This window comes from Podarcis muralis, chromosome 14 (assembly GCF_964188315.1).
Source record: "Podarcis muralis chromosome 14, rPodMur119.hap1.1, whole genome shotgun sequence".
NCBI lineage: Eukaryota > Metazoa > Chordata > Lepidosauria > Squamata > Lacertidae > Podarcis > Podarcis muralis.
Genome location: NC_135668.1, coordinates 913418 through 1115597, shown reverse-complemented (window position 1 = coordinate 1115597; position 202180 = coordinate 913418). Strand labels below are relative to the sequence as shown.

The window sequence follows — 202180 nt, the reverse complement described above, 5'->3', positions numbered from 1 at the left end:
GCCTCCTGATGACTACATTTAACTAACTCTAAGGTCATAAGAAGGGACGCGGGTGGCGCTGTGGGTAAAACCTCAGTGCCTAGGACTTGCTGGATCGTATGGTCGGTGGTTCGAATCCCTGCGGCAGGGTGAGCTCCCGTCTTTCGGTCCCAGCTCCTGCCCACCTAGCAGTTCGAAAGCACTCTTAAGTGCAAGTAGATAAATAGGTACCGCTTTATAGCGGGAAGGTAAACGGCGTTTCCGTGTGCTGCGCTGGTGCCGGCTCGCCAGAGCAGCTTCGTCACGCTGGCCACGTGATCCAGAAGTGTCTGCGGACAGTGCTGGCTCCCAGCCTCTTAAGTGAGATGAGCGCACAACCCTAGAGTCGGACACGACTGGCCCGTACGGGCAGGGGTACCTTTACCTTTACCTTTACCAAGGTCATAAGAACATCCAAAGAGGCTGGATGAGGCCAATGGCCCATCTAATCCAGCATCCTGTTCTCACAGGGGCCAACCAGATGCCACAATGGCAAAATCCCAAGCAGGACCAGAGTGAAACAACCATCTCTTCTCCCTGCTATATCCACCAATTGGCCTGCAGAAGCCTCCTGCCTCCAGCAGTACAGTTCAAACTTAGCCATCAGAGTTAGCAGGTCACTGCTAGCCTTTTCCTCCATGAATCTGTCTAATCCTCTTTCAAAACCACCCAGGTTTGTGGCCCTCACTGTCTCTTGTGGGAGTGAATTCCATAGCGGAACCATGTGCTGTGTGAAGGACTTTCTTTACTGTGCCCTAAATCTTTCAACATCCAGCATCATGGGATGTCCATGAGTCCTAGTGCTACCTCTATACTGTATTCTCTAATATGTGAGCTTTGCTAGTAATATCCCACTTAAGAAAGGTCACTTTAACAATGCATTATTTGAGTTGTGGGCTATGACAATACGAATATTGGCTTCATTTCCATGCTGCTTCCCCAGTTGTAATACTAACTTTTTGAACTCCACAAACATTTCTTTCTCGGTTCATTAAATTACTCTTAAATAATGAACCATATGAAGCCCAGTTTATTTTGTCAGCATTTCTTCAGTTATGAGTTTCTTAAAAGCAAGATATTTAAACAAGTTATCTGAACCACCCCACTCATGCACTGAGATCATCTTTAGAGGCTCTCCCCCAAGGTGGAGCAAGCAGGTAATGATCAGGTAACCTTCTTGCTGTGGTATGGTGTCCCATTTGTGGAATTAGTTTCTCAGAGAAGCCTACCTGGTGTCAACCTTGCTATCCTTTCAGCACCAGAGACTTCTTTTAAAAATCTCCTAGGAGGGAGAGAGAGAGAGAGAGAGAGAGAGAGAGAGAGAGAGAGAGAGAGACTGTGTGGTATAGCAGTTTAAGTGTTTTACTAGGACCTGGTTCTAGTAAATCATCAGTCCACCATGAAGCTCACTGGGTAATATTTGGACAGTATCCAATTAACAGTGATTTATTTTTTTTGCACACTGAGAGCCTTCCAGGATTCCTGATTGAGCCAAGATCATTGCCCAAGCACTGCTCATAGCAGATTGATGGGGCAGCTCAGGAGCACCTGTGAGAAGGGTGTTCCTGATTACCCCTGCTCTCTGTAGTTCCTCAGCAACCAGTATTCAGAGAGACAGGCAGCCTCTGACATGGCTAGGAACCAGGGGCAGCCTAATTATCCACGAATCTGTCAAATCCCTCTTTTAAGCCATCTATGCCTCATATCTCATGTCAGATAATTCCATAAATTCACTGAGTTGTGTGAAGAAGGACTTCAATTCAGGAAAGAACTTTTTTTTTAATAAGTTTTTATTGTTAAAATAATTCATCATTAATACACATATACAAGCATACAAACATACATTTCATACAATCCTTAAAAGTGTTCAAACATACTTACACTCAATCCCACAAATAGTTCCTTTCCCCATCACCATCCACCACCCCTCACCCCACCTTTGTGTTTGACTTCCAATCTACTCAATTACAATTTCTTTCCACTTCTATTACTTTCTTTCACACACCTTTAGCCTAATTTCATACTTCTTTTTCTATTACACATTGTTATCCATCTTATTTGATATTTCAGTATTTGAAACGGAACTTGTTTATTCTAATAGGAGTTCTGATTTTTCGATATGATTTTGCAAGTATCTTTTAAACACCTTCCAGTCCCTATCTATCTTTTCTTTTGAAATCCTTCCAATTTCTTCCATTGTTTTGGATATATTGTAATACTCCAATAATTTGGCAAGCCACTCTGTTTTTGTCGGTATTATACCACTTTTCCAGTTTTTCGCAATCAATAGCCTTGCTGCTACTGTTACGTATAAATATAAGGTCTTATCTTCTTCCTTTAGGCTTCCTGGTACTATTCCCAATAGAAAACCTTCTGGTGTTTTCCTAAATGAGTATCTAAACATTTTTTTCATTTCATTATATATTATTTCCCAAAATTGTTTGATGTTTAAACAATTCCACCATATATGTATCATAGTACCTTCTCCCGTGTTGCATCGCCAGCAGACATCGCTACAATTTTTATTCATTTTTGCTATTCTTTCAGGTGTTAAATACCATCTATGTTGCATTTTAAGGTAATTTTCTTTCAGTATATAACACATAGTGAATTTCATATCTTCTTTCCACAATTTTTCCCATTGTTCAAACATAATATTTTTCCCAATATCTTGCGCCCATTTAATCATTGATGCTTTAACCAATTCATCCTTTGTTTCCCACTCTAAAATCAGATTATACAATTTAGATATATTTTTTTATTTTTCTTGTATTAAGTATTTATCGAATTTTGATATTTCTTTTTCAAATCCTAACTTTTTGTCTTTTGCTAATCTATACTTAATTTGAATATATTGGAACCAATCACTAATATGAGCTTTAATTTCTGTGTAATCCTTTAATTCCAATTCTCCGTTTTCTTCCTTTAATACAGTTTTATAGGTAGCCCAATTTTCTTTCATATTTAATTTTTTCACTGCGACAATTTCTGCTGGCGATGCCCACCAGGGAGTTTTCGGTTCTAGGAGTCTTTTATATTTCTCCCATATTTTATATATAGATTTTCTGATTATATGCCCTAGGAAGCCTTTATGTACTCTCACTTTTTCATCTATTAAATAGGCATGCCATCCAAATCTCGTCTCTACTCCCTCTAAATCCAATACATCCGAGTCATCTAATTTGATCCATTCCTTTAGCCAGGTCAGACACACCGCATCGTGATATAACTCCTTATCTGGGAGACCAAATCCTCCTCTCTCCTTCTTATCTATCATTATTTTGTGTTTTATTCTTGGCTTTTTCCTGACCATATGAATTTAGCCAAATCTCTTTTCCAGTTATTAAAACATTTATCTCCTCCTAGTATTGGGATACTTTGAAATAAAAACATAATCCTTGGTAATATGTTCATCTTTATTACCGATATTTTCCCTAGTAAGGAAAGATTTAATTTTCCCCATACTTGCAAGTCATTTTTTATTTCATTCCATGTTTTCCCATAGTTCTCATTACTTAAATCTATAGTGTTTGTTGTTAAATTTATTCCAAGATACCTTATTTTCTTTTTAATTTCCAATCCTGTAATTTCTTGTAATTTCACTTTATCTTTTTCTTCCATATTTTTCACTAGTATTTTGGTTTTCCCATAGTTTAATTTGAATCCTGCTAATCTGCCATATTCGTTTATGCATTCCAATATTCTAGGTGTACATTGTAGGGGATTTTCTGTTGTGATCATAACATCATCTGCAAAGAATTCAGGAAAGAACTTTTGACTTTCCTGAATCAACTGCCATTTTATTCCATTGGATGACCTGGGCTTCTAGCATTAATGGGAGGCAAGGGATAGATACACACACACACACACACACACACACACACACACATTTCTTTACCCCACATGCAGTTTTATAAACTTCTGTTGTGTTGCCCCCTGTTACTGCCTCTGCTTTTTCAGGCACCAGGGACCAAAATCCTATTTTTTTAAAAAAGGGGAGCTGAGATTCTCAGGACACTGCCTTCTATTTCCCAAAGCAATTTTCTGTCTTTTACCTGTCTTCATGCAAAATTGTGGAGCACATATGGTTCTGTTGTAACCAGAGGGTGACTGTTATTGTTCCAAGCATTTTGAAGAGACACTGAAACATTTTCATTTAATATTAATATCAAATAACCCAATGGGATAGTGTCATTTGTCTGTGAAATGTTGTCAGTTCTCATGAGTGTTTGATAGGTAATGACCTCAAGCATGGGATCTCACACACACATATGTGCACACGCACACACGAGAGAGAGAGAGAGAGAGAGAGAGAGAGAGAGAGAGAGACAAAAACGTAGATCTTAAAGTGTCTGTCAAGAGCAGACTTGCAAGCAGGGAGTTCCATTTGTCGAACAGCCTTATGAATCTTTTATTTGTACAGATTAGCATCAGCAGGATATTTCACAGTTCACTAAACCACAACATACAGTAAAGCCACATTTCCAAGGGAAACAAACAATTAGGCTGCCATCTTTAAATCACAAATTCCAAGTAATTAGTGTGCAGGGGAAAAAGAAAGATATGAACATCGATTGAATATGCTACTTTGGATTGAGCTGGCTAAATGCGCGCGCGTGCACACACACGCACACACGCCAAAGGCAGATGTGAAATCTTGAACATATGGAGTTGTTTTCTTTAATATACTCAGCCTTCTGCACTGGAATTCCTCCCATGAAAACCCCTATGCGGCAATATAAACATGTGCATTCCGAGGGTTCCCTGCTCTGCTGTGATGTCAGAGCAAAGTTGCTACGGCTTCTCTGGCTGTTATGGGTGGTTTTGAAGTCTTGGTCCAAAGTCATAGTAGATATTAGCTCTACATCCATCCATACAAACAAATCAAGCATAATTTTATTGATCCAACCAGTAAAACTGCTCTCTGACAACTGGGTCCATTAAAGGGAACTGGAAAGCAAGTGAGAACTAAAGTCTGCTGGGGGATGCTCACAACCTGACAGACAGAACCATAGAATTGTAGATTTGGAAGGGACCTCAAAGCTCATCTCATCCAACCCCTGCAATACAGGAATCACAGCTAGAGAATCCCTGGAAGATGACAATCCAACCTCTGTTGGTTTGTCTGCAAACTTTCAGTAAAGAACAGACTACCTTCGGAGGTAGTCTGTTCCATGTTGAAAAGCTCTTACTATCAGAAAGTTCTTTGCAGGCTGCACTCATAAACCTCCACAAAAAGGACACAGCTGCTCCCTGTATACAACTATTGTCTACTTAATATGAAAGTAACACACACATACACACAGTGCAGCCAAAACCCAATCTCCTTCCAGAAGCCCCAGCTCATATTTCTACATAAAAGCACATTGGTCAACTCAGTAGTGAGGTGGCCAAGGAATGGAGTTCCACAGGCAGGGTGCCTATGCAAGAAAGGCCTTAGATCTAATACTCAGTAACTGGATCATCACCATGTCATGGTGAGTGGGCTTGCACGTTCCTATGACCCTTGTGAGCAAAGCCGTCAGGAATCTTGTACCCCCAGCAGGGTCACCCAAGGCGGTAAGGTCAAGGGGAAGGAACTAGACAAAGAATGATCCAAGAAGTCCTCCACGGCAGAACAGGCGGATAATAACAAGCAGTATGTTACAAAGGCTGTGAAGGTGGATGAAGGCTGCAGCAGATAGGAATCTACCTGTTTGTTGTGACTACTCATGCCATTGGAACAGAGCCCTACTGCGAAGACTGTGCGTTGGTCAGCGTGTGAAGTGACGGACATGAGGCAGGAGCTGATAATGCAGGTGAGCTGCGCACAGGTGGGCTGCATGCGAGCTGCCAGCCAGCCCTGTGGAGCCTCCGTTTATTGAGACAAATATGCAAACCAGATACATTTTGGGCTGTGACCTTTACATATCTTCTGGTCCCGAGATCGTGGGGTGGTACAAAGTTATTTTGGCACCTGTTTCCACTACGTCATTTTCCCCAAAGGTTACAGACAGAACACCGCAGACTACTGAGACCGCAAAAGGTTAGACAGAGGCAACGATGTTCAGACAGCTGTGGCTTTGTCTGTGAGGGGTGTGTGTGCTCCACACCCCAAGGTCACGCATGCAGGCAGGCTGAGGCTGTCTGCGGGTGGCGAGTGTGCTCCCTCCGGACCCCACTCCCCACTCCGCAATCATCCCTACAAGCGTGCACTGATCTACACAGGCATCTAAACAAAAACATAAACAAAACAGGCATCTTCCAAAAACCCATCCCAAACCCAAAAAGTCCCATGGCATTTAGCAAATGGTAATGGGGGCAGGATTGTGAAATCTGGAAGCCCCTAGTCATGAACCAGCACATGGGCGGTGGATACAGATTTAGTCGTTCCGACTCAAAGAACGAGGCAGTTGAGCAGCTCGGCAGCTGTATCCACGACTGAGCAACCTTTATTAGGATCAACTCTGCTCACCCCAAAAAGGGGCAGAAGCTAGAAAAGGTGCCCTTAACATAGTCTGCCTCCCTTTTTCCCCTGACTGGATTACCGCGCCCAGTGGGGTCACCACCTAGCAGTCATAAAAGACAATTGAACTTTGCAACATGGAATATACGGACTTTGTCAGATAACACAGATAGTGAGCATCCTGAACGCAGAACTGCCATCATTTTCAATCTCACTCAGCTACTAGTTATCACCAGAGAAGAAGAAGATCTACCAGCATTGTGGCTGGGTTTTGGGGGGGGGGGTTCCAACTGACTGTTTCGGGGGTGAGTAGGAATTGGGGGGGGGGCTGATTGACCCTGGGACTTCCCTTTTGCACTTGCTTCATACTTTGGGGAGTTTCTATCCTGGTGTCAGGGCTGGAGTCAGGCATAAGTCAGCAACAAAACAATAAATCAACTGAGGCCTGTGAAATTAACTCTTTATCCAAGGAAACAAACCACAGCTCCAGCCTAGCGGTCTCAGCAACTCTTTTGAGGAGGTCTTGCCCTGATGAAGCAGTTGTGAGAACAGAAGATCCCTGCCTTCCCAGTGCCCACTAGGACTCCCCCTCTCCAGGGTCTTCCCCACACACTCAGGCTGCGTCTGCATACACACGCCCTCTGCTCTGCCTGTTTCATTTCTCGGTGAGTTGTATGAAACCAGGGGGGAGGGGAGTTGCTCTCAGCAGGAGGGAGAGACTTCCTGGCTTCTTCAGCCACCTGCCTCTCTGTCTTCAGGCTCCACCCCTCTAAAGCCCCTACTTCTGCCTTGGAGCCTGAACTGTGCTCTGCCAGAGCCTCTTCCTGTTCACTAAACCCTGTCACCTCTTCTGCTTCTGACACTTCCTCCTCCCACTGCTCCCTCTTCTCCCTCTGACCACTCATTCTTCCATCACCAACTCTGAGCCTTCTTCCCCTGCAGGTTCCCTAGGGGGCTCCCCAACTGGTGCCTCCTACCACTCTTCTGTGCCCAGCCAGTCCATGGCCCCTGGAGTGGCATTCTGATTGATTTAATTGGCTTTTGGCCAGGCCAGAAAGAGAATTTTAAGATCTGCTGTAAATACCTGAGGCAATACTGGGCTGAGGGCACTCCTGGGTCATCCAATGCCAGCTTCAGTTTGCAGGGCCTTGGGGTGCCCTTTGGGCTCAGCGAGCACATGAGAGTGAATGCCAAACTGGTGGAGCTGGTGCACTGGTCAAGGTGCTCTTTGTGAGAAGGGAGAAGCCCTCCCAAACCTTTGCTGTGGGGCCACAGGAGGAGCCTGGAAATCTGCCCAGTGAGGAGTTGGTCCTTTCTGTCTTAGGGAACTTCCCTGCACAGACTATATTTTGATTAGTTAATCAGGTTGATCTACAGTTTGCAAACCCTCCAAGTTTTCATATTTGAATAAACACAACCTTTCTCTGAGGATGGTTTCTAGAGTGTTATTTAATGATGTGCTTGCAAAATGCTTGTGTGAGACAATCCTTAGATTAAAGAGAATTGATGCTTTGGAAGCTGCTACAGCAGTTCCCACTGAGATGCATCAGGCATCTACAGGAGCCTGGCTGCTGGATCAGACCCATGGCCCATCGAGTCCAGCATCTTGTTCTCAGAGTGGCCAATCAAATGCTGGTGGGAAACCTGCAAGCAGGACTGGAGCGCAAGAGCTCTTCCCCGCCCCGTGATTCCCAGCAACTGGCATGCAGAAGCATTGCAGCCTCCAATTGTGAAGGCAGAGAGCAGCCATCCTGGCTTGTAGCACCCAAAGCCCTCTCCTCCTCCATGAATTTGCCTAATCCTCTTTTAAAGCCATTCGTTTTCGTGGCCATCACTACCTCCTGTGGGAGTGAGTTCCATAGTTCAACTACATTGCATGAAGAAGGACATCCTTTTATGTGTCCTGAATCTTCTAGTGGTTCCACCATATGGTTAAAGCATGCTTAATTCTGAGGGCTTCCCAAGCACTGGTTTTTAGCATTAGCCTTACTGGAAAGATTGGCCATCTCTAATGTTGACTCTTTTAGGATCTTCCTGCCTGTGTGATATTGATTTTGTTCTGTAAACTGCCTTGCAATGTTATAATGAGATGTTTTGATGTAATTGCCACTGCCCTTTTAAAAAGCTAAAACAAAAGCTACAGATTTTGGGCAACTTGAGTCCAGTTCTACTTGAAGGCAGTTTGGAACTTGCTGAGCAAACAATCTGAAGACGGATTGGGGAAAAGGATTCAAATGGTTCTTACATGCTTTTAGCCGGAAAACAAATTGAAATGTAAACACACACATTCACTGTAATACTGGTGGTATTACTTGAGATTTCTGTTTGGGGCTGCTGACTATTTTCCTCTCCCCCAGTGTAGCTTCTTAAGTAATTGCAGACAAGTAGATTATGAATGCACTTTCATAGCCTTGGTGTTAGATTCCCTTGTGAGAGTGGGTATCTCTATCCAGATTTCTTTCTTTCTCTTTCTTTCTTTCTTTCTTTCTTTCTTTCTTTCTTTCTTTCTTTCTCTTTCTCTTTTTTTTTTCTCTCTCTGAATATATGCACACAAACATAGTGCTTCTGTATGTGGCAGGAAGTAAATAGTTCTGCACTGAATAATACAATAAATTAAGCATTGCAATTTATCAACTGTCATACCTAATTCTGAATAAGAGTCACGGTGTACCTTTTAAAAATGCATATATTTAGACCTAAGTCCCCGGACTCTAAGAAAAATAGTAATAGAGGAGCTTTCTGAGGCTTTGTCGTTAGAGAATTCAAGTCTTACTATTATCATTGAGCAGTACATCTTGTTTCCTCTTCTCTCTAGCTTTGTTCTCATGGAGTGGGACTCTCTATCAGGCCCTCTATCATGGCAGCTCCTCACCAGTCCTTCAAGGACTTTTCTCTGGCAGCAATGTATCCCTGGAATGTGATGATGCCTCTAGCTTGCTGGTGTGTGTGTAGGAGTAGAAACTGTTGGGTGTTTTTGATATTAATGAGGTCAATGGTTCTACTCAGAGGTCTGTGCTTGTAATTATAACCTGCATGGCAATTCAGCACACCTGAGGTATCTTAACAATTTAACTAATTAGCAGGGGGAGTTTACCTACTGCACCAAATGCAGCGATGTGATAGGGTAATTGATTATTTGAAAACTGTATTTAAGTTGATCAAGTGGTGTAGTGTGTGCTGTTATAGAATACTGTTGAGGAAAGGTGGTGAGAAGGGGTGTTTTCCAGCTGTTTGATTATTATTTAAAAATAAAGATAAGCAAAGATATTACGGGCAAGTTTTTATTCCATCACCCCAGTCGCTGCACAAACTCAGTTGGCAAAGAAGGTCCAACATCTGGTTATGGGCCCAGAGGCAGCGCATGGGCATATGGACTGCTTGCTGAAAGGGCTGCAGAGCTGAGCTGTTTGCCGGTCAGAGAGAAGCTGGAAAAATATCTAGAATGGTCGATGGCGTAAAGACAGTGCTTACCTTTCCCCGATTGATGGATAGTAATTATAGCCTTTGGTCCTTTAGAATGAGAGTATTACTTGACTCCAAGGATCTTTTTGACTACACCCAGGATTCACCTCCTCAATCAGTCACCCCAGAATGGACGTGGGGAGATAACAAACCCAAGGCAGTGCCAATCTAGCAGTGTCCGATCAACAAGTCGTGTATTAAGAGATAAAACGTCGACTAAAGACATGTGGGAGTGTTTGGCTGGGGTCCATTTAAGAAAGGAGTCCGCATCTGCCTTGGCGTTTTTCCAGCAGCTTTATCATGCAAAGCTGCACCCCCACGACAACCTTGCAGCTCATCTGAGGCATCTACAAGGGCTCAGGATGGAGCTTTTAAGGAGAGACATTGTGATTCCTGTTAATCAATTTTGCTTTATAATTCTCTGCTCGTTAAATGAAGAGTATGATGCAGTCACAAACCAACTTGCTTTGGTCCCTCCTGATCAGCTGAACATAGAAGGTGTTACTGCAAAGTTGATGGTGGAAATGGACAGGTGGGACGCCTCGGTTATGCCAGTCCCAAGGGAGCAGAAAACAATGGGGATGTTGTTGCTTTAAGGACCAATAAGACATGTTTTGCTTGTGACAGAGTGGGACATATTGCTTCTGAATGCAGAGCAAAAAGTAAGGAGACCTCCTCCAGGTCGCAAAAGGGACACAAATCCACTCAGGCATGGAAACTGTCGGAACAACAGCAGCAAGGAAATTGGCCCGAGCCACAGGCATTCTTCGCAGAACCACAGCCTCATGAAGTAAAGAGAGGTTGCTGAGCCCTTTGAAAGGTTTCATTGTGATCTGGTAGGACCATTGCCAGAAACACTTGAGGGTCCCGATTCTGGCTAACACTTGTGGACCAGAAAACCCAGATATGTTTGGACATATGTAATTTCTAAGAACAGTTAAGCACTAGAGATGATAAGACAATTTGGGTTAACACACATTGTGGTAAAAATATACCAAATATTTTTTTGTGAAACCAACACCTGATATGCATGTCATTGAATAAAGATGGGTGTTCAAAGTAAAGCTTAATGATAAGAATAAAATGAGTTATAAGGCTAGATTAGTAGCGAGAAGAAGCCAGTAAGTGGAAGGCATTGATTATAAAAATGTGTTTTCTTAGAGTGTGAAATATGAAAGTATAAAGCTAATGACACTGGATGTTGTTAAGAATAAATGTGATGTGTATCATGTAACATTTCTACAGCTTATCTTAATACCGTTTTGTATAAAAATATGTACCTGTGTGTCACGGTCCGAGTTACAGGCAGTCGGAGTCCCAGCTTGGTACATCAGGACCGGGGTAGAGGTCAGGAAGCAGGAAGCAGCAGTCCAGGGGTCAGGAAGCCAAGAGTCCATGAATCAGGAAACCAGGAGTCAGGAAGCTGAAGCATAGTTAGGTGGGTAGTGTGTTGCTGTAGCAAAGAGCCAGAGGGAACTGCTAGTCTTATATACCCCTCCCCTCATAAATGGCTCCTGAAAATCTAGGGGAGGGGGTGTAAATCTTGTTTGTAAGTTAAACAAGTCTCTTTATGGCCTGCGTCAAAGCAGCAGGAATTGGCACAAAACCTTGAAACAAACCTTGAATGAATTTGGGTTGGCGCAAGGGAAAGCTGATAATTGTGTGTTTACCAAACAAAATGCTAATTCTATTGTAAAATTGGCTGTTTACCTTGATGAGTTGTTATTTTCTTGTAAGAATGTGAAAGAATACCAAAGCATTTTGATGTGAAAAGTTTGGGAAAGTCAAAAAATTGACAGGACTGCAGATGGTTCTTCACTAGTAGACCAAACCTTTAAAATATACGTTTGGAGTTTGAAAATAAATGTTTAACAATAAAGTAGTTATGTTTGAATACAAGGAAAATGCTAAATGTCTCTGCTACACACCATTGACCAGCAGGGGGTTGTTGGGGGGATTTTTTTAATATTAATGTGGTCAATGGTTCTACTCAGAGGTGTGTGTTTGTAAGTATAACCTGCATGGCAGCACATCTGTGAGCTTTTGACAATTCAGCACACCTGAGGTATCTTAACAATTTAACTAATTAGCAGGGGGAGTTTACTTACTGCACCAAATGCAGCGATGTGATAGGGTAATTGATTTGAAAACTGTACTTAAGTTGGTCAAGTGGTGTAGTGTGTGCTGTTATAGAATACTGTTGAGGAAAGGTGGTGAGAAGGGGTGTTTTCCAGTTGTTTGATTATTATTTAAAAATAAAGATAAGCAAAGATATTGCAGGCAAGTTTTTATTCCCTTGCCCCAGTCACTGCACAAACTCGGTTGGCGAAGAAGGTCCAACAGAAACATCTGGCTTTTGCATGGCTGAAATGCAGCCCAGCAGCCCACTCCTCCCCTCACTTTTGCCTCTGGCCCTGCCTGCTACTGGCTTGTGGCCCCTGGGAGCTTTCCCAAGAGAGAATGCAGTCCTTGGACTGAAGAAGCTGTCCTCCCCCTGCTGTGAAGATGCTCATTCAGCCAACCAGCATTGTTCTGCAAAGGAATCTCTTGGAATTAAAAATCAGAAAACCATCTTATTAAGATAGAAAGCTGCATCAACAGATTTGCCAACTCAGGATCCAGATGGATGTTAGACTAACAGTAAACTGGGCTGGTCTTTTATCTTCCACTTTAGTATTGTTCCAATTTCCTCGTACACCGAGGGATGGTTTCATTTTAATCGTTTTGCTGAAAGTGCTCATGCTAACAATATCATTAGCAAGCACTTTATGGAAGAAAAACTAGTCATCCTTGTTTATAACTAGCCTAGGAAATAGGACCATTTCCAAACATAAAGAGAAACCCAACTGTTGATTTGTAATCCTTAGAGTCTCTGACTCAGACAGCATCCATGTAACTTGTTAGTTTTAGATTGCTCTTGGCTGGCAGTTCAAGTTGATTGGCAACACTGCCAAAGTCAAATACGCATATGTGCCACTCTTCCATGGCAAAGCTCAACAACTTTGATTTCTTTAAAAAAAAGTCAAGAACTTTGGCTCCCCCCCCCCCCACAAAAATCCCGGCAACACCCATGTGCCAAATACATATATGTGCCCCTCTTCCATACCAGAGTTCAAAAGGTGTGCATGTAGTTCTCTTGGTGAGAAGCCTGTTCTGGAAATATGCTGCAGGGTCTACTCCATTAAAAGGTAAAGGTAAAGGTACCCCTGCCCGTACGGGCCAGTCTTGCCAGACTCTAGGGTTGTGCGCCCATCTCACTTAAGAGGCCGGGGGCCAGCGCTGTCCGCAGACACTTCCGGGTCACGTGGCCAGCGTGACAAGCTGCATCTGGCGAGCCAGAGCCGCACACGGAAACGCCGTTTACCTTCCCGCTAGTAAGCGGTCCCTATTTATCTACTTGCACTTTGACGTGCTTTCGAACTGCTAGGTTGGCAGGTGCTGGGACCGAGCAGCGGGAGCGCACCCCGCCGCGGGGATTTGAACTGCCGACCTTTCGATCAGCAAGTCCTAGGCACTGAGGCTTTTACCCACAGCGCCACCCGCGTCCGTGTCTACTCCATTACACACACACAAACACACACACATGTACACGTGTGGGGGGGGGGGAGATCAGAGACATTCAGCATGCATCTGGTCATCTCCAGAAGGGTTCTAAACTTTCTCTCAGCAATTGAGTTTTCTTGTGGGGTGTGACTAACACTCATGTGTGAGAGTCATCCCTTCCTCTTCCAGGAAGATTTTCATGTGGCTTGATGTAAACTCACCTCCACTGTCATTGACTAAACGTCAGTCTTCGGGGAATAGGATCCCTCCCCTGCTGGCAGTAAATAAGCAGATCAAATGAAAGGAATGTTCTTACCAGTTAGTTTCTTTAATAATCACAGCGAGACAAAAAGGAATGCATTGTTGGTATGTATAAGCCACGCTGGGCTTCTGAACCAACTTGGAAAACGCCAGGCAGCTGCATTCTCCCCCACAAGCAAACTTCGGGATGATTCATCACTCTTCTTTCCCGATGCGCTTCTGCAACATATATCCGAGGATATAGGCACACAATCTGATAGCAGAGTCCAAGCAGAAACTAGGCATTTGAGGTGTGGAATCTAAGCTACTTTAATATATACAAGTGTTACAGAACAAAGGAACATGGATCTTCTCTCTTCCTTTTCTCTGAGAGAGCAGACTAAAAGCAATGTTGTTGTTGTTGTTTAGTCGTTTAGTCGTGTCCAACTCTTCGTGACCCCATGGACTAGAGCACGCCAGGCACTTCTGTCTTTCACTGCCTCCCGCAGTTTGGTCAGACTCATGTTTGTGGCTTCGAGAACACTGTCCAACCATCTCGTCCTCTGTCGTCCCCTTCTCCTTGTGCCCTCAATCTTTCCCAACATCAGGGTCTTTCCCAGGGAGTCTTCTCTTGTGACCAAAGTACTGGAGGTGACCAAAGTACTGGAGCCTCAGCTTCACAATCTGTCCTTTCAGGGCTAATTTCCTTAAGAATGGATGTGTTTGATCTTCTTGCAGTCCATGGGACTCTCAAGTATCTCCTCCAGCACCATAATTCAAAAGCATCAATTCTTCGGCGATCAGCCTTCTTTATGGTCCAGCTCTCACTTCCATACATCACTACTGGGAAAACCATGGCTTTAACTATACGGACCTTTGTTGGCAAGGTGACGTCTCTACTTCTCAAGATGCTGTCTAGGCCTGTCATTGCCCTTCTCCCAAGAAGCAGGTGTCTTTTAATTTTGTGGCTGCTGTCACCATCTGCAGTGATCATGGAGCCCAGGAAAGTAAAATCTCTCACTGCCTCCATTTCTTCCCCTTCTATTTGCCAGGAGGTGATGGGACCAGCAATAGTACAACATAATGGAACAATGTAACTGAACTTCCATTCTCATGACTCCAACGGAATGGAATGTCAACACAGACATGTGATGAAAACAATCACACATCCAGCAATGGAGGAATGAAATCCCAACATGCATAGCTCCCTAGAAATGGTGTTGCTCCCAGTAAAGGTTCACCCCCTCCATCCATATTAATCTATACCACTCCTACATCAGTTAATCTGAACTTGTTGCCGCTGAGCTCTCTGTTCTATCACTCTCAAAGCCCATCTAGTCTTAGACCAAGGGGGGTCAGGAATACTGTCCAAGGACACTGAATCTGCCAGCTGTCTCTCTCCTGATGTTTCTTCTTCTAGCTGTTCCTCACCCAGTATTCCCCAGCTTTTCCCCTCTGGACTATGCCTTTCTGCAAACCACTGTTTGAAATCAATACAGTCCTCCTGCCCTTGGGAAGGTTCAGGAAAAGGGGGGTGGGTTCCCATCATTCCTAGTCAATCCAGGCCCTGACACAAAAGTTATCCATTTCCTCTGAAACATGCTCACCATGCCTTTCAGGAACTCTACTCAGACACCTTTGATAAAAATGGAGGCTCTAGTCAAACTATAGAGAATCTGCCTATGTGAGCACCAGTGACGGTGACAGAGATTAAGAACCTGGTAGCTTAGCTAAGACTGGGGAAGGTCCCATGGGAAGACCTAATCCTGCCAGAGGCCATTAAAAACAATATGGACTTATAGGCCTCTATTCTGGCCTCACTCTTCACCCACATTGACACCCATGGCCGAGTCCCCAAGGACTGAGGGCTTGCAATCATTGCCCCAATATATAAAAAAGGGGGGAAGGATGATCCTGCAAACTACAGACCGATTAGTCTCCTCAACGTAATTGGAAAACTTTGCACAAGACACCTTTAGTGGAAATTCCACGACTGGATGGAACAATGAAATATACTTGCAGAGAAGCAAGCTGGCTTTAGGGAAGGTCAGTCCACTATTGACCAGTGCCTAGTACTCCATCATCTCATTGAGAAGTACTCCTCTCGTAACACAACCTCCCTTTATGCTGCTTTTATAGATTTCAAAGCAGCATTTGATTCCATACCTGGAGCTAAACTGTGGAAAAAACTGGAGGCCACCTCAATAGATCAACATCTATTCCATTTAATTTGTATGTTAAATGAAGGGACCTCACAAAGTAAGCTGTAACCCCCGGGGCCATCTCACCAATGCCCTTGAAACTGAGAAAGGTGTCAAGAAGGCTGCATACTGGCCCCACCCTGATTCAATTTCTACATCAACTCCATAGTGGGTCACCCCCATAGCACAAACTTTCACTCCCCAAAACTTGCTGGAAGACACATCTCTGTTCTGCTCTATGCTGACGATGCAGCAGTACTTTCAAGAACACCTATTGGCCTCAAAAGAGCATTGAGAGCACTAACACAGTATTGCAAGGAGGACCAGCTAGAACTCAACTATCAGAAAACTAAAATCATGGCATTTACCAAAAGGCTTATGAGCCGCTCATAGAGCATAGATGGCCACAAGATTGAGCAGGTCTTCTGTTTCAAACACCTGGGGGTAGTGCTTCATTCTGCCAGCAGTAGGAAAGCCCATGGGGACTATGTTACTGAAATTGCTCAGAGAGGAAACAAGAGGTGGTCACTATATACCTGCAGCACTCAAACTATCTGAAGCCAAGCCAATAGCACAAATTCTCTATGGTGCCCAGTTGGGCCCCTTCTCCAATTTTGCACCACTAGAACTTGTACAATCCAAATTTCTAAAATCAGCCCTTCAAGTCCCAAAATGTATCTCTAATGCCACTCTGAGACTAGAGACAGGCTTCACAAAAGTGGAGGCTAGAGTGTGGCTCTACTCAACTACTGGCTCAAACTATCTTTATTTCCCCTTGGCCTTGCCCCACTAACTATGAGTGGTGATTTTCAATCCACATGGAAACAGGCAGTGGCAACTAAAATCTCATCCCTAGGTCTTCTACTCAGCATGGGATACAATCAGGCCAAAGCATTCATGAAACAGCATGTAGCAGACACAGAGCGCCAATTGGATCTAGCTAGGACCCCAACTTTTATTGCCAATGAACCCACCAGGTACTCTGCCTCCCCCATGGCATATCGAACTAAACTCGAAGTCCCTTAGCACCGGAGGACTTTTACCCTGGCATGAGGTCACGCCCTCTCCTTGGCTGTCATTGAAGGTTGATATAGGAAGATTGCTTTCTCAGAGAGACAATGCCTCTGTGACTCTGAACAATAGAGCATGTGCTTCTCCAGTGCCTGTATTATAGAGACATTTGTATCAGCCTCCTCTCCCCACTGCTCCATAAGGACCCAGGGCGCACAGGACAAATCTATACCTCCCTGCTGCTTTCAGATACCAACCCTGCTACAACATACCATGTTGCCAGTGCTCAAAATTTGTCGGATGATGACCTGTGCCACAAACTAGACTTAATGAACACTCACATCAGAGTGCTCTCTAAATTGATAGTTATAGTCTTTTATATACTAATCTTTTATGTTCTTCTACATCCGTTTAATGCTCCTAACCCTTCTTTTAGATTCTTTTAGTTTCTTTTTAGATTCTTATAGTCTTTTATATATACAGTACCTTCTGTTTTAAATACTTTTTAGCTTTCCAAAACATTTTACAGATTCTAAATGATTGTACCCAACCCTACTGTCAGGGAACTGACATCGGAGCCAGAGGCGGAGGCAAGGCTCCCAAGCGATGCTGGAGAAGGGCCAAGCAGGGAGAGAGGCAGCTCATCAGCTGGGGAAGGAAATGAGCGTAACACCAGAGATAAATGGGGGCAGATGGGAGAATCGGAGAGGGGGCTCCAGGACTCCTCGCCAGAGACCAGCGAGGAGAGCACGGGTCCTCCACTACCCGCACCCTCTCTGCGCAGAAGACTTCCGCGCAGAGAGAATAGGAGGAGACTTGGAGTCAAACAGCTTTTATGCTGGAAAAGGTTTAAGAAACGCCCACTGACGGATTCTGCTAGTGACTGAAACAGCCACGAAGTGAAGGGCTGTCCAGACAGAAAAGGCTTAACCAGGCACACTAGCCAGGAGTGGCGGCAACTTACGCACGAGCAATCCCCTATAATCATTACACCTACTTATGCTGGTCTATGACCGTAATATTTGAAGATGATGATGATTGTGATGATGCTCACCATGGTCATGTAATTTCCAAACATCTGTACTGTTTCACTTTTCTCCTTTAGAACGTATACAACACTGTCCCTTGAGAAAGCATCCAGAAAAATTAGTATGGACTTATTCTTCCCTAGGGAGGGAACATTAAGTGTACAGCAGGGTAGGCTACGTGTGTCACTCTGGTGCTTCACTGTTCAGTACACAGACGGAAAGGCTAAACACTCTTCTTAGTGAAGCAACTTACACACTTGGTTGTGACTGGTGCATTTTGGTTTACCTTCCTGTTGCAAGCATTGCAGTTCTGCCATGGCTTTGATGTCTATGTGACCAAACTTTCTGTGCCAGAGTTTGAGGGAAGTCTGCTCCTTGCTTCTGGCACATGTGTGCCACGTTTGCAGTCTCGAGTTCTGAAAGATTATAGATACCATTAATCAAATATGCTTCAGCGTACAATTTGCCACCTTTGGTTACTTGGCATTTACCATTTCCAAACTGTATATGAATACTTTTTCTGTCCAAGGTGGACACACTGATCATGTTGCAATTCAATTGTGGGACATATAGGACCTGTTTCACATGGTTCTCTTTCAACTGATGGCTAAGTTTGCAGTTTAGGTTCCTGAACCTATACCACATTTCTTTATGGTTTCACCATTTGCAATTTGAATGCTGTCATCCACTGATGGGGTAATACTGACAATGCCTCCAAAGAAATCTTCATCATAACTCATATGCAAAGAGTAGTGGTTAAGAGAGGTAGACTCGTAATCTGGGGAACTGGGTTCGCGTCTCCGCACCTTCACATGCAGCTGCTGGGTGACCTTGGGCCAGTCACACTTCTGTGAAGTCTCTTAGCCTCACTCACCTCACAGAGTGTTTGTTGTAGGGGAGGAAGGGAAAGGAGAATGTTAGCTGCTTTGAGACTCCTTCGGGTAGTGATAAAGCAGGATATCAAATCCAAACTCCTCTTCTTGTTGTTGTTCCCATTATTTTGATTTGGTGCTTAAATGAAAGGGATTTTGCTGGTTTGGGGGCTTCACAAAACTTGAATATGTGTCCCTCTTTGTTACTTCAGAAACAGCAACTCTTTTGGATGGAGCCTTGGTTCTCCTCTAAGATCACAACACATAGCTGGAATCACTGGGTTTTCCATTCCTGGCTGGAGAGATTTCTCTTCTCTCTGCACACTCCTCTCCCAGATGGCCAGTTACATCCGTTAGGGTTAACTGTGGTTCACCATCCAAGAGAGTGGCAAATATCTCATATTTTTATCCTAGTGACCCCAAAAAGTAGCAAACTTTCAGTCCACCATCCAGTTTAAAATCTGCAAGTTCCAGCTTCTCAGTGATGGCTAGGAACTCTGTCATGTGGTTGTTAACAGTCTTTCTTGCGTTCAAACTTTAATTTAAACAAATCTCTCATCCAAGCACAATATGAAAGCTTGCTTGTCAATCCAAAAGCCTTTAGTAAATTTGTAATAATCTCAGTAGTTGTGTCACATATGTTAGTGTGAACCAATTGGGTGTCTGAAAGACTAACCAAAATAATTGAGACTGCTAGGTCATTTTGCTATTCCCATCTCCTTAATGAGGCTGCAACTTCCCTGGGTTTTTCTTTCTTAGTCCAGAGTTTGCCAAAATTTAGAATCAGTAGATCAAGAGCTGATAGTTAATTTTCTTTCTTAGTACAGAGTTTGCCAAAATTTAGAATCAGTTGATCAAGAGCTGAGAGTTAATTTTCATGGTGTAATTGAGATTGCATTACGGTGAGTTCTTTCATGGAACAAGTAGTCATAGGATGCTCTATGATGTGGCTGGACTCCCAATTCCCATGAGCCGCAGACAGCATGCCCAGTGTTCACAACATAAAAATACAAAATGAGAACACAAAATGCATAATAAAATGAAAAACAAATAACCTCCCTACACACACAAATGTGTTTTTTTAAAGGCCGCAGAATGTCAATCAACCTGGTTACAGAGAAATGTTTTTGCCTGCCATGTAAAGATATGTAAAGAAGCTGCCAGTGAGAGAGCATTCCACAGATGGGGAGTCACTGCAGAAAAGGCCCCGTTCTCATGTTGCCACCTTCTGGACCTTTCAATGAGGAGGCACACAAAGCATGGCCTCAGAAGATGCTTGCAGGGTTCATATGCAGGGAGGCTGTCCCTGAGGTATTGCAGTCCTGAGACATTTAAAGCTTTATACGTTAAAACCATCACTTGGAATTGGGCCCAGAAACTAATTGGTAGCCAGTGCAGTCAGACCAGGATCAGTGTAATATGCCCAAACTGGCTTGCCCCAATGAGCAATCTGGCTGCCAAATTCTGCACAAGCTGAATTTTCCAAACCATCTTCAGAGGCAGCCCTACGTATAGCATTCAGAGTGCAAGCATCCCATCCAGCATATCTGTACTTCCACAATGCCCTGATTCTGGATTTCCTGTGTTGAACATGTCTTTGGGGTAGATGGCTTACAAGGCGCCATCCAACTCCCTGAATCTGACCCCATCAGCAAACACAGGTCACTGTTGACCCACTCTTCCCTTCAAAGGCATGCACAAAGAGAAGAAAGGAGGCTCCACTGTAAGCCTGTGCACAGTGTAAGCCAGAAGAACGTCTGAATGTGTTTGGCCCCAGGCAAGTTTGTATAGGATGTCATCCTTCAACCTTTGCAGCCCTAAAGTTCCATCAGCCCAAGTTCCTATTGCCAAGAGTCTTGGGGTGGGAGCTGTAGTCCAATAACTGCCTTGTAGTATGACAATACAATTCCTCTCGTGTTTTTTGCTCACTTTCAGCATACCATTGTGGATATAATCCTTCTGGATAAACGAAAAAATTCCCAAGAAGGATTGTATTATGCACTGAACTCCCATGTGGGTTTGAAGGGGGGAAAGCTGCATATTCAGCCCCAAACTAGACAGCAGATCCCATTTTGTTCAGTTGCGGAAGGAAGGAAGGAAGGAAGGAAGGAAGGAAGGAAGGAAGGAAGGAAGGAAGGAGGGAAGGAAGGAAGGAAGATGCCTACTTGGACAAGGTAGAAGTTACCTCCATCACTCTGCTCACATTTGACTTTTTTTAAGGGAAAGGGTTGTAGCCCAGGGGTGGGCAACTTCTTGGCATGCAGAAGGTGACAGACCTGGTTACTGGCCTCTGCAGGTAAGGCTTAGAGAGTCCCCTGGTCTGCAACCCTGCAGAGCCACTGCCTGCCATTGTGTGCAGTAATGAGCTAGGCAGGCCACTGGCAGGGCTGGCTCCTATGACCGTTGGTCTCACTCACTATAAGGCAGCTCCCTAAGTTTCTAAGGGTGTTTTGCAATGTAGTCTTTAAAAGGCCAAAAAGGAAAATTTGTCCTTGGCATGACTACAGCCTTTCAGATACTTTCATCTGAAACTGTGTGATTGGAGTTGAATTATATCATATTTCCTCTTGTATATGTGTCTGGAGAGGGAGGGAGGGAGGGAGGGAGGGGCACATAAACGCAGTTTGGGGAAAGAAAAATACCTGAATCAGGAGGAAGATTGAGCCAGCCCCTAGAGACACACAGGTGCTTTCATCATCTGCATCCCACAATGTTGGAGATTATTATGCCATAGCTGTGAGATATACTTCTAATATTTCCATTTGTGATCCTGCAAACCAAAACTACAAGACCCTCAACAAGCAGCAGGAGGTGAAGGAAGAATCCATGGTTCAGTGCTGCCCCCTAGTGTGACATTTGGTGTTCACCTGGTTCTTTCCGGCTTTGCATCTATTGTTATTTGCCGGTTGTTCATCCAAGCCGAACATCCACAGGCTGAACACCATATTTAGACTGAAAGTCAGTTTTTAAAAAACCCAACAACAGTGGAGTTCAGCTTCCAGAAAATCAAGACAGCTGTGCTGCTCTTTTGCATCTAGATCAAGGGAAGTAATAGTAATAGCTCCTGTCCCTTGAACCAGACTCTGGAGCTCTGCAGAATAAAAAATGTGTAAGGCTCGTGCTGCTTAAAAGCCTTGCCAATCTAAGTTCAATAGCCATTAAAACTGAAAGATAACAAAATGCATTAAAAAGAATTAATCTACTGCAGCTAGCAGGGATAGTGATCCATATAAGTACTTTAATTTTTAAACAACAACAAAAAAAGTGTTCATGGCCAGCCTATAATTCATGCATCAATGATGTTTTATTGATTATACTGCATTTGCAATTCTTTAATTTGGAAGTGGATTGTCTGTGGCTCTTTTGCTCCAGATTCCAATGCATTTGGTTTTGAGGAGCCCATTCTATTCAGTCAATTAATCTCACTGCACATGCTGTAGCCAAAATGATGCACTTTCCAGTCCCATTGATTTAAATAGAAACATTGTTGTTCTGATATCTGGCAATATCTGGGCAGTGGAAGCCTTTTGGGGGAAACGGGAGGAAGGGCAAGAAGTCACTTTGAGCACTTGCAGGGCATATCCTGCCCGTCAGTGGGTGGTGTCAGCTCACCGTGCTTAGATGTAGCTCTCTTCACTTCCAGCTGACACCCCACCTAGGGCACGGTATCAGATTAAAGGGAAGTGCATCTTCATGCAGTGCATAGTTAAACTATGGAACTCCCTCCTGCAGGAGGTTGTGGTGGGTACCAAGCTAGACAACTTTAAATAATAATAATAATAATAATAATAATAATAATAATAATAATAATAATTATTATTATTATTATTATTATTATTATTATTATTATTTATTATTTATACCCCGCCCATCCGGGGCGGACAGAATGATGGGGGTGGAGATGCTCCTTCAGGTATACTGGACCGAGGCCGTTTAGGGCTTTAAAGGTCAGCACCAACACTTTGAATTGTGCTCGGAAACATACTGGGAGCCAATGTAGGTCTTTCAAGACCGGTGTTATATGGTCTTGGCGGCCGCCCCCAGTCACCAGTCTAGCTGCCGCATTCTGGATTAGTTGTAGTTTCCGAGTCACCTTCAAAGGTAGCCCCACGTAGAGTGCATTGCAGTAGTCCAAGCGGGAGATAACCAGAGCATGCACCACTCTGGCGAGACAGTCCGCAGGCAGATAGGGTCTCAGCCTACGTACCAGATGGAGCAGGTAAACAGCTGCCCTGGACACAGATTTGACCTGTGCCTCCATGGACAGCTGTGAGTCCAAAATGACTCCCAGGCTGTGCACCTGGTCCTTCAGGGGCACAGTTACCCCATTCAGGACCAGGGAATCCTCCACACCTGCCCGCCTCCTGTCCCCCAAAAACAGTACTTCTGTCTTGTCAGGATTCAACCTCAATCTGTTAGCCGCCATCCATCCTCCAACCGCCTCCAGACACTCACACAGGACCTTCACCGCCCTCACTGATTCTGATTTAAAAGAGAGGTAGAGCTGGGTATCATCCGCATACTGATGAACACCCAGCCCAAACCTCCTGATGATCTCTCCCAGCGGCTGCATGTAAATGTTGAAAAGCATGGGGGAGAGGACAGAACCCTGAGGCACCCCACAAGTGAGAGCCCAGGGGTCTGAACACTCATCCCCCCCCCACCACTTTCTGAACACGGCCCAGGAGGAAGGAGCGGAACCACTGTATGACAGTGCCTCCAGCTCCCAGCCCCTGAAGACGGTCCAGAAGGATGTTATGGTTGATGGTATCAAACGCCGCTGAGAGATCCAGCAGAACTAGGAAACAGCTCTCACCTTTGTCCCTAGCCCGCTGGAGATCATCAACCAGTGCGACCAAGGCAGTTTCAGTCCCATGATGAGGCCTGAATCCCGACTGGAAGGGATCCAAATGGTCCGCTTCTTCCAGGCGTGCCTGGAGTTGTTCGGCAACCGCTCACTCAATCACCTTGCCCAAGAATGGAAGATTTGAGACTGGGCGCTAGTTGGCCATCGTGGCCGCATCTAAAGATGGTTTTTTAAGAAGCGGTTTAATAACCGCCTCTTTCAGCAGGTCTGGGAAGGCTCCCTCACGGAGGGAAGCATTCACCACCCCACGAAGCCCATCGCCCAGTCCTTCCCAGCTAGCTTTTATAAGCCAGGATGGGCAAGGATCCAGGAGACAGGTGGTTGGTTTCACTCGTCCAAGCAGCCTGTCCACATCCTCGGAGGTAACAGATTGGAATTGATCCCACTCAACTTGACTAGACAGAACTCTAGCACTCTCCCGCCCCGGCCCTGCTCCCACGGTGGAGTCTACTTCTTCCCGAATCTGAGCGATTTTATCTGCAAAAAACTTTGCAAAATCATTGCAGGAGAACATGTGGCCCGTACTGGGCCCCGATGTTGCAGGTGGTTCCGCTAAATTGTGAACCACCTGAAAAAGTCTCCTGCTGCTGTTTTCTGCAGATGCAATAGAGGCGGTGAAGAAATTCTTCTTCGCCGTCACTATCGCCACTTGGTAGGCTCGACGTTGAGCTCTAACCTGTGTCCGGTCAGATTCGGAATGAGTTATCCGCCACCGGCGCTCTAGCCGTCTCAATGATTGTTTCATTGGCCTCAGATCCGTGGAAAACTACAGGGCTGTCCGGGCTCCATGCAATCGGAGAGGGCGCTTCGGAGCCAAACAGTCAATAGCCCTGGTTAACTCCGCATTCCAGCGGGCCACCAGGGAATCAGCTGAAAGGCCATCAAAATGGGATAAAGCATCCCCAACCACTCTCTGGAAACCATTTGGATCCATTAAGTGGCGGGGGCGGACCATCCGAATTGGTCCCACCTCCCTGCAGAGGGGATGGGTCGCAGAGAAGTCCAGTTGCACCAGGAAGTGATCTGACCATGGCACTTCCTTCGTTTCGCTTTTACTTAGTGTCAGATCACCAACATCCATAGAGGTAAACACCAGGTCCAAGGCATGTCCGTGGCTATGGGTTGGGCCAGTCTTATTCAGGGACAGCCCCATGGAGGCCATGCTTTCCACGAAGTCCCGAGCAGCCCCTTGTAAGGTCATGTCGGCATGGATGTTAAAATCCCCCAGGACGACCAAGCTAGGTGTCTCCAGGAGAACATCCGCCACAACCTGAAGCAGCTCGGGCAGGGAATCCTTGGTGCAGCGGGGAGGTTGGTACACCAAAAGGAATCCTGTACTGCCCCTATTGCCCAACTTCCAGAACATGCACTCGGAAAACTGGGTCTTCCCAATAGGACGCCTGGTGCAAACTAATGACTTCCTAAAAACCACTGCAACCCCCCCTCCCCGCCCACATGACCTGGGTTGCTGTGCGTAAGAGAAACCTGGTGGACAAGCAGCGGCAAGGACAGGCCCATCTGCTTCATCCAACCAAGCCTCTGTTACACATGCCAGGTCAAGTCCTCCATCCATGATCAAGTCATGGATGGCAGTGGTCTTATGAATCATTGACCTGGCATTGCACAGCAGCACCTTCAGGTCATGTGGGTATCCCTTGCTGATTCTAGTATCCATCCGGTCAGGACCAGACCCGGAGGCAGGAATAGTCCTCAGATAACGACTAAACCTGCCCCCTCTGTAATGACATGGTCTAGTCTTAGCGTAACTCCTCCTCCTACCCGTGATCACTGAGATCGGTTGCCCCAGTGCATCCCCCCCCCCCCGTGGAACATGCCCCAGCCATTTTGTGGGCTGGGGCCCACTCCCCGGTAGCCCTGACCCCTCCCCCTAAGAACAAAATAACACCTTAAACAAACAAACAAAACCAATAAAACAATACAAACAAACAAAATGTAAAAATTACAAAAACATCAAAATAAAAAATAATTCCCCAAGCCCAACCAACCAAACATCCATCCCACCCCCACCCCCCACATACAAAAAATCCAAAAGAAAAAATTTTAAAAACATTTTAAAAACACTCTGTGCCCCTCCAGCAGTAACAACTGTCCTAGTGAGGCCTGTCAGGCCCCGCCCTGGGCCAGGTGGTAAGTGGCAAGAGCAGGGCCCTCAGGCACTCACTCAGGGGAGTCCTCCTGGGCAGCAGGCAGCAAGCAGCACGCAGTCCTTATGAGGCTTCAGGCCCGCCCCAAGCCAGATGGTAAGTGGCAGGAAGGAGCAGGGCCCTCAGGCACTCACTCAGGGGAGTCCTCCTGGGCAGCAGGCAGCAAGCAGCACGCAGTCCTTATGAGGCTTCAGGCCCCGCCCCAGGCCAGATGGTAAGTGGCAAGAGCAGGGCCCTCGAGCACTCACTCAGGGGAGTCTTCCTGGGCAGCAGGCAGCAAGCAGCACACAGTCCTTATGAGGCTTCAGGCCCTGCCCCAGGCCAGATGGTAAGTGGCAAGAGCAGGGCCCTCAAGCACTCACTCAGGGGAGTCCTCCTGGGCAGCAGGCAGCAAGCAGCACGCAGTCCTTATGAGGCTTCAGGCCCCGCCCCAGGCCAGATGGTATGTGGCAAGAGCAGGGCCCTCAGGCACTCACTCAGGGGAGTCTTCCTGGGCAGCGGCAGCAAGCAGCACGCAGTCCTTATGAGGCTTCAGGCCCCGCCCCAGGCCAGATGGTATGTGGCAAGAGCAGGGCCCTCAGGCACTCACTCAGGGGAGTCCTCCTGGGCAGCAGGCAGCAAGCAGTCCTTGTGAAGCTTCAGGCCCGCCCCAGGCCAGATGGTAAGTGGCAAGAGCAGGGCCCTCAGGCACTCACTCAGGGGAGTCCTCCTGGGCAGCAGGCAGCAAGCAGCACGCAGTCCTTATGAGGCTTCAGGCCCCGCCCCAGGCCAGATGGTATGTGGCAAGAGCAGGGCCCTCAGGCACTCACTCAGGGGAGTCCTCCTGGGCAGCAGGCAGCAAGCAGCAAGCAGTCCTTGTGAAGCTTCAGGCCCGCCCCAGGCCAGATGGTAAGTGGCAAGAGCAGGGCCCTCAGGCACTCACTCAGGGGAGTCCTCCTGGGCAGCAGGCAGCAAGCAGCACGCAGTCCTTATGAGGCTTCAGGCCCGCCCCAGGCCAGATGGTAAGTGGCAGGAAGGAGCAGGGCCCTCAGGCACTCACCACAGGGGAGTCTTCCTGGGCAGCAGAGCAGACCTTGTGAGGCCTCAGGCCCCGCCCCAGGCCAGATGGTAAGTGGCAACAGCAGGGCCCTCAGGCACTCACTCAGGGGAGTCCTCCTGGGCAGCAGGCAGCAAGCAGCACGCAGTCCTTATGAGGCTTCAGGCCCCGCCCCAGGCCAGATGGTAGGTGGCAAGAGCAGGGCCCTCGGGCACTCACTCAGGGGAGTCCTCCCTAGGGGACTAGACAAATTCATGGAGGATAAGGCTATGGATGCTAACTAGCCACACTGGCTATGTTCGAATGGTGGAGGCAGCAATGCTTCTGAACACTAGTTGCTGGAAACCACAGGAAGGGAACCTTCTCTTATGCTTGGGTTTGTTTGCTGGCACGCAGCTGGTTGACCACTGGTTGGTCACTGGGGTGGTGCCCTGGTTGTATAAAACCCTCCCCTTGGAGATACTGTTGGTGTGAAAGGTACATTCCATAGGAGCCAACTCCAGGGGGCCCTGGGTACATGGGCACTCACAATGATATAATTGTGGGAGCTGGGCACCCACAAAGTCAATGAGGGAAGCCAGAGAGATGCAGCCAGCCAGCCTCTGTGGTGCTGCCTCCGAGAGAGAAGCAGTTCAGCTCCGCCCTCCACAGCCAGGAAGGGGTGCCTCACTGACTGCAGAAGGAGGAGGAAGAGGAGTCCCCTCCCAAAATGTGATGCAACATTGCACGCTGTGTGTGTGACATCACACACACTACATGCAGATGGCGGGCACCCACAATCCTGAGAGTGAGATGATGCCCCTGGTACTTTCTTTAGCTCATGGAAACATTGATGCACATTGAATCACAATTTTCAGGTCTGAAAATACATATTCATCAGAAAGCATCTGAATGACCACTGCTGGAGACAAAGTGTTGTGTTAAAAGCATTAGTGAGGTTATTTTTTGGCTCCTATGGATGGTTTTGAATAGATTCCTTGAATTAATGATGCACGCTGGATCAGAGCTTTCGGATCTAAAAACCATGGATACATTTTTCTTTAAGATGTGATGGTTACAGAGCAATCTCATACTTGGCACCCCTGAGTGCCTGCATTTGATGCTGTCTGTGTCAGCTGTGGCTTCAGGGTGTCAGGAAGAAAGGGAGCAGCCAGCAGGTTTGCTCTCTCTTGTAAGAGGAAAATGTAGCGGACAGGAAACACAGCATGCAGCAGACCAACTTGAAATATCAAGGAGGTTTTCTTTCGTTTCTTTTTCTTTTAATGAACAGTTCCGTCTTGCTTTGGGGAGGGGTGGATAGCAGCTGCCTGTGAAGCAGAAGCACCCCTTGCCATTGATGTTGATGTGTCTGAGTCATTGGCAGTGAACTGTATGCAAGCTCTGAGAGTTCTTGGTTCCTCAGAAATGGCTGCATTGTAAGGCCAAAGAGACTTTGAACAAATTGGCTGCAAGGTGCAAGAAGATATTATTTCCAAGCTGCTTTGTACTTGGTCAAACTATTTATCTATGTCAGGCATGGGGAACATTTGGCTGGTGGGAGTTGTAGTTCAGCAACATCCAGAAGGCCTCTGCAGCCTCGGCTTCTCTGCTCTGACTGCAAGTGGCATCTCCTACCTGCTTCTATTTAATCGGAGATGTCAGGGGTTGAGCCATGGACCTTCTGCATTGTCCTGCTTTTACAACTGCAAATATATCAGACGCAGGTCAGCAAGCAAGAAACAGGAGTTTCTCAGAGAAGCTAACTCTTTATTCAAAGAAACGGCATACAACTCAACAATACATCCCAGCAAGTTTTGCCCCAGTAGAGCAGTTGCCAGGACTGAGGTTCCCCACCTTCACCCACCTCCAAGCCTCCTACTTTGCCAGAAGTTTCCCAAGCAGTCTCAAACTTCAACAGGGCACCTCCAATCTCTGTTCCACTCTGTGCATCACTCTGTGTGTCCTTGGAGACAAGTGGGGAGGGGAGCTTGTCACAGTAGGACAATCTGTATTCTTCTGCAGCCTGTGCCCCACCCCCACCTCTGCTTCAGCCTCTGAGTCAGAACTGCTCTCTGTCACAGGCTCTCCTTGCTCACCAAATCCTGTTGCCCCTTCAGCCTCCAACAACTCCTTCCACTCTTCTCCCTCTGCCCTCTCCCTGGTGTCCCACCACCAGTCCCCTGGCTCTGAGCCTTCCTTCTCTGGGCATGAGGGAGAGATTTGATTCGGTTCACATTTAAAGGCGGAATTGCATACAAACACTTGCATATTATGAGGGGTAGCTCAGTTGGTAGAGCATGAAACTCTAAATCTCAGGGTCATAGGTTTAATCCCCACATTGGGCAAAAGATTCCTGCATTGCAGGGGGTTGGGCTAGATGACCCTTGTGGCCCTTTCCAACTCTATCATTCTTTGGTTCCATGAGCCTGTACTTCTATTAATTTTGCAGTGCAATTCTCCAACCCAACAATATGTTCAAAGATGCATATATAAGGGAGAAATATGTATATTTGAATCGAAACAGACAAGAGTGTCTTATATTAGGAGAATTTCTTGCCTAAAAGTGTGTATCTTAGGCACAACTGGATACAAAAATGTGCATATTTTAATTGTGTACGAAACTGCTGGCAAATTGTCATGAGGATTTTTAAAAAGAAAAATACAATGATGTGCAAATAAGGCAAATGGAAAAATGTGAAACAGAAAGAAACTGAAATTGACAGATTACTTAGCTATGTCAACCAGTCAAAGGTTTGCTTTATATATTTATTTCCATTGCATTTCATATCTTGCCTTTCTCTTGAGGAGCTCAGAGAAGTGCACGTGGTTCTCCCCCTGCCCTCCTCCAGGAGAGCACTTGCTTTGCCCACACCAAGTCCTGGGTTCCATCCCCAAGGACATCTCCAGGTAGGGCTAGGAGGCTTCCCTGTCTGAAATCCTGGAGAACGGCTGCCAGCCAGTGTTGTCAATACTGAGCCATGTGGACCAGTGGCCTGAGCCATACAAAGCAGCGTTCTGTGTCCTCATGTCAGCGACTGGCACAGCATCACTCCATGGGCTTCATAGCCGAGTGGCGATGGAACTGTGGTCCACCAGCTCCTTGTTTGACACATACAGCACACTGGCCTTTTAACTTTCCTCACTTTGCTTAAGACTGTATGGCACATTCCCTGACCGCTACTCTTCTGCATGGGCGATTTTTAGGCAGAGTTTGGGTGGCCATCTCTCATGGATGCTTTAGTTGAGATACCTTGCTTGCGCTGGGATCCGGCGAGCCGCGATCCCAGCGCAAGCAAGGGCTTGCACCGCGTGGTGAAGCCCGAGCTATTCTGAAGGATTGGGGCGACTCCAGGGCGCGGAGACCCCTCAAACTCTTTGGAAGGGTGTTCAAAGAGTCTAGTTCCCAGCACGACCGGAGAAAGGATCAAACCAGCTACCAGGTAACCCCGAGAGAGGCGAAGAGAGTAGCGGAAAGATCCAGCGGGTCCGGGGAGTCATTTTCTTACCTTCAGATAGCGAAGCCCTGCGCTTGCAGGAAGAGCGGCTTGTTTTCAAAAAAAAAGGAGACTCTGATATTTGTAACTTTGTGGCTAAGAGGGGAAACAAAGAAGTTTCGGAGTAACAAAGAGAGATGAATGGAATTCAGCGGGTGGCCGAAATCAACTAAGACACGGCAGGAACGCAGTACAAAAGAAAGTGAGTGACTTGCCCGGGCGGAAACATAGTCTCTTTTCGGCTTTCCCCCCCTCATGAAAGCAACGCTGTTACAAAGGGAGAAGGGGAAGAAAAGAATTTCAGAGGGGAAAGGAAAGAAACCGGAAGGGTCCAGGTGAGAGGGAGAGTGGAGGTCCCTGATTTCTGGCGATTTCTGATTCTACTGGCGAGTAGGAGGCTGGGAAGAAGAGAGGTCTTACCTTACGTAAAGGGGACTGGTGTTACGGACAACTTAGGAGGAGAAGCCTCGTAGCCATTTGGAGGAGAAGCCTCGCCGCCATTTGAGATCGGAGCGCAGCGTTTGTGCGGAGAAAAGCGAAACTACGACATTACGCGTCAGCGTTCTATAGAGAACTATACACTTTATCAGGAACTGCATATGGGAACAGGAGTTAGAAATGCGAACTCTGAGGACAATTTAAAGATTTGGTAAGAGTGGATGCAGATTTGGGGTAGAAGCGGGGGTTAATTGGGAGAGTTCTGAGGGCAAAATGGAGTATATGAGTGGCGTTTAGACCTTCTATTCTTCCTCCTCCTGGCTCTCCCCCCCCTCCCCCTCCAATGGATACCCGCTGTGTTCCCGCTCCTACCTACCCAACCCCCCTCCTTCTTTGCTAAACTTTCCGAAGTTCACGCAATCTATGGACTAAGCGACAGGTGAACTAGAGAAGAAGCATCGGTTTCTGGAAATTGCAGTCTGCCGCTGGGAATATCATACACCCAAAAGATTTTTTTTTTGAATTACAAACAGACTTTGTTTGATAAATAAGACTACGACCGGAACTGTGAGAATTTGTCACGATAATTTGCTAAGATCTAATTTTATTGCTTTGGAGTGCTATATAAGAGTCTATAGTTTACTGTTTAGAATTTATTGTTCATAGATTTAAAGACTACAGATCCGGTCTTTGAAAAGACAATTACGGGGTGAGAGATAAACTACAACAAGGAAAGGAAGTGAACGCAACGAAACTGTGGGAGAGATTAAGAACGATAAACGAGGGCGGAAAGGGACGGTGGGGAAAAGGACTACATAAAATACAAGATGTCTCACACAGGAAGGAAGGGAACGAATGGGGGTACACCTGTAGAGAGGAGAGGCTCTAAACAGGAAACGGACTTTAAGACAGACATTCTGAAGATGCTTGCAGAGATCAAACAAAGTCAAGTAAATGTCGAACATAAGTTAGAATCGGTGGACAATAGAATTGGGAAATTAGATAAAAAAATGGAGGAAACTGTGAATGAAATTAAGGGCCAAATAAAAGAAATAGCTAGGAGAACGCAGCTCACAGAAGAAGGTTTGAAAAAGACAAAGGTAGAGATAAGAGAGGTTAGAAGAGAGAAGGAGAAGATCAGAGCAGATGTGACGGAAATATGTAAGACACAGGAAGAGATAAAAGACATTATAGCAATGAACGAATTGAGGCAAAGGGAGGTAAATCTTAGGCTGAGAGCAATCCCAGAGACACAGAATGAGAATATAAAAGAAAAGTTGACGAAGGAGTTAGCAGAATGGATGGGTTTGCCTGCAGAAGAAATGGCCAATAGTATACTAAACGCATTTAGAATGCGTGTCAACACAACAAAAACAAAGAAATTTCCGGGCGATTGTCTGATTACATTTGATAATAAAGCAGTGAGAGACAGGATCCTCCAAAGGAATAGAGAAAAAAGATTGAACATAGACGGAAATTATATAATTATTTTTAAAGACGTCCCAATAAGATTGCTTAAAAAGAGAGATGCTTATAAACCTTTGGTGCAAACTCTGAGGAAGAACAGGGTGGAGTTTAGGTGGGAATTCCCGGAAGGGATAACATTTACATATAGAGGTAAAAAACATAAGTTGATAAACTCTGAAGAAACCGGGAAATTCCTTAGGAAATACAAGGAACTTAAAGCTGAAGCTCAAGAGACAGGAAGAGAGGAGAGAGCCTCTCCAGAAGAATTAAAAATGTTGGAGGAGGGGGAGGAGGAGGAGGATGGGTCGGAGGTGGAAGAGGAAAAAGAAGAGGAAACAGAGGATCCAGAAAATATATAACAGATAGAAAATTTCAAAAATAACAAAAGGTTAATACACAGGCTATGGGGTTAAAAATTAGGAGTTGGAATGTTAACGGGATGAATGATAAAAGAAAGAGAAATAAAATTGAACAATGTTTAAAGAGGAAAAATCTGGATGTTATCTGTCTCCAGGAGACACATGTGGCCAGAAAGCATAGAAAAGTGCTAATTAACAAACGGTTGGGAAATGAGTTTGAAGCCCTGGATAGGGTAAAAAAAAGAGGTGTGGTATTGTACATCAGTAATAAGATAGAAGCTAAAATAGTGTTTAAAGATGAGGAGGGGAGGATAATAGCGGTTAATATCAACTGGCAGGGAGAAAAAATATTGTTAGTGGGGATATATGCTCCGAATGGCAGCAAAACTGAATTCTTTAAGAAATTAGAAGAAAAATTAATGGAATATGCTGACCAAAAAATAATTCTAATGGGGGATATGAATGCGGTCGTCTCACTTGAGATGGACAGACTTAGAGATAGAGCAAATAAAGAAGGGAAGTTGCCAAAATCTTTTTTCTCTATGGTGGAAAACTGCGGATTAGTAGACATCTGGCGCTTGAGATACCCGTTAGAAAAGCAATTCACCTTCTATTCAGAACCCAACCAATCCTTCTCTCGAATAGATCAGATCTGGACTTCAAAAGAAATATGTCCAAGAATTAAAAATATAGAAATAAAGCCAAAAGTAATCTCAGATCATAACCCACTAGAGATGGAATTGGACAGCTATGAGAAAAGATCTTACAGATGGCGATTAAAAGATTACCTGTTGGATGATCAAAAGGTGGTGGAAATGGCAAAGAAAAAACTGACGGAATACTTTAAGGATAACTGGGGCAAAGGAACGAAAGAAGGTACAGTCTGGGATGCCAGCAAGGCGGTCATAAGAGGATTTTTTATCCAACAGAATGCAATAAAAAATAGGAACAGAGAAAGGAATAAAGAGGAAATTCTAAGACAAATAATGATAAACGAACGAAAACTAGTTCAGAAACCTAACTGCACAGAAACAAAGGAAAGAATAAAAATTCTTCAAACCCAGTTCGCCACAATAATAAATAGGGAGGTGGAATGGAATATAAAAAGACTTAAACAAAGGAACTTTGAACATGCCAATAAACCAGGCAAATGGCTTGCCTGGCAAATTAAAAAAAGGAAAGAACAAGGGATAGTTAACAAATTAATAGTAGAGGGGGAAGAAAGTACAGACCCTAAAGGAATAAGGAGTGAGTTTATAAGCTTCTATAGCAACTTATACAACGACCAAGATAAGATAGGACAAAGGAAGATAGAAAGATTTCTGAGAGATAAAGAGGGACAAAAAATCCCACTGGAGGGAAAACAAAGACTGAATATACCTATTGAAAATAAGGAAATAGAGGAGATAATTAAAAATCTGAAGAGGGGAAAAGCCCCAGGCCCGGATGGGTTCACGGCAGGCTATTATAAGGAAATGAAATCAGTCTTAGTGGAACCCCTGAAAAAGACAATGAACATAATATTAAAGAAAGGGGAAATCCCGGAAACCTGGAAAGAGGCGTTTATCACATTCCTACCCAAACAAGACTCGGACCTAACACAAGTCAGAAATTTTAGACCAATCTCATTGCTGAATGTAGATTATAAGATATACGCAGGAATCCTGGCCAGAAGATTAAAAGACGTATTGGCAGATGTTATTCATAAGGATCAGGCGGGATTTCTGCCAGGTCGGCAGATGAGAGACAACATAAGACACATTGTGGACATGTTGGAATTCTTGTCTATTAGGTTTAACAAACAAGTCACAATGATGTTCATTGACGCCGAAAAGGCGTTTGACAATGTGGTATGGAACTTTATGTTGAGAAACCTGGAGCACATGGGTGTAGGTAGTGATTTTTATAATGGGGTGAAAGCAATATACACGGAACAGAAGGCCAAGCTGATTGTAAATGGAACAATAACGGAAGAGATTGAGATAAGGAAGGGAACAAGGCAAGGATGCCCTCTCTCTCCGTTACTATTTATAACAGTGTTAGAAACCCTCCTAAACTCTATAAGGAAAAATGGAAATATAAAAGGGGTGACTCTAGGCCAGAACGTATATAAAACCAAGGCTTTCGCGGACGACGTAGTAGTGATGACGGAAGAGCCATTAACATCAATAGGAGAGATAATGAGAGAGATAGAAGCATTTGGAAAGGTGGCCGGTTTTAAATTAAATAAGACGAAAACAAAGATGATATATAAAAATGTGGATCCAAAGACAACAGAATTAATCCAACAGGAATGGCAGATAGGGAAGGTAAAGAAAGTCAAATATCTTGGTATCTGGATAACATCTAAAAATATGGATCTTTACAAAAATAACTACGAGCCGGTATGGAGGGAAATAAGGAAAGACTTGGAGAAATGGGGACGTCTGAAACTATCTCTATGGGGAAGAATAAACATGATAAAGATGAATGTTTTACCAAGACTGATGTTTCTGTTTCAGTCCATACCTATAATAAAAGGAAGTAAGACTATAAAAGAATGGCAGAGAGTAGTTTCGAGGTTCATATGGCAGGGCAAAAAGCCCAGAATCCAATTCAAATTGCTTACAGATGTAAAAGAAAGGGGGGGGGTTGCGCTGCCAGATCTTATGTTGTACTATGAGGCGACATGTCTAAGTTGGCTAAAAGACTGGGCCAATTTAGAGAATACGGAATTACTTGATCTGGAGGGTTTCGATAACCACCTTGGCTGGCATGCTTATATGTGGAAAAATGAAACGAAAAAACACAGGGGATTTAGAAATCATATCTTTAGAGGACCGATAATAGAAGTGTGGGAGAGATATAAAAATATACTAGAACCGAAAACACCCCATTGGTTAGCACCACTCGAAATAATAAACAGGAAAACCATCAATATGGGAGGTAACCGGGTAACATACAACCAACTAGTAACTAAAGTGGATGGGAAATGGAGAATTAAACCCTACGAGACGATTAGAGAATACGTATACGATTGGTTTAGTCACCAACAGATTAACCAGATGTTTAGTAGAGATATCAAAGAAAGAGGGTACGCAGACAATGACTCAAAATTCCAGACGGAAATAATAAATAGTAAGGTGAAAAATATATCTAAAGCATATAGGATGCTGTTAGACTGGAATTTGGGAAATGAGGAGGTGAAATCAGTGATGATCTGTTGGGCAAAAGACATAGGCCACAGTATACAATACGAGGATTGGGAAAGACTATGGAAAGATGGATTGAATTTCACAGCGTGTACGGCGATAAAAGAAAACGTTATGAAAATGTTTTATAGGTGGCATCTGACACCTGTAAAACTCTCAAAAATGTACAAGGTTAGCAAAAAGTGTTGGAGATGTAAAGATGCAGAGGGCACGTTCTACCACATGTGGTGGGAGTGCGGAAAGGTAAAACAGTTCTGGGAAAAGATATACACAGAACTGAAAAAAATACTAAAGTACACCTTTAGGAAAAAACCAGAAACTTTCCTATTAGGATTATTACAACGAGAGATAAGGAAGGAGGATTGCAAAATGATATACTATGCGACTACGGCAGCAAGGAACTTAATAGCTCAAAGATGGAAACAGGAGGAAACCCCAACAGTAGAGGAGTGGAGATGCAAACTAACAGAATATGCAGAGTTAGATAAATTAACGGGAAAGATCAGATATATAAAAGACCAAGTGTTTATCAGGGACTGGGAAAAATATGTAAATTATCTGGAAAACATCAGTGATGGGCAAATAACGCTAAGGGGGTTTAGAGTATTGTGATAGACTAAGGTTATTGTACAAGGAAAATAGAGATCAATAATGGATATAATGACAATATAAAGGATGAAACGTGTGACCTTACCTATTGACTCCGTATGATTCGCGGTCAGGCTGAAGGAAGTCCCAAAAGAAAGAAATATGTTATGAAAAAATTACGGAAATAAGAAGTTTGTGTGTTCTTTTTGTTTGTTGTGATTGAAAACTTTTGTATTTTTCTTTATATGTTTGTGTTCTGTTGATGATTTGTGTGCATGTTGTCTTTACGGAATAAAAATAAAAAGGAAAAAAAAAAAAAGAGATACCTGCATTTCAGGGAGTTGGACTAGATGACCCTAGGGGTCCCTTCCAACTCTATGATTCTGTGATTCTATGATAGTCCAAGAGCCCCATTGCACCAACACCTGGCAGAGTTTAAAGGTTGCTCTAAAAGGGAAGCCAAGAAAAAAGCATGTATAAGAAGTTATATTTAATAACTAAAAGGGAAGCCAACACAACAGCTGCCTTAGTGAAAGCTTGTCACGTAGCAGCTGATTCTCATTGTTGGTAATGTACAGTGGTACCTCAGGTTACATGCGCTTCAGGTTACATACGCTTCAGGTTACAGACTCCGCTAACCCAGAAATAGTGCTTCAGGTTAAGAACTTTGCTTCAGGATAAGATCAGAAATCGTGCTCCGGCGGCGCGGCGGCAGCAGGAGGCCCTATTAGCTAAAGTGGTGCTTCAGGTCAAGATCAGTTTCAGGTTAAGTACAGACCTCCGGAACGAATAAAGTACTTAACCTGAGGTACCACTGTATGGACCATAAAGAAGGCTGATCGCCGAAGAAATGATGCTTTTGAACTGTGGTGCTGGAGGAGACTCTTGAGAGTCCCATGGACTGCAAGAAGATCAAACGTATCCATTCTTGAGGAAATCAGCCCTGAGTGCTCACTGGAAGGACAGATCGTGAAGCTGAGGCTCCAATACTTTGGCCTCCTCATGAGAAGAGAAGACTCCCTGGAAAAGACCCTGATGTTGGGAAAGATTGAGGGCACAAGAAGAAGGGGACGACATAGGACAAGATGGTTAGACAGCGTTCTCGAAGCTACAAACATGAGTCTGACCAAACTGCGGGAGGCAGTGGAAGATAGGAGTGCCTGGCATGCTCTGGTCCATGGGGTCACGAGGAGTCAGACACGATTAAACGACTAAACAACAACAACCACCACTGTACTTGCATTTTGCAACATGCAACAATGTTCCGCAAGAAGAATGCCACTAAGTGACTTTAACTTACGGGAGCTTTACATTGGATACAACCTTTACATTTTAAAAATGTACTTGTCAGGGGCTCAGGGACAGGGCCAACTTCCCCACCAGAGCGTAGCGGGGGGGAAGAAGCCCACAGATCAGGACCAGCGGGGAGGGAGAGTGAGTCAGGACTGACCACGCCTCCGTCGGGGAGTGGAGGAGCGGAGGGGAGGTCAGTTTCAGCCAGCCCCCCCGAAGGGGGAAGCAGTGACAGGAGCAGTGTAGCCGTTAGGAGGAAGGTGGGAGGCTGGGCGCGCGCGCCAAGTTCAAATGTACAGGCGCACGGGACAGCAGAAAGCCCGGATTGGGAACCAGGTCCTAAAGCCCGCCGGAGGGAGGGGGAAGACTCGGGGGAGTCAGCGTCAGAAGAGTCCAGAAAGGGGAAAACCCCGGCGGACAGGCGGACCCAGAGGAAAAGGGAGCAGAGGAAGAGGTGGAGCAAGGCTAGGGTCTTAAACTGGTGTCTGGGGGGAGGAGACTCAGATGGAGCTTCGACGGTCTAAGGTTTCAGACGTAGGGCTGCGCGCCACGGCTGTAAAACCAATAATGAACTTCAATAAAGACTTTTGTATATAAAGAGGTACTGGCGTTGGTCCTTTGTGAGCTGGGACCTGAGGCAGCTCTGACAGTACTTATTGTCAAAGCCACCTAAGGGGCACTCCACCTTGATGAAAGAGGCCTGGCCTGCTCTAGCTGGTGCAGGAGTGGCTAAGAAACAGAGCTGCAGACCAAGAAGTTATCCATTCAAATCCTGCCTCTTCCATTAACTCACCTCTTGATCTTATGCAAGCTGAAGACTCTCAGGCTCCACCCCCACCCCCAATGAGGAGGCTGTAATACTCTGCTGAAAGAATTAGTAGTAGCAGCAGCCAGTGTGGTGTAGTGGTTAAGAGCGGTAGTCCCGTAATCTGGGGAACCGGGTTCGCATCTGCGCTCCTCCACATGCAGCTGCTGGGTGACCTTGGGCCAGTCACACTTCTCTGAAGTCTCTCAGCCCCACTCACCTCACAGAGTGTTTGTTGTGGGGGAGGAAGGGAAAGGAGATCGTTAGCCGCTTTGAGACTCCTTCAGATAGTGATAAAGCGGGATATCAAATCCAAACTCTTCTTCTTCTTCAGCCGTGGTAGTATTTTATTTATTTTATTTATGAAGCATTTCCAATGAAGCATCTTGAAATGATTTCACAATACAATTAAAATATCCATAAAACAACTGCATATATAAATGCACACACAAATCCATTATGCAGTAGATACATTACTATAAGATAATGTATGTGAAACGCTGAATATTCAGAGTTATATAAATGTGGAATATTATTACAGTGGTACCTCGTTCTGGAGGTCTGTTCTTAACCTGAAACTGTTCTTAACCTGAAGCACCACTTTAGCTAATGGGGTCTCCTGCTGCTGCCGCACAATTTCTGTTCTCATCCTGAAGCAAAGTTCTTAACCTGAGGTACTATTTCTGGGTTAGCGGAGTCTGTAACCTGAAGCCTTTGTAACCTGAAGCATCTGTAACCCGAGGTACCACTGTACTCTTAACACATTCACAGCACAATCCTATGCATATTTATTGAGAAGTAAGCCAAGGGGACCTACTCCCAGGTAAGCTTGAAGAGCCCCTCTTACCTAACCCCACTTAACTGGAATTAAGTGCCACTGAATTACCATAATACTTCTGAGCAGACATGGCTAGAGTTGCAATATCAATAAAGGTAAATGCATGGTTAGACAGAAGGAACTGCTCACTCTCAAACAGAGGAACGCAGGATTGCTTGCAGACCTGAGGCAGTGCACTGACTGGTAAAAATGCACAGGATCGGCCTGCGGGAGGTGATTAAACACTTTTACAAAGCTTCCCCAATGCCAGAATCAAATGTTTGGCATCCAGTTGACATCTATGCCAGGTGCATTTCACTTCAAAATGACAAGAAGGATTTGCAGGGGAGACGCGTGAGCAAGGTGGGTGCTTAGTCCTTCCCCTCCTGGCCACTATTGCCCTGAAGCCCCAGAGGGAGGAGCACACCTCAGGAATATTGCAAGGGCAGCAGGAGGGAAATTGTCCAATACCCCTTGGCAGGGGAGAGGAGCACCTGGGATTTCCAGATGTGCAGAAATCAGAATATTATTCCCATGGGAAAGGAAAGGAAAGCTTAGCTTTCTAGCAAGAGTGAGGGTGGCATCTAGTGGTCCAGAAATAAAATCCACCTCGCCATCTCCAGGTAGCCTTTTGGATAGTTGCTTTGAAGAAGCATTCCATTTTTAAAAATCATGTCAGTATATTATCCAAATGAGTAATATAATAAAGAAATCAGGGTTTGTTTCTCTGAAAAAGGTTCTTTAGCCTTCAGGCAGAATACAGCTTGTGAAAAAGAACCTGCAGAAGCTGTGAAATGGAGCCTTATAGGAGGATTTTGCCACTGATGTTCTTGTTAGAGGTGAACTGTTATCCCTTTGCTTTCGCAGCTTTTCCTACTACTGGGGGGGGGGGGATGGCAATCTTCAGGCAAAAATTATGCTTCTGCATAATTGCATAACGAACTTCTGCAAATATAAGGCAGAACCTAGGGAACCTCAATCCCAGAGACCAAATGAGCACCCCCCCAGCCTCTCTATTGGCCGATCCAAACCTCTGCTTGTCCCACCGCTTTCACCCAGGGAAACCTGCTCTTTGGGGCTGAAGAGCGGGTTTTCCCTGGGAAAGTGGCGGGACAAGCAGAAAACCACTTGGACCCAGTGGCTAGGAAGGGGGGTGCAGGCCACCCCAGGTGTCATCACTGAGGAGGGTGACAAAAAATAGCCCCGGCACCCACCGCACGCCCCTTCCTACGCCACTGCAGGCGAACTCTCCCCTCGCGTGATTTCCAGAAACCAGAAGCATTGCTGCCTCCAACTTTGCAGGCAGAGCACAGCCTTTATGGCTAGTAGCCTTTGACTGCCCTCTCCTCCATGAATCTGCCTAAGCTGCCTCCTCCTCTCCGTCTCCCTCGCCTGCTCACTTTGGCACAGTAAGTCTCTGCGGAGGAAAACCGCTTCACTCCGCAGGAACCAGGAGAGTCCCTGCGCGGCCAGCCGGGCAGAGAGCGAGGCTGCCCCCGGAGCCAGGAGGGGCGGCAGGGCAGTGGCGTAGCGTGGGGGGTGCAGGGGGGGGCCAGCCGCACCGGGCGCAACATCTGGGGGTTAGGGTTAGGGGGCGCAAATTACTTGCCTTGCCCCGGGTGCTGACAACCCACGCTACGCCACTGCGGCAGGGATCTTCCTGCCAGGTTTCAGCCGCCTGGAAAACCTTCCAAGGCTTGATTGGGTTGAAATGGCCTGAGGCTGCTTGGGACGGGTTTCCATGGGGGCTGCTTTTCTGATATTGTCGGGGGCGGTGTGGGAGTGAGTTAATACATTTGGTGGGTCTGGGTTGCTCTGGGTTTTATGACTGCAAGGTGGAAGCCGCCTTTGGAGGCTCCTTGCCCTAAAAAGCAGCTTTTGAATCTCTGCAATAAGCCAGAAACCCACCAGCCGGCCCCATTTCTTCCCCTCTCCATAAGCGGGCTGCATTCCTTTCCCTGGCTCCTACCTCCAGCTGCAGGGCATGCGTGCCACCCCGGGCACCTGAGCAGCTAGCTACGCTGCTGCTTGGGCCCATGTTTTGCAGGCATGGGACTAGCAGCAGCAGCAGGTGTGTGGATGAGCCCTGTGTGGCCTCCCAAACCCTTCACAGGCTGCCCCTCCTCTCCCAGAGCATACCCTCTCCAGCTCTGCTCCATCCCCTCCTTGAGTGCTTGTGCCAGGCTGAAATGTGTCCCAGAACCCTGATGGTGATGGTAATCAAACTCAACTTGCTTTATTTATTTATTTATTTATTTATTTATTTATTTATTTAAATTTTATTTGTTCATTAAATTTATATCCCATCCTTCCTCCTAAAGGCATTCAAGGTAGAAAACACCAAGCAACAAAGTAATAAAAATAATAAAAATATATTTAAAACAGTTCCAATACAGATGCAGACTGGGAAAGATCTCTCTTTGACACACTTCTTGGAACAACGCCTGTTGCTTGCCTAGATGGGGGTGTAAGCAGAAACCTCTGACTTTTGCATGGCTGGTAAGTAGCCTGTTCTATAAAGGGCAGAGTCACAACAATTGCCTCAACCACATCCACCTGGCCCTGCCCACCCCTAAGATGCTGTCCCCATGGGCATGTGAACCTGACAAGCACACTGTGGCACCACCGGGCTGGAGTTCACGCCCAGGCACTTGCCAAGGCCAAAGGACATCCCAAAGGACCCAACGTCAAGGCAGTGTAGGGTGGCAAAGAGTGCCCTTAACCCAATCGTGCCTCAGGTATTTGCCCCACCAGATCTTAACTTGTCTTTCCTGCCCAAAATGAAAGCCAACTAAACCAGTCCAGAACACCAATCCAAAAACAGGACTCCCAGCAGAATGGCGTCAGCAAAAAAAGAGGAGTGAGTCCCCAGGCCAACTGGGGGCTTACGAAAAAAATCCTATTCAGCCCCCAAGCAGGGTGTAAGGGAAGGGTGGGTCCACATCTGGAAGGCCACAGGTTCTTGAGGGAGGGAGGCATGCATGCACACCATACATTAAAAGCACTATGATACCACTTTAAACAGTCTTGGCTTCACCCCCAAGAATTCTGGGAGCTGTAGTTCATTAAGGGCACTGAGTGCTGTTATGATAGGGTTGCCAACTTTCTGTGGGCAATCTTCCAAAGCTCAACAACTTTCCCCAAAAAAGCTCAAAAACCTTTTGTGTCCGATTTATGGCAACCCTATGTTATGAGATCCCCCTATTACGCTTCTGGAGCTAATTCCCAGAGTGGTTTAACAATCAATTCCTCTTCACAGGGAACTCTGAAACTGTAGCTCTGTGGGCCAAAACAGGGATCTCCTAGCAACCCGAATTCTCTGGGGGAAGCCAAAACTGTTTATGGCCTATTCCTGACTGAAGCTGAGAGATCAAGGACACTCGTCCATGGCCACTGGCCTTATAGTTAGTGTGGATGTAGACATCAAGCCAGAATTTCCACATCTGTAGCTAACATTCGATCCATGGCGCTACTCAAGATCTCTCTTTCTTTGGCACAGCATATATTGCTTGCACATTCTCTCCAGGTTGCATTCCAGGATCGGATTTGCTCTCTGGGAAAGAATAGAGACTATCTGGGTTCACACCAGGACTCATCGCGAGTGAATACACAACTTCATTCCCATCTATGTCATTGCGGCTGGAAACGGCATATGGGGAGCCTGTAAGGGGGAAAGACTCAGATGAGTTTTCAATCCTATCCTACAAAGTTATGTCAAGGCATTTTTAAGATGGAAAGTTCAACTATCTTATTTTTAAAGGGGGACCTGAAAATAATGGATGCACCACTTTAGAACCAAGCTATGGACCTACAACTAACATATGGCAAAGTCCTTTCTAAATTCTACCATTTTATACTAAAGGTAAGCAAATGGTTTTGTATGTTACTTTTATTTTATTTTCCTATTTATTTTATATTTAATTTTAATTTTATTTAATTTCATCCAAGGATCATAGGGCAGTTTACAATATCTTTCTTTTCCAGTGTTACATTCAAAATTTCTGTGTTGAACGAATTGGATAAATAATAAGAATAATAATGCGAGTCCTACTCAGCGTAGCCCCAATAAACTGAATAAACCTAAGTTAGTCATGCTCATTAACTTCAGCAGGTCTACTCTAAGTAGGAGAAACATTAGATCCTACCCTATGTACTGTTTGTTGTGTTCTGTGTGATGTTGATCTATGTCTGCTGTTGTGTGTTTTTTAAAAATAAAAAGAGTTGTGTGGATTCCCTGCACATAGAAACCAAGCACATCAGGGGGAAATGTCCTAGCCAAATGCTCTCCTTGTGAGTCAGCTTTCTCCATGCATGGATCTTTTATTAGCCTGGCCAGCATGCAGAAACATGAACCCTGACATGATTCAGCTACAGTGATTCAGTCCAGTAAATCCTTGACCCAGCATTCAGTTAAGCCATTCTAGAGAAGAACTGATTGAAAGTTTATTAGAATCAATAAGGGTGAACTGCAATATAATGGTGCCGTGTAGCCTTGTCTCCTGTTCCTGGTTCAGGATTCTGGTTACTCAGTCGTGCCATCCTTCAGGATATTGTATGTTCTTGTATGTTTCACCACCTGAATTTAATATGTGAAATGCCCTCGATCAGGTGTGGGGAACCTTTGGCCCTCCAAATGTTGTTGACCTACAACTCTCTCCACGTAGGAGAGAGACTTTCTGCAGGCAATGGCTTTTCCACCTGTCTTGCCCCACCCTCTAGCTCCCTGCCTCCTCTCGCTCCCTGCCTCCTCTCGCTCCCTGCCTCCAGCCTTTCCCAGACCATGACTTTGAGAACAGCAGAAGCAGCTGGGATGGAAGGAGTTGTGTGTCCTTGTCTGTCAAAGATTTTGTGTGTTTTGTGGTATTTTATGCATTATGGTTTGCTGTTATTTTTCACTGGGCTACAATTTTTTACTTTTTGAATGTTGTCTAGATTTCTACAACTGATTTAGAGTATTTTTGCACTGCTGAATCAGGAAATGGCATCCGTTTCTCTCCATCAGGTCAGGTTTACTGTAAACTGAATGGTGGGCATTGATAAAGGTAAGTACACGTAAATTGCATGTTGCTTCACCATTTTTCAAACTTCAGGGCTTGAACTTCCGTTTCTTGGAACTCCTGGAATGCTCAGCGGCAGGGAGGTCTCTCTTCAGAGTCCAACAGTAGTCAGCCATCATGACTGTGTCCCAGCGACCCTGATACCTGGTCTCCATCTCTTTCATGTCCTGATGGAATCTCTCCCCCTGCTCGTCACTCATTCATAGAATCATAGAATCATAGAGTTGGAATAGACCACAAGGGCCATCGAGTCCAACCCCCTGCCAAGCAGGAAACACCATCAGAGCACTCCTGACATATGGTTGTCAAGCCTCTGCTTAAAGACCTCCAAAGAAGGAGACTCCACCACACTCCTTGGCAGCAAATTCCACTGTAGAACAGCTCTTACTGTCAGGAAGTTCTTCCTAATGTTTAGGTGGAATCTTCTTTCTTGTAGTTTGGATCCATTGCTCCGTGTCCGCTTCTCTGGAGCAGCAGAAAACAACCTTTCTCCCTCCTCTATAAGACATCCTTTTATATATTTGAACATGGCTATCATATCACCCCTTAACCTCCTCTTCTCCAGGCTAAACATGCCCAGCTCCCTTAGCCGTTCCTCATAAGGCATCGTTTCCAGGCCTTTGACCATTTTGGTTGCCCTCCTCTGGACACGTTCCAGTTTGTCAGTGTCCTTCTTGAACTGTGGTGCCCAGAACTGGACACAGTACTCCAGGTGAGGTCTGACCAGAGCAGAATACAGTGGCACTATTACTTCCCTTGATCTAGATGCTATACTCCTATTGATGCAGCCCAGAATTGCATTGGCTTTTTTAGCTGCCGCGTCACACTGTTGGCTCATGTCAAGTTTGTGGTCAACCCAGGTTCTCAGGAAACCGGTCCATATGTGAAAATAGGTAGTGCATCTTGACGCTCATGTTGCAGCCCAGGTTTCTGAAAGCAGTCAGCATGTTGTTGACAAGTTCTGCGTAGTTTCTGGCCTTATTGTTGCCAAGAAAGTTCTTCACTACCAGAACAAATGCCTTCCACACTTCCAGTTCCATTTCGTTCGTTTGAGAGTCAGTGTGGTGTAGTGGTTAAGAGTGGTGGACTTGTAATCTGGTGAACCAGGTTCGCGTCTCCGCTCCTCCACATGCAGCTGCTTGGGCTAGCCACACTTCTTTGAAGTCTCTCAGCCTCACTCACCTCACAGAGTGTTTGTTGTGGGGGAGGAAGGGAAAGGAGAATGTTAGCCGCTTTGAGACTCCTTCGGGTAGTGATAAAGCGGGATATCAAATCCAAATTCTTCTTCTTCTTCTTCTTCTTCTTCTTCTTCTTCTTCTTCTTCTTCTTCTTCGTTCATTGAGTTTCCGAACTCTGGATCTCTGATGAGCTGACGGATCTGAGGACCGTCAAAGATGCCAGCTTTCAACTTCTCCATGGTCAATCCTGGAAAAGCCTGGCACAAGTAAGTGAAGCAATCGCCATCCTTGTCCAGAGCCTTGGTGAACTGCTTGATTAAGCTGAGCTTGATGTGCAGCAGTGGGAAGAGTATTCTGTCTCTGTCCACCAGAGGGTCGTTGATGACGTTCCTTTCTTTGCAAGGCACCAATTCCTCCCACACAGGCCAGTCCTTCTTCATGTAAGGCTGAGCATGGTCCCTACTATCCCACATGCACAGAAAACATGGGTACTTGGTGAAGCCAGACTGTTGTCCCAACAAAAAGTTCACCATCTTCAGGTCAACACAAATAAACCACTTATGCTGATCATAACCAATTTTCTCCAGCACATACTTCACCGCTTCATAGTTCTCCCTTCAGTGTACTTGAGTGAGCCAGGGGTATAGAGGCAAACTGGTTGCCGTTGTGTAGCAGAACACATTTCAGTGATCGCTTGCTGCTGTCAATGAACAGTCTCCAATCTTTGGGTTCGTACTGTGGCACTCCAAGCTTGAGCAGAAGCTGCACAATATCTGCACAGTACACCAAGTCCTTCTCTTCCGAGAAAAAATGGAGGTACTCTTGATGCCTGTTGCGGAAGAAGCTGATGCGAGCACTGTCAGAGAGGAGGTTTTTTTCCTTCAATCTGGATGCTAACAGTTCGGCAGAGTCCTTCGACAAGCTGAGGTCGCGAACTACATCATTCAACTCCTTCTGGGAAAATGGATGTGGAGCATCATCTTCAAGAACCACTTCTTCTTCTTCATGTCCTTCAACACTGGAGGCATCTTCGTCACTAATGTCAGGAAGTTCTCCGAAGATAGGCACTGGAATTTCATCACAATGAGCTACAGGACGACGTGCTGATTGAAGATTAGGATACTTGAGGTTGCTCCAGTTCTTTCTGTTGATCCCAGCCGCACCAATTTATGGAAGATTTCGAGGCTTTATGACTTCAAACTGATCCCTTTTCGACATAATCACCCAGAACTATCGGACCTGAATACTTCTTGTCATTAAAATAATCATTTCCAATCAAAACAATTATTCGACATGGCATTTTACCCCCACCAACTTCTTCTAAAATGCTCCACACAAGCATACATGTGAACAAAAACATAAAAAACACATGTGGCCATAGCTCAAAAACTTGACCTGATTGAGCAAAACCAATGTGATTTTTGGATTCAGCGCATCAGATTCGTCCTAAATCAACTGAAAAAAATGCAGACAACAAATTTGTTGTTGACCAGTGTTATAGGTAAAGGTAAAGGTACCCCTGCCCATACGGGCCAGTCGTGTCCGACTCTAGGGTTGTGCGCCCATCTCACTCAAGAGGCCGAGGGCCAGCGCTGTCCGGAGACACTTCTGGGTCACGTGGCCAGCGTGACATCGCTGCTCTGGCGAGCCAGCGCAGCACACGGAACGCCGTTTACCTTCCCGCCAGTAAGCGGTCCCTATTTATCTACTTGCACCCGGGGGTGCTTTCAAACTGCTAGGTTGGCAGGCGCTGGGACTGAGCAACGGGAGCGCACTCCACCGGACCAGTGTTATAGATTACATTTATTACAATAAAGAATTACTAAACAGTTTAATTATTATTTGATGTTTGATTTTGCTGTTTACTATTGAATTTTAGTGGATTGTTGAATTTTGCTTTATTTGATGTAGGTTGTTTATTTTAAAGATATTGTGACTATTTATATAGGATCAGATTGTTACTATTAATGTTTGATGTTTTATTATTATGATTATTCTTTGTGTTGGAAACCACCTAGAGTGGCTGGGCAAGTCAGCCAGATGAGCGGGGTATAAATAAATAAAAATTATATAATATTATTATCATCAACATCCTTGGCCATTGGCCCTGCTTGCTGGGGCAGATGGGAGTTTAGTTCGGCAAACATCTGGAGGTGCAAAACATCTGTCCCAGATGCACAGTCAGAAAGTGCAGACCTGCACAGCATGTCATTTCCAATGCCTGCACACAACATGCCTTTGACACCATCGATCATAACATCCTTCTGGGCAGTCCAAAGGAGCTGAGAGCTCGAGGCACTGTCATACAGTGGTTCTGCTCTTTCAAATCAGAACCAGTGAAGGCAGTGAAGGTCCTGTGTGAATGTCTGGAGGCGGTTGGAGGATGGATGAGAGCTAACAGATTGAGGTTGAATCCTGACAAGACAGAAGTTCTGTTTTGGGGGGACAGGAGGCAGGCAGGTGTGGAGGACTCCCTGATCCTGAATGGGGCAACTGTGCCCCTGAAGGACCAGGTGCGCAGCCTGGGAGTCATTCTGGACTCACAGCTGTCCATGGAGGTGCAGGTTAATTCTGTGTCCAGGGCAGCTGTCTACCAGCTCCATCTGGTACGCAGGCTGAGACCCTACCTGCCCGTGGACTGCATCGCCAGAGTGGTGCATGCTCTGGTTATCTCCCGCTTGGACTACTGCAATGCGCTCTACGTGGGGCTGCCTTTGAAGGTGACCTGGAAACTACAACTAATTCAGAATGCAGCAGCCAGACTGGTGACTGGGAGCAGTCGCCAAGACCACATAACACCAATCTTGAAAGACCTACATTGGCTCCCAGTACATTTCTGAGCACAATTCAAAGTGTTGGTGCTTTAAAGCCCTAAATGGCCTCAGCCCAGTAGACCTGAAGGAGGATCTCCATCCCCATCGTTCTGCCCGGAAACTGAGGTCCAGCTCCGAGGGCCTTCTGGCGGTTCCCTCACTGCGAGAAGCCAAGTTACATGGAACCAGGCAGAGGGCCTTCTCAATAGTAGCGCCCGCCCTGTGGAACGCCCTCCCATCAGATGTCAAACAACTATCTGACGTTTAGAAGACATCTGAAGGCAGCCCTGTTTAGGGAAGTTTTTAATGACTGATGTTTTAATGTATTTGTAATCTTTGTTGGAAGCTGCCCAGAGTGGCCGGGGAAACCCAGCAAGATGAGCAGGGTACAAATAAATAAATAAATAAATTTTATTATTATTATTATTATTATTATTATTATTATTATTATCATCATCATTATTTTGAACCTCTGCTAGACCCTTCCCTGCTGCTCCAAACTGAAATGGTCACTGTCATTCTTGAGGGCCTCTTAAGGAATTTTTATTACCCCAGTGCAGTCTGGAAATATGGCTGACCCGCACACAAAAGGAAAGAGTCCCCCACAGAATGAGATGCGAATGAAGCTCTAGAATCCTAAGGTGGTAAAATGAACCACCACCTTCCCATTACAGCAGCTGAGAGATCATATTTGCGAATGTTTCCCTGCATCTAGACAACTAGCATGGCAGGGAGCAGGGGTCAACTTGAATAAAATATGGGGGGCAGGTAAGCCCTACCTTGCATAATCAATCACATGGCACAGCACACACACACCATTTAAATGGCACTACCCATCAACTGCAGGGGGAGCCCCTTCAAATATTTTTGGGAGGGCGAAAGGACCTTGACCCCTCGGAGTTGGCTCCTATGGCAGAAAGTGCACCTTTCTCTCCAACAAGCAAGATTTTTTCTTGCATGGCGTCTTTGCATTCGCCGACCTAGTCTCCTTTCCTAACCTGCTCAAGTTCTATGCAGAATTTTAATTGCATGAATGCTAACTATCTGAATTCACACTTAATGATTCATGTCCACTAAACTTGACACATGTAACATCCTCTCTAAGGAATACAGTGGTGCCTCGCAAGACGAAAATAATCCGTTCCGTGAGTCTCTTCGTCTAGCGTTTTTTTCGTCTTGCGAAGCAACCCTATTGGCTTAGCGGATTAGCGCTATTAGCGGTTTAGCGGCTTAGCGGCTATTAAAGGCTTAGCGGCTAAAAGGCTATTAGCGGCTTAGCAGCTATTAAAGGCTTAGCGGCTTAGAAAAAGGGGGGGAGCGTAAAAAATCACAAGACTCGCAAGACGTTTCCGTCTTGCGAAGCAAGCCCATAGGCGAAGCGCATCAAAGCGCATAAGCGAAGCGCATCGAAAAACGGAAAACCCTTTCGTCTAGTGGGTTTTTCATCTTGCGAGGCATTCGTCTTGTGGGGCACCACTGTATGTGTTGGACATTTGCCTATATCTCTTACATGAGACACCACTTATAACATTATTCAAAAGGGGGCTTGTGCTTACAGTCTTCTTCCATTTCAGTTGTGGTCTGATCCCTAAATAGAAGAGATAAATTTAGAGTCATTTTTATGGTCTGGAAGGGAGAGAAGCACCAGCAGAATTCTTTATATTGTTTGACATGTAGTACCTTTGTTGCGATTCATATGCCTTTCCTGTCAAACAAAAAATATATGCATTATTAAGTAGCAGTTTAAAATGCTTTTGCAAATCACACAGTCACCTTTGATTCCACCTTATAATATGTTCTTCTTTCATTACCTTTAGACTTTTTCTTCCAGCAAAGGAACAATATTATCCCACTAATCAGAACAATTCCTCCTACCACTCCCAGTGAGATCTGTAGCTCTTTCGTAAAAGTAGACCCTGAAAAGAGATGCCAATATGATATGGTATCAGGTGGAGGAAAAGAAACATGGCACCCTCAGGCTAATTTTATTGTTTCCAAATTACTTAAACATTCCTCAAAGTTTTGTGAGGATAATGGATGGCAAACAGTGATCTGCTGATATGATCATACAAGCCAAAATCCTGTCTGTATTTTCTCGGGCTTAGAGCTTTGGGGATTATGGGGAGTGGAATTCAATGCTAGTCCTACTCAAAGAAGACCCTGTTCCCCTGTCAAACAGCTCTTAGTGTCAGAAAGTTCTTCCTGGTCTTTAGTCAGAATCTCTTTTCTGCATGCCCAGGCACCCCAAGCCCACTTTGCCTGACTCACAGAGAAGAACCAGACAGAACAGCACTGCTTTGAGTCAAATCAGGCCACCTCTTTATCGATTGCAAATGTCAGAGGTTTGGCATAAGCATTGGACACAACCATCAACATCCAGCCACCTGCTGGAAGTAGCCTTTTTGGAGAGGTCCTGTGACATACATCAAGTAGGAATGCCCCATGGGATCACCACCTTGAGGAGTGCTATGGCCCCTGCCTGGATGTCTGGACAGAAGCAACTTCTCCCAAATCCTTTTAATGGGATACTCCTTCCAGTGCTTTTTTTCTGGGGGTACTCAAGGGTAAGCAGTACCGGCACCTTTTTTTCCCCCTTTCAAATGTTAAAAGTGTGGCACTCAGTGTAATAAGTTCATGGTGAGCACCAGCACCTCCCTCCCCCCCCCAAAAAAAAAAAAAACATTGTCTGTTTTGGGTTTAAGCCAGTTGAGAAAACCTCTGCAGCAACTGTCCCGCACAAGCCTGTTGAAGGTAAGTGGAGTTGCAACTTGAATCCATTGCTTTGTGTTCTCCCCTCGAAAGCAGGAGGAAACCAGCTTCCTCCCTCTTCCGTGGGACAGCCCTTCAGATATTGGAAGATGGCTGTCCTATCACCTCTCCGTCTCTTCTTTTCCAGGCTAAACATACCCAGCTCCTTCAAGCATTCCTCATAAGGCTTCGTTTCCAGACCCTTGATCATCTTGGTTGCCCTCCTCTGCACACCTTCCAGCTTGTCAACATCCTTCTTAAATTGTGGTGCCCAGAACTGAAGGCAGGATTCCAGGTGTGGTGTGACCAAGGCAGAACAGTGGTCCTATGACTTCCCTTGATCTGGACACTAGACTTCTGTTGATGCAGCCTAGAATAGTGTTAGCTTTTTTAGCTGCTGTATCACATTCATGTTGACTCATGTTCAGCTTGTGGTCCACCAAGATCCCTAGATCCTTTTCACATGTACGCCAGGTGTCTCCCATTTTGTATTTGTGCATCTGGTTCTTCCTGCCTAAGTGCAGAACCTTACATTTGTATTAATTTCAGTGTTTCAGGAAGGGTAAACTAAAAAGTTCTGAACTGATTGTTTTCCCCCACCACTCGTGGCAGAGCCCAATTTGAGGGCAGATGACCATGATCCGTCCCCCACAAGGGTTTCTCCGAGAGTTTCCCAAATGTCTTGAGTGGTGAGGGAAGGCCTTTGGGGTGCCTGCCCTTCCTGCCTAAGTCCCCAGTCAATGAGGAGAGTTCCTGAGCATCCAACACTCAACTAAAGGAAGAGAACACATTTTTAAAAATAATTTCTAAACTCACCTTCACTGTTGCCTTTTCTCACTTGTACAGTCACATTATTTACAATCTTCCACACATGTCTGTTGGTGTAAACAGCAAGCAGGCAGAAATACACTCCAGTGTCTGAAGCGGTGGTGTTGAAAATTGTCAGGTAATGACTTTGATGTCTGTCAAGTGGGTCAGTCAAATTTTTGACCTGTCTCTTTTTGATCTTGGTGCCAACACAGCAGTTTAGATTATTAGAAAAACAGTGGTCTTCATTTGAAACAGAAGCAAGGCACCTCCTTTCAAATGTTTCCTTAATCCAATACAAAGTAAATATGTCTCTGGCACCAGTCAAATCAAATTCACAAGGAAGACTGAAGTTCTGTTCTCCTTCAACAACCACTAATTCTTCTGATTGCATGTTACTCTCTGCAATGCAAAATGGCATAGTCACATGAGAGTAACAGTGGTACCTCGGGTTACATATGCTTCAGGTTACAGACTCCGCTAACCCAGAAATAGTGCCTCAGGTTAAGAACTTTGCTTCAGGATGAGAACAGAAATTGTGCTCCAGCGGCACGGCGGCTGCAGGAGGCCCCATTAGCTAAAGTGGTAGTTCAGGTTAAGAACAGTTTCAGGTTAAGAATAGACCTCCGGAACGAATTAAGTACTTAACCCGAGGTACCAGTGCATAATCATGACATTTTTTTCATACAATTTGCTAGAAATGTGCAAAAGCTTCCCCTTGGTTCTTTCTGGCATTTGTACCTCACTGAAAACTAACATTACATATTCAAGTCAGTGACCCTCAAGCAAAATGGGCAAAGTTTGAAAAGGGAGAGCTTTCCAATACTTTTGCTTCCAATGGTGAATTTTGACCTGTGCATTATTGCAGCTTATTCTGCATGGATCTGATTGAACTGGTTTGCATTCTGTCTCCCTGCCAAAGTAAACACCAGCCAGTTATGGCATCCTACTAATACTATCAAGAATTGGCTCACTGAATTCATGGACCCAGGTGAGCTGTGCCCATTAACTTCAATGGGTCTAATCTGCGTAGGACTAAGATGGCACATCCATCTGGTCTAACGCCTTCTCTCTTTTTAAAAAAAGGTCTTTCATTTATTTTGACTCTTAGAGTTATCCTCAGTTGGAAGCACATCATTTTTGCTTTTGCTGTGAATTTCATGGCTGTTGCCTGCATTCCCACTAGCAAACATAAATGGAAATGGTTCTAAAAGAGAAATTATGTTCTTAGCTCAGGGGCAGAGAGCAAGAGAGAACCCACTCTGAAACCCTGGAGTCAGTGCAGATAATCCTTAGCTAACTCTGTATGGCAGATTTCCTGTGTTCCTATTTCTTTTTCCAGTGCACCTGTTACTCTTATGCTTTCTGAATTCACCTCAAAATGACATGCTGTCTTTTAATGCACTCACCTACAGTGTTGTTTATTATTGCTACAATGAAGAAGTTGAAATTCCTGCAGTGGTCCTCCTTATTAATAAGTGGGTGTGGATCTGACGCATTGCTACCTGACAGGGCTTTGCATGCAAATATTCCACCACCTGGGAAAGCAGCAATAGAGACATTCCTTTGTGTACAGTTTAGATATCTGCTTGTAGGGTTCTTTCCTGCTGGGCACTGAGAACTTGGATCACAAGGCATTGGCTGAAATTGGACCAAGGAGGAGCAGTCTTTCCCCAACCACCATCTTGATTCCTTCTGATCGGCTGATGTGTTGCTGCAGCTCAGCCAGTGATTTTCATTTTCATAAATATTAATGAAGGTTGCGCCTGTAGGGGGAAGAAAGTGTTCATGGCTCGTATTTGTAGGATCTTGCACTTCAGGGCAAAAGAATTCCCTGAACCTTTGGAAGCTGTAATGTGGTCCCTCTCCTGAATGTATCTATGCTAGTATATATTTCTTCAGTGTTACACCGTTTTAACTGCCATCACCTCCCCAAACTAATACAGAGCTGGAGTTGGAGAGTGGCTGACAGAGCCTAAGAAAAGCCTGCTGGATCAGCCCAAAGGCTCTTCTACTCCAGCATCCTGCCCTCAATGGGGCCAACCAGATGCCTATCCTATGGGGAGCCCCCAAGGCAGCGGTTCTCAACCTGTGGGACCCCAGATGTTGTTGGACTACAACTTCCATCATCCCTGAGCTCTGGCCTTGCTAGCTAGGGGTGATAGGAGTTGTAGTTCAACAACATCTGGGGACCCGCAGGTCGAGAACCCCTGGCCCAAGGGGACCTGATGGCAAATCTCCCTTGCGAGTCTCAGCCCCTGGAATTCAGAGCCCAGCTGCCTCTGGCACCAGAGGTGGTATGTAGCCACTAAAGCCAGTAGCCATTCAGAACCTTATCTTCCATGAATTTGTCTAAAGCCATCTAAATGGGTGGCTGTCACTCTTTCCTGTGAAGGCATATTTCATAATTTAAGTAAATGCCTTGCAAGATAGTTCTTCCTTTGGGCCACTGGGAATCTCACCCCCTTTGGATTCATTGGATGACCAACAAAGGGGGAGAAAAATGGACCTCTGTCCATTTTCTTTACATCATGCAGACTTTAAGACACCTCTGCCATGCCAAAGGATGTAGGGCAGCTATCAGCTGTGACAAAATTACAGAACTTAAACAATCAATTATATGTAAATTACATTGTCATTACATTATTCCAATATATTAATATTAATGCAATGCAAATTGGGGCAGGGAAACTGTAATCAGTTACATATGATTTGGAGGTTGAAAAAATAGCAACAGCACCAAATACTGATTGTATTTGCTAGACTGATTTCCATTCTGGGCATGGAAGAAGTAAGCAAACATCAGCAATTTCTGCTACTGTTTCCATTTTCTCCAGATGTCTCCTACACCCCTCATTATGTTCCCCTCACCTGCCATTTTCCCTAAATGAAATAACCTTTCCTCTCCAGCCCATTGATTGTTATTGCTTATTTATTTGATAAAATGTATACATGGCCCAATTGTGAACAACCTTGAAGCAATTTATGAAAGGAATAAAACAGTAAAGTCATTAGTAAAAACAATTAAAAGATTCAGAAAATTAAAACCAGCAATAAACTAAGAACACATCAGCAGTTGAGATATTTGGTAGGCTTGTCTAAACCAAGATGCTTTAAGCATGCACTGAAAACAGCACAGTCAAGGCCTCTCACATTCACTCTCATGGTGTAAAAGGAAGGATGGTTAAGTCAGTTTCAGTCTGTGGTGTAGATTCACATTTCGTTTTTACTATTACCAACAAAAGGCTGTTTCAGGCACTGCCCCAAACTGAACATCTTCCATCTGCTCTGAGGAGCCCAAAATTGGCTTTGCAGAAGTGCCAGGGGCTCTCCATGACTTCACAACAGTTTTAAAGAAAAGGGAAGTTGTGGCAGCAGCTGCTCTGCCTGGCGTGGTCCTTGGTGGACCTTCCCTCACAGTTCCTCTCCTTAAGAAACCAACAGGAGCAGAGACCATGAGATCTCTTTGTAGGACACGTACCTGAAATTTCCCTTAGGAAAAGAAGAATCAGCATGAAAAACATAATCCTGAAATGGAAAACAAAAAAAAGCAAATGGTCTTGTCGCCTTAAGTTCTCTTCGCTTGAGAAAAGAAAGGAAAGCAGAAGAAGAGACAGCTGACATGAAGCAACTTGCAAGTGCAGCAGTTATTTACAGCCTTTCACTTCCCTTCTGCTTAGAAATCACTCAAGGCTGAAACTTTAACCGCAACTGACTCCCCCTCAAACACCTCCTCTGGGGAATTAACACATGATACAACCAAACTAGGAAGTTTCAGAGGTGGCTGGTGCCCAATGGCATTGGCAGGGCAGAAGGCAGGAAGACCTGCCTATATTGGCGAGATCAAAGCCAATGATAGGCAGAGACAACTAATTCTAGTTTTGTGTCCATCCTCCTCCCTGCCAAGTTGGAAGCTGATTGGTGGTGCCATTCCATAGACTGGCTGTGATTTAGAAGACATGCAACCAGCGGGTAGCTGAGGGTGGACTGAGGTTGGTGGGGCTGTTCCCTTAATGGATGCCACTCCCACAATAGCGGAGACAGTTAAAGGTAAAGGGTAAAGGGAGCCCTGACCATTAGGTCCTGTCGTGACCGACTCTGGGGTTGCGGCGCTCATCTTGCTTTATTGGCCGAGGGAGCCGGCGTACAGCTTCCGGGTCATGTGGCCAGTATGAGTAAGCCACTTCTGGCGAACCAGAGCAGCACACGGAAACGCCGTTTTACCTTCCCGCCGGAGCGGTACCTATTTATCTACTTGCACTTTGATGTGCTTTCGAACTGCTAGGTTGGCAGGAGCAGGGGCTGAGCAACAGGAGCTCACCCCGTCGCGGGGATTGGAACCGCCGACCTTCTGATCGGCAAATTCTAGGCTCTGTGGTTTAACCCACAGCACCACCCGCGTCCCCAGCGGAGACAGTTAGCGAAGAATAAACAAGGATGATTTGAGGGTAATTGTCCTTGCAAGCTCCCCACAGGGCCCGGGGCGGGGGGGGGATGAGCTTCACTTGCAAATAGTCTCAGTACCTGGCTCTCGCTCTGGCATGGAATACAGGAGGCAGGGAGGCACTGAGTGCAAAGGTACTTCTTGTCATCTTATTTGTCCTCCCAGTTGAACGACGTGGCCCAGGGAGAGAGGGAAAAATAGTGGAAGTGAACAGCTGGCTTCGCAAATGATGTAAACAGGAACTGTTTAGATTCTTAGATCATGGACTGCAGTTTCTTGAAGATGGACTTCTGGCAAGCGATGGGCTGCACCTCACAGCGGTTGGGAGGAATGTTTTTGCCAAAAATCTCATAAACCTCATCAGGAGGGCTTTAAACTGACTAATGTGGGGGAGGGAGACAGTGCTCCTGAAGGTAGGAGTCTATCAATTGATGAAGATGATCATCCAAATGTCATAGACCAAATGGAGCAAACAGCACACAGACCTAGTGGTGGGAGGAAAAAATCCTTAAATAAGAGACAAGGGGGAATGATTAATGGACTTCAATGTCTGTACACTAATGCGCAAAGCATGGGAAATAAACAAGATGAGCTTGAGCTCTTGGTACAGCAAACTAAACATGACATAATAGGCATCACTGAAACCTGGTGGGATAAGTCCCACAATTGGAATGTAATAATGGAGGGATACAATCTATTTCAGAGAAACAGACCAGACAAGAAAGGAGGAGGAGTGGCGTTATATGTCAGGGATGTGTATACCTGTGAAGAGATCCAAGATTTAGAACCTCAAAGCCAAAGTGAGAGCATTTGGGTCAAAATTAAGGGAGAGAAGAATAACAGAGACCTCATTGTCGGAGTTTACTATAGATCCCCAAGCCAAACGGAGGACATAGATGATGCCTTCCTGGAACAGATGGCCAAGCATGCAAAAGGAAGGGAGATTGTAGTAATGGGGGACTTCTTTTTTTTTTTTTTAATAATATTTATTAGGCATTTCCAATTATAACAATATCAAAAACAAAACATCCCAATTTAAAGTCTTATTTTCCATATCATCTTTCCAGGACTTCCCCTCCCCTCCCCCTCTTGCATTCCAATTCTTACAAATAAGTTCAGCAATTTCTTATCCCAGATTTTAAACTTAGTGTCATTATCCCAATTTAAAAATATTAGCCCACCTCCTAAAATCGACCTAATCCCTTCCACGCGTTCTCCCCTTTAATATACATAATAGATTAAAATATAATAAAATAAAATGTAGTTTTACACCCTTTGGATTCCAAATTTCCCTCCCCCTTTCCCCGGTTGCGTCCCCAATATTTCTCAAATCTGATATCTTCCTGTAGCTCCCACATTTTTTTTTTTTTTTAAACCATAGTCCTTTACCAGTCATTTTTAATTTTGTATATCCAATCTTGGAAGGAGTCTATCTCAAAAGGGCCCATTTTTCCCATCCAGACTTTTTTATACTTGGGAGTGAAAACTCCAGTTTTACTTCTTTATACTTTTTCTGGATGTTCCAAATGTTCCCGCTTCCAGCTTTATCCATTTGTCGATTGTTCTTGTTGTTCTTGTTGATCTGTCTCCTCTTTTTCCCCTCCTTTTCTTTTCCTATTTTCCTGCACAGATGATCCAATTCAAAAAGTCTCTAAATTCCTCTGCAAAGGCTCTGTTATTCAGGAACCAAACATGATGCCAAATCCCTTCCATTCTTCGGTAGATAAGCCCATTGTCTGCTTTACATGTGTTAGCTTCTGTAGCCAAAATAGTGTTCCATTTCTGCAGTTTCCCAGGAGATAAAGAGTTCTGTTCAAATTCAGTGCTGACAACTTGTAGTATCCCTCAGCTCCTCTAGGTGAATTGCAATAACTCAGTTCCCTTCCAGATCACAACCAGCAATCATAGTAACTTAGTATTCCTTGTTTTAAACATTCTAAATCCAAATTATAACAAATGTAACCGGTAAAGTCCTTGCAACAAAGTTCTTTTTTGTTCTTCTGCTTTGACAGCTCTTTGACAGCTGTCAAAACCTCTCCTTGTCTTCTCCGGGCACTCTAGCTAAAACGCTCCCAGGTTCCGTGGGGGGGGGGGTTGCTTTTTAATTCACTTCCACTATTCTCCTCCAGCTCAGTCTTATAATTTTCCGTCGCGAAATTTGATAACTTTTTCAAAATAGGGTTGCACTCGATCTTAGATGTTAAGTCCTTTGCTTTAACTCCTCTACAACGGGGGGGGGGCTGACTTCCTTTTTACACCCTCCCCGCTCGTTCCAAATTTTTTATAAATTTTGTCCTTTTTAATCCAAGTTCCAATTACTCACGGGTTATACTTTGAGTCCGAATTTCCAATGGAAGAAGTCAGCGCTCTCCGTCGAATGGCATGCGGCTTCGCTCGGCAGGGGAAGCGGAGTACTCAAAGCACCACCCCCCCCCCCTGTCACCCGTTCCGTAGCCTTTAAAAAGGCTCCTTCGCGGGTCGAGGGGGGGCTTAAAAGGTGCCAGCCGAGTCACCATGTCCATGGGTTTCAGCGCCCATGGTTTTTGAGGGTCCCCGCGTCGCCGGAGCGGGAAGACCCAACCCCTGCCGAGCAGGCTCCCTCCGGAGCTCGGAGGGAGTCCGCCATTCGGCGATGGCGCCAACCTGGAACAGATGGCCAAGCATGCAAAAGGAAGGGAGATAGTAGTAATGGGGGACTTCAATTACCCGGATATTTGTTGGATGTCAAACTCAGCCAAGAGCATAAGGTCAAACAGATTCCTCACTAGCCTTGCAGACAACTTCATTGTCCAGAAAGTGGGAGAAGCAACAAGAGGAACAGCCATTTTAGATCTGGTCCTAACCAATGTTGATGACCTGGTTAGTGGGGTAGAAGTGGAAGGATCATTAGGCACGAGTGATCATGCTCTTCTGAAGTTTACTATACAGCGGAAAGGAGCAGCCAAGCATACTAGGACTCAATTTCTTGACTTTAAGAAAGCCGACTTCATAAAACTTAGGGAAGTGCTGGGTGAGATCCCATGGACAGTAATACTAAAAGGAAAGGGAGTTCATGATGGCTGGGAGTTTGTTAAGAGGGAGATAGTAAAAGCACAACTTCAGGCAATACCAATGAGACGGAAACATGGAAGGTGCCTAAAGAAGCCAGGGTGGCTATCTAAAGAACTTTTAACTGAGTTAAGACTAAAAAAGGATGTGTACAAAAAATGGAAAAGGGGGGAAACCACCAAAGAGGAATTCAAACAAATAGCCAGCACGTGTAGACACAAAGTCAGAAAAGCTAAAGCACAGAATGAACTCATGCTTGCTAGAGATGGCGTGTGACACAGTTGAAATTACAGCCTCTTTCTCTGGGTACAAAGGAAAAGAAAGAGCGAGGCGGAAGCAGCGGTGCTGTGCATGATGGAGAATAGGAAGAATGAAGAAACAACATGGGCAAAATAAAGATCACACAGAGGAAATATATGGGATACAGAACTCCTCTTGCAGAAATAAAATTTATTATATGAATGGAAGTAAAAAAAAACCTCTGTAGCTGTTGATAAGGGATTAAGATCAAGACGGAATGTAAATGGATTAATTAAGACTTCGGAAGCAAGATGAAATAAAATTATCTCACCTTGAAATCTAGTACACAGGAGGCCACGCAAAATGTATAATTGGCTTTATAATTGATATATATTTGAATTTGAATTGTAATTTGAGATTGTTAAAATGTGGTTTATATTGGATTTTAGTAATTGAAAATTAAGATATTTTTTTTTAAAAAGAGAGGTTGTGGGGTTGTTAGCCAGTAGCTCAAATGGAGGAGCCTTACCTGGGACGTTCTACTGCACAAGCACCACTCCTAGTCATTACAATAGAGCCTCTGAAAGAGAGCTTCTAAGCAACTCTTGCCCATAGCTCAGACCTCAGTCTCCAGCTCTTCCGTCCTTGGTGGCACCCCAGGGAGACCTCTTCTGAGGAGCAGGTTTGGCACCACATGGAGAATTCCAGGTCGCATCCACAGCATACATTTAAATCTGATTTAAATTGCATGGCTTCCCCCAAAGCATTGTGGGAACTATAGTTTGTTAAGAGTGCTTGGAACTGTAGATCCAGGAGAGGTAAATTACACTTCCCAAGACAATGTTAGATGTGGTCTAAATGACTGTAGCTCCATTAACCCCTCCAGCCACATCCCAAGCCCTGTCTTGCTGCTCCTTCTCGGCCCCCCTCCTGTGGCTGCCAGAAAGCTCTGTCCCCCCTGCAGCGGCGTAGCGTGGGTTGTCAGCACCCGGGGCAAGGCAAGGAATTTGCGCCCCCTAACCCCTAACCTGCTGCCGATGCCAGCTTCTTCTTGCTGCTGCCTGGGCTGGGGTATTTACGGTAAGGTAGCCACGGCGGCGGCGGCGGGTCCGTGTCAGGTGATCTGAGGCGAGTTGCCGCTGGCGCTGCCACCCAAACGACGCCGCTTGCTCGGAGGAGGAGGAGGGCAGAGAGGCGAGGAAAATGCAACATGGCCCAGCAGCTGCAGCGGCGGCGGCGGGGCTGTGAGGAGGGGCTGCCTGGCGCGCCCTCCGTGGCCCTGACATGCGGGGACCGCGGCGAGCGCTGAGAGCCGCTGCCAGCTCGTCGGTTCCACGAGACATGGGGCTCTGCTACAGCCTGCGCCCGAGGCTCTTCGGCGACTCCGGAGGCGGCGAGCGCGCGCCCCCCCAGATGTTGCGCCCGGTGCGGCCGGCCCCCCCTGCACCCCCCACGCTACGCCACTGCCCCCCTGGAAAGAGCAGGGATGGTTTGCCTTCATAGCCTGTGCTCTAATACTTCCTCGCGAATCTCTCCCTTTAGTCCTCACCTGATAAAACCTAGGAGACCTTCACTGCAGCGGGTGAAAATGAGTGAACTCGAAAGTTTCAAGATCCATAAATGCTCCGGACTTGCTCGTCGCATTCTGGGCCTCTGCGTGTATTACCCTGATCGGCCACTAGGTGGGAGAACAACATTTCCTCTCTCTGACATTCTAAATCTAATTAGTGTTGCTCAAAATAGGGAGAAGGGGCAGATTGCATAAAACGGGGTGTGTAGATTAGAACGGGAAAGCAAGATATGCCTAGTGTAGGCAGAGTGAGAGTCCTCACTGTGCATGGAAAGGAGTATAAAGCCGGAACAGGGCTTGGACTGAACTCTAATTCATGTTAACTAATTCACTGAATTAATTCAGAAATCTTGGAATTGCACCTGAAAGTATTTCCTATAATTTCCAGCTGAACTTAATGTGAATCGAGTTCCTTCTGCTGTGGAACTCTGGGTGTTTTTCAATTCAGTTTGACTAAAGTTTCAGTTTAATAACCCCCCGGGGGGAAGGGTTGTCCCTTAACTCATTGCATTTACCATTTCTGCATGTCTGAAAAGTGATGTCAGCTCTTGAAACTTAAAGACCAAAATACTTGGAGGCGTTAAATAATTCCATTGTTAACATGACACAGTGGGGGGGGTGTCTAGATGTTTTCTGAAGTATATTTTATACTTTAGCAGGCAGCTTGAGAAATTCTGAAGGCAGCAGCTGGGTGGGCACATCGAGGGCACATGGGCAAATTGTGAATTGTGAACAGAATTCGTTCCTTTTTGGAGGCGGTTGAACTTTCCAAGCAGTGGCCAGCAATGGGGGATCTTAGGCCCAAGGGGAATGTGGCCCTCCAAGCAGAGGGGCCAAGTTCCACACAACCTTCTTGCATGTGTGTGATGTTACAAGGCCCAGGGAGGCCCAGTGGGACCCTCAAGATTGGGGATGGCTCAGCCTCATCCCCACATGTGGGGCGGGGGCTGAGCTGTCCTCCGCCCCATAGAGTTGCTGCCTCTGCTGCCAAGCCTGCCTCTCTACCTCTGGATAAGGAGGAACTTCTGGATTCAGGTAGGTGGCCGTGTTGGTCTGATGCAGTAGAAATATATATTAAAAAAAAAAAAAATCCAGTAGCACCTTAGAGACCAACTACGTTTGTTCTTGGTATGAGCTTTCATGTGCATGCACACTTCTTCAGCTCTCTTTCCTTTCCTGTGTGAAGAAAAATGAAGGGGAGAAGACCAGTACTGTTTTTCTAGGGGTACTCAAGGGTTCTCAGTACCGGCACCTCCCCCCCCCCCAGGTTAAAAGTGTGGCACAACTTCATGGTGAGTACTGGCACCTTTTTTTTCTTTAAAGAAAGCAAGCACTGGAGAAGACCATTTGCCCTTCCCCCCATTTGAGTATTATGTTTTTTGTGCTGATTCTTCCTTTCCTCAGCGACATCAGGAGATGCCCCTGAATCTCCTACAAAGAGATCTCACGGCCTTCATCCCTTTTGGTTTCTTAGAACTGTAAGATCCTACCCAGGATCTCTCTGTTGGCCCAGAAGCAGAATTCCTACCCATTTTGCCTTTGGAAAGAGTCCTTATGGTGGCAGGAAGAGAACTCCAGATCCAACGGCATGAATCGAGATTTGTCATAGCAAAGGTGATGATGGTGAAATGAAATGATGGACAACAACTCCCACCATCCCTGACCATTGTCCATACTTGCAGGACGTGGCGGAAGGTGGAGCCCAAGAGCATCTAGAGGGCCAGACATTCCCCATCCCTGAACCTGTTCACCTCCAGGTGCAATACCCAGGAATCATGGACTCTGTAGACTCTAAGCTGGTTTGAAAATATGTAAACCTTTAATTCTTGAAGCTACAACCATGAGTCTGACCAAACTGCGGGAGGCAGTGGAAGACAGGAGGGCCTGGCGTGCTAGAGGGGTCCAGGGGGTCACAAAGAGGCGGACACCACTAAACAACAACAACAACAAACCTTCAATTCTGCTCCCAGTGCTTTATCTGAAATTTGGATATACTGGTGGCTAGAGTATCCAATAGTCAGACAAAGAATTAGAAACAGTACTGGTGATGCATATTTGCATATTTTCCAGCTGGCTATATTCCTTCTAGCAGAGACCAATTTGCATTTTTCCTTTAGCAACTTACGCAGGGCCAAAGGAATTATTTGCATGATGTTCCACTGTGATGCCTAACCTTGTAATGTCATAATTCAACCAACAGCAGCAGGTCTAAATATATCAAAATGCAGAGCTGGCAGCACAGAAGATCTGGACTTGTGATTGGCTTCCTGGCTGCCAATCTTCATGCTTGTTTGCTTCTACATCCTGTTTCCAAGCATAGCTCTGAATTCATGAGGGACAGGTGCTTGTGCTTCTTCTTTTAAAACCACATGACAACCAAAAGCTGGGTTTCACAATATTTTAATGACAGCTTATGGGCTGTACAATGAGCATTACACATTCGTTAAAATGACAAAATCCGCATCCATTCAGGTTTTTTTTTAGCCATCTGCATGTACCTTTTTCTGAAATATTAGGTTCGACTACTTAACTTCTTTCTAAATCTTGTGCATTTCAGGAAGCAGTCAAGAAAGAAGCTGCACCTGTCTGTGCCTTTCCTGGAGGTTCGGTTGCAGAAGGAAAAGGCTGTCAAAAGCAAGTTGAATGTGACAATTGTGTTATGGCCCTGATCACTATTTATTTATCCCATTAATGAATCACTTCCCATGAGGCATCCCAAAGCAATTTGCAAAACACTAAAACATATATAGAACGATGGCATATATAAAAACAGTTGAAAAATTTGCATATATAAAACCAGTGCTTTTTTCTGGGGGGACACAGGGGTACACATACCCCTAAACATTTTGTGAATCTAATTTTGACCTCATGGAGGGGCAGTATTTCAATATGAGTAGGAAAATGATATTACCCCTAAACCTTTTTAAAGAAAAAAGCACTGTATAAAACAGATGTGTGTGGGTGTGTTACAACAGCACCTATGTATAAGATCAATTCCAATCCTGTACAGGTAGCAACTGAGATAAAACCCTTTTTGGCACACTCTAGGAGGACAATAGAGAAGGTGTCTGTCCGGCATGTGGTGGGAGGGAACTGCAAAGGGTGGGGGCCACCACATTCAGTTGCAGCATCGTGTAGAGCAGACTTCCTGATACTGTAGGACAGGGGTCGGCAAGGTTTACCTCACCTGGGCCGGTTCATTCCAGTGGAGATCCCTCTGTGGGCCCAATTGCATGTGTGTGTGAGCATACGTGCCCACGATTTCCAGTGTCTGCGCATGTGCAGATGCGATTTCCAGCACCGCGGAACTGAGTCCCCGCACCACGCTGTGCCAGTTTAGCACAGCACGCGGGGACTCGCCGAGCGGGCAGCTCGGTTCGGGGGCGGCTCATGGGCCGGTTAAACGACCCCTGCGGGCCGCTTGTGGCCCATGGGCCTTAGCTTGCCTACCCCTGCTACAGGATCTGCAAGATGCCTTCTCCAGCAGAGTGCAGAGATCGGTTGGGTATGCAGGGGATGAGGCAGTCTCAATCCAGATGTTGCACCTGCTTTGGCCCTTTGCAGAAATTATAGCTAATGGGGGAAGGGAGGGGAAGTAGATTGAAGGGAAATGTGCTGAAGGTCAAAGCCCCCATTTCCTCATCATCGCTCACCTAATCAGATTAGTAGCCCCATGTTTCAAGGAGAAGGAAAGAAAAGTTGCAGGTGATCCCTATCATGGTCTCCTTTTGACCCAGTACACCTTTCACTTGAAAGAGGCTTCATGGCACTGTGGCATTTATTTGCTTATTTAGATTATTTCTATCACTCTCTTCACCCAACTAAGCTTCCAGAGGATGTTACAAGCAATCAGTTAAAATAAGGCAGTCCCAGCCAACAGGCTTACAATCTTGAAGGCACAACACAAAAGGAAAAAGGAGCCGGTAGTAGTTCTTATAAGAACTGGCTGAAATGGAAACCGTTCGGAGGTAGAAGCTGCCTGTCGGAGCTGGCCTTCAGCAGAGTTGATGGCATGAGCCCTGCTTCCCATCTCTCCCACTGAAGCAGTTTGGGGCCCTTGCCTCTGGGGTGCTGTGCAAAGACAGGGTCAGTCTGCAGTGCTGGGCCCACACTGCCTCATCTAATAAGAAAAGGAGCCAATAAGGAAAGAGTTCATGTTTTCCCTATTTTTAGCAGATTTGCAAATGAAGGAACACCATGCAAAAGTGTAACGGACTTTATTCAAATACAGATACATTGCCTGCTTCCATTTTGAAGGGGGTGAGATGATCAGGAGAACAGAAAAGCTAATATACCTTTTCAAACTATCTGGGTGTTTTGGCTCCAACGGAGACAGAACTGAGCAGTGGTTGGGCTTTATATTCCCAGAGGTGGGAAAATCAACCACTGTCTGCCCCATCACCCCAGCAGCCCTTGGGGTAACCAAACGGAGCCTCGTTGGAGCATCTGCTGCAGCCTCCAACATTCCCATCTGGAGCCTGGCCAAATACGAACACTCTGCTTAGCGTCCTGCCAATTCCACACACCCCGCGGAAAAAACCCCGTCTTTGCCATCCAGCCTGAGAAGAGTTCTGGAGAACACAGAAGGAGACATGCGATTGTTGTTAGCTGCCCTGAGCCCAGCTTCGGCTGGGGAGGGCGGGATATAAATAAAATTTATTATTATTTATTATTATTTAATGCACACTTTTAACAGCTGTGCAGAACGAGGGGAAGTGAGCAAAATAAGTTTTTTCCTCCTGTGTCTGCTGAAAATGAGTTGAAATGCTTTCTCACACAGGCATGTTTTGCCAGTTTTCTAGACCCAGGAGGTGCATTTCTGGGGTGGGGTACAAAAAAATGGCCCCTGGAAGTATGGTGTTCCTCTTAGTGGCCACTAGTTGGCACTGTCTGAACACCTCTCCAAGTGTTACTATATCAGGGCTGGCAAAACAACAGGCTCTGAGCCACGCATGTGCACTCGTGCACACTGGCAGAGGAAGAGGATTGCAGGGGGAGCGCACCACCCCCGGCAGCACGATCCTGTGGGGTGCCATCGCAGCTGCCCCCCTCCCGCGCTGGGCGCCATGCCCCCGCAGGCGGCGCGTCACGCACCCAGGATGCGCATCATGCCCCTGCAGGCGGCACACCATGCCCTCAAGACGTGTGCCAGCCCTGCCCCTGCCTGCTATCTGCCACCCCACGCCCCCCCCCCCGGTGCCAGAGCATGAAGCTCCGTCACTGCTCATACACACACACACACACACAATGTTTTTGTAGTTCACCAGAGAAGGTGTTATGTACTGAGTTGAATAGGATCCAAACTGCAGCAGTCTGATTGGTCCTAGAACAATGCAGCAGTATGAGCCAGAACCAGAACCCCTGACCAAGGAACACCCCAGGCCGCAACGCATATGTAGGCGCCAGCGTACCTTGAGGACTACAAATGAATGCAACCTCCCAGGCAGGACTGGAACTTAGAGGGGAGGGGTGTTATGTACTGAGTTGAATAGGATCCAAACTGCAGCAGTCTGATTGGTCCTAGAACAATAGGATCCAAAATGCAGCAGTCTGATTGGTCCTAGAACAATAGGATTCAGAATGCAGCAGTCTGATTGGTCCTAGAACAATGCAGCAGTATGATTGGTTGGCAGGAACCACCCAATCATTCTCCAGATAGAAGTGAATCCACAACCTGATTGGCTTACAGTAGAATTCCGGAATTAGCCAATCATGTGCAGCCCATTGTGTAAATAATGTATATAAAGCAGATACTTTGAGGGGACTTTCATTCATTCCTCCTCACCACTATGAGCTGAATAAAGAGCATGAAATCACTTTGCGACTCTGAGTATATTTCAGAAACCCTCAAAATTATATTTTAAAAAAACAAAATTTTGGTTCTTCCTGCTTTGACTCTATGATGTCAAAAGGTTTTTGTGACAACCCTGCAGAACCCCATCTAGTGTACTTTTTAAAAAACAGAATGTTGGCATGTGGCCCCTGGAGGGTTGACCATGGCACAATGTGGCCCTTAGCCTGAAAAATGTTATCCACCCTAATAGTGCTTGTTTGTTCTTTGATTGCTTATTAAATTTACATCCCAGCCTTCTGCCCAATGGAACCCTGGGCTGGCAATGATGAGTAACATCTTATAAACAATTCCAGTATGGATCTGGACTAGGAAAGATCCCAACTTAAAAGGCTTGCTGGAAGAGGAAGATCTTCGGTGGATGCTTAAAGGCAACAGAGATGGCACCTGCCTAATATTCACAGGGAGGGGATTCCCAGGGGGAGGAGCCACCACACAAAAGGCCCAATTCCAACATTACATAGATGGGCCTCCTGAGCAGACGGCATTTGCAGGAGATGCTCCCTTGCAATGCTCATTGATCAATTGGATATCAATTGGATATAAGGGATGAGACGCTGCTTCCAGTTCCAAGTGATACACACCAAAGCCAGTACCCTGACCTTAGCTCGGCAGCCGGTACGGTTCTTTCCATTCTTTATGTAGGTCCACCTTTAACTAAGGACGGAATCCAATTTCTCCCCGCATTCCTAATGGCTACAGCCATGATGGCTGGGTTCTGCCTCCCCTGTTGCAACTGATATGCTTCTGAATAACAGCTGCTAGGGGTCACATGTGGGCCTTGTTAGTGCATTGGCCAGGATTTGGCATGGGGTGCATTGACATTGATTGGATCACCAGGTTAACAAGAAGAGCTGCTGGACCTCTGCTAACAGTGAAGTGCAATGGTTAGAGTGTTGGACTGTGACCTGGGAGACCAGAGTTTGCTTCCCCACTCAGCGGTGAAACTCACTGGGTGACCTCAGGCCTACTTCACAGGGTTGTTGTGGAAATTAAATAAGGAGTAGGGGAGCTGTATTTGTCACCTAGAGCTCCTTGGAGAAAAGGGTAGGATAAAAATGCAACAAAATACAATAGCTAGAGGTTCAGGCTCTGTCAGACAATTTGAAAGTCACATGAGTTGCCCCAAAGTAAAATTGCATGCTATCCCTGCTATTGAGGAAACATGATCCTCTGTTTATATTTTTACTCTTAGGAAGAGAAAGCTGTAAGCAAATGAGATATCTAGGAGGCTATAATGCACACCATGCAACTCTTCCTTTCCTCCCCTCCCCTTTCAGCTGTTTCCATCTCGGGATAAATAGTAGGCACCAGCAATTTGCTTGAGGGATGGAAGCCAGCCTGGAAATTGAGAACCAGCCCTCCGAAATGCTCAGGGACCTGGTGCTGAGGTGGTTTCTGCAGGCGCAAGTTCCTCTGATGTTACAGGACGGCAGCTTGCCAGAATGGTTCCATGGATTCATTACAAGGAAGTAAGGAGAAAAGCACTGAAATGAATGTTTTAGTTAATTGCCACTGTCTTTTGAACTAGATGATTTGGGATTGATGGGAGGCTGCTGGTTTTGTACCTTTCTCTTTTTATTAAGAAAAGAAAATGTGCTTAACAGGAGAGTCCATGCTAGGGTTGCTGTGGGTTAGTGAATAGATCATCGGGATAGGATTTATTAGATCCACTTTTCTTGAGGACTTTTAAAAAATGCAAACTGATGTGGAAATGTTAAGAACTGAATTTACAATTGGAAAAATGAGAAATGGAGAAAAAACAAAAACTGACAGAATCTTTTATGTCTAACCTCTACTTCTGTACCAAATCAGGCTGTGACATTATAAAAGAAGCTGTCTCTTTGTACAGGCAAACTGAAGAGCAGCTGAAAGAAAAAAGCTTTGGCAGTTTTCTCATCCGATTAAATGAGAGATCGTTTGGATACATCCTCTCCTACAGGTAAGCTTTTGAGTTTAGATTGTCTCTTTGGGCTGGAAAATGTCACCATTTTCAAATTGTCTTATACTGGGTTTTTGTTTGTTTGTTTGTTTTGGACTTCCAGCAGAATGTCATGTAGAATCACTGCTCTCGCTCTCTGCCATTCTCCTCCAATAGGCAGCCCGTTTTCTGTGGCCACTCAGTCCCCATGGGGTGGTTTGGGTGGATGGCCAACCCAAGGGTTGCTGCCTCTATATAAATTTGGTGTTCTTCTGAAAGCCCTGGGCCCCTTCAAGCCTCCTGAAAGCGTTCTCTCTTGTGTGTAGATGGTCTTAGGTAGACTGCTCAGGGAGCAGCGTGTCACCCGAGCACTGGAAAGAGAAGGAATGATGGGGCAACCGGGAACAAATTCCAGAGATGCATGTTATTTGAGGCCACTGACTGCAATCAGGAGGAAATGCAATACTGTGATGCAATACTCTCAGTTGTCCCTCCTAAGACTGAATTGAATCAAGTTCTACTCAGAATAGACCTGCTGAAATGAGGGTAACTAAGTTAGGCATGTCCATTAACTTCAGTGGATTTACTGTGAGTTGATTTTGGATCAAATTCTGCAGGTTTCATCTACAGGTGGTGAGATCCATTGGTGATATTGTTTCGCTCTGTTGACACTGAAATGATTATTTTGGCCCAAGGTTTATAAGTGGGGTGGGGATGGATCCTGGTCTACCATCCTTAAGCGATTGTTTGGTAAGTATATGGGATATGGCAGCTTCCCTCTGGCAACTTGCCCTGTGGAACTCCATGCCAGTAGAGTTTCAGCAGGAACTATTTCTGCCTTCTTTCAGCCACCTTCTGAAAAACTGTATAGTGACTGGTGTGGCTAGCAGCCCTTAATAGCCTTATTCTCCATGGATTTTTACAGGCTTCTGAGTTGATTTGTGGGAAAGTGCCTTCTCCTCTCAGGGTGCCATTTGTGATGTCCTCAGCATGGCCAGGACATGGCATGGACACCTCTGCCCCACAACTGTGAGACCCTTGAAGCTTTGATGCTGTCCATTTTGTTACAAAGCAGGGATGTTGGACTCCAGCTCCCCACAGCCTTAGCCAGCGGGACCAATGGCCAAGAATACTAGGAGTTGCAGCCCAGCGACCACGGGAGGATTCCCCAGTCCTATGGTGGAGCCTGGCTCCTCTTCAAAGCATCACTTTCTGTGACATAAGAGCAACTCCAGTCCTTAGGCAGCCGATTGTTCAGAGAAAACTGACTCCTGATCGAGACCATTCAGATAGTTTGCTAGTCATACCACAAATGGTGAAAGAAGTAGTCATGCAAATTCAGACGTGTTAATGTGTCGAAGGCCCTTGATGAGTCTCTGCATGGTGGCTTCTGTCACTGTGGCTCATTTGTTGTCAAATGAAAAGCATTTATTGCACACCCAAAGCCTTATGACGGGCTCTGTCCATCTCTTCTCTCAAATGCTATGTCTGAATTCAATCCTTCTGTGGTGACTTTCCATGAAGAGGTACTCCTTCTTATACAGAAGGTCAGTATTCAGGCTTCTGGTACTGCTCTGCTTAAAAGAATTAAATATATGATGAGAAGCAGAGCACAGCCAACAAGATAACTTCTCCCACGAAAAATGCAGTCTTTTTCTAATGTACTAATGTATAATAAGGTAAACCCTCATGTGCTAAGCAGAACCTTTGTGATGTTAATTTATTATGTTTGATTTTGGTATGGAAATTTGTTTACCGCTAGATATCATTTGGCATCTGTTATTATACTTGCTATGTTGTAAACAAATAAGAGAAACGAAAGAATGAAATTTATCTTATGGGAGCTAGTGGCTCTTAGGAACATTTTCTAGGGTGCTTTGAAGTTTTTAACAGGCCAAATGAAGCCTATGATCATGGAGGTCCCTATTCTGTACCTTTCTGTTTTTTGCGCCCCACTGACTTCCAGGCAGGACTTCTGGACTACTGCAGTGCTGCACATATGGAGCTGCCTTGACAATTGTTCAGAAGCAGCAACTGGCCTGATTTGTAAATGTGTACAGTTCTGGTGGGTGTGTCATGTGTTAGCGGAGGGACAGTACCTTTGGTTGGGAACATGTCCTGCTCCTTCCTTCTGAGGTACTTTGTCCACCTTTGGTCCTCACCCTGCACTCAGCTCTCACCTGTGGCTCCTAGAAGCTGTCAGCATGCAACAGTGGCCACAATCCCAGGAATGGCTTTGACTGGCCAGTTCAACCAGGTGTGGGTAGCTAATGGGACTCAAACCCTCAGAGAGTTGTGTCTTCCCCTGCATGCGAAGACAGGCTTTGGCAGATGGAGTGGATGAGTCCAAGGGTGTGCCCAACGGTTAAGAAGGCAGTTTCTGCCCATGCTATAAAGGGATGTGAGGGGCAGATGGGGCTTGTCCACCTAGGGAGCCCATCTAGGAGAAGGAAAACTCTGATCCTAAAGCTCTGCTGCCTTGTGGAATATCTTCAGAAGAAGAAAAGGCTAAGGAGTAAACCCTACACAAATTCGGAGTGGAGTCCCTAAGACGGTTGGATGGCGCCTTGTCTGCCTCCTTCCAGCAACTCCTGCAGCCAAGCTGGTGCCCAACGTCTTGCTCTGCTTTCCTTTGGACCACATCAGTGAGGCCAAGAGAGGTCTTGTTCTCTGGGAAGCCCAGGACACCCCTGCACACTGCCCAGGTTTGTATCCTGGAGAGGTCTCTTGGTTGCTGCTAGTGTGGTTGGGCTTTACCCGCAAATGCCAACAGTTCTGGTGGCAGTTACTAAAAAAGGCTATTGGAGAGAAGTGGGCAATGCAAAGCAGAGCAACCAATATGATGGGGGGTCTAGAGCAACTCCTGTATGAGGAAAGGTCACAATCATTTGTGGCTTTTTAGTTTAGGAAGAAAAGGTGAAGCAGGTTGGGGGCACGATAGTAGTTTATAAAAGCATGTCTGTTGTGGAGAAACTGACAGGAGAGATGTTTTTCACTCTTTCTCATTAATACTAGAACCAGGGATTGTCCACCAAAGCTAAATGGTGAGAGATTTGTGACAGACGGAAATAAGCACTTCTGAACAGAGAAAATAGTTAAACTCTAGAACTCACTGCCACAAGACATGGTGATAGATGCCAACCTGGGTGCACAGTAATCCAGACAAAGTTAGGAAACCCAGAACAACGAAGGATCAACTGGGGTTACCTCCAAATCATACGCTTAAAGAACTTTTACAGGCATGGAGCATCCTGGGAACTGTAGTTTGTTATGGGTGCTGGAAACTGCAGCTCTGTGAGATCAGCACCCTTGATAAACTATAAACTACAGTTCCCAAGCTTCTCCGTGGCTGTTAAAAGTAGTATAATAATGCTTTACATGTATGCTGTATTGAGTTGTGGACCATACGATGTCAAACAGGAAAGCTATTGTTCATTTCTGAATCTCTCAAACATTTCTATTGTATTGGGGCAACCCAGTCAGATGCGCAGGATATAAATAAAATTATTATTATTAAAATAAAATATATATTTTTTAATGTGTTGAGTGATTGTATGGGCTGAGTGCTTTGCTAATTCAGGTTGAAATTTAAATGAGGAGGACATTGGAAGCATCCCTGGTCAAGCCCTGTTTTCAGGCTGTGCATGGAGCTGAGTTGCCCCCGTCACAGTCAAGGACATGAATCATGTTCTCTGAAGCAGACTTAGTAGCTGCCTGAGGGTACAGGACCTGTCACTAACAATGCGCCCAGATCTTCTGCTCCCTTTGCCCACACTCCTAGACCAGTGGAAATTCCTCTCTGCCTAGTCCTAAAAGGGGCACTTCTTTTGACTGCAGGGGAAAAGATCGATGCCGCCATTTTGTCATCAGTTGTCAACGGAATGGATGTTATGTCATATCAGGGGACACCCAGACCCATCCAAGCCTTGCGGAGCTCATAAGCTACTACCAGACTTCCAAGATAGAGCCTTTTGGAGAAAATCTGACTATGGCCTGTCCAAATGTGAGTCAAGCATTAGAGACTTTGTTTCAAAAATATAATCCTTCCTATAGTCATCATGTGAACTGAATTGCTGATCTGAGCATTACATTTTGCCAAAAGCAACCACAGATAGAGTCATCCTGTTGCTTTTAGTCAAGTACAGCAATGTGATCAACAATCCAGTTCATCTGGACATGATGGTACCCTAAAATTGGATAAGCACCTCTTTATGTGCCCAGATGTTTCAACACGTTTTATAGCCTATTTTAACTTTCTGACATAATTTGCAGGATTTTGTTGGGTTTTATTGGGGGGTTGGGGGTGCATTTTCATGCTTGATGTTCTGTGTTGTTTTTATGTTTTATTATAACTTTGTTGGGGACACGGGTGGCGCTGTGGGTTAAACCACAGAGCCTAGGACCTGCCGATCGAAAGGTTGGTGGTTCGAATCCCCGCGGTGGGGTGAGCTCCCGTCGTTCGGTCCCAGCTCCTGCCTACCTAGCAGTTCGAAAGCACCCCTAAGTGCAAGTAGATAAATAGGGACCGCTTTCTAGCGGGAAGGTAAACGGTGTTTCTGTGTGCGGCGCTGGTGCTGGCTCGCCAGATGCAGCTTAGTCACGCTGGCCACGTGACCCGGAAGTGTCTTCGGACAGCACTGGCTCCCGGCCTCTTGAGCGAGATGAGCGCGCAACCCTAGAGTCGGTCACGACTGGCCCGTACGGGCAGGGGTACCTTTACCTTTTTATAACTTTGTTATTGGAGTTTGATCCTGAAGGTTGGACTAGAAAACACAAGTCTAGGGCATAGTCTCCAACTGCCCCCAAAATGCTGGGACCGTCACAAAAACCCTTAAACCATCACGGCTTCTCACTTTCTCATACAGAGTCCCAAATTCCCATCTTCATAGAGATACACTAACCGCAAATGGCTTGGTGTTGGGGGAAGCAGAGGTAGAGAGAGTTGCCAAGTGAGGCCTTCTCCTCCTCCGCCGCCACCTCCTCTGCCCAAGTTGGAGAAGGTGGGTGGAGGGAAAGAGGGGGAAAGTCTTGCACCAGGCCCCGGGGAGGAGAAAGGGGGAGTGGCACAAGGGGGGCACCACTGCTGACACTGCCAGTGCCACCGTGGGAAGCTTTGACTCTCCGGCCTGGCAGCCACCCATCCAGCTGCCATGCTGAGACCCTGAGAAGGAGCAGGCCCTGGGGGTTTGGGGTGGTTGGGAAGGCTGTAGCTGGCAGGGTGCAGGCAGGCCGGGGGGGCTGTAGTTTGAGGGGTGTGGGGTGGACAAGGAGGTTATGGGGGTCAAGGGACACTGGGCTTTGTATTCTTTCAACTGCAGGGATGCTCCAGGAAATGATTCATTTAACTTCTACAGCTGCCTGAAAACTCTATGTGTTAACATTTAAGGCTGGAAAAATGAAAAGTTGAGAAAAACTGAAAGTGACATATTCCTTGGAGCAAAGGTCCATCTAATTCAGCATTCCATTTTTCCTCCAAATCCTCTTGCAAATCTAACTACTGTTATCCCCCTTTCTATTTCTTTTCCATACCCTGATAGCAAGAGGAAAGAAGCATCTATGATGAAATCTCTGTGCATCAGCCAAGAGCTTTCCAGCAAAGCTCTGCAAGCACCATTTCGGAGCTGACCAGAGAAGTGTCTGGCAGCTCACCAGCCTCCAGGCCAGCAAAAGAAGACAGCAGCCCCCAGCCAGTGACACCCAGGAAAAAGCTTCAGGAGCAGCAGGAGTCTTTGTCAAGGGAGAACCGGAAGCTGAGCCCAGAGGTAGATTTTTCTTGAGGAAAAAGCTCTGAGTGGCTACTGTTAGAAAGATGCTGGCAGTGGTTTTCAGTAGTTTAAATGGCTTTAAACAGACCAATTACTAAAAGAGGCAAACCCTCGCTCTACTTAAAAGTTGGAAGAGGAAGGTCTTCAGTAGGTGCCGGAAAGGTAAGAGAGACAGTGCCTAATATTCAAGGGGAGGAAATTCCAAAGAGGAGGTGCGACCACACAAAAGGCCTGGTTCCTATGTTGCGCAGAATGGACCTTCTGGTAAGATGGCATCTGCTGGTCACCCTCACCTGAAGAGCCTAGTGATCAACTAGGTATAGAAGGGATGAGACCATCTTTCAGGTATCCTGATCCCAAGCTCTATAGGGCTTCACACACCAAAACCAGGAACATAGCCAGTAGCCAGTGAAATTCTTTATGTAGGTTCCTTGAAATGTGAACTGAATCAAACTTCTTTCTTCACCCCTACTGACTACGAGGCAGGATGGCTGTGTTGTACCTCTACTGGGGGGGGGTGATATGCCTCCATATGCTGGTTGCTGGAAATCAGAAGTGGAGAGCTGTGCTCAGGTCCTGCCTCAGGGCTTCCCATAGGCATCCAGTTGGCCACTGTGGGAACAGGATGCTGGAATGGATAAGCCAATGGCCTGACTCACTAGAGCTCTTTTTGATGTTCTTTGAAAAGATCACTGTCCTCTCTCATCTTAAAATCCTTGTTTAAGAACTGGACATTAATCTCAGCCACTTCTTCTTGCTTTCCTGCCCCTTTCTATCTCAGCAGGACCCCGAAGCAGCCCCACTGGTGCCAGACAAGAGCTGCTTGCTAATGGCAGAAACCTTTGAGGAAGACTTTGGAACCGAAGGAAGCATTGCTTATTCAGCAGTGAAGAAACACCCGTTAGACAACAGGAGCCTGGAGGTGCCAAAATACATGTGCAAAGTGTTGGTGGACAGTTTGCCAAAGCCTGAAGAACCCGGCCAAGTTAGTGCCTCTCCCTACAAGAAAAAAACAAGTACCGTGTTTGCATTGACTAAGCAATCTGATAGTCTATATGGCAAAAAAGTCACAGAAAACTCCCATCCAGAAACTACTTACTCCATAATTAGCCGAGACCAAGACAAGAGCTGTTTGGCATTCCCTGCCCCCACCAGTGGTCCATCCTCTGTTGCTACACCCAAGAAAGCAATGCTAAGCCCTCCTGCTTCAGCTCCTCCCAAGCTGTCTCCTAAGTTACCTAATAAGCCTGTGACCTCCTCAGAACTCTGGGGGTCGCAGTCTCCATTTGCAGCCTATGCCAGCTCTCTTGTGTTTGAGAAAGAGCCTCAGGAACCAAACCACCCCCAGAGTTTGCCAGATTTGCCAAGGGGAAACATGCATGGGCAGATTATTAAGATGAAACACCCTAAATCCACAGCACCCCTCCATGGTGATGATCTTGATGAGGCAAGCAATACTTATGAACAGATTCCTTTTACTTGGTCAAAGGGCATCACCCATGACCCCAATTCAGAAAAGCTTCTCCAGTCTTCACTAATACAGCCCAAAGAGACTTATGATCAAATCTCTGTGAAGACTGGGAGATCCTCTAAGGCACAGGTCTATACTGTGAATCCATGCAAAAAGAGCCCTGATCCGTTCTCCAAAGCCTTTTCCTCAAAAAGGAATGTCTTCACTGCAGAGAACACCTATGAACAAATTCACTTCAGTCCTGGAAAAGAAGCAGAATGCAAGGCAAGCCAAAAGGTAAACTCTACTCAGCTTGCATAAAATAGCTCCGCTCATCCAAACCCAGCACCAATCCAAATCAGGTCCTGTTGCACTTGCACCCCTTTGGTGTCACCCGGGATGGAACAGGGCCCAATCCTTCCCCCAGATCCCAACATGTGCCCACTTCCCTTATCCAGTGGTGGCAGCAGAGTGTTGGAATAGAAGTTTTTCCTGCTCTCCATTCTCTCCACATGCCTTTCTGGTGCCCAGCACACTGCTTCGGCTGCAAATTAGGCACCTGGCTGGGAAATGCAGTTAGCAAGGTCAGAAACACTGAGAAATTCATACTTCCCAGTGCTCCTGGTGTCTGGGTCACAGCATAGCAGCATGCAAGGCAAAAGGGAGCGGGGAAAGAGTTTTGCATTAGCTCAATTGGATAGTTTGTGGTGCTGATAACACCAAAATTGCTGGTTTGATCTCCTTTTGAGTCAGCTGCATATTTTTGCAATGCAGGGACTTCGACTACATGATCCTTGGGGTCCCTTCCAACTCCACAATTCCATGATTCTATGATTCCGTCCCTCCCATGATGCCCCTGATGGAACAGCAGTGAAGAGGAGGGGGTGTTTTGAAGGAGGTGTGGCAGGTGGGAAGTGGGGAAAGAGCCCTGATTTCTTCCCCAGCTCAGATTAAAATCCAAGCTGAAGATGAACTTTCCAGGGTGCAAAGCTTGCCTTTTCAATTACCCTCGTGCATAACTGCTCGCTAGACTACCTAAAAATCTCTCTCTGCCTTCCTTTTGAAATAAACCTTCATGTAATTCATTTCCCTACCAGAGTGATAAGCCCAGAAGATTCCTGTTTGCAGAAAAGAAGACTAAATTCTGAGCACTGTGCTTGAACTGTCGCTCTGAGCCTCAACCTGTACTAAAGATCACTAAATGAGAACCAGCAGCAGCTTGGCTTCCTAACAGTCTTCTTCCGCTGTGTTACGAAACCTCATTGTTTCCTACTCTGGGCTGCAATGGTTGCATTTTTACAGAAGTCCCTTTTCCCATCACAAGGCATGCATGCTTTTCTAGAACGTCCTATCTGCTCCGTCAGACGGTTCTGCTGACATATAAGTATCAGGTCTGATGTTTAGAGATAACCTTAGCAGCAAAAACCATATTTACCTATTTATTTGAAGTGGCTCTTCGCCTTGGCCGTGGGTTGGCAAACTATGGTCCGCGGGTCAGATCAGGCCCAATTGCTTTCTAGATCCGGCCTGCATATGTGCTTTCTAGATCCGGCCCGCGGACGGTGTGGGATCCAGGCAGCCGGCATAGCGTGCGCATGCACAATGGTTTTTGTGACTCAGCCAGGTTTGGGGGTCAAAAGTGAGGCAGGCGGCTGCTGAAGACAAGCCCCTTCTCCGCCCGTCGCACGCGCAGCAATCTTTTCTTCCGGGGTGGGGGAGAGGGAAAAGGAGCCACAGTTTGGATTTCAGGAAGGGCAGTTGCGGCGGCAGGGGCTCAGAGGCGCCTCGGGAGCGACGCCCGCCGGAGTCTGTGGCAGCGGTGGAGGAAGCGGGGAGCGCCTGGGCGGCTGCACTCCAATGCAGCTCTGCGCTCTGCTGGGGAGGCCGCTCATGAGCTACACGGTGCGAGCCAAGGAAAGGTAAATCGCCACCACCACCGCCTCATCTTCCCTCACGTGGGGAAAAGAACGTTTTTGCTTGAGCGGCGCCAGCCTGACTTGGCGTGGCCAATGGCTTTTCCCTTCACCCACGCATGCGCACACGCTCTCCAGGGCTGACAGGAATGGCACGCTTACCTCAGCCCCCCACCCACACCCACCCCACCTTACGAGAGAAATAAGAACTGTCAATGTATAAAATGCAAAGGAAGCAGCGTGGGTGTATGAGGGAACACCCCCCCCCCAAAAAGTCACATTTGGGCAACGTTGGGGCTGGTCCCAATAAGGTGTTTTGCCAAAAATGTGGGTCATAATCATGGCAACATACAGTCTGGCCCCCCACAAGGTCTGAGGGACAATGGTTTTTATGCCAAGAGCCAAGTTCCCTCGTGCACAACCTTCCAGGGGCCACATGGACATCCTAAATGAATAAAAGCATAAATTCTAAAACTAAAGAAAAACAGTTGGGGGTCATTTAACAAAGTTCTGTTTTGGGTGGTGTATTTTGCTTATGAAAGAACATGTATATAGAAAAGTAACAGGAAGAGTCTCACCAGGAGACAACTCCTATAATGACTTTTGTCAAGCTGGTGCCCAGGGAATGCTTTTGGGCTACAACTCCCATCAGCCGCAGACAGCACTGTGACACAGCACTCAACTGCCCCGCTTTGAGCAGGAGACCCCAAATTCACAGACCGGGGATATCACAGGACTATGGGGATTTTAGGAGCTACGCAGGTGGCGCTGTGGTCTAAACCATAGAGCCTAGGACTTCCCGATCAGAAGGTCGGCAGTTCGAATCCCCACGACGGGGTGAGCTCCCGTTGCTCGGTCCCTGCTCCTGCCAACCTAGCAGTTCAAAAGCACGTCAAAGTGCAAGTAGGTAAATAGGTACCGCTCAGGCGGGAAGGTAAACGGCGTTTCCATGCGCTGCTCTGGTTTCGCCAGAAGCGGCTTAGTCATGCTGGCCACATGACCCGGAAAAACTGTCTGCGGACAAACGCCGGCTCCTTCAGCCAGTATAGCAAGATGAGCACCGCAACCCCAGAGTCGTCCGCGACTGGACTTAACTGTTAGGGGTCCTTTACCTTTTTATGGGGATTTTCAGTACTCCTTTTGGTCCATATAACTCTCCCCCCTAGGAATGGGGAATCTGTGTTTCTCCCTTTGCAATTGGACCACAACTCCCATCATCCCTTCCTCTTGGCCATGCTGGCTGGGGCTGGTAGGACTGAAGTCAAGCAGGGCACCCTGCTGGGAATGGCTGCTGTAGTAGCACTATCAGACAGACAGACAGACAGAGTGAAATCTCTCTAGCCACTGTCATCACTGGGATGCAACGGGGGTGATGGGATTTGGAGCCCAACAGCATCTGGAATCACCCTAAGCACCCACGATAATGGGGGGGGGGGGAGGGTCCAATACTCAAAATTACTTTGCTGCTACTTTTTGTTTCGGGGTTGACACACTATCCTCAAACTGCATCTATATTAAAATCCTGGATACCTAAACAAAACATTTCCTTTTGGGTGCTTCTGTTCAGTGCTCCACTCACCCAATTCCACCTTCCCCCGGCCCTCCTCCCCAGTTTCTCATCCTGTCCCTCTGTAATATTTTCAATCAATATTTCATGGTCCCTGAGTGCACTCAGTCCTCCTTTCTCTGTTTCTGAAGTCTTCCCTTCCCCATCTTGGGGCTCGATCTGCAGCTCAATGACAGAACATCTGCTTTACATGCAGGCGGCCCCAGGTTCCACCCCTGGCGCCTCCAGGAAGGGCTGGGAGCTGTGGAGACTTTGGCCTCGCAAGCTTCAGCAGTGCCCTCTGCAATGCTAATATTTGGTCCCCTCCCCCGCCTCTCATGCTCAGTTTGACATCATTGTTGTGCCCCCCCCCCATGGCAGTGTGCCCAGTGTGGCAGAAGCAGTCGCGCTATCCTAAAACTGCTGGGAGGCAGCCATGTCTGGAATCCTGGGACGATGGTGTGACTCCATATAAAGCAACTTTCTACGTTGGAAGAACTGTTTTCTTGTGGGCAGCCGTCACTTCTCCCCTCAGGAAGATCATCGGAAAAGATGCCAAGGATTGAATCTGGGACCTTCTGCCTGCCTGTCTGAAGGCCTTGGGCTGGTCCTGGTTAATTCCCACATGCTGTGGAAAGTTTCTTTGCCCCCTCTCTCTAGCAGTCATTAGGAGAAAGCATGAAAATTCACAATGCGATGGGATGGTGTCATGATAGCAAGAGAGAACTTGCTGGTCACATGTGAAATGGTAACAGGTGCCCTGGCCTCTGGAGGCCTCCAGAATTGTCTTTATTTCTCCCCTGGTTTGGGAGTTCTGAATTACCTGGTCTTCTTTCCAAAGCAGAATGGATGCATTGATCCTCCTCCATCCCTTTTGGACAAGTTTCTCTTCAGAATTCAGAGTGAATTCAGTCCTTTTTAAAATCCTACCCCGTCCACATCACTAATGCACATGCAATGATTTTTTTAAAACCCACAGAAGCATATCTACAAGCAATTGTAGTGTGATTTGTACACCTGTTTTGGTGTGATGATTTGTATAATCCACAGCAGCTGGTATTCAGATGCATATGCCTTTGATGGTAGAGGCAGAGCAGAGCCATTGTGGAGTGCTTTTTTTGTGCAGTGTTTTAGCAAGACATGCATCAGTGTAACAAAGGGTGGGAACAATGCAAAGGAACCTAATAAAATGCTGCTTAACACACATGGCAGTGTGGTGCAGTGGTTAAAGTGTTGGACTAAGACCAGGGAGAGACCAGGGTTCAAATCTCCACTCAGCCACAAAACTCATTGGGTAACCTTGGGCCAGTCACTACCTCTCTGCCTAACCTACCTCACAGAATAAGAAGAAGAAGAAGAGTTTGGATTTGATATCCCGCCTTTCACTCCCTTTAAGGAGTCTCAAAGCGGCTGACATTCTCCTTTCCCTTCCTCCCCCACAACAAACACTCTGTGAGGTGAGTGGGGCTGAGAGACTTCAGAGAAGTGTGACTGGCCCAAGGTCACCCAGCAGCTGCATCTGGAGGAGCGGAGACGCGAACCCGGTTCCCCAGATTACGAGACTACCGCTCTTAACCACTACACCATACTGGCACCATACAGGGGTGTTGTGGGGAATAAATGAGGAGGGAAAGAACCATCTACCCTACCTTGAGCTCCTTGAATAAAAAATGTGGGATATAAATTCAATGAATGAATATTAAAGCTCCTATTCCAGAACTAATTTCAGAAATCTTTCTCCTTATACCAGGCCAAAAAACCACCAAGAAGAATAAAATCAGGAGTAGTTTAATCATGGACAACTTGGATACAGAAGCCACAAATATGTATCAGAGCCCTTCTATAAGACTGTTAGAGAACAGTTATTGTACATGTGTGATTGTCATCCTGCCCCAGTTTTCAGCCAAGACTGGGCATGAAAAGAAAAGGAAGGAAGCTGGTTTTGTAGAGAGGGTATGAGAGCCAAGAGTCAGGGGTTGCTGTCATGCATTTGAGGAGGAAGATTGCATAGCTGGCTTTCTTTAAAAAGCAGGAGGTGTCCTTATTCTTGGTGATGTACTTCCTCTTTACTTTTTCATGAGTATATTCTTGGCTTGATCTTGTGTGTGTGGTTGTTGTTGTTTTGCAATATGTCAGAAATATTGAATTTAATATGAAACTAAATGAGACCCTCATGGGATGCCAGCAACATGATTCAAAAAGAGTCCATTTGAAGAAGAATTGTTTGCTAATATATGACACTTTTTAAAAAAAAAAATGTTTCAAGTTTCTTCAGGATGTGAGCATCCATACAATACTGGTTGCTTAAGCACCTAAAGCCAGCCCAGCGGCTCCCTGGGCACGGACACCCATCTTCCATGATCACAGATGCAGCCACATCCATCTGTGTCAGCTGACAGCTCCAGACAGACAGTGCTACGCAACGGTGGAGACATCTCCTGTAAGGCCGGTTTTTATGTTTATCCATTACCTTCTGGGAGTCTCTGCTAGATCGCTCTTTCCTTTTTGCTTGGAGGGACAACAATATCAAATCTTTACAAATATAAAAATTGCAGGGAGACACACAGAGCAGCATCTGGTCTGGTTAAAACAATGTGGCCACCCCACAACTTTTCATCTGCCTGCCACATCACTGGCCAACGGTGAAGGTGGGGGGAGCCAAATGTCTCCACAGGTTCATTCCAGAGAAACAGCTTCTTCTCTTCATTACTGTGAAACTCTGAGATTTGTTCACTCGTCTGTTACAGAATTCAGAGGAGGAGGCTGACATGTAGGCCCCCTCCCCCTGCAAACACATGCAGTGCTTGAGATTCAGGGAGGCAGGACAGGCGTCAAATAATTCCCAGCAGCTCAGCCCAACATTTTCAGATTCGTATATGGAAGGTGCTGCAGAGACATAAACAAGATTCAAGGTAACAGCAGAGCAGAAGCATCGCTTTGGAAGAGCTGACAAAGGTGAGATATAAATGCAGTAAATAAATGAAGTACAGACAAAACTCAGGTGTGTGTGTGTAGTGGATTAAATATTTTGTCACATATATCTGAACAGTGGGCTCACATCTTGGAGCCCCCCCTTCAAATACTCGCAACACCCCTGGGCAAACAGCGCCTTGAATTGTACAGTGGTACCTTGGGTTAAGTACTTAATTTGTTCCGGAGGTCTGTAACTGTTCTTAATTCGTTCCGGAGGTCTGTAACTGAAGCACCTCCTGCTGCCGCCGCGCCACCAGAGCATACTTTTCTGTTCTCATCCTGAAGCAAAGTTCTTAACCTGAAGCACTATTTCTGGGTTAGCGGAGTCTGTAACCTGAAGTGTATGTAGCCTGAAGCGTATGTAACCTGAGGTACCGCTGTACATGAAAGCAAACCGGAGACTGGTAAAGATCATAGAACCATAGAATTCTGTTGTTGTTTGAATTTATATACCACCCTATACCTGGAGGTCTGAGGGTGGTTCACAGAATTCTAGAATTCTAGAGTTGGAAGGGACCCCGAGGATCATCTAGCCCAACCCCAGCTGTACCAGGTGGGAATTGAACCTGCAACCTTGGCGTTATCAGAGGAGCTGGTGTCAGTCAGTAACTTGGCTGTGCCACTTTCTGCACTGGCTAAAATAGCTTCCAAGGGCAACCACATAGCCATGCAATGCAGTAATCAAGCCAGGTTGCTATCAGGGGCTCAGATAACCCTGGGCAAGGCACTGTCGGTCTCTGTTGAAGCTATTGCTGCACCACCTGTACCAATCCATACAGATCTGTTTTTAAAAAAATAAAAAAGAGTTTTAGCTTCCACAATGATTTATAAAACAATTTCCTGTGGGAAATGTAACCAGTCTTGTAGAACAGAACACTTAAGCCATGGCCAGCTCTGAGTGCTAATGGGTCCATTAAAATACAAGCAGCCTCAAAATGATAACATTTTTTAAAGTGAAATAAACCTACAGGGATCAAATTTTCTGAACCAGCCACTGCCTCAGCCATTTACAACTTATTCCTACTTCTGGACTCTGTCCAGCACAGACAATTTCCTCTGTCCTGGCCAGCTATTAGAGCAGAGGGGTGGGTTGTCGCTGGAGTTTTTTTTTAAGTTTTCCTCTTCCGCGCTTATAGGGAAGGGCTGCAGCTCCAGGGGTGCAGCATCTGCTTTGCATGCAGAAGGTCTTGGGTTCAATCCCTGGACTTTAAACGTCTCCCATCTGAAATCTTGGAGAACTGCTGCCAGTCTGGGGAGGTCATACGGAGCTAGACAGACCAATTATTTCATTGTTGTTTTATAGTCCCTGTGGCCTGTTGTCCACTGTGGATATGGCCAAAATCTGGATTTCCTGCATTGAGCTGGGTTGGGGGTGAACTAGATGATTTACCAGATCCCTCCAGCACTTCTATGCATATCTGCTTTTGCAAAACAAAAGAAAAACAAAAAAGATTTCAAAGAGTGAAATCCTTTTGAAAATATGCACGTAAGAACTTGAAACAGAGAGGCAATCATGATCTGGTAAGTTCCCTGTGCAGTATAAACAAAGGCAGCCCAGATGTAGTGAGATGAAGCTGACTAATATTACAAGGAGTAATGAAAGTAACAATATACAGAAGCAGCAGGACAGTAACTCAAAGATACTGGGTTCCTCTGGCGCCAACTCTTCCTCTTTTATGGAGTAATTTAAAACCCTCTGGGATTGCTGTCATTCTCAGGGATAGCGTGCACTTAGGGGGGAGGGATTATAAAGGCCAGTCCAATATTTTGGATGCAAAAGACCAACATATCCACATTTAAAGCACATTTAACACGGCTCCCCCACCACAGAGAAAGATTCTTGGGAAGTGTAGTTTACCCCTCACTGGGTTACAATTCCCAGCATCCTTAGCAAGCTACAGTTCCCAGGATTCTTTGGGAGACAGCATGTGCTTTAAAAGTGTGTTTAGAATGATTTGATCAACTCTGCCTAGTCAAGCTATCTGTCCAGATTGCGACCCAGAGCCCCTGTGCCAGAAGGCCTACATTTCACAAGCAGCTGGGGGGGGGGCAGCAGGTGTTTGGACAGCGCCCCTTTAAAGTGCAGAAGGGGGTTGGCAGGAGGCTCGCAGGATTGAATCCATGTACCCCAAATGTCTCTGCACACAGAGGCGGCCAATCTAGAACTCTTCACCCTGCCATTTACAGGAATTATCTGCTGTTTCCAAAGTTCAATGGTGAGTGTGGATCCTTATGTCGTCAAACCAACATTCTTGCATGTAATGCAATGGTTTCATCTTTTTATAATTGTACATTATACTATTGTAACCCATCCTAGGACCTCTAGATAGATAATGACAGGAAGACAGAGAGAAGGCAACAATGAATTTAACACAATGAAGTTAGAGCAGTGTTTCCCAACCGGTGTTCCGCGGCACACGAGTGTGCCGTGAGACGTTGCCTCGTGTGCCGCGAGATGCCTGGAGGGAGGCGGGCGAGTCGGGCGGCGAGAGGCGGGGCGGCGGCGGCGAGGAGAGGCCGCGCCTCCTGCTGTTGCCTGGCGCTCCTCCTCGCAGCCGGAAGCGCTGCCTGGGCGCCTCCGCGCGACTCTGCCTCGCTGGGTTTGGTCTCCCAGCAGAGACGGGTCACACGCGCCCCTCCCTCCCTCCCTCAGCCTGTGCGGAGGGAAAGCCAGAGAGAGGCATCGCTCCTGCGCGGCGGGAGAGGGAGCAGCCGGAGCGATGCCCCAAACGAACGCATGGGACCGGAGGGGAAATCCTCTCCGAGGCGGATTGAGCGCAGCTGAGAGAAGCCTTTCGAGGAGCTGCCGTGTCCCCTGGAAACCCCCTTCCCAGCTCTGCCTCAGCCGCCGCCGCCTCAGTTGCCGCCGTCCCTCAGTCCCTCGCTCTGCTGCCTCCTCCCACCCCCAAAGCTTGGAGGTTCCCCAGCAAGGGGGAGGGAAAAAACTTTCACTTTTGTGCGTCCCTCCCGGCGTGACGCTGCGCGCTGACGTCACGGGGCGGGGCTTTAATGGTGGTGTGCCGCGAGATTTTTTTTCAGTAAACAGGTGTGCCGTTGCCCAAAAACATTTGGGAAACACTGAGTTAGAGTGCTTTCTCCTCCACCCCAATCCTCATCCCATCTCCTTCCATGACTATTTGTTTAATTTACATAGTGCCTTCTGGGCATTGCATCGAGGAAGTTCATTGTTTTAAAGAAGGTCCAGCCATTTAATTTAATTTAATAAACATGAATGATGCAAAGCAAGCGAAAGGGGAAGAATCAAATGAGCAAGTTTGGTGATCAGGGTCACTGCATGAGACAGTTCTGGAAAAGGGCAATTAGTCCCAGCTAGATGGGTGGAGGAATTCTCACAGGCTCAAATTAGAGTCAATAATCCTAAGGCTGATCAATCAATAGTTTGATTCAACATAAGGTGCCTTCCTATGATTGGTAGGTCTGTATTTCAATCCCAAAGCCCCCTGGAACTGTAGTTCAGTGGAAAGTTGAGTGAATTCCAGAAAGAAGCCTTGCAGCCCCCCAACAAATAAAAAAATAAATAAAAATTGTGGTTCTTTGGGTGAATTAAGTTAAAATTTATCAACGTAGATGTGCTACAACTTTCTTGTTTAGTAATGAGCCTAGTCGTTACCACTTAAAAGCAAGTCAAATCAAATATACAAGGGAGCTTTCTTCTTTAAAAAAAAAGTATCATAATCCGATTGGTGATTCTGTTTAATCATACAGTTAGAATATTTAACTTTTATTTTATATGAATATCTTTCTGTTTTTAGTGTATATTCAATGTATGTTACGTAACTCCTAAAATAAGTATCTGTTCCGGTAATGCTGACTATTTCAGTTCCAAAAAGGGAGAGAAGGTGGTATTTGAACCACAGCATTTGATTCATCAATCCTAATTTAATTAATTTTTTTCAACCCAATATACCACTTAAGCAGTAGGAACTGTTTGGGAAAAGGCTGTGCTGAAACTCTGAATCTTGTTATACCTGTAATTGAATTCCCCCATTAAGCAAATCCCAAATGAGAAAGAACCCAAACTCCGGTCTTTTGCTGCTACCTCTTGAGCAGTCCTTTCTAGTGGGTGGGTGTGGGTGTGCGCAGGCATGTGCATGTGCTGCTGCCCCATTGCAGTGATGCTAAATTCCTGGATTTCTTACCTTCACCTCGCAGGAGTAAAACCCTATCTTCAAAAGGAACTTGCAAGTTCCATCTGGAGATATCTGAGCGGTGGCTTTATCCTTTTCCTGTCTCTAGAGTGTTGTGGGGCAGAATGCAGCCAAAGGTCTGTAGCCACCATTCTGTGTCCACTCGTGCAAGAACACTAGCAGATGGGTGAGTGTTAATGTTGTGCAAAGAGGAATTCAGTACAGCCATTGCATTAGGTTAAACCCATTGAACAACCCTTTTCATGATCTATGGCACCACAAAATTGCCAGCAACTTGCTTATGGTAGGTGTTCTCTTGCTCAGCTACATTCCACTGGTGCAAAGCATTTCACCGACACAGTAAGTACAACTGCTAAGTGATTTTAACTTGGCGCTACCGCTACATTGGCTACAACCCAGTATCTTCAGGATCCTGACTGCACCTTCCTTTATGCTCTGCTCCTCCTCTCCACACATCTGCAAACAAGCAATGCCCTCATCCCATCCTGAAAGGAAAGCCTGCTCCCATTTGAATCATGGGGAAAGCTGTGGAAAGAAAATTTAAAATTCACGGCATGTAGTTCGCTAAAAGAAAACTATATGAAAATGATGTATAGATGGTGTTTAACACCTGTAAAACTTGCTAATATGTATAAAAACTCATCTAACTTATGTTGGAAATGTAAAGAAAAAGAAGGTACATTTTTTCATATGTGGTGGACATGCAAAAAGGTAAAAGGCTTCTGGGAAATGATATACAATGAAATGAAAAAAATGTTTAAAAATATTAGGAGATGAAGTGCCAAAGAAGCAAAAGAGACTATTTATGTAGGCAACCACAGCTGCCAGAATGCTACTTGCCCAGAAGTGGAAAGAAGAGGATGTCCCAATGAAAGAAGAATGGAAGACTAAGATGATAGACTATACCGAAATGGCAAAATTAACCGTGAAGATCAGGCACCAAGATGAAGGAAAATTTAATCAAGAATGGGGGGAAACTACAGAGTATTTTAAAGAACACTGTAAAAATGTTGAAACATTAGCAGGGTGGTTGTAGCATTTATGAACTAAAGGTAAAATTAGGATGTGAAAATGAATTTGAAATTAAGTGAAGAAAAATAGTTATATGCAAAGAGAATAAAGGGGAAAATGGAAACTGGTGGGTGAGGGGAAGTCAATCAATTCTGGGAGCATTGCAAATGCTTATACATGTACCTGAGGAAATCAGGTGCTTTGGAAATCATGTTTTCAAAATCAGAAAATCCAAGCTTGCCATCACCGTCCATATCCGCTTCGTCGATCACTTTTTCGCAGACCAAGCTCACCTCTTCCTCTGTCAGCTCTTCTTTTGTCAAATTGTTGAGGGTTTTTTCCAGATCAGATTTACAAATGAAGTTGTCTGTGTTAAAATCTGGGCAAGCAAAGATGGGAGAAAACAGGTGGTCGATATGCCTCTTCTCCAAGGACACCGTAAGCCCAAAGGGAACCCCTGTTTTGGGCTCGGGTGGCGGTTAGGCATTGGAATAATGTGTTGTGGTGTCGAAGGGCTAGGTGTGGCCATCGCCTGCGCCTTCAATTTTTGGGTATTCCGTTAAAGGAATCCGGTGGTCGTGTATTCTGTCTGATGCTTGCGTGGTGGGAGGCCATGGCACGACCCTCGGTGACATCAGGGGAGAGCCTATAGTTGGATTAGCATCAACAGGCTCCACCTACTGGTGAATAAACCCCCCTTGTTTTTTAGACTCACCCCTCTCTGAGTGGGTGGAGTCAGATGACGTAATCCAATGCCTAAGCCAATACCTTTTCACTTGCTGTAATCAATAAAGTTGTGGCCTTTTCTTGCCCATTAACCTTATATCACGTGTCCTTGTGTTTCATTCCACTGCTCGGGGTACGGGTCCTCAAACCACAACCCCTGGATGGCAGGTGACTAAAGGATGTGTGAACGTTATCTCAGTCAGGAATATCAGAAGAGCTCTGCTGGACTGAACCATTCATCCAGAATCCTGCCAACAAGATACCTCCCACCAATGGGGACTGTTTGTCCCCCAGCAACTGGAATTGAGAAGTGGCATGAAGGTCCCACTCTTAGCCATCACGATTCATGGGTCACATCCAGATCATAATTCAAATCAAATTTAAAGCACATGGGCTTGGGAACCATAGTTTGCCCCCTCACAGCTACAGTTCCCAGGATGCCTGGAGGAAGCCATGTGTGTTGTGGCTGTGGCCACAGTTCAGAGCTGAGGAGAGACCATGACTTCACCTGCTTCCTGCCCCTGTTCACGGCTCCTCATCTGCTTCACGGCCAGGGGAAGGCTCAGGTCTGTGGACCAGAAGACTTTACAGCACGGGGGGGGGGGGGGGGGTTCCACAGAGTTTAGAGCTACAGGGGCAACTTTTCCAAGTAACCATTAAGTGACCAATACAGTCCTCCCCAGTTCCACTTTACAAAACAGCAGGCCAAGGGGGCGAATTCGGCAGGTGTTGGCTGCTCTACACCAGGTGCTTGCCGATTAATCTTGCAAATGCATAAGAGAAGGGCAATTAAAAGGCCATTGCATTGATTTGTTTTATTGTCTTTGGCCCAAGAAGCAGGATTAGCATCAGCCCTATTTAATTATAGAGCTGCAGAATGACATTTAGCATGTTGGGTAATTGTCAGTAAAACAGTCGGCATGGATTTATTTGCAAAAGCTCTGGCATCTGGTAGGTCATTCTGAAATAAAGAAAATAAATCAGAAAGCGTTTTTTAAAAAATATCGGGCCCCCACCTCACCCAAAAAACGCTTTGGTGAAATTTAAAAGCAGCTGTTATACTAAATCAATTATATTTCAAAGTTTTGTTTTTTTAAAAAAAAAATGCAGTTGTTCCATAAGGCAAGAGTGAATGCACCATTTCCAACTACACAGCACCCCCAGGAAGCTGAGGGAATCATAGAGTTGGAAGGGACCCTTGAGGGTCATCTAGTCCAACCCCTGCCATGCAGTTTACCCATGAGATCGCCTTACTTCACATATGCCCCTTCAGCTGCTTCAATCTGTAGAACTGCCAGAGGTGTCACATAATATTCATGCCGCATTGTAAAAAAATCTGTATCTTAGTGTGGCAGAACCTATACTTTGGAACTCCCTGTCTATTGACCTCAGCCTTCACTGAACTCTTTCTGCGCCTGCTAAAATCTTTTTGTGTAGACAAGCCTACGCTGATATGTAGAACTTTGTTGTGTGCTTTAATCTGTTTCTAATTTATTACTTACTTATTTATTACATTTTTATTTACAATTAAGCAATGTATAAATTTTATTAAATATAAATCTGAAATGGACCAAAACAAAATTCCATTCCCTTCTGGTCGATGTTCTAACACAATGCCAATTCCTCTCCTTACCATAGACCTTGAAGGCGTAGATTGCTTTGAGCTCTCGAGGGGCCGTTTCGCTGAGTACAGAGAACATGTCAACAAAGTCATTGAAGCTGAGGCTCCCCTCGTCATCGTCAGAAAAGGAGTGGACAATCCTCTCCCGGAAGGGGTTCTCCTGCAGACAGACAGAATGCATGAGCAACTTGCAGATTTGCTTCTCTTTTAAAAAGAAACCCCAAAAGGCAGCACTTTAGCTGAAACACTCCTTTAAAAGTCTCTCTGTATCACCCAAAACAAGTGTACAACCAGGGCTTTTTTCCCAGGGGGCACTCAAGGGTACGCAGTACCAGCACCTCTTTTTTGTTGTTAAGAAAGTGCAGCACTTACGGTTACAACTTCATGCTGAGTACCGGGACCTATTTTTCTAGGGGAAAAAACACTGTGTACAACCTAATACAAAATCCCAATTATAAGTACACAAGAGATCTGGTGAAAAGTCCATTTCAACGCTGCGTTTTTCTCAAGCTCCTGCAAATCACTGGTGCTTTTCAACTCCTGAGGAATGACTAGTTGCTCCCAACTACTCGAAAGTATAGACTCTCTGTCTCCCAACCCTCGGCTTGTGACTTCAGTGCCCAGATTGGCCTTGTTTTCCCACAAAATACATTATCTGGACTAAACTTGGAGGACAAACCCGAAATCTGTCAGAGGGCAGCAATGGACACCACCTCTAACCACACTGGGAAATATCTTTGTGAACTTATAATTAAGCATAACCTTTTGTTATGCAATGGGCATGGTCAAGGGGATCAAGAGGGTTATTTTACTTTTTTTAAAAAAAAATTTTTATTAAGTTTTCCATTTAACAATCCAATCATATCACATTAGTTAATCCGAATACATATTATAAAATCCAAATATTTTGCCGAATTTTAAATTTTTTTGTTGGGGGTACCCATGCTTCGAGTTCAGTAAGGATCCAATCATCTCATATTTCTGCTGCTTTAATATTCACAAGTCCCATCTTCCAATCTTCTTGTTGTTATCGTTTTACTTCTTAATAACCTCTGAGTTGTTTCCACAGGCGCGTTGAAGCAAGCATTATTATGTTTCTGTGTGGACTTTCACGCTGATCCAAAAGTCCTATTTGAGCGGCAGGCGCCATTTTGACAGTTCCGATGAAATAAAGTCTAAGCGTCTGCTCATTAATTTTCCCAGACCAGTTGCTCCATAAATCAGCCTTTCCAGGGGAGTTTTTGCCAAATCAGACGTACAATCCAAACATGATAACAGAACAGTGGCTCGCCTCCCCCTTTGACTGTTATTTTACTTTTATCTCCCCCAGAGGCTTTACTAGCACTACTAGGATAGATTATATCCTAACATCCAATAATGTGCCAATTGACTGAGACACCTTTAGGATAATTCCCAGAGCTGAAAGTGACCACTTTCCACTTGAGTTATCTCTGACATCATTCGTTTCTCCTGCCTTTCCTAAATTATTGGATGAAACAGAATATCTGATACTTGGAAAGAGGAGGTTAAAATGGAATGCACAGGTCCAAGAAAAAATGGTTCAGATCCTGGATTTCATGAATTTGCTTTATTAAAGGGGGAAATGTTGTTAGAAACAGGAAACATAATCAGACTTTATTAGAACATAATCAACCAAATGCGCCCACTGATGTCCACAGCTAGTGAGTAAAAAATAAAAAGTTTCAAAGACAGACTTGGTTTGATAAGGAATGTCAGAATAGCAAAAAATGCCTATCTTAGAAAATTGAAGTTAAAACATGACAAGCACAATCTTGCTCTACAAGCTGAGGTAGCCCAATTATGATACAATTATAAATTATTACTTAAAAACAAGAAACAAATATATTATGAGCAACAGTGGAAAGCATTGGGAGATGCAGCACTTCAAAAGAACTCACAAAAATTTTGGCATCTCGTTGCCCAAGGTACAAATGGGCTGGGCTACTCGTTAGAAGTATCTGTTCAAGGAAAGGATTGGGTGACATATTTTACAGGAATATACAGCCCCCGCTCTGACTCATCCTCACAAGTTTACTATACTCAGTTATTAGAACTGCCAGAATGGCCAGACGTCACACCCAATCAGATTAAGAGGCTAATCGTAAGCCAACTAGCCAATAAAGCTCCAGGAGAAGACATGGTCCCAATGGAGATCTATAAGATAAGACCGGATTTCTCGTCACCCATTTTTGCAAAACTGTTTTCATACATTAACAGCTCAGGTCGCATACCAGAAGGGTGGAAGCTGAGTATAATTGCCCCAATATATAAGGAGAAGAAGAAGAGTTTGGATTTGATATCCCGCCTTTCACTCCCTTTAAGAAGTCTCAAGGCGGCACACATTCTCCTTTCCCTTCCTCCCCCACAACAAACACTCTGTGAGGTGAGTGGGGCTGAGAGACTTCAAAGAAGTGTGACTAGCCCAAGGTCACCCAGCAGCTGCAGGTGGAGGAGCGGAGACGTGAACCCGGTTCCCCAGATTACGAGACTACTGCTCTTAACCACTACACCACACTGGCTGATGGTGATAAGAAAAATCCTGCCAATTATAGACCCATTAGTTTGTTAGATGTAGCCTCTAAACTATATGCCAGGCTCCTTCTTGGGAGACTGGAAGAATGGGCAGATACAAATAAGGTGATATCTGAAGCCCAGACAGGTTTCCAAAGAGGGAAATCCACATAGGACCAGTGCTTTCTGCTATGTAAATACATCCATAATTTGAAGCAAAAACTATATGTTGCTTTTATCGATCTAAAGTCAGCTTTTGATACGGTTCCTAGACATGCATTGTGGCAGAAATTAGAAAAGACAAATATAGACCGTCATCTATTTATTTCTCATCAAAACATTATATACTGACACATCAATACAAGTAAAGGTGGATCTGGCCTGCCATCTTACTACTAGAATTAAGACCATTACTGGAGTCAAACAGGGATGCATTTTGGTGCCTTTCTTGTTTAATTTTTATATTAATGACATGGTTAAAGAACTGGAGGGCCTACGGTTTGCCCCTGTCACAATTCTCAACCAAAAATTCTCAGTCTTAATGTATGCTGATGACCTAGTACTTGTATCTAGAACCCAGGTAGGCCTGAGATGGCTGCTTGCGAAATTAAGTTCATATTGCACGAGGAATGCTTTATCTATAAAATGCGATAAGACACAGGTCATTGTATTTGGGAAGCGCCCTAAAAAGCATGTTTGGTACCTGGATGAACACATTATAAACCAAGTAAAAACGTTTAAATATCTGGGATTGATTTATTCAGAAACAGCATCTTGGAATATACAGCTCTCCAATATTAAATTTGCAAGCCTTTAAATCAGCAAAAGCTATTTTGAAATTCGCTGTTTGTAAAGGTGGAAATCTGCTTAACCCAGCTCTATCTGTGTATAAAGCCAAATCAATGGTCCAGATTTTATATGGTGAAGAGGTTTGGGGTACCTCAAAGGTCTCTGGTTTGGAACCCCCACAGAATTATTTTTAAGAGTCCTTTTAGGTTTACCCAGAGACATGCAATCTGCCATGGTCAGGTTGGAGACTCGCATGTTGAGCATAGAGAGCCAAATAAATAAAAGAATCCTCTGCTACTGGTTTAATATTCAACAGATGGACAACACTAGGCTACCAAAAAAATGCCCGATTGAGCTCTCAAATGGATTACCCCTTAAAAACTGGGTACATCACGCTGCCCAACTGATGGGCAAATATGACCTCTCAGTGACTGAGATCAAATAACTTCCCTTATATTCCCAGAAAAACATTTTTAAATGACCCATAAGGGCAGTGGCAATTAAAAACAACCTAAACTCTATGTACACATCCACATGCACCCCATTATATTTTAAACTTAGAGAGGCCCATGAACAAACACCTTATTTCAATGAACTGACTTTTGTACAACTTCGGAAAGCTTTTACAGAGTTACGATTAAATACAATAAACTCTGCTTATAGAGATGGGAGACACAGAGGCATACCAACAAACAAACGTGTTTGCATTAGGGGATGTCCTGAAGTAGAGGACCTTATACATTATATCTTGCACTGCCCCTTATATAATGAAGCAAGAGAATGATTTTTAGCACTATAATGACAAGCTCCCCTGGCCAGAACCCCTCTGACATGATTTTATATCTGCTCGCAGACATAGATAAGTATGTGACCTGGCCTGTAGCACTCTTTGCAATCGCCGCTAGGAAAATTAGAGCAAATTATATAGCCAAGATAGCCACCAACTGTAAAGGAGATGAATTTATTTGACCCTACCTACAATTAATTTGACCCTACAAGCTAAAGGGACGCGGGTCATGCTGTGGGTTAAACCACAGAGCCTAGGACTTGCCGATCAGAAGGTCAGTGGTTCGAATCCCCACGATGGGGTGAGCTCCCGTTTTCTCAGTCCCAGCTCCTGCCAACATAGCAGTTCAAAAGCACGTCAAAGTGCAAGTAGATAAATAGGTACAACTCCGGCGGGAAGGTACACAGCGTTTCCGTGCGCTGCTCTGGTTCGCTAGAAGTGGCTTAGTCATGCTGGCCACATGACCCGGAAGCTGTACGCTGGCTCCCTCGGCCAGTAAAGCGAGATAAGCGCCGCAACCCCAGAGTCGGCCACGACTGTACCTAATGGTCAGGGGTCCCTTTACATCAAGATATATTCTATCTTTATCACCAAACTCCGAATATAATTGCATACTGTATTAACATTATTTTTAATATATTAGTGGACATGTGGTGATTTTAGCCTATAAATTTGTTCAAAGTCTTAACCTGTATATTAAGGTACTTCTATAGCTCTGTTTAGAGTAGGTAATGTTTTGATAATATAAATGTTTTAAGCTTTTTGTATTAATTCAGCATATTTCCTTTTAACTGTTGAATGATTCTGTGTACATTGCAGTATCCTTTGGCTATGTGCAATAGAACTGACTGACTGACTAGTTGCACAGGTAAAGCTGCAAATGTCAGATGGCTGGAGCCTCTAAGTTAACCGGTGGGAAATAAGCGGGAAAGTAGAGCTGCAAGAATGGATAAGCTTTTCCAGGCTGGGGGCTTGAGGTTCCTACCCATGTCCCAGGGCTTCCCCTTCAAGACTTCCCAAGTGGTAGGACCAGGAGCAGCCTGCTAATGGCACAGGTGCCCCGGGTGAAAGCCCAGTGGTTCATGGGAGATGTACTTTTCAGCACAGCAGGGTAGGGACTGACTTCATTCTCCCCAGGCAACCCCATCCCTACTCTTACTACCACCCAGGACGTCAGGAAGGGAAACAGTGTTTTGGCCAGTAGAGGGGCTGGGAAGGAGTTTGTTCAGAGGGCTAGAGAAAGCAGGCAGGGAGGGCAGCGGGGAGCCGGGATTTTGTGAAGCCTGTCTCACCAAAGCTTACATCCCAGCCCAAGTTGGAAAAGCAGTGTATCATGGGAAGCTGCCTTCTGCTGACTCAGATAGTTTGCACATCACTCTCAGTCCCGTCTGCACTGACGGCCACAGTTTTCCAAGGTTTCAGGAAGAAATCTCCTAGTCCTACCTGGAGGAGTTAGGAATTCAACTGGAGACCTTTGGCCTGCAAAGTCTGTGCTCTCTCTCTCCTTCTCCTAGAAGGTGGATGAGCCCCATCTGCCCCTCACTTCCCTCCACAGCACGGGCAGAAACTGCCTTCTTGACCGTTGGACCCACTCTTGGTCTCATCTACTCAGTCCGCCAGTTCCAGCAACACAGGAAGCTCCCTTATACAAAGTCAGGCCATTGGTCCATCTCCTTCAACACTGTTTACACTGACCGGGAGCAGCTCTTTTGGGTTTTAGGAAGGATATTTCCCGGCCCCTACCTGGAGATGCCTTGCACATGCCAAGAATGTTCCATACTGCTTCCTCTAAAGTGATGCCAATGTGGCCACACAAGGCACATTTCTTTTCTTGCAGTCCCTGTACACAAGTCCCCTGCCAGTCCACCGGGAGGATGGGCCAGGCTGGGACAAAAAAGTAAGACATGCCTTTCCATTGCAAAAAGCAGAGCAGAGCCATTTGCCGTCTCCCCCCATGCCCAGGTTGGAACGTGAGCAGCAGCCGTCTGAAGAGTTATTATCTGCACCCAGACATAACATCCTGGGCAAACCAGGACTTCAGCAGCCACTCTCTCCTTTCCACGCCCCTGCATTACCACCAACTGGTTTCTCTTACAGCTGAGTATATTGCCACAGGATCCAGTTACGGTGATGGCAGTTAGCAAAGTGATGAATTAAGGACACTCAGAAGCAGGTAATGAACCTAAATCATACCGCAGGGCTGCACTCTTATACCAGGGCCCCCCATGCGGTCTGCCAACAAATGTTATCTGGCCCTCAGGTGACCCTACCTAATTTTAATTGAAGTGCAGAGGAAAAATGCCCACAATTTCATTCATTTGGGGGAATTCCCCCCCCCCAAAAAAAGTTGAAAGAGTTGGAGAATATTGGGGTGCTCCAATGCATGCAGTGGCTACTCAAGAGGTCTGGATCATACAGTCAGGAACACCTGCATCCTGCTCTCCTGGGCCAAATTCCTCCCCTTCAGAGGGTGATGCCATGGATTCTGAGGAGCTGATGGAGTGGGATGGGGGAAGCAACACTCATGTCTGCTTGTGTGAGTTGCCAACCTGAGCTCCACTTCAAGGTGCGACCCTGAACTTGAACTCCTGCTGAAAACCCTCAACTGGCTGCCACCTCCACCTAGAACCCACCAGTGTGTGGGCCACTGGCTGAGTTCCTGAGCCAGGAAGACTCATCTAGACATACTGAGAAATGCAAGTAAACACTGTCTTCCAAATGGGGATGGACACGTGGCAGGCACCATGCCATTCATCATGCCAGGAGTTAGGCCACTCTTCTTCAGCCTGCAATAAATCATGGAAACCCTGAGTCCACCTTCCACGTGAAGGCACAGGTTCATACAAGCAGCACCTCCATGACATGCTGGCTTAAGCAGGTGACCACCACCTTGCTTAATAATAATAATAATAATAATAATTTGTAGCCCATCCATCTGACTGGGTTGCCCTTCCACAGGAGGCTGTTCCACAGGGTGGGCGCCACTACCAAGAAGGCCCTCTGCCTGCTTCCTTGCAACCTCACTACTTGCAGTGAGGGAACCGCCAGAAGATCCTTGGAGGTGGACCTCAGTGTCTAGGCTCCATATTGTATGTAGTGATCTCCCATTTTGCAATCTGATGAATTGGTACCTTTTTCTCCCCTCCACCTTCCTTTGTTCCATACTGAGCATACAAATATATCATATGGCAACTGATCATCCCAAAGCTTCCTTCAAAATGTGAAGCGTTAAAATTAACTCATCTGTTGACTCAACCCAATAATTTAGACTCCTGTATATAATGTCTTGAGTGGTCGATCACCCTGTGCATATATGAAGTTACAAGGCCATGGATATGATGTAAAGTAATCCTCAAGGTTGTGAGCAGGTCAAAGCAACCAAGCTGCAATGGCTCGAAAATAGACTCTGGATGAAGTCATGGATTGCCCTGGGAATCTATGGAAGAAGGGAGGCAGGGGGAGGTGGTATACCCATATAGCCAAATATGAAAACATTTTTAAAAAGAAAGAAGCTGAATTTACATGGAAGTGAGGAACCGATCTAAGCAAAGAAACAAAGCTCACAAGAAGTGCCTGTCTAGTCCCTCATACAGTTTTCACAGTTGTCAACCAGGTGGCCCTGAGAAGCCTACAAACAGGACCTGAGGACAACAGCCCTCTCCCCATTGGTAACTCCCAGGAAGAATGGGACAGCACATTTCCCCCCTCAAAAAGTTGGGCACCAGTTTGTTAAGGTTTGCTGGGGGTTGTAATTCTGTGAAGGTGAAAACTGCAGTGCCTGGAATTTTTTGAGAGAAAGAATCTGTTTCAAATCTGCTTTAAATGTATGGTGTGTATGCAACCTTACAGCCAAAGTCAGTCCCCCCAGTCAAAGATTTTGTGGGGTTGGGCTGCAGAAGAATGGCAGAATGGAGACATGAAAAGTAATACCTTTAGCTCTGGCATGTTCACTATAAGCTGCATAGGTAGTTTAACATCTGGATTCTTCGTATAGTCCATAGGTACCATGTTTGGTGCCAGTTCGTGGTAGCGGCCGTGCAACCTGTAAACAAGCACACAGACACAAACAGAACAACACACAGAAGAGGCTGTAAGGAACTGTTTCCATTCCACAGTGCAGACAGACTCAGGCAGACATGCTGCTCTAAAGCCCTCTTTTATTGCAAACAAAATAGGCTGGGGATTGAGCTGCTGAGTCTTCCTCTCAAAACAATTTCAGCTTAGCCCAAGACCAGGCATGCATGTTATACTGATCATCTCTGCAGAAGGTCTGATTGTTGAACTAGAGCAACGCGAGCAATGCATCCTCAAGAAGTCCCCGCTAGGAAAATGTACTAATAGCACTGCTTACTCTTCCAAGAGATGCTCACTTTTCTTGCAACCAAATCAGAAATAAGTTGCTGATTAATGGCACCACATATCTCTAGGGGGTTGCTGCTTTGGGGGGGGGGGGGAATTACTGTTTAATAGACCATGAGACAATTTCAGACCATGGTTTAGAACCTGCAAAAGGATAGGCACGGGTCTTGAAACAGTACACCTTCCTTTCCTCTTTTCCATAATTTGAATTCCTATTTGGGTCAGGAACAATTTGGGACACATTCTTTAAAGAGAAACTTTCAAGTCTAGCCTTTTGTTGTTATTGGCAAATAAATTTCTGGCAATCTGCAGATACCCCAATTGTGGTTTGTTCCAATTCCACACTAAACTGTGGAAAAGGAGTGGAACAAAGGGAAGTGTGGAGGAGCCCTGAGTGCAGATGACCCCTCAACCAGACAAGGGTGTCCCCTGTCCCTATTACTATTTATCTTGGTGTTGGAAATTCTGAATAGGAAAATAAGGAATGATTAAGTTATAAGAGGTATAGTATTAGGGAAAAAATCTTATAAATTGAGAGCTTACGCCAATGACCTTATCATTACTATGGAAAACCCGAAAGAAAGTTTACCAAAAGTGATTGAGGTGATAAAAGAATTTGGACAGGTGTCCGGTTTTAAAATTAACTGTAAAAAAAAAATGTTAGTTAAAAATATAGGGCCGGAGGAAAATAATGAATTTCAAAAAAATTACTGGATTGGAGGTGAAGAAGAAAGTCAAGTACTTAGGGATTTGGCTAATGGCAAAGAATATCAACCTATATCAGGATAATTCTGTAAAAACTTGGAATGAGATAAAAAGAAATTTGGAAATTTGGGGTGGACTACATCTTTCTTTTTGGGGAAGAATCTCCACAATTAAGATGAATGTCCTTCTGAAAATGATTTTTTCCCTCCAGACTATTCCGGTGTTAGGGAGAATGCGCTGCTTTAAGGACTGGCAAAGAGACATTTCAAAATTCACATGGCAAGGGAAAAGACCTAGGATTAAGCATGAGCTATTAATTGATGTTAAGGGGAGAGGGGTTTTTTCCTTGCCTGATCACAAATTGTATCACAATGCAGCATGCCTATCTTGGATCCGTGAATGGGTAGTACTGCAAAACACAGACCTGTTGGACATAGAGGGGTTTGACAGCCATTATGGTTGGCACACATACTTGGCTTATGACAAGGTAAAAGTCCACAAGGGTTTCTTGAATCATATGATAAGAAAACCCCTTTACAAAGTATGGACTAAATATAAAGCAAAACCCCTTGGTAGCTTTCCCCTATAGAAGCTTTTGCAGTTAGGAAAAAAAAATGAAAAAGAACTGGGGAACTTATAAAACCTTGCTGGAAGAAAAAATTAATAAATAAAGCCTAAAGAAATTTGAGGAGATCCAAACTCAACTAACTGATTGGCTCCAATATTCTCAACATAATGAAATATTTAGAAAAGACAAACAAAGGGGTTTTGCAGCAGAGTTATCAAGATAAGAGAAAGATTTAATCCAATTGAAATAAAAACTTTTATTCAAGATGTATAAACTCCTCCTTGATTGGAAAGTCAAGGAGGAGGAGGTAAAATCAGTTATGGTTCGATTGGCCCAGGATTTTGGCTATAATATCCAAATGGATGTGTGGGAAAGACTCTGGAAGGTAGACATAAAATTCACTGCATGTTATAGTCTGAAAGAAAATCTGATGAAAATGTTTTACCGATGGTACCTGACTCCAGCCAAATTAGCCAAAATGTATTAAAAAAATTGAATGTTTGCTGGAGGTTTAAGAAGTCAGAAGGTACAATGCTACATATGTAGTGGAACTGTGTGAAAGTTAGAGAATTCTGGGACATTATATATAATGAACTTTAAAAAAATCTTTAAATGTTCATTCAAAAACCCCAAAAACCTTCCTGTTGGGAATCATGTATAATGAGATCCCAAAAAAATTTAGAAGAATTTTCATGTATGCAACACCGGCAGCTAGAATTTTGATAGCAAAAAATTAGAAAGGAGAAGTGATACCCACCAAATTAGACTGGCAGGTGAAGATGATAGAATATATAGAACTAGCCAAAATGACAGGAAGTTTAAGAGATGATTCAAAACAAAGATTAAATAAAGAATGGAATGTCTTTCAAGAATATTTACAGATACATTGTAAAAACGTAAACGCTTTGATGAGTCTAGACTGAACCTTGCAGGACAATATGGAACACTAATAAATAAAGTGATAATTAAAATTAAGAAATGATAATACAAAGTGTGAAATCGAAAATGAAGCCTAGAAAACATTGTGGAATGAATGGAAATCAAAGGAACATGTGATTTTTTTGGGGGGGGGTTGTTCTTTGGTATTGTTACTGCATTGTTTTTTGTTGTTTTTATTGTTCGTTTGTTTTTAAAGTATTGTTTCGATAAAGTACCGCATTTTTTGCTCCATAAGACGCACTTTTTTCTTCCTAAAAAGTAAGGGAAAATGTCTGTGCGTCTTATGGAGCGAATGTGTGGTCCCTGGAGCCGAATTGCCCAGGGGCAAAAAGCAGATCGTGCTTTTTTTCCCTTCTTTTTTTTTTGAAAGAGGGAAGTGGATGTCGAAACAAAGCTGCTGATCGTTTGCCGACCGGGGAGAGAGATAAGGGACGCTAGAGATAAAGGAGTCTGCCTGGGAGGGGGGAGGTAAGGACAGGAAACTTGCAAAGTGGGGAAACAGGAAGACTAAAGCAATAAGGAGAGAAATTAGAAGAAAAGGGGAGCAAAAAACTGCTCCAGCTATGGAAAAGACCCTAAGGCAAACAAGAGGGAAGGGAGGGTTGAAAGGAAACAGCTAATCGGTGGGATCAGAAGAGAGATAAGGGATGCTAGCGGAGGCTGCCTGGCAGGGGGGAGGTAAAAACCCATGGATCCTCAGGATTTTTACATTGGATCACCTCAAATTCACCATCAGATCACATAACATGTCCATGGCTACATCCTGCACCAAAAAAATCACGCACCCACTGTTGCCTGGGGCCGCAATGGAGCAAAAACGTGGTTACAAAGTATGGATCCACATGGATCCTCAGGATTTTTCCATTAGGTCACCCCAAATTCACCATCAGATCACATGGCCACAGCAAGAACCACAAAAATCATACATTTACTGTTTCATTCAGAATATTTATTTTCTTGTCTTCCTCCTCTAAAAACTAGGTGCATCTTATGGTCAGCGAAAAATACAGTGTGTGTGTGTGTGAGAGAGAGAGAGAGAGAGAGAGAGAGGATGATCCCTCTGCCTACCCAGACAGGAAGTCCCTATCCCACTGTCAGTAGCTAACTTAAGTTCCATTCTGCCTCTTGATTGGTTGCTAGTCTTTCCAGCTCTCACTGGTTGCCGGGGAACCAGGAGGTGGACCCAGGGCCTGCTCATCTCAGCTGGTGCATATTGGGACTGGTAGGGTGAAAGGCAGGGAGACCAACAGCAGGTGGCACCAGAGCCAATGCAGGTGAAGCCAGCACCTGACGGATTATGAGAAACAAGTCAGGCAGGTGGGGGGATGTCTGCAGTTGGCAGGGCAGTGCCCTCTTTGCTAGGCTGTAGGGCCAACTCTAGCCGGCTGTGCAGACCTCTGCCACCTTTGTGACAAGAACTTCCCAGGAGGCAAACTGCTGGGAATGGAAGATAAAAGCTGGTAATAGCTCATTGATTAGGAAGGCTTGAGTGGCCATTAGGCCATGAGAGATTCTGAGCATCTCATTAAGTCTCCTCCACAACAATGCCAGTCGATTCTGGCCTGCAGAAGAGATTGCAAACCAGGAATGTGCATGGACAGGGGCGGGGTACATATCTCACCATTTCCAGAGCCTCGGATTTGAGGAGGATCCTTTCCTTCCCCCTGATGCACCCCCACCAAAAAAGGAAACATCAAACCCTGAGACGTGAACCAAACAGTGTTTATGAGATTTAGTAGAAAACTGCTCCAGCATACATTTTGCGGTGCTCGATGCATTTTCTGCAACTGTTTTCCTCACTGGTGATGGGATTTTCTCATTTTCAATGAGAACATATAGTCTTACATTCCTAAAATGTGCCTGAGGCCCTCTTTCTCCCACCCAATACTGCTGAACAGCCACACTGTGCCAAGAAACAGAGGGGACATTTATCACAGTGTTTCCCAACCTTTTTTGGGCAAAGGCACACTTGTTTCATGAAAAAAATCTCGAGGCACACCACCATTACAGCCCTGTGACGTCAGCGCGCAGCGTCACGCCGGGAGGGACATGAATTGCTAGCAAATTACATAATCACCTCCTTGAGGGCTGGCTCATCTTCTCCGAAGGCAGAACCCCATTAATTAACAGCACAGACTCACACCATAGCCAAGACGAGGGGGGAAAACCTCAGTCATGCACAGTCATGCACATGTGGGGGCTAAATGAGGACGAAGACCGGGCAGAGAGCAGGGTTCAAATCACCCCACCTGGCCAGGACAATCCCTGGGTGCTCCCTTGGGCCACTCGCCTGACCCACCTCGCAGGGCTGTTGTTGCGAGGATAACACGGGGAGAACCACGCGCGCCCCCGGGAGCTCCTTGGAGGAGAAAGCGGGCGATGAATGCAATGCACGAAATATATGAGAGGCGACCAGGTTTTGCAGGTGAGGGGCCCCCACCAGCCTCCGCTTCCAACACCCAGCGCAACGACGCCGAAGTTTCCCCCCGGGCTCGGCTCGGGGAGCAGCGCTGCTCCCCCCGGCTCCCCTTCGCCCTCCCGGCTCTCTCTGCCGCCCACTGGGGACCCCCCTCACCTGCCAAGTCCGGAGCGCCGGTGGAAGTTGCATGCATGCATGCAGGGCGCCGCGTTGCCATTGCATTGCACTGCACTCCATGCAACGCCTGCACGCATGCATTGCCTTGCACGCCCGCCAAGGGGTCTCCCCGCGGTCCGATGCGTCCCCTCCGTTGCGGATGCAGCATTGCAAAAATAACCCCCCCCCGACGTAGCCCTACCTGGGGGGCAGCCTCCGCCTCCGCCGCTCCGCCTCCGCGGGGATCCCCGGCCTCCATCCTGCCGCCCGATCTCCGCGGGGGCGCAGGCAGGCTGCGCGGGGTCTGCGCGGAAGAGCCCCTGCCCGCCCGGCCGCCGCCGCGCTCATTCCATGGCCGGGAGAAGACCGCTTCAAACAAAACGCCCGGCCCGCCAGGCCACGCTGGGAAACGTAGTTTGTGCACCCCGCGCGGGCGCGGAGCCCAAGGGCAAGGGGACTACGGATCCCGGCAGCCCCCGCGCTGGGGACGGAGGGGGAGAGGCCGGGTGCAGGGATGGAGGGACGGGTGGGCGAGCGAGCGAGTGAGTGGCAGCCGCCAAGCCTTGGCCGAGAGCCAGGAAGGGCCTCCCAGGAGGAGGAGGAGGAGGAGGAGGGAGGCGCAGAGCGGGAGGGAGGGAGGGAACCCCAGGGGTCATCTAGTGACGGCGCCCCAATCGAAAATTTGACTTAAAAAAAAAAAAAATCTTTCAATTTTTTAATTTTTCCCGCGGCACACCAGGCAACATCTCGCGGCACACTAGTGTGCCGCGGAACAGTGGTTGGGAAACACTGATTTATCATATGTGGTGGTCATGCAGAGCAGCTAAAGAATCTGGTGAGATTATTTATAATGTGATAAAAAATGTTTAAAAGTTCATTCCCAAAAAGACCAGAGGCGTTTCTCTTAGGGATTAATTGAGTCAGATGTTCCTAAGAACTACTGTATAAGAATTTATTTCACTATGCAACAACTGCAACTCGAATTGTATATGCCCAAAAGTAGAGGGAGGGAGCAGTCCCAATGAGAGAGGAATGCTGAAAACGATGAGTTGGTGAGTCTAACCAGCAGAATAAGAGAGCAAGATAAAAGAGTATTTAAAGAGGATTAGAAAAATGTTTGTAGAATATATGAAGAACTACTGTAAACAGGTAAAAACGTTAGCAGGTTTAGAATAAATTCAGCAGTACAAAATATGCAGAAATGAAACGAGAAACGAGACAATACAGAGTAATAATCATATGCAGTAGTAAAAGATATTAGAACCCACGGAAAGGAGGAAGGGAAGTCAATGTTCATTTTTTTTTAAAAGATTGCAAGGTTATATTAAAATTGTAATGATGTAACAATATAAATAGGGACACGGGTGGCGCTGTGGGTAAAAGCCTCAGCGCCTAGGGCTTGCCGATCGAAAGGTCGGCGGTTCGAATCCCCGCGGCGTGGTGCGCTCCCGTTGCTCGGTCCCAGCGCCTGCCAACCTAGCAGTTCGAAAGCACCCCCGGGTGCAAGTAGATAAATAGGGACCGCTTACAAGCGGGAAGGTAAACGGCGTTTCCGTGTGCAGCTCTGGCTTGCCAGAGCAGCGATGTCACGCTGGCCACATGACCCGGAAGTGTCTCCGGACAGCGCTGGCCCCCGGCCTCTTGAGTGAGATGGGCGCACAACCCTAGAGTCTGGCAAGACTGGCCCGTACGGGCAGGGGTACCTTTACCTTTACCTTAACAATATAAATAAAAAAATAAAAAAATAATTAAAAAAAGAACACCACCACTGTGGGAAGTATCCTGATATTGTAAGGTTATTACTGATTTTTTATTTATTTTACTTGTAAGCTGCTTCAGAAGAATTTGCTACCTTCTAAAAGTGGGATAATGGTGCTGATAAGAAATTTTATTTACACATTTTTTTCAAACTCAGAAGTGATGGATTTCAATTTTCTCTGCATATTAGTTTGTAAGATTTTTCTCTTCCCACCCCACAAATTTAGGACACATGAGCAGAATCCTTTTGACTTTCTGAAATCCAAAAGTCCTTCTGGGATTCAACTGGAGCAGAAGCAAAGGGATGCCAGGAACTTGGAGCAATGATGAGGTGGAGCTGAGGGATTCCACTCAGACCTATCCAATCCCTGCTCTGTCCAGACGAGCAGCTTTGAATGTGAGGGGAGAAGGGGCCAGGTGAGGTGGAGACACAGAAACTGGGCAGCTATCCAGGATAAATACCACATTCAGCCAATGGATGGATGGGCCATGTTCAGTCAGCAATTTGCCAGCTGACTGAACATTCCATTTTCATTTGTGATGTTTCTGCAGGAGAGCAAAAGCGCATTCCTGGGCACCTGGATTTGCTGAATTGGGTTTCTTGTCCTGAAGCCTAAAGGGAGATTTTTTATAAAAAAAAACAGATGGGCTGGGAAATGAGTAGGCATTATGGGGGGGGGGGGAGAGAGACATGTGATGGAGAGAAATGATGGCTTGTGGGTTTTCTTTTTTCTTTTTTAAGATTATGGGCTGAAGCTTTGGACACCACAGCAACTCAAGTTAACTCTGCCCACTTTGCATACAGAAGGGTCTCAAGCTGAATGTCTGGCATCTCCAGTTAAAGAACTGGGTCTCAGGGCTGGGAAGGGAGGTTTGCCAGAGACTGGATGCCAGCTGGATCAGACCAGCCTTCCCCAGGGCTCAGTGGTAGAGCATCTGCCTTGCAAGCAGAAGGTCCCGGGTTCAACCTCCACCCCTCCGTGCAGGGTGCAGAGGGACTCCTACTGGAATCCTTGGAGAGCTGCTGCCAGTCAGTGTAGAGAAATACTAGGCTAGAGGGGCAGGAGGGGAGCCCCAGGAAGCCTCTGGCTGGTGAGGTCCCTTCAGAGCTTCCTCAGAAACTCCTGTGATGGACAGCAATCAAGCTTGGCTCTTCTCAAGATATCCCTGGGACACCAAAAACCATAAATAACACAGAAATGGGGGAAAGGCTATGGCCAGACAATAGCTGATGTCATAAAATTTACCTGTGTCCAGGGGCGTAGGAAGGGGGCGGGGGGCGCCCCGGGTGCCATCATGGAGAGGGTGACAAATGATCAAGGAACAATGACTGCCCTACTAGGGTGGTTCATAAAAAACTTTTTTTTAAAAAAAAGTGCCTGCTCCAAAGGTCTTATCTTAGAACACTAGGGATTATATAGCTATATGTGAAATCCCATGCATATCAGTTAATATCTCGACCCTCCTCCACGAAAATAGCTGTTTACTTGGTTGTTTCCCTATGTCATGAAGGCTGAAATTTCCATTCAGTGGAGCAGAGTCAAGATATTAACTGATATGCAAGAAATTATATAGCTATATACTCCCTAGTTTAGTAAAATAAGACCTTTGGAGCAGGCATTTTTTAAAAAAAGTTTTTTATGACCCGTCCTACTGCCCCACCCTCCGCTTGGCTTCCCGGGTCCTGGAAAGTCGGCCTAGGGGAAGAAAATGAGACGCCGCCGAGTAGACTAGGCCTTGCCTTCGCCCCGCCCCCTGCACACAGCCGATTGGCCAGCTGGGTTGGGGGCGGGGCGAAGGCAAGGCAAGGCCTAGTCTACTCGGCCTCCTTTTCTTCCCCTAGGCCGACTTTCCGGGCTGCTGAGGAGGCCTGCCAAGGCCGCTGCCTGTCCTGCGCACCCCCTTCGGGCCCAAACCCCTCTCCGAAAAACCTTTGCTGCCCCCAAAAGTGGAGCGTGTGGGACAATGGCAGCGCTGCCGCCCCGTTTTGCCCGCGTGTGGCGCCGGGAGCAGCAGCTCAGCGCCGCCCTGGGCGCTCGGCAGGCCAGCCTCCCCTTTGCCCCCAGCCTCCCCTGCGTGAAGCTAGGGCCCCCCCCAAAAAAAAGCAGTTGTGTAATTAAAAGAAGATGAGAAAAAGCAGCAAAGCTATTCTGTGGCTAATTGACCAATTGTTGTTGTTTAGTCGTTTAGTCGTGTCCGACTCTTCGTGACCCCATGGACCAGAGCACGCCAGGCACTCCTGTCTTCCACCGCCTCCCGCAGTTTGGTCAAACTCATGCTGGTAACCTCGAAAACACTCTCCAACCATCTCGTCCTCTGTTGTCCCCTTCTCCTTGTGCCCTCCATCTTTCCCAACATCAGGGTCTTTTCCAGGAAGTCTTCTCTTCTCATGAGGTGGCCAAAGTCTTGGAGCCTCAGCTTCAGGATCTTTCCTTCCAGTGAGCACTCAGGGCTGATTTCCTTAAGAATGGATGTGTTTGATCTTCTTGCAGTCTATGGGACTCTCAAGAGTCTTCTCCAGCACCATAATTCAAAAGCATCAATTCTTCGGCGATCAGCCTTCTTTATGGTCCAGCTCTCATAATTGACCAATTAGGGTCTATTAATGAAGTTCACACTTTTGACAACCAGTCTGATGCTTTTGTAGAAAAATATTCCTAGACACAAGACTTTTATTTTTCATTTTTTAAGCCCTTTCAGTCTCAAGGCTAAGTACAGCAAACTGTACATTCCCACCCCTCTCCCCAAGGCTGGATTTTATTTACTTTTGTGTGCTGGTGTATCTGTGTCTCCCTTGTATCTATTAGGGACTATTCTCTTGCCTTTCCTTTGATATCTATGCTACTGATTACTTCTGCTGTTTTAATTTTAGAGAAAGTGTTTAATTTAAAAAGGATCTAAGCTATAGAATAACAGTGGTAACAATACATTGAAGAAAAGTAAATCTTTTGGGGAGGGTGGTCCCAGAGCCCTAGTGCCACCACCCCAAAGAGGATCAAATGGGCGGACTTTGGCACTCTTGTCCTCCCCGCCCCCAAGGTCTTTCTCTCTATCTGCGCTGGCTCCCTGCCTGTTACGTTACATGCGGGGAAACCCATGTGGGGTTCCTCTCTGTGTAAAGCCTAAACACAATCCATCCTGTAGATTTAAGTATCTGTCCACAGTCGGCTACTTGTTATCAGAGGCGCAGAATCCATATTCCTTTGTAAGAAAATATGAAATAACGTAAAACCATTTTTGAGGGGGGGGGTTAAAAAATCAACGGGTAGGGGGGTGACAAGAAATTTTCTGCACCAGGTACCACCTGACCTTCCTACGCCTCTGCCTGTGGCCTTCCAAAAAATCCAAAGCTGAAGCAATTCTCCTTAGGAGTAATTTCATGTTGTGACAGACAGTCCCAGAACCAATTAGCTGGCTCAGTGGAAAGCAACACGGCCCCCTCCGTGAATCCATCGGCGGGAGGGTGTTGCATCTCTCAGAGGCCAAGTCCCGAGGTGCCATGTGCTCCCATGGATGTTGTGCCGCATACACTTTCAGAGATCCATGCTCCAACTGGGATGCCTGCTGAGCTACCCTGAAAAACCTGCTTTTTATCTCCATCTATTGCCAGTTACTAATGGGATCTTGGAGCACATTTCTTTCTTTCTTTCTTTCTTTCTTGCTGTGGACAAGCATCAATCATATTCCCTCATTAAAGGTTTTCTTCAAATTATCATTGAAAGAAGAAGGAGACAGGCAAAAATCCATTAGCCGGGAGAGGCTCCCAGATTTAATTATTCCACTCTCTTGAACATTTTTACAGAAAGGAGAAGGTGGAACTGGGCCATGGAGCCTGACCCTAGGTCCTTTGGGAAAGGGCAAGGTGGGGAGTTGTCATCTTGGAATGAAAATCCACCCCTGGCTACTCATCACGGCTGCAGTTAATCTCAAGATTTTGAATACCAGTAGATGATGAGCAGCCATGAAAGAGAGAAGTTGTTCAGGGTGCAGAACCTCCTTCAGTCCAAGGGCCACATTTCCACATGGGAAAGTTTTCAGGGCCCAGAGGCAAAAGCAGACAGAGCAATGGGTGCAACTCTCACCTTTGCACAGGAGGCTGCATGCCAGCCACACAAAAGCCAGAGGTTCAGAAGAGCATTAAGAGCTCTGCTGGATCAGGCCAATAGCCCATCTACTCCAACCTCCTGTTCTCAAAGTGACTACCCAGATGCCTGTAGGAAACTCGCAAGCGGGATCCCATCCCAGTGTGAGAATACTCCCCCCCCCCTCATGGTTTCCAGCAACTGGCATTCAAAAGCAGGGCAGAGAAATAAAAGCATACACGCACCACACACAGCCTCTTTAAAATGATGAATTAGGTTAATTTCACACCTGCCAAACAAAGAATGAAATTCTAGCACTCTTTCAAAGAGACTTGGCAGGGGAATGGAAGCATCTTTTGGAGGCAAAGAAAACTTTGGAGAAACAAGAGGTCCGGTTTCAACAGAACACCAGTTTGGGAAGGATGGGGGGTTTGGCTGAGCCATGCAAAGATACAGCATACCTAGCAGACAGAAAATGTTGGCTGTTCCTAAGGGGAAATATTTGTGAGGAAGGGTCAGCCAGGCAGGGCATCAATAAACCAACAGAGACTGTACCCATTAGCACAGTTCCCTTATTCCACCCTCCAGTGCCTGCCTGACACATTCTCTTCTCCTCAGACTATTATGTTCTTTGTGGGAACTGAAAGTCCTGCAGCCTTGGCTGGACAGAGAATTATCGTTCATTTTTATTTTACCTTTTAGGTACACTGAACACAGAAGTGACACCTGTTTTTGCTGAAATGAATACATATAATTCTAGGGAGGGTCTACACTAGCTGGCACTGCTGTAAGTGCCACATAAAACCCTTCTGCACCTGCAAGAAATTGATCTCTGGGTGTGGCAGCACCTACTCTATGGAACTCCCTGCCCATTGACATCAGGCAAGTGCCTTCACTGTACTTTTTTCAGTGTCTGCTGAAAACATTTGTGATGAGACCAGCCTGAAAGCATGAAGACATGACATTTCTTCTGGTATGGGAAACATCTGTAAAAGGGAGCAGAGACTCCTTGTCTGGGTCATCATCATCTGAGCGTGTTCATTGATCGGCATCTCAGGAGGCTCTCAGCTAGGAGGGCAGGAGCAACCCTGGCCTGAGTTCTTAGACAGCAGCTGACAGCCAGAGTAGACAACACTGGGCTAAACGGTAGGAAAGCCAGACAGTGCCTGGAAGCAGGACAATCACTCCGTTGTATAAAGTGTGGTTTGTATGGTCCCTGCTTCATAGATCCCTGGAATCTCCACAATAGATAAGGCAGGAGGTGATAGGAAAGACCTCTGCCAGAGCCCTGGAAAGGGCACAGCTAGCTGGCCTCATCCACTCTTAGCTTTGCTCCGTGTTTCTGGGCACACGCCCAGGCTTTCCAGGTCCGTCTCCAAGGAGGGTGTTTGTTTGTCCCAGCACTTTCCCCAGAAAAACCCACATTTTACCTCTGAATTGGAGCAACCAGCTATCAGGTTCTGAGAATTGCTGCTTGTTCCAATTCAGTGGCAGAACACAGGTTTTCCAAGGGAAAGCACCAGGACAAAACAAAGCGCTCGGAGCTGGGCCTGGGAAGCCAGCAGATGAGTCCTCAGCAGAGACAAGGATGGTCCAGATCAGGCAGACCAAGGCAGTGGCCGCCAGATGGTGCCAGGCAGCAGCTTGCCCTCACTGGGATCATCTTCTCCCTCTTAAACCAAACCGATAAGAACGCAAGAACATGCAAACAGCCTGCTAGATCAGGCCTAGGACCCATCTAACCCAGCATCCCGTTCTCACAGTGGCAGATGTCTGTGGGAAACTGGCAAGCACAAAAGCCCTCTCCCTGCAGTTTCTCGCAACTGGCATTCAAAGGCATCGCTGCAGAGGCAGAGCATGGCCATCCTGGCTAGCAGACATCCATAGCCCTCTCCTCCATCATGAATTGGTGCAATCCTCTTTAAAGCCATCCAGGTTGGTGGCCATCGCTGCCTCCTGTGGCAGGGAGTTCCATAGTTTAACTGGACTGCATGAAGAAGTCCTTTCTTTTATCTTGCTTCACCTGGGTGGTTTCTATATCACCAAGCATTACATCTCAGTACACAAACCCTTTCTTCTAAAAAGGAATCTGAACTTCCTGAATTCCTTCCACTGGGAATGATGTGAGCACCACCACCAGCCCCAGCACAAATTAGCAGAGCAGAAGGAAGTGTGATCTGCTTACCGAAGGATTTCCTTTCGTGTGAAGAAAGTGCAATCCTGCAAATGAGACAAAAAGAGAAAGGAAACATGGTGTTTTCATTGGGAAGGTGGTAAGAAAAGTATTGATTGATTTGAGAGGGTGGTGGTGATAATTTCATTTATGAATCGCTTCCTGTGTGGCATCCAAAAACAGCTGGCATATAGAAAACATTTAAAACAATGGAATCTGTAAGAACAATTAGAAAACAATTACATATAGAGAAACAACTTAAAACAACAACAGCACAATTATGTTCTGTGTTTAAGAAAATGCTTTATTCTCTTGCTAACTATGCTGTTTTAAATGTGTATTCTACATTTGACCTCCTTTAGTAATGTCTTATTTTGAAAACTTTAAGATAATAAAAAAAGTTTGCTGCATAAAATGCTGCATAAAATGTCTTGTTTTGAAATCTTTAAGATAAAAAAGATAAATGAAGCAAGCTTTTTCCAGCTCTGAAGGGCAGGAGTCAAACAAGACAGGAGATTTCGACTAAACATCAGGAAGAACTTTCTGACAGTAATTGCTGTTCAGCAATGGAATGGTCTCCTTCGGGAGGTGGTGGACTCTCCTTCCTTGGAGGTTTTTAAGCAGAGGTTGGGTGGCCATCTGCCAGGGATGCTTTCTGGCTGAGAGGACCCTTGGGGGTCTCTTCAATCTCAATAATTCTATGATTTTACAATATTTTACTTTTTTGTTAATTATGTTGCTTTGAGTTTATATTTCATGTTTGATCTTCTTCTGTAATGTTTAATTCTAAAAATTTGATGTTTTAATGTTGATTGCAAACTACTTTGAGGTATTAATGTTAAAAATATAAAGTGGTATAGAAATAAAATGAATAAGAATAATAAATAATAATTAAACAAAAACAGCAGGGATAAAGCTCTCTATTTAGAAGAAGAACTTAACATGAGCAGAGCATCTGCTGGATCTGGCTGTTAGTTTTTGTTTGCCACTGTGCAGTGCTTTGAGTTACAAAACTTTGTTTACATTCCAGAGACATTTCAGGCTGTTGGAAGTCTCACGGGAGATGGGAGATGGATGTGACGTTACTGGTTTCCTGTTCCCTTTTTTTTTTTCCAGTTGCTCTCTGCTTTCACAGAGAGAGGATGTGTTTTCTGTCTGCATAGCTAGGAAAATAAAACTCTTTGCAATGTAGCCATAAATCTCATCACTTCCGCATGCTGCTTTGATTCTCTGAGTAATGGGGAATGTGCCTGGAGCCTTATCAAAGGCTCAGGTCGTTAATCACGTCGGAGGCGATTCCGGAGGAGCTCGGCCAATCGCAGGTTCCAACATTTTTGGTTATGGGCCCAGAAGAACGGAATGCAGCTTATCTTCTCTGCATGTCAAGAAGATTGATGAGAGGTATGTGCTCTTGCCCCGGGAAGCCTGCCAGTCCCTTTGAACTTCTAGCCAAAGCACTGACCAATTGTGGCAGAAGCTCAGGGGCATGCAAAGGCCTCAAGAAGGGTGCTTTTGGAATGCAGCTGCTTGTAAACAGACAGAGCCTGCTTCAAAAGGCTAATGCCAGAATAATGGAGGCCCTTCAAAATGCGATGGCAATTCCGAAGCTCACAAAGAGGAATTATCAGGACTGGGTGCAGTATGCAGAAGCTCTGCTAAGAAAAGAGGGTCTATTTAATGTGATAACAGATGCCCCGCCCCCCAGCTCCAGTTACCGAAGCATGGGAGGCTAAGGATTCCAAAGCAAGGGGAACTCTGACGCTGATTGTGTCCCCTGAAGAGCTATGTCTTTTGCATGACAAGGCCTCAGCCAGAGAGATGTGGGACAGTCTCCAACAGTCACATTTAAGAACAGAGGCGGGAGCTTCTTTGTACTTTTATGCCAGGTTGCATGATATGGCACTTGTTGATGGAGCAGATGTACGTGCTCACCTCATGGAAATACAGAATCTCAGGCATGAGTTGCAACAGCGTGGAATCACCTTTCCAGAGGCTGTGTATTCCTTCATGATTCTACATTCTTTGGGTTCAAGCTGGGAAGTGATTGCCAGCCAGCTTGCTGTTTTGCCTACTGCTCAGCTAACGGTAGCGCATATTACTGCTGTGGTGTTGAATGAAGCGGATCAGCATAGTGCTAGCTGTATCATCAAGGGGGAGTCCTCACAGACGTCATCCCAGAATGCAGTGCAACCACTAGATGGTGCCAAAGCTTTGAAGTCAGTGAAATGCTACTCATGTGGACGTCTTGGCCACGTGAAGAGGGAGTACAAACATCCCAAGGCCAAGACAACAGAGCAGTGCAGAGAAAGTTCAACGTGTGGAGAAGGCAAAGGCAAAGGGGCAATGTCCAGGACAACACAACACAAGGCTATGGTCTCATGCTTCACTCCAAAGGTCCAGAAAACGTCTAGATCTTTCTTCATCGTTGACTCGGGAGCGACCCGGCATGTCTGCAAAGACAAACACCTGTTCGTGTCCTTTACTCCGCAGGAAGGTGCGATTCACCAAGCGGATGACCACACTATCTCCAGTCAAGGCTATGGAACGGTTGTTCTTCACAGCTTGGGTGCATCGATACGCAACATTCTTTTTGTTCCGGATGCTGCACACAGAGCTTTCCAATCCTTAACAGTAGGATTGTTGACTTGTCTGCTTAGCAAATTCGTGCTAACTACAATGTCAGGTCTTGAACATCTGGCAATGAAGTTTAATTTGCCTAGCACACTTCTGTACAGTGTAGTGTCAGAAAATACTTCTTCAGTATCATATACCTGATAACCTGTTGTCATTGGTGTGTCTACAGGGTTAGCATCCATCAGGCTTAGTTTGGTTAACACATCAGCAATTTTCTGTGACTGGTGTACTAAAATATTGTTGTTGTTTAGTCGTTTAGTCGTGTCCGACTCTTCGTGACCCCATGGACCAGAGCACGCCAGGCACTCCTGTCTTCCGCTGCCTCCCGCAGTTTGGTCAGACTCATGTTTGTAGCTTCGAGAAGAAGAAGAAGAAGAGTTTGGATTTGATATCCCGCCTTTCACTCCCTTTAAGGAGTCTCAAAGCGGCTAACATTCTCCTTTCCCTTCCTCCCCCACAACAAACACTCTGTGAGGTGAGTGGGGCTGAGAGACTTCAAGGAAGTGTGACTGGCCCAAGGTCACCCAGCAGCTGCATGTGGAGGAGCGGAGACGCGAACCCGGTTACCCAGATTACGTGACCACCGCTCTTAACCACTACACCACACTGGCTCTCACCAGTTAGACAGAACACTGTCTAACCATCTCATCCTCTGTCGTCCCCTTCTTCTTGTGCCCTCAATCTTTCCCAACATCAGGGTCTTTTCAAGGGAGTCTTCTCTTCTCATGAGGTGGCCAAAGTATTGGAGCCTCAGCTTCACGATCTGTCCTTCCAGTGAGCACTCAGGACTGATTTCCTTAAGAACGCTATTTGAAAGGCACTATGCATTACAGACAGAGATTTAACAATCAGAAGTCTGATGGTCTTGAGATATTTGCTGATGCGAGTTTTGGAAGTGACACTACAGACAGGAAAAGCATGTCTGGAGTTTGCTATATGTACAACCAGGGTCTATTTGATTTGGCGTGCAAGAAGCAAACAACAGTAAGCTTAAGTTCTTGTGAAGCTGAACTGAATGCACTGTCTTATTCACTTGTGGGTTGTGAATGGTTGTTACAATTGTTTAAAGTCATGAGAATTCCTGTAAAGTGTCCAATCCAGGTTTATCAGGACAAGAAAGCAAGTTTGGCTTTGCTGACTTCTGAAGGTTGTAAGCAAAGCACGAAGCACTTGCAATTGAAGCTGCAACATGCTAGAGAATGTGTTCAGAAAGGACTCGTAACGGTGTCCTACATGCCAGGTAATGAAATTCATGCTGATTTATTGTCCAAGGACGTTTCGAAGGATCAACACTGTACCTATGTACAGAAATTGGGTTTGTACTGAGATTGTACTAACACACTGCCCAGTGATGTTCACAGAAAGGGGGAGGATGTTAGTTTCTGTTTGCCACTGTGCAGTGCTTTGAGTCACAAGACATTCCAGAGACATTCCAGGCTGTTGGAAGTCTCACGGGAGACGGGAGATGGACGTGATGTTACTGTTTCCTGTTCCTTTGTTTGTTTCAGTTGCTCTCTGCTTTCACAGAGAGAGGATGTGTTTTCTGTCTGCGTAGTTAGGAAAATAAAACTCTTTGCAATGTAGACATAAATCTCATCACTTCCACATCCTGCTTTGATTCTCTGCATAATGGAATGTGCCTGGAGCCTTATCAAAGGCTCAGGTCGTTAATCACGTCAGAGGCGATTCCGGAGGAGCTCGGCCGATCGCAGGTTCCGACATTGGCCAGGGGCCCATCCGGTCCTGCATCCTCTTCTCACAGTGGCCAACCAGGTGCCCCCGGGGGAAACCCGCAAGCAGGATGCCAGCCCAAGAGCCCCCTCCTGTCCCGCCAACAGCCTCTTCCGCCATGAAAGCCTCCCATCCTCTTTTAAACCCATCCAATGCCTCCTGGAGGAGCAAGTGGCATAGTTTGTCTGTGTGTCGGTGGAGAAAGTACTGCACTTTCTCTGTCCTGAATCTTCAAGCGTTCAGCCTCATTGGGTGTCCATGAGTCTGAGTATTATGAGAGACGGAGAAAACCTTTTCTCCACCTACTTTCTCCATTTATATACTTCTATCATGTTGCCTCTTACTTGTCAAAAGAGACGGTGCCTGTCTGAGGGTTTTACCTTTACACCTGGCAAAGTAGCCAAGGAGGGGTGGGGGGGTTGCTTGCTTCTTTGCTGCAAACATTTCTCCATCTCTCTTCAGCCTCCCTGGCTGCCAGCACTTCCTGGGCTGAAAAGGCCCCATGGGAGGAGTCTTGAACTGAAGTGCAAGAAGCCAGGAAGGCTGCAATAGTCGGCGCGCCAGTGAGATGCTTTACAGAATGAAAGCAAGAGCAATCACAAATACTGCTTTGAGGGGGTTTTTTCCAATCAAGTTATATATAAATTTTAAGAACTAAATAAAAAAGGTTAAAAAAAACATAATCACCACCCCCAGTCAGCTTAAAAGTTAGGTAAGCAAGACCAAAAAAGAGCCCCTGCACTTCACTCATTAGAGTGAATTATTTTATTTTATTTTATTTTATTTTATTTTATTTTATTTTATTTTATTTTATTTTATTTTATTTTATTTTATTGATAGAAGAAAGGTCCACCATCTGAAATCCTGGAGCGCCACTGCTGCCAGTCAGTGTGGTCAGTACTGAGCTCTGTGGTCTGACTCAGTATGAGGCAGGCGCCTGTGTTCCTCTCCGGTGCCAAGGGTGCAAGAGGTGCTCTTACAGACCCCCAAACACACAATCAGGATGCCCCAATAAACTAGTTTAATTCTGACTAGCTAAACATGTTCTAATTTGCCAGCCCTAACTAACCATAAGAAAGGAAAGAAGCTGAACCAGCAGACCTGGGCTGGGCCAAACTGGTTTGGGTTTCAAGGCCCTCTCTTTGCCTAGTGGAGCATCAATTATTAAGCCCTCCCCCCCCCCCAAGTGATCCAAAAGTGAGGCTCTTTCCTGGGCTTGTATTACGTGGCACAGAGGGAGGGGGGAGCAGGCACCTGGTCGGTGATGTCACCTGGTCTGAATCGGCACAAAGGGAAATAAGAGCTGCCAGGGCCATGTCTGCCTTCATCCCGGAATGTGCAAAACACCTCACTTTTTCAGAGCTATCACTTCAGGGAGCTCCATTTCAAAAGGCTGGTGCAAGGTAACAAAGAGAAGTGGGTTAACTCTCACTAAAGCAACCTGCTGTGTAATTATATCGGCCTGGAGAAGCAGCCAAGGCCAGTACTTAACAAGAAAGGGAGTGGAATGTCATCCAAATGTCCAAGTCAGCAAGGAAGAAGACGAGCGGCACTGAGCTCAATCAGGGATAATAATAATACTGCACTACTGCTGGGGAGGAGTATTGTGATGCCCCATATAGGCCAATTCAACGCTCCCATCTGCGGAACTGACCCTGTTGCAGACGCCACTTATCATCATCTGTTCCACATTGGTAGGAAAGAGATCCCTGATTGTGGCAGCTCCTACACTTTCGAACTCCCTGCTCACTGACATCAGGAGGTGCCTTCCCTGCACTCTTTTCGGTGTCTGCTGAAAAAAACATTGTATAGACTAGCCTACCCACATGTTTAGCAACTTAGAAAATTCTTAGCCTACTTTCCCCCCAAAAGTCATAAATTATTATTAATTCTTTTTTAATGATAATTTTATTGCTATATATTTTAGGGAAACCACTTTGAGGGTCTTTTTTGGGAAGGTTACAGTCAAGCGGTGAATTTAAAACATACGTTCTTCCAATGTCCTACATTGGTAATTTTTTGGCAGAGAATAGAAATGACTGACTGTATAGAAAACTCTTAAATTTGCAGAGCAAAATATACTTTTGAATTATATATCCAATACAAAGGGACAATATGAATGGACTCTCTGTGCCCTTACTATGGCAAAAATACAGGTATTGATGAACTGGAAGAATAAAAATGAGGTTCTCTTCAACGAATGGAAAAAAGATATGTATAAACTTGCAACACATGAACAAGTTGCGTACAAACATAGACTTGCTGTGGACAAATTTTATGATACTTGGAAATCATTTTTATAAACACTGTATTAGGTTAGGTTTAAGACAAGCACAATAACAATCTTGTAATGTTTATGTTTTTTGTTTGTTTTTTACATGGGTGCTATTTTATTATATTACTATTCATGTCTTATTTTACCTTGCACAGTTGTAATTTTATACTTATTTTTCAATAAAGAAAATCTATCTAACTATCCATCAAACCGTGGATTTATTTTATAAAATAAATCCTCATCACAGGCTGGCTAGCCCAACATTCTGACAGTGGCCTGCTGAAAGCCTCTGAGTGCTCAGAAGCAAAACAGGAACTGCCTTGACTTTTCTGTGAACCACCCTTAGACCTCCAGGTATAGGGCAGTATGATGATGATGATGATGATGATGATGATGATGATGATGCCTTTCCCCAGTACTGTGCAAGGATAGGAAAACACAAGAGCCCTGGAAATGCTTCTTCTTCCCAGAGCTGCTTCTTAGGGCGGATATGGCAGAAGGCAGGGAGACAGACAGAAAGGGAAATTCTACCCTTGTCCTTGCTGTTAGGATGGCAAGACAGAATAAGGAGGGAGTAGACAGCCTGGAGGTCGTCTGGAGGAATGAAGAGGGAGCTTGGTGGGGCAGTGCCCCATTGGCCCATACAGAGCAGCCTCCACTGATTCTTCCAAATGACCTTCAGTCCCAGAGGGCCATGTTCCCGCCACAGGCCACCCTCCAGGGGCCAGGGGGTCTCTTCCAAGTAGGCGTGGTCAGGGGCAAGAGGAGTCAGAGATTTCTGTGCCTGCCCCCAGCTCTTTCCTCTCCACAGGCAGGCAAGCGGCAGAGTCACACTTCAAGGATACATTCCAGCCTATCCAGGAGGCAAATGAAGGGCTGCTGGGGGGGGGGGGGCTCCCAAAGGGCCTGAGCTTCTGATCTGCACTCACATCTGGCCCCCTCTGTTTTGCAGAGACATTTTGCCTTGAAAAGTGGTGAATCGTCAAATGCCATGGACTAGCAGCTTTAAACCGAAATCTGTTTTCTGTGAATTTGTCCAGACAGTTTACCACAAATAACTTAGGTTTTTATGTAAAATCATCCTGTATACAAACAGAGAACTTATTTTCTGAGTGCCAGTCCTTTCCTAGGAAAAAAGTCACCAGCCACACTCAGAAAGGGGGCTTTAAAAGACTTGCAGTGAAACACCAAGTTATGCAGAAGTACAATAAAAAAATGAGAGGTGGGCTAAGACCCCTTAGCTAGGGCATGAAACAAAAATAGCCCAGTGAGAACTGGGCACTGTTAAGCAGGCATGGAAAACCAAGGACAGGGGGGATGGAATAAAGCATCACAGAGTATCCAGCATGGCGGACTGGCCCCCTAAACTGGAGCACTCCACACTATAACATTTTGCTGCAGACCTCACTTGTTAGATTGCTAAAAGCCACTAGAAATGTGTTTAGAACCATTGGACGTGCCAGACAATAAAGCAGCCTTCACCTGCTTCCTAAAAGTCACCAGACACTTGGCACAGGTAGTGAAAGGGGGGAGCTTCACAACTGCAGTGCCACCACAAATAAGGCCCTATCTTCATTAGCCACCCCCAATTTCAGAGGCATACAAGGCACCATTGGTGTGCACGGTTGTTGTTTTTTGTTGTTGTTGTTTAGTCGTTTAGTCATGTCCGACTCTTCGTGACCTCATGGACCGGAGCACACCAGGCACTTCTTTTTTCCCCCCTATCAATTTTTATTGGTTTTTCATTGGTTATACATATATACAATCTAGATTACATAAGTTACATATAACATAGCTGTTACAAAAGTCATATATACATTACACAATTATTTTGGGCTCCGCCGAGCCTCGGACTTCCCTTCACTTCGTTGGTAAGTATCAGATAAATTCTAAAGTCACGTGTTTTATCTCCTTTATATATTTGCCAAACACTGTTAGAGTTATTCCAACCCTGCCAGAGTCTTCAAAGTTCTATATTTATCTCTAATATACGTCAGATATTTATTCCAATTTTCATGAAACTTCTGGTCATCCTGGTCTCTTAATCTTCCTGTTATTCTGGCTAGTTCAGCATAATTTAACATCTTGATCTGCCAGTCCTTTATAGTAGGTATTAACTCCATTTTCCAACTTTGGGCTAGCATAGTTATAGCGGCCGTTGTGGCATATAGAAACAGATTTTTGTCTTCTTTTTTAATTTCCTTGCCGACTATTCCTAGCAGGAAAGCTTCAGGCTTTTTGGGAAAGGTATATTTAAAGATTTTTTTAAGTTCGTTGTAAGTCAGTTCCCAAAAGCCTTTTACTTTACTGCATGTCCACCACATGTGGTAGAGCTCACCATCCTCCTCTCCACATTTCCAACATTTCTTGGTCTTCAGTTTATAAATCTTAGCCAATTTCACTGGCGTGAGATACCACCTATAAATCATCTTCCAAAGGTTCTCCCTTAGTGCCGTGCACGCCGTGAATTTCATATTTACATTCCACAGTTCTTGCCACTTTACAAAGTCAATATTATGACCAATATCTATGGCCCATTTTATCATAACCTCCTTCACCTCTTCGTCTTTTGTATACCAATCCAGTAAGAGGTCATACATCCTAGATAGTGTTTTATTTTTACCTTCTATGACTTCCACATTAAATTTAGATTTTTTATCTTCAAATCCCAGTTTCTTTTTATCATCTTTTAACAAATCATTCACTTGGTGATATTGCAACCACCCCGTAAGTACATTTTTTACCTCCTCATAAGGCTTAAGTTTTATGCCCTGATCAGTTTTATTGATAAGTTCTTCATAGGTGGCTTTTTTCCCCTCCATGTTGATTTTTTTGACAGTTAGGACATCTATTAGTGAGATCCACCATGGGGTTTTCTTTTCCAGCAAGTTCTTATTTCTTTCCCATACTTGAAATAATGGTCCTCTAATTATATGATTTAGAAAGCCTCTATGAACTTTCACCTTTTCGTACCACAGGTACGAGTGCCACCCGTACCTGTTATCAAAGCCCTCCAAATCCAAAACATCAGTATTCTCTAGCTTTATCCAGTCTTTCACCCACGTTAAACAAGCCGCTTCATAATATAAACTCAGATCTGGTAAAGAAAAAACCCCTCTTTCTTTTTTATCTACCAGTATTTTCATTCTCTCCCAGATATCTAAATCTTTCTTGATACCCTTCCAAGTAGCCTTATAATTATCTTTATATAAATTTATATTTTTTGCTGTGATCCACACTCCTAAATATTTTACCTTCTTGGCAACCATAATTCCTGTCCTTTGTTCTAGCTCTACTATATCTTCGTTGGTTATATTTTTTGTTATCATTTTAGTCTTATTCCTGTTAAGCTTAAAACCTGCCACTTTTCCAAATTCTTCTAATTTCTGTAGGACGTCTATTGGGGAACACCAGGAACTGGGGGTTGGAGGGGGGTGTTCGAAGATACGGATGAGAAAAGGAAAAGATTCAAATTATCCAGCTCTCTGGAATTGGATAAATTTGCAAGAAGATATGAGAAGGAACTGGGAAGGTTGGGAGGGTGGGAACCAGAAGGGGAGCAGATGGGGGAAGAGAGGGGTGGAGGTGAAGGAAGTGGAGAAGGAGAAGAGGAGATAAATCTAGGTGAAGAAAAAGAAGAGGAAGAGACAGATAACAAGGAACAGTAGATTCAATTTAGATTCGACCACTTACTGATTGTATATTAAAAATGACTTTAAAAATAACCTCGTGGAATGTGAATGGGCTCAACAATAAAAACAAAAGGAATCAAATTGCTCATGTATTGCTTAAAAAGAACCTTGACATAATCTGTCTACAAGAGACTCATGTAACAAGAAAACATAAAAGAATTTTAAGTAATAAGAGATTAGGCTTGGACTTTGTAGCATCAGATAATGTTAAGAAAAGAGGAGTGGTACTATATATAAAAGAAAAATTTGATCCAAAACTAATATATAAAGACGAAGAGGGGAGAACGTTAGTGGTACAGATTACCCACCAAGGAGAAAAGATAATGGTGGTTGGGATATATGCACCCAATGACAAAAAGTCAACATTTTATTCTGAATTAGGCAACAAATTGTTAGACTGGATGGACCAACAATTGATATTGATGGGGGACTTTAATGGAGTGGTTCTCCCAAACTTAGATAGATCAACAAGAAAACAGGAAGTGAAGGAGGGTAAACTACCGAAAGCCTTCTTTGAATTAGTGGAAAATATGGGACTAATTGATGCTTGGAGATTTAAAAACCCTACTATAAAACAGTTTACCTTCTTTTCAAACCCAAATCAAAGTCGGGGGAGAATAGACCATATCTGGATTTCGAAGGAACTGACGCAAAGAGTACTTAAGTCTGAAATCCTCCCACAAACCCTATCTGATCATAATCCAGTATATATGGAGGTAAAAGGAAAAGATTCTAGAACATTTAGATGGAAAATGAATGAAAATCTGTTCAATGATCAAAAGATAGTAAAGAAAGCAAAAGAGACAATTGAGGGATATTTTAAGTGGAATTTGAATAAAGAAACATCTCTAGAAATGGTGTGGGACGCAGGGAAGGCCGTTATGAGAGGCTTCCTAATTCAGAAACATAGCATTTTAAAAAAGAGAAAAGAGAAAAGGAAAGAAGAAATCTTAATACACCTCATGGAGAATGAAAGACAATTAACCATTAAACCAGGAGATGAAATAATAAAACAAAATATAAAGATGCTACAAGCTCAGTTTTCCATGATAGTGAACGAGGAGATTGAATGGAGGATCAAAATGATGAAACAAAAGAACTTTGAATCAGCAAATAAGATAGGGAAATACCTGGCATGGCAATTAAGAGAGAGGAAAAAACAACACACGATATATAAGATAAGGGATGGAGAAAGAATAGTGGAGGACCCAAAAGAGATAAAAAAGATATTTCAGAAATATTATAAGGAATTATACAAAAGAGAAAAAGAGATAGATAATGAAATAGAAGATTACTTTTAAAAATATCAATTGCAACAGATCACGACTGAAGAAAGAGAATATTTAAATCAGACAATTACAGAGGAAGAAATTAGGAAAGCAATAAAGAAAATGAAAATAGGAAAAGCGCCGGGGCCAGATGGTATCTTGGCTAAATATTATAAAACATTAAGTGATCAACTTTCCCCAGTGCTTTGTGAAGTCATGAACAATGTATTAAAAGAAGGGAGTATACCAAACACCTGGAAAGAAGCGTATATTACCTTAATCCCTAAAAAAGATACAGATGGTCTAGAGGTGAAAAACTATAGACCGATCTCATTATTAAATAACGACTATAAACTATTCGCAGATGTGTTGGCGGAAAGGTTAAAAAAAGTCTTAAACAAAAGAATTCATAAAGATCAAACGGGTTTCCTCCCGGGGAGACAATTGAAAGACAATATAAGAAACGTGATAGACATTATTGAATATCTGAATTGTAGAATAGACAAGCAAGCGGCGCTGATCTTTATTGATGCCGAGAAGGCATTTGGCAATGTCTCCTGGCGTTTCATGAAAGAAAATTTTAAAAAGATGGGAATTGGTGAAGGATTTAGAAATGGTATTGAGGCTATTTACCAAGAGCAAAAAGCCAAACTGATAACAAACAATAATATATCGGAAGCCTTTGATATTGCCAAAGGGACTAGGCAAGGCTGTCCCTTATCCCCTTTGTTATTTATAACAGTGTTGGAAGTGTTTAATAAAAGGTTAAGGGAAACACCGGAGGTCAAAGGAATTAAGGTAGGAAGCAAGGAATTCAAAATAAAAGCATTTGCAGATGACTTGATACTAACATTGGAAGATCCAAAGAATAGTTTACAAGCACACCAGGCACTTCTGTCTTCCACTGCCTCCTGCAGTTTGGTCAAACTCATGCTGGTAGCTTCAAAAACACTATCCAACCATCTCGTCCTCTGTCGTCCCCTTCTCCTTGTGCCCTCCATCTTTCCCAACATCAGGGTCTTTTCCAGGGAGTCTTCTCTTCTCATGAGGTGGCCAAAGTATTGGAGCCTCAGCTTCACGATCTTCCCTTCCAGTGAGCACTCAGGGCTGATTTCCTTCAGAATGGAGAGTTTTGATCTTCTTGCAGTCCATGGGACTCTCAAGAGTCTCCTCCAGCACCATAATTCAAAAGCATCAATTCTTCAGCGATCAGCCTTCTTTATGGTCCAGCTTTCACTTCCATACATCACTACTGGGCAAACCATAGCTTTTACTATGTAACAATGAAAAGGTCCCTGTCCCGGGGAATGTGCAATATAAAAATTGGCACAGGGGAGGCAGTAGAGCAGTGGCCAAGCTGGCTGGGAATGATGGGATACTGTATGGTGTCCAACAACTTCTGGAAGTCACAAATTCTCCATCCTTGCAGGACAGAAATAGGAGGGAGAGAGGGGCAAATAAACAAGGAGGGAACAAGGGATATTTAGCAGTGATTGCTCACGCTGTGCCTCCAGACTCTTTCATGGGCAGCCCAAACCACCTGCCTGTTTCTTTGCTTCCTTGCTTTAATCTACATGATGTTTTAACCACCCTTTTCATCAAGAAAAGTCCCAGGGCGGTTTGCACATCTGTCCAGTTAAAGCAACACACAATAAAACAGTTTGACTGCAATTCTCTGCAGCTTTCAAGTTGTAGCCTGAAATTATTTTACGTTATTTATTCTATCTAGGTCATCATGTTTTCAAGCCAGCTCAATAAATATTAAATATCAGGTTTAAGATGTCAAGTTGTAGCCAACTCAGTCCTATTCAGAGTACACCCATTGAAATTAATGGCATACATCAGCCATGCCTGTTAACTTCGGTGGGTCTACTCTAAGTAAGACTAGAATTGGATCCAAGCCATTATCTAGAAAATATCCTGCTCTTTTAAATAAATCTTTGGCCAATTCCACCAGGCAAACACAAAGCCAACTTTACCTTCCAATTTATTTTTTATTTATTTTTGTAGCAGCTGGAGCTCTGGCAATTGAATTCCAATTCAATTAAAATGTTTTGGTCTGCCTGGAGAAAGATGGAGATGAATCATCCCCCTCACATTCAGGCAGCTTCCCTAGGCTAGAAAATTGCACCAGCGTTGAGAATGACTTAATGAACACATTAGACTTTCTTCCTCTGTCAGGGAAGAAGTGGATGGAGTTAATTCAAAACACATGGTTTTGCAATCTGTCCAGAGGGTTGATTGATTAATTGATTGATTGATTGATTGATTGATTGATTGATGGATTGCATTTATATCTCATCTTCCCTTCAAGGAGCTCAAGGTGGCTTACAGAGTTCTCTTCCTCCCCATTTTTCCTCCCCAAAACCCTGTGAGGTAGGTTAGGCTTAAGGTGAGTGGCTGGCCCCCAAGGTCACCCAGTCACGGGCATAGGAAGGGGGATGCAGGGGCTGTGGTGTGTCCCGGGTGCCACCCTGACGGGGGGTGACAAAATGGCTGGCGGCACTCACTGCAGGGCCTGCAGCGTGCACAAGCCACGCATCTTAGCGCCCACAGGCTCCGCGCTGTCCGCCGGCTGCTGTAGGGCGGCTGAGGCCCCACGGCACACTCCATCCCTCCCTGTGCCGTCTCCCTATAGGGACGGGATGGTCCATGTGGCGCCCATAGGGATGCCCCAGGTGGCTGAGAGTCTTCCTCTGCCGCTGCACCCAGTGAGCTTCAAGGCCAAGTGGGAATTCAAACCCTTGTCTCTCCCAGATCATAGTCTGAGTCTCTAACCACTACACTACTTTGGCTCTATTGATATGATATGATATGATATGATATGATATGATATGATATGATATGATATGATATGATATGATTTAATATATTTGATTTAATATATTAGCTATCCTTGGAAGGGGGAATCCTATTCCATATCGAAACACGATGTTTGCACAAACAGTTGGTTGAAAATGTCCCTGTGGATACCCATATTATGGTTTAATTTAAGAACATTCCTGTCCATCCAGACACTGGGTGGCTGAAAGATAATGTTCCTTGGATCATTTATATTATTAAGCTGTGAATATATCCAGTTGTTTTTAAAGTTTGGATAGTTGTTTGCAGCCCTGAACTCCTTTAAGAGGAAGAGCAGGATTATTTATTATTATTATTATTATTATTATTATTATTATTATTATTACTATTATCATCATTATCATTATTATCATCATTATTACTACTACTGTTATTATTATTGCTATTTCACAATGTGGATGTGTGAGAGGTGAGTGCTGCCAAAGCCGGCATAGATAAAACTCCAGGCTCGCTGCCAGTTGCTGTCTTTTAGATTTATTTACAAAGTTCAAAAGAAAGTTTCCAGAGCTTCAAAGCATGTCTGACCCTGTCGGCTAAGATGCCTCGTATGGGTTTTTTTTACTTTTTCTTCCCCAGCAGGCTAGTCGGCGGAAACCCCGCCTCTGATTTCCTCTGTTCAAAGAATAACTAGTTCCGGGCTCAGCCTCCCCTCTCCCTGCCTCTTCTTCGCTGTCGGACGACAGGCTACTAATTATCTCTTTAGGCTCTCTATAAGTGCTGGTCTCTCTCCTTAGCTCTTTTGCCGTTTGCCTCCCTGACATCCACCCCCTCCTCAAAAGCCCCCTCCCATTCGGGAGACTCGACTGTAAACATCTCTCTTTCCTCTGGGGTGGTAGGGGAGAAGCCAGCAAAACTACCCTCCTCCTCATCCGTATCTTCGAACACCCCCCTCCAACCCCCAGTTCCTGGTGTTCCCCAATAGACGCCTTCATCTTCTTCTTCCTCCTCGTCCGATGATGGGAAACCTTCGAATTCCTCTTCATCGTCTGTTGTTTCGAACACCTGTTGAAAGAACCTACCCCGGGTTTTGGGTTTGTCAGGGAAAAAACTGTGGAACTCCTCCACCAGGCCCTCGTCGGTGATACTGTCTTCCGGGCCCCAGGTATTCTCTTATGTCGGGGCCCCTTCCCACGCCACCAAATATTCCAAATGCCCCCCTTTCCAGCGAGAATCCAGTATTTCCGTCACCTCGTTGCACTGCTCCCTTTCCTCCATTTCGGGTGGTGGGCTTTCCCCCTCCCTGTAGGGGAACAGCAGTGACCTGTGGAACACCGGATGGATTCTCATGCTCTCTGGCAACCTAAGTTTAAACGCCACCGGATTGATTTGCTGAATGACCTCAAAAGGCCCCACCTTCCTGGGCTTGAGCTTCTTGTAGCCCCCTCTCCAAGGCAACCCTTGCGTGGACAACCACACCTTGTCCCCAACCCGGATGACCTCCCCCGGTCGCCGATGCTTGTCGGACTCCTTCTTGTATAACTCCTTAGCCCTTTCCAAATTCAACTGCAGCTGCCTGTGGATCGCCTCCATCTCCTCCACAAACTGTTTGGCTGCGGGAACACTCCACGACTCCTCCCCCCTTCCCGGGAAAGCCCTTGGATGACGCCCGTGATTGGCAAAGAACGGAGTCATCCCAGTGGATACATTCTCCGCATTATTGTAAGCAAACTCTGCCAGGGCTAGTTTGTCCACCCAATTTTTCTGTTTTTGACTCACGTAACACCGCAAATACTGTTGCAAAATAGCATTCGCTCTCTCCGCTTGCCCATTGGTCTCGGGGTGCCTCGCCGTCGTGAAACTCACTTCGACCTGCAGCAACCCCATGAGCTTGCACCAAAAACGTGAGGTGAATTGAGCCCCCCTGTCCGAAACCACCCATGCAGGTACCCCATGCAACCTAAACACATGCTCTACAAACAGCTTGGCTGTTTCTTCCGCCGTCACGGCATGCAAACAGGCCACGAAATGGCACGTTTTGGTCAGGAGATCCACCACCACCATGATAGCGGTCTTACCCTTACAACTGGGCAGATCAGTGATAAAATCCACCCCCACCACCTCCCATGGCTTTCCGGGTGTCAACGGTTCCAGCAAACCCCGCTGGTGCTGCCCTTTCCCCTTTGGCCCTCTGGCATGTGTCACACCCTCGCATATATTCCTTTACATCCTCTCTCACCCTGGGCCACCAAAATTCCCGGGTGACCAGTAGCATGGTCTTATGCTGTCCAAAATGCCCTGCCGTGCAGCTGTCGTGGAGTTGCTTGAGAATTCTGCCCCGAAGGTTTTCACCTGGAACATACAAGGCCCCCCTATGGTACAGGAGCCCCCTTTCACTTCAAAACCCCCCTTGGCGCCCCCTTTTTCTCTTAACTCCCCCATCTTTTGTCTGGCAAAGTCATCGTCTCTGAGCAGTTGCATTAGTTCATCATCCTTGACCAACGTCCCCACACACATCCATTTGCTCTCGGGGAACATCAGCCTTGCCACCGGAGGTCCTTCTCCCGTCAGATACTCGGGTTTCCGGGACAGCGCACCCGCCCTCGCATTCTGCTCTCCCGGCACATATTGGATCTTAAAGTTGAAGTTGGCAAAGAACTCTGCCCATCTTAACTGTCTCTGACACAACACCCGTGCCGTACACCAGTACTCCAAATTTTTGTGGTCTGTGCACACCAAAATTTGGTGCTTCGCCCCAATCAGGAAGTGCCTCCATTGTTGAAAGCAGAGACAATCGAAAGCAATTCTTTATCATAGATGTAGTTCTCCTCCAATTTGTTCAGTTTCCGTGGGAAAAAAGCACACGGCCGCCACTCCCCCTTTTGATCTGGCTGCAGCAGCACCGCCCCTATCGCCTGATCAGACACATCTGTCTCCACACGTAGTGGTTGAGCGGGGTCGACGTGGATCAGTTGCTCCTCCGAAGCGAAAGCCCTCTCAAGCTTCTCAAACCCTTCTTGGGCCGCCTGCGTCCACTGAAACCTTGACACTGAGACAGTCCGTTATGGGCGCCGTCAGTTTCGTGAAATCCTTGATGAATTTCCTGTAGAAATTGCTGAAACAGTTCTCTCCCATCAATTGTGGTCAGCGGAAAATCCAAAGGCCTCAGGTTCAGTTGGTGCTGCGTTGCAAACTCCTTGCTAAAAAATGACGCCGAAGCTCCAGAATCAACTAAGGCCAACTCCTCCACCGCCTGGCCATTTGGGAGTTCTAGGACCACCTTCAACACTATGCTTGCTTTGGGGTGCCCAAGCCGAGGACTTTCGGTGCTGCTCCCACCTGGCTGTTGCCCCGGTCCACCACCAGCCAGGCTTCTCCATTTCCCGAAGGCTGGGATTCCTCTGCCTCTGCCTGTTGGGTGGCCCCCACCATTCCCTGCCAGTTACGACGCTCTGGACACACTCTGGCAAAGTGCCCAGTTTTCTGACACACAAAACATCTCTTTGCCGCTTCCCAGTCTTTTTTCTCCTTCCCGCCCGAGCGTTGTGTTTTCAAACTCTCCCACGCGTGGGCTGTGCCTATCTCCATGGGCTCCTGCTCTTGTTGACGTTCTGAGGCAGCTGCAGGCATTTCAAGAATGCGGTCACCATGGAAACTCCACTTTCTGCCTTGCTTCCTTTCCCGCCATCTGGCTTCCTGTCTCAAACCCACCACAAGAGCAGCCTTCGTTAATTCGTCCATGTTTTTAGGGCGGGGGCCCCTCGCAAGCTCGTCCTTAATTTCTGGGTTCAGTCCATTTTTAAACAAAGCTTGTACAGGGTCTGCTTCTAAATCCCACCCCAGTTTCTGCACAAGCATAGCGAATATCTGACCAGTAACTGCGCACCGTGGATTTGCCTTGTTTCAAAGCCAAAAGCTCCTCCTGCGTCTTGTCAATTAAACTTTGATCTGCATAGATAAAGTCCATCGCTTGCCAAAACTTGGCCAGATTTCTGAGGGCTTCATTATTAGAGGCTATTAACGGCCGGATCCAACTTCTAGCCCCTGCCGACAGGTGCCTAATTATGTGAGCAACTTTCTGGGCATTGTTCCCAAACTGAGCCGATTGAAGCTCTAAAAAATATTTCATCTCAGTTTTGAAATCCAAGTAACTTTCCGGGTCGCCATGGAACCTTTCCACCCACACAGGCTTGCCCCCATCTGCCGATAGCCCACCTGTGGCTCCTTTCTGAGCAGCTCTGGCTTCCTCCAGACGGGCCTGCAAGTCTGAAGATCTCTGTTCCAGAGCGACATTTCTCTTCCTCAGCTCCAAGATCTCCTTCTCCATTTCGAGGCTTATGCCTTATTCCACCAGATTTTCAGCAGCAAGAGATACGAGGCATGCTGTGAGAGGTGAGTGCTGCCAAAGCCGGCATAGATAAAACTCCAGGCTCGCTGCCAGTTGCTGTCTTTTAGATTTATTTACAAAGTTCAAAAGAAAGTTTCCAGAGCTTCAAAGCATGTCTGACCCTGTCGGCTAAGATGCCTCGTATGGGTTTTTTTTACTTTTTCTTCCCCAGCAGGCTAGTCGGCGGAAACCCCGCCTCTGATTTCCTCTGTTCAAAGAATAACTAGTTCCGGGCTCAGCCTCCCCCCTCCCTGCCTCTTCTTCACTGTCGGACGACAGGCTACTAATTATCTCTTTAGGCTCTCTATAAGTGCTGGTCTCTCCCCTTAGCTCTTTTGCAGTTTGCATCTCCCTGACAGGATGTACAAAGTGGCTTATGCATTCCTTATTTATTTATTTGAATGGATGGACTTTGCTGGCAGTATAGTCTGGGTACTTCTAGAAAATCTGTATCTATAGTCCTGCTTAGGTTACCAGCCTGGGGATTTTGGAGTTACTTTTATTTGAAATTGCATTTGTTATACATTATTTATAATCCATATAAGCTGATGTTTCTGTGCCTCTCTGTTTTATCCACAAATCCACCCAGAGGCCCTCTTTGGTCCTTAACACATTTTGTCTCCAAATAAGGCCCTCGCATAAACCTGAAGCTCCACCCAACCTGACCCTTTATAACCCTTTATAACAGAGTTAACTCCTGGTCAGCTGATGGGCCATTGATGCCCTTGTAGGTCAAGTGTCATGTATCCAAAAGAATGAGCAGTCTTTGTTTAATCTCCCTCCATCTTATTGGGTCATTGAAGACATCCAGCTCTGCTCGAATGTAATGCACTCAAGATACTGTATAGTGAAGGTCTCTGCTCCCTGTTTAAAACCACGTTGCAACAACTACAACCAGAAATCAGAAACTATTTATACAGTGGTACCTCTGCTAACGAACGTCATTCGTTCCGGAGGTCCGTTCTTAAGCTGAAACCGTTCTTATCCTGAGGCACACTTTCGCTAATGGGGCCTCCCGCTGCACGTGCACCTCCGGCGCACGATTTCCATTTGCATCCTGGGGCAAAGTTTGCAACCAGGAGCAGCTACTTCCGGGTTAGCAGAGTTCGTAACTCGAAGCGTTCATAACCAGGGGTACCACTGTATTCTCTGGGGGTAAGAAACTGGCAGCAAAGGAGGCTGAATCCCTTTCACACCTGTCCCAACCATGGTCACACACCCATTATTTACCTGCTCAGCTTAAAATAATAATAAAGGGGCAAGGTTCTAGCCCTCATGTTTAAAGAGGAAGACAAGGCCTGCTGAGAACATTCACACGGGACCGGCTAACTCGCCAGAACGCTCAGGCGTTCCTGGAAGCAGAGGCCCATGGGTCCACATTCACTTCATGTTTCCGTTCACTGCATTTCTGCTGTAAAGTCTCATAGGGATCTCATGCGAGGAAGAGGTGCAAGATTTGCATGCACTCAACTGATAGACCACCTTCTACTGAATCTGCTGAAATGCTGAGTGCACTCTCGGAGGCTCTCCTCTGAAATCCCCCCCCCACCTGAAACCAAGTGAACGCACTGGAGGCTGAGGAAGTGCAGGAAGGCAAGCTGCAAATTGTACTGGTGAACTGTAATGAAATAACTGGGGCCAGGTATGAGTGATATCAGGTGGGTGTCTTCCCGGTACTCTCTTAGGCAGCACCTGCTAAAAATATCTAAAACACTGATGAGTTCTTGGTTATTGCTGGTTTTAATTCTCTGAATGCTTTAATTGCTTTTACTAATAATTTTATTCATAGAATCATAGAATTATAGATGGAAGGGATCCTTTGATCATCTAGTCAAACCCCTCAAATTGTTATAGTTTTATTCTATTTGTAAACTGCTTTGAGGGATTTTTTTCTACAATCAAGTGGCATATAAATTTTATGAAATGAATAAAAATAATTAAATGTGAGAATATTATGCCACTGCTTTTTCATAACTGGCAGAAGGCCAAGTCCTGTCTGGTTAACATATTAAAGTTATTTGAGTGTCAGCAAGTACAGAATGGCCAGTTGATGCTGTACGCCTGGACTTCCAATAAGCTTTTGATATTGAGACTGGGACTGTCTACTAACATTTTATTGATGGGTCAAAAAAGCTTTTGATGAATTACTTGTCTCCCCATACTCCTGAGCCAGCTTGGTAGGAATGGAATTAGAGGGGAGTTTCTCTTACAGAACAAAATATGGCTTGAAACAGGAATGGAGAGCAGGAATAAACAAGCTGTTCTCCTGATGGGGGGGGGGGAGAGAAATGGATACTGCCCCCCCCCCAGGAGTGAGCAGTGAAGGAGCCAGGTTTGCTGAGGATGCCAAATTGTTCAAAGGGATTCAACCAAAAGGGAATTGCGGGGAGTTCTAAAAGGGTCTCTGCAAAACGAGTGGAATTGGCAGGTGAAACTCAGTGTGAGTGCGAGCAGAGTCATGTGCATGGTTGCCCCCTGCCCCCCATTCAGCAAGAGAGGGGGGGGTTGTGAAATCTGGGGTGCCATTAAGAAGCCATGGAGGGCAGCAGGGGGAGACAGATTTAATCCACAGGGTGCAACCTACCATGACATTTAGTTGGACTTCCACAGCAGAGCTTCCTGATGGATTCTCCCCTGTGTCAAAGAATGCTAAGAGGCACGGTGACGCCCCCCCCCCCAAGTCTATGGGTAACATGGGGAAGAGCCACATGGGGGAGACCAACTGCAGAGCACAAATTTGATTCAACCCTAAAGCCTTGTGTTCATAAACTAAAAATTGTAGGATGTATATATCACTTTTCAGGCAGGCCTCACAAAGCAGTTTACATAAGATTATTCCAGTCATAGCACTCATTACAAAAAAGCTACACTACATAATAGAAAAGAAAAGTTGTTTGTTTAGAAAATGCTGTTACTGCTTTAAAAAAAGGGTTAGACACATCTGGACTGGTCTGATTCTGTATAGGCAGGTCTTTCCTTGAGGGACAGAGCTCTCCTGTGACTCTGAGCAGGCAGACTTTTCTCGCTTCAATCCTGGTGTTTCCACGGGGGGATGGAAGTGCCCCTTTCCCACAGTCCTAGAGAACCACAGCTAGTCAGTCCAGAAAACCCTGAGCCAGGTACACAAATGGTCTGACTAAGGAAATGGGAGCTTTCTATTCATCTCACAGGGATGTGTAATGATAAAGGGGGGCAGGGATGTACATCCATGCCCTGGAGCTCTTTGCAGGAAAAGTAGAATATAAAGTGGAGATGTCAGGGATTGAACCTGGGACCTTCTGCTCACAAAACAGAAGCACTGCCATGGAGCTATCACCTCTCTGTAAATTGCTAGCTCTCTTGGCTGTCATCATAGACAGGTGAAAGTTGCATTGGACTTGGTGAGGCTCTTTTTTCTCTTACCAAACATACAGTGGTACCTCGGGTTACATATGCTTCAGGTTACATATGCTTCGGGTTACAGACTCTGCTAACCCAGAAATAGTGCTTCAAGTTACGAACTTTGCTTCAGGATGAGAACAGAAATTGTGCTCCAGCGGCGCAGCAGTAGCAGGAGGCCCCATTAGCTAAAGTGGTGCTTCAGGTTAAGAACAGTTTCAGGTTAAGTACGGACCTCCGGAACGAATTAAGTACTTAACCCGAGGTACCACTGTATACAGAATTACACTGTTACACTGCAGTTAAAACAAATGTAGCCCCAAGACCATGGGTTGGCAAACTATGGTCCGCGGGTCAGATCCGGCCCGCATATGTGCTTTCTAGATCCGGCCCGCGGACGGTGTGGGATCCAGGCAGCCGGCATAGCGTGCGCATGCACAATGGTTTTTGTGACTCAGCCAGGTTTGGGGGTCAAAAGTGAGGCAGGCGGCTGCTGAAGACAAGCCCCTTCTCCGCCCGTCGCACGCGCAGCAATCTTTTCTTCCGGGGTGGGGGAGAGGGAAAAGGAGCCACAGTTTGGATTTCAGGAAGGGCAGTTGCGGCGGCAGGGGCTCAGAGGCGCCTCGGGAGCGACGCCCGCCGGAGTCTGTGGCAGCGGTGGAGGAAGCGGGGAGCGCCTGGGCGGCTGCACTCCAATGCAGCTCTGCGCTCTGCTGGGGAGGCCGCTCATGAGCTACACGGTGCGGGCCAAGGAAAGGTAAATCGCCACCACCACCGCCTCATCTTCCCTCACGTGGGGAAAAGAACGTTTTTGCTTGAGCGGCGCCAGCCTGACTTGGCGTGGCCAATGGCTTTTCCCTTCACCCACGCATGCGCACACGCTCTCCAGGGCTGACAGGAATGGCACGCTTACCTCAGCCCCCCACCCACACCCACCCCACCTTACGAGAGAAATAAGAACTGTCAATGTATAAAATGCAAAGGAAGCAGCGTGGGTGTATGAGGGAACACCCCCCCCCAAAAAAGTCACATTTGGGCAACGTTGGGGCTGGTCCCAATAAGGTGTTTTGCCAAAAATGTGGGTCATAATCATGGCAACATACAGTCTGGCCCCCCACAAGGTCTGAGGGACAATGGACCGGCCCCCCGCTGAAAAAGTTTGCTGACCCCTGCCCAAGACCAACTCAAAAGCATCCAGTATTTTGTGCATTGGGGGCGGGGGGAGAGGATTGCCACCTTGGGGAGGTGCTCCCTGGATTTTCTGTCTCTGGCAAGAGAATATACACAGAGCTGCAGGGCGACATCCCCGTCCCCTGCGAGGCAAGTGCCGCTCACCTGGTAGGCATCCAGCTGTTCATCGGTAAATATCGTCTGCTTATTGCCCATCTTAAAGGGGGACTCCTCTCGGCACGCACAGGTATCCCATGGCAAGATTCAGGAGTTCTCTGTCCTGCAGGCATGGAGAGCAGACGTGCAACTTGAGGAGCGAGTGGAAGAGAATCCCCGCGCCCGCATCGGGGAGGCTCCCGCCTGCCGTCTGGGCAGCAGCAACCAGCAAAGGCAGGAGGCAGGGGGTTAAAATCCCACGCGAATATCGCCCCTGAAGGCTGCCTCCTTCACGGCCCTACGTTTTCCTCGGGTGCGACGGAAGGGCTTCTCCGAAGGGCGAAAATCTGATGCGGAGCTTCCAGGGTCTGGAGAAACCATCTCGGCTGCCTCTGATCTCCAGCGCCCCGGCGAAAGACCCCTCCCTCCTCTCTGCAGCTTCGCGGTGCGGGAAGGCTCTCCGCCACTAGGTGGCCGCCAAGAGCCCCTTTGGAAAAGAGACGCGCCTCCGCCCGACCTGCTTAGGGCCGAGGAAGATCGCGCCGCGGGGAGCGGGCCGACTTCGGAGTGTCACAGAACTCTTCTTCAGGCGGGGCAGAAGAAGCTGCTGCTTGTAGAGGACCCACCTGAGACAGGTTGTAGGGCAAGGATGGCCAGTGGGATGGGATGATGGACTACAACTCCCCTCACCCTGGCTAATGGGCCGTGGTGGGTGGGGCTGGTGGGAATTGCAGCCCAACAGCACCTGGGGGCACCACCTTGGCCCCACCCCTACTGAGACTAGCTTGTCCTCCCTGCAAAAAAGAGGGTGGGCTGTGATGTGCCTTCCTCATGCTGTTGTAGCATGTAAGTATTCCCCTCCACAGCTAATAACAGTGCCAGGTAAGGCCTCTTCCCTGCTTCCTCCTATTACCCAAAAAGAAAATGACTTTGGGTGCACCAGACATTGGCTGTGTAGGCACCCTATATTTCATGCACACAACCTCCACCAAAGAATCCTGGGAACTGTAGTTTGCCAAGGGTGCTGGGGATTGTAGCTCTGTGAGGTATAAACTACAGTTGTCAGGATTCTTTGGAGGAAGTCCTGTGATTTAAATGTACAGCATGTGTGCAGACATGGAACATGTAGTTTGCTCTGAGCACATCAGATTTTTCAAGCTCCCTGCCTGTGTTCAATGAGTTCAGACATATGAAAGAAAGAAAAGGAAAACACTGATAGAGTTTAAAGAAAGTAAATCTGTTCCCACTGTAAAATCCTAGTTGATCAATAGAATTACACAGGCAAACATTTAGATCCCTTTAATCGTCAGATTACCTCTGTAGCAATAAGCTTGTAGCTTTAAAAATAGTGTGTCCTTGTTTGCTCCTGTCTTAGGGTGGAGAAAGGACAGGCAAGATCCAGCCAGGGACTCTGGATCCTTTCAAGAAATCGATGGGAAGGAGAAGCAGCTGAATATGACATTGTGATTGCCCATCGTACTTAAAAACAGAACTTGGGTCTTATATCATCTTAAAAAACTAACCAAGTTATTGCAGCATACGCCAAGGATCTTTTTCTGCTTGAAGGCCACATGCTGGAAGTGGACAGGGTCACTGGATGTGACTCTTCCCTTTCCACACTGTGAGGGGTCATCTGTTGTTGTTTAGTTGTTTAGTTGTGTCCGACTCTTCATGACCCCCTGGACCAGAGCACGCCAGGCACTCCTGTCTTCCACTGCCTCCCGCAGTTTGGTCAAACTCATGCTGGTAGCTTCGAGAACACTGTCCCGCCATCTCGTCCTCTGTCGTCCCCTTCTCCTTGTGCCCTCCATCTTTCCCAACATCAGGGTCTTTTCCAGGGAGTCTTCTCTTCTCATGAGGTGGCCAAAGTATTGGAGCCTCAGCTTCAGGATCTTTCCTTCCAGTGAGCACTCAGTGCTGATTTCCTTAAGAATGGATGCGTTTGATCTTCTTGCAGTCCATGGGACTCTCCAGAGTCTCCTCCAGCACCAGAATTCAAAAGCAATTCTTCGGCGATCAGCCTTCTTTATGGTCCAGCTCTCATAATTGACCAATTAGGGTCTACATCACTACTGGGCAAACCATAGCTTTAACTATAGAGACCTTTGTTGGCAAGGTGATGTCTCTGCTTTTTAAGATGCTATCAACTACAGTGTTCCAATTGCCATCACCCTCAACAAACTACATTTCCCAGGATTCTTTGGGGGAAGCCATGTGCCACCAGGGTGCTTTCTTTGCCCACCTATCCCCAAGGCATGTATATGCAGAAGTGAAGTCCCTCTGAGGTCACACTTACTCCCAAGTTAGTGGGCCTGAGACTTCAGCCTGACAACCCCAAAGGATGCTTGACCATTGCTCCCATTGGCTGTTTTGCAATATTTATCCAAGCGAGATAAACTTGCCATGTGACATCAGCACATTTCTGTGGGTGCTGCTGTGTTATCAGCTCCACCATCTTTCATCATGGGTGTTGCTTCAGCTTCACTTTGTTTTGAATTGTTTGCAAATGGCCAACCAATTGCCCAAAGATTGCATGGCCAAATAAAAATTTATCACAGGCAATCAAAGGTTTTGCAGATAAAGCCTTGGATCAACCTTGTTGAAAGCGTAAAGGACTAGGAACCAATCACCTTTCTGCATGTGTTCCTTTGTTTGCATCAGGGATGGGGAACGTGCCGCCCTGCAGATGCTGCTGACTTACAGTCCCCCTCCTTAGCCATTCTGGATGTTGCTGATGGGATATACCTGAAGGAGCATCTCCACCCCCATTGTTCTGCCTGGACACTGAGGTCCAGCGCCGAGGGCCTTCTGGCGGTTCCCTCACTGCAAGAAGCCAAGTTCCAGGGAGATGGCTTTCTTGGTAGTGGCACCTGCCCTGTGGAACACCCTCCCGCCAGATGTCAAAGACAAGAACAACTACCAGAAGACATCTGAAGGCAGCCCTGTTTAGGGAAGCTTTTAATGTTTAACAGACCACTGTATTTTAATATTTTGTTGGAAGCCACCCAGAGTGGCTGGGGAAACCCAGCCAGATGGGTGGGATATAAATTGTTGTTGTTGTTTGGGAGTCCAACATCTGGAGGGCAACAGGTGGGGAAATCTGCATTAAACAGTTTCTCTCCCATCAGCAAGACTCCTGACCACAGCAACCCTGCCTTGTCTGGATCTGTGTTGAGTGTGCTCACTGCCACTCCCCCAATCCATTCCTAAACTGATGCCCAACACTGACTGGTCTTCCCCAGCCAGAGGCCCTCCACATGCTGCTGGACAACAAGTCCCATCATCTCTGACCATTAAGACTGGACTGATGGAAACACAGGTTCTTCACCTCTGGGTTGCAGGCACTCCACTCCCCCCCCCCCCCCGAACAGAGATCATCTTTTTTCCCCTGGGGAAAAGAACATTCTGTTGACTCTTTTTGCAGAGGGCATGTTCAAATTTCATTTGCATAACCTCCCAGTGTTGTCATAAATCTTCAGCTCCTTCCTCAGGGCCTCTAAAACACAATGATTTGTGGACATCCAATTAAGCAGAAGGTTGGGAGGTTTGTGCAGTGCAAAGTTAAAACTTTCCCATGGAGGAAAGTGCTAGAGATGGCTATAGGAGAGGGAGGGAGGGAGGGAGGGAGGGAGGGAGGGAGGGAGGGACTGATTGACTGGGTTTCCCCAGCCACTCTAGGCAGCTCCCAACAGAATATTAAAAACATGATAAAACATCAAACATTAAAAACTTCCCTAAACAGGGCTGCCTTCAGATGTCTTCTAAAAGTCAGATTGTTGTTTATTTCCTTGAGATCTGATGGGTGGGCATTCCACAGGGCGGGCACCACTACCAAGAAGGTCGTCCCTGGTTCCCTATACAGTGGTACCTCTGGTTACGTACTTAATTCGTTCCAGAGGTCCGTTCTTAACCTGAAACTGTTTTTAACCTGAAGCACCACTTTAGCTAATGGGGCCTCCTGCTGCTGCCGTGCCACCACCGCACAATTTCTGTTCTCATCCTGAAGCAAAGTTCTTAACCCGAGGTAATATTTCTGGGTTAGCGGAGTCTGTAACCTGAAGCGTATGTAACCTGAAGCGTATGTAGCCCGAGGTACCACTGTAGCTTCACTTCTCACAGTGAGGGAACTGCCAGAAGACCCTCAGAGGAGGACCTCGGTGTCTGGGCTGAATGATGGGGGTGGAGGTGCTCCTTCAGATCTATAGGGCCAAGGCCATTTAAGGCTTTAAAGGTCAACACCAACACTTTGAACTGTGCTCGGAAACACACTGGGAGCCAATGAAGATCCTTTAGGACTGGTGTTACATGGCCTTGGCGGCCGCTCCCAGCCACCGGTTACTCAGAGGGTGTCAGTCCTCAGAGGTTTATTTATTCAACAGGCTCAAAAAGTCGCTGACTTGCTAAGCTGTTCAGCTGTGTTCTTTGCCATCTGTCTGAGGACAGAAACAGCCATATATTGCACGGGTCTGGGCCAAGCTGCTTGGCTGCTTGCGGTGAAGGTCAAGTGGGTGCCGCTGCCACCCAATTTGACCCACACAAGCCAACCAGGCTGGCAGCTGTGTCTTACTTCACCATGCACAACCGTGTCCCCCACCACACATAAGAGCAGGAGAACACAGATCAGACACATGGTGCACACAGCTCTGTGCTTCAACATCTCACATGGTTTCAACTGTGGAGACGCAGCACACAAATAAAATGATACACCTGTGGCCTGAAGCCAATGATAGGGCTGGCCCCAGTATTGCATGTTGCAAACCTGAAGTGCAGCCACCTCCACTCACTTGAAGGGGGCTTCAGTGTGATTATGCAGAACAAGTCCTGTGGCTTTCAATGGAGCTCACTCTTGTAAGCATGCCTAGAATGTAGGCATAGTGGAATGAGATCAGAGGCCTGTCCAGTCTGGCATTCGGCTCTCACAGCCACCAACCAGACATCTGGCTCAACATGGGTTCAGATCCGGCCCATGAGGCCATTATCCTCAAACCACAGCCACCTATCGCACACCTGGCATTGCATGTGGCACAAGGTTGCGGCAGGTGGAGACATCAGGTGTGGGGAGTTAAAGTGCTCTCTCGGTTGGCATTGACGAAGGAAAGTAGGATTTGGCCCCACCACATCTGCCGGTGGGTAGCCTCAGGGACCTTAAAGCAAGCCACTCTTTGCAAGCCACACTTTGAAGCTCTTGCTTTGGGACTTCAGTGCACTCAGTCATCTGATATTATTGTAACATCAGGTGTTTGACAGGTGGGAAGTCCTTCTCCCCTGCCAATTCTGCCCACGGCACCTTCCCCATTGTGGGAAATATGCATCAAGGCATATTGCCTCCAGCCATGGAAGCATAACATGTAGCCATTGTGCCTGGACACAGGATATAGTGACCCTGCAACCAGGTACCATGTTTATTCAGCAATAACTGCTACTGAATTCCCAAGTAAGCGAGCACACAATGTGGCAGTTGGGCATCTTTCCTAAAAAAGTAAGTTTTCTCAATGCACATCAGGATATAGCAACTCTGTGGAACAGGCCAGTTGGAAGTAAGCACCATTCAGGGAGACTTTACTCATCTTAATAGCGTAACAACCCTATTACAAGAATTGTTGATTAAGCATATGGATTTTAGATGGCTAATTGATCTGTCAATTACATTTGCAAGTGATGAAAACAATATTTTGGAGGCCTTTGTTTTTTAGATGATTCTCACGTGCACACTACAAGCATGCTGAGATTAGAAGACAGTCCCTCCTCAGCGAGAGAAACCAGAGGCGGCTGCCTCCTCCGCTGCGCTTTCAACCAAGAGGACGGTATTTAAAAAATAATACTTTAGAAATAAACCAAGGCAAGCCGGCTCTCCTGGCGCTCCCGGGAGGTCGTGGGCGGAGCGACCCCCCACCTCGCCCGCAGCGCCCCCTAGCGGGCCGAGGCCAGTGGGCGGAGTCCGTCGCCCGGTGGCCCCGCCCCACGCCGGCCAGTGAGGAAGCGCGGAGGCGTGCCCGCCAGAAGCCCCGCCTTGCCCGGCGGCTCCCGGCCAACCAGCTGCCACATCCGGGGCAGGCGGCGGCTCCGATTGGCCGCGCCGCGCCGGCGAGCGCGAGGTTGAGCGGGCAGAGGCCGTCGAGAAGGCCGCGGCTTCTTCTGTCGTCGCGGAGCGAAAGAGGCGCCTCGAAGGGAAGGAGCCGGAAGAGGAGAAGGAGCCGCCGCCTCCGCCATGGCCTGGTGGGCGCCGAAGGTGAGGCGAGAGGGGCTGGCGCGAGGCCGAGGCTTCTTCTCTCCCCTCAGGCCGCCCCTCCCTCTCGCGTGACCTTGCGTGACCTTCCCGGGGGGGCGGGGGGGCGGCCTCTCCGCGCCTCCCCTGCAAGGAGCCCCTCGTGGCCCCGGGCCCGGGCTCTTCTCCCCGCTCCGCCCGCTGGGCCTGCTGGCCGGGAGGGCGCGGGCGGAGGAGGCTGCCCGCCCCGTGGCGCCGGCGCTGGTCTTTGCTTGACCCGGCAGCTTCCCACCCATTTGTTTATTGCTATTAATTAGTCCTTGGTTATTGTTGGGTGCTAATAGCCACATGTGTTCATGGCCTTTTGTTCATGGCAGGAAAGCGGAGGAAGGAAAGGGCAAGTAACTGAGGAAGGAAGGAGGAAGCGCTCTTGAAGCAGAAGAGAGGCCGCGGGGTGCTTCTCCTCGGGGCATCTGTTGGGTTTCTGTGGGCTGGCCCAGTGGTGAAGGGCTGGACGCTGACCTTGGAGGGACCAGAGTTCAAATCCTTAGCCATGAAACTCCCTGGGTGACCTTGGGCCTGCCCCTTGTCTCTTGGCCCAGCCTCCCTCACAGGGTTGTGAAGAGAAAATTTGGAAGAGAGAACCATGTACTGCACCTTGAGCTCCTAGGAAGGAAAGGTGATATATAAATGTGATAAATATGTAAACAGGATTCTGGGCTAGTTTCTGTTTCACACAGTGCCCAACCAGGTACCTCTGGGATGCTCAGAAGCAGGGTTGGAAGGCAACAATTTTGTTAGTGTGGGAAGAGAGTCACGGATAAAACTTCTGAGTAAATTTCTCTCACCTCTCACTCACATGTGGATAAATGACTGGAAAGGGGAGGGATGGCAGTCATCTTTCTTGGTATATTTTGGATTTTTAAGTGACTGATAGTATTTTTTTCCTCAAATCTAAGCTTCAACCCGTTTTCATCCCATCCTTTATTGGAGGTATTATTCCATTGGATTTCCTCACACACTTAGTTGGCTTGCTTTCTTCTAATTAAAATGCCTTTGTTACTCTTTCCCAAGGGCTTGAAGTGTGTTAGCAATAGTATTCAAATTTTAAAATAATTGCAGCAACTCTGTGAAAGAGTGAGTTGGGTAGACTGGCAATGCACTTAAAAGTGTTTGGTTACTTTGTGGAGTGTTCCCTGTCAAGCTCAGAAGCACTTTTGTGAAGGGGATATTCTGTTTATCGTCATGGCTTTGCATCCTTTATCAGCAGAAGATTGCTTTTGCTGAATATGTCAAAGGAGCTGTGTTACTAAAGAGCGATGTGACAGTTCCAGATGCTTCATCACCCCTGTTTTCTCTGTATGATGCTCACTATCATGCAAAGAGAAGAAAAGTCCAAAGTGCTGGAGCAAAAATGCCCATGAGAGATGGTCAGAGTTTGTTAATAAGCTTTGCAGCTGAGTGTGTGACTTGAACTTTGAGGCTTATTCCCACACAGAGCTATCCTGTGGTTGCAGCAGTGTGAATCCTAAATCTGAAGAAGGGGTGAGAACACTTTGCTCCACGAGGGAAAACACTCTGCTTGCTGCCAAAATCTAGCCTGCCAGATGTAGTCTATATAGGTCATACTGGTTCCTGTCAGATGGGGAGGAAAACAGGAGAGAGGGCAGTTTGGGCTGTGGGAATTGAATGTTTCCGAATCAGGTTTGAGCAAATGTGATAGTTACTGTGATCTGCGTATGCACCCAGCCAGGTGTGGCAACAAACGTGTCATATTCCAGACTACTATGGAACATTATGTTGGCTGTCCTTTCCTCAAATGGGTGAAGAGGTTTTTCCTGCGCTGCTCTTGTCCATTAGGGAGAATGGTTGAGCGCTTGGATTATGCAGGGTCAGTGGAGCATTTTGCTACTTGTGCATGTCAAGATTAAATGTGACATGGCCTCTTGTCCTCAAGTAATCTTGACAATTTTCTGGCTTGCTGAAGTGATACAAAAAGAATGGGCTTGGTAAAAATTGATATTCTACTCTGACTTCTCTTTTGGAGCTGGTGAATTTGGCTGGTCATACTGCAGCATCTTTCAATCTCAGAATATGTAGTGATGGTATTCTATCAGATATGTAAGAGGTGACATTGTAGGTCTGTTGCTGCATATGGTGCAATTCATGTCCTTCCATAGTGTCTAGTTAAATATGTTTTGCAGATTTTCATGCTACTTCATATTGCAGCTCTCTGTAGCACATCACTGCAACAGACTCTGTATTTGATGTGATAGTTGTGGATGCAATAAGCTTTCCTCATCACAATTTCAAGAGTACTTATGGAATTGTATTTGCAGTTATGGTTGTGTTGAGAAAAGAGAGGTGTATATGTAGATGAGTACCCACTTGACTCTTGAAAGGAAGGAGACATTGGGCTTCAGGAGTGGGAAACTTCATAGACAGCAATCCTCCTGCAGTTTGCTCCAGTCAATTTCTCATCTTCTTTGACACCTATGAGATCAGGGGGCAAATCACAGTTAGGAACTCTTGTAAGATAAAAAGTTCTTTCTTTTCTTGTAGGCCATCTTATAATAGGTGCATTGCAATCATACACGCAAACCATTTTATGGAGTACAGTGGTACCTCGGTTTTAGAGCAATCCGCTTTAAGAACTATTTGATTTTCGGACCTACAAAAGTTCCAGCACGACCACGGAGAAGATCTCCAAAAAGAAGCAGCAGCCCATTGGCCTATACTTAAACCAGGACCCACTCTGCCAGCAGGCGGAGGGACGCCTATACCCTCGGAACCAGAGGAAAAAGAAGACACACCGCTCTAGGTGTAACAGAATAGTTCAGGATGTCTCTGCAGCTACTTAGTTGGAATATAAATGGCGGAAATTCCCCGGAGAAAAGAAGGAGGCTATTTCACATATTGAAGAAAGAACAATTGGATATTATTTGTTTGCAAGAAACTCATGTGACCAGGCTCCACAGGAAAGTTTTGGTTAACAAAAGACTAGGCCAAGAGTTTATTTCCTCAGACAAGGTAAAGAAAAGAGGAGTGGTGATCTACGCTAAGGAGAGCCTGACACCTAAATTTTTATTTAAAGATGAACATGGAAGAATTTTGGCAATTGAAATTCAGACCCAAGGAGAAAAAATATTGATACTAGGAATTTATGCTCCAAATGACGGGAAATCAGAATTTTTCAAGAAGCTGCACGAGACTTTGCTGGACTATCTGGACTACGCTAACATCATAATGATGGGAGATATGAATGGAGTGGTGTCTACACATATGGATAAGTCTTACAACCAAAATCTAACATCAGACGGCAGACTGCCTAAAACTTTTTTTGAAATGACTGACAATCTGGATTTGATAGATATATGGAGGACAAAGAACCCCCTAGGTAAAGAAGGAACTTTCTTCTCTGAGGCCCACCTGTCCTGGTCAAGGATCGACCAAATCTGGATCTCCAGGGGGCTGGCACCCAAGACCAAAAAGGTGGAAATCTGCCCAAAAACATGCTCCGACCACAACGCCTTGAAAATAGAACTCAGACTAACTCAATCCGGTTCCTTCAGATGGAGAATGAATGACACACTATTAAGAGATCAAGAGATTGTGAAAAAGGCCCAAAAAACACTAAAGGACTATTTTGAGATAAACCTGAACACTACAGTAGAAAAAAGAACGATCTGGGACGCAAGCAAAGCCGTTATGAGGGGGTTTCTGATACAACAGAATACAATCAAGAAGAAGCTCTGGAATGGAAAGAAAGATAAAATACTGGAGAAAATACATCAAGGAGAGAAAAAACTGAGAACCAAACCAAAGTCAAAGGATCTGCTGAGAGAAATTAAATTCCATCAAGCAGAATATTCAAAATTGATTAACCAGGAGATTGAATGGAAAATAAAACAGATGAAGCAAAGATCCTTTGAATCAGCAAATAAATGTGGAAAGCTGCTAGCCTGGCAGCTGAAAAAAAGACAAAAGTTAAATACGATAACAAATCTAGAGATTGAAGGAAGGATGGTACAGAAACCAGATGAAATCAGGAAGTGCTTCCACAGATATTTCAAAGAACTTTATGCACAGGGGCCTCAGAAAGAATCTGAGATAGATCAATTTTTAAAGACAAATGGACTATCAAAGATAACTCAAGATAAAGATCAATCTTGAACTCTACAATAACTACTCAGGAAATTGAAGGTGCCATTCAGAACATGCAACTAGGCAAATCTCCAGGCCCGGATGGGCTCACCTCCAAATACTATAAAACTTTGAAAGACTACTTAATACAACCTTTGCTGGAGGTATGCAATCAGATCTTGGATGGGAAGAGGGCACCAGAAACGTGGAAAGAAGCCTTCATCACATTGATACCTAAGACAGAATCTGAAAAGACTCAGCTCAAGAACTACCGTCCCATCTCACTCCTGAATGTGGATTACAAAATATTTGCAGACATTTTGGCAAGTAGACTTAAAAAAGTTTTAAATGAAGTAATTCACAAAGACCAAGCAGGCTTTCTCCCTGGTAGACATTTATATGAGAATACCAGAAACATCATTGATATTTTGGAACTCTTACAAACTAACAGAAACACAAGGGCGGTGTTAATCTTTATTGATGCGGAGAAAGCATTTGACAATATATCTTGGATGTTTATGAAGAAAAACTTGGAAGGGATGGGAGTGGGGCGGGGGTTTGAAAATGGGTTACGAGCAATTTACTCAGAGCAAAAGGCTAAATTAATAGTGAACAATGTGGTGACGGAGGAGTTCAAAATTGAAAAAGGGACACGACAAGGGTGCCCTCTATCCCCTCTTTTATTCATTTCAGTCCTGGAGGTGCTATTGAATATGATAAGGAAGGACCGGCTGGTACAAGGGATAGAGGTCGGAGTGAAACAATTTAAATTGAAAGCTTTTGCAGATGATCTAGTTTTGACATTGCAGGAGCCAGAATCCAGTACAAAAAGAGTTCTTGAACTTATATCTGAGTTTGGTCGGGTGGCGGGATTTAAGTTGAACAAACAAAAAACCAAGGTTTTGACCAAGAATTTGACACTTACAGAAACAGAGGGGTTTCAGAGAGAAACAGAACTAAATGTGGTAAAAAAAGTGAAATACCTAGGGATCTATTTGTCTTCCAAAAATTTGAATTTATTTAAGGATAACTATGAAAAATGTTGGTTGGAAGTTAAAAAGGATTTAGAAATCTGGTCAAGATTGAAACTTTCCTTGTTGGGAAGGATTGCAGCAATAAAAATGAATGTATTGCCGAAAATGTTATTTTTGTTTCAAACCCTACAGATCGTGGACAGAGTGGAATGTTTTGGAAAATGGCAGAAGGATATATCTAGGTTTGTCTGGCAGGGCAAAAAGCCCCGAATAAAGTATAAAATATTAACTGATTCAAAAGAAAGAGGGGGGTTTGCCCTGCCGGATTTGAGGTTGTACTACGAAGCTGCAGCCTTCTGCTGGCTGAAAGATTGGTTTTTGCTAGAAAACACCGATGTCCTAGATCTGGAAGGTTTTGATAATGCTTTTGGCTGGCATGCATACTTATGGTATGACAAGGTTAAAGTTCACAAATTGTTTAAAAGCCATATTGTCAGAAAAGCAATTTTTGCAGTCTGGACGAAATACAAAGACTTATTAGAGAGTAAAACACCGAGGTGGCTATCACCGGTGGAGGCCAAGGCTCGAAAAAGACCCAATATGGAGGCCTACTGGCCGAAATATTGGGAATTAACTGAAAAAATTGGAGACAGTTGGAAGTTGCAGAGCCAGGACAAACTAAAAAACAAGGTGCGAGATTGGTTACATTATGCTCAAATTCAAGAGGTTTTTAAAATGGATAAAAAAGTTGGTTTCCAGGAGGAGAAATCGAAACTAGAGACAGAATTGTTAGAACCAAAGACCAGGATTTTATCTAGAATGTATAACTTGCTGCTTATGTGGAACACACAGGACGAGATAGTTAAATCTGCTATGATAAAATGGGCACAGGATGTTGGACATAATATTATGTTTGAAGACTGGGAAAGGTTATGGAACACCGGAATGAAATTCACGGCATGTAGTGCCTTGAAGGAAAACATTATGAAAATGATATACCGGTGGTACATGACCCCAGTCAAGCTAGCTAAGATACATCACCTGTCTGACAACAAATGTTGGAAGTGTAAGGAAGCAGAGGGGACTTTCTTCCATCTCTGGTGGACCTGCCCAAAAGTGAAGGCCTTCTGGGAAATGATTTATAATGAATTGAAAAAGGTATTTAGGTATACCTTTCCCAAGAAACCAGAGGCCTTCCTGCTGGGCATGGTGGACCAGAAAATGTCAAAGAAAGACAGAACTTTGTTTGTGTATGCTAGCACAGCAGCAAGAATACTCATTGCAAAGAGCTGGAAGACACAAGATTTGCCCACGCTGGAGGAATGGCAGACACAGTTGATGGACTATATGGAGATAGCTGAACTGACCGGCAGAATCCGAGATCTGGATAAAGAAACAATTGAGGAGGACTGGAAAAAATTTAAAGATTATTTGCAAAAATATTACAAGCTGTATGAATCTTAAGACAGTGCATGATAAGGAAATGTTATGCTTTAGCAATTATGGTTAAGTAAATTGTAAAATAAGTGACAAAAGAGAAAAGGAGACAATTTGAATCGAACATGTTATGTTTATTTTAAAGGTATTGAAATTGAGATATAATATATTGAATTTGGGTACATAACATTTGAAAGTTACAATAAGGTACGAAATAAGGTAACAAAATGCTGACATTGTTAATCTAAAGAACGCAGAACCGGAAGGGGTGGGGAAGTCCAAGTTGTTTTTTTTTGTTTGTTTTTTTTTGTTAAAAAAAAAAAGGAAAAATTTGTTTCTTGCAATCATTTTATTTGTTTGTAACTTGTAAAACTATGGAAAGAAACGCAATAAAAAATTTAAGGAAAAAAAAAAAAGAACTATTTGATTTTCAAACTCTGTAAAACCGGAAATAGTGTCTTGTTTTGAGAACTTTACCTTGGTCTAGGAACCGAATCCCATCGATGGAAGGGCACCGGTGGCAGGACGCCTCATTAGGGAAAACGTGCCTAGGTTTAAGAACTGTTTTTCATATTTTGTTACATTGTGCGAAGTATGAGCAGGCCAGGGCTGAACTGATACTACCCTTGCTGGTGCCTTTCCCGGGAAAGTCAGAGGCTCACTATGTCAGGTTCCTACTGAAAGACCGGACAAAAGCTAGAACGTTGGCAGTGGCAAAGTTTTTATCGGTGGTTGCAAGAACAAATGAGCCCTATATTCCAAACAAAGTGCTTGATTAACCTGGAGGTAGGCTGTATGAACTCTGTATTGATTTGTAATGTTTTGTTGGTCTCTGGACCGTAATAAAGATAGTTGTTGTTTTTGTTTAAGAACGGACTTCCGGAACGGATTAAGTTCGTAAACCGAGGTGCCACTGTAAAAGTCTTTTCACTGCTGACTTAGAATACAGCCATACTGAATTATTATTTTTTAATTGCCCGGATTGTGTAACATATTGGCATTTCTGCTTTTGTTACATTTCTACAGGTCTTTCGTCTACTAGAGGCTTTCAAAGGCCAAAAACAGGTGACCAGAAGTTTTGGTAGTTCTGTGAGTATAATAGTATAACTTTTTCTTTTCTCTTTGAGAAGCTTCTCAATAAAAGTGCTAAATACCAAGATAAAACCAAGCTTGTGGAATTTCTCTGCCAGTGTAGCCTAATTCTGTTCCAATACACTTCAGTGCAGTACCACATTTCAGTCTAACTTGACTAAATAAATCTCTGTGTGATCACACATTTGGAGAAAACCCTGTTGAATAGTGGCAAAAACCAAATCCCAACCCAAGCCTTGGTTTTTATCACGAGTCTAAGTCTACAAAGAAAATAATAGTTTGTATTTAATGCTTCTCGGTTGGAAAATTTCAAAGCGGTGGAGGACAGACAGTTGAGAACCTTCTTATCTTTGGCACCATTGTTTTGAATATTTTCCCCCTGCAGGCAGTAGACCTATTCATTTTTGCTATCTAGAGTAGATTTCTCTGCAGCTTAAATCCTTAATTATTTTAGAATGATTCCTCAACAGTGATGATATTCAGAACTGTTTCATTGGTTTATTTCAACGAATTTTATAGTGCTTAATTACAGTTGTCACATATGCTTCTATTAGCATAGTGTGAGTTGCCTTTTGCAAATCTTCCATATTTCTTCAAGCTTGTCCATGACTTTATTTTGAGCGTGTTTATTTTGTTTTTAACCTTGCTGCAAACATATGCTTGATGTATATACTTGATGCATATGTAATACAGTGGTGCCCCACAAGACGAATGCCTCGCAAGATGGAAAACCTGCTAGACGAAAGGGTTTTCCGTTTTGGAGGTGCTTCGCAAAACGAATTTCCTATGGGCTTGCTTCGCAAGACGAAAATGTCTTGCGAGTTCCTGCAGGGTTTTTTTCCTCCCCCCCCCCTTTTCCCAAGCCGCTAAGCCGCTTATCAGCTGATCCGCTAAGCCGCTAATAGTGCTAATCCGCTAAGCCGCTAATGGGCTTGCTTTGCAAGACGAAAAAACCGCAAGACAAAGAGAATCGCGGAACGGATTCTTTTCGTCTTGCGAGGCACCACTGTAATAATAAAAATCAGCAGGAATAGGATCTTGAAAACTGAATAAATTGGAGACATTATGCAGTTCATCAAGGAACTGTAGTCTATCTTAACTCATTTATTATCCAGTTTTTTGAGATGGCAGCTCAAAGCGACTTACAATATTTAAAGCAAAAAGCAAACACATACATACATTTAAAACCAGCAATTTAAGAAGTCTAAAAGACTTTTTAAAAAAAAAATTCAAACATCCCACCTCTGCAAGAAGAGCATAGATAGTTGAAAGCCAGAGGCCTGAAGAAAGGAACCTAAAGCAATATAACGACAGTGCCTGGTCATCCTCCTTGGTTCCCTCCCAAGTGTTTGTCACATTCACACTTTAGGTACTGTATTTTTCGCTCTATAAGACACACTTTTTCCCTTCTAAAAAGTAAGGGAAAATGTGTGTGCGTCTTACGGAGCGAATGCAGGCTGCGCGGCTAAGCCCAAAGCCAGAACAGAGAGACGGAGCGCTGCGCAGCGCTCCGTCTCGCTGTTCTAGCTTGGGGTTAGCTGCGCAAAGCCTCCACAGGGCAGCGGGGTGCCTTCATCCCGCTGCCCTGCAGAGACTTCAGAGGCTGTCCCTGAAGCCAGCACAGCAAGAGGCTATCCCAGAAGCCAGATCCCTCTTGCTGTTTTGGCTTCTGGGGTTCAGAATTTTTTTCTTCCTGTTTCCTCCCCCCCCCCCCAACTAGGTGCGTTTTATCATCCGGTGCATCCTATAGAGCGAAAAATATGGTACCCATATTAAAATATCTCACATGTACATCTTGATGGGGAGTAAGGGAACCCTCATAGTAGCATTTAGTGTTTCATAGGCAAAGTGAACTTCAAAAAATTATTGGCTGACAGTGGTAATGCTGTAATAACCAAGTGTCAGTGGAGAATGAGGAAATCTGGAGAATTGTAACTTGTGTAACTGTAAAAGGATTAGTGTTAAACGAATAAATCTCAGGCAAGCAGAACTGTCACTTTCATCTGAGTATCATATTCCACTTTATTTTCAGTCGTGTGCCTTGCTGCGTAGTGATGGTGTTCTGAAAGCTTAGTATGCACTGTTGCTGCTTCTCTGCCAGTTGCTGCTTGAGAGGGTTGCCCTTGCTCTTGCTCTTTCTATTTCTGTTAGAATAAAAAGAAGAAGAAACTTAAAACCATGCAAGCCCCAAGTGGCATACAGATTTCTGTCAATCTGTGTTTAATCATGGTATGTCGTGGCTTTTTTCTTTTCTTTTTTTACATCTAGGTTCAGACAGTAACTTTGATCCCAGGAGATGGCATTGGACCAGAAATATCTGCTGCTGTTGTGGAGATTTTCGCAGCTGCTAAAGTAAGTTACTCTTTGACTGCATGTCTTACGTTCAGTTGGACACCATTGGGATTTGTTCACTTTTGGTATAAGTTAATGAAAGTTCAGTTGAAGGAGAGGTTCAAAAGAGCAAGGGTCTTTTGCTTTGAGAAGCGATCTGCTTGTTTGGGAACCGTTGTTTTTCTTTTTAGGATAGAGCAGTAGCTTTCAGAGCAACAAATGCCTTGGCTGTGGTGGCTCTGCGCATAACAGCAGGAGACTTTGATGTGATAGGCTATCCTTGTAATCAAATGAGAGCTCCAAGCCAAGTCACATAAGCTGCTTGCAAAAAAGGATATTCCCCAGGTGACTGTCATCTAAGAAAGCTGAGAGAGACTCCACCAACTGGAACACTTAAATTTAGATTAGTCTACTGCTATATCAGAAGTCTTGGATTGGTTCCAAGCCCTTGTGCACATTGTCTAACAAAACCTCTCAGAACCAGAGATGTTATTTAGTTCCAGTGTGTTTTGGGAAACATTTCTTTTGCTCTTCCATGGACCGCCTGACTACAACTCCCATCAGTCATTCCTAACCAATGGCCATGCTGATGTGAGTAGGGATCCAGCAACACAGGGAGAGTCAAAAGTTTCCTATCCCTACCCTAAGATGTTGGAGACCCTATTTGCTTTGCTTATTTGACTTGCCTTTAGTCAAAGACCACTTAGTTTTAGTAAAGACCTAAGAAGTCCCCACTCCATCCTGTAGCCAATAGTAGTGGAAGTAGGTGGGGCATGGGATCGGGAATCACTGAAGTGTATTTGGTAAAAATACTTTGTAAATTAGAATCCAGTCACTTAGACTTAAAGGGGTAGGGAATGAAGGCAATGAAGACTGAATGAAGGCCAACATTTTGTCCATTCCTGTTCCCTAATTCAACTTGCATTGTTTCATTTTATTATGTTACCAATTTTCTAAAAAACAATGAATTTCTAAAAATGGGTAAAAAATCCACCAGAAAATTTTCAACTTTGCTGACATGAACCCACTCATGTTCAAATTCTCAAACATTAATTGATATATATACAAGATTCCTGTAGGGTTCAGTACAATAAAATTGCTCATCAAAACCTGCAACTAACACTTATGATAATGTTGTATAACATTCACAAATCCTCATAGCATGTTTCAGAAACCTGGCTGCTATCTACATCTTATCCCCAACCTGAGTAAGCATAAGGAAGCTACCTAACATTTGTCTGAAAGCCACTCCCTACTAGCAACCAACTGAATAATAAACTTAGATTGAATTGTCTGATGCCAGGGACAGGACAAAAGAACATATGCGATGGTTTCTATTTGCCTTTGTCCACAGGGGCAAATGGCATTCTGCAAATGGCATTTTCTAGAGTCTCCTCTGTAGTATTGCCAAAGGTAGCACGTTCAGTCTGACTAGGATGTACACCCTGCGTAAGGGTAGATTTGATTTAAATCACTAGTCATTAAGACTTGATTTAAATCACTAGTCAGTAAGACTTGATTTAAATTTTTTTTTTTTTAGAGAAAGACTCATTCTTGCTGGTATAATCTTAATATTTACAACCAGATGAAGGTTTCATTTTTGGAATAATAAATTTTCAGAGTAGTTTTTACAGTTATATCAAAAATTACTATAATGTAACTTAAATAGAAAACTATATTTAGAAAGAGGGACGCGGGTGGCGCTGTGGGTAAAACCTCAGTGCCTACGACTTGCCGATCGCATGGTCGGCGGTTCGAATCCCCGCGGCGGGATGAGCTCCCGTCGTTCGGTCCCAGCTCCTGCCCACCTAGCAGTTCGAAAGCACCCTTAAGTGCAAGTAGATAAATAGGTACCGCTTTATAGTGGGAAGGTAAACGGTGTTTCCGTGTGCTGCTCTGGTGCAGGGTCGCCAGAGCAGCTTCGTCACACTGGCCACGTGACCCAGAAGTGTCTGCGGACAGCGCTGGCTCCCGGCCTCTAGAGTGAGATGAGCGCACAACCCTAGAGTCTGTCAAGACTGGCCCGTACGGGCAGGGGTACCTTTACCTTTACCTTATATTTAGAAAGATGTTCCCTCCAAAAACATTTTATTTTAAAAATCCAATTTAAATTTTTAAAATCCGATTTAATTTTTTTAAAAATAATAATAACACCATTGATTTTTATCCACCCTGCCCTGCGTTGATTTGGGTTGGTCAAGTGGAAAAGGTAAGTCACCATTGGCTGTCTGCCTCGCGTCATCCTCAGACTTACACAGACACTATTCCTGATTTGGCTACTAAGTTCTTGAAATGTGTTGTCTAACAATCTGTGTTTAATTGTCTGAAATGCAGAATTTTCCAGTAAGGAGTACAGGGTGTCTAGTAGGATTCCGGTCTGCTTAATTTTCTTCTCAATTCCTCTCAACCATCATGACGGTTGCTTATTCAGCTCACATGTCTGTAACCAGACTGTTAGGTTCATTTCTAAAATGCAGCTGCAACCAGAACTTGAATGTTAGCAGCCAGGCTTTTGTTACTAAAAGGCATTGGTTTGTTTCTAGGCATAGGGCAGTGTAGGGGACACGATTTGGTACACCAATTTTTTTTCAAAGGAAAACTGAAGTCTTTCAGTAGCCTGATTGAAGGCATTTATCCCATATGGTAGTTGTGTGCTTAATCTAGCATTGAACACCCTCAGGACTGCTGGAACATACTGGTTCCCTTTGGAATAATAGAAACGAGTGATCACTGACACACTGCTTTTAGCAGCATTAATGGTGGATTCTCTGAGCTACCCAGCCAGCCTTAAAATGAAAATAAACACCTAGATATTTAAACCACTTAACTTGCTTGATGGTGTTTCCTCTTATCACCCACTTATACTCCCATGAGCCCACAATATCCAGAAACAGCAGCTCATAATAATACTTTCATCCTTCCTGCTAGCTTGTATTCCTGTGTAAATATTTCCCATTATCCAACCTGAAAACACTGGCTGTGTTTTCTCTTTTGCAGGGTGTGTCTCTTTTTCAGGGTGTGTTTTGACAAAGCAAAGTCCCTTTGGCAATTGATCATTTCCCCCCAAAACAGATCAGAAGATAACATGAAACAATTGTTTTTAGGCACCTGTTCAGTTTGAAGAGAGAAATGTGACAGCAATACAAGGGCCAGGAGGCAAATGGACAATACCTCAAGATGCCAAAGAATCCATGGACAAGAACAAAATAGGACTGAAAGGTATGTTGGAGGTTCCTGTTGACGGGGGGGGGGGAGAGAAAGAAAGAAAAAAGGTGCATCTTTACTGAACAAACCTGTGTTTAATTTTGTACAGAGTTTATACAAATAAATTTCTTAGTAATGTTCTGAACTTCCTTATTCTATAAGCCCACAAAGCCGTTAATAGTTTGTGTCTAAGGACAGAAGCATCATTATTGGAGAAATGGTGTTGTTGCAGCATGTCATGTTCTCCAGCTCTGTAAAGTGCACAGAGCACCCTAGTTGTGTGTTTACTCAGAAGTAAGTCTGACTATTCAGTGGGGCTTACCCCCAGGTTGTGCGAGTAGGATTGCAGCCTCTCAAGGACAACTTGTATATATTCTTCAAACATTGCATTTGAACTCCATGTAAGTCTTCTTGTAAGACACCAGAATAATACGATCCCTTCACTATGAAAAGAACAACCTCAAAAGTGTTTCCTTCTACTGGTGCTTAATGACTCAGCTCTCTTACATATGGGGCAGCCAGTGTTGTGTAGTAGAAAGTGGACTTCAGCTGGAGAAACCTGTGGCTAAATCCCTATTCAGCCATGAAGCTCACTAGGTGACCTCTAGCCAGAGCCCATCATTATCACTCAACCTAACCTCCTTCAAAGAGTTGTTAATAAATGGGAAAACCCCATGAACTCTGATCTCCTGGAGCAAACAAGATCCACAAATCTAACATACAATTTGTTCTGTTCATGTCAAGCTCCCCTTCTTTCCCCCAGTATGTATAGGAAGTGTCATGAGAAACATTCCCTAAGCCTAATTTTTGATGGGTGTGAAGGTCCAGAGTAGAGATGTGAAGTTTCTGGAAATTTTGAAGCCATAAGGAAAAACATTTCCCCCCTGTTTTTCCCCAGAAATAATTGACATTTTGGAAAAATTGAAAAGAAGTTCAGTGTTACAAATTGCATGAAACACATTGTAGATAAAAGTATTTGCTTGCAATAAAACAGGTAGCCACCCCCTTTCCCTCAAAAGCAACAAAAAAGGCAAGAAACCATAAACATAAAAAACAATCAGATTTGCCTCTTAGCACCAACAGCAAATAAAGTTAAGGTCCACCTCAATATTTAAACTCCATAGGAGGTCTACTCTTTGAGTACTGCTTTAAAAAGAAGGGGGGAGACACAACATATACAGTCACTTTATTCTATCTCATTTTCTGAACTACTGCCATCATTCCTCCTTTGTCATTTTTCTCATGGACTTCAAAAAGGGGGGCTGTCCCCCCCCCCCAAAAAAATTCCGATTCCCCCCCCCCCCCAGGCCTTTCCATCTGGGGCAAAGCATAAGGAAGATTTTTTGCATGCCAGGCCCAGAAATAACCAACATTCAGTTACTGAATAGTATGTTGCACTAAGGCTCAAACTCTGTTTGAAAGGAAAAGGAGTGTGTGTGTTTTTGAATTGAATTTGTTATTATATATTATAAACCGCATGATGGTAAGAGAGCTTTCTAAACAGTTTACAAAAATGTACAACAGAAGATTAAAATGATTGATAAAACACAGTTAAAAGCAGGTATTTAAGAGTATTCAGAAGATCAGCAATGGTTAAAAGGAAGTAAATCGCATGCAGCTTCCACGTGTTCAGATGGGCTGCCCTAATGAAAATGTTTTGAGCAGTTGCCGGAAAGAGTACAGTGAGAGAACCTGCCTGGTGTCAGTCGGCAGGGAGCTCCAAAGTGGGGGTGCTGGAAGGCCTGGGGGAAAAATGGGGCAGTTTTTTCCAAAGCCATTTTTTTCAGGAAAAATGGGGGGGGGGGAATAGTGTATGGAATATTCAAACTATATCAAACTATTTTTTTCAAATTTTCCGGAAAAAAATGGCTTTGGGAAAAACCGGGGGGGGGGGGACGGACACCTGGTTTCCCCCCAAATTTTTCTGGTTTTTTTCCAGACCTTCCTATCTCTAGTCCAGAGTGATGATGGAGGAGCCCTTCACTGGGGAAGGGAACCTGTAGCCCTTCACATAACCCCTGAGGAACCACCTCCATCAGGTCCAGCAAGTATGGCCCAAAGGCCAGGGAGTCTAGGAACACCTAACCCCAGCCTCTGCCTGCCCCAGCCCCATTCCATCTTGTTTGAATATTCTTTTTTTTTTTAACCCAGAAAAAGAGGGGAGTCCTAAATAAATATTCTACCTACTTCTGCTTGCTTGCATTTTCATGCATACTTCTCCCCAAAATTGCCTCCAAATATTTTCTCAATTCTGATGCTGAATTTTCTTTGTTATGCTAACTGTAAAGGTAACATAGCTCAGTGGTGGAGTGCATCCTGTGCGTGCTGAAGGTCCAAAGTAATTCTTTGCAGCTCTATTTAAAAGAAACACAGCAGGTGACAGAGAAGAGCTCATCCTGAAATCCTGCAGATCTATTTGCTATTGTATGCAATGCTAGACAATAGACAAAGTGTGGCCTTCTTTGAAGCAGGTTCCTGTGCAGTTTCCCGAAGGAGAGGAAGATCTGGGACTGCAGGACCTTTCCGTTGCCTCTCCTGAAGAACCAACCATTTCTGACTCCTCTCCAAAATTTTCTGTTCCTGCTGCAAAGTCTCCATTACTAAGAACTAGGGCCTGCTTTCCCCCCTTCTCCCTCCCAGTCCCTTTTCCTTTTGAGTTGTCTCTCTTGGATTGTGGGCCCGAGGACAGGGACTGTATTGTCAGAGATATTTTTAAGCTGGTCTGGGAGCCTTTTTATTTTATTTTTTTTGCCAAACAGAATAAAAATGGCAATAATTTATAATCTAGTGACCTCCAAATGTTTTGGACTAACACTTCTGTCATCTCTGGCTGTGCTGGCTGGGGCTGATGGGAGTTGTAGTTTGAAGCGCCTGGAGGGTGCCGTGTCAGGGAAGGCTGTCCTGCCTGATCCCCACACAGCCGCTTCTCTTACATGTTTTCCTTCAGCAGATTCCAAAAGTTTGAAATCATTCTTGCCTTTTGAAATACTGAAGCTGAGGATGAGGAACTTTCCTGCAGAATATATCCCCATTGTCAGGGAACTGGGGGCTGAGAAGGGGGAAATGCTGGGGAAATACAGAGATAAGCCTCCGATCGTAAGCAGCTGCACCTCATCATAGGGGGAGGATGACGAAGGGTTGTCAGGAATCAGGGAGGGGGGAGCAATTTCCGGGGTTTAGCTCTTCACGTAAAAGAGAAAGGAAGAGGGGAGGGCTCCTGAAATGGTTATGCTGGAGAAAACGAAAGGAGGGGTCAGTCTCGGCAACTGATAGCGAAAGAGCTGGACATGCTCTGAGAGCTCTGTGGCGTAAATAGTAAAATGGACCTAATAAATCCTGTAAAGCTGGCTGGAGTCCTGGGCTCTTATCTCTTCTAGCACCCACCAATCATCCGTGACACCCATTGTGTAAAATTCTGCTTAGTGCTGAGCAGTATGCCATGGCAAGTTGTAGCAAGAGCCTGGCAACAAGGACAGGCGTTCATTATAAGGGAGAACGTCCCCTCCTCCCATCTTAAACCAGAGGGTTTAACTCTGGAGTGGCGGGGAGGAATGCTGTTGCTAAGGAGCAGGCCATGGTTTGACAATTGTACCTCGTCCATTCCTTTTGTCTGTTTCAGGCCCTTTGAAAACACCCATAGCTGCTGGCCACCCGTCAATGAACCTGCTGCTTCGTAAAACATTTGACCTTTATGCAAACGTCCGCCCTTGTGTATCAATTGAAGGCTACAAAACCCCTTACACAGATGTCGACATAGTCACAATACGAGAGAACACAGAAGGGGAATACAGCGGAATCGAGCACGTGGTATGAGTGCAGAATGCAGCCAGAAGCTAGAAAGCACTTGAACAAATTAGCTTCCTTAACTGCTGTAGAATTTTCAAATGCAGTATTCTGCGGGCTGGATGATTCACCAGACCAGCCCTGCCGGACCTATACAGAATTACTTTCTTAGGAGTCTGCTTTCGACTACCCGTGTAACCGTTTTGTGTCTTTCAGATTGTTGATGGTGTTGTACAGAGTATCAAGCTCATCACAGAAGATGCCAGCAAACGCATTGCTGATTTTGCCTTTGAGTATGCCAGAAATAATCAAAGAAGCAAAGTTACAGCTGTGCACAAAGCAAACATTATGTACGTGACCATGATGGTAACCCAGTTCTAATGTGCAAAAGTCATGCTGCTTTTTTTAAGGGACAAGCGTGTGTTGGTTTGCTGCCTCCTGTTGCTGCCGGAAGAGGATGCCATACATTTGATGGAGCCTTCTTTTGGCAGTCAGGCCTTTGTCAAAGTTTAAACTCCATTCCCTTGCTCTACTTTAAAAAAAAAACAGTTTATATGTTAACTCACTAAAAAATAGTTCTTCACGTGTTTATGAAATTATTAGCCACTCTCTCCGTCAAAACCATGGAGGAGAGTGGGAAGGTAACCTGCTGCTCCCGGCCTCCCCACATCCAGAAGCTGAGTACGGAGTTGCGTGCATGTGTGGGAATGGTGTTGGGCAGAGTCTGGTGGCTTTAAAAGAGGATTAGACAAATTCGTGGAGGCAAAGGCTGGGACTGGCTATTAGCCACAATGGCTATGCTCTCCCTCCATTATCTGAGACATTAATGCGGTTGAATAGTGGTTGCTGGAAACCCCAGGAGGGGAAGGGGCTCGTGTGCCCCTGATCCCACTTGCTGGTTTCCCATGGGGGCACCTGGCTGGCCCTTTGCCCTGAGCTCTCAGGCACTTCTTACGTTCTTAATTTCTGATCGCATTGAAGAGCCTTTTTTGGCTGAAGAGAGGGATAAAAATGCTCTAAATAAATAACAGCCAGGTTCTCATCTTCCACTGGGGCCATCAGAAGGGCTCCTGTTTCTCTCTCTCCCCAGTTTAGTCTGCTCTATATTAGAATGTAAGAAAAGCACTCTTGTTTAGAAACCTTCCCTCCTAAATTCCATTCGGTTAGAAAACCTTTTCCGCCATAGCCCAGTATGTTTTATTAGATGAAAATAATTCACCTCTTTTTCCTGTTTTTGGCAGATGGTGCATACTAGAGGTAATTATGAAAGTAAGCCTTAACTAAAAAAAGGTTTTGCATAGAAAAAAGCTAATTTTGTATTAATAAGGATGTTTCAGTAATCCAGGATAGCACAATTAAATTTTGCAACATTTGTCTAAAACTGTAACTGAGAATAACCTAAACCTGATGCTGCTGCATGAATACTGTAATCGAATTTGTATTCAAATCTGCACCTAGGGGGAAAAAAGAAATTTTTGCCAAACGTTTGGTACAATACAGTGTTGCTGTATTATTTATAGCTGAGTGTGCCCACTTCCCTTGTCTCCATAACTTGGAATCACGATGCTCCTGAACAAGGAAGGCAGAGCAACTTTTCAGTTTTACCACAGACTTCTTTTTTTAATAGTCTATGGTTAAATACCTTGCTTTGAAAATTTTATGGTGGATGAGGATATAGACAGTTTGTATTTATGTATCTTAAACACAGTTTTGAAGGCCACTTGATACCATGGCCAAAGCAGCAATGGCTCACCTGTGTCTCTCTTGGTGATCTTGGACTACCGTTTTCTTCGCCATTGGCCTTGCTGGCTAGGACTGATGGGAGTTGAAGTCCAGCATTAGCTGGAGGGCCACAGGTTAGCCATCCTTGCTCTGAAGAGTTTACATCATGTTACGGTCACTGAACAATCTGACTCAAATAGTACCACAGCATTGTCCCTGGGTGGCATGAAAGAGACCTTCCCTTGTATATCTGGAGGGCCCTTGCCAGCCACCCTAGCGGATCAGCTACAGCGGTAAGTGAAAAATCTCTCTTGGCTGGTCAGATATGTTTTGACCTTTCGTTCTCTTCAGTGGACTTGTCTACTATAATATATACTGAGCACAGCCAAAAAGAAGAGAAACGTTTTGACCTCGCTGGCTTCCAGAGGGGTGTGTGCGCGCATCATTATGTGTATAGATCTCTGTGACCATTCAAGAGAACAGTATCAAATATAACAATAGCTTGTAAGGTCTCTGTGTAATTTAGTGATTGAGAGTGTTCCGATCCCCGTTCATCCATGAAGCTACTGGGAGACCTTGTGCCAGTCTCAGCCTCACCTGCTCCACAGGTTTATTGGGAGAACAAAACACACGTTTGCTCCCTTAAGCATCTAGGAGGAAAGGCAGGTTATAAATTTTCCCTGAGAAATACAATTTCTGCTTTTAGGGCAGAAAGCATAAAAATAACTTGTTATATCTCCATCTTTCTCATTCTCTTAAAATTTGTGAATTGTTTACGATTAGAAAGGAATATTACCTTTGAAACATGGATATTTGCTTCTGAACTCAAACTAAACGCCCGGCATGTTACACTATAGTTGCCGTCGGCAGGTGCTTTTCCTCTCTACTACTGTCCCCTCCCCCATGTCTGAATGCAACATTAATCTGGTACGCACATCTAGGACCCTAAAATGCGGCTTTTTTCCCTTTGATGCACAGGCGAATGTCTGACGGGTTGTTCCTGAAAAAATGCAGGGAAGCAGCAGAAAACTGTAAAGACATTAAGTTTAATGAAATGTATCTCGACACTGTGTGTCTGAATGTGAGTATATAGCAAACTCATGATTAAGGTGCTTCATAGTTGCTATTTTCCTCCTAAAAACAGCAGCTTATTTCTTGTCCCTTAGATGGTGCAGGATCCATCTCAGTTTGATGTCCTTGTAATGCCAAACTTGTATGGTGACATCCTTAGGTAAGGAGACTTGAGCTAGTGTGAAGGATTTTATGTACGTATTTATTTATAAGATGATTATAAACTGCTCTTCAACACAAGCTCTCAAAGTGGTGTGCAAATAATGAACAAATCTCTGAAAAGCAGCCATAAAACTAGGCCTTATTTCTTGCAGAAGCCAATTTTGGCCTGCTGCATAAAATGGAACTTGAAGCATGTTAACTCAGAAAGTGCCCACTGGAGATGCCCAAGGGGCACTTGTGCCTTGCTCCACCTGGTTTGCCAGTTACAGCTCTTCCTGGATCAGAATAGCCTGGCCTCTCAGACACACACTAGTTATATCCTGGGTAGATTTCTGAAATGCGTTGTGCTCAGGGTTAAGCTTCAAGATGTTCTGGAAGCTGCAGCTGGTGCAGAATGCTTCTGGCCAGCAGGGAAGGACCACATCCCTCCAGTTCTTAAAGCACTGCACTGGCTGCTGGTCAGCTGTGAGCCCAATTCAGGGTCTTGCTGTTTTACATGTAAAGCCCTAAACCACTTGGGACCCAGTAACTTGGGTGTGTTTTCTCCAGTGCCAACTGATGCCTGCGTTACAATCTGCAGGAGATGCCTTCCTCACCCCACCTCTTGGAGTTGTCAGGACAATGTCATGAGGTGGCATTCTCTGTGGTGATGCCCTGCTTATAACACTTCTCCAGCTGACATCCAGTTCACCCCCACAATAAAAACGTATTAAATGAAGACTAAAGACATCTCATTTGTCCAGGTTTTTGGACCATGATTGGAATTGATTTTTTAGAGGTGATTATAGTTATTTGTCACCACTGATTTTGTGTTGTTGTTTTTTAATTGTATGTTCTATTCATTTAGTCTGTGTTGTTGGCCACCCTGTACTTCTGATTGGAGGAACGGTTTTGGGATACCTAAAAAGTCCATCAGAGTGCATCACTTGCTCACAGCTTCTCTGGGTCTTCCTGTGCTGCAGCTTTCTAAGTTTGTCTGGCCTCCTCCATTCCTCAAGCCATGCTTTGCACTGGCCTGCTCCTATTTGCACCCAGTAAACAGGCTGTGCGTGACTGCACTCTGCTACCAAACACTCCTTTTGTGTTTTAGGTCCTTGTGAAGATCATCATTTGTTTTCCACTACCTCTGCTTTTTAGCTCCCTTTTTCCCCGAACTTCCCACTGCAAGTATATAATAATTTAAAGAGCCTAAATATACCAACTCAAATATTTATTGTGTGTTTGCATTTTCCTTCCAGTGATTTGTGTGCAGGATTGATTGGAGGTCTTGGAGTAACACCAAGTGGAAACATTGGTGCCAATGGAGTCGCAATCTTTGAATCAGTAAGATTCCTATTCTGAAATAAAATTCTGGAACTTGAACTCTGATTTTTGACATAATTGCTTTCTGGAAAAGCAAATGCCTCTCTGCGGGGTTTTAATAAGTTCATAACAGGTCTGTTCAAGTGCATGTAACAAAGAAGCTTGACTTCAGGACTGGATTTCTGCAGTGCGCTCTGAGGGGGGCTTTCCTTGCACTCAATCCAGAAGCTGCAGTTAGTGCAGAACACTGCAGCATGGTTGCTCGCTGAAGGGAGAACCTGTCAGCAGGTGACACCTCTGCTCAGAGATCTGCACTAGCTGCCCATTTGCTGCCAAGCCAGGTTCTAAGGGTTACTAATGCTATACAGTTGTGCCTTGTTTTGTGTCCGGGATCTGTTCTGGAGCCCTGGCCGCTAGCCAGAAAGGACATAGGGCAAAGCGCCGCCTCTGTGCACGCACACAAAGCGCGATTTAGTGCTTCTGTGCATGCGCGATTGGCAAACCCGGAAGTAACCTGTTCCAGTACTTTCAGGTTTGCCACGGATGTTCGACGGAATGGATGCTAGACAAGGCGGATGTTCACGGAGGTATAACTGTATAACAGGGTAGGATATGTTTGTTTGCAGGATTGCCTTATCCCATATATGCCTACTCAACTGCTTCAGTCTATTACAGGTGCTGCATCATGCTTGTTCCTCACTTGTAAGAAATAGATCTGCAAGTCTGGCAACCCGTACGCTTTGGAACTCTCCGCCTGTTGACATCAAGCAGGCGCCTTCACTGTACTCTTTTTAATGCCAGATGAAAACATTTTTGTTTAGACAAGCCTACCCAGATATGTAGAAGTTGCAACTATTTTGTTTCTTTCTAGCAATTGTTTGTTGGAATATTTCTAAATGCTTTTTTAAAACCAATTTAATGTTTTAGTCTATATTTGTGTAAAACACTAAGAGGTTTTTTATTTTATTTTTTTACAATCAAATGGTATACAATTTTTGTCAAATAAGAATTCCTGAACGTAGCAATATTTTGAAAAGAGGATCTTCCAAGGCAGCTTAAATGCTGCCTTGGAAGAATTAGGTAGAATTAGGAGTTCAAATTCACTTCTCATACGGAAATATTGTTCAATATACAGCTGAGTTTGTTGTTCTTCCAAACTAGGATGTAGTGTTTTGTTTTGTTTTGTTTTTATGTTGACTAGCATTCACTCTTGGGAAATTGCTTAGAATCTTGGTCGCACACTGGTGTAGCACAGAGGCCAGCTGCATCTGCCACTACCAGCATCACCACTTACCTTGGCAGCAGTAGACATGTGATAATAGACAGGCTTTGTAAAAAGCACCAACTTTCCACTGCTGGTGCAAGATAATCCACTGAATCAATGCTTTAGTTTTAGCCAAAGAATCAGGTCAGCATTCTTTATTTTCATAGGTTCATGGAACAGCTCCAGATATTGCTGGAAAGGACTTGGCAAACCCAACAGCACTTCTATTGAGTGCAGTGATGATGCTGCGACACATGGGAATGCAAGAATATGCCACGAAAATAGAAGATGCCTGTTTTGATACCATCAAAGATGGAAAGGTATGCCTTGTCAGGGTTCACCTATCGCTGGCGATCTTGCAATCCATTTTCTACAGAATGTGATTCAGATAGGACTAGAGCACACGCTATGCCAGGTTGGAAGAATTTTCTGTTGTCCAGTTCCACTGACACTGAACAAGTCTCCCACTCTCTTCTACCAGGTCTATAAATGCTCTCTTTTGCAGCACATACACGAAAACTCTACTAGGTCTATAGCGCCACCAGCTCCAATTTGTGTCTCAGTATTTGCTTTAGTTTCTAGCTTATAAACAGTGCTGCTAGCATTATCTGTTAACTGGACGTTGGCATTTAGTTGAGAGACAATATTTAGCTGTTTGTATCCAGCAACAAGCATGTGTGCTCTGCAAAGAGGAGAAAGGAGTGCTTATCTCTACCTGCAGGGTAGGTAGATTCTCTTCTGCGTGAACTAGATTGGTTTCTTACGACTGAATTGAGCAGCGATGAAAATGGAGAGCTTTCTTATCATCCCAACGCTATGTGTTGAGTGAGCATATAGGTGCTGAATAAGATTTTGATGAGACGTTCAGAGTGCCATTGGCACTCAAAATTCATACAGGTGGCACAGGGGGGGATACTATAGCACCTGCTATACAAGCAGAAGATCCCAGGTTCAATCCATTGCCTTTGTTGGCTCAACCCAGACTTGTCACAATAATTATGGAGAGGACACAGTCAGATGCAGCAACTGGCACTTGGCCCTGCTGAGCACAAAACACTTGATGTCCATCCAGTTGAGTTGGGACCACTTTACAAAATGTCCAGCCTTTGAGATGATGGTTTGGAAAACCTTCCCTTAATCAAGAACTAGCACAAGTCTTCTAACTTTGGGCACAGAAGGACAACACCACACTATGTGTCTTGATCCTGGAAAAGACTATGTGGCTGTAGTTAGCTAATTACATTTCATTAAACTGAAGCGTTTAAAGTGTCCATTCTTCTTCACCATCTTTTTCCATCTTTCTTTTCAGGTCTTGACCAAAGATTTGGGAGGCAACTCAAAGTGTTCAGAGTTCACAGCAGAGATCTGTCGCAGAGTAAGGGCGATGGAATAAAGCATCTCCATAGCTTGTTGGTTTCAGTTGCCCCTGATGGAAGCTGTTACTAAAACGTGTTAGCTGCCTGCAATTCATTTCCATTTTGTTTGCCTTTCTCTTGAGGAAAGCAAACTGTTAGACGGAGAGCCTCTCTGTTAAATAAATTCAGCCCAAATGGATGCGGTTCTTCTTGTGCCTGCTTCTGGTGGACTTTTTCCAAGTGCTTGTTTTTATTTATTACATGTCAGACACATTTTTGTAAAGTCAAATTCCTTTTTTTTAGCTCATATTGCACGCAATTGGCAACCTTCCATTTTGAGTCCTCCTACTTTTTCAGAAACACTTGATGTATTTAAGTGTGCAGATATGCAAAAGTCTGATTTTATCACTACAACTTTGAAGGAGGCTTGGTTTGTTATCCATTAGGAATGCAGGAGGTGGCACAGCCTTAAAATAGCACAATATATTTTTCTAAAGCAAAGAACAAGAAAGCTTGCTATACAGAGGTACTCCTGGAATCTGTCCTTCAGAAGCATAAATAAAGACTTGTAACTGTGGAAACATGGGTTTGAGCTGTTATATATAAAATGCAAGGTATCTCTGTCCTTCTGGGACTGAAGGGAAAGTGTTAAAAGTAAAAATGACTACTCCTTTTTAGTCTTCTTTGCACATTACTTGCTCTAGCATTCCTCAATGAAGATTAGTTACGCAACTTGATTTTGTTGGCTACAGATTGTGAAGGGAATGTTTAATGCTTTCCTGTCTAGATGGGATACCAAATGTATAATTTACAGTTACTACTGTATGTATGTAATGGCTTTTGTATTGTGCTCAATGATACATACATACATATATATATATATATATATATATATATATATTCAGTTTACCATTAAATAGGCTGCTTGGTCATTAATTTTTTTTGAGCCAATCAGATGGAGAGATTTTATAGTTAATCCAGGCCAGGAGATAATGGTGCGTGGCTCATAGCTCCTGCTGGAAACAGCAGCTTTGCACCTCCTGGTGACATTTGGTAACACTAAAGTGCATGATGCTGTACCCCTGAGCTGTGCCTTCCCAAAGCAACAACAGATGAAGTGGGAAAATGGATGGGCAATCTTACAGCATCATTGTGCGTAGATTGTGTTGAGCAGATGTTATCCAGGGGCAAAGGAAGAGAACTTTTCAGGGATGCTGTATTTTGCAACAACTCTTGCTGGAAGTTCATAACATGCCCCTTGCACGTTTTGTTATGGGCATGAATGTTACAAACCTTTTGATCACCTAGAAGTCCCCTGCCAGATTCTCTCCATTGTGTCTCTATCCAAGAGGAATAGGAGAACTGTGGCTGGGCCTGCAGCTGGCTGGTGCCACCAGTCTGGCTTTTTCTCCCACACATTAAAGCCGTCGTGCAGGATTGCTTTGCCTTGCCAGTTTCCATGTAGTATCTGCACAACCAGAAGTAGGGATGAGAGTGAGGCCTTGGGAACTTGTCTTTTTTGTGTTTTGCTTCTGCACTGAGAGGTACCTTTCAATATTGTGTATTAATATGGGCTTCTCAAAGAACTTGGGAAACAGCTCTTGCTTGATCTGTGTGTGTTATATTTTTGCTGCTTCTGTCTGTCTTGGATTGTACTGAGGTTACCATTCGCACACAAAGCAAGGAAAAAATAAAGTCCCTCCCCCCAAGATACGCTGCCTTTGTTTTGGTTCTTAATTAGGTGACTAGTTTTAAGTGCTTTGAATAATCCAGCCTTCAGAGAGTTCATGTCCCTCTGTGGAAGTCCATATTGGCTCTTTGGAAAAGGCAGCTCTGAGTACATCTTCTTTAAACTGGAAGGCAAAAATTAGTCCCCTTAGTAGCTTTTGCTAGTAACATACAACTGGCTCATTAAAAATATATAATGTGCTAAATAGTGTTGGTGTGAAGAAATGCATTTCAGGTGCCTGAGGTGTTAAGCAATAAATGTTGCAATGTCCTCAGTCCAGAATCTACTGGTTTTCATTCATAGTGTAGCAGAGGATGGATTGGTTAATCAGTTTTAAAGCCTTTTGATGGGCAAATAAGTGCCCCAAAGTAACATGGCCATGTTGCTCCTTTGAAGTGTGTAATTTATAATTCAAAAAAATGTACCACAGGCAACATCTCCACATCAATGTTGTCTGCTGCATAATCTATAAAACAATTGTGCACCAGCCTTCTTGAACCTAGAGCACGATCCAGAATTATTGGACTACAACTTTAATAGTCCCCAAAAAAGTTGGAGGACAACAGGTTGATGAAAGCTGACCTATGCTTCCTTTCCCATCTCCCCAAAGTCTTGCTTCCAGGCATGGCCAGTGGTAGAGGTGAAGAAAGAGGTACAGTCAAACCTAGTTGTTGAATGTAATCCGTCCCGGAAGCCCGATCGGCATCCAAAATGTTCAACAACTGAAGCGTGGCTTCCGATTGGCTGCAGGAGCTTCCTGTACTCAAGCGGAAGCCACGTCGGACGTTAGGTTTCCAAAAAACTTTGAAAACCGGAACACTTCCGGGTTTTCAGCATTTGGGAGCCGAAACGTTCCAAAACAGGCTTTTGGGAACCAAGGTTTGACTGTAGTTGAGTGGCCTCTCCACACAGTTTTATGGCGGGTGTATTCTGCAACATCCCAGAATTGGTAGGCCAGCATGCCACTGCTCTGACAGCATCACGAGCACAAATCGTGTTGTTGTAAGTTTGGCCCAACTCATAGTCATGGACATGCCTTAGACCTGGTGTTCACCTCTAGTGACGTGGGTGATCTGACACTAAGTAAAAGTGAAACAAAAGAAGTGCCATGGTCAGATCACTTCCTGGTGCAACTGGACTTCTCCGCGACCCTTCCCCTCTGCAGGGAGGTGGGACCAATTCGGATGGTCCGCCTCCGCCATTTAATGGATCCAAATGGTTTCCAGAGAGTGGTAGGGGATGCTTTATCCCATGTTGATGGCCTTTCAGCTGATTTCCTGGTGGCCCGCTGGAATGTGGAGTTAACCAGGGCTATTGACTGTTTGGCTCCGAAGTGCCCTCTCCGATTGCATGGAGCCTGGACAGCCCCGTGGTTTTCTTCAGAGCTGAGGGTGATGAAACAATCATTGAGACGGCTAGAGCGTCGGTGGCAGAGAACTCACTCCGAATCTGACCGGACGCAGGTTAGAGCTCAACGGCGAGCCTACCAAGTGGCGATAGCGACGGTGAAGAAGACTTTCTTCACCGCCTCTATTGCATCTGCAGAAAATAGTAGCAGGAGACTCTTTCAGGTGGTCCGCAATTTAACAGAACCACCTTTACCACCGGGGCCTTGTAAAGACCCCAAGATCTCCTGCAACGATTTTGCAAAGTTTTTTGCAGATAAAATCACTCATATTCGGAAGGAGCTAGACACCACCGTGGGAGCAGGGCTGGGGCGGGAGAGTGCTAGAGCTCTGTCTGGTCAAGTTGTATGGAATCAATTTCAATCCGTTACCCCCGAGGATGTGGACAGGCTGCTCGGACGCGTGAAACCAACCACCTGTCTCCTTGATCCTTGCCCATCCTGGCTAATAAAAGCAAGCCGGGAAGGGCTGGGCGATGGGCTCTGCGGGGTGGTGAATGCTTCCCTCTGTGAGGGAACATTCCCAGATCCGCTGAAAGAGGCGGTCATTAAACTGCTTCTTAAAAAACCATCTTTAGACCCGGCCAGTATGGCTAACTATCGCCCAGTCTCAAATCTTCCATTCTTGGGCAAGGTGATTGAGTGCGTGGTTGCTGAACAACTCCAGGCACGCCTGGAGGATGCGGACCATTTGGATCCCTTCCAATCGGGATTCAGGCCTCATCATGGGACTGAAACTGCCTTGGTCGCGCTGGTTGATGATCTCCGGCGGGCTAGAGACAAAGGTGAGAGCTGTTTCCTAGTTCTGCTGGATCTCTCAGCGGCCGTTGATACAATCGACCATAACATCCTTCTGGACCATCTAGAGGGGCTGGGAGCTGGGGGCACTGTTATACAGTTGTTCCGCTCCTTCCTCCTGGACAGTGTTCAGAAAGTGGGGGGGGGGTGAGTGTTCAGACCCCTGGGCTCTCACTTGTGGGGTGCCTCAGCGTTCCGTCCTCTCCCCCATGCTTTTTAACATCTATATGAAGCCACTGGGAGAGATCATCAGGCGGTTTGGACTGGGTGTCCATCAATATGCAGATGATACCCAGCTCTACCTCTCTTTCAAATCAGAACCAGTGAAGGCGGTGAAGGTCCTGTTTGAGTGCCTGGAGGCAGTTGGAGGATGGATGGCGGCTAATGGATTGAAGTTGAATCCTGACAATACAGAAGTACTGTTTTTGGGGAACAGGGGGCGGGCAGGTGTGGAGGACTCCCTGGTCCTGAATAGGGTAACTGTGCCCCTGAAGGACCAGGTGCGCAGCCTCGGAGTCATTTTGGACTCACAGCTGTCCATGGAGGCGCAGGTCAATTCTCTATCCAGGGCAGCTGTCTACCAACTCCACCTGGTAGGCAGGCTGAGACCCTACCTGCCCGCGGACTGTCTCGCCAGAGTGGTGCATGGTCTGGTTATCTCCCGCTTGGACTACTGCAACGCGCTCTACGTGGGGCTACCTTTGAAGGTGACTCGGAAACTACAACTAATCCAGAATGCGGCAGCTAGACTGGTGACTGGGGGCGGCCGCCGAGACCACATAACACTGGTCTTGAAAGACCTACATTGGCTCCCAGTACGTTTCCAAGCACAATTCAAAGTTGCTGGTGCTGACCTTTAAAGCCCTAAATGGCCTTGGCCCAGTATACCTGAAGGAGCGTCTCCACCCCCATCGTTCTGACCGGACGCTGAGGTCCAGCGCTGAGGGCCTTCTGGCGGTTCCCTCATTGCGAGAAGCAAAGCTACAGGGAACCAGGCAGAGGGCCTTCTCGGTAGTGGCGCCCCCCCCCCCTGTGGAACGCCCTCCCATCAGATGTCAAAGCGATAAATAACTACCTGACATTCAGAAGACATCTTAAGGCAGCCCTGTTCAGGGAAGTTTTTAATCTGATTTTAGTGTATTTTTGGTTTCTATGGAAAGCGCCCAGAGTGGCTGGGGAAACCCAGCCAGATGGGCAGGGTACAAATAATAAATTATTATTATTATTATTATTATTATTATTATTATTATTATTATTATTATATTATTATGGGTGTGCAGTAAAAATATCCTTGGCTAGTCCTCCACAGGGGTTCCCTATCCCTGCTCTTGCCTCAACACAAACAATGCAATCCTACATGTTGATTTGGAAATAAGTCCTTTTAAGGAACATAAGGAATACGTTTCGTGTTGTCATGTTCTTTGCTACTACAATGAATCAGCATAAATTCAAGAGGTGTTTTTAACCTTTGCATTCAGAAGGTGCTTGGTTCATATCTTCAGCTAAGAGAGACCTGGATTCGCCAGGGCCAGAAAAAGCCTTAACTTGTAAGATTGGGTTAAAAGACCATCGATTTAACTCATAGTTACATCTTGTGCCAATGCCTGTTTTTCATTTGTTGCAAAACTTGAATTCTGTAGTCTGATCTACATAATTTTATTTTAATTTGTTATTCAGCTGACAAAAATACAACCTGCAGCCATTCAATGAAAGCAGTCCTGTTGCAGTTAGTACAAATTAGTATGTTTAACTTCATTTGGTAGAAAACATAACTTTAAAAAATATGGTTATGTTTTCAACAGAAATAGTGTTTGAATCTGAATTGTTTCCAGAAGCTATAAATAAAGATGGAAAAAAATAGCTTAGTTCACATTTTAATGTGACCAGACCAAATTAGCGTGTCCCAAAACAATGCAGGAAACAAAAGCGCAGCTAACTTTCGAAATTATACTTCTCTGAATTTTGCATTGCAGTTCTCCAACCAAAGGTATATATCTTATAGGAAAGTGTGCATAAAACTACATATATTGGTCAAAAGTAATGTCAAAATGTATTATACTTAGGAAAACTGCATACAAAATATGTATATTAGGAGAATCCTACTCACTGATTGTGACAGTAAAGAATCAAAATTGTAGGGTTGGAAGGGAAGCCGAGGACTGTCTAGTCCAACCCCATACAATGCAGGAATCTAAACTAAAGCATCCCTGACAGATGGCCATCCAACCTCTGCTTGAAAACCTCCAAGGAAGGAGAGGCCACCACCTCCCAAGGGAGTCTGTTCCACTGTCAGCTCTCATCAGAAAGTTCTTCCTGATGTTCAGTCAGAATCTCCTTTTTTGTAACTTGAAGCCACTGGTTTGGGTTCTACCCTCTGGAGCAGGAATAAACAAGCTTGTTCCATCTTCCATGTGACAGCCCTTGAGATATTTTTAAATGGCTATCATTTTTTCTCTTTGTCTCCTCTTTTCCAAGATAAACATACCCAGCTCCCTCAACCGTTCCTCATAAGGCTTGGTTTCCAGACCCTTGATCATCTTGGTTGCCCTCCTCTGCACATGTTCCAGCTTGTCAGTATTCTTAAATTGTGGTGCCCAGAATTGGACACAGTATTCCAGGTGTGGTCTGACCAAGGCAGAAGAGAGATTTGTGTATTTGGAGAAATGCACACTAGAATGATGGTGAATTTTAGTGAATGCTTTCTTTAAAGAAACAAACTGATGTTGAAAAGTTGCAAATCCTATTTAAGATTGGACTGAAAATGAGAAATCACAACTGGCAGATTGGTCCATCCCTATCAATAACTGAATGAAAATCTATATTCACTGGAATGAATATTGGATTGAACGGCTGGCCATCTGTCATGGATGCTTTAGTTGAGATTGCTGCATTGCAGGGGGCTCAACTAGATGACCCTCTGGACCCCTTCCAACACTGATTCTGGGGTGCGTGCTTCTCTCTGGCTTCTGTAGCCTAATTAGCATTTAGAAGTGGAACCCAAAACATGCTCTTGTTAGTATCTGGTGCTCCTCTTCAAAATGGTGGTGGTCTTCAAACAGCTTCCTTGGAAAGATGGTCTTACATATTCTACAGAAGGTGCGTTTCTGTTCTATTGGAGCTTGAAGAGCAATACTGGACGGCTGACTTTATTTTTTGTAAAAGGAATCAATTTCATCTTTGTACTTCTCAACAACAGTTTGCCGCTTTAATTTCATGGTTGGACCTAAAATGGAAATGAATTGATATTAGCAGTTTGTCATGAGGAAAGTGTGTGTGGAAAAGGTGGATTCTAATCCAGAGGCTTAATGATCCCAGCTGAAGAACTGCATTTGACGGATGGAATACACCAGAGATCCTGCAGTTCTACTTTACTGGATACATTTACCAAAGTCAAACCCCAAATTTAGCAGTCTTACTATCCCTCCAAAGAGATATATCTGGAATTTTTAATATAACTGAATTCCAGATTGTAACCCAGCCCTTGGAAAACTTACCAAATTCCCCACCGGAAATGGAAAAATCCTTTTGTAGAACTGCCCACTTCTGAATGCGCTGAACATTGGCCGCTGCCCGTCCGTTGACTCTGTCTATGCCATCTTGGATGGCCCGATAAACAGCCGGATCTCTTGTCCGCACAACCTCAGACACTTGAGTGGCTTTGCTGCCAACTTTCTGACAAAACTCCCTGGCTTCTTGGGTCAGGCTGTCCGTAGGCTCAGAAGTCTCAGGATCCACTGCACACTGGAAATGGGGAAGGAGAGTGTGGTGAAATAAACAGCTTTTTATTATTTGCTAAATTTATATACTACCCTTCATCTGAAGATCACAGGGTGGTTTACAGCATAAAGTGTTCACACAGGTACTTATGTGGCAGTGATCCTGGTGTGGAAAGGGGACCTGCTAGTACCAAGGAGGCTACCCAGCCTGAACTTCCCTACTGCCGGATCTGGCCAAAGCTCCATCTAGTCCAGAGGGAGGAACCTTTTCCAGACAGGCCACATCCCCTTTCGGGCAGCCTTTGCAGGGGAGAGGACACCTGCCAGTGGCAAAAAAGGGAGCAGAGCAGCAAATGTGGATTTGTTTCATTTTTGCTACACAGAGAGAGTCTTACATCCAGACAAGCCAGAGGATTTGCATTCAAGGAGACATTTCAGTCAGGCCAAAATACTGGGGGGGGGGGGGTGAGCAGAGTCACTGAGAGTTGTGGCTTGGGAAGAGCTGAGGGTTCAATAGTGGAGTCAGGGGGGCACCTCTGTTTTGAGGCTTCTCATCTCAGACCCAGAGCTTCCAGGTCCTGGGACAGTATTGGATTCTCTCTTTGTCAACTCCCAATTAAGGGCCAAGGTAAGCTGGCAGCTCTCAGCCCTTTGGGGCAGCAATTTCCATTGACTCCTAGGAAGAAGCCTCTTCTGAACTTGGCAGTTTTGTTGGATGAGTCAAGTTCTGCTAACAGGAGAAAGGTAGAGAAGCGTCTCTCTGTCCCATTTTCTTTTCCACACTGTGCAGTCATCCACAGTATTTAAAATGCAACAATATAAAAGTCTCCAGGGCCAGATGAACTGCATCCAAGAGTATTAAAAGAACTGGCAGATGTGATTTCAGAACCACTGGCAGTCATCTTTGAGAATTCCTGGAGAACAGGCGAAGTCCCCGCAGACTGGAGGAGGGCAAATGTTGTCCCTATTTTCAAAAAGGGGGAAAGAGAGGACCCAAATAATTACCGCCCAGTCAGGCTGACATCAATACCAGGGAAGATTCTGGAGCAGATCATTAAGCAAACAGTCTGTGAGCACCTAGAAAGGAATGCTGTGATCACCAATAGTCAGCATGGATTTCTGAAAAATAAGTCATGTCAGACTAACCTGATCTCGTTTTTTGACAGAATTACAAGCCTGGTAGATGAAGGGAACGCAGTGGATGTAGCCTACCTTGATTTCAGCAAGGCATTTGACAAGGTGCCCCATGATATTCTTGTAAAGAAGCTGGTAAAATGCGGTCTTGACTATGCTACCACTCAGTGGATTTGTAACTGGCTGACTGACCGAACCCAAAGGGTGTTCATCAATGGTTCCTCTTCATCCTGGAGAAGAGTGACTAGTGGGGTGCCACAGGGTTCTGTCTTGGGCCCGGTCTTATTCAACATCTTTATCAACGACTTGGATGATGGACTCAAGGGCATCCTGATCAAATTTGCAGATGACACCAAACTGGGAGGGGTGACTAACACCCCAGAGGACAGGATCACACTTCAAAACGACCTTGACACATTAGAGAACTGGGCCAAAACAAACAAGATGAATTTTAACAGGGAGAAATGTAAAGTATTGCACTTGGGCAAAAAAAATGAGAGGCACAAATACAAGATGGGGGACACCTGGCTTGAGAGCAGTACATGTGAAAAGGATCTAGGAGTCTTGGTTGACCACAAACTTGACATGAGCCAACAATGTGACGCGGCAGCTAAAAAAGCCAATGCAATTCTGGGCCTCATCAATAGGAGTATAGCATCTAGATCAAGGGAAGTAATAGTGCCACTGTATTCTGCTCTGGTCAGACCTCACCTGGTGTACTGTGTCCAGTTCTGGGCACCACAGTTCAAGAAGGACACTGACAAACTCGAACGTGTCCAGAGGAGGGCAACCAAAATGGTCAAAGGCCTGGAAACGATGCCTTATGAGGAACGGCTAAGGGAGCTGGGCATGTTTAGCCTGGAGAAGAGGAGGTTACGGGGTGATATGATAGCCATGTACAAATATATAAAAGGATGTCACATAGAGGAGGGAGAAAGGCTGTTTTCTGCTGCTCCAGAGAAGCGGACACGGAGCAATGGATCCAAACTACAAGAAAGAAGATTCCACCTAAACATTAGGAAGAACTTCCTGACAGTAAGAGCTGTTCGACAGTGGAATTTGCTGCCAAGGAGTGTGGTGGAGTCTCCTTCTTTGGAGGTCTTTAAGCAGAGGCTTGACAACCATATGTCAGGAGTGCTCTGATGGTGTTTCCTGCTTGGCAGGGGGTTGGACTCGATGGCCCTTGTGGTCTCTTCCAACTCTATGATTCTATGATTCTATGATTCTATGAAAAGCAGCAAGTAAATGTAAAAGAGAACTAAAAACTGCAGCAAGCCCCAGAAAGCATCTTGGAATTTAAAGGAATAAAAGCACATGCTTAAAAAAATGCAGAAACAGAATTTTCAAAGCAGCACAATGAGAGTTAAAAATTTAGAGAACAGAAAGTTCTGGAAAAGATGATACTGCATGTACCAGCTGAATCATTTTGGGGACGGTATTTCATAGACCAGGGAGAGCTACACCCTGCCATCGCTGATATTAGGCAGTCCTGGCTGAGAGGCTGGTGGGAGCTGGAATCTGACAACATTGGGATGGCATGTGGATTTTTAAAAAAATTTTGCCTGCAAAAATGGTTTTACGTTATTTCATATTTTCTTATTCTGGGCCTCTAATAAGAAGTAGACGATTGTGGACAGATACTTAAATCTACAGGATGGATTGTGTTTAGGCTTGTGTTATTTTATTTATATTTATTGTTTATTTATTTAATAAAATTTATTTTAAAAAACCTGCAAAGTGGTTTACCAAAACAAAAACCACCACAGCAGTAAAATCAAGAAAAATTAACAATCCTACTTTAGAACATACAAAAGCTAAAATATAAATATTAAAATTACTTCTACTTCCTAAGCATCTAGGTATGCTTGCCTAAAGAAGAATGCTTTTAGCAGGTGCCCGAAAAGAGTCTAGCAAAGGCACGTGCTTTGTTGCAGTAGGTGGGGAGTTCCAAAGTGCAGGTGCTGTCACAGTAAACAATGCAGTACAGATATTATGTGGAACCAGTAGTAGTGCTTGAAACTACTGAAGGGGAGGTTTTATTTATTGTGATTTCACCATGCTCTATCATCTGAAAAGGAAAACATTGATTTAAAAAACAGGACTGCACAGCAGCAATCTAGTCGCATCCTGATCAGTGGGACTTATTCCTGAGCTGACGGTGCGTAAGATGGGCTGCAATCCTATGCACCCCTTGCATCCAACTTGTACCTAAAACTCTGCAGAAGCCTGCACCAGAGAATTGTAGAGTTGGAAGGGACCCCGAGGGTCATCTAGCCAAACCCCTGGGGATCTCAACTAGACCATGCCTGACCGATGGCCACCCATCTTCTGTTTCCCCCCTCAGCCATTTTCCAAAAAAAAGTTTTTAATGAACCGCCCTAGTAGGGCAGTAATTGTTCCTTGGTAATTTGTCACCCCCCTCCATGATGGCACCCAGGGTGCACCGCCCCCCTTCCTACGCCCCTGCCTCTGGCCTCCCACCCTCCCTTCAGGAGACACCACTGCCATAAGCAGTTTTCAGTGGAGAAGGTGTCCCCCTCCTGCTCAACACCAAGCGAGTGAGCCGCTGAATTCTATGCCTCATTTGCACATCTGCCAGAAATGTTTAACTGTGCTGGACCTGTACCTTCAAAGTCAGTAACATGGACAAGAATTTCTTCTGATCTCCAATCAGCATGGCGTTGCTCACAAGAGGCAGCTCCCTCTTGACAGCATCTTCGAGGGGGACTGGAGGGATGTTTTCACCCCCAGCTGTAATCAGGATCTCTGAGAACAGGAAACACTGGTTTGCACTCAGAGAGAAACAGACAGACAGACAAGGCATTCCTCATTGTGGACTTTAGATCTCACTCTTTTACTTATGGATGGCTTAGCTTGCTTTCTGATGAGTCACACCAGAGAAGACATTAGGAAGCCCAAAGAAAGGACATGCATGTGCCTTCTAGGATGGGGGAGAAATTTGCATCCTTCAAAATCCACACTTCTCCAGGTTTTGGAGGACAGTTCTTCAGTCAAGCAATGCATACGAAAAGTGTGCCAAAAATAGTTGCCTAGAATAGTGAAAATAGCAGGTTATACTGCCTTGTATTTGGGAAATTACTTTGCAAAAATGTTTATAGTTGCCAAAATTGCATTTTTAAAAGGTGGATGTCAGGAGAAATTTGTACTTGATACAACTGGATGTAGTTGGGGTTGCTGTTGCAGGGGGGGGGGGGGGCGAACTGTAACAGGTTGTATGTCTGGCAATTTAATTCTTTTTTAAAAAAGTAATTTTGAACAATCAATGTGTGACTGTGTAGAACTGAACTGAAGATTGGGAAGATGAGAAACTGAAATCGTTTTATTTGCCCATCTGTAGTGCTAGCCCAATTTTCCATGGAAGAAGAAAAAGGAAAGTGGGGAAAATGTAAAGCCCTTGCTATGGGACTATGGGGATGGTGGGGGAAGAGAGAGAATTTTGTTTCCGTCTTTAGTTTAATGAGAAACTACTTAATTTACACTTCAATATGTGAACTGAAACACAATTATCCTTTGAAATATAGAGGATTTTAAAAAAAAAGCAAAGTGATGTGGAAATGTGAGAAGCCAAGTTTATGGTCAGAATAATGAGAAACAGAGAGAAACTGGACAAATTTGTCCATACCAGGATTGCATCCACTACACTGGTGTGCTGAGGGGGACTATGTGGCTTGGAGAACCACAACTCAATGTACATTGGGAGCAGACAAACCCAGGTGTAAGGGCTTCCTGAGCTGACCTCACTCCCACAAGGACCGGAGGAGAAAACCTCCAGCAGAGAAAGATTTTCCCCATCACCTTTAAACTGGAAATGCCTGGTGTTGAACCCAGAAACTTCTATGTACAAAGCAGGTGTTCTCCCTCTGAAACACAGCTCTCTGTGTCACCCTGTGGAAATGCTAGACTGAAGTGCCAGCTGCAAAACCACCAGAAGGGGGCAGGACAGGACAATTCACTGCAGATTTGGAATAGCAAAAGAGCAGGAGAGGAGAGAGCGAGATTGCCAGGGCCAGACCCAAAAATGGAGCCCCCTCCCCACCAAGGAAGAAGGGGTGAGGGAAGATCTACATCTCAGGCAGCCTGAGGTGGTTGCCTCCCCTTGCCTCAGGGGTGGGCTGGCCCTGTAGATGCTAACAAGGGGAGAAGGCACAGGATGCTTGGTTGATGAGGGTCCCCCTAAAAACACACCAAGAAGGTGTGACCCTCTCCACTGAGCAACCCTGGTGCTAAGCATGCTGGCCTGCTGAGAATGACTAGGTCCCAGGAAGTGTTGCACAAGGGCATCTCACCTTTAATTCTTCCTGTGACGTAGAGGAACCCATCGCTGTCCATCTTCCCCAGATCTCCAGAATGCAGCCAGCCATCCTCATCAATCGCTTCCCTGGTCTTGTCCTCCATGTTCAAATAGCCCATGAAAACAGTTCGCCCCCAGAAGCAAATCTCCCCATTGCCATCGTCGTCCTTGTTCATTAACTTCACTTTGCAACCTGGGACAGCTTTGCCGCAGCTGCAAGGGAAAGAGAACATGAGAAGCAGCAGCGATAGCACCAACAGCCCAAAGAGCGGACAGTCGCATCATCGTGGTCCTCGCCCAGCAGGCCTGACCCCCCCCCCCAAGCCCTGCTTGGGCAGGTGACAGGGCCCAAACGTCCTCCAAAGTCCTGCCTGGGTCCCTTTTCTGAGCTCCCATGTGGAAAAATAAATAATTGTGTATGTTTGTTGGGGGGGAAACATGTGAGTGTTTTGACACACAGATGCTGTAAAACTCAGAGCCCCAGAACTGGAGTTATTCTGTAGTCTTGGAGGAGTTGGGGAAGATGGCTCCAGCTTAAAATAAAAATAGATGGCGGGCATCTCTTTTAATGCACAAGGCTTCGGAATTATTCTACTTCAATGGCACTGGGGGACAAAGGCAAGATGGCAGCTGGAAGCTTTAAAAACTTTTTTTAAAAAATGTTAAATGTGCAAACATCAGCAGTGGGAAGGAATACAGCTCACACCGTCTGGTTCCCCTAAGCCCTTCTTGTCCCAGAAGCAGCATTACTCAATACCAGCATTTCTGTACCTTATTTTCACTGATAAAAAGGTAAAGGTAAAGGTACCCCTGCCCGTACGGGCAAGTCTTGACAGACTCTAGGGTTGTGCGCCCATCTCACTCAAGAGGCCGGGAGCCAGCGCTGTCCTGAGACACTTCCGGGTCACGTGGCCAGCGTGACATCACTGCTCTGGCGAGCCAGAGCCGCACACGGAAACGCTGTTTACCTTCCCGCTAGTAAGCGGTCCCTATTTATCTACTTGCACCCGGGGGTGCTTTCGAACTGCTAGGTTGGCAGGCGCTGGGACCGAGCAGCGGGAGCGCACCCCGCCACGGGGATTCGAACCACCGACCTTTCGATCGGCAAGCCCTAGGCGCTGAGGCTTTTACCCACAGTGCCACCCGCGTCATTTTCACTGATACATGGATTCAAATACATATTTGACCTCAATATATGTATTTTTGAACCACATTACTTGGGCTAGAGAATTGCATTGCAAAATTCAGAGAAATGCAAGTTTCAAAGATGACTGTATTGTGGTTTGTGAACAGTTTCAGAAAGCACAAATTACCGTATTTTTCGCTCTATTACACGCACCAGACCATAACACGCATGTAGTTTTTAGAGGAGGAAAACAAGAAAAAAAAATTCTAAACGAAACAGTGGATGTATGATTTTTGTGCTTCATGCTGTGGCCACAGACATGTGATCTGACGGTGAGTTTGGGGTAGCCCAATGCAAAAATCCTGAGGATCCATGTGGATCCATACTTTGTAACCACGTTTTAAGTGGGGAGGGAAGGAAAAGCACTCAAGGGACAAGGAACACGCATGGGGGGTGTGGAGAAGGATGCTGCTAATAATGCAGGCGATGGGTTTAAGGGCAGAAGGAACCAGTGTGGGGTGTGTGGAGAAGGAGCTTTTCCGGGAGCTGAGCGGGGAGGAGGGAGGGAAAGAGCACTGTTGCTTTAAAGGAGCCAACCGGACAGCAGCCGCTTACAGCAGTGTAAGCAGCTCCTCTCTCCCGTTTTGCTCCTTCTCTCCCTCTTTGCTGCTTTACACAGCTAATGGCGAATCCCCTGCAATCCAAGTCCTGCTCATGTGCTCAAACCTATCCTGTCTATCCTGCGTAATTTCCCCCTCTCCCTCATCCTATGCCCTCCTGTCCCCAGCGCGCTCAAGCAGCCAGCGGATCAGGGGAGACGCTGGGAGACATGCATTTCCCCCTCTCCCTCATCCCGTGCCCTCCTGTCCCCAGCGCGCTCAAGCAGCCAGCGGATCAGGGGAGACGCTGGGAGACATGCATTTTCCCCTCTCCCTCATCCCGTGCCCTCCTGTCCCGGCGCACTCAAGGAGCCAGCGGATCAGCTGAAACGCTGGGGACGCATCATTTCCCCCTCTCCCTCATCCCATGCCCTCCTGTCCCCGGCGCACAGCCTCATTGCTCCATTTAGAGAGTGCGCAGACCTTTGCTAGCTGAGGCTGCAGCAGCTGTTGCTGGCTACGCAACGCTTTTAAAAGTGCCTGCTGGCTTTGAATTGCCTGCCTCCTTCCGGCTCGCTATGGCTCCTGTCTGTCCCTCCTCCCGTGTAAGCAGCTGCTGCCCACTTTGCTGCCATGCCTCTCCTTCCCTCCCTCCTCCCCGGCTCCTCCGTAGGTCGCTTTAAAGCAAACAAAGCGAGAGCCTCGTAGAGCGTGTAAGCGGCTCTCGCTTTGCTTACTTTCAGAGAGCCCCTCCTCCTGGCTGTAAAGCAGGCAAAGCTAGAGCCTTGCAAAGCGAGACAGAAGCCCTGCAAGCGGCTCCCGCTTTGCTTAACTGATGGCAGCCATGGCTCCGGTCCAGTGCATTCACCCCATAACACGCACAGGCATTTTCCCTTACTTTCTAGGAGCAAAAAAGCGCGTATTATGGAACGAAATTTACGGTAGGTTGGTTCGCGTTTCAATGTGAACAGAATCAAATTTCTTACCAATCCCTAACTGAGGGCCATTGTCCTGACTGCAAGATTGTTTCTGATCAGGTTGCAAGAGCAAAGATGGCACAGCTTTACCTGTAATGCCGGTAAACATATGGGCTGGACATGCAGTGTGGGCCAGTGGTCTCGCTCATCCCGTAAGCTTCATACAAGGGGATGTTCAGGCCCAGGAAGAAGTGCAGCGCTTCTGTCGAGAGAGGAGCGGCTCCACAGAAGTGCTTCTCACACCGAGAAAAGCCCAGAGCCTGGCGGATTCTAGCAAGTACCAAAGAGTCTGCTAACCTCATTCGAAAGGGCTTTAAATCACTATGGAAAATAAAAGAGGAGGGAGGGAGACCCCCCCCCACAAGAGAAATGACAATAGCTTTGAGATACAGAAAAAGAGGCCAAATGGAATTTTTTTCTAACTGACATCAAGAATGGAACAATATGCAAAGCAGCCACAGGGAAAAGGTTCCCCCGCCCCCAGGAAGCTGCCTAGAATAATATCTCTTCCAGTCTACTCTACTGTGCATCTGCATCAGCACAACCAGACACCTTCCTCTGCCCCAGCTTCAACCAAACCTGTCTCTCCTGCATTGGTCTCTACAGCCACAGCAGGGGCTGCTACCTTCCAGCAGTTTGACTTCATTCCCCAAAACACACTCTTCCATTGTCTCCTGAGACAGACAGAGGCCAAAAATGCTCTGCTCCAGGGATGGGCCACCTGTGGTTTTCCAGGTGTTGTTGGACTACACCAGGGATGGGGAACCTCAAACTGGAGAGAGGAATGTGGCCCTCCAGTTTTCAGCTTCTGGCCCTCAGGGTTCTCCCTCCTGTAGGGTGTAATCCACTGGTGCAGTCAAATGCAACATTCCTTATTTCCCTAGAGTGGGCACAGGCAGGGGGACATCCAGTCAGGGTAACTTCCTGTTCCTCTGGTCTGGAGCATCCTCCCCCTGCATGTGACCTGGGAGAAGGGCATGGCTCTGGCTGACTCCACAGAAGAGCTGAGTCTCGCAGCCATTTTCTCAGTCTGGTTTTGTCTTTCTGTTGTCTTGCTTCTCTCTTTTGCTGTCATGCTGGTCTCCTGCAGCCCTTTTGTTGACTTAATGTAATTTTGCTGTCTGCTAGCTCTCAGCCAGCAGCACATGAGTTCAGTCTACATATGAGATGAACTCACACTTTCTTTGTGTAACTATTAAGAAAAGTCTGCCTTTCAGGGATCAAATCGTGAATTGAAATGTGAGTAAACTTTTTGTTACTTTACTCAGAAAGACTCCTGTGTCTTTATTCTTTTAGGAGGGATTAAAGGGGACACCAGGAAATAATCTTAACTAAGAGATTCAAACGAATCTACAAACTAGCTTCCAGCTATATTGAGTGGAATCTGCTCTGCTACATCACTTACTAGCGTGAGTGAAGGAAGGGTAATACTTATTCAATATATTCTTTCCTAGTATCTTTAACATTACCACACCTCCACCCCCTTCAAGGGCCTTGCCTCACATTCTCTTGGAGGGTCTTTTGCAAGGCTGGAATGAAGGGAGAGAAGAAGGCCTTTCCCCCCATTTCCACCTGGTATTTGTCTCATTCAGCGCTATTTCTATTTCTAATAATAATTTGTTTTAAAGGGTCTCTTGCACTCTAACTTTGATGAACTTGGCCAGTTTTTAGCTTGTTCTAAAATGACATGAAAGCTGAAAGTTTCAGCTGAGTCATTTGTCACCTACAAAAACCACCTGACCTTTTTAACCTGGAAAAATGGAAGTCTACCCTGAGCTTGTTTTTTAGGACTAGGAGTCCCTGGTGCTAATCTCTGCTGAATCTCCTGCTGACCAGATCTGTATGACATACCTATAAGAGGCACTCAGGTTTTGTTCCAAGCTGACCGACATGGCCCAAGAGAGGATTTTCTTCTTCACAAATCCAGATTGAGAAGAGGCATCTTTGATCTTTTCCATGATCTTCTCCCACACCCGGGGAACTCCCATATGTGAGGTGGGCAGCGCCTCTTTCAGGGTACCCACCAAGCCCCCCTAAGAAGACCAAGAATGGATGGCAAAATTGGAAAGCAGAGACCACAGACAACCAGAAATTGCATAGACAACACAATATAGCCTGACACTAGCTAGCTACTCCTATTTGGCTACATATTGTTGATATTTCTGAGGTCAAACAAAGCCACTTGAGAGTGAAGGCAATCATTCCTAGACAGGAATTGCCCTCACTCGGAATGGGTGAAGCTTCATTTCAGAGAAGACCCCATTGTTGAAAAGAGGGGAAGGCTTTTTGTGGCTACCAAAGACATTCTCAAAAAGTGCTCCCTTTCGGCTCAGCCTGAGTTCTGTAGTTCTTTCAAAATCTACAGACTCTTTGTCCAGGAAGGGACAGTTAGAATAAAGACATATATCTGCAGTCAATGATACTTTAACCATCCTGATCACTAGTCTGACTTTACACTTAAAGGGTGTTGAAGGGTTTAATCACCCCCGAAGGCAGTAAATTAACTGTTTGTTCCCCATATAGTCTGCTTCTTATTGTTTCCCAGAGGGGTTTCCAAAGCTTTAAAGGGTCTTCTGCATCATCTCACTGAAAAACACCAAGTTCAACTTGACAGTTTTGAAGAGTGAAAAATAACTGGGGCATTTTTATTTTTTACATTTTTTTGTACAGAGACCTTTAAGGCATCCGGCTCTGCAAAGTAGACCTGTTCTCCCCACTTGATTCCAGTCCAGAGGTCATAAATCTGGGCTGCAATGTGGCTGAGAGGAAGGTAGCTGACGATGGTCTCCTGCCGGATTTCAGCCGGCTGCATGTCCCCAGCCCGGCTGGCATGGGCTGAAGTCCAGGTTATCTGTGCAGATAAATACAGAGGCGTTAGATAATGGAGCAGATGTCCTTTGACAACGAGGAGCCCTCCATCAGCAAAGACCAAGGTCACATTCACACCATGCATGGAAAACATTGAGTCCACTTGAAGCAGTTCATGGCTTCCCCAAATAATTCTGGGAGTGGGAGTTGGTCCAGGGGGCTACAGTTTTCAGAGTGGTTTAGCAATCAATCCCTTTCCCCAGAGAACTCTGGGAATTGTCGCTCCATGATCAGAGGGGACGGGAGGGGGGATTTTGGCCCACTTCAAATTTGTGTTCACCAATTAGCACTTCTTGAAATGCTACGTGGTCCATTAGTCCATTTAGCCTAGTAATGTTGACTCTGAAGGGCAGCAGCTCTCCAAGGATTTGGGAGAATCCCAGGTTGGGATTCAAGGTGGCTTACAACATTTTAAAACATCATTATAAAATACAAAGTAAACCCTAGTTTAAAACAATGGCAGCAGCTCTCCAAGGATTTGGGAGAATCCCAGGTTGGGATTCAAGGTGGCTTACAACATTTTAAAACATCATTATAAAATACAAAGTAAACCCTAGTTTAAAACAATGGTTAAAATACGTAAAAGCACATTTAAAATCAGCATTAAAGTTCAGTTTGCAGTGGCAGCTGCCCAGTGCTCAGCATCATCTGCCTGAACAGGAAGCTCCTAACCTCCCAGAAGTATAGACAGAGGGAGCCTGTATGACCTCTCTTGGGAGGGAATTCCACAACCTGGGGGCCACCACAGAAAAGGCTTTCTCTTGTTTCACCACCAGCTGAGCTTCTGATGTTGTCAGGACCCAGAGAAGGTGCTCCCCGAGGAGCTTAGCACCCGGGCAGATGTGTATAGAGAGATGAAGAAGATTAGGCTTGGGGGCATCTGGCTGGGGGACAAGAGGCTGGGCTAGATGGGCCGGATCCAGCAGCCAGCCTCTTCTTAGGTTCTTGGGCCCAAACTTCAGAAACAGGCTGGTAGCCAGTGAAGCTGTTTCAGTAGGGGAAGAGCTTGTGTCCTGTGACCAGCGCCAGTCGGCACTCTGACCACAGCACTTTGACTAGGAACGGAGTAAGACTGGGAAGCTTTGTGACATGTGAGGAGAAGGGCAATGGGCAAAGGCTGAGATCAAGCAGGTGCAAGAGCTGGTGGCAGAGAAAGCTTTCTTCTGAGTCCAAGGCTTTGGTGTCTCCTGCGCATCTAAATATGCTTTTCTGCATCATCCTGTGATGCTGTGGCTCCGAATTTAATCACAGGCAGAGGGAAACATACTTTAATAAAGAGGGCATCAGCCCACACATGTGGGCAAGGGATTTTTCCAGGCTGAGGGTGACATTATAAATAACCTCTCCACTGACAGCTGTCAAGAGCAGCTCCACCAGCCAGAATAGAAATCACGTAGGGAAACAGGAGTCACCAACTTTGCATCCACTGTCAGGGACACAGGAAGCAGCCTTTTGCAGAGGTAGCCTATTGTCTATCTAGCCCAGCACGGTAGACTCTGGCAGGCAGCAGCTCTCTAGGGCCTGGGGGAGTGAGTCTTCTCCATCACCTGCTGTCTGCTTATTCTTCCAGCTGGAGGAGCCAGCAACTGAACCCTGGGAGGTTCAGTGTGCAAATCATGTGGAATATAGCCTTATGCAGACCCCTGGCTCTTCTGCACTGACTGGGAGCAGCTCTCCATGATTTCAAACGGGTTCATTCCCAGCCCTACCTGCAACTGCCATGGCCTGAACTGTTCTGGTTTGGGTGAAATTTTTGACATTCTGGAGGCAGGCTTTTGAGAGGTGTCTTAACAAACCCCATGGATTGTTCTGCTCTCTTGCTTAGAGTTTAAGAAACATTTTTTCCTGTCCTGTTGTGTTCTTAAGGCAAGTCACTTCCAAGCATTCCCACGACCAGGTACTGCCTATTTGAAGCTGAAGACTAAACAGCACTTTCCCTCCATGGGCCAGCCCATGGAGAGGTGGGTGCCTGGAATACACACATTGTCATGGTTAAGCATCACCCCTTTGGGTTTCCCCGTCGTTCCAGATGTGTAGATCAGAACGCAACATTGATTTGGCTTTTGGGACTCAATTAGAGCATCCAGCTCTCCATCCTGGACCTCATTGCCCAACTCCATAAATTCATCCATCTGCAATAGAACAGGAAGAAGAGACATTGCTTATTTAACATCATTTATATAAAGCATTTTTACCCTGCCCTTCGGCCCCGTGACTTCCAGAACAGCTCATATAATAACAAAAGCAAGACAGTCCCTCCCTGCTGTCTTACAATCTATAAAAAAAAGCAAAACCAAGCACGACACAAAAGAAAAAGGGGAAGAGGAGGGAAGAGTAAAACAAGCAAATTAAATAGCTAATTTTTGGAGTTGTGTGGCAATTCTTATAAGCACCATCTGGAATTCAGGAGCAGATGTCAAAAGCAGGTGGGCTCTCATAAGCCTGAGGGTCGGGACTGTCGTGTTCTGCTTTGGGAGCCTTTTTGCAGGCCGCACGTGTGCTAAATAAATCAGTGAATATTGCTGAACTTCTGTTTCCTGATAGCCTGTTTACCAGAGAGAAATAATAAACTCTGATCTTTGTTACTCTTACTAAATTCCCCCAACGTACAAGTACATGTGAATCAGCTAATACAGGGGTCAGCAAGGTTTATCTTGCCTGGGCCGGATCAGTCCCATGGAGATTTCTCTGTGGGCTGGATTGCACCCGCGCACCCGCAATTTTTGGGCTCTGCGTCTGCGCAGATGCGATTTTTGGCATCTGCACGTACGCAGACACGATTCCCAGTGCCATGGAAGCGAGTCCTCGCGCCGTGCCGGTTTAGCGCAGCGTGAGCGGGCAGCTCAGTTTGGGAGCAGCTCATGGGCCGGTCAAACGATAGGGGTTGATCTGAAGCTGCCCTTATCTACACCAAATTGTTTGTCAAGTCTAAGGCATAGCTACTTGATGATAAAGAATGGATGTTTGAGCTAAAGATTCCTGAATCCACGTTCCTTGTTGTGGCGAGTCTCCGTGAGCCAACGTCCTTTTCTGCCCTCTGCGCTCGCTGGGCAGGTGCCATCCCCTGGTTATGGGTCAAGGATTAGTTCTCCTTCCCTGGTGACGCTTCATAATGCCCTCATCATGGCCAAGTGATCCCTGTCATCCCATGAAGCGCTAATCCTTCTGCTCCCAAGCCGCCTGGCTGCGGATTTCTTGGCAAGCTCCTGCATCAGGGTAAAGTTTCCGTTTCCACAGACATTTGATGCCGCCATTTGAAAAGGCTGGGCTGCATCTGAAGAGCAAAGGGGAAATGAGCCCCAGGGCTCTTCTGCAGAGGCTTCAGGGAATTCATGCAGAATGCTGGTATAGCCGGCATGGGAACCTGCAGCCCAGAAGCTGGATGCAGCCCTTTAGGCTGCTCCCTGGCTCTTGGGCTTCCCTCTCGCCTGCCTTCTTGGTGCCCTGGCCTGCCTCGAAAGTGCCCTTGAACTGCAAATGTGTGTCAAGTTCATGTGTGGCCCCTGCCGGGCTGCCCAGAAGAGAATGCAGCCCTTGGCTTGAGAGAGGTTCTCCCATCCTTGCACTAAAGGAAGAAAGAGACTCACTGAAAACAGTCCTTGGAATATTCTGCTTGCAGGATAACAAGCTCACCAACTATTCTGCATGCACAATGTATTCCAAAGAAAAGCTGTTCTTTACTATTTTTAACAACTTGCACTCCTGGAGGCATTTTTCATTGTTTTTCAGGCATTCCAGCAACAAGGAAGAAGAGACAAAATGAATCAGATAAGCAGAAATAAGCAGAATTTCTTGTATGGTTTGTGGTTCCTTGCCCATCATACCGTGTACACATTGGGATGCTTCTCAGCCAAGGGCCCCCTGTACATCACAATGGCCTTCAAGTGTGGTAAACAATTCTGGATCTGTGCAACATTTAAGGGGGGGGAGATGAAACATATGTGAATTTATTGCATTTTAAATCCTTGTTCCAAAACAAGCCCCATAGCTAGTGAACCCGGAAGAGCTGGGAAAAGACTCTCAGCCATGGGGCCACCTGAGCTGCTAGTGACCAGGCTGACTCAGGAGCGCAGCCCTGGGGCTTCTCCAAACCCCCTCTTGTTCCACTGCTCCCCAGCTACCACCCATGGCCTCCCTCAGGGAAAACCACTCTTTGGCGCTCAGTCAGAGCAAACGGCAACTTCCCTGGATTGCCCTTTGTTCCAATCTGTCACTGAAGAGCAGGTTTTCCCTTGGAAAGGAGCAGGGCAAGGGAAAATCTGCTCGGCCGGTGCTTTCTAGGGATGACGCAAGCAGAAGGAGGGAAGAGACCCTGCTCCTTCCAAGCAGCCATGTACATAGGATTTCCTGGGCCAAGGACACTCTCTGCGGGTTGGGTCCCCTGCATTCCTGCTGTCCCCAGCAATCTATTGACAAGAGCCACTGCTTATGTACCCAACTCCCGCCCAGCAGGCTTGGCTTTTATCAGGGGTTCCCAAACTTTTAGGGGCCACCCCCGCCTTTGGTTCCATAACTCATCCCCAGTGTCCCTCCCCCTTACCCTATAATAAGCATTGTTCTGAATTCATGACCAATCAGCAATTGCACATTTATTGAAAATCCATTTTAAAGTACAGGTGTCCCCCACCACCACCACTTATGTGGGGGGTGCATTCTGGGCCCCCATGCACATAAAGGAAACCACATAAAGTGGGGAGCACCCTCTAAAAAGCCTCCAAACACCCATTTTAACCCTGCTCTCCTGCTCTCTCCCCTGCTCTCTCTCCCCACACAACTGGAGTTGAAGCTCTGGAGTCGGCTGGAGGATGTGCAGGAAAAGGGCCGCAGTGGCTGCTGCTGCGCTACCAGCACACCAGCTGTTAGGCGGGGAGGCTGAGCCATGTAAATTATTATTATTATTATTATTATTATTATTATTATTATTATTATTATTAAAACTACTATTTATTTGTACCCCGCCCATCTGGCTGGGTTTCCCCAGCCACTCTGGGCGGCTTCCACAAAGACCAAAAATACACTAAGATGTCACACATTAAAAACTTCCCTGAATAGGGCTGCCTTAAGATGTCTTCTGAATGTCAGGTAGTTGTTTATCTCTTTGACATCTGATGGGAGGGCGTTCCACAGGGCGGGCGCCACTACCGAGAAGGCCCTCTGCCTGCTTCCCTGTAGCTTTGCTTCTCGCAATGAAGGAACTGCCAGAAGGCCCTCGGCGCTGGACGTCAGCATCTGGGCAGAACAATGGGGGTGGACTGCTCCTTCAGGTATACTGGGCCGAGGCCGTTTAGGGCTTTAAAGGTCAACACCAACACTTTGAATTGTGCTCGGAAACGTACTGGGAGCCAATGTAGGTCTTTCAAGACCAGTGTTATGTGGTCTCGGCGGCCGCCCCCAGTCACCAGTCTAGCTGCCGCATTCTGGATTAGTTGTAGTTTCCGGGTCACCTTCAAAGGTAGCCCCACGTAGACCGCATTGCAGTAGTCCAAGCGGGAGATAACTAGAGCATGCACCACTCTGGCGAGACAGTCTGCGGGCAGGTAGGGTCTCAGCCTGCCTACCAGGTGGAGTTGGTAGACAGCTGCCCTGGATAGAGAATTGACCTGTGCCTCCATGGACAGCTGTGAGTCCAAAATGACTCCCAGGCTGCGCACCTGGTCCTTCAGGGGCACAGTTACCCCATTCAGGACCAGGGAGTCCTCCACACCCGCCCGCCCCGTCCGCCCAAAGCAGTACTTCTGTCTTGTCAGGATTCAACCTCAATCCATTAGCCACCATCCATCCTCCAATCGCCTCCAGGCACTCACACAGGACCTTCACCGCCTTCACTGGTTCTGATTTGAAAGAGAGGTAGAGCTGGGTATCATCTGCATATTGATGGACACCCAGTCCAAACCGCCTGATGATCTCTCCCAGTGGCTTCATATAGATGTTAAAAAGCATGGGGGAGAGGACGGAACGCTGAGGCACCCCACAAGTGAGGGCCCAGGGGTCTGAACACTCATCCTCCCCCACCACTTTCTGAACACGGCCCAGGAGGAAGGAGCGGAACCACTGTATAACAGTGCCCCCAGCTCCCAGCCCCTCTAGACGGTCCAGAAGGATGTTATGGTTGATTGTATCAAAGGCCGCTGAGAGATCCAGCAGAACTAGGAAACAGCTCTCACCTTTATCCCTAGCCCGCCGGAGATCATCGACCAGTGCGACCAAGGCAGTTTCAGTCCCATGATGAGGCCTGAATCCCGATTGGAAGGGATCCAAATGGTCCACATCCTCCAGGCATGCCTGGAGTTGTTCAGCAACCACCCGCTCAATCACCTTGCCCAAGAATGGAAGATTTGAGACTGGGCGATAGTTGGCCATACTGGCCGGGTCTAAAGATGTTTTTTTAAGAAGCGGTTTAATGACCGCCTCTTTCAGCGGATCTGGGAATGTTCCCTCACAGAGGGAGGCATTCACCACCCCACAGAGCCCATCGCCCAGCCCTTCCCGGCTTGCTTTTATTAGCCAAGGAGACAGGTGATTGGTTTCACGAGTCCAAGCAGCCTGTCCACATCCTCAGGGGTAACAGATTGAAATTGATTCCATACAACTTGACCAGACAGAGCTCTAGCACTCTCCCGCCCCAGCCCTGCTCCCACAGTGGTGTCTAGCTCCTTCCGAATATGAGTGATTTTATCTGCAAAAAACTTTGCAAAATCGTTGCAGGAGATCTTGGGGTCTTTACAAGGCCCCGGTGGTAAAGGTGGTTCTGTTAAATTGCGGACCACCTGAAAGAGTCTCCTGCTACTATCTTCTGCAGATGCAATAGAGGCGGTGAAGAAAGTCTTCTTCGCCATTGCTATCGCCACTTGGTAGGCTCGACGTTGAGCTCTAACCTGTGTCTGGTCAGATTCGGAATGAGTTTTCTGCCACCAACGCTCTAGCCGTCTCAGCGATTGTTTCATCACCCTCAGCTCCGAAGAAAACCATGGGGCTGTCCGGGCTCCATGCAATTGGAGAAGGCACTTCGGAGCCAGACAGTCAATAGCCCTGGTTAACTCCGCATTCCAGCGGGCCACCAGGGAATCAGCTGAAAGGCCATCAAGATGGGATAAAGCATCCCCTGCCACTCTCTGGAAACCATTTGGATCCATTAAGTGGCGGGGGCGGACCATCCGAATTGGTCCCACCTCCCTGCAGAGGGGAAGGGTCGCGGAGAAGTCCAGTTGCACCAGGAAGTGATCTGACCATGGCACTTCTTTCGTTTCGCTTTTACTTAGTGTCAGATCACCAACATCCATAGAGGTAAACACCAGGTCCAAGGCATGTCCGCGGCTATGGGTTGGGCCAGACTTATTCAGGGACAGCCCCATGGAGGCCATGCTTTCCACGAAGTCCCGAGCGGCCCCTTGTAAGGTTGTGTCAGCATGGATGTTAAAATCCCCTAGGACGACCAGGCTAGGTGTCTCCAGGAGAACATCCGCCACGACCTGAAGCAGCTCAGGCAGGGAATCCTTGGCGCAGTGGGGAGGTCGGTACACCAAAAGGAATCCTGTACTGCCCCTATTGCCCAACTTCCAGAACATGCACTCGGAAAACTGGGTCTTCCCAGTAGGACGCCTGATGCAAGCTAGTGACTTCCTAAAAATCACTGCAACCCCCCTCCCCACCCACATGACCTGGGTTGCTGTGCGTAAGAGACACCTGGTGGACAAGCAGAAGCTAAGACAGGCCCATCTGCTTCATCCAACCAGGTCTCTGTTACACATGCCAGGTCAAGTCCTCCATCCATGATCAAGTCATGGATGGCAGTGGTCTTATGAATCATTGACCTGGCATTACACAGCAACACCTTCAGGTCATGTGGGTTTCCCTTGTTGATTCAAGTATCCATCCAGTCAAGACGAGACCCGGAGGCAGGGATAGTCTTCAAACAACGACTAAAGCTGCCTCCTCGGTAATGACACGGTCTGGTCTTAGCGTAACTCCTCCTCCTGCCCATGATCACCGAGATCGGATGTCCCAGTGCTTCCCCCCCTGTGGACCTTGTCCCAGCCATCATGTTGGCTGGGGCCCCACTCCCAGGCAGCCCTGATCCCGCCCCTTAAAAACAAAATGCAAACTATACAACAACCAATAAAACAACAAAAACAGAACAATTATACTAAAATTAATCCCCAACCAGATATCCATCCCACCCACCCACCCCCAACAAAGCAAAAACGGAGGAAAAAAAAGAAAAATTTAAAATGCCACCGACTGCTTAAGGACATTTTAAAACACATTAACCACTTGGAACAGGGAAGCAATAGCAGAACAACTTCCCACACTTCCCCAAAAGTTTGTTCCAAATGAGGGCCTGGGCCAGCTGGAAAAGGCCCTGGAAGGGTGCAGGCCCTGCAGTCCTCCCCACAGCCGATGGTCCCCGCTGCACCACTGGTCTCTCTGGGGCATCCTTTGCTCTCACTGCTGTCCCCTTCAGGCTCCAGGGAGGGTCTCCTTGGGAGTCATGAGGACTCTCCAGCTCTCTCCCACCATTACCTGGCTGGACGCGGGTGGCGCTGTGGGTAAAACCTCAGCGCCTAGGACTTGCCGATTGTCAGGTCGGCGGTTCGAATCCCCGTGGCAGGGTGCGCTCCCGTTGTTCAGTCCCAGCGCCTGCCAGCCTAACAGTTCGAAAGCACCTTCGGGTGCAAGTAGATAAATAGGGACCGCTTTATAGCGGGAAGGTAAACGGTGTTTCCGTGTGCTGCGCTGGCTCGCCAGATGCAGCTTGTCACGCTGGCCACGTGACCCGGAAGTGTCTCCGGACAGCGCTGGCTCCCGGCCTATAGAGTGAGATGAGCGCACAACCCTAGAGTCTGGCAAGACTGGCCCGTACAGGCAGGGGTACCTTTACCTTTTTACTATTTCCTGGTGCTGTGCGTATACACAGTTGCATGCAAGTAAAATGTGAGTAAGTAGGGGGTGCTTGTATTTGGTTTAATTAATTCAACAAAATGGATGAACTTGATCCAGTGAGCCCAGCTTTTCAATGCCGCCCCTTGCCTCCCAGCAGCCTGCCAAGTGATCCCACCCCCAGGGGGCACTACCACCCACACAGCCTCCCCTTCGCCAGCACCAGTGCAAGGTCTGCTGATCTGGGGAGTGTCCTCCTCATCTGCAGCTGCTCAGGCTGATGGAATACAACCCAACTCAGTGAGGCCTGACTCTGCTCTTCAGGCCTTCCCAGAAAACAAGGCCCTCCTGCAGACAGATCAGAGCGCTGCTCCACCTGGCCCAGTATTGTCTTCCCTGGCTGGCAGCAGCTCTTTGGCAGAAGGTTATTTCTTAGCACCTGCTATCTGATCCTGTTAACTGGGGGTGGCAGGGATTGAACCTGAGACCTTCTGCATGCAGAGCAGGTGCCTCACCCCAGAGCATGGTCCTTCTCCAGCTGCAACCAGCCTTGCCTTTCAGCCCCCAGTCGATTCCTCTGGGAATGGGTTAGCTTTCTGGCACAAACTTTCTTGTGCAGGTCAGTAAAAAGAAGAAGAAGCTGGAGTCTCTTACTTGCGTGATTTTGTCCAGTTGTTTCTGGTTTTCGACCACAATGATATTAGCTCGGCAGTCCTGAGCAATGTAGTGGCAGACCTCAGGAGAACTGGTTGTGTAGATCCCAGTCACAATGCCGCTGGAAGGGGAGGGAAAGACACTTTTAAAAAATGAAAGCTTTGCTTCCTGGCAATGTTGTGTGCACCTCAGTCTCCGAGAGGCTCTGGGGGTTCCTGCACTTTCCTTGCAACAAAGGTCAGCAGAGACGGTGGTGTCTTTAGGACCTATGGTTTTATTTACACCCATACACAAACTGAGCATGGGATGGAGGCAGTCACAGCATTAACCCTCCAGCAGATGTCACTTCCCCATTAGGTTGCCAGGGAAGGGCCCCCCCCCAGCCGGGGGTCCAGTGCTGAGCAGAGATGCCTCTGCCTCTCCAGCTTCCAGCATCAGCTTCTAGCCACACTGGTAATCTGGCTGGTTATTCCAAGTCCAGATAGGAAATGTGACCATCCTTGCAAGGGCTTAGGTCACACCAGGTACTCCAAGGCTCCTTCCTCACCCTGCCAGAATTACTCATAAGGCTGGGGAATCTGTGGCTCAGGAGGTCGGAGGATGCCGACAGGAACTGGTGTGGAAATTGACAATGTTTACTCATTCGTCCTGTGTCCAGAATGGAAATCAGTCTGATGCATATGGACTGTATTTACTGTTATTGTTGATTTCAGTCCACAAATCAACACATAATGGATGATATACACCCATTGTCATTGTGTTTCTTTCACACTGAAACTAACGGTATGGAATATCACATAATAATAACAATGCAGCTAATTGCACCACAGTGGACAGCAAGCCCAGTGATGTAATTTTTGTTGGAAACTAAACAGCAGTGTAATGGAAACAGTGCAAGTAACACTGGAAATTGGAGTCTTCTACCCTGACCTCTTGGGATGCGGGTGGCGCTGTGGGTTAAACCACAGAGCCTAGGGCTTGCCAATCGGATGGTTGGCGGTTCGAATCCCTGCAAAGGGGTGAGCTCCCATTGCTCAGTCCCTGCTCCTGCCAACCTAGCAGTTCGAAAGCACCTCAAAGTGCAAGTAGATAAATAGGTACCGCTCTGGCGGGAAGGTAAACGGCATTTCCGTGTGCTGCTCTGGTTCGCCAGAAGCGGCTTAGTCATGCTGGCCACATGACCCAGAAGCTGTACGCCGGCTCCCTCGGCCAATAAAATGAGATGAGCGCCGCAACCCCAGAGTTGGCCACAACTGGACCTAATGGTCAGGGGTCCCTTACCCTGACCTCTGGACCACCCAGGTGTTGCCGGACTCTGACCCCTGCCATTGGCTAGGCTGATGAGTGTTGGGTCCAACAACATCTGGAAGGCCACAGGCTCCACATCGCTGGCTTTACAGTATAGAATGTGTTCCACAGGATATAGTCTTGCAAAAGCTAAGCACTTGTGCTCAGGGTTCCAAGCTGGAAGAAAGGTGAGCTATCAGTATAAGAAAAGAGTAAAAAAAAATGAAATGAAATACTGGTGAGGTGGTGACATAATGGAATAAATGGTGGTTCCTTTTGTTTCTGATCTTGCAAAGCAAGGTTGGCTGAACAGTGCCTGAAATAAGTCCTGTATGCCTCCTCCAAAGCTTACCCAGCAAAAACAGCTCCCACGGCTGAAATGAACCATTCTGTGGAATTGAACCCAAGTATCGCTACACTGTGGAATCGCTCAAGGCCAAGCTGGAGAGAGAAAGAGAGAGAGAAGATAAAGCATAATTTTTTGCAAAAGAAATAGGAGTCTGAATGCTGCCTGAGGTCAATAGGTGGGAAGTTCCAGCGTGCAGGTGCTGCTGCACTAAAAGATCAGTTTCCAGCACATGTGGAACTGGGATTATGTGGCACCTACAATAGTGCCAGTTCTGCAGAATGAAGCAGTCTTGTAAGGCCATCTTGTAGGTCAGCTGGTCCCAAGTTGCTAGGGCTTGAAACACTAATAGAAACACTATGAGCTTGGCCCACTGGCACATCAGTAACCCCCCCCCCCCCGGGACACAGACAGCTTCTGGACCAGACATCTCTCAGGCTTGCTCTCAACGTTGGGGCTGTTGGTCCTCCTGCCAGGGACTTGCCCACCCTCCTAGGATGCTCGTCTGTTCTTATTGGGTGGCCTTATTATTCACACCTCTCCTTAAGCTTTAAAAATTACTCTGAAAAGCAACCACACAAGAGCGACACCCCAAAGGACAGCATTTTGGATCTCCCGCTTCAGGCCCCCCAAGTTTACCTTCAGGAAGCTTTTAGCTGCTTTGCGAGAATAGTTGTAATACTCAGCAAAGGTGATCTTTTCCCATTCCCCATCCTTCTTGCTGACCATTGCATTGAGAGACCCATATTTCTCTAAGGATTCTTGAAACATCTGATGAACAGTTATGGGAGCTTGCAGACATGTGGGGTCCATCCTCAGCTTAACCAGCCCATCAGCAGACGTGGTCCAGAGAGGCACTGGGGAACAGGCAGAGAAATAGAAGACTGCTGCAGCACCCATGCATCTCCATGCAGACAATGAAATATTCTCTTGTGTTTTGCAGGAGCGGGGCCAGTCTGTATGATGCCCTGGGTCCCATCCAGATCTTGGGCTCTTGGGCCCAGGGAGGACTGGAATCTCATGGAGGAAGTTGCTGGACTGGTCAGACAGGTTTCTTTGTAAGGCTAAGTGACCTTAGGGGGCCACCTAAGGGTCTTCATCAGCATATTAAAAAACCCGAGCTCAGTTGTAAAAGCTAACTGCCCTCCAGGCTATTGGGTGGCCTTTACTCCCACCCCCACTAGCTGCTTGGGAGGAGAACTGTGGGTAGAGTGGGGGGAGAGAGCTGAGCTGGAAGCAGGCAGAGGCAGATCTAGGCCAGTTCAGTTGCACAGGGCAGGGAGCCTTGCAGGCACTGCAGCAGGTGCCACAACTATGGTGTCCAATGGAAGGCGAGAGGTGGGGGGCACCAGAGGTTGGCATCACACAGGGGGCCACTGAAATCTGAGTTGCCAAGGTCTGCCACTGAATCCGGAGACCCAGAACCCTGCTTGTTCTGTGCTACTTCTCAAGCTGAGACTAATGGAGAAGCAACATCTGTTGGGGCGTTAATGCTGTGAGCCCCTCCATCTTAGCCTCAGGTTCTATATGTGTGCAACTAAAACCACACATCCTCAAGACACCACCATCTCCAAGGAAACGGAGCCCTGGAATCCCTGAAGTTTCTCCATGCTTAGCGATTGAGGCGGCACATAACAATTTTCTCATTAATGATGTCTCAGTGCTTGCCACCCATTCTACAGGCAGCTTATTCTGCTATAGAGAAGGTGGGATTTGGCATTTAGATGCAATTCCTCACTGTCAAGATTTTTAAAGGAATAAAAACTACAAAAGCTTGGAGCGCTAAGAAGGTAAGAGCTCTCCTGAGTAAATCTAAATATCCATTAGGGGCCAATGTCCTGCCCCCCCCCCCAGTAGCCAACCAGTTGCCAGCAGGAAGCCCAGGCTTGAAGGCAATAGTCCTCACTTCTTGTTAATGTTTACCCCTGCTGCCTGATATTCAGAGGTATACTGTATTTGTACATGGAGGTTCCATTCTTATCATAGCTAATAAACAAGATGAACTTTAACAGGGAGAAATGTAAAGTATTGCACTTGGGCAAAAAAAATGAGAGGCACAAATACAAGATGGGGGACACCTGGCTTGAGAGCAGTACATGTGAAAAGGATCTAGGAGTCTTGGTTGACCACAAACTTGACATGAGCCAACAGTGTGACGCGGCAGCTAAAAAAGCCAATGCAATTCTGGGCTGCATCAATAGGAGTATAGCATCTAGATCAAGGGAAGTAATAGTGCCACTGTATTCTGCTCTGGTCAGACCTCACCTGGAGTACTGTGTCCAGTTCTGGGCACCACAGTTCAAGGAGGACACTGACAAACTGGAACGTGTCCAGAGGAGGGCAACCAAAATGGTCAAAGGCCTGGAAACGATGCCTTATGAGGAACGGCTAAGGGAGCTGGGCATGTTTAGCCTGGAGAAGAGGAGGTTAAGGGGTGATATGATAGCCATGTTCAAATATATACAGTAAAAGGATGTCATATAGAGGAGGGAGAAAGGTTGTTTTCTGCTGCTCCAGAGAAGCGGACACGGAGCAATGGATCCAAACTACAAGAAAGAAGATTCCACCTAAACATTAGGAAGAACTTCCTGACAGTAAGAGCTGTTCGACAGTGGAATTTGCTGCCAAGGAGTGTGGTGGAGTCTCCTTCTTTGGAGGTCTTTAAGCAGAGGCTTGACAACCATATGTCAGGAGTGCTCTGATGGTGTTTCCTGCTTGGCAGGGGGTTGGACTCGATGGCCCTTGTGGTCTCTTCCAACTCTATGATTCTATAATAAGAGCCCAAGATTCAGACCAAAGGTCCATCTAGTTCAGGGCCCTGTTTCGCACAGAGGCCAACCCAACACCAGGAGTGAGGTAGCAAATTCAGAAGTGTGGGGTCCTTCACAATAGTCACAGCCATGACCCTTCTAAGATTGTGCAACCTTCTAAGATGATACAGTAATCTTATAACAGAAGAAGAAGAAGAGGAGGAGGAGGAGGAGGAGGAGGAGGAGGAAGAAGGAATTCATTAGAATGATCCTTGCTACATGTTGCCTTTCACCAAGATCTGCTATTTGCTGTGCACATACTGGGCAAAGGCCGCAGGCTGCTCCAACATCACTTTCAAAGTGACCTAAGTCGTATTTTCCTGGAAGTTCCACTGCATGTCACAGAACTTGCTGCATCCCATTGTCTGGAAATGGAGGCACTGAATGTTTTCGGAGTTCCTGAATGCTCAACTTTGGAGCATGCAGTGGCTAAACAGCTCCCCTCTTATGTTGGTGGGGTGACTCCAGGGCCCTGGAGACTGGGATATTGCAGAGACCCCACTGCAGAAAGAGCAAAAGGTCTTCAGCCCCCACCCCCAACCACGGCCGGATGCCCAGAAGTGCAACGCATAAGAAGGAGCCTCTCTCCTGCAGCTGCAACTCAGATGCATCGCTGCCTCCAAACGAGGAGGTGCTACAGAGCCATGTGTTTTATTTCATGGCTGTGCTAGAGTGCAACAAAGTGAAGGGATCCAGAAAGTGGCAGGGAGGGAGGACTTGGATCCATGGAGGGGAGACAGACATTTGGTAAGCATGGAGGTAGAGGGTTTGGCAGTCAGAATAGGACAAGGCTTAGCTCAACAACAACACACTTAGTTCTCAAGTAGCTCCCAGAGCGGCACTTGTTTCTAACCCATGGAGGGGTGGGGGAAGTGCTACTCGACTCTTACTTCAGCCAGGAGGCGGGAAGGAAAGAAAGTTTGAGAGTCCCTTTTGGAATGTGCTGTATCCTCAGCTGAGAGAAAAACTAAGGCGAAGATCATTTTGCCACCAAGGCATGGAAAGGGAGAACAAATCCCCCAAAGAAAGGCAGAGGGAAAGTTTGCATTTTTCCAGGGAAGGGAAGTCAGGGAGGAAGGCAGCAGAGGATTTGAAAGGGATTGGAAACTCTTTGGTGGAGCTACTCTGGATTGCCACTGCCACACAACAAGGCTCATTCAAAACGGGGCCTCTATATCCCTGAGCTAGACATTCCTGAGGGTCCCTCTTGTTTGGAATTGTTGAAGGTGCAAAACCCGTTTGTTTGTTTGTTTGTTTGTTTGTTTGTTTGTTTGTTTGTTTGTTTGTTTGTTTTCCCACCAGGTGGGAGATACAATATTTGAATGCTCTTCCATATAAGAACTTCCTGAAGCCAGGACAAAGGATCTGGCCTTGTCCTCTCATTGCTGTGCCACGTTTCTACATGCACAAAGGCATTCATGTGGGACAGCGGTGAGGAACATGCAGCCCAGTGGCACACTTTATCCTCAGTATATACCTTTTTGTGTGTATTATTTGGTGGGAAAACTGCATTGCAAAATTAAACAAATTGCAAATTTCAAAGGACGGCTGGGTTTCTGTGAGAATACTGTTTGGGGAAGTAGAAATAGTTTTTCCTTTCAATGCAGACTGATTCAAACTGCCCCCCCCCCCCCCCAGGGAACCCAATGCTGGATCAGACAGGATTTTGGTCTGATCCAAGAGGGCTCGTCTCACCACTGAGGAAGTTGCCGCACACAAAGGAGGAACAGACACAATGGGGAAGCCCTTCTGAGTCCCAGAAGCAAGGAAGCCCCTTTTTAAAGCTGGCTCTGTTCAACAATGGCAAAATGCTCCCATAGCAAGAAATGGCAGAGTGCCATCGAAACCCTGCACAAAGTTGTTGAGGAACAGAAAAGCCATTCTAGGTCCCCACAAAAGCTCCTTTATTCTGCAGACACCGGCAACTAGTTCATTTTTGGCTTTTTCCTGATTATGCTTTGAGCAAGAGAGGTCGCAGACCACAAGAGGGGGAAGGAGCCGCATTTGAAACTCTGTGCACACAGCAGGGAGAGGTATGAAACTCAGGTTAACAGTATAAAAAGTTACCACGGACAAATCCAGAAGGCTCCCATCCAACTTATGTGGGAGAAAGTGCCGGAGCACTCAGGAGGCGGTTTGGGTTGCGCTGCAGGCGCAGGAATAGGTTGCGTTTGCTGCGCTTTAGCAGTTGCTCTCCCCCCACGCTTACCTGCAGCAAAGATGGGTGCTACACCTGGAGCAGGTTAATTGGCCTCTTGTGCGTCCTCCTCCACTCCCCCCTTTCACAGAAGGCCCAATTAGGCAATTATGGACTACATTGTGGGTATCCCCTTTCCTGACATATGCTTACCTGAGGAATCTTCTTGCCCTGTTCCAGAATTTTTCCAGTTGTTCTGTGCTTCTGACAAATTCCTGAAGAAGGGGGAAGAAAGTCTGTAGGCAGAGTTTTGCATGGACTCAGAAGAAGCACATCGCCAAAAGAAAAAAGGAGATAGCTTTGCATAAAATGTGGTTAAAAAGGAATGTTTTCACCTGGTGCCTAACAACATGTAGTGAAGGCGCCAGGTGAGCCTCCCTGGGGAGAGCATTCCACAACTGAGAAGACACAACAAAAAAGGCCCTTTCTCATGTTGCCACCCTCCATATTTCTCAAGGAGGCAGCACACAAAGAAGGGCCTCAGAGGTTCATAGAGAGAGAGGCAGTCCTTGAGGTATGGTGGTCCTGAGCTGCATAATAATTTCAATCTTATTCATTGTTCAGGTAAGCCCAGGGTGGCTGGCCCTGCTCATTAACTCCCACCCCGTGAGCCAACTTTGAGAGGTGGGCAGGACAATTTATCTGACAGTGACCTGGTTTGGGAGAAGTTGGGAACCACAAGGGGCGTTGCAAGCTCTATGCCCAGCAAAGCACCCTGCATTTGGTTGGCAGAGCTGCCTTCTGAGTGGGGATTAGCTGCATGATTGAGTTCCCCATGGGGAACTGGGCCCCACAGCCAATCCAGCTGTGCCTTGCCTTGCCGCACTCCCAATGTCACACATCAGACACCATTATTTTTCTCCAGGTCTTTGGCTCTTAATTATCCTTGAGTGGGTGGGATGTTCTAATCCTGCCTTTTAAAAACAGAACTGTCTTTTAGATTTCTTTCTTTTATGACAGTTTCAACATATGTGTTTGTTTATATGTTGTAAGTTGCTTTGAATTACCTTGGTTAAAAACAACAACAACAAATAAATAATAATAGTAACAACAACAACAACATCATAATGGTGTCTAGTATAGAAAATCAGTGCAAATTATGTTGTTTTTGTTGTTGTTGTTGTTACTATTATTATTTATTTGTTGTTTGGTTCTTTACTCCCATAACAGAAATTTTTGCTGCTTTGTGTACATGTATGTGGTTTGCAGAATACCTTGCGATTTTACAAAACTTTTCCCGTTCCCTGCCTGCCCCATTCTGCATGCATTCTTATGACTTGGCTTCACTCCCAACTGAGCAGCACTTGTTTCCATGTCGGAATGCAAATTGCTACTTTCCCCACTTCATTCTCTCCTGTTCTATTTTCTCCATTTACTGGTTTCAGGTGTGGGGTTGTTTTTTTAGGGGGGGGGGGATAGTATCACATCTATGTACTAACATACATAGTATGCTAATATTAGAAGGTTCAGCAACTTAAAATTATTGCTTGATTGTTGTTGTTCAAAAAAAAAAAAAAACAAGGTGCAAAGTAGCTATTTTCTGAAGGGCAAAAGTTCTCTTTCCCAAGTCAATGTCAGCAAATGAGAAACGGTGCGCAAACTTCCATGTCCTTCCATTGACAAAGAATTCCTTGTTTGGTTATCCTTGTTACCAGTTTTAAATGAGCAACCCATAGCCTGCTGATTTACAGGGAGCGTTCGCTGAAATCTACAACATTTACTACTTGTTGTCATGGAATGTGAGAGAACACTCATTTAATTTCTTACAAGAGCAGAATCAGGTCCATGCTCTCAGAATGCACAGAAAATCAACCTTCCTCATGTTCACTCAAATGCAAGCCCCGCTGTGTTCAGTAGGACTCTAGCTGGTAAGTTTGCATTGGACTGCAGCCACCATTTCTTAGGAAAGAAATATCGAATTTACAAAAATTACTTTACCTGATTCCATTGCTTTCGGTCATTCTCTCTCCGCTTATTGTTTTATCCTTGATGGGAGTTGGGGGAGAGGTGCCACTTCTTTGGCAGACGAATGCTGGCTTCAAATATGCTAAGAGTTTTGTATGGCCAGGCAGAAATAAGCTGATACGACTTAGGAAACCAAGAGCAAATGGTCACTTTCTTAGTCAAAGACGTAATGCAATAGGAGGAGACTCAGAGTTCCTAGGAGCCATTTCTCACTGACCATGCTAAAAAATGTATCAATGCTTGGATGGTGTTCAACAGTTACAACTTTCCTTTGCCTTTCTTTAATATCCATGAGAAGAATGTCAATGAGACTGCTGCTTTTTAAGATGCAAATTCTCTCTCTCTCTCGCTCCCCCCCTTCTAATCTTTGGTTCAAATTATTCCAGTTCTCTTATTTGAATATTATAT

The 202180-nt window shown here is 45.8% G+C and overlaps 5 protein-coding genes across 15 annotated transcripts; 2 read left to right on the top strand and 3 right to left on the bottom strand.

Annotated features, from left to right (window-relative positions):
- Positions 1-38822: 38822 nt before the first annotated feature.
- On the bottom strand, positions 38823-61443 carry LOC114584903 (uncharacterized). 4 transcript variants are annotated; one of them, XM_077918765.1, is made up of 8 exons: positions 61204-61437; positions 55404-55450; positions 53332-53688; positions 51932-52324; positions 50179-50283; positions 50048-50072; positions 49924-49955; positions 38823-42980 (listed from the first exon to the last, which is right to left on the bottom strand). In XM_077918765.1, the coding sequence occupies exons 1-8, from the start codon at positions 61296-61298 to the stop codon at positions 42793-42795; spliced, it is 1242 nt and encodes a 413-aa protein (XP_077774891.1). In that variant the 5' UTR covers positions 61299-61437; the 3' UTR covers positions 38823-42792. The 4 variants fall into 4 exon arrangements, with proteins under 4 accessions (XP_077774891.1, XP_077774892.1, XP_077774894.1 ...); XM_077918766.1 differs by lacking the exon at positions 61204-61437 and adding an exon at positions 56447-56851; XM_077918768.1 differs by lacking the exon at positions 51932-52324 and having other exon boundaries at positions 61204-61443.
- A 4980-nt stretch (positions 61444-66423) lies between these two features.
- Positions 66424-79816, top strand: SH2D7 (SH2 domain containing 7). Its single transcript, XM_028706661.2, has 6 exons — positions 66424-68547; positions 68928-69017; positions 72834-72999; positions 74534-74758; positions 75543-76508; positions 77309-79816. The coding sequence occupies exons 1-6, from the start codon at positions 68405-68407 to the stop codon at positions 77357-77359; spliced, it is 1641 nt and encodes a 546-aa protein (XP_028562494.2). The 5' UTR covers positions 66424-68404; the 3' UTR covers positions 77360-79816.
- Positions 79817-81442: 1626 nt separating this feature from the next.
- CIB2 (calcium and integrin binding family member 2) lies at positions 81443-135365 on the bottom strand. Of its 3 annotated transcripts, XM_028705900.2 has the most exons (6): positions 134937-135365; positions 111450-111484; positions 98209-98320; positions 90183-90330; positions 88007-88202; positions 81443-82556 (listed from the first exon to the last, which is right to left on the bottom strand). In XM_028705900.2, exons 1-6 carry the CDS (start codon positions 134985-134987, stop codon positions 82535-82537), a joined length of 564 nt encoding a protein of 187 aa, XP_028561733.1. In that variant the 5' UTR covers positions 134988-135365; the 3' UTR covers positions 81443-82534. The 3 variants fall into 3 exon arrangements, with proteins under 3 accessions (XP_028561733.1, XP_077774530.1, XP_028561734.1); XM_077918404.1 differs by lacking the exon at positions 111450-111484 and having other exon boundaries at positions 134937-135364; XM_028705901.2 differs by lacking the exons at positions 111450-111484; positions 134937-135365 and adding an exon at positions 106430-106875.
- A 5629-nt stretch (positions 135366-140994) lies between these two features.
- IDH3A (isocitrate dehydrogenase (NAD(+)) 3 catalytic subunit alpha) lies at positions 140995-166683 on the top strand. The gene is made up of 11 exons (XM_028705494.2): positions 140995-141156; positions 148713-148775; positions 151047-151130; positions 154214-154328; positions 157933-158120; positions 158313-158446; positions 160797-160899; positions 160985-161049; positions 162290-162374; positions 163785-163937; positions 164927-166683. The coding sequence occupies exons 1-11, from the start codon at positions 141136-141138 to the stop codon at positions 165008-165010; spliced, it is 1095 nt and encodes a 364-aa protein (XP_028561327.1). The 5' UTR covers positions 140995-141135; the 3' UTR covers positions 165011-166683.
- A 3866-nt stretch (positions 166684-170549) lies between these two features.
- ACSBG1 (acyl-CoA synthetase bubblegum family member 1) lies at positions 170550-201980 on the bottom strand. Of its 6 annotated transcripts, none has more exons than XM_028706560.2 (14): positions 201746-201980; positions 199961-200043; positions 195440-195657; positions 194807-194895; positions 193168-193288; positions 187461-187541; positions 185619-185768; positions 183443-183619; positions 182620-182801; positions 180859-181089; positions 178062-178279; positions 176381-176520; positions 172399-172645; positions 170550-172127 (listed from the first exon to the last, which is right to left on the bottom strand). In XM_028706560.2, exons 1-14 carry the CDS (start codon positions 201766-201768, stop codon positions 172051-172053), a joined length of 2037 nt encoding a protein of 678 aa, XP_028562393.2. In that variant the 5' UTR covers positions 201769-201980; the 3' UTR covers positions 170550-172050. The 6 variants fall into 6 exon arrangements, with proteins under 6 accessions (XP_028562393.2, XP_028562395.2, XP_028562394.2 ...); XM_028706562.2 differs by having other exon boundaries at positions 180859-181038; XM_028706561.2 differs by having other exon boundaries at positions 199961-200022; positions 201746-201979.
- Between the last annotated feature and the right edge of the window lie 200 nt (positions 201981-202180).

Excerpts from the sequence above, each read along its gene's own strand:
- CIB2 (XM_077918404.1), bottom strand. The coding sequence starts at position 135,061 with ATGCCTGCAGGACAGAGAACTCCTGAATCTTGCCATGGGATACCTGTG. Across the intron at positions 98,321-134,936 it reads AACAGCTGGATGCCTACCAG|GTTGCACGGCCGCTACCACG; the intron begins GTGAGCGGCACT and ends GCTTGTTTACAG. Across the intron at positions 88,203-90,182 it reads CTACGCCTTCAAGGTCTATG|ATTTTAACACAGACAACTTC; the intron begins GTAAGGAGAGGA and ends TTGCTTGCCCAG.
- LOC114584903 (XM_077918765.1), bottom strand. The coding sequence starts at position 61,298 with ATGCGACGAGCAAGTCCGGAGCATTTATGGATCTTGAAACTTTCGAGT. Across the intron at positions 55,451-61,203 it reads GGTCTCCTAGGTTTTATCAG|GATTATGTTTTTCATGCTGA; the intron begins GTGAGGACTAAA and ends TTTCCATTTCAG. Across the intron at positions 50,073-50,178 it reads CTGGAAGAAAAAGTCTAAAG|GAAAGGCATATGAATCGCAA; the intron begins GTAATGAAAGAA and ends TTTGTTTGACAG.
- SH2D7 (XM_028706661.2), top strand. The coding sequence starts at position 68,405 with ATGGAAGCCAGCCTGGAAATTGAGAACCAGCCCTCCGAAATGCTCAGG. Across the intron at positions 69,018-72,833 it reads GGATACATCCTCTCCTACAG|GGGAAAAGATCGATGCCGCC; the intron begins GTAAGCTTTTGA and ends TTTTGACTGCAG. Across the intron at positions 73,000-74,533 it reads TGACTATGGCCTGTCCAAAT|CAAGAGGAAAGAAGCATCTA; the intron begins GTGAGTCAAGCA and ends ATACCCTGATAG.
- ACSBG1 (XM_028706560.2), bottom strand. The coding sequence starts at position 201,768 with ATGACCGAAAGCAATGGAATCAG. Across the intron at positions 178,280-180,858 it reads TATGTTTACCGGCATTACAG|CTGCGGCAAAGCTGTCCCAG; the intron begins GTAAAGCTGTGC and ends TTTCCCTTGCAG. Across the intron at positions 172,128-172,398 it reads CATTTCCGGTGGGGAATTTG|GTCCAACCATGAAATTAAAG; the intron begins GTAAGTTTTCCA and ends TTTCCATTTTAG.
- IDH3A (XM_028705494.2), top strand. The coding sequence starts at position 141,136 with ATGGCCTGGTGGGCGCCGAAG. Across the intron at positions 154,329-157,932 it reads GAACAAAATAGGACTGAAAG|GCCCTTTGAAAACACCCATA; the intron begins GTATGTTGGAGG and ends TGTCTGTTTCAG. Across the intron at positions 162,375-163,784 it reads GAGTCGCAATCTTTGAATCA|GTTCATGGAACAGCTCCAGA; the intron begins GTAAGATTCCTA and ends TTATTTTCATAG.